This window comes from Falco peregrinus, chromosome 1 (assembly GCF_023634155.1).
Source record: "Falco peregrinus isolate bFalPer1 chromosome 1, bFalPer1.pri, whole genome shotgun sequence".
Lineage (NCBI taxonomy): Eukaryota > Metazoa > Chordata > Aves > Falconiformes > Falconidae > Falco > Falco peregrinus.
In genome coordinates this window covers 126,167,125-126,451,775 of record NC_073721.1, presented here as the reverse complement: position 1 = coordinate 126,451,775, position 284,651 = coordinate 126,167,125, and the positions used below count along the sequence as shown (strand labels likewise).

General features: G+C 48.6%; 6 protein-coding genes and 2 long non-coding RNA genes across 31 annotated transcripts; 1 reads left to right on the top strand and 7 right to left on the bottom strand.

Moving 5' to 3' along the window:
* Window positions 1-45,445: 45,445 nt before the first annotated feature.
* Window positions 45,446-62,663, bottom strand: KIF23 (kinesin family member 23). 5 transcript variants are annotated; one of them, XM_055816618.1, is made up of 24 exons: window positions 62,526-62,643; window positions 62,359-62,428; window positions 62,089-62,217; window positions 60,914-61,019; window positions 60,079-60,215; window positions 59,305-59,414; window positions 58,540-58,710; window positions 57,542-57,583; window positions 57,005-57,117; window positions 56,740-56,861; window positions 56,088-56,190; window positions 55,706-55,785; window positions 55,501-55,620; window positions 54,811-54,970; window positions 54,113-54,280; window positions 53,730-53,887; window positions 53,152-53,325; window positions 52,278-52,451; window positions 51,588-51,893; window positions 49,435-49,665; window positions 48,355-48,437; window positions 47,983-48,061; window positions 47,794-47,864; window positions 45,446-46,234 (listed from the first exon to the last, which is right to left on the bottom strand). In XM_055816618.1, the coding sequence occupies exons 1-24, from the start codon at window positions 62,534-62,536 to the stop codon at window positions 46,219-46,221; spliced, it is 2,934 nt and encodes a 977-aa protein (XP_055672593.1). In that variant the 5' UTR covers window positions 62,537-62,643; the 3' UTR covers window positions 45,446-46,218. The 5 variants fall into 5 exon arrangements, with proteins under 5 accessions (XP_055672593.1, XP_055672573.1, XP_055672566.1 ...); XM_055816598.1 differs by lacking the exon at window positions 51,588-51,893 and having other exon boundaries at window positions 52,272-52,451; window positions 62,359-62,425; window positions 62,526-62,663; XM_055816591.1 differs by lacking the exon at window positions 51,588-51,893 and having other exon boundaries at window positions 52,272-52,451; window positions 62,526-62,640.
* A 2,228-nt stretch (window positions 62,664-64,891) lies between these two features.
* PAQR5 (progestin and adipoQ receptor family member 5) lies at window positions 64,892-79,002 on the bottom strand. 7 transcript variants are annotated; one of them, XM_027789549.2, is made up of 9 exons: window positions 78,659-79,002; window positions 78,199-78,276; window positions 75,012-75,244; window positions 74,612-74,739; window positions 74,261-74,466; window positions 73,474-73,600; window positions 68,412-68,508; window positions 67,784-67,925; window positions 64,892-67,155 (listed from the first exon to the last, which is right to left on the bottom strand). In XM_027789549.2, exons 3-9 carry the CDS (start codon window positions 75,060-75,062, stop codon window positions 66,908-66,910), a joined length of 999 nt encoding a protein of 332 aa, XP_027645350.2. In that variant the 5' UTR covers window positions 75,063-75,244; window positions 78,199-78,276; window positions 78,659-79,002; the 3' UTR covers window positions 64,892-66,907. The 7 variants fall into 7 exon arrangements, with proteins under 7 accessions (XP_027645350.2, XP_055647382.1, XP_055647360.1 ...); XM_055791407.1 differs by having other exon boundaries at window positions 78,796-79,002; XM_055791385.1 differs by having other exon boundaries at window positions 78,199-79,002.
* A 10,415-nt stretch (window positions 79,003-89,417) lies between these two features.
* GLCE (glucuronic acid epimerase) lies at window positions 89,418-145,027 on the bottom strand. Of its 7 annotated transcripts, none has more exons than XM_055816547.1 (6): window positions 144,891-145,022; window positions 128,884-129,024; window positions 127,503-127,602; window positions 99,979-100,541; window positions 96,001-96,246; window positions 89,418-93,334 (listed from the first exon to the last, which is right to left on the bottom strand). In XM_055816547.1, the coding sequence occupies exons 4-6, from the start codon at window positions 100,526-100,528 to the stop codon at window positions 92,310-92,312; spliced, it is 1,821 nt and encodes a 606-aa protein (XP_055672522.1). In that variant the 5' UTR covers window positions 100,529-100,541; window positions 127,503-127,602; window positions 128,884-129,024; window positions 144,891-145,022; the 3' UTR covers window positions 89,418-92,309. The 7 variants fall into 7 exon arrangements, with proteins under 7 accessions (XP_055672522.1, XP_055672531.1, XP_055672515.1 ...); XM_055816556.1 differs by lacking the exon at window positions 144,891-145,022 and adding an exon at window positions 144,538-144,594; XM_055816540.1 differs by lacking the exons at window positions 127,503-127,602; window positions 128,884-129,024 and having other exon boundaries at window positions 89,418-91,709; window positions 92,270-93,334; window positions 144,891-145,027.
* On the bottom strand, window positions 120,846-127,127 carry LOC129785347 (uncharacterized). Its single transcript, XR_008749274.1, has 2 exons — window positions 123,119-127,127; window positions 120,846-122,012 (listed from the first exon to the last, which is right to left on the bottom strand). It is a non-coding gene; the product is annotated as an uncharacterized LOC129785347 (long non-coding RNA).
* An 8,538-nt stretch (window positions 145,028-153,565) lies between the features above and the next one.
* On the bottom strand, window positions 153,566-162,910 carry NOX5 (NADPH oxidase 5). Its single transcript, XM_005239426.3, has 15 exons — window positions 162,791-162,910; window positions 162,107-162,257; window positions 161,038-161,248; window positions 160,444-160,678; window positions 159,916-160,069; window positions 158,763-158,938; window positions 158,249-158,431; window positions 157,618-157,750; window positions 157,008-157,150; window positions 155,648-155,692; window positions 155,198-155,322; window positions 154,749-154,833; window positions 154,461-154,560; window positions 154,137-154,303; window positions 153,566-153,849 (listed from the first exon to the last, which is right to left on the bottom strand). Exons 1-15 carry the CDS (start codon window positions 162,908-162,910, stop codon window positions 153,718-153,720), a joined length of 2,160 nt encoding a protein of 719 aa, XP_005239483.2. The 3' UTR covers window positions 153,566-153,717.
* Window positions 162,911-170,532: 7,622 nt separating this feature from the next.
* Window positions 170,533-202,771, bottom strand: LOC106112636 (uncharacterized). Of its 3 annotated transcripts, XR_008749263.1 has the most exons (5): window positions 202,631-202,771; window positions 201,577-201,707; window positions 198,948-201,316; window positions 196,808-196,916; window positions 170,533-172,222 (listed from the first exon to the last, which is right to left on the bottom strand). It is a non-coding gene; the product is annotated as an uncharacterized LOC106112636 (long non-coding RNA). The 3 variants fall into 3 exon arrangements; XR_008749261.1 differs by having other exon boundaries at window positions 196,808-201,316; XR_008749262.1 differs by lacking the exon at window positions 170,533-172,222 and having other exon boundaries at window positions 189,965-196,916.
* Window positions 202,772-203,077: 306 nt separating this feature from the next.
* Window positions 203,078-225,880, top strand: ANP32A (acidic nuclear phosphoprotein 32 family member A). 3 transcript variants are annotated; one of them, XM_013300810.3, is made up of 8 exons: window positions 203,078-203,209; window positions 218,935-219,084; window positions 219,235-219,357; window positions 220,860-221,058; window positions 221,265-221,363; window positions 222,940-223,037; window positions 224,181-224,241; window positions 224,444-225,880. In XM_013300810.3, exons 1-8 carry the CDS (start codon window positions 203,156-203,158, stop codon window positions 224,503-224,505), a joined length of 846 nt encoding a protein of 281 aa, XP_013156264.1. In that variant the 5' UTR covers window positions 203,078-203,155; the 3' UTR covers window positions 224,506-225,880. The 3 variants fall into 3 exon arrangements, with proteins under 3 accessions (XP_013156264.1, XP_055672474.1, XP_027645281.1); XM_055816499.1 differs by lacking the exon at window positions 203,078-203,209 and adding an exon at window positions 204,838-205,076; XM_027789480.2 differs by lacking the exon at window positions 203,078-203,209 and adding an exon at window positions 214,219-214,709.
* Window positions 225,881-233,219: 7,339 nt separating this feature from the next.
* On the bottom strand, window positions 233,220-277,998 carry CORO2B (coronin 2B). Of its 4 annotated transcripts, none has more exons than XM_027789543.2 (14): window positions 277,780-277,998; window positions 270,564-270,653; window positions 264,396-264,462; window positions 255,126-255,329; window positions 242,564-242,680; window positions 238,317-238,466; window positions 237,782-237,946; window positions 237,084-237,200; window positions 236,881-236,985; window positions 236,476-236,572; window positions 235,825-235,937; window positions 235,059-235,149; window positions 234,810-234,949; window positions 233,220-234,206 (listed from the first exon to the last, which is right to left on the bottom strand). In XM_027789543.2, exons 3-14 carry the CDS (start codon window positions 264,444-264,446, stop codon window positions 234,075-234,077), a joined length of 1,482 nt encoding a protein of 493 aa, XP_027645344.1. In that variant the 5' UTR covers window positions 264,447-264,462; window positions 270,564-270,653; window positions 277,780-277,998; the 3' UTR covers window positions 233,220-234,074. The 4 variants fall into 4 exon arrangements, with proteins under 4 accessions (XP_027645344.1, XP_027645345.1, XP_027645346.1 ...); XM_027789544.2 differs by having other exon boundaries at window positions 255,126-255,326; window positions 277,780-277,997; XM_027789545.2 differs by lacking the exon at window positions 264,396-264,462 and having other exon boundaries at window positions 255,126-255,326; window positions 277,780-277,997.
* Window positions 277,999-284,651: the final 6,653 nt, after the last annotated feature.

Below are 284,651 nucleotides of genomic sequence, written 5' to 3'. Positions count from 1 at the left end.
ATTTCAAGTCCCCAAAGTCCCAAATCTTGCAACTCTCTGAGCACTTAATATGTTAATCAGCTGCCAGGGGCTGCCTGGGCAGGCAGTGACACAGTGCCACTGCCATCTACTGCTGCACTGGCTGGGGCTCCTCTGGAGCTTTGGCTCCTTGAAAGTTCACGAGCTTTGAATCATTCTGTGTGCACCTCTGCCACGTGTGTCTGCACGCAGCAGCTCTCCATGAATGGGCTGGCACATCTCTCGTCCAGACTAACACCCACCAGCAGAAGGGCTGTTCTGAAGGCAAGGATGCTCAGGGCTTGCAGCCACGCTGAGTGCACGGTCCCACGGAGGAAGGCGGGCGGCTGCGGGTCCAGCACACACAGGGCCAAGAGCTCACCTTGAAGCCACGAGATTTCTGCGGGGAGAAGGGATCAGTCAGAAATGTGAATGCACCAAGGCTGCTTCATAGGGCTCAGCACCAGTGCTGCAAGAGCAACAAGCCAGGATGTGGTGCTTGCACCCTTGCGCCTCTGCTGAAGGGCAGCACACAGGGGCTCATCCCACTGCAGGACTGTCATGACCTATTTGGACCTCTCAGATTTACAGGGCAACATATTCTGTGATTTAAACTTGATTTTGTGGGCTCGTTAAGAAATACAGCAAGGAAACACAACAAACGGGCTCAATCTCCTTTTGCCCACACTTATTACATGAATTCACTTATTTGCCATTCAAGTCATAAGGTTTCATAACTTATAACCCATAACTCTTAATATTGGGCACCTATAAGCAACAAAAAAGAAGAATTCCTTCCCTAGCCGAGGGGGAGAGTGCTCATCCTTCCTCCTCCATCACAGTGCAGCACCACCTGTATCATGCCAGGAAGCACGAAAGCCTCAGCAGTCTTGCTGGATCCGCTTCAAAAGCTTTTTGGATAAACGGATGTTTATCTTTGCTTGGAGGTTTGGTCCGTACCATTACCATAAGTTACCAGATTCTGACAAAACTGCCAGACAAAGGATGCTGGCTGCAGGCGATGGCACGCTGCAGGTGATTATGGCGCATCACACCCTTCACCTCCTCCTGGTCACCCATCCTGCCTACCTGGGTGTTCTCGGTTTGACCTCAGGTGCTGCTCCCAGCATCAGTCAGACCTTCGCAAGAGCTAGGTTCGCCAGAATCTGAGCGGGAGTTGAGCAAACAGTCACAGGGACGTGGGGCAGGGGCGCTGGGAGCTGCTCATAACCCCAAACTGGGGCGGGGGAGCTCCGCTCCTTGCTCAACCCCAGTGGGCACGACCCAGCTGACACCCATATACCCGTGTCAGGGAGCGCCGTCTCCATCACCTGCGGGGTGACTTCCTCGCTGAGCCGGGCAGCCAGCCTCCTTTCTGCTTCAGTTGTTTTCCCCTTGCAAAAAGTGTTCTCTAACCACCGTTATCTAATATTTAGCAGCTCGCTGCAATAAACAAAGCGTTAGAGATGCAACTACACGTCGCGCATATTGTTACTCTGTGCATTCCAAATGAAAAGGCTGTTAGCTGGATAAGATACTGTTTTCTACATCTTTTAGGTATTTTCCGCTCTCAATCAGAGCCCAATTAGATGCCTTTTCTGGAGAAAAAGGCTCTTTGAGGTAGCAGAGCTGGAGTGCCTTACCTGCAAAGAGAAGCTTTTAGAATAATTGTCACTTGTCACGAAGATATATTTGGTTACCCAAAAGGAAAACTGTGCAGATCGTTACCTGTCCCACTTACTCTCCTTCCACAACATGATGAATTAAAGATGAACCGCGATGTTCCAATCCATTTCCCAGCCAGCACCCGTGAGAGGAACCACCTGGGCAGGAGGGCTGGTGTGACTTTTTGGGGACCCCTTACCAAGAACCAGGGACTGGCACAAAGGTGTTTCCATCCCTGGGCACGGCACAGTCCCTGCTTGGGTCTCAGCTCCCCACCGCAGACTGGATCTGGCCTCTGGCCCACAGCCCCACTCACATCTGGGACGTCAGTGCTGGCCCAGCTCTGATTTCTTTCTGCTGCAGATGAAAAGCATCTCCCGGTTTTATGGAAAAGGCTTGGGCCAATTTTTGGCTGGCCATCCCAGCCTGGCAGTCACTCCAGAAAAATATTTGGCCTCTATTGTTCCTTTTTGTTTTAAGCAGGAATTCAGATTTGCCTGGAGTCGTCCCAGTACTTTTTTTTTTCTTTTTTTCTTCTCTTTTTTTTTTTTTCTTTTTGTTTTTTTCAAGTCAGGTGTTTTCCACCCTGATAACATCACCCTGTTTGCTCCAAGATCACCTGCACAAACATGCTCTCAGCCCAAGGGGCAAGGTTCAAGAGTTGAAATCTGCACTGCTGTGTGCCTGTGTGTGAGTCTCAGCCAAACCCTGATTTGGTGCCTTCAATTATCCCTCGCCATATTAACAGATAATAGCTGTACATTTAAGCAAATTATCTCAAATAAAAAGGGGGGCAATAATTACACTGTTTGTTTTTACTCCTTTCATTGCTGGAATTATTTTCTGTTTGCCCAGAGTTAAATATTAGCGAGAACCTTTCTGCACTAATGTCTGCTCCGTTGCCTTTTACTGTTTAAAACTAGCAAAAGTCAGTAAAAGTTTGGGCAAATATTAGATTTGGCAGAGTTTGCTGTTTGTATCAGGAAACCGATTGGTGCTATTGATTGACAGATGTGACCAAATGTTTAGAAAGTCTGTCCTCTATTGGATTCTGCTAGGTGTTTCAGCAAACAGCCCTAATACAAGGCAAACAGAGTTATTGGAAGAAGTACCAGCCTGTGTTAGCACAGTAAACTGAGGGCTATGCAAACAGCTTAAAAGAATCTGGCCACCTTCATATAACCTTTGATGTAGGTATTGATCCTTCTGAAGGTGGCAAAAAGTTTGAACAGGGAGCAGATTGAGTGGGATCAGATATATATAAACACCGTCAGAATGTAAATGTTATCTTTAAGCTACACTGTCGGTTTGGTAATGGATGTCTGTTTGGAATTTATCTTCTTCCAAATCTCTAAATCCATGCAGCAATAAAAATTAATAATAACTTTTAGATAGACTGCCTCCTAAGTCTCTCTCTCCTCCCCTGATAAGTACAGCATCAGGCATCTTTAATTCTTCTAAGCCAAGGATGGGGGCTTGCAGTGAGCTGGAGCTGCGGCCACAAGAGCTGCTGGTCCGTGCATGCGGTGACTGGGTGGCCCGTGCATGCAGTGACCGGGTGGCCCGTGCATGCGGTGACGGTGACAGGGGCAGCACGACCCGGGGCAGCCCTCACCTCTCAGGTTTTTGGCACGACCCCCAGCCCAGCAGCACTCTGCAGGGTAAGACAGGGCTGTGCCTTCTCGCAGGGCGCAGGGAGCCGCGGCTCCCTGCAGCCGTCCCGCATGCTCTGCTGCCCTGAAAAAGGTGTCGCGTGAAAAAGGCCAGGCAGGATGACCCCCCCATCAACACCCGGGTAAAGCGAGGGCACACAGGGCAGCACCACCCCAGCACCCACTCGCTGCCTGCACCCGTGGCAGTTCCCCGCCGGGACACGCAGCTGGGTTGCGGTGCCTTACAAACACCCCTGCAGCCTCCTTCCCTCCCCCCGGGGTATTTGCCAAAGCACCTGAAAGAGCCACCCTGGCCACCGACCGAGCCAGCTCGGCTCCCCCAGGCGTGGCATGGGTTTGGCGCGGCCGCCCGCGGTGGCAGCCCCGGCTCCAGCGCTGCATGCCACACTCTGCAGCACAGGGTGCATGAGATACACATTCAATTTGCATGTGCAATTACCCTGGTGTGGTATGCGGAGCGGTTTTGCATGCACAAGTGACCGTTCATGCATCCAAATACCATCTGTGGTGACAATTACCACAAGCACACATGTAATCAAGGTAATTACGCACACAAATTGGGCGTGTGATTGCATGGGCATTTCTATGATTTTTTGGTTTTTTTTGAAGTTAGGCCTCTAAAAACTAAAATAGATTCTAAGTTATGTTTTAAATTATCTGCCCATCTGGCTCTACTTGCAAATAACGACTGTTTATAGTGAGAGATATTAAACAGACGCTGTTGATAGATGGGTTAATCATTGCAAGAGAAGAAAAGGGATTGTTTTATGCCTTGTGTATTGACCCACGATACATAGTAACTAATGACGGGTTTGAATACAAACAGGTAATGACCAGGGTTTTGCTTTAGAAGTACCTTCTAATAAAAATTACAGTGTATACATTATAAGAATGCATCTGATGAATCATTACTGCAGCACCATGTAGCGATGGACTTAAATAAAGCCCCGGTTAATTATTAAACCCGAGTAGCGTATGTTTCCAATTGCACAAAACCCTGGAAGAGCTGGCAGAGTTCATGGCGTGCCAAGCCCTTGCATTTTGAGAGGGTTTCCATGGTCAGAGCTTCGCCCACCCTCTGCTCCCAGGAGCTCTGCTCCTCACCATGCACCGTCGTGGGTTGCATCCAGCTCCCGGAAATCACCAGGAAACTTTCTTATGACCCCAGGGAAAAATCAAGATAGTCCCAGTCTGATGAACATGCCACGCAAATGAGATTTATGGTGCTGTTTGAGTGGGGGTGACCCTTGTTTGAAAATGCCATGCCATCATAGCTGCCGCAGAGCGATGTTGAAGTGCTGCACATTCACTTAGGAAGTGTCTGTTCTTTGCTGGCCAAGCAGAAGAACAAAGCATGCAGTGTAATCAAAAAAGCCATTAGCACAGCCAACTCTTAAGAAAAATTAGCATTATTCTTTAATGCTGGGCCCTACTTAGGTAGCACTCAGCAACGCAGTTGGCTGCTCCAGTCACACCAGCTTATGAAGCCAACCATAAAGCAAAACGTCTCTGGAAGGAAACCTGATAATTCATCTCTCCCACTATCTCCTCCAGCAGCAGGAGCTAAGAACGAGAAGATTTGCTATTAAGGCATCGGTAAAGTATTTTGTTGTGTGCTGAAGTGCTTGCTGCGCTATCCAGGCCAGCCCCTGTGTCGATGGGATCTAAACCATTCAGTCCATGTTCCTCTCAAGAAATAAAAGCTTTGAGCCAACCTGCTCTAAACAGGCGAGTGTTTTGCAAAACCAGTAGCTGGGAGGGGAAGCGTGGAGCTATGGCCAGGGGCACGCGTTCCTCAAAGCCACATCACAGGGGCATCTCCTTCCCAGTGCCCCCGGCAAAACCCTTCAGCGAGCCAAAGGGTTTTGTCAGCATGAAATGGCCAAGAGAGGTTCAGAATGTGTCACTTCCCATGGAAACAAGCTCAGCAGGGCACGGCCACCACAAATGGGCAAAGGAAAAATGAGGAGCCACCAAATTCCATTTCCAGCCATGGAAAAAGTCTAGTAGGACTCACAACACATGTGTGGTCTTCCTTGCTCCCAGCATGTCTCGTTGTACGGGGTGAGTTCCCAGGCTGCCCGTGCTTTGGCTGCTGTCTGAGGATGCGGGCGCTGGAAGCCATCCTTTGGGCGCTGAGAGAGGACCTTGCAGGCTGGGAAGCAGAGCCACCGCTCCTGGAGGGGAAAAGGAGGGAAATGTCCATGATTTCGAGTGAGAGCGAGCTGGGGGACACCCTGGGAGGTAAGTCACAGAGCCTGAAGTATCTGCTGGGGCAGGGTGTGCTTTAATAGAGAGGTGCTGGGTTTTTAGGCACACTCACATTAGGGGAGATGCTGGGTAAAGCGCAGCACCCATTGCTGCTTGGAGAGACGAGAGCAAGGAGGGAAGGAAGGAGGGAAGAAGAGATGCACTAGAAATATGCTGCAGCAGCAGCTAGTAGCAAAACAGGAGCAAAGGTTGTCCCAGCATTTCTATTATAAATCCAATTTCCATGGTCTAGTGTATAACTAAGAAAACGAATGTGTGCTGCACCGGATGATGCTCTTATGTTTCCTAAGCTGGAGCAATTTTAAATCTCTCTGGCCATTTCTGAATCAGCCATATAGTGACAAAAATAAATAGAAGTACAATTATTTAAATGCTTAATTGGAGCATTAAACCCTCCAGAAAGTTCAGGCCACTTCCAACACTGCTGTCACATGCAAACATCTCCCTCGGCTCTGCTCTGCCTGTCCGTACCCCCCCGGGCAGTGGGACGGTTGTTGCTGGGCTGCCTCCACCCTGCCCTGCCATCCCATATGCAGCCAGAGAAAGCCAAGGGCAGCATTGCCAGCAGGGCCTGGGTAGGTTACTGGCCTCACTGGTTATTCCTGAGACACACGAATGGCCATGCTCACCTTTCTGGTGCCCCACTGGCCGGCCAGAGCTGTGGGAGCAGAACCCACACTGCTGCAAAACCCAGGCATACCCAGCTCTGCAGCTGATGCACGTGCTGAAATCAGGTTATTGCCTGCAAATGGCAAATTGTGAAAAGCTTTTCCACACAGTCACCCAATTTACATATGCAATTTCAGTAATTGTGCGTGCAGATTAGCCAGCCAATTGCGCATGTATTTTGCTAGCACAGTTTGCATGGCTAATTGCTGGTGAATTTGAGGCAAGAGCCCGTGCCTGGTGCCATGCGCGGTGCTGCCATCCCACACTCTCCTCTGCTCCTGCCCTGGCCCAGCATGACCTCCAGGCTCTCAGCAGAAGCCCTCACTTTTGGAGACACCAAAATGCAGAAGGAAGAGAAAAAACTTATCTAGGTGCCAAAGCTAGCGTCAGATGCAGCCTGACAAGCATCGTCTTTGTGCCTGGGGATGGCAAGTTACCATCCGCACACACAGCATCCACAAGTTACAAAACAGACGAGATGCTCAATTCTGAAGCTTCGTTTTCTTAACAAAGCCCAGAATGAATAGAAAATGGCAGGAACTGCAGGAACCTATTTACCCTGAGAAAGACTGGAAAAGAAAGCAAAATGGCAGAAAATTAATTCAATCCATTATATAGTCTGCAATTGTTGCTTATACCTGCCTTCCGAAAGGTAGCTGGTAATTATCCTGTTTTATCATATAACAACAACTTATTACTGGAATAATGAGGGAAAATAAGCAGCAGGAACACGCTGTTGGTTCCACGTCATGCTGCACTTTGTCAGTATTGTGCCGCATTGTCGGGTGGAACCTATAGCACTTCACTTATAATAGAACGATAATTATTAATGTGTGAGCTTTACGTTCTCAAAATATCATACATACATTAACTCCTGTCTCATCTGGCAACTAAATAAGTCTTTTAAATCTTGATTTTGCAGGTAGGTAGAGAGAGCAGGAGGGAAGCAACCTTCTGGTGCAGCAGTCACTGGAGAGGCTGGTCCCGAGGAACACGAGGACAAAGCACGGCAAATTGTGCCCGCAGCGTGATGGGGGTTTAAAGACATTCACGGCATTATCCAGCCATGCATATTTTTGATGTGAAAGCCAGCTCCCAGTGCCACACCAGGAGCAGGTGAAGGCAGACATCACCCCGAAATCATGGGGGGGGGGGGGGGGGGGTGTTGGGGGGAAAAACCTTCTCCCATCACTTACGGCGCAGAGGTCAGCAGCCGGACTGAAATACTGGAGCGGTTCCAGCATTTCCCAGCTAGGGCAGTAACCGTGGATCGCTTTCTTCCAGCGACACTCTTTGTTTGACAGGCTAATTCTCCCAGAGTCATAAATAAAGCCACAGGGGACAACTAAGTTAGGTTTTTACAGCGTAAGCTCCAAACTGCACATGCTAGCAACTTCTATTAGTTTAGTCTTAAAGTGCGACGTTCCAGCAAAGCTTGGAGCACGGGCAGCACTTATCACCTCGAGGGGGGAAAAGAGAAGCTAAATTTACCTTTCTGCCTTTATTCACCTTCTCAACGCTTTCATTTTTAGCATTGCTGATTGATGCAGTATTGGCCCCTCCGGCTGCAAGGTGATGTGAAATCCTTCCCGAAAAATATTTCCCTTCAAAAGCAGCCGCTCCGTTTCACCGGAGGGACTCACCATCATCCTCACGCATAGAACCTGCACTCTCTTGCCAGGAATATAACCCCTTTTATATTTTGTCTTGAAAAAAAACAAAACACCACAACCCAAAACAGCAACATCTGATTAGTTCCTGCACATCCTAATTATCACAAAGAGATGTTTTAGAGGGGTTTGGGGACCACCTTCATTTTGCTGTCGTGTCAGACGTGGCAAACATGGGCACAACTGCAAAATTAAGACAGTTTCAAAGTTTCCCACTTTAGGTAATTTATCGCGCACGCTCTCCGTTGGGTTATAAAATCAGGAAATTGTCTGAGCGAGCAGGAAGCCGCGGAGCCGCGCTGGCCTGGAGCGACGTGGGCGGTTTTTCCTCCCCTGCCCCTCTGAAGCCAATTCATCAGCTTGTGGGGACCCCACAGCCACTGGCTGCAGCTCCACTAGCCTAAATGGACCCACGTTCCCCTCTTCCCCGCCCCCCCCCCCCCCCCCCCCAGACGGCTTCTTAACAACAGCATTGCCAATATTTATGATGCATTTCTCCAGGATACCAGGGTTCAGCTAAGATGCTTGCAACGGGCAGCAAGTGTTGGGAAAAATCAGGGTTTTTTTCCCTGAAATGGCCTCTGTGTAAGTGTTAGGGTCAACAGCACCTCGTGAGGTGCAAGGTTGGGTCTCCGGTTCGGTACAGAAAGGATGGGCACGGGGTTGCAGAGCAGGCACTCTGCAGCTGGCCCCACGGGGGTCAGGCTAGATAAAAAAACGTATAACTTGGCCCAAATTTACCATAAACTTCTGCTCCTGGCCTTCTCACTGTAGCTGTGGACATCCCAGATAGGGCGCAGGGACACATGTGACACCAGTGGTGGGAGCTTTGGTCTTGTGAGGCATCCCCGCCACGCAGGATGGGGTCTGGGCACAGCACCCCCCTGCCCTCCCACACATCCCTCGGGAAAGACAGGCTCTGCTACTGCAAATTGCGTTTTTAACGTAAAGAATATCCTCAAGCACGCTCCTGATCAAACGCTTCAGACTGGAGGACCCCTGACCAGCTCTGCAAGGTTAAAACCTTTTAAGAGGGGAAAATACTCCATCCACTCCCAGCCTCCTGACCCCCCTTCCCTGGGGAGAACAGCGAAGACCATGGGAATGCAAAGCCACCATCAGGCATCACCCCCAGCCCGCCCCCCCCCCCCCCCCCCCCCAACACGCAGGCTCTAATGGCACGCCGAGTATTTAGGCTCAGGGCTAAACATTTACTCTGGGTCAAAGCTGGGCTGAAGAACCTCAGCCCAGGAGGTTTCGAGCAAGGATGCTAACAGAGGTTACTGGCCTCAACGCTGGGGTAGGATGCGGTCAGGGACAGCACAGGGGACCCCAATTGCAGTTGGGGTACCAAAACCACGCAGCGATGTGCCAAGAGCCGATGTGCCCGGTGCTGCTGGCAGAAGTCGAAGCCCAGCGGTCCCTTACCTGCAAAACACAAGGGCGATTCCCACTGCTGATCCAGGTCCCGAGTGCCACTGGGTCCTCAGCACAGCTTGGTGATGGCTCCGGGTGCAGCGCAGGATCCGTCCCTTCCGCTCCTGGCCCCTCAGGACCTTGTCTCCCCAGGCTCGTTGCATCCAGCGCTGGGCACACTGCGATGCCTGGCCAAGCCGGGGACAGCCAAGTGCCAGGCTTCACTTTTTAAGTCAAACCTCTTGGCTTTTGTTATTTTTGTTGTTGTTGAGTCGAAACCTCAAACAGCGTACTTTTTGTGCTCCTTATTAACAGGAGCATGTTTTTTAAAAGGATTATATAATAATGCATATTTATAAGACAACCATGGATCGAGAATACTGATATTTAAAAGATGCAATTATCTTTAAAAAGTTTGGCTTTATGTTCATTCTAATGAATACAATGTTTTAAAGCAAGCTAATTGGCTTGCCAGTCATTTAGTTCAGTTGCCTGCTCATTACAACTCCTATATATCCTTATAAGCAAATTTAAAAGCAGTCTGTTACTCCAGCTTTAAGTATTGGGCCTCGAAGGAATTCTTTCTTTCTTTTTTTTTTTTTTTTTTGTACGATACAATAAAAGTAATGCTTCCTAAACACTAGTGGCATCCTCATTAGATGAAACATCCTTTTGTTTTGACTGGAAAATCCTGAACGTGAAATTAAAAGTAAAAGGGGTAGAAAAGCAGAGAATGTCTTTTATGGAAGCTGCTGCCACAGAAGATAACACATAACAAGTTCTAGTCTGAAACGCAGGCTTGCTAATTAATATTGTGAATTCAGCCAGAAACCAGACTATTCCTAAGATAAATTTCAGTGTAACAGGGCGAGTAGAGGATGTGCAGAGCTGTGCTTTGAGCAGCAGCTCCGTGCCCTGGCCGCACACACCGAGCCCCATCCCACAGGCAAGGAGAGCTCTCCACGTACAAGCCAACCCACTGTTTTGGCTGCTGTGTTTGGAAGCAGGATTGGATTTAGCTTTATCAGTGTAGATTTGATTATTTAAGAGACTTTTTTTTTTTCCCATGGAGTAATTACGTTCTGCTGAATTAGAGTTCATTAAACAATGCAGTCTTGATGACAGAAACAAATACATTATTAATTTTAAAATCTGCTAGCTATTTCGTTCAATTTGCAATATCAATAAAGAGGTTTGTGGTGGAAAATCAAACATGGGTGGATGGAGATTTGACCCAGAGACCTCCGCAGCAGGAGCAATGGGTGCTGGAGCCCCTGCAGATGGGTGACACAGAGACCCTCGAGTGCCGCAGTCACAGGATGCACCTGGGGGACCCCAGTCTGCTGCCCGGAGGAGCTGCTGCTGTTAAAGCTGGCTTGGCTAACTGATTCTCTCTATCCCAAAGCAACCAATGGTTTGCATGACCGTCCTGTTGTTCTTTCTGGAATTAGAGGCACACAAATCATCACCGCTGTCTGCCTGGGGAGATGACTTTGCCATTGCTTGAAGCCTTTAAATCACAGCGGGGTGTCTCCATCAATGCTCCCTGCCTCAGCACCAGCTCGAAGGAAGGACAGTGCAAGGTGAGGGTTTCCTTAGGTTGGATGGAAGGTGCAAGAGGGTCCCCAAGGATTGCAAGAGGGTCCCCGAGAGAGCAGCGCTCATTGGCTGGAAATGGTCCTCTGTGATTCCCAGCAGCTGAAGCAGAGATCTCAAAACTGCTCATACTCGCAACCAGTCCTGGTCCCTCGCTGCGGGGTGACTTCAAAGCCCTGGACCCCCCAGTCCCACCAGAGCCAACGGGATGCTCGGCGAGGAGCCGGCACGGGCAGACAGCCGCAGGCAGGCTGCAGGCAGGAGCAGCCCCAGGCACAGCCCGCTGCCTTCGGGTGGAGGTGAGAGGGATTTACTGAGCTAAATGAAAAGCTGTCAGCTTTTAGCAGAAGTCCGGCTCTTGAATTTAGCCCATCCAAAAGGCTAGCTGTTGGGGATACGAGATTCATCCCAAAGAGCCTTGAATGCTGCTAGATGCCAAGTGACCCCCAGCACTCCCCCGGCTGGTGCACACACCTCGGCAGCCCACTACCGGCTTTCAGCCCCTTGCAGCTCACCCATCATCTCTTGCATAGAAATATTTACACCTTTTGGACCAACAGCAGCAGCAGAGGATGAGTGGAGCTTGCTTGAGAGCCCATGCACCTGACAGAGGGCTGAAGGCATTTTTAGAAGGGGAACATCCCCTGGTGTAAGCCACGGCCACATCCCCATGCCAGGCAGCTGGGAAGAAATGCTCAGGCTGGCTGCATGTAGGTGAACATCCCAAACCTATTAATGACCACAGCCCACGTGCGAGATGCACGCGATCGCTTGCTTGCACCTGGCTCAGGCCAACGTCACGCTGTATCAATCAAGGTGCCTTCATGCAATTAGAGGCAGAAAAAGCAGCAGGAGTTGCTGCTGCTGCTGCCGGCGACGGGCTGAGCTGCCCCCAGCCCCTGGGAGGATGAGGGTTTCCCAAAGATGCAGCTTTTTCCTGAGCAGGGCTTTAAATCCAGGCAAGGTCTGCTCATCCACAAGCATCCCGCACTGATACTGCACTTCAGGATCCAACCTCTCCGCCCTACCTATGGACAGTGTTCCTGGTAAAAGCGCTATTAAAAAAAAAAAAAAAAAAAAAAAAAGAATCAAGACACTTAAATTACATATTAATTTGATTTTCCAGAAGGTTACTAGGAAATGTTTTCAATCAGAAGTAAATTCAGATTGTAATAAAATATTACATAAATATTTACATCAGCCCTGGCTATACTTTAAAAGGAGAGATTTTTTTCCTTTTGCACACACTGCCAAAGTAGTTAGCTGGCAAGCCAGTGAAAAAACAAGGTCTGAGAGTCACTTTTTCCCCTAGCAGATCCATCACCGAGTGATCAGAAGGTTTATTTTTCCCATGTCTCCCTCAAATTCCATCATTTCCCTTCCTAAAAGATTCCATGTGTATCCCGAGCGCATGGTCGCCCAGGTAAGGCAGCGACATCAGCTATTTATACAAATTAGTTTTGGGGAGGAGGGGAGGGAAAACATCTTCAAAGCTGCAGCACATTAAAAGGAATTTATTAGATGTGTTGTGTGGGCAGGATGCCAGCTAAATTTAATATGGATCTATATACAAAGAAACTGTCTAGTTACACAGAATGAATATTTAATCATGCACGGATCAAGCAATTTCACAGAAGTAATTAAAAGCAGGCTTTGTTTATTGCTAAAAATTATAGCTACCCTATTGACCTGGTGCTGGAGTTCTTTTGCCATATTGAACATGTTACCTGCTGATATTATGTTATTAAATGGGGATTAAGACTATTTTTTTTTTCCCTTTGCAGATAAGAGCTCTTAAGCTATCTTGTCTGTTTGTGCACAGAGGAGGGGGAAAAAAAGCCCCACAGTGGAAAAAACAAGCCTGCATGAATTAGAAGGGTTAGGAAAACACTCGTACCTATAACGGGAAGGCAGAAAATGATGAATCAATTAAATACTCAATGGATTAGCTTGCTCCCAGGGGTGCAGCCTGCGGGGAGAAGAACATCCCAAGGGATGAGATTGATGCTGCTTGGCTGCTGGGGGGATGCCCGGGACTAAACCCGGGGCAGAGCCAGGCAGATGGATGCTCAACTGGGACATCCATCGGAGAGAAATGGTAGAAAAATATCGATGCCGGAATTGGGGGTTTGTCTCCCAGCCTCTCCCCGGTGCCGCGGGGAAGCTGGGGCTGTCGCTGCTGTTTCTTATGGCTTGTTGGATGTTAAATCCCACTTCCACATGCCGATGGCTCTGCATATCAAGCACACATCGTGGATTCACTGTGAAGCGAACTGACAACTGGGGATTTGCCGTGTGGCCTTAAAAGCTCCTGGACTGTCAGGAACGCAGGCTCCCAGACCTAACTGTCCCCAAAACCCAGGTCACTCTGACCTTGAGCCAAAATCCTCTGGTTTTACTGAGCAGCCATGGGCACATGGCAGTAGCAGGGGGAGTTTCTTGCACAAGCAAAGGCCACTTTTGCCAGTACCATTCAAAGACGTGCATTAGCATCTCCCGTAGCAGATCCCTTGGGCAATAGGGAGCCAGAGGAAATAGCTGTCAGCTAATCCCGGAGACAAGCAAATACTACTTACCTGGAAGGAACCCTCTGGGGGGATCAGAGCCAGAATGGGCTGGAAACAGCCAGATCCAGCCTGCGTGGTGCCTGTGATCCCTGGGCAAGTAGGTCAGAAGAATAAATAAGAAATTCAGTGTAAATTGCCCATTTCCAGGCACCTCATCCGCCCTGAGAGCAGGGCAGCATCACCAGCCCACACTAGCACCGCCAACGGAGCAAAACCCTCATTACTTAATGAGTAACTTACTGAAGAGCTGTGTTCGGTGAGGGAGACCGCCAGGTTGCGTGGCTGCCCGGTAATTAGTTGATGCACAGGATCTGTTCCGTCTCAAAATCCTCAGTGGTGTAGAAAACCTCCCCTTACCTCCTCCAGCATCTCTGCCTGGCAGGGCGCGAGGGGCAGTGGAAGGGCTCAGGGGCGTCAGTCCTGTGGCTTTGGGGTACATGTGTTTGAGGGCAGACTGGTGACCCCGAAAGCACCTGCAGGAAGCAAAATCTTCAACATTTGCATGCTGAGCACCCCAAAATGTTTTTGCAAAACTGATCGCTACAGACAAAATGCCTCTTAAAGCAAAGCAGCTTTAACAAGCTTTAATATAAAACTATCCCTTGGAATAATAACTTCACTTAAAAGCGTAGGAAAAAATTAGAAGCCCAGGGTGCAAAGGGCTGGAAAAACAACTGAAAGAGGCTGGGGAAACACAAGCAGCAAAGAAACACGCCTGAGTGGAGAAGTCTTAAAAGCTGACCAGCTGTCAGAGCCCACGGTGCCAGACACGAGGAGTTTCCAGGCTTCTTGCAGCCCGATGCACCTCTCCCCAGCTCTGCGCTGCCATTTCCCCTCTGACGAGCCGCTTGTAAGCTATTAGCAGATGAGGATATTACAATTTTACCCTTACTTTGCATAACTATAAATGACAGAGCAAATTGCCACTCTGTGAGAAAACAAGCCTGATGTATTTAAGCTGACAGCGTCTCTTTACATTATGATTATTTATAGTGCATTAGCACCGGGGTGGCTTCGCCAGGCGCTACCCAGGGCCGGCAGCTCCCGACCCACAGAGCAGCTCCTTATAACAATAAACCGCCGCCGCTTCCCAGAGTCTGCAAGAGTTCATGGAACAAAATAAAAGCCAGGGGTGATGACATTTATAAGCACTAAGATCTTAAAGACAGAAAAAATACTACCGTGGATGAAGGCTTTGAATCAAATTTTAATAAAAAGCTGGAATTCCAGCCAAGAGCTGCTTGGCTGGAATATTAAGAAAATTCACGCACTTTACTAGCTCCATTTTTGCTATAGGACACTTGAAGACCCTTCTAATTATGCATATGCATATATACATGTGCATATACATGGGCATACATAGACATGGAGAGCATGCGTATAAATACACATACACACGCATGAAGGGAGAACATGCAGATATATGTACACACACACGCGTGAAGGGGGGTTTTTACTCTGTATTCAAGCAGTATCTCTCTCAGCATTAACCCAGGACATACAGCAGTCCAGCTGACCCAGTGCTTTCCCAATAAACCCTTCTGGCCTGTCAGACTGACTGCTTAGCAGCCTTGTCAAATAAAACTGTGATGCTGTGCCTAACTGGTGGCCGCTCACCAGCCGCCTGCATGCCACCAGCCTCATCTCTCCACAGTGTCCCCTCATGTGCTAACAAAGGCAGGCTCGTTACAGCGTGCCCAGCTCTCCCCGGCTGCATTCATTGCCAGATGGGTGCCGGGGGAGGCTGCTCCCAAGGGATGCAGGTAAGGCACGGCCATGGGCTGAGCTGCACCCCAGGCACGCACTGAAGCTCAAAACCTAAATAAAACACCATTAAAAGTCCCTTGTGCCTGCTACGCTCCTTCACTCCTCTCTGGGAAGACAATTATCCTAACTACTATAAATAATATTAACAGCATCCCTGCCCCAGCTCCCATCCCTGCAGGAGCCAGGGTGGGGAGCAGTACCACGGGGTACCACACCAAGTTCATCAGCGAGGCCTCGCGAGGCAGCTCCACGCTGATGGAAGGAGAAGCTGGCGATGGTTCCTTCTCCCTGGGGCAGAGGGACTACCCTGCTGGAGGATCCTTCCAGGGCTGACCCTCAGGTAGTTATCTTGTCTATCCCATGTGTTAACATTCGCTAATCTGCGCATATGAAAGGGAACTCAAATCACAGAGCGTAATTAAGATGTGAATTCTGATGTGTAGGAAGAAAGGGGGGGGTGGGAAACATGGCCTCTCAAGGTCAAAAAACAAACCTAGACAAAAGTGTTATCTCCAGTGTTGCACAGCTGATTGCATCATCTGCATATGAAATGAAATATAATTAATATTTGTCATGCACAGACTGTTGCTGAACTCCCCTCACCCCCGCCCTCCCTTCTTCATTAATCTCCTAGTAACATCCAGAAAGTTGCATGTGGTAATAATATACCAAGAACCCTCTCTAGTGATCTGAATTGGAGATAAATCTATTCTCTTGTCAGCAAGCCTAGAAGGCAGAAACTGTAACTTCCCCAGGAGTCAGCGACCTAGCTTGCAACAATTTGCTTAATTAGGAGAAAACAATATTTTTCACTAAATTGGGTGGCTAATGTATATCATTATAATCTGCCAAGGAAGTGAATTTGCCCTTATCCACCGTGCCAAGAAGACAGCTGAACATTATATTTACCTAGAAAGTATCCCTCAGCCCAGTGTTAAAGAGGATGAGAGACAAATTATACCTTCACATTAATGGTTGATGATTCTCTTACTGTGTGTCTGGAGGCCTCTTAGGTCTTACTTTTCTGAGACATAAAACAATGATTTGTCCCAGGTATATTTTTCACCAGCCCCATAAAAACTTCCAGTTGATGTTAATGGAGGAAGAGTTTATCTCCAATGGGTCCCAGTCAGGCTTATACCAAGGATATGCCAAGTACCCATTAAACAATAAGACATAACAGGGCATGTGTTAGAGTGCAATAAAGACACACCTAGTTGAGTTACAGCGATTACGCCCCTGATTAGAAAAGCTCCTTTCAAGCAGCTTTACCCTGAAGATGGGTTTGGGGAGGGGGTCGGTCCTGCACGGGTACACACAGGAGTTCCCCAAACCCCAGCTCTGCATGCGCCAACGCTCTTATTTACAGCAACGTCTCCCACAAAGAAAACTCCAGCCCAGCTGGGTGCTCCGGCCTCAGCTCCTCTGGGAGAGGGGAAGCTGCCCCCCAAGTGCTCCAACGTCCATCAATCCATGGGCGCACGCTTAAGATGCACAAAACCCCAACAGCCGGTGCAAGTGCTGAGCACACGAGAAGTGCAAGGCTAGGATGGAGTAATTTTAAAGCTTAGACTTAAGCATTCCAACATAACCAAACAGCCACGCAGCTTTTTGCACAGACCATCGGGCTGCTGGAGGGTTCCCGTGCACCATGCCAGGGCACCAGCAATGCTCCCCCGAGGGCCCATCCTGCCCCGCCAAGACCCGCTCCCCCATCCACGGACCTGTGCAGCAGCAGGGCAGAAGGCACCGGGGCTGGAGAGGGACCATGGCTCAGTGAGTTTTTCCAGCACTAAATCCTGAAATTTCTACACGGGTTTGTCTTAAGGTGAAGTTCAGCAGATCTCATTGATATTCCCTCACCATCTCCAACCCCAGCACTGACAATTTCTACCTTTCACGCAGCAGTCCCTGGTGTGGTGACTCTGCACTAATTAGCAACCTTCCCCAGATGTATGCAAAAGCCAATTTTTTCCCAGACTATGATTTTTCCACCCCCTCTGCCTTTGCTTCCCCACCACAGCCCGCCCTCCGCTTACACCTCCCTGAGCACATGCTAGTGCACCTTCCCTCAAAGCAAAAGGAAAAAAACAAATGAAAACCAGACCCATACCTGAAAAAATGTTAAAGACCTTGCGGGGAATTGGCAGAGGATGGAGCTACCCAGGCTCTGCCAGCTTTGCACACCCCCAGACCTCACGGCTTACGCTGGTGTTTGCCACGCTGCATCTTGCCCATGTCTGGAGCCATAAGCTGGGTTTCAGTCTGGTTTATTTAAAACTGGGTCCAGATCTGAAGTTTCAGCTCAGGTCCTGGCTCTCACATAGCCCAATTCCACTACGTCTTCGCTTCTTATAAATTTTATTAGCCCAGCAATAACAGTGGAGGCTTGGAAAGCACCACCGCATTCACCATGACGCAGACCTCAGAGGAGACCACACTTTCCAAAAGTTTACTTTTGACTGTAGCTTACGGCTCAGAAAACAGAGCCCAGTCTTTTCCAGCTCATTTGCTAACTTCTCACTGAACCAGTGAAAACCCCATTTGCCGTCCTGTTTATACCAACGCCTTTTTAATGCTGCTTTCCTGCATTTACAGCCTGTACTGGTCTGATTTCACAGTGTGCAAATTGGGTGCATTGCTCTGGGGAAACTGGTGTTTAACCAGCATTTGGCTGGCCTCCGGCTATCACCAAACCGTGCCCCAGTGCATCACTTCTGGTGCTCGTTTTTGGGCAGCATGCAAAAGCAGGGCTGGTTGCATGTAAAAAAAAGTTCCCATGCTAGATATTCAAGACCGAATTTACACCCAGCCCTGATCCAGCCTCAGTTTTTAAACTCCTACCTCGCAGGCACCAGCAAGAGAAGCGGCGTGGCTCTGGCAGACGCAGTCCATCACCGGTGGTGCTCATCACCTGTGGTCACCCCTGGGATGGAGCAAGCAGGGCCGAGCACAGGTCCTCTCCCTGCATACACAGCACATAGGCTGGCATCGAATCTCTACTGTGAAAGGAAAAAGGAGGGAAGGGAGGTCTCTGAGCTGCTCTCTCTGCAGAACTGAGACTGCCCAGGGCAAAGCAACCCAGAGTAAGAACATTCTGCAGGCAAATGTAAATGCATCCTGTGTGGGGTCGCTGGGGAAGGTGCTTTGGGGTCCGATAGGAAGCTGCCGAGCGCTTGCAGGAAAGAATCTGGGGTTATGATGGACATCAGCCGAACCTGAGTCGCCAGGGGCCTGTGGATGCAAGAGCAAGCAAACATTACCCAGGGCATCCACCCTGCACCCGAGCCAGGGCTGGGGGGGGGGGGGCTCAGTCCCAGTGCACAAGGGCTGCAGCACGGGGGGATGCTCTGTTCTTTACATGTACAGCATTTCAGAGGAGAAACAGCAGATGTGCAGCTGCCAGCAGAAAGATGGAGGTGGCACAGCCGTGGCAAGCTGTCAGGCAGGGTGCAAGGGGGGTGGTGCTGCCAGAGGCGATGGGATGGGAACAGGATGCGGGCTGGTCCTGCTGCCATGCGGGAGAAGCCAAGTAAGCTCACACACATCCCCGTGCAGGCACGCAGGGGAGCTTGCCCAAAGCTCCCTGCAAGGGTAGCCCTCCCCAAGCCTTCCCCCACAGTTGGAAAATCACCCCACGCAGCCTCGCTGCCTCAAAGCATAGTTACTGTCCCACTGAACCACTTAAAAATAGCACGATGATCTTCAGAGGCTTGGCAGAGACAGAAATTAAGGACTTGCCATCACAAACTGGAGAGTGCATCACTCTCACCCCATCTGAAGTGGCTCAGAGAAGCTGCAACTGAAGGTCTCGCATGAAAAGTGAACACCATGCGGGTGCCATATTTTTGTAGGACTGTACATTAAAGACAAATCAGCCCCAAAAGGCTCCCCTCAACCATATAACCCACGGCCCATCTTCCAGCACAGCCCAGAAGAGGCACCCGACCGCCCCACACAGACCTGCTCCCCACCAGCACGGATCTTCCAGGCTGCCCAGCTCCACCAGAATTGCCAAAACAGGATGAAGTGAAAAGAAAATACGCAAGTTCAGGAGAGTTAGGGCGGGGATAAACCAAAGGGAGACCAAGGGAGGGTTCATGCTTGGGGATAAGTGGTATAATCAGGAAGGAAATTGAAAAGGAATTCCTTGGAATAGGCGTGCTGCTAATGGGTTCCCTCTGCACCGCCAGAGCAGAGCCTCTCCCCATCTGGATCCAATGCCAGCGTTATCCCAGCACGGGTATGTGTCAGAGACAGCAAACTGCACCGAACCGCTTTGTTTTAGTCAGAGAAGTGAGCTGCACCAGCAAAAATTCAATTGGAAATTAATGAAACTGCTGGATCCCTCCAGGTTTAGCTGCAGCTCGCGGGCAGACGTGCCGAGCAGCGCGGGTCAGCGGCAGGACACCGGCAGCAGGGGCTTCCAGCCGCTCTCCCGCTGCTGGACCCCAGCCTCGCCATGCACCCGCTGCCCCTGGGGAGCTGCTGGGGTGCTGGGTGCAGCGGCACCCGAAGGGGGTGCCTGCGGTGGGACAGGTGCCGCGGGGATGCTGCAGCAGGCGGGGTGCTGGAGTCACCCCCAGAGCCGCGGCAGGGTGCGATGCGGGCTCCCCGCGGTGCCCAGGCTGGCAGGCACCCGTGCGCCGCTGCTTTGACACTCACGATCCGGGCAAAGCCGTGCCTCTGCCAGAGGTAGAGCCTTGGCATTTGCACAAGAGCAGCATTTCTAGGAGCAAAATGGCTGTTTTCCAGCATGCCATTATTTCTATTTTATAATGTTGCACAGCGGCCAAAGAATGGATCCGCAGAGTCTCTTTGGCACCAGGGAGGTTAACATTTTCCTCTTGGCACTTGTGCATTGATAGCTGTTAAGTGCAGGCTGCTCCTAGGCCAGAGATATGCCTTTCAATAATCTCTTCCTTTACCATTTCAAAGCCTCGACAATAAGTATTACTTCCTGGCAATTCCCGTTAGCAGCCCAGTACGTGCTCTGCCTGTGAGACAATACTCTCTGAGCAGGAGAAGGCTCTTCGCTGGAGTCTTGTTGTCGTTGCTGCTTTTGTGGTAAAGGCGGAATTCATCTGCTATTATATTTTCATCTCTTTGTCATCTGTTGGTATTGGAAAGCGTGCTCCCTAGGCTTGCTGGACACCACATGAGCTAGTTAATGTTAATAAAAGATTAAATTAACTACGGGATCAGCAAGGCTTTCAAGAAACATATAACATTATATTAATCCCAGACATACAGATTATTACACATATTACTGGATTTAAATATCGAATTGAAACTAGAGAAGGAAAAGGACTATGCAATATCTGAACTATCCAAGCGTGCCCATTAGCCGGCGAGGAAATAAATCCCCTCAGCCCCTGACGTCCTTGCCACTGGAGGAGCGGGGGCCAGAGCGCTGCGCTCACAGCCAGCACTGCACAGGGAGAGCCCTTTGTCTGCCATTAGGCATCGATCCAGCCCTTAATGAGGTCAACAGGAGGCTTTCCATGGGCTCCAGCAGCCTTTGGAGCTGCTCCTTCCTAACAAATCCAAAACCAAGAACCCTTAGACAAGCACAGCTTCATCAGTGGGGCAATTAAGCCCACGCCGGGAGTGGAGGAGCTGCTGCTGCCACCACCACCAGCCCACCTCCCCACAGGTGGCCAAGCTGGGGAGGACAAGCATCCAGGACCAGCATCCTTCCTCCCTTCACCCAGGGCTGGCGGCGAGCATCCCAGAGAGCATCCCAACTGCTCTGTGGGAGGAACAGGGCCAGGATGAGGAGGAGGAGGAGGAGCTGGTGCAGAGCTCTAGTTACAAGCTTGGTCCCACGTTAGGAGCCAAATCTTGATATCGAAAAACATCTAGTGCAAAACCAGCACGACACAGCTCCGAGTTAAATAGAACTCCCTGCTGCCTTAGAGCCACAGTCTTGCGGGGTCGTTCCTTGCGTTTCATGGCTTGGAGCCCTGGCTTTATTCTCGTTTGCTGTTAAGATGGTATTTCTTCTAATAAGTCTTATTTCTTCCTCTGGGCTCCCCAATGGCTCAGCCGGAGAAGCACCTGGCTCCGCACACACGGCTGGCCCAGCCTGAGCCCGTCTCCAGCTTTGCCTGCACGTTGGCTGCTGGGGGTAGGATATCCCATGAAAGGGTGAGGGAAAACGTTACCCAAATATCCACATTTACCTACAGTTATGGAGTCCTGCCTTCCCTTCTTCATGGACCACTGAAGTCAGACAGTAGCCAAAAGCATCACAAAGTGGGGTGGGGTTTCCCACCCCCCCCCCTCACTATTTTGGCTACAACTAGTGCATAAAAGATATCCAGAACATTATTAATACACCAACATTTTTTTCCTGCTTATTGTTTCAAACACACAGAATGGAGGAAACAGCATTCGAGGCTGGATTTTTGGGGGTGTAAAAGAAGCCTGATGGAGTCAGTAGGGTGAAAATGCCGAACACGCAGAGGCAGGAGGAGAGACCTGGGCTGGCCAGCACATCTTGGCCGATTTGAACGCTGGAGGTGAGCGATCGCCTTTTCATGGCACTGGATCAGCGTGGCAATTTCTCCGCCAATGAAAAAATTAATGTTGTGAGCTGTAAATGAGCTGAAACTTGGTGGTGGTCCAGAAGATGGCTTTCCATCCTTTGCCTGTGATGGATTACCCGCACAACTAACAAACAAGCATCTAAACTCCTGTGCCACACTGACATCTTATGGAAAAAGCATTTGTTACAATTGCAGAGCTGCAGGAGCTGGAGAGGCGCTTAAAGGACAGATTTTCAACATAAAGGCCTGAAATTTGTTGCACAGCTTCTCCTGACAAAACTGTTTGTTTGCCATGGTATAAGCTGTACAAAAACCTATGAAATCTGTCTGCAATTAAAGCAATATAAGGGAGACTACGGGTCCCCTCGCTGCCTAGTGCAACGTGGAGGAGGTCTTATAGCTGCAAACCTAACGCTTAACCTCCGGCTTCACTTGTTTCTCATCATTTTATATTTTAAAAATTAAAAAAAAGCATTTGCAAAAGGGTCTTTCAGTGCACTGACCTCTGCAGGAAAATACAAAATGAATTCGCTAGAAATTCATGAAGGAAACAGGAGGGAATCTTGAGTTACCAGGCACAAGATAACAACGTGCCATGGACCTTCAGCACACTAAAGCCTGCTGGCAAACAGCCACCGTGTCCTTCGCTCTGTAAAAAGACTGCGTGCGAGCAGCATCGCCAGCATGGGGGAGAGCTGAACATCACCAGGCTGCCAGTTTGCCCATCACTTTTTATAACCAGGAGATTTTTTTTTTGCAGGGGAACAGGAATAATCTCACTGCAAGTTACGGGGAAGCTTATCTGAACCGCTTGGATTGCTTTCAAGATCACAGCTGGTGAGTAAACAGAAACAATTCCCAGTATTTAGCAAAACTGCTTCAAACAAACATCGCAGAAAGCAGCCCTCCAGTTCACAGAAAAAATGAGGATGCAACACCCTCAGGGGAACGCTGCCCAGCCACTTAGCCAGCCCTCCTTGCCCTCAGACCCAAGAGCTCACAAGCTTTAATGCCTTTTACCTCCCCGCCCTGTAGCAGCCAGGCACAGAGGTGGGCGGGAGGGGGCTGAGCCCCCTCCTGCAGGCAGCAAATCCCGGGGGGGCAGCTGCAGAGGCAAAGGTGCGTGGGTTGGGGTTGTGGAGATGAGAATCAGAGGGATCCTGACATGAATTTCCCTTCCTTCAAAGCACTGAGGTTTCAGCCATCGTTTCTTCTTGCACAGAACCAGCAGCCAGCTCCAGCCTTTGCTCCGAACCCCCCAGCTACACAGCTGCTGGTGGGACATGAGCAGCCCCTCACCGCCACCGCTCCCAAACGGGGGTCTGCAATCCTCCTTCTGGAGCAAGCCTGGCTTCTGCAGCCAACCCCAGATTCACAGGAGATGAATCCTGGGGTGTTCCCCAGGCCCCAAGAACATGCACCCCCAGATCACCCCCTACCAGCCACCTGGAAGTTCTCCCTCGACAAACCCTCCTCCCAACAAAAACTGACAATAAAAGCTTTGCTAAAATCCTGGCCCAGCTCCAACACCACCTTTCCCCCCCCCCCCCCCCTCCTTTTTTTGCAAATGACTGCTGGGAATTAATCCTCCCAGTTACCTGCTGCGGCCACGAACAACAAGTGTCCTTTAGATAAGGTTGCTGCCACTTAATTAGCTAATATTTGCACAGCGGCAGGAAGATGTAGACAGCTTTCTCGGTGCTAAGCATCACTGTTAGGTGGGGGATGATCCATCGCCACTCGGGCAGCAGCAGCATAGGAGTTGCAGGTGGCTGTGCTGTCTGCTGGCACCAGTATCACCCAGGAAGGGTGCTGACCCAGCAGGCTCTCCCAGCAGAAAGTTACCTACAGAAATTACATATGCCCTTTCCAGAGGCTGTGCCCAGCCATGCCCAGCACCAGGGCTCATCCTTCAAAAAATAAAGGGAGCAAGGGCAGATTAAACACAGGCTTACCAAGCCACTTCCATCCACTCAGCACCGTTGCTCACGTACCTATGGCATTTCCAGGGACATCTTTGGGCTCTGCCTTAGAGAAAGAGATGATGAAGTTCAGAAGGATGCAGCTCAAAGGCAGGAGGATGCGGAGGGAGCTTCATCTCTCCCCAGACCACAGCACCAGCCCTGGCAGTGGGATGCCACATCCACAGAGCACTGCGTGTCCCAGCCCCACTGCCCACAGCAGCTCATTCCCAGAGCAATGATGTCGGGTGCAAGGCAGCAACACTCCTGGGACCTACAGCACAAATCCCATCAGCAGTGCCAGCCAGCACTGGTACCAGCACACCAGTTAATACTTCGTTAGGGACTGATCCTGCAAATATGAAGAGGAAAGGAGCAGAAGGTGAGCAGCACCAGCACTCTCGGCACAGGGATGCGGTCACTTCCCACGGCACTGGCTGTTCCTCCCTGCCAGACCATCACTGCTGCAGCCCTCAGGTGCTTCCAGCATCCGTAGACTTAGCCCCCAAGCCATTACTTGCCTTTCCTTTTGTTATTGCCACGATAACATTGCAGGCCAAAACTTGAGGGGACCGTAAACACCGCAGAGAAAAGCTGCTCATGGTAAGGCAGTCATTAAAGGTAGCCACGGCATCACCCACGTCACAGGGAGAGCAACAGAAAGAGACGCACATGTGCAGAAACCCTGAGAGACAGCAGTCACACGACTGGAGCGTGAAAGACGATGGTGAGAAATCTGGGCTTTTCCCCTGCTTTGGCCCCCAAAGGGAATATCTAGGACACACTTACTGACTCAGTTTCCCACGTGCATAAAGCTTTCTCGAGGGAGCCCCATTCTCCAGGAGCAAAGGCTGCTCCCACCTCCCACAGGGATCACAGGAGCTTCAGAGCTTGGGTAATGTTCCGTGCAGAGCACAGAAACACCGGTGTAAAAGCATTAACGAGGCCATCATGTTTTTAATAAGAAAGTTAAAGAGTTGGCTTGTGGCTACCTGGGGTAGAAAAAGCTGTGCCAAGCTCCATGCCATGAGCTTCTGCTGCGTTTCGCCCTCAGCTCAGCAGAATCTTGTTCTTGCTGGCAATGCCAGAGTGCTGAGCAAATGGGTCTGGGTTGGGTTTTACATAGCAGAGAGCACTGGCACGGGGCTGCCTCCAGCAGCTGCGAGTGCTGGGTTAGCAAAGCCTCATTGTAATTGATGTGCTGGTTTGGGAACCCACAGCCCTCCAGGGAGCATGTCAAATCCACATCATCTGCCAGGTCTTACTGCTGGATCACTGCCGGGATCGCTGCTCACTTGTTTATCCCCCTGCCCAGCAGCTAACCCACCTTGTGGGCTGAGATGGAGTGGTTTGAGGCCATTGCTGGGGAATTTCCACATCCTGTAGGAAACACACATGGACTTTTCTTTGCTTCTTTTGGGATGTCCTTTAAAGGCTGTCAGCCCTTCAAAGTGCCACTTTGCACCGGTTGGTGCAAAGGAGAAGGGCTCTGTACGTCCAGCTCACCAGCTGGGAAGCCATGGACCTCCCAGAAAAAGCCCCAAGGGATCAGGGCAGCTCTCCTGCTGCCATCCAGCTGCCATGTAGCTAGCAGGACATTTGCTTGATGCAGGATGCTGAGTTTTGGGGAGAAGCGCCTTGTTCCTAAGGCTGTCATGTGGATGATGAGCACTACTATAACACCTGAAGCCCTGCAGCCCCTCCAGCACCAACACAATTTCCTTTCCCAGGTCAATGAGATGGTAAACCCATGTTCATCCACATCTGGCAAGCCTCCTCAGGTCTCCGCTCCAGCCCTGGCGACCTGGGATGCAGACATTCACCCATCCCAAAAAGGAGGAAAAAGAAAACACATGCAGGTTTCCACCCCACTGTGTGAAGACGCTTCCTGGCCCCTGCCAGTGCGGGTCCCTTTATAGTGATGCTTCGCTTTGTCTGGAGCTCTTGACAGGTCCAGATGGGCTCCATGTTGACACATCTGGAACGATCTGCACCACCTGGATGGGACTCAAAGGATGGTAACAGTAATTCAGCGTGACGTGGAGATGGGGTCTGGCAAACCCACCCTTACAGCTGCTCATGAGCAGGAAAACAGGTCTGCAAGGAGGGTCCCATTCCCACACCCCCACGGGAGAAGCATCAACACCCCGATTAAACAGCAGCAGCTCACACCTTGGCTGCATTAAGGGAGTGATGGAAAACACGCCTTTACTTCCGAGCACCTGTCCAGCATCCCTGTCTCACCAGGGAGCCTGGGTGTCTCCTGGGATGGTGGACACGAAGCGCAAGGGTTGGTGTTAATGTCCTGGCTGGGCCAGTGCCCTCCCTGCTGTGGGTTGGGAGGCAGCAGGACGAGCAGCCCTTTCTCCTTTTGCTTTTTGCCAGTTTTGTTTCTGCAAGGTGCTGGATTAGCAACCCGAAGCCAGCGAGGACCGGTGACAGGGTGGCAGCTGCCCAGCTCCTGCCTTTCGAGCCGGTGGCTCCCAGCTGCTGACACCTGGCTGTAGGTGATTAGCAGAAACCATCAGCCTTATTTCACACATTTTAGTCAGACGCTGACGACTTGGGGTCACAACCCCTCGCTAATGAGAGGGTTTGTGTGCCTGACCGATGCCCTGAAGCACTTGGTTCCTCACGACGCTTATTATTTCTACATGAAACTGATGCTGTGTGAGTTTTCTTACTTTTGGCAGAATTTCCTCCCTGTAAATACCAGCATTTACCAAAAGCGTTCCCGAGTGCAATGTACCCAGCACGGCTGCAGCAGCACCTTGAAGGAGAACCAGCATCGCTCAGTCGCAGCTGAGCCGAGATGCCCTGTCTCTTTTCCCTGAAAACACTGGGAGAGATTTTTAGCTCAAACCCCACGACCATGAGCAGCCTCGGTACAGTCAGCCACGGAGCCTGAAACCCCTGTGCCAGGGATGGGGCAAGAGCAGCATGGGGGAGAACCCAAACAGCAATGCAGACCCCAACCAGCAATTAGTTATCTCCTTAGGTAGGCTGTGCTTTGCCAGCACTTTTGAGCATCTCTAACTTTCAGCTAAAACATTGCAACACCTATTTATAAGACTGGGGACTGTAAAAACCTAAATTCAAGCCCTGGAGCAGCTCAGCCAAGGCAACCACTGAATGCATTAGCACCTCCCTCTCAGCCAGACCACACAGACCCGGGCTGGCAGCATCTCCCCAGCCCATAACGCACTGACCACACGCACCACCTGAAAAGGCCACACTGGCTGCAGGATGCGAATCACTCCCCTGTGCTGGGGATGCAGCACCATGAACCCAGGAGCACCCCATGGAGCCTCACACCATCCGTAAGGGACCTGCCACCAAAGGCAGGCTGCAGCAAAGCATCTCTCTGCAGAGGAGAACCATCCTGAGCCACCAAGACCCGGCTGCTGCTCCCGCGCAGAGGGGTCCCTCCAAAGCACAACTCTGCAGGATTTTTTTAGCATGGGGCCACACACTTATTGGCTTGCAGTTTAGATGAGGCTGCGCTCCTTCAATGTCCTTTAAAGCACTTGCCTTCTGATTCGGAAGGGAGACTTGAAATAAAAATTAAAAGGCAAACAAAACCAGTGTCTCCACTTAAAAGCCCTTTAAAGACTTGGAAATGATTAATGTGTTTAAACTATAAACTGTAGTTGTTTTAAGAGGAGATAAATACAAGATCAAGATTTTTGACTGCACAAACAGTGCGAAAGCGTAAGTAAACAGCTGTGACAAGTTTAGCGCTCTCGTGGAGACGGAGTTCTGCAGAGGACGTGTGTGCTCCATGCCACTGCTGCAGGATTTAAAGAGGAAGCATCAGGCTGACATCAAAAAGACTGATGTGCAATTAAGCTTTTCCTTAGCCGGCTGCACTGGGACAGGTCGGAGCACCCCGCTCATCCCGGGGTCTGGGGCAGCAGAGCAGCTGAAGGTAGTTTTCAGAAAGAAGAAAGCAGAGCAGCCACACTCCCACTCTTTGGAAAGGTTGATGACTGGCAGAGCAGAGCTGGCACAGAGCTTCACTATTTGCCTGGGGGAAAGGGTCGATGGAGATGGACAACGTGCAGGGCAGCACCGGCGTGCCTAGCTCAAGGCAGAACAGGCTCCTCTCCCAGCTCCCCAGGGAAAATGTCGCAACACCAAGATTAGTGGAACTTCTGCCCAAAGAGTCATTGCCAGCTTCTCCTTGCAAATCCACCCAAGCAAACACCCTGCTCCAGGTCTTGCCAGCACTAGTTCCACTCAGTCGGGGATAAAACCTGGACCAGGGTGACAGAGGAAAGCCACCTCTGCCTGGCACCTCCTGCCATCACACCAGGGGCATTTGCCTGGCAGGGGCTGGAGGGCAGGAGGTGATGCAGGTAGGCAGCAGCATGTCCCCTCTTTGATGGGAGCATGATGGCAGAGCTGCAACGCGCAGACGCATCGGCACATTCTGCTAAGCAGCTGCCAAGGCTGCTCGTCACCTTCACAATCAAACAAAAGGCACCACAAGCCAGGGAGGTCCAACGGAGGGCTGATGGACTGGAGATGTGGTGGGATGGGACAGGCAGAAGCCCCTGACCAGTGCCACAAGCACAACCCCACATCCCCAAGAACAAAACACATTCTCAGTGGCACTGGTTGGTCTCTTTTGTATTAAATAGGCACCTGAGACAGAAAAACGTGTGTGTCTCCCACGTAGCCTTGGTGGGACCCCACTGCTCTCCTCCCCAGCCTGGCAAGCAGGAAATATTCCCCCCAGCTCTGGCAGATGGCGAGATATTCCAGGGAAGGAAGAAGGAAGAAGGAAAACAAGCAATAACAAAGCCATTTCTGCCACAGTTGAATAAAGACCCCTGAACTCCCTCCAGAAAGGGGCATCGTGTCCTCCAGGCTGGCAGCTGAACTCCGAGCCTGCTCCTGAATCATCTGAATCGCCTCAGCACCAGCTCCCTTGCTGCCTATCTTGTTCCGTAATTGAGAACTGTGCCCTGGAAACTCCGGGATTTACATTCCCGTCTTGCTCAGTATCCTGGCACAGAGATGCTGTTTTGTTCCCGGAGCCGCCGTGCTGAGCTGCTCGCCCTGCTGGGAGCACAGAGGCAGTTTTCCCCTTCAACATCTGAAGAACCCCTCACCCTCTTTTTCCCCCCTCAGGAGAAGCACTAGAGCTGCTCCATTTAGCACAGCCTGCTCCCCACGCCTGCCGTCCAAGCCTCGCCTTCTGGAGGTCCTGGTGTGCTGCGTTCATCCTGAGCTGTACCCAGGCTCTCCGGTTTGTCGTATTCTTGTGATCCAAGACAGAGCTGCTGGGACAAAGAAAAGGCACAAAACATAAAGACCATCAGATCTGAGCACAGAGCAACTCCTTTATCAGCTTTATCCTAAAAAGCAGGATGCCGTAGATGAAGACGGAGCCCGTACTGGAAACCCCAGTTTCATATGGGCTTCATCCACGCAGCCCATAGCGACATCCCAAAACGAGACCAGTGGGAACGCTTTTAGGCACCAGAGAATGTGTGCACACACACGGTTGCAGGGAAGGGGCTGAGGCTTGCTGTGCAGCAGGAATAATTGCATGAGCATGGTGCGAAGGAGGTGGCAGTGCCTCAGTGCGTGGAGGAAAAGGAAAGCAAACAAACATCAGAGAGCAGGGGAAGCAAAGCGATGCATCGGACTTTTCTGCTGAAAGATTCATGTTGAGTTCAATGGGCCATTTAGCAGGTAACCGTCACTTCAAACAACACGGATTATTCAGACAACAGGAGACAAGCCAGGGTAATGCTGCTCATAATCCTGTGTATGTTCAAACACTTTGACGGCTAGATAAATAGACTATTTAATTAAACCAACAAGTCATCGTTTATTTTCACATCACAATAGGTTAAATGACTTTTTATTCCCATTTTCCATATCAACAGAGCAGACTTTTTGGTAATAAAAGCTAAACTCTAATTAACAGCTGGTGTGGTTGTACTTGGCAGCATTGTGAGTAATTCAGTACAAAGCAAACACATTTACTACAAATGGCTTTTGATTGCAGAGACCAAGGTAATGGATGTTTTGCAAGCGGGTGCCAGCTACCGCCTGGTTATTGTTTCAGAGGCCTTGCGACAGGACGGAGGGTGAGGTCAGAGCGGGCATTGTCCTGGCCAGGAAGATGGAAGTGGGAAAACATCTAAAGAATTTATAAACAGGCCCTGGGACAGGGGCAGCACCCATGGGTGCTGCTGAAACGCCTCTTGGGGAGGGCGGCTAGAGCCGGCTCTGAGCACAGTGGGGTTTCAGGAGCCCCGTGGAAGGGGGCTCCCATTAAGAAGTGAAGACACTAGGACGAGCGATCATCCCAACCTACCCGTGGACACCCAGTGCAGTCTTAATGCCAGCCCCATCCCCTGGGGCTTGGACGGTGCTCACCCAGCAGGCAGGACCACGTCCTCCCTGTCCCTGGGATGCTCCACATCAGCTTTCCGCAGCCAGAGGAACAGCCATGCCTGCCGCTGCTGCTACAAATCAACAAATGCCACTTAGGGATGGGATATAAAATCTGCCCAGCTCATCATTTCCTATCATAACCTTTTTTTTTTTTCTTTTTTTTTTTTTAAATTTGTTTCTTCCTCCTTTTAAATCAGCGATGCTTTAATAAGCGGCTTGCTGCTGGTAGTGCCAGCAAGGAAGGGGCTGATGCTGTCAGCACAGGAAAATAAATGGTGTGTCAGCAGCTTTACCTGCCAGCAGTGTGATTTGCAGCACCCCCCACACCTCTCAACCCCGCCAGCCCTGAGGTTTATTCTAGGCATGCTGTCGGTCACGTCTACCCCTTTTTAATGTTTTTCATTATTTATGCAGAAATATTGACAACAGCTTGAAGTCCCTGGCCATAAAAATTATTTAAAATCAATCTCTCATGCTTCACTTACTGATTTCCCATTTAAACGGTCTCTCTGGTGATTTAAATACCACGTCCTCATCCAGGCCTCTGTATTGATCCGCTGCTCGGATGGAGCGGTCCCTGCACCAGGCAGAGCGTGATTTGTCCCCCCTAAGGTGGCAGCTTTCCTATAAGGTACAAGCAGATTTTCTCAAATTAAAATGGAAGGAAGGTTTATTCAGAGATGTTCTAGCAGGACTTTGACCCCCGAACTGCGGTGCAGGTGTGGAGGAGAGATGGATGCTCCCCAGGGAGCCACGTGTGCTCTCTGAAATGCAGTTTGGGTCACCTCCAGGGTAGCTGCTACATCTTTTTGGCTGGGAAGCTGGTTGAGGGGTGGATTTATTACAGTGCTGGGGAGTCAGCGACGGGGTTTTACCATCCCCTCTTACCCAAAAGCCCGTTCTTCAGCATTGCCGGTGCACTTAGCCAGCTGCGTTTGCTGGAAAGAAACTGGGACCTGACAAAACCAACAGCACTGAGTTAACAGCTATTTGGCTGGATGCAAAATTACGATGCAACAAAAAGAACCAGCATCTGCTTCCAACAGCAGCATGAAAGCAGGGTGGCTGGTGGCCCCGCTCGGTCGGGAGAGGGGGCACGGGGATGCAAAGCCCCTCCAGAACAGCAGCCCCGTGGGAAGGTGCTCCCCGAGGAGCTAAGGTGCGTGGGGAATCCAGGTTCAGCCTGGAAGCGCTTGCTCTTTGCCTTGAGCAATATTCTGAGCATTGCATGAAGAGCAGGAGGGCTTGGTCTGGAGCAGGGTCTCCCACAGGGTCCACGTGCAGGGCTGATCCCCCTTGCACAGAGCACACTGCACTCACGCCATCAGCAGCAGCCCGTCACTGTCGGGCACAGCGATGCCCGGACCCCCACCACCTGCACCCAGGGGGTCGCGCAGCCTCATACCGGGACCTCCTGTGCTCCAAGAGCGCTGCTGGCGTCCACCAGGCCGTCATACCTGGAAAGCATCCAGTGTGCAGGGAACCTGCATATTAAACAAGGGCTTCAGCACGAGCAAATCCTTTCTTTGAAAGCAAGAAAATATGCAATGTTTTCCCTTGTTTTTAAAGGAAACGTGAGCTGATTATTTTGAGCAAGGCTAGCCACAGCAACTGCATAGAGCAAAAACCACAGTCTCTAAACCCAAAAACCACTCACAACTGCCGTTCTGAGCAAAGCCAGAGGCAAGCAGCCCAGACCCCAGATGAACCCCCCTTTCCCGTGCTGAGAGCCGCCAGCATGCTTGGACCAGCTCTGGTTTTCCTAGAGGAAACCAGAAAGCTGAGAAAACCTGCAGCAGCTGAAGGGCGGCATTCAGCTGGGACGGCACAGCGTAACCCGATGGAAACCCAGACGCTGTTCCCGGCGGTGGGAATGCTTTCCGGCCCCTGCTGCTCGCTCCCGCTTTGCTGAGAGCTGGAGGAGCAGCCAGGCAGGAGCAGAGCGATAGACCTGCCCACTCCCAGGAGCGCTGCCCTGGCACAGACTTGGGGCCACCACTCCTGTCACCCAGGCTGGCCAGGGAGATGGCACCGGGCGGGGGGACAAGCCACCGTCTGGCCAAGACTCAGGGCTTGGGCTTTAGGGCACCCAGCCTCGCAGGACCCCCTCCCCATGCAGAGGGCACCGAGGGCGGCTCCGGCTCCCAAGCGCTGCCTTCCCCAGGCACTCGCCCGGCTCTCCCAGTGCCAGCGAGACCCTCCCAAGGCAGCTGCCACGGCCAGACAGCCCTCGCTGGGACCAGGGATCATCCAGGAGACACGTCCCCCTTACTAACAACAGAAAAGTCACCTTGATGTTAAGTGGAAGCCCCGGGGGACTGCGGTAGGGAGAAGCAGCTGCCTGCGTGCATGGAGCGAGCTCTCGGCGCGGGAGCAGGTAACCTTCACGTGGGAAAAGACAAAGGCAGCAAAACAAGCAAATCCACGAAGCTGGCATTACTGACCCACCTTCCATGGAAAGCACAGAAGTGGTGGCAGCCTCAGCTCAGTGTTCCTGGTCCGTTAGGATAAGCCTATACAGCTTCATTAGGGTTATCTTAATTTCTAGTGTATATCTGAGGGGAGAGCGGGGCTCAGCTCCCCGCCCACACAATAATTCCGGCTGTTGGAAGCCCTGGCACAGGCTCATTTTGCTTGTGCCACGTGGGAGGTGGTTGCAGGGGGTGCCCCTCGCCCAGCCACCTGCTCCCCATCCTGGCAGGACACGGGGCTGAGCAGCATCATGGGGACTGCCGGGCAGTGCTCCCCCACCGCTGCAGCCAGGGAGAGAGGGATTCATCTCAGACACCCACCATGGATCATTCCAGATGCTGTATGTCAACCCTTCATGAACTCCAGCACGTCTCCGATAAGCAAAGTGCTTTTGAGCAGAGCATCTTCCACCCCAGCAATAGGTCAGCTCGGTAAAATAACCATTTATTTTCATTTTGGGCCATGCACGCTGGCTGGCAAGCCTGGCTCTGCAAGGGAGAATAACCACTGGGCTCCAGCAGGTTTGCAAGAGGCACGGCCCTGCACATGCACCCGTGCTGATCGCATTTCTGGGTTGCACAGGCTGCTTGCTTTTGCCATCCCCTGCAAAACACGAGCTATAGGAGCGCAGCACAATTCAGGACAACAAGGCATGGATTTTTGCAAAGCCCCATGAGCTTCCAAGTCAGACAAAATGTTATTTGATCGTAAAGCTCCAGTTTCCAACGCTAATGTGGAAGCAGCTGGGTGCAGCGCACACGACACGGCTCGCTGGGTCATACGGGATGGAGCTGCTCCAGGGTGAGTGGATTTGAGGAGCCTCGTTAGGGTATAATAGCAGCTTTGTGGGAAAATGGTTAGAAAGGCATTTGGAGAGCCAGCCCCTGCAGCCGAGCCGCTTGGGCTGTGCACTTGCCAGAGGTAAGCGAGCCAAGAATGCAACGGGCTGTATTAGACTTGTCATCGTGGCTGGTGCTGGGGAGCAACACGCCGTAAAGAGCCATCGCTTTTGGAAACTCTTGTTCCCAGCAGCCTTTTGGGAAAGCGCTACCAGTTCCCCTCTCCAGCCCCGCTCCCAGTCCTTCCCCACACATCGGCATCTGCCTCCACCACCCTCTCGGACCGCACAGTACCCAGCATGTGGGGCAGGGGGTATATGGTGCTGGGTGGGATGTACAGCACCACATCCTGGGATGCTTTTTCCAGGGATGCAGCCACGTAATGGAGATGTGTTCTCCACATCCAGGCCAGTCACCCAGAGAAGGGGTCATGCTCCCATCAGGGCATCTCACCAGTGCTATCCCATAGCCGTGCCCGTAAACACCTGCTGCCCGTTACAGCGGTGTCTTGAAGGATGCAAGATCAGAGGGCAGCTTTAAGCAAAGCAAGAAACCAACAGGCAGCAGCATCAACTCTCAGCGTCCCCAGGAAGAGACAGGGACCCACCGGGAAGCTGCTGCCCTGGGACGGGGCAGGGAGAAACGACCACTTGGGGTTTTTCTGGTTCACTCTCCAGCAACTGGTCCAGTTTCTGCTGACCTTGGAGGCTGCGCAAAGGGGGAATATAATTTTGTGTAGACAGTGTGGATTCCCCCTCTTCCTGCTAAACAAGCTCTTATTTCTCTTGTCACCTTTCATTAGCTCTGTTTGGTTTTGAAAACCTGCCAGGAGAGAATAAGGAGCCGCATTCAGGGCGGATTACCCAACCTCAGAAAAACAAGGCGATGCTTTCAGAGCCACATCCACTCTGCTGATGAAGAAAGGCAAACTGAACGATGAGAGACAACTCAGGGAAAGAAAAAAAAAAACAACCACCAACCCACCTGCATTTACTTTGTGTGACCTCGAGCTCCGACTATCGCTGGCGTAGAATAAATACAGAGGGGAGAGAAAAACACCGTGTCCTAAAGCAAACAGCAAGGACAAGCTTGATGAGAGTATTTAAGCGGTTATTAGAGAGCGCTTGATTGCAAACCTTGTAGGAGCCCCACTGAGCATGTGATGTTTGTTTTACCAGCACTTAGCAGCTGTCCTGTTAAGGAAGAGAACAAAGTGTAGGTGTTATAAAGTCAATATTGTTACAAGAAGGCGTGTGACAAAGGGCCACCGAGCTGCAGTTCAATGAAATCACTCTCGTTGGGTTTATACAGCTTAGCTGAAGTTTATATTATTTCCCCTGAATTACTTTTCCAGATGTGTATGACATAAAAGATTAAGATCATAGACCCAACGTGATTATTTCCACGGATGAGATTAATGTGTGGGTTTGGGCTGGTTTCTTTGTTTTGTTTTTGTTTTTAATCTTGACTATAAGATGGGCTTTTTGATTGAATCAAAAATGTATTCCCAAATGGCTTCACAGCCCCCCAAAGCAGCAGCCTCACTTCAGGGGGGGGGAGCTGCTCGCCCCCTCCCATCCCATTTTTTCCCCAATTATCTTTTAACTTGAAATTTATCCTGTTGGTTGTTGCCAAGAGGTGTATTGAGAAAAAAGGCCTCAATTCCCATTGGCATCCTCCTGAATGGCTGACTCTAAATAGCAACCTTCAGAAAAATTAAAAAAAAAAAAAAATATATACTTTTTTTGCACCTGGGTCATTAGAGCATTAAAGTTTCTAATTGCCCATATATCCATCCCTGGGGCAGACACCTCTGAGCTGCTAGTCCATGGAGAGGTTTTATTTTAACACTTACTTTTTGATTGCCAAATTTTTGGTGGCCTTTGCCAGAAATGATGAATTGCAGTTAAAAAAAAACCAAACAAACAAACCCCAAAAATATTCACAGTAACACCCATGCCAATAAAATGAATATTTTCCATTATGAAAATAATTCCTTGTAAAATTATGACCCAAATCCCATAGAAAAAGTCCGTCCCCCCAGCACAGCTGTGCTCCCCCCAGGCGAGGCTCCCGCCCCGAAGCCCCCCAGCTCTGCCCCATTCCTGCAGAGGCTCCAGGGTTCCCACGTTTAACCTGGAACCATTGCACAACACCCCTGAAATAAAAAAAACAAAACCACACAGCACACCTGTATTGCCTGCTTCCTTTGCAGGAACTGCTGGGGCAGAGCCCTTCCAGTTTTACATGTTTAAATTCTGCTCCGATGCTGCAGCCCCAGATTGTGCTTTCAGGAGGGAGGATTAACTTTATCCTTATTGCAGCTATTAACCTCTGCCTGCGAGGACACTGGAGGTAAATGAGTAACTTCATTTCTTGGGTAACAAGAAAATATACAATACTGTCACCAACGCACACAGAGAAGTGATTTTCTTCCCATATGTGAGAGTAAACACTTTTTTTTTGTTAAGTACATGCTGGATTTTTTTTTTTTTTAGAATAGGCTAGATCTTTTTTTTTTTAAAGGAACTTCCCAGTTTTCAAATTTTCACATTTTTACCAGGCATGTGCATCCTTCTGGGGCTCGGTCTCCACTCCAGATCCACAGCCACATTTTCTAACCCATAACATTTTTTCTCCTTATAAAACCAGAGGTGTCAAACCCCGACCTTGAGAAGAAGGTGGAAATCCAGGCTCGAATCCTAACACTGCAGCCTGACCTCTTCACCTGTGTTTTATACCTCTGGAAATACCATCAGCTAAACCCTGCTTTTCCACTTAAGGACCATTTAAAGATGAAATTATCTCTAAGCTTCACCGAGAATAACACAAAGGCTTTGACATCCCAGCCCAACGTCCTTTGTGCGTGCATCCGAGGCCTCTGGACCACAGGGCTGCAGGGACCGCCCCCCCCGCCCCGAACAGCAGCAGACAAGAAAACACGGCCCAAGAAACGGATCATTTGTTCTCATCTGAGCTTTGCTGCGTTTTCCTACCGAGCCAGTCCATCCCCCCACCCTGGTCTGCAAATAGCAGCTCTGCCTTGTTTATAAAGGCAATGTTGACATTTTGTTATAAACGGTAATGTCAATTTGATAAAGTTAATTACTTATTATTTGGAATCTAATTTGCATTGAAGGTTGAATTCATTAAAAAGCAGAACTTGTGTTTAAACATGAGGTGTCAGAAGCGGCAGGGGGGTGTGGGAGCGGGCTGGCCCAGCACCAGCACTGGGCACCCCCCACGCGTGCCGGCTCCGGCCGGGGGTGCTCCAGCCCCACTGTCAGAGGGTTTAGTAACACAACAGATGAATGTATTAACGTACCGCAGCTAAAAATTCCCAATGCAATAATGCATTCAAATAGTTCAAGCTCAAGTAAATATTTACTTTGTCTTATTTTTCAACTGAATTTCTCGAAGCAGCTGAGGAATTGTGCTTTCCAACCCTGCTCTGGTTTCAAGTCCACAGCAGAACAGCCTTCCTGCTCATGCTAATTTTAATATTGGTGTTATGTTTAATATACTTTTATTATTGCAACTTTTTCCCCCCATTGGTTCATTCTGAGGGCACATCTTCTAAACCTCAGAAACGCAAACCCTTGCAGAAGGCCCACTCTGCCAACTGTGCACCTTGATTTTCAAGCACTTATCAACCCTCCATCCCATAGCCCTGAAAATACTCAAACCAGTTGATTTTAGCGTATCGCACGCAGAGAGCCAGCATCAGACCTGCTGGCCCCTAATCCAGATCCAAAGCCACACACACGTCACCTGCCTCTCTATCTAGAGGCAAAACCACGTTTCCTAGTGAACAAATTTTCTTCCTAAACCCTCTGTACTGCTCGGACACCGTTCCTGAAGTCCACAGTGCATCCACCAAAACACTGCTCAACACTCATCTCTCCTTACGTGGCTGCCTGGGAGTAAGTTGGGGGATTCCAGCTGGAGGATACAACAAAACCAGAGCAGCCAAGCCCCCCCCCCAAACCCCCACCTCTCCAAAACTCACCAGGCATCTCTGCAGGACCTGATCAAGCTGCCCATCCCCTGGGCTCCAGCCTGCTGCCTGCCCAGCCCTCCCTCCCTTGCCAGACCCCAGGGAGGGCTGGTCCCCCCAGGCTCGGAGCAGGGGAGGATGGAGGTAAGGAACTCCTGGTGCCCCATCACACGACAACCCTCCCCAGCACCCTAGGGCCACGCTGAGCAGCTGCAGCCAGGGTCCTGAGCAGCGGGCTGAGGTCAGGGCTGGGGGAGGCTCATTTCACCCCGAAAGCACCAAAATGCAAACAGTATATGGAAGTTGCACAGCGTGGTAAGCTTTGCAATGCTGACAGTCCACCACCTGCTGCTCCGCGTCCTGCTTTTTCCACCCACAGCCTTTCACCTGCGCACCCAAGGCCGGGGGTGCAGACACCATGGTGTCCCAAGTGCTCTTATCCTCATCACCTTGCACTGGCAGGATCCTAGTCACTGCTGTGCTGGATTTGTTATCAAACTGATTGTCACTAACATTTAAACCATCCGATTTTCCCTTTATCTCCTCCTTTAGCATTGTATCCGTTAGTCTGTAACTCCGCACCAAGATCCTTCCACCTCGTATCTTTTAGTCTGTAGCTTGCTAGAGCAAACACAGCCTCACAGGTAATAGTCATTTTAATGCGATAAATACTGCCCAACACTACACATGCATAAGGCTTAACAACCAATTAGTGCCAAACAACCACACTTAATCAGATATATTCCAATCAGTGCTGGTAGCATCATAAAAAAGCCACCAGAAGGGAGCCTGAGCTGGTCTTGAGAAAAGATGCAACCATAGCAGGGAGAAGGCATGAGATGTTCCACAGCATCACCGCCACCACTGGAGCCTGGCCAGGGACCCAGAGGAGGAGGATGCTCATCCAGGGAAGGGACCCCCTGCTTCTCCTCCAGCTGCCCAGTAGAGAGGCTTTCCCTCTCCTTTCTCTCTCCTTGTTCCACCCCACACCCCAGCATGATAGGATGCTCTTTCATCCTGCTGTTACCAGAACAGCCTCCTGCACGCACTTCGTCACTCAGTGTAAAAAAAAAGTCCTTTTTTATTTTTATAAACCAAAGCCAAAGAAGGACTTTTGCAATCATCTTTTCATTCTCGGCAGCATATAAGGATTTTACTAACAGCAGGAATGAAGGCGTGTGTACAGCTTCACGGAAAAGACAGAATAGGGTCATCCCCAAGAGGACAAAAAATACCCCAGGGGTTCAGGGCGGGGGAGCACAGCGAGGGGCTGCCATGGGACCCCAAGCCCCCTGCACTCCCCTCGCCAGGCAGACGCAGCCCGAACAGCTGCCAGGACTTGGAGCAGCGCAAGGAAAAGCCTAAATGGTTTCAAAACATTTCCAAGTACAGCAGAAGGGCCAGTTCGCTTTGAAACACAGTAGGATACAAGATTTACTAGGCAAAGCCGATGTTGCTTACTGTACGTGTTCTCTGTAAAGGTTAAAGCTCTGTGAGCCAATACGGGTTTAGGGACTTCACCGTGACCTGCTGCTCCACATGCTCATTTAATTTAATTTCTCTGGCTTTTGTCTGCAGAACACCTTCTAACCCTTTCAACAGTAAAGAGCCAAAAGCCCAAAGCTAATATTTATGCCTTAGATCTCCTTGATGATGCAATCTAGTAACAAATCACTACTTAAATAATCCAGCCATTTAATCATCCAGAAATGTGTAGAAATAAGAGGATTAGCCTTCTATCCTAGGGAATTGTATTTTACAGGCTCTAGGTTTTTTCCTAATAAAACAACAAGAGCAGCTCGCAGTATTTTAAAAATAAACCCAAGTACTCAAAGCTCCAGAACAACCGAGCTGGTGGGGCAGGAGGAGGCTTCACTACCAGCTAAAACTCCTTGCTCGCTAATTAAAGAGTTTTCATCTGAACCACAGGTTAAGTAATGCGTTTAACTCTTGCACATCCAGTTTCAGGGAGCCAACACGAACTCTTGGTGGGGGCAAACCAGGAATCAGCCTGCCACCTTTCCCTGGGAGCTAGCTCGGGGCGATCCATCCGTGCCAACGCCATCCCTGCCCCTGCAGAGCAGCTCTGACCAAAGCAAAGGACAAACTTACTTCCTACGGAAAACAACTGTGCATCCCCGAGCACCCTTTTACTCATCTTTTTATAGGCACTTCGTCCACAAAGCTGACTATAATCAGAGACAATATAATTTTAGCATGTGGGAGGATTATTTTTAACGGCATCTGAACTCAACATAAATCAAGGCAGACACTGGAGACAAATGCTATTTCTGGGAAGCAAGGAGCAGTTCGTTGGAAAAGATCGTTACTTATATGTCATTCAGGCTGCCGGAGCAGGTCCTGCCTGAAGAAGGAATGGCCACCAGCACTGCTGGGGGATGTCTGCACATAAGCATCTGCCCTGTTTATGAGGAAGGATAAAGCCCCATCCTTTGGATGCAGATGCTGCCAAGCTGTCACAGACACCAGCTGTTTTTCACATCAGCTGCCCTCCCCAGTAAGATCAATGGTTTTGCCTGAAGTAGTAAGGTTCGAGGTGATTTTCATCATCCACAAGCCTTCAGACACTGCTCCCAGCATTGTCCCCACGCAATGCCATCCCGTTCTGCCAGCACAGGCTTTGCAGTCTGCCAGCGGTTCATCTGCTGCCACAATTTCGTTAGGGTTGCTTGTGCCTGCCAGGATTACTGCTTATAATTATTCACGCTGTGCCATGAACAGCAAGCCTCTCAGAAGAAAAGCAACTCTAATTTTAATTCCTTTGGGCAAGCAAAAGCTGATTCCTGCAAAAAGTCAGCTTCCAGCCTTCACTTCATACCCAGCCCTTAAGTGCCACTCACAGACCATCACGGTGGATGGAGCTGTGGGAAGATGGAAGCCACCCCGCCACGGACCACCCCAGGCCAGCAAGCACTGCCCGCACCACAGAGCCACAACACAGGCCACACACGCTCTGCAATAACCAGGGTCGGACATGAGAGAGAAGACCACAGAAGGGAGTGGAAAATAGAAAACAGTTCACTGGAGAAAGTAGATTAAAAGCAAAAATAATCACTAAAAAGCAAGCATATCCCAAGCAGCCAGCAGTGGCTGTTCTTTGATCCCAGCCTGTATTTTGGGGGATGCAGTGTTCGGAGCCAGATGAATTCCTGCATCCCTGTTATGTGCTGAGCAAGGTCTGACAGAGACGGGGCAGCTGCAGAACCCCAGAGTTGCCCATCACAGGTCAGCGCCTGCCCCTGCAGCCCATCCTGCCTCCCCATCACACAGCCAGGACCAGGCAGCAGCACGGAGAGCCCTGGCTCTCGTCCCTTCGGGCAGCGCCGCTTGGCGAGCACAGCCAACGCATAGATGTTCTGCGATGACTCCGAGGCAGAAGCTGACTCCCAGCCCAGCCAGCCTCCGTTACCCCCTAGACAGTCAGGGGTTTTGGCCATGCCTTTGATCCCTCTCTGCAAATAGCTTCCACCAGGCAACGCAGGAGGATCAGGAGACTGACAGTCCCCGGGTGAGTGGCCAGGCTGAGAACAGCTGTAGCCACGCAGGTCAGGGTCAGAGCATGTCAGCATGCAAGTGTGAAGCACGCACAGGAGCTGCCAGGTCCAAAAGCAAACGGGCTCCTCCATATCAGCTTTTTCCTCCCCTTCCCTCTGGCAGCCTGCCCAGCGCACAGCCCGGGTTCAGCCAGAACACTTTTCACAGCAGCAGAGCGCAGGCACTTTTTTTTTTTTTTTTTGTGAGGCACTTGGCAAAAAGAGCAGGCAGGCTAGCGAGGCAGGCGGTAAAACCCCGTTAACTTCACTGGGAAGAGTTCAGCTAATTCTGCAGGCTTCTGGGACTGACATCCTTAGCAGTGATTCACTGCTGCAGACACAGAGAGGCAGAACACGACCTGGAAGATCAGTGTCCTGAACTTTCGTACCCGATCTCAACCCGTTCTCCACCGTGGACTTTGGAACAGCCCCGGATCAAGACCAGCTCCGCTCCAGCTCGCTGTATCTACATTTTCAGGGTTGAGCCTGCATATTATTCTTCTGCTTTTCATTACTCAGCAGATGCTGCAGCCAATTAATGCCAAGAACATCCAAGCAACACAGGCAACAGAGTCCAGAGCCTTCACCTTTTGCCAGTAGGAAACTGACAATCTGGAGCTGGCAGGGGGGTCAGGCAGCGTTAACAGCAGACTTCAGCCTTGTGGCTGGAATTGTTACCTCAAAAGGTAAACATGAATTCAGTTCTCTATTCCCGACAAATGCTAAGGAACTAAAACACAAGCAAACTGACTAAGATTCCTGTCACCAGGCTTGCTCACAGAGCAAGCTCATCACCTTCCAGAGAGAAAAGCAGCTGACTGGAAGTGCAGAAATTTTGCAGGCTTCCCTACGTGAAGCAGAAATCACAGAAACGAGCCTCAGAACAGAAGCGCTAAAGCGCTGTTTTCACCAGCGGGCTATGAGCCTTCACAGCACGGCATGATGCATCACACACGAGTATGGTATGATCCTGTTGGCCGACAGGACTGCCGGAAACAAGAAGGACCTGCAATGAACCCTGTTTAAATGAAGAAAATCACTAATCACACGAATTGTCGTGCCTTTAACATCACACTGGTTACTTTGTTTGCATGTAGAACTGAACTCTCCTTGGCAACAGGTTCAAACATTCCAGCAGGCAGGCGAGTGGGTGCTACCACTTCCAAGCCCAGAGCAAACAGATCCTGAGCAAACATCCCTGCTGCCGACAGCGAGACCCCAGGACGCCCTTGGGTGTAGAGCCCCTGTTCTATAAACTGCTACAAGCCCAATAAAGTGCTCTATTATTAGGCAATAAATTCAGAGCTAACTACCCCCCAAAAGCTTGCCCACTAGAAATTTGAACTTTGAGTTACTCCATCGGGCTACTTCCTTACTGGCTCGCAGGAAGCATTAGCTGCAACCAGTGCAAGGCTCAAGGGAATCATAAAGGAAAGTATACATGCTCTGCAAAGAAAAAAAAAAAGCTGAATTTCCGAAGATGAAAATTTTTCCCAAAAGCCCACGTGCTTCAGAAAGGCTTTTCCATCCTCACTGACAGCAGACTAGTGGGAGCCGGCCCTGGCCAACATCAAGCAGGCAGCCTCGTTCAGCTATTTCACAGAGGAACGTTGGTACAGGCAACCCTCCTACTGCGTGCTGCTGTTTGTTTTAATGCTTCCCACTGAATGTCGATGGAGACTAAAGAACAAGTACACAAAGATACCCACAATAAATGCCAGTCCTTGTTAGCCGAGTAAATTGTGTGCTTAGCCAAGTCTTGGAGGAATCTTTGCAGAGTAAACACTGCCAGTACTATGTGCGAGAGTAAATATGTGAAGAAGACGCAAAGACATGAGGGATGACTTCAGAGGAATGTGGCTGAGTGGCACCAAACGCAACTCTGCTGATGGAAAAGCATTGCTAGACCTGGGCTAGGAGTGATGGAAAAGCATTGCTAGACCTGGGCTAGGAGTGATGGAAAAGCATTGCTAGACCTGGGCTAGGAGTGATGGAAAAGCGTTGCTAGACCTGGGCTAGGAAGCCGAGCTCGATGGGCACCTCCAGCCCCTCCTGCATTGCTGCCGCAGAGCCCCCCTGCCTCCCCTTCCCCAAGCTAACGGGCCTCACGAGCGGAGCCCCAGCCCCCATCCCAGTCCTGCTTCTCTCCAAACACAAACCCAGGGCAGCTCACAAAGCTCGTTCTCACTCATTAGGTTTCAATCTTTAAAGCTATCTATGGCACTCATCGCAGGAGGGAATAATGGCATTTGAGTAAATAAAGATGTAACCAAGGAAGATGGGAGGGCGTCGCAGCATGGCACACAGGTGGTGACCAGCCAAGACATCAAGCCAGGAGGAGCAGCCCAGCCTTCACCCAGCCCTGAAATTGTGCTCAGAGGCACAAAGCAGCACAGATAGCCCAGCCACAGGCCTCCAGGGCAGCTGAGGCACACCAGAACGAAACATAAGCTCCAGAGTAGTCGTTACCATGCTGCCACCTTCCTCACAGCACCGGCAAGGACAGACACCCTCCTTAGCAAGGTCTCCTATTTGCACTTTTGATTAACCTTTATAATAGGACAAAGGGGCTGCAGCAACTATTTCTCTGTGCTTAACGGCTTTCTCCTTCAAAACAAGAAGTTTCTGAGCAAAGCTGTTGCAAAAACATTATGCATCAAAATACAGAACTTGGCAAGGACCGAGAAATAACACTTTGGCCACGCATCCCTTGCCACCAGCGATACAAAACCCAGCATTTTGAAAGCAAATTCAGAATGCCTTTCACATTGCATTCGAAGCAACCCAGTCGAAGCCACATCCTGTAGCTAAATACTTTCCTTTACAAAGTTCTCAGCATCAGTTTCTCATGTCTCCCTCCCAGGTTTCCCCAGTAACACTTTCAGTAAGACTTCACGCTGATGACAGGCTGATTGAATCCAAATCAAAGAGACAATGCATTTGACAGCTGGCTCATCATTAATGGTGAATTATTTTAGTGTATGTGAAGGAGTTAATTTAAATGCCAGAAGTAGGAATACGGCCTTATTTCAGCTTCTTTCGTTATTTCTGTTGGCTGCCCTTTCTATCCCTATCCTCCCATAAAGGCAAAAGGCAGGAAGATGGGTGGCCACAGGGAAGCCACTGCACGGGTTAGGGGTTTCCCAAGGCTCAGCAGCACGGAAAGGAGGAATTCCCTCCCCAGGCGGAGGGCAAAGCCTGCCTCAGCACAGGGCAGGGCAGAGGGCTCAGCCCCAGCCCCGATGGTTATTTCACACCATCTAGTGGCACCAGCTCACCACGCAGCCACAGCCCTGCCGCTTCCCAGCGCCCCGTCACCAGGCAGCAAGGGATTTGCCCCTTGAGCTCACAGAACCATCGAATCGTACAATCATTACGGCTGGAAAAGACTTTTACCATCACTAAGCCCAACCGTTAACGCAGCACAGCCAAGCCCACCACTAAACCACGTCCCTAAGCGCCACATCCACACGTCTTTTAAACACCTCCAGGGACAGCGACCCCCTCGCTTCCCTGGGCAGCCTGGCCCAACACCAAGTTCACAGAAGGCTCCGTTTCTTCAGGCTTCCCCCCCTCCCCCCAATTTCTTCTTCTGTTTGCCACTTACGACATTAGCCATATTCTAAGACATTGCATTTAACTAGTCGGGCAGTAAATAAAAGCAAAACTGTACTTCACCAGCACCCTGACCACACGTTTAACAGGTGCCTGCCTGCCACGCAGAGCTCTCTGCTCAGAGCTTTCTGAAGCAGCTTTTCTTGTCTCCCAGACTAAAGCAAAAAGCCTCCGAAACCATTAAGCAGCACTGCCTGCTCAAGACAGTAGAATAATGCTCTACCTCACGCTTTCTCAGAGTGATTATGATCAAGCCTGCTCTTAGCGAGGTGAACGCTAAGCCTACCAGGGGCCAGCCATTACTGCCTCTGTACAGCTTTTGCTCCAGCTGTGGGCCTCTGACCTGCAGAAAAGATGGTGTTTCTTTAAGACTATAAGCCTCTTCATAGACCGCCTGAAAATACATTTATTTATTTATACCTATAGGTATCAACTACAAGCCACAAACAGGCACTCATGTGCCTCGTGTGCTTAAAAAAACGTCCAAAGCTTCAACACCTTTTAATGAGGCAGTCACTCAAAATGGAACCAGCTACCCTTCAAAAGAAATTTGCAGACATGAAAAAAAGATATGTTTTGGACAACCTTAAACGTCCAAGCAGATTCCTTGGTTTAAAGTTCTGAAGTATCCCAAAAGGTGCATTCATTCACAGGCCTTTGCACAAGACACAGTCAAGATGCTGTGGTGCTTACCTTAGGGGCGTGCTAAGCTACAGAAACTAACTAACAAGAATACACTTAGCAAAAGACATTGAATAAATGTATTTATTTAAACGTGTTTGCAGAGTAACACATAGAAAGCTCTCACCATAACTCTGAGCAAATTACCTTTTACCCCTATCTACAGATGTAAAATGTAATTATTTACTTGCAATACAAAATAAAGTAGGTCTGATGTCATCACCATTACTCATCATATCAGTATTCTTGCTTCATTACTATGAAGGTTTGAAGACTGAAGTGTTTTCACAAGCTGACTTACATATTAAATAATCAAAAGAAACTTCTACAAAGAAATCCGTATTACCAAACTGTTGCTATTTATAATAAAATATGAAATGGCATAGAAACACTCTTAAAGTGCGTTACTCCATCTAAATAAATAGCAGCATTTATGCCTCTTCAGAACAGAGGACCTGTCAAGGAAAGGATAAGTGACCAGAACAGAAGTATTTTGAACTATAAAAAGCTGAAAAAACACGCAAGGCAAAAGCCTTGTCTCATTAGCCTATAAAGATACAGCTTAATAACAAGGGCTTCATACACACAAGACGGGTGTTCTTCAGAAGTCCGGAGGACACAATGGCAGAACCCCCGTACATCTATTTAAGATATACACACCCACACATATGCTTCTTTGGGACTGCACGGAGTATCTCCCATTTAACCATTGCCTAGCACAGGCCAGTATATAAAATATAAGCCTGTAGTAATAACAAAGCAATTTTTATCAAGTTTATCACTGGCAGCAGATATTACATCAGTTTGATAAAATCAAGAGGTTTCCAACGCAGTACATTAAGTTCATGGTTTTCTTCGCCTAAAAAAAGGAAAGAAAAAAGCCACAAGCAAGTTTCAGTTTTTACACAGCAGCAGTTTTCCCTAACAGTAGTCGGTAGCCTATTTACCTATTCTGCTGTATACGCAAGTCTCACATACCTCCCAAGAAATGCAACGACACAAGAAAACAAAGAGCTTATTTATCAGAAACACTTGTATTTTGCTTTCTTTTTTAGGCAGCCGTGAGCATAAAATAAAGTTTTGTTTAAATTATTAAATAAGTGAAAACAAATACAAGCTCCAACTTGCACAAGCGAACTAAAGGATTCGCTACAACGTTACAAGGCTGTAGGAAGGCTGCAAGTAGCAGTAGCCACCCTGAGCACATTCCAGTTTCTAATGAGATGTAATAAAGTACACGCTAACATGACAAAAGGCAGGTATTTGTCACCTAATCTGAAAGGGGGATTACAGAGTTCAGACACTCCAAAACACCCTTTCACCATATTTCTAAACTTTTTGGATTCCAAATGCAGTAAGTTTAGTAAGTTAGTTGATTTTGGCTTCACAGAAACCTGTTTACCTCTCCAGCCCTCTCTCCCGCCTGTCAACATGTCTTGCAAACCTGCAAATTTTCTGTCCCTGAGCTGAACAGGTGCTAACAGTGCCATGGAAGTCACCTATCCACAAGAGGCCAAATCTGGATATTGATTTCTGTTCTGCAACACCTAGTTTAACAAAACTATCTTATCTGAAGCATTTCATTTGTCACTGAAGCGTTTTGTTACATGTGAGGCTCAAATATCGGCACTAGCCTTACAAACTGCAGGATCATTTGGGCTTTTTGCTAGAAATTGGGACTTCCAATCTGGTAAAGCTTGCATTTATGTGTGCAGCCGCCACTGATCCTGCCACGTTAGGGAATGATAAGACAGCCCGAAGATTCCACTGTTATCTATGCATTTGAAAAAGAGGCAAATTTCTTCCAGCATGACTAAAGCCCATGCTTCCTTAGTAGATGCCTCGACAATTACACAGCAGGTAGCAGCTTTAATATTAGCAATTCAAGTTATATATGTACATATACGCTCAAGTATACCATTAGGGAGTCCCTATGGTTGCCTTAGTTCCCTACTCCATATTGTAACTTTAATTTAAATTTACCTAAACATACAAAAATGAGTATTCTTTACTACACCAGCATCTAATAACAGCTAGGGGACAGAAGAGGGAATACAGCTTAGTACTTTGTCACTGCCACCCCTCACCCTATTCCACTCTGGACCTGTCAGGCATCTTACGGTTCCCAGCTTTCTAGCCAAGATAGCACAAGATCAAACTTGACATTCTTCTCACTGCACTAAATGCCAGATTTCTATCCAGAAGACAAGTTAATAATTCTGCTTATCCATCCTGTCACCAGTTTCCAACACTGAATAAGCCTGCTTATCTTACAGTATTAAAGAGGTATGCACACCAAATCTAAAGCGGGAAGGGCAGCAAGGTCAAGGGAGGGAAGAAAAAAAAAAGTTCTCTCACTGTAGATGTTATCAGGAAAGAGAATGCAATACCCCGGCTACAAAGGAGAGATGCACTTACTTGGGCTGAGCATGATGCTGATATCCAGGTCCAAGAGCTGACCCTGCCCTCATCTCCAGTGCCACAGAACACTGAGAAGACACAGAAAAATCAGTCTCTGTTGCTAACCCCCAGCCCAGCTATCAGCATTACCCCAAACGCTCATCCCGACCAAGCACAAGATGCCCCCCTTCTTCTGTTTTGGCTTACTCTGGTTTCTACATCAGTGCATTCAGAGTCCGCAGCATCCTCGGGTGGTTCTGGATTGGGAGATGATCTTCGCTTTCGACTGCAAGAGGAGTACCCGGAAAGAGTTACAAGCATCACATACTTTAGCAGATTCTTGTACACAAGAGAATGCATTTTATACTTCCTAAATAAATACTTTGCTCTCAGCAGCAGTCCGGCCTTAAGAGCAGCTACAGTATGTATAAACCTCTCCAAGTTACTTTTGCATGATTTCAAAGTTAGATGCGACAACTTCCTGCTCAATCACATTTGGACCTAAAGCGGTTACACAGGCACTGCTGGAGTTATGCATCTCCAGCAGTGTCAGAACCTGAAATTAAGGCCACAACTCACCCAGTTGGAGATTCTTGCTTCAGAGTCTCTATTTCTGTGAACTGCACAGCCTGTCCACCACCTCTGGTTTTGAACACATCACCCTGAAAAGCAAAAGCAATTAACAAGGTACAGTCACTGGGTTAGTACAATAGCTACAGCACTGGTTTTCACAACTGCCATTTCCTTGCAGGTTAGTAGCCAGCAAGCACGTGTGCAAATACAGCGTCCCCCCCATTATATATCTTATTATACACAGGACAATAAAGAGCAAACATCATCTACCCTGATGATCATGCAAGACACCCACAGAGCAGTCTAAGACAAAAATTTCTATATGATATTGACAACTAAGTAATACCACTGAACTGACGTCATAGGCTTAGTTTCAACAGTTCCATTCCACAGCATGAACAGGTACGTTGTCAGCTATGCAAGACTTTGCTTTTGGAAACGTCGCTACCTACAAGGTTACCTTACAGAAGTGAAGGCTTTTTTAAAACTTAAAAAGAAAAAAAGGCAATATTGGAAAAATGAACCAAATCACAAAGAGCTCTCAATTTGCCTTAGATAAATACAGTCAGTGTTTTGGGACACAAACATTGCAAGCATTCAAAGCCTAGGCTGTCTCACCAACTTGCTTGTCAGCTGACTACTAGAAATTATGTCCTGGAGCATTCGAGCATCCATCACTGCAGCACGCTCACCCATACCACTAGTGGAAATCAAATAACATGACTCCAACAAGACTGACTCCACAGGAGCAGCTGCAGCCACAAGTCTACGAAGCTTTCGCTACATGTAGATTATTGCATTTTACTAGAGGAAAGAAACCAACTTAATTACTTTCAAGGAATATGGTGACCAAGATAAACGATTACACGCTTGTTTATATGAAGTAATGATAAAGTTCAAGAACAATATTTTCAGACTCTAAAAGCTCCCTTGAATCCAGCTACACAAAACTTTCAAATGAAATCTCTTAGCAGGCCGAGTCAAAGGTACCCTTTTGCAAGCCAGTAAGCCTGTAGCACAAATACATTGCCAGAAATAGGTTTTGACAGGATTATCACAAGTTTACGATGAAGGCGTTTGCTTTACCTTAATTAGTTTTGTTTCAATCTCCCCATCAGAGGCTAGCTCCTGGTGCGTCAGCATATACTTGTCACACTTAGCTAGTGCCTTTTCACTTGCAGCCGCTACTGTGATGGCATGAGGGACATGTGGCTGCATGACTGTTTCAGTGGGCAGGTTAGAAGGTGGCTTATGATCTACCCATCTCTCCCCAGCTGAGCGTGACCGTCTGTGTCTGGGACGAACTGGAGGTGCACTCTGATCAGGGTGGAAGAGAATCAGAAGAAATCAACATGCTGTAAATCTTTCAGAGGGAATCATTAGCAGAAGTAAACTGTGCAGGTCTGGTTAAGATGTATCTGTATGAAGATCAAAGCTTCGCTCCTAAAGTGCTTTCAGAGTGAATCCTGAAAGGCACCCTTACCAAGAGCCTTGCATAAAATTATTAATGGATAATTTCCGTGCCAATTCCTACTTCCTGTAATTTTTAGCTAAGTGTTATCCAATCTGTTGCATTCCATACCCAATAAAGATATCCTCCTTGAGGAAACTTTACATTTGGTAATGCCTCTCCAGAGTTTCCAAATCAAAACAGATTGCTATGAACATATTAACCAACCAGAAAAAAAGATAAATTTATGTTTCCATGGATTCATTCATGAAGCAAAATGTATTTGAGGTAGCAAAGCAAGCAGACCAAGCATGAATTTCCAACATCTCTAAAAGGATGCAAGACCCTGTAACACTCCTGAGTAAACAGAGCAGAGAAAGGATCCCCCGTGCTAGTGCTTCTGAACTCAGCTGCTGGAAATCCATGAGAAACGATTGATGTTCATGTGTTTTTATTTTTCGAACGTGAATGCTATTGTCAGTTGCTCAGGAAAATGAGAACATTCTGAGAACTTGTTCAAAAGCCGGTGTCCCTTCAAGATCTTTGAATGGGCTTTTGAAAGAGTATTTGTAGACCCTCTCTGCTACATTTACACACTAGTTTTTGAGATCTCTGAATCCTGGTGAGGTTACACAACCCAAACTTGGGAACACAAATCCCATCTACTGCATTTTCAGGTGATTAGCACCAATTAGGATTTCTTTCACCAGTAGACATGAGATTGGCTGTACCCTTTACAGGCAAGCCTCTTACAAGTCTAAAGCAGCTCTTAAAAATTAAACATATATAGGGGAAGGTGGCTTTTGCCAAAAATCTTCCACAAAAAAATGAATTTCAATACTTCTCCCCACCTTTTAGCGAGCAAGTACTTATTTTTTTGATGTTTTTTTGAAACAGTTCTGCCAAGGTACCTTAGAAGTTATGTTCTAAGGAGAGGGCACACTACCACCGGTCACATTTTACTGTGGCAGAAACCACACCCCTCGCTCTGCTGACATCGATTCATGTATTAGTTAACTAGAACAGCATTTTCTTAAAAGCATCTCCCTTACTTCTAAGGGCCAGCAGGAAATTTCGAGGACACTCTCCAAAATGAATCATGCCATGACAAGCTTTCCTCCTCCCAAGAAGCTCTCTCAAGAAGCGGGGGTTGTACAATTCTCTTTGATTTACCTGAGCCACTGCAACAGTGCTATAACATGACAGACGCCACCGATAAACATTTGCACGCATCAGTTCAATGAAAAAAACCCCAGTCCCCAACCTGTAAGGAAAGCCCCCAGTTTTAACACAGATGTGAAAATTAGGGAAGAGACTATTCAAAGAGAGTTCAAGTTAACAGTCACATGAGTGAGATGTTTGTCCAAGCGCTATTTCCAGTAGACATTTGCAGATATGGCTGATAAGACCACCTTTTAACCTGCCCAAACAGACTACGGTAAATTGCAGGCTGCAAGACAGATTCAAGGAGACAGACACAAGTTAAATCAAAAGGACATTCATAGCTAGAGAAAAAGTCTAGCTAGGTTCAGAGTTCCTTACAAGCACTATCTACATGCCAGCAACAAATACACACGCTGCTTTTAATGAGTTTCTAAACATCGAGTTAAGAAGTCAAGAAAGTAAGCAGCGAGACTCAGTTTGGAAACAGTATTGTCCTATGCAAAACACATTTAGGGGAAAACTCCAGTCTGCATTAGGTATGCTCAATATAAGAGAGCAGCTCTAATGAGGTTTTGAGCCAGACTACACAACACTACATTTAGCTTTTGACAGGAGCAGCACTAACCCTGCAGCATCGATCCTCTTCTACTTCTAGCTCATCTCTATGCCTCGGAACCTCAATGACTCCAGTCCAGCACACCCCTCGCCTTCTGCTTGAGTTCTTATAGTCTCTACTTTGTTCTGGTTCTTGGTGTCTACTCCTTGCATTAGAAGTGCCACCGGTAATCTTGTACGAAGGGGTTTTCTGCTCCCATTCAATAACACAGGATACCACAGAAATGCTGCTACAAGAATTATAATGCCTATGCACCTGCTGGCTGCTCACGAGCTGCTGGCTGTTAGGGACCTGAGTAGTAAGGTTACTAGAAGGCTAGAGAGAACGGGAAAGAAGTTAGTGAACATACAGAACTGTCAATTTGTAAGGCAATAAAACAATGAACACTGACAATGTGCAAAGTGCCAATTCAGCTATTCAAGCTTAAAGTTTTAGAGAGGTATTGTGTTGCAGTGACAGCATTAAGAATCGGGTATTCTTCCAGCACCAGTAGCCTTAGAAGGTAGAAGCACGAATAAAGATCACCGACTGATAAATACAACAAGAGACAAAGAATTCAAAGCAAGTTTAAGTTACCTAGATTCTGTGCTTGGGAACTAATTTCTAGCCACTAAAAATAAGTAGCCTGCACTTTAGTTTGCTCTTCTAAATATGCTTTTCCCTAAATCAGGAGGTGTTTCAAAGGCCACTTACTGGTACTGGTGAAGGAGACACTGATCTCTGAACAGGCTTCTCTCTGTCTCTCTCCCGCGAAGGCCTCTCTGGCTTTTCATTTTTTGGTTCAGTAACAATGGCCTTCAGTTGCTTCAGTTTTTCATCTTTCACCCAAAGTTTGTTCTGCATTTCCAGCTGCTTTGCTGCTACACGACGCTCCTACAAAGACAAGCAAGGAAAAGCATGAAGTACCTTACACAAAAGCACAAATAAGTGTGCTGAAAGTTTGAAGAGAATTGTATATTCCACATGGAACGAAATTCCTCCCCACTGAGATAGAAGCTGTTGGAAATAACCACACATCAAGCTAAAGAAAGACTTCCCAGACTATAAAATAATACCATGTTTAATGCCACAATCATTTTGCTTCCTAATTTATGACAAATGGGAACATGTCTAACCAGTTTTATCAATGATCCTGTAGTAGTAAACGGTCCTGCAGTAGTAAAAGGTAATCCTGCAGATTTCCTTCCCTTATCACTTGTCAAGTGCATAGCTGAATAGGAGTTTACATGAGGATAAACGGGAAATTCTGACAGTAGGCTTCCAGAGACAACTGACAGAAGAGAATCACTCCTTAGAGTCTCACAAACCCAAAAGAACAAATTCTATGTATTGAAGTGACACAGTGCTTAAGAGAGCTGCTCTAGCTGCATCAGAAGTCCTTGATGAATTTATCATACCTTACTACATTTATAAAAAGTTAAGTTCAAAATGTCCGTTAAGCCCATAATTAAAAGCTGAACATCTCCATTCTTAACGTTACTACTGTATAAAAACACTCAGGACAAACAAGCTGTCCAGCTTCCCCCAGCACTGCTCCATTACTCATTTCTAATGGATATGGCAGTACACTTACACACTCCTTCTCCCATTTCATGGCTGTTTCTGCCACCACGCCTTGCAATCGTGCCTCCAGCCGACGCTTGTCGGAAGCCTGACGTTGCAATTTCTGGCTCTTGCTTTCTAGTTCTTGCTGAAGATTACGCTTGTCATCTTCATAAATTGTGGTAGTTTTCTCCAAAATCTCAATCTGGAGGAAGAGAGGAAGGAATTGGCTATGCTGCTTAGAAGCGCAACCGTCTAAGCCCAGAATTGCTAGTTATATCTGACTTAACATATACTAGAATATATTAGCTGATGTACAAATATATCCAGGTAAATAGTCCACACTGCAAACAGTTTAAGAGATTTTACAACTTTTTTATAAGTTGTCCTTCTTAATGTTCTAAGAAAATCCTCACCTCGTAAGAAAGCCAAAAAGCTAAGCGTTCAGTAAAGCTCCCCTAAAAATACTACTTTTTTTTAGAATGATTTTAGAAACAAAATCTTGTTTCTAATATTCATCTTGTAAGCAACTTCTGATGTCAAGAAGCTTGCCAAACAGTACATAGAAAATACATTTTGTGCTTAGCTTTAGACAAGGAAAAAACTGACCTTGTATTCCAGAGTTTTAATTTTCTTCTCCAGGCGTTCTAGCTCCATTTTCTGTCCTGCTATTGTTTTTTCTTTTTCAGACAGTTTTCCTTGAATATAGTTTTCCTTGGATACAACACTGGAGTCAAATTCTTGTAGCGCTGTTTTAAATGCAAGCACTGCAAGAGAATTGATATATTTCATCTTCTCACTGCATCTCTGTAATATCAAAAGCAGTTCTGTTTTTATCCTATCAGTTTTACACTACCAGCTATTTCATTACCTCAGAAAAGGTTTTTTAAATGATCAGTCTAGACAACATACTTTTGTGTTGGTAAAGAGATGCTTTGAGTAGTAATAATGACACAAAATATCTAGCTCTGCACTAATGTTCAAATTCTTACCATTTTTGCCAAACTCCTTTAACAACATTTGTCGCATTTTATGGCGTTTTTCCAGGACTTCAATAAGCCTTGGAAGTGTTTGATCATCATTAACATCCAATAATTCACATGAAGGCAACGGTGGAAAGTTCTGCAAAAACATTTCTGTAACAGATTGCTCTTCTGTTTCTGTAAGATTTAGAGCCAAGAAAGTCTGTCAGCAAGCTACAGAACAGAAAAATCCCATTTGACAATGCTCAGTCACAGATCATTCATTCCACAGTATCACGAAGCAGACAGAACTTAAAATAATTAATGAGAACTAGACGTTTTCAGCAGAGATGACAGTCTTGAGAAAAAAATTAAAGGTGACGTTCTCAATTCATTGCTTTATAATAGCTCCAGGCAACTCCCGATTTCTAAAGTAGGCGTTAAGCATTCAAAAACATCAAAGCACCATCCTCAGCACACCTTCCTTTCAGGAGCTGCATTAATAGGACCATGAATTCAACTGATCTCCAATAAGAAAGAATCACTTTGAGACTTACCCAGGCAGGCAACACTGCAGTATGAGCAGAGCAGTACCAGCTGCAGAGAAGGCTCACAACCAACAGTTAAGTGAAGTTCCTTTTGCACATTCAAGCCTCAAATAATTTGTTTCAAAATACCTTACAGGAAAAAACCCCTGTGCTGTAATCACCTAGCATTCCAGTATTTACCTCCATTTTTCGGGCCACCCCGCAGCTCCAATTTCTGCGAGAGCTCCTCCCTGAAGGCCTGATTCCTAAAGCGCCGGCCCGGCGTTAAACCACAGAGTGGTCTGTCCACAGGTCTGGCAACTTCCACTTCCTGGGTCATTTCTGCAAAGCGCATGACTTGCTACAAAAGAACAAAACCAAGTTTAACAAAACTAACCAGACGCAGTCCAATGTAAGTTTAAAAGTGATATTTTAGGTCAATAAAAGTGTTAGAGAAGACATTATCAAGCTATAATCTCTGGTAGTTTCCAACTAGATAGCTTGGGATTCTGAAGTGGAGCATCCAGAAACTTTCCCAGTAAAACCTCCCCAACTTCAGCCCCGAAGGAACTGTGAAACGGACTGTGCAGACAGCTGAAGTTTCTGCAAGTACTGTCACAGGAGGGATTAAGCACCTAAATAGGACTATTTGGACCTCTGTAAATAAGAGAAACCTTTCTTATTTTACAAGCAGCAGTTGTACTTTTTAAGAATAAAACCCAAGACTTGTAGGGCACATTTGCCCTACAATATTATACTTGATTATCTGAAGTGCACAAGCAACAAAGATTATCATTCCTCTCATCTACTAAAGTACAAGAATTCAGTGACAAACAAACGAAAAAAAAAAAAAAAAAGGAGGGAATGAGGCAAGATCTGCAAGAAAGTTACCAAGCTTTCCTCGTAGTCCTCAGCTTTAGGATTAACGCACACAATCATACGCACTTTTCCTTCACCATCAAAGTAGTTCTTGAAGAGATGAGTCAGTTTGGAATCTCTGTATGGAACCATCTTAAAATAAAGCACACGAAAGATCTAGTAAGCTTTCATTACACCAGATCATCATCAGAAGACAATTAGATAATGGGCTGCATACCTTATTTGTTCCATACATCTGGTTTTCCCGCAGAACTTCAATACATGTTCTTAAAGTCATTAATGACTGATTAATATTACCTTAAAAAAACCCACAAGACAAAAAATTCTGTAAGCAGCCATTTGGATCATGTTCCCAAATTACTTAGCAGTTTACTCAAGAACAAATTGCTTGGACTTAAGTTGTATTTGTTACAGATAACTGCTTTAATGAACTGAAGCATCAGAATAAGTGCTACTAAAAACTTCCAGTTTCCAAACTGGAGGATTTGAGATCATCAAATCAGACAACTGAACACTGTAACAGAACACGTCAGTCCTTCCTATGATAGTCTTTAATACGAGCACGTAGAATTACCAGGCTGTCCAAAGGTGGTACATACCTGCTTCTCGCAGCCTGTTCCCTTCAGCTTTTGTTCTATTTGTTCTTTCACTTCCAGCCAGATCAACTAAAGACAGCTGGCTTAAAGTGATTTGTTCTTTCTCCTGTTAAAGAAAACAAATTATGTTAGGCTAATGATTAGCTCTATGTTCCTTCCAATAGAGTAAAGGGAACACCCCCTGCCCCCCAAACCTAAACCAGCATGCACACTTAAAAATAATGCGCGTTGTGCCTTTCATTTAAAGTCTGACTGCATTTTTACAGCCCTTAATGTAAGAAGCTGTGCACCAACGGCTTTTCTTGTAAGTTTCGCAGATCCCTTGTCTTGGGCCACAAGTTATGTCTGCACTCATTCAGATTCTCCAAGTTTTAGATCTTAAATAGTTTTTGCTCAAAAGCAGCAGAGGCTAAAACCTAAAGGAATAAGCAGCTTCACCTGCCATTTAATGCCCCATTTTCATTATGAAAAGATCAACTCTGAGAAAGACTCAAAAATTTAAATAATTTTAACTTCTGCCAAAGTGAAATTTCTAACCCTCAAGACACAGTAACTGTTTCAGTAGGCCATGCTGTCAGGTTCACCACCTTTTCTAACCTAAATATACATGCTTAACACACACAGCTCTCCTTTAACAGCCGGCCCCACAATTCACCTGTAGCACGTTATCTCCATCTGCATCCAGGGGTGCCTGAGCCAACTTGATTATAAAAACACCATGAGAGCGACTAGATTCTCGATTCAGCTGAGTGTGTGCAATACGCCTCTTCTTTTGACCTGTTCAGAAGAAAAATAATCCCTCCAAAAACCTGTTTTATTTAACAAACTTGCCACCTGGCAAAGACCAATCTGCTTTCAGCATGATAGTGTGAAGAATTACATATCTGTACCAAATTTAAGTAGTTAATTTGAAGATTTACCTCTCCAAAACACTTCAAAAGCTTCTTCTGTAGATTTCACCTCTACTTCTGTGCATCCTGTGACATACATGTTGTGATTCTGGTCTTCGCGAAGCATTTTGGACTGTGGAGGTCTTAAAGACAAAGGGCAAATGAAAGAAAAAAAAGCCAACAATAAAACTGAGTGGAGTTTTTTGTACAACAATGCATGCCATGCAAATTTTTTTTTGTTTAAGTACAAAATTCAGAATGAATATGTCAATTATCCATACAGCAGATGGAAGAGGAAGTGCAGGTACACGGACACATACTCAGCCAAGATTAGTTACACTTCAGCTACTGCTTTAATTTAGAAGCTACATTTAATTGCAATTCTTATTGGAAATTATGGGTTTGGATGGCAGCTACTGTTTTTCTACATGCATACAGAAGCAAGATGGCTTCAACAGTGTTCTATATTTGCTAGTAAAGCAAGAAGAGAGAGGGAGTTAGTGTCTTTTCTGCTTCTACTAAAAACTTCACTTTTCAATATTGGGAATACTATGCTCATGCACATACATAAAGTCACCATTTCGCACAGGAGTGTTGCAATTGTTCCACCTACCAAAAAACCAGGGTTAAAAAAAAATTAAGTCATTTAGCTCGCGTCTACAATCTTTTCACATATACACTGTAGCTTCCATAAACAGAAATAATCCAAGGTTCCTCATCAGCTGATTTTTGGGTATAAGCACAAACACTAAACCAAATAATTTTATTTTTCTTTAAAAAGCATTCACAGGTATTCAAACCCCTTTTCAAATCAGTACCCTGGAGACAGCTCTTGACATTTCAGAGACAGAGCATGGTTTGCTCTAGTCTTTGCAAATCATCCAGTTCTTTAACACATGTGCTGATGGACAGGCATAGGGCTTTCTTTAATGGATTTAGAGTTTTTTTAAAAAATCTATTCAAAGTCTCATCTGCAGACTTTTTTCTGTCTCAAGATTTACCAATTTTAGACATCAGCCAAATACACACCTTTCTAAAAAATACCCAGAATTTCATTTACGAGACAATTCACTTCTGTTTTCATGGAAACTACTGACATAAGTGAAATAATAGGCAAATTTGCATTAGCTATAAAGCAACAAGAAAACAGCAGCTTTCACCCAATACACTGTTTCCAGGACAAATAATGTCAGCTGTGGAACAGCTTACTCTTCAAGCTATAGTCACTCTAAGAACAGTACTCACAGAAAAGCATGAACAGACTTAGAATCTCAGTGGGATACAGTAACACAACACACTCCCTAACAAATAAAATATTTGCTTATTAATCTCCCATTATAACGAGGAAGGGAGCATCAAGTCTTAGCAGCAACAAAACCACCACCAGTACTGGGCACACTTAAATACTATAGTCTGGACCCCTTTGCCACCACCTTTTTCACGTGGCTTGTTTAAGTGATTCCCATGAATTGAACTAGACTTGCCAAGATTACAGCTGCAAAGACATATTGCAGTTCCTACAAAAGTGTAACTGAAGTAGCAGTAACGGTATTCATAACACTAACTTTGGTTTTATAGGCTCAAAGGGAGCTTCCTCCAGCAGGTCATATATGTAGTTGTTGTAGATCTCAATATAGGAGACAAAGACACTGTAGACATTATCTTCATCAACCTCTTCCACTTTGCAGTGATCTTGAACATTGATCATATCAGCAAATTCTGGATCTATTTGTCGCCTGTTAAACACACACAGTAAGCGATTGCAGCATCCACAGACAGCTAACACATCAGACAGAGACCACACAGTTAAAAAGCAAATCTACGTACAGATAGTATGATGTGAGTATAGAAATGCTCACACTAGCATTCTACAATTCACACCACAATCAGTCACATTACATTAAAAAAAAGCATTCTGAAAAGTTTAAGCAGATGAAGTTTCATCTGACACCACCGTACTCTGCTGCAGTAAGAAATGCCTCGCAAAATTCCTGCACAGTCAACACTTCTATCCTCCACTCAGCAATCTCACTATTTCACAAAATATCCAAGTTTAACTTCACAGTACTCCTACTCAAAGTCACAGCACTTTACTCATGGGTTAACTGGTACAAAAAATAGACTCCCGTTGCCTGATTTTAAGTCTTCTAATCTAAATACTTAACCATCCGACTGCTCAAACCACATGAAATATACTAACTTTCCATTAATATTTTTCTTTATTTTTTTCAAGGGAAGGATAAAGAGACCATGATTAAGCTAAAACCAAAACAACAGAGTAACATTTATATTAATTAAATTCATTCTGCCTGTTAACAATAGTTACTTACTTGCCAGATGGAATTTTTGGAACAGGCATGGCATCTCTTTTCTGGCGCTCTAATAGAGCATCTACTTCACACTGAACATCCACACCATTCTTGTCATCAAGCTTAAAAACCTGGAGTAGTGAATATATTTGGACAATATAATGACAAAAACTGGAGAACAGAAGGTGTTGGCCAGCAAAACAAATTAGTTGATTAAGCTGTCTGGCGACTAACAAATACCATGCCCCTCACTAACACTTGATCTGCTGGCTAATGCAAAGTAGATCTGACAGAAAACAGATATTTCCAAGAAAACAACATTTTGCAGAAGCTACCAAGCTAGTATGCTACCAAGGAAAAGACTTCCGGTATTATTTCAAATATATTTAGATACCAAAAATCCAGAGATGTTTGACCATGAGGAAAGCCTTGCATCTCCTGTATTATTTTAGATATGGTTTCCTTTGGCTTTTGTATCTTTGGCTAGATCTCATTCCCTAACTCAAAAAAAACCCCAAAAAACCAAGAGAGGAAGCTTCCACAGTAGTTAATTAAAGAATGAGCAACAATTATAAGGATAGCCAAACCATACATCTTCACAAAATGTCCATCCTAGCTACTATGCCTGTGTCCTTGGCCCTGCTCTTCAAATCTTAAGGGGGTGGGTTCTGTTTGGTTGAAGTGCTCCAGCCATATGAGTAGACAGGAGATAAACACTTTGAACAGAACATTTTATCTAGTGGTTTTAGGCTGTTACAAGCAACAGCATGGAGAATTCACTGCAAGACTACTCACAAATCGCTTGGCCTGGAATGGTCCTATGCTGTTGAAGATCATATCCAAACACCGTGGGAGGAGCCCTCCATCACCAGGAGAACCCGTCATGGTGTGTGTTTTCCCGCTGCCTGTCACACCATATGTAAAAAGGAGACCTAGGAGGGACAGGAGATTTATGTAATCATGCTCGCTGTCTCAAAGAAAAGCTCAGTTATAATCACATGCCCTGTCTTTCCTGGGTCAAACATATTTGGAAAAAAACAATGACTCCTTTTGAACAATTAACAGTAAACCATTCCAGCCCATCAAAAGCCACTGCCGTTGCTAGTGTTTGCATCTATCACCAATAGTCGCTTCAACTACAGCTGACAGTAGCTATCATCCTCTCTGGGGAGACTGCATTTGGAAGCCAAAAAATGGAAGGAATTCGCCAAGTCCCAGGTGTAGAGGGCTGATTTGTTACGACTGTTACTCAGGAGTCTGACATAAGCCAGATATTTCAAGGACCATGATATCAAACCCTACATAGTGATTACTGTAGTCAGTCTTTAGGTGGTAATCATCACTTTCTGCAGAAAAAAAGCTTCTCCAGTTAATGGCGTACAAAAAGATTAAACCGTGACACAAGTAACATTCGAGTCATAATGAAGGTAAATAGGTTTAAAAGTAATGAAAGGCAAGAAGAGCTTCCAAGGATGTTGTACAGGGGAGCTGAACCACAACCTTCCATTGCAAACAAGATACACGTTTTTAGTTAGACAAGCTAAGAAACCTTGAAAGACATGAAATCATAGCAATATAAGAAACTGTACGGTAGAGGTGCAGAGAAGTCGTAGAGAACAAAATTGCTTACCATTTTTCCCATGAATGAGATCTTCCACTAGAGGTTTAGCCACCACGTCAAAAAGCTCCTTCTGAGCAACAAGGGTGCCAAACACTTCTTTAAATGAATATTGCGTCTGAAGAAGAGAAGATACATCATCCTAAACCTTAAGTTTGCCTGTCCAGAAGTCCATTGCTTCATCCATTAGAACTGCTTTCTATTGGTTTACCAGAATGATAAAAGATTCTGCTTTAGGATTATACCAGTGTTTGAACCTGGGCAGTTGCTCCAATTTAACTATTCTGAGAATAAGATGTGTATAAAGAAGAGCAACAACAGTCTCATTTTCACAGCGGTTAAGTCCAGAAATAACCAAAACAATCACAAAGCCCAGTTACTAGAGAATATCACAATTTACAGTTTCAAGCTCAAATTTATTTGAGCTCCTACCATAAGATACGCAAGCATTGAGCAAACGGACAGCTACAAAGGCCAAAGTCAAGTTGTTACGGCATTTAATCATTTTGTTTTAAGCTTGTGTCTTTTTCCAGTCTAGCCTCAATTTCCAGTCATAGGTTTTCAATATGCTTTTTTTGGGGATAAATTTAATCACTTTTCAATCAAAACACCTACTTATGTAAATATTTGAATTTCAAGGTTCTGAGCAAAGGTTTGTTTACCAAATTTTTAATCAATCTTTGCTTATTTTATTTAAGCCTCACTTTGTATACACAGCCTACAGCTCGGCCCCCGTCCTATACTATAAACAGGGAAACACTGCTTTTTGCCCGACTTCAACCGTTATTTCATCCGTGTCTGGCTTAGCTTAGAGCTGGTGCCTTTCAATCAGTCCTACATGAAGAAGTCCTTCACTCTAAATATTCGCCAGGTTTGCTTTTGCTCCTTTTACCCTCTTCCTCCACCTTGTAGAAGAAGCCTCTTCATATATGAACAATATACTTGATGGCTAAGGAAATGGTGCCTTTTTGCTCTAGATGGGTTTCTGGTTTTGAAAACCCACTTTTCTGAAAGCACAAACCAATTTGCACCCTGCAAGAGACACTGCAAGCCAGGGGAAAACATCGACCGCAGGGAAAAGGCGCCCAGTCCCCGCTTCCAGGCTGGAAGGCAGCCCCTTAGCTGAGCACTGCCCCACGGTGGGCACACGCGTGGATACGGGGCCCCACCGACCCCCAGGCCGTTACCTCCCGGTACTCCCCGTTGCGGAATATCCTGTATCTGTCGGGCGGGTGGATCTGCACGGTGGTCTCGTTGATCACCTCGATGCAGCCCTCCTGGTCCGGGCCGCTGAGCGGCCGCACCCTGCAGTACACCTGCGGGGAGAGGGCGGGCAGCGGGGGGACCGGGCCCGTCACCCCTCAGCGCAGCCCCGGGGGGCGGCGGCGGCGAGCCCAGCCCCCAGGGCCCCCTCCCCGGTGCTCCGGCGCCGCCGGGCCCCGCGCCCCCGCACTCACCCCCACCGGGTCCTTCAGGCTGGGGTGGGACGGCTTCTTCGGCGCCGGGCGCCGCGGCGTCCTGGCTCTACTGGGAGAAGGGGGAGGCGTGAGAGGCGGCCCCGGGCCAGGCCAGGCCAGGCCGGGCCGGGCCGGGCCGAGCCGGGCGTGTAGGGGAAGCGACTTACACCGCCTTCATGCCGCGTGTGGCCGGGTATCACGATCGAGACGGTCACGCCCGAGGCAGACGCCACCGCCCGAGCTCCGCGCTGCCTCCAACGAGCGGCCCGCGCGCGCGCGGAGATTCAAATGCAACGTATCAGCGCTCGCAGCCCCGCCGACGTCATCACGCCGCGCGCTGTCGCTGTACGGCGCCGCCGGCCGCCAGCGTTGCCACGGCGACGCCAACGGGCGCGGCCCGGAGCGCCAGCGCCCCCCGGTGGGCCCGGCGGACCCGCACTCGCGGCACGGCGGGACCCGCGCCCGGCGGGAGTGGCCGGAGCCCCGGGGCCTCGCTGAGGCCTGCTGCCATCCCCGGGGGCCGCGCTGGGGGCACTGCCGCCCGGGCGGGCCCAGGGCCGGGCCCGCAGGCTGGGGGCGCGGCGCTGCCGCAGGGAGAAGGCTGAAGCAGCCGCGGGGGCTCTGGGTGCCCCGCGGGGCAGCGGGAAGGCGACCTCCACCCCCGGGGCTGCTTTTCCACCCGCTGCTCGCCTGAGGCAGCTGGGGGCAGCGGGTGGCTGCGGTGCCGGGCCCGGGCTCCAGGCCCGGCCAGGCCACGGCAGCCCCCGCCCGGGAGGCCCGGGATGTGTCTGGTCTCGTATTTGTTTTATCAGCTCGGTTCAAGTAAAGGCTGAGGCTCGGGGAATGCGCTGTAACCCGGCAATTCTGCTGTGCCAGGCCCTCCCTGTTGCAAAGCCGCTACCTGCCTGGAGGTAAATTAGTTAATTCCTGTAGGAGATGCTTAGCGGTGGAAAACAAAGCCTGGAATGTGAAGTTTAGACACCCATGAAAAACCCGGCCAAACAAGTCTATTGAAAGACCTAACTTCCAGACAAGGAAATGCATTTCTAATTCCAGTGGGGAAACTGGGGTGAAGGGTGAAGTAACTGGGGTGTTAACCCTGGGTAGCAGTTCTAGAGGTGTCCAGCGGGTTGAACTCCTCTCTTAAATCACAGACTCCAGTCAAGTCTCAGTTTTAGTGCAAGTTAACCAAATCAAGTAAGCTTACCCTCTTAAGGGAAAAAAAAAAAAAAAAAAAGAAGAAAGAAGATCCAGAGAAATCCCAACCCTTTTATTCTTTACTGTGACTGCTATCAGGAGAAGCCAGTGTCCTGGGCCAACCTTAAATTTTGAACAGTGTTTTAAAATACACTGAAACGGAAGAATTTCTTAAGTTCTCATAACGTATCAAGGATACAAATGGTCAAGATCAAACGGACCTCCCCAGGAGCAGAAACAGAGACCCACGTGCAGTCCCACTGCCACGGAGCGCCTCGCAAGGCACGACCATCCTCACCCTGCACCCTGAAACTGCTAAGGTGGGGCTGCCACCCTAAAAACCAGACTGAATTCCCAAACAGTGTCTGAAGCTGCACTTCCCACAGCAAAAAACTCCACTCACACTTCCACTGACTGCCACAGCAGCGGCTTGCTTCTCGTGGATCCCAGACCACTCAGGACTTAAATGAAACCCAGCATACTGATACCCACCTGGAAAATGATACACGCAGGATGGATGATAGGACGGTTCAGTGTCATCGCAGGAGGAGAGGCGTTTTAACAAGCAAGCTAACGATTCGCACACGGGTGCCTTTCCCAAGACTGAAGGTACAGCCAGTCAGACAACAACGCCTGCCTCGACTGGGGAGCTGTTCCAGAAGACAGTCCTAACTCCTGCTACAGTCATGTTCATACCCTCATTCCAGTTTATTTAAAGCCACATTGTGTGTTATAGTTTTCTGGAAACAGACGTGTATTTTGGATTAAGCGTTATTCAGGAATATTCAGATTCACCTTTTACCTTAACCAAAGGAACCTGATAGACCTAAAAATCTGCTGTATCTGCACAGTTCATCAGCGCAGTAAAATCTGCCTGGCTGAAGAGGAGATAAGTGATGATCTCTGGGATTTGGTCATAAAGTTAATGGGTTTGTTTGGGATTTGCTCCAGACTGGGCACAGACACACACTGAAACAACGTGTTTCAACAAATAAATATCCTGTATTATTTATTTGTAACAATTTGACACAGAATTTTTATTTCTTTATGTGAATAAAATTTAGTACATTGAGTAGATTTTTGAAGGCCTGTCTCCAACTGAAGAAGAAATCTGGCTGACCCGTGCTGCTTCGAGGTCATTCACTTGTTCAGTGTGTAAAGTATGTGCCAGACAAAGGGTCCATGCAAGGCACTGCAGGATCCAAAGGGATTATGGTAGTGTATAATATGGTGCTGCATTTTTTTATGTAGTTTTCCTACAAATAATGTCACCTGAGGAAGATGAGAGGAATTCCCAAATTCAAAAGTTAAATGGCCAAGAAGAAAACAATTCATGTAAATTTTACAGACTCTTCAATCATGCTTTGCACGCAGAGCCAGATTCCTTTCTGGTCACACGAGTACACAAGGTAAATAAGCTTTGCAATTATTAGCAATTATCTCCGAAGTGATTAATTTTCACAGACAGTATTTTTATGAAACTATACAAATCAGGTTAGCATATATCAGTGCGATAGTTATATTAGTTTTCTCTTTCAATGAATTAAAACTGTTGAATAAACAATTACGTTCCAGTGCTCATAAATATTAACATAAATCTTGGTCAGCTTTCAAAAGAAAGCTATTTTTCAAAAGACTTATTTGTCCCATAATATATTTAACGAGCCGTTGTATTGTCACTCAAAAGTGCATCAATTATACCTTGACAGAGGCAATTATACACAAAACAAATTATACACCCGTATGATTATCAAGAAGCTTGATAATATTCCCTAGCAGTAATCTTTGCATCACGTGTTCCTGTACCTCCTGCGTGGCGTTGGGTAAATCCAACATGACAGCCTCGTGGCTGGAGCCACCTGCCGAGCTCCCCCACGGGCTGCCTCCCCCTCGCCCGCACCAGGCTGAGGCCTCCAGGCTCTCACCAGGCCTCTCTGCTTCTGCTTCTAAAATCCAGATGCAGCAGCAAGGGAAAGCAAGGTGAGCAGAGGTCTAACTCTGGAAAGGCTTTAAAATTAGAGGTTTTGATCCCCCGTGCATTACCAGCTCAGCTGTTCTGCAATCCTGCCTTTCACCTAACAATGCCCCTGTCCCTACACTGTACAGACTCCCACTTCTTGCTCAGCTGATGTTTTATTCTCCCCAGACACCCCCATCTTATTCACTCATGACAAGAAAAACATTATTCTACTCGAGTGGGACCAGAAAATAGAGAGCTTCAGAGGTGACACATCTACCACCAGTCACACACTCAGACCAAGTGTCCATCTAGCCCAGTATCGTGCCTCCAGGAACACCCGGGAGAGGATGCCTCGGCGTGGCAGTCATGAATTTCTCAGCCACTGCCCTCAACAAGGTGTCAAACACCTTTTCTGAATAGCACGGCTTCACAGCCATGTTAAACACTTGACACAAAACAGTGCTTTTAAGGAAATCCACGTCATCACCTCGTGGGTGCAGGGAAGATATTTCTTCCTCTGTTTACGTTTGATGCTACAAACAAGTTTAGAGAAGGAGCTCAACTGCGACTGCAGGACGGAGTTGTCTGGTGCAAGGGGGGAAGGACGGTGCCCCCACACCCTGTGCTTGGGGCTGTGTCAGCCACCGAGCACTTGCATCACCCACACAGTCGGGAGCTCAGCTCTTCCATGGGAATTAAAATCCCAGGACTTACCTACGTGAATTGGACCCCAAAAAAAGCTTTTCTGGAGGAATGTCACATGGAGAGTTCTTCTAGAATAACTCCTTCCAGGTAATGATTAAAAATAGCTGAATTTAAAATGTAGGCAAACTCTAGTCTCTCTCAATCCCCATCTGTCAGGCACTTGGGTTTAGCATAAGGCTGTGTAACATGGATATTTGAGGTTTTAAAATAATGCCACTTTCAAGGTGAAAACCTTAGTTAGGGGGCCCCTGGGAGAGCCCTTGCTCGTGCCTTCGCCGAGGAATCTTGGCTATCGGTCTAAACTGGTGACAAGGACATCTGTGTCACCAGATGACCGGCATTACCCACGTCCACTTGCCTCCCCGATTCCTCTGTAAGGCAGACCTGATGAATGCCTATTGCTTTGGAAAGTATTAGCACTTATCTCCCTTTTACAGAAAAAGTTAAGATTATTTTAAATATTTCTTCTGCTGAAATGGCAACTTGATTAAAAGCATTTCATAATCTGTTCCTAGCTTTAAAGCTAAATGTACAAAAACCAGTGCAATATGTTTTGCTCTTGAGAAAATTTTGAATAAATATTTCCTCAGAGAGCATAGGCAAATAAACTCCTCCTCATCCATACCATACGTGTATTGTTTAGGGTCTTTCTTGTGGAGCAGCATAAATACTATCTAGACCTGAAGCCTAATGCCCGTGTGGTTTTTCTCTCTGCAGAGGCTCTGGCATGAAGCTCAGGGACATCGAGCAGAGCCCGATGACAGCAAGGCTCACGGCCATGCAGATGCCCATCGACCCGAGAGTCTGCAGGGAGGAGGGAAGCAGCGAGGTGGGCAGGAGCCGGTCACGGCGCTCAGACATGTCCATCATGATGGCCTCCATCTGGAAGTGCGTGCCAATGATCCCACAGACGTGGAAAACTTGGTGGCTGTGCCCTGCAACAAAGCCAAAAGCCAAGAAACTCCCTGGGCTTCATTAAACCACCACTGTGAGGGCTCAGCGGACCTTCTGCCTAGCATCCATTGCCTTTAAATATTTATTCTGCTAATTACTGTGGCTTTTATCATTGTACCACCAGAGCCCAGCGATCTTCCTCTCCAAAATGCAGCTGGCTCTAATGGAAATGAGGGATGTGAGCTCGCTGCTGCGGTCCTGGCACAGGCAGCATGCTAAACAGCACCGTGCTTGTGCACAGCGTGGCAAGGGGAACGGGGGAAAACCCTGGTGCGGCCAGGACTGCCATCCATCCTCCTTGGTGGCTGCTCCTACAGTGCCCTGACATGGCACTGTGAAGCACCGTTGTGCCACAGGTGAGGGTTTTTTGCATGAGAAATGAGTGCTTTGTGGTCATGAAACCCTCTGTGAAACAATTTGGAAACAGCATGCTTCCGGAGTTGCTCCCACTTTACCTAGGCAGGAGACTGCTGTATCTCATATGTAAAACTACATTTCAGATTTCCAGCAGGGAATATATTATAACCTCTGGGAGTCACGCATGCATTAATGCGCTTTCTTCCTGAAAATAATGAGAAAACAATGCCAGCTCACCCTTTGGGCACTTACCAATATAATCAAAGTGTCCTGGCGCAAGCCTCTCTGGCAGATGGCTAGCAAAGATGAAGCAAGTGAGGAAGGCAAAGACAGTGTGCTTGTAGTGGACCAGGATCGCAGCCTCTGTGCAGCTCTCCGCCGCGCACAGGTAGAACTGCAGCAGCAGAGAGGGGTCCACACAGGGTTCCATGCAAGGGAGAGAGGAGAACAACACATTTCTAAAGGAGGCAGCACTGTTCCCTGAGCCCCCATCGCCTCTGGCATCACCCAACAGAAGAGCTGTCGCTTCCATTTCATGCAAATCCAAGCCCCACACCTCCTGCCCTTAGACCTCACTGCAACAAAATTCCCACCCTGTTCCAGTTTAGGAACTAGAAAACTTGCAGCTTTCACAGGCAGTAATATTGCAGCGTGGGCAAAGTTTGAGTGCAGGGCTTTGAAGTGGAAGGAATCTGCCTGTCAATAGGTGCAGGAAAAAATAACCAAATCTCTTTTCCTGCCGGAGTTTGTTTTGCTTTAAAAAAATAAAAGCTGGCATATTTTCCCAAATATTTTCAGACTAAGACAAAGCAGCAGATATTTCCAACCCTGCAGCACACCAATGTCTTGGTGCTGTGAATATGGGCTGTGGGAGGCGTACCCTGTAGAAGAGAGGGATGCTGTCGAAGAGGTACGGGTACACGAAGGCCAGGGTGCGGGAAGCCTTGCTGAACCTGGGCCTCTCCGCCTCCAGAAACCTAGAGGAAAACAGAGAAGGTATCTCACATGGCACGGCACGGCACATTAGGTTAACGTAAGCGCTGAATTCTGTTTGCCAGTTGTCTGCTGGGGACTGTGGATTGCAGAATATAGACTGCACATACATCCTCCCATGGATAACTGTGAATTCAGCCAGAGTAGCGCAGGTTTTGTCTGCTGAGAGTATTAAGGCTGTGACCAACCTCAGCTCACGTGGCTGAACCTTCCCTGACCAAACCTTGAGCCGGGGCAGGAAAGATTTAAGGACCACCCTCCCCTGTCCTATTCTCTGGCTCTCGCAGGTGCATCTCTGCAGCTCTGAGAACAATCTTTTTTATACTGTCCTGGCACGGGTGATTTTGCTTCTTTTACCATTGCTCATTAACTGTTACCCATCAGCAGCTAGGAACAGAGCTGGTCTTTAAACAGCTGCTTCCCCTGCAGTTGTTTTTAACTGAGTTTTCGCTCTTGATTTTGAATCCCAGCTTTCTGAGCATGGCAATCAAGGAGAATACATCTGCCTTGGTTTGGAAGGCTTTGTAGGCAATGCAGCACCCAGGCTGTGATTGTCACTGTTTGTTAATTAAGCTGTATTGCAGCTTATGTCTGAAATGCATGAAATGTCGCAGCATCCTTCTTTTTTACATCCTGCCAAGACTTTGTGATTGTCATTTCAGAGAATGCATGGAGAGAGTTACTGAGATCACAAACTAAATTAATTAAACAAGTTACTTTTTAATGACATCACCATTATAATGGAAGAAGCAGCCTGTTGGTTATAATCACACCGTATATGAGGAGAAAAGTGTATGTCTGGACAGGGAACACTATTCTGCATTTTGTTCCCCAGGAAATCATGCTGCTGAAATGTAGGACATACTTTGCAGCTGAAATCACAAAATAATTGACCATCCAGGTCCCCCAAAAAAACATTCTAAACCCTGGAGCTGCGTCGCAAGCCCTGCGCCAAGCCCCAAGCCTGCTCTGGCTGCATGGGGACATGCACAACCCAAACAAAACCTGGAGACGGAAAGCCCAGGAGAGCCTCGAAGAAGCCTAGCAGCACACGCTGGCCTAGCCGCCAGCCATCCTGCCCCATGCAGCATCTCCAGCTGCCCGCAGCAAGACCGGCACAGGCACCATGCCCCACACCAACCCTTGCCCCTCCGGCGTGGGGGCAGCTGCGGGACAGCAAGGTGGGCATCAGGATGGGCCCTACCACGAGGAGGGCTCCAGCAGCAAGCCCATCACCCTGCCCTCCCATTGCAGCCACAGGAGCTCCAAAGTAGGAACAGAAAACTTCTCCCTCCGATGCTTCCCTGCTGGGAAAGACCAACTTTTACAGGGTATTAGCCCACTGTGGAAACAGGGAGATGAACTTGAGCAGAATTACAACAGACCTACCCACAGAGCAGAAGGGCTTTATCAATATGGCCCAAAATACAGGTTGAAACCCCCACAATTCAAGTTATACTCAAGAGCCACTGACTGATAAGGGCTTTCATCTTGCTCGTCCTCAGTTTAGCCATCCACCGTGGCTTGTGGCTTGCTCAGAAGACATCACGATGATGCTGGAGAAGCCTCCTGCTCTATTTTCCCCTGTATTTCTGCATGATTCCTGCTGTATTTTCTGACCATGGTTTCACCTGCCCAGTGCTGTTCTCCCATCCCGCTCACCTGCTGCTGCGCGGTGCTGCGCTCACCCTTGTCACGCATCTTCCTGCTCCTTCGGCCACGCACCGCTCCAACCTGCCCCGCTCTGTTGCCAAAACAGAGCCACCATATCACAGCCTGGGCACGTGGCCAGATGCACGGTGACCCTGGGGACAGTGCCCTATTCACGCAGGATGGCGTGAAGTGTAGCAGAGTTCAAGCATACTCTGTTCTCATCGTGAAAAGCACGTACAGGTTTTTGTGCTTTTGCGGGGATGTCCGCAGGGAGATGCCAAATCCTCAAGAACGAAAGAAACCTTTCGTGCAGCTGCTTATCATCGGGGTGGGGGGATGCAGGCGGATGCTCGCTATTTCAGTGCTACAGGGGTACCTAGCGCTACGTAAAGGATAAACATACTTATTTCAGTCCGTCTGCATGTGTTTCCCTGTATGGCATTTCAGTGTTCTCAGCGCACAGGATGCAAAAACCAACCAACAAAAATCTTACTGTTGACTCATCAACCAGCCATCTAGGATTGGAATTTTTTCCAGTGAATTTGGTAAAACTTGCTGCAGTAGCTTAGCAAATGCCTTTCTTCAGATGCCCCACTGCAAGTCCCTGCCTTCATCATGTTGATGCATCCTCCTCTGCATTAACCCCTGCTCCTGTCGACCTCCATGGGGTGCATCAAGAGGCTGGGCACACTCTGCTGCTGCGTCCGGCTGTGCTGCAGAAGCTCAGCCAGGTTCTGGTAGTGCTGACAGCCTGAGCACGAACCAGCTCCGAACCAGAGAGGTGTGTTGCCAGCCTCTCCCCTCGAGTGGCCGCAGTGCCAGACAGCCAGTGACCCTCCCGGCTCCTCAAGCCAGCCCTGCCCAGGGTGCGGTTGGCGGAGCAGCCCTGACAGCATTGCCGGGTGGCTGCTGAGCCTGTGCCGGGCTGGGCAGGTCCCCTCCGAGTGCACCTGGCGCGGGAGCATCACCACCCATTGCACAATTCGGTTTCGGGTCCACTCCTGTCCACCCCCCCCACTTGGATGGACATTTTGGCTGGTGTGACTCAGCCGAGGATGACACCAAAGTGAACACAACCAGTGAGCAGCACCCTGCGGTGGGAAACAGGGTGGCCCAGGTGCTGGTGGTTTCACAGGGGTCTCAGGGCTGGCCAGCCCTGCTGCCTCCCCATCCCCAACCCACCAGCTGTGGCTCAGGCACCGCGTGGTGCAAGCCAGGTGCAAGCCACTTGTGCAAACCAGGGAAGCGCTGTGGCAGAGGCAGGTGCAAAACCATGCACCCTCATCCTCTGCAGCCCCACCAGTCTTGCTCTGCAAGAGAACAGACAGGAGAGGTGGGCGGCTGGGGGCTGCCCACGCAGCTGAGATACTCACAGGTGCGGGCATGTGGAGGGGACACTGGCATCCCAGCCTGCGGGGCACCGTTCCCATGGCTACCGTGGTCCCCAGAGGTGACCCAGCCTGTGCAGGGTGCGGGATGAATTACAGGGGCTCATTCTGTGCTCACCAGCCTGGGGGTAAACCGGCAGCATTGCTGGCCCACACTGGGACTGGTATATTCAGCATTCCTCCTCACCCAGGAATGTTTTCTGGATTTTTTTTTTTTATTTTTAAGCCTAATTTGATGGATTTACTACTTCTTTAATGAAAATTACTGAGACAACAGGAATTGCTATTCTATCACATAGCGATAGTTGCATGTTTTTCACATACCTTTACTTACAGTTTTGTAGCAGAGAGATGCTGACAATTAAATTTGCAGACCAAGAATTTTTTTTTAAACAATCCAAATTAATCTGGAACGATCTCAAGTTGCTGATATTTCCTAAATGTTATCTTCAAGTGGTAAGTACTAGGATTAGCACATGGTCAGTGAGCTTCGTTTGCTAAGCCCATCTAATAAGACAATAAAGAGACGCACAGGACAAAAATAAGAGGGGGAAAAGAGACAAAAAGAAAGAGAAAGGAATGAGGAATATAAGGAAAAAATAGCAAGTCCCAGCTGGCATCATCCACTGAGTGAGCCAAGAAAGATCCTTGAGTTTGCATTACTGCTTAGTAATAGCAAGGACAGGTCCAAATCTTCCACCTCAGGGAGTTACTCCAGCGAGTAACCCTCAGATCAAAAGGTGAGTAAATCCCCCCGTACTCAACAGACACTTAAATGAGCCAAATTTGCAGGATCCGTAAGGAATACCGAGAGCTCAGCACTCCCTCTCTCAGGAAGACACGGCGATGCTCAGCTGCATCCCACCCTGTGGCAGCCCCTCTCCTGCAGCAGAGCCAGCCGGGCAGTGTGATTTCTTCCTGCTGTGTTTGTCAGGACATAGGAGAATCTTCCTCCCTGCTGAGGCAGCATCATCAAAACACAGCCCTGTGCCGGGGGGGTCCTGGGGGCTGCCCGGGCCATGCCCAAAGGCCTCCCAGGGTTACGTGATGTCACGACAGGCGACCACATGCCAAAGAGCAACCACATGCTGAAGACACACCAAAATACAAAGACACCCCAAAACAGAAGGAAGGGATAATGCCAAACGATTCACGCTGCTTGTGAAAACAGGAATTGTACATTTTGCAAAGCGAACTGCATGTCGTCGTAATGGCAGACATGAGTGCTTTACAAACACAGCCTTCAGGGAGGTATCTACCATGAGTTAAATAAAAACCAAACCAGCTAGAGATCATGGCATGCATCACTGGAAATCAGCCAAGTGGTTTAAACATTTGAGATATTCCAAACAAATTGTCTAATGCCATTCAGGAACAAAATACAGCACACGCAATGCTGCTCATGCTTTAAAAATTAAGCAATTGACTGCAAGAATGCTGAGGTTCCTCCTCTGCAAATTTGTTGCCCGCACCTATAAACACACACACGCTCGCACACATATAAACACGCACACACAGCACTTAGGCTGATACGTGCCTTTGGCACGACCATGCTCATGTATAAACCCAAACACGTGCTTAAATGTTGGGTGCAGAGGAACCCACCCCTTTTTGCAAGTTATGTTAGAAAAAACAATGGCCAAAAAAAGGTGGATATTTTCCTGCCAGGCACGCACCATACAAAATCACCTTTTGAACTTTCAAAAATTAAAGCTACTTCACTTGTTTTGCATTTTTGGTTGTCAAACTCTCCTAGTGCTAACATGCAACATGTTTCCCAAACCAAAAATCCCCTTCTTCCCCTTCCTGAACTTAAGGCTTGTATTGTTACAATACAGAAAGCCTTTATTAATAATACTAATTAATGATTATGCTGTAGCAATCATGGCAGATAAAGCAGAAGCTTACCTGGAATAGCAGGACAGACTGGTGCTAATGACAGTGTTAAAGACTGCAATGGGGACGTAGCAGTGGTGGAAAGTGCTGTTGAGCCATTCTGCTGGGAAAATGTACGCTGAGTACGCCAGCGCAGACCCTGGAAATACAGGAGGTGCCCAGTTAGTTCCCGGTCCCACCAGGACCCTCAGCATCCTCCTGGGCCCAGCTGTGAACCTGCGAATTGGCGCTGGGCACTCTTAGGGAAGGGAGATATGAACAAAGGTAGAAGAGCAGCTCAGTTAAGGGGAGCATCGGGCAGACACCCCAACAGCCAGCTCCAGCAGACACCTTTCCATGAGGAACTGGAGGCGTGTTGTGCCATGCTAAGATCCCAGCTGCTGCTACGGCTGCTTACCCTGGGCTTGCTCCCCAGCGAGGTGCCACCAACGTCACTGACAGCACTTGTCTTTAGTGTGGGTTGTTTTCATTATTCTATTTACTACAAAGACTGAAGAGCATCACACAGCCAAGCCTCCATCCCGGGGCTGCCCGGTACCAAACCCAGCCCCAAATTATTATTTATGGTGGTGTTGGAGATGCTTCACAGTCCCTCCCAAGCACCAGGCTGTAGGGAGGAGGAAGAGGAGGCGCGGAAACTACATACAAACAGCCACTGTCCCCACTTGTCCCATGGGTACAAGCCATCTGAGCACCCAGGGTTCAGCCCTGTCCCTGGTGTCACCCTGTGCTTCAGCTCCTGCTGCCCCAGGGAAGTGCCAGCGACTGACACCCCACCAAAACCTCTGCCCGTCCTTACCCAGGCTGTACATGCTGAGAGCTGCGTAATCAAAGAAGTAGCAGATGTGCCGGGCACGGGTGGACATGGTGCTGAAGGTGTGGGCGCAGCTGGAGGCGAGGGGGTAGATGCAGCAAGTCAGCAGGTAAGCGAGGAGGGGCCAGGCGTGGGGGTCCTCCTGGCCCCCCGGCCCTCGCAGCCGCCCCACCAGGGTCCATACGAAGTACCTGTGGGATGGAGGAAGGTGAGCATCGTGCCCTCGCGTGTCCCTCATCCCTGCTTCCCTAGCCTTGCTCCCCCCTCCTTGCTCCCCTGGCCTTGCTTCTACCACCTTCTCCCGTGGGTGCTAAAGACCCACAGCACGGTACCTACCAGGCAGGCACAAAATGTGTCCAGATATTCAGGGTCTCGTTGGTCATTTGGAAGACGCTGAGGAGGCAGTCTGCTGCTGAGCTTCTTGGAGGGCGATACCCAAAGAGGATCCCCTGCTCCTGGTAGCCCTGCAAGGCAAGGACTGGCACTGGGGGCAGTCAGAAGAGAAGGAAGGACAGATCGGAGGAGAAGGAAGAACAGATCGGAGGAGAAGGAAGGTTGCCAAAAGGAGGGTGCCCATAATTCAGGACCCAGGACCCTGCTGTGAGGACAGAGTCATGTCCCTTCCATGGGAGGTGATCTCAGGGAAGGGGCGGCCACCCCGACACGCTGCTCCCACTTGTCACCTCCCAAAACCCCACCAAGCCTCGGACTTAGGGAAGAAAAACTCCTCTCTGACCTTAGGCACTTGGTTGATGCTGAGCAGCCGGGGTAACTTCAGGCTCAGCATCGTGTGGGTTGGGGCTCCGGCTCCGAGGGACGTTTTCGGCTCAGCTTCCCTGGGGATCAGCCCCGGCAGTGCCTCACACCCCGCCTGGCCACATCTCACACCCCGCCGGGGAAACGATGGGATGGGGAAGGGGCTGCCCAGTGGCAGCTGAAGCGATGCTCCCTGGGCTCAGGACAGGTGGCCTGGGGAAGACAAGCATTGGTGGGGATGTGGCAGAGTGTCACCATGCAAGGTCCCAGACCCATATGTGCAAACACCTCCTGGGGTGTTCCTGTGGCATGGGGAGGGGAGACAGCATCCACCCCTGCAGGGGATGTTGGGCTCCCTCTCTACCACCCATACCCTAAAGGGCAGGGGGAGAAGGACAGCATGTCCCTGTGTCTACTGCCCAGAGGGACTGAAACTCCCTGTTATCACCCCAGTCGAGCTAGGGGTGATGTGGGAACAGCGCTTGTGTCCCCAGAGCACCCCAAGGTTGCACAGAAAGCCCTGAGCATGCGCTGGGGGTCTGTGGGGTACAGGCAGGTCCCCTCAGGGCAGCAGCGAGGACTTGGGGTCCCAGGCAGCACCTGGGCTGGTTCACCTCCGCCTGCTCCCCATCGAACATCCCAGTGCTACAGCGCAGCCCCTCCAGCCCCAGTGTCTCCATCTCTTACCCGCTAACACCTTTGGCAGTGCTGCTTCTCCCCCTCCCCCTCCACCTCTGGTCTGTGAAATTAAGGTGGGAAAAAAAAATATTTCCTGCACCCTCCTGCAAGGGACCGCCTGGCCTGGGGGAAGCAGGGCGGGAGGGGACCCCGAGGCTCGGTGTGCTGGGTCAGCTTGGTCACACAGGCACGTCACTTGGAAACCAGCAGACTGGTCCCCCCACGTTTCTGAGAGATGTCTGCAACCCTCCAGCCCACGGAGCCAGAAGAAAGAGCCTCCGCATCCTCCCGAGAGCCGCTCCCGGGATGGCATTTCGGTTGCCTCAGCCATCCCATAAACTTCACACTGAGACACACCAAAATTCAGCCTTCGGCACACATTGCCAGTGCTGACAGACTTGCCAGTCCCATGTGAACCACCTCGCTGCCCTTTCCCAGCCCCCAGCCCCTGGCATTACTCTTTGCCTTCTCCTTCTCTTCCTCCCCGCCCAGACTCCCCCTCCCCGCACGGCCAAGCAGCTCCGGTGCAAACCAACATGGGCAACGCGCCACGGGCCACCGTGCACGGGGAGCGCCCGGAGAGAGGGAGGTGGCTGGGAGGTGGTTAGCAAAAGGGAAAAAATTAACGAGGCAAGAGAGCAATAAACCCAACGTAAAAAAAAAATTGGAAATGGCTTTAGTTAAAGATTAAATCAGAAGCTTTTTCTTGTCTGTTGAACTATAAGCATGCCGCCTCAAAGCTACCCAGAGCCTGCAGCAGCCTTCCTTGATGCCCGTTGGTATTCCTGAACTTCTCTGTGGTGGAAAGGGGACCTGAACCCTGCGGTGGTTTCCAGAGCCTCGGGACCCAGCTGGAGGGCAGGGGGCGAGGGCTGCCCTTGGTTATTTGCATGCTCCAAAAATCAAGGGCAGCCTGGCACCGAGCTCTGACCCCCACACGCCTGATACAAACACAAGTGAGGGCGATGATGGGATGGAACAAAAATAATGTCTCTTATCTCAGTAAAGGCGAGGAAGCCACACAAGCCCTTCACAGAGGCACGCTATGGGGTGTGGGAGCCCTGATTTGCAAAGAGCCTTTGGAGGGGAGCCTGAGCTGGGCGCGCTGGGGTGCAGCCCAGAGGGACCGTGTCCAGAGCCAGGAGCTGGCCCCCTCGTGCCCCGCACCGGGCTGCCTCCGCCGGGGGACGTGGGAAGCACCGGGCCCAGGCTTAACCAAGAACTTGTATTTTTAAGAGCAAAATGAGTCAGCGGAGCTGCGGGGAGCAGCAGCAGCCCGGGCACACCCTGCAGTCCCATGTTTTCCTCCTCCTCCTTCGGTGGAGTTTTTCCACCCGGGGAGCAGTGCTCCCGTGGCAGTGGCGTGGGACCAGAGGTGGGGGCATGTCACAGCCGTGACCTCTGCAAACGGCTCCTTTGCAAACAGCATGTCACCGACTCCGCAGGCTCACCCGACTGGCTGCAAACACACCTCTTCCTCCTCCTCCCCCCCCCCCTCCTCCTCCTCACCCCCCCACGGCCACGCACAGAGCCCCGTGGGGATGCCAGGCACCACAGGCTTCAGGTCCAGCCCGGCAGCCTTTGTTTGTGCCAGGTTCACCCAGGGAAGGTTCCTCCCTGGCACCAGTTTTCACCCTTAAAAGCTGTGGTTTGTCGCTGGTGACAGGAGCCCAGACATGTCCCCTGTCACCCCATCACTGTCCCACCACCACATGCACGGACTGGGCTCCAGCGAGCGCGGCCGCAGCGGCTCTCCCCTCGGCACAGCTCTCCCTGCCAGCACCAGCCAGCAGCCGGTGTCTTTCAATGGAGGGAGAAATATTTTAGCTGTTAATCATTGACTTTTATGACTTTCTTACGGCAGTGCAAGGAGACAGACGAGTTGAACTGCAAAACTAGCAGCTGGGCTCCTTGAGTGCTCAGCACCGGCGTCAGCAGCATGGGACATGCCAAGACCTTTTCCAGCAGAACAACAGAGGCTTTGTAGGAGGTTGTTATTGCTGCGGGTGGCTGCTGGTATCTGCTCGGGATCTGAGACGAGCAGGCAGCTCCAAGCAATACGCAGAAGCTTAAGGCTTTCTGAAATCAGTGTGTCTCAGGCACGTGTTGGAGCTGTTTGCCAGACCCAGCGCTTTTATCCGTCCTCCTTGGGGGACGCCCGCGCCGCTGTGCCTTGTCCCGCTCCTAAACCGCTGCCCAGTAAAACTTCCATAAACTCCACAAACACCCAGCACCGCCACCAGCTGCTGGTGCTGTAGGAGGGCAGTGAAAAAGCAACGGACTGCCGGCCCTGCCGCCCCATCCATCCCTGCCACACGCAGCTCTTCCCCACCTTCATCTTTTCACGGCGCGTGCGAAAGACTCCCAGCCTCCCAGCACGGACCCACGGGCGAGCTCATGCTGTGTAAACCCTCAGCATCCCCGGGGCAGCGATGAAAAGCAGCGAGCCCGACTGATCCAGGGGATAAAGCTGAGCGGCCGGTACTTACGGCGCTGCTCCTGGGAGTGGGGCTGGGTCGGATGCTGCGTTATCGCCGGCGCTGGCTCCGGGTGAACGTATTACTCATCTGTGTACAAACACAGCCCACATGGCTGAGCCTGGCCGGGCGTAGGCAGCCAAGCAAGCGGGCTGGGGCAGGTTTGCCAAAGCTGGCAGGAGGGCAGAGAAGCTCTGCCCAAAGCCCTGCTCACCCCCCGCACCCGGCAGGATGGGTCCCGCACCCCGGCTGGGCTCGGCGGGAAGGACGCGGCGGAGGTCAGCCCCGCCGGCTGCTTTCCCAGATTAGGAGCAAATTAATTCTGGCTCGTCTTTGAGTGGAACAGGAAAAAGGCAACAAAATAAAACCGGAAATAACTGTGGCCAAACGCTCTCCGATCGTGCTCTGGATTAGCTTCGGCCGGGCTGCAAGGAAGTGGAATAAGGGCAGGAAAAAATATTAACTCACAGACCTCCCTGCGCATCTTCAGCTCCCAGGCCCCACCGGAAAACACCCGAAACTTGCTTAACTGTCTCCACGGAGACTGTAAAGCTCAAACTCTCATGTAGATGAAGAGGGAGGTGCTCCCAAACTGGAGAGAGTTCTTACATCATTCCCAGCTGGACGGAGGACCACAGCTGGCCCGTCATGGGGGTCCCCTCGGTCACCACGGAGCAGGAGCCACTGGCTCTCCCCGCACCTGCACTGGCTGCAAAACCCAGCATTTCCCCTTCTACCCCACTAAAGCCACCGGTTTTACTGCGACGGTTGGTAAAGTGTTGCACAATATTGGAACAGTGGTAGATCGCGAACCACGAGGGATGCACGAGCATTGCTCCTGTATAATTAAGTAGTTGGAGGAACTGGAGCCAGGCGTAATGCGCTGCCCACGGGTCACGGGGAGAAGCACTAAAGGGCATTTGAAATCAGGGCTGGTGAATGTGCAGCACTATCCTGCATTCTAATTGTAAGGGAAAGTCTCTTGACAGCAATTTCTGGGTGTAAGGCTGTTAACCCTTCCCTGCCAGCACTGCAGCACGGCTTCCCCTCGGACAACGGCTTCCCAGGGCTCTGCCGTCTCCTCTGGGGTGCCGTTCCCACCAGGAGGGATGCCCCAGGGCTGAGGTCATGCCCTGTTTCCCAGTGTCGGAGCCTTGCGGGCTGACCCCGGGATGGGGGGGGGGGCGGATGTGGGGATTTGCAGCAATGGGCCCAGTAACAGGTTCCTTAACAACGCAACCCCCGTGCAGAGGGTCAGATCCTGCCAGCAAAACCCAGACCCCGTGGTCACGACTTCTGCTACCACGAAATCCAACCCTGGCAGCAAAGAGGAGCTTGCGGTGTTCTTGCCCTGGCAGGGATGAGCTGGGGATGCAGGGATGGATGCAGGGATGGATGTGTGCCACTGGAAGCCAATGCTTACGCTCCAGCGCTAGCCCACGCAGGGCGGGGTTTATAAACATCCCTGCTATTTGGATGAAGAAAATAAAGCCATCCCCAGGCAGTGCAAGGAAGACAATTTCATCACAGCTCTGCTCGGAGGAGGGGCTGCATCATGGATAACCGGGTGCCTCTGGGTCACCCACAGCTCCTGCAACGTTTTTCCTCCCTGCTGGCAAATTGGCACAAAACAAGGATTTTGTGGGCATGGGACAGGTGAGGCCGTGGCCGGGCTGGGCACACGCATGTCTGCATCCAGCTGCATGGCAGGGGTCAGCATTGGGAGATTGTCACCAACTTCATTCCCTCGCAGCCCCCGTCCCCGCAGGACTACGGGCCAGGAGAGCAGCGAGCAGGAGGAAAGTGCTGCCTCTCTGCCCACCCCATGCATCTGGCACTGAGCGTGTGTTTTAAACCATCTCGTGGGCTCTTCTTTCCTCCGAACCATTGCCCGCAGAGGCCAAGATGTAGATTTACTCTACTTACCCCCTCGCCTGCACAAGTTTATGAGCTAGAGCCAGTCAAATGAGGTGGAAAGGATGAAGTCTGCTACTGTGCTGTAATAAAACCATGAAAAACTTTAAAATTAGTCCTGATTGTTTTCACACAATCGCTGACACAAACCCATCAAATAATCCATCCACATTTATTTGCACTGGCGGCTTGTGCACCAGCACCAGCTCTGCCTGGCAGCAGCGGAGGAGAGATTTTATACCCAAGTACTTCGACCCTGCTTTGGGCATGACCTCCAGCCCGAGGCAGGACTTTCTTCCCAGTGCCGTGCCCGTGTACAAGCAGCCTGGAAAACCTCGTGTTTCCAAACCCAGTGTTATCAGCGCCTGCGAAGGTTGTACCAGCCTCATGGTGCCTCCAGTGCAAGCGGTGCAATGAGTTTCAAACCAGTGGAAACTTCCCAGCACTGAATGGCTAAAGCCCAGCTACGGTTTTTGCAGCAAAATAGGAACTGAGCTGAAGTACAACCAAGCCAGCAGGATGTCCCGGGGGCCTGGAAACCAGCAGCGAGCACAAATCAGCCAAGAGCTTCTGCTGGCTCTTGCTCCTGGGGTCAAAGCACTGGGAAAAGGCACTTTGGGGAAGCTCCCAGCTGCACGGCTCAGCTGCCCCCCAGGGAGCTGTGCTCTGGGTAAAGGTCTTGCCGGCACGGCACCAAGGCAGTGCGAGGTGGAGGGTGCTGCTGGAGCACCTGCACCTTCAGTGAAGGTCCGTGCAGCCCAGAATCCTGTGGGGTGATGTGCAAGCGGGACATCCAGCCCTGCATCGGTGCGAATGCCCGGGTGGTTCTAACAGGGGAGGCAGAGATGCTGGGCTCAGTATCCCAACCACTCTTCCCGAGCTTCGCCGCTAGCACATGTTTGCCAAGGGCTGACCACAATCCACCCCAGCAGCATCAAGCTCCATCCCAGCATACAGCCTGAAGCCCAGCTCCCCAGCAGCTCTGCTTTTACTGAGGGTGTTAAAAGCCAGAGAGGATGAAAAATGAAAAATCGGTATGTGAGTGTTGGCCGGATCCTGCTGCCCTGCTCTGTCATTGATGGAGAAGGGCGTGAGCTGCGTGCAGGGAGCACTGCTGATGTGAGGGGGGTCACGGCAGCTCTCGGTGCATGCTGTGGGCAAGGGGTGCCCATGGGAAAGCCCCAGACAGGGTGCCCAGTACGGATTTTGGGGGGCCCTGCAAGCAACTGCTGGGAACTGGTGGCTGAGCGGTGCCAGCAGAGACGTCCCGTGGCTCACGACAGGGACAGTGCTGGCTCCGCTGCTCTGACACCAGCCCTGGAACACCACACGGCCTGGGGAGCACTGCGCACACACACAGCCCTCCGCATCATCCATCCCCCAAGCTGTGTGCCGACACAGCCCCATGCAGATGTGCACACCCACCCCCAGATGTGCCCTGCACCTCCCCGTGCAGCTGTGAGCATGCAGCCCCTGCACAGCCCAGGGACAGCCTGGGGACAGCCACCACCCAAGGGGCAGGGGATGCTGCTGACCCTCATGCATGGGAGCAGAGCAGAAGCCGTGCCGTAGGTGCCAGCACTCATCCCACCCTCAGTCACAGTGGCGCATGGGTCCGGGCTGCACCCCCTGCACCTGCCAGCACAGCGCACTCTGGTTTTAATCACCCTCCGTTTTTTATTTGACTTACAACTGAGCAGCAAGAGCATAAAGGTGACTTTTCCCAGCTGGCTGTACCCCAGAAACACAACCTCTGTTTGCTGAACTGCAGACAAACATCCGCCCTCAAAAAAAGAATGACTCAGTGGGAGCTGCGGGGCCCAGCGGCGCACCCAGTGCCACCAGTAAAGCCCCTCCAGGCTGGGGAGAGCCAGGGGCACACTGCAGCCATGGGGCACGCTGCAGCCATGGGGCACGCTGCAGCCACGGGCACGCTGCAGCCATGGGGCACGCTGCAGCCATGGGCATGCTGCAGCCATGGGGCACGCTGCAGCCATGGGGCATGCTGCAGCCACGGGCATGCTGCAGCCATGGGGCACGCTGCAGCCATGGGGCACGCTGCAGCCATGGGCATGCTGCAGCCACGGGCATGCTGCAGCCATGGGGCACGCTGCAGCCATGGGGCACGCTGCAGCCACGGGCACGCTGCAGCCATGGGGCACGCTGCAGCAATGGGGCACGCTGCAGCCATGGGGCACGCTGCAGCAACGGGCACGCTGCAGCCATGGGGCACGCTGCAGCCACGGGCACGCTGCAGCCATGGGGCACGCTGCAGCCATGGGCATGCTGCAGCCACGGGCATGCTGCAGCCATGGGGCACGCTGCAGCCATGGGGCACGCTGCAGCCACGGGCACGCTGCAGCAATGGGGCACGCTGCAGCAACAGGCACGCTGCAGCCACGGGCATGCTGCAGCCATGGGGCACGCTGCAGCAATGGGGCACGCTGCAGCCATGGGGCACGCTGCAGCCACGGGCATGCTGCAGCCACGGGCATGCTGCAGCCATGGGGCACGCTGCAGCAATGGGGCACGCTGCAGCCATGGGGCACGCTGCAGCCATGGGCATGCTGCAGCCACGGGCATGCTGCAGCCATGGGGCACGCTGCAGCCACGGGCACGCTGCAGCAATGGGGCACGCTGCAGCAACAGGCACGCTGCAGCCACGGGCACGCTGCAGCAATGGGGCACGCTGCAGCCACGGGCATGCTGCAGCCATGGGGCACGCTGCAGCCATGGGGCACGCTGCAGCAATGGGGCACGCTGCAGCCATGGGGCACGCTGCAGCAACGGGCACGCTGCAGCCATCGGGCACACTGCAGCCACGGGCACGCTGCAGCAACGGGCACGCTGCAGCCATCGGGCACGCTGCAGCCACGGGCACGCTGCAGCCATGGGGCACGCTGCAGCAACGGGCACGCTGCAGCCACGGGCACGCTGCAGCCATGGGGCACGCTGCAGGCACGGGCACGCTGCAGCAACGGGCACGCTGCAGCCACGGGCACGCTGCAGCCACGGGCATGCTGCAGCCATGGGGCACGCTGCAGCAACGGGCACGCTGCAGCCATGGGGCACGCTGCAGCAATGGGCACGCTGCAGCCACGGGCACGCTGCAGCCATGGGGCACGCTGCAGCCATGGGGCACGCTGCAGCCATGGGGCACGCTGCAGCAACGGGCACGCTGCAGCCATGGGGCACGCTGCAGCCATGGGCACGCTGCAGCCACGGGCACGCTGCAGCAACGGGGCACGCTGCAGCAACGGGCACGCTGCAGCCACGGGCACGCTGCAGCCACGGGCATGCTGCAGCCATGGGGCACGCTGCAGCAACGGGCACGCTGCAGCCATGGGGCACGCTGCAGCAATGGGCACGCTGCAGCCACGGGCACGCTGCAGCCATGGGGCACGCTGCAGCCATGGGGCACGCTGCAGCCATGGGGCACGCTGCAGCAACGGGCACGCTGCAGCCATGGGGCACGCTGCAGCCATGGGCACGCTGCAGCCACGGGCACGCTGCAGCAACGGGGCACGCTGCAGCAACGGGCACGCTGCAGCCACGGGCACGCTGCAGCCATGGGGCACGCTGCAGCCACGGGCACGCTGCAGCCACGGGCACGCTGCAGCCATGGGGCACGCTGCAGCCACGGGCACGCTGCAGCCATGGGGCACGCTGCAGGCACGGGCACGCTGCAGCCACGGGCACGCTGCAGCCATGGGGCACGCTGCAGCCATGGGGCACGCTGCAGCCACGGGCACGCTGCAGCAACGGGCACGCTGCAGCCATGGGGCACGCTGCAGCCACGGGCACGCTGCAGCCGCCGGGCACCCCAGCCTCAGGCCTGGAAGCTGCAGCACCCGCAGCAGCCGGGACAGGCAGTCCTGACCTTGCAAAGCTGGGCACGGACGTGTGCGGGGTTGACGGCAATGTGCTCCGAGCAAGTATTCTTTCTGCTTTTTTTTTTAATTATTATTATTCAAATTAACTCGAGAGTCTGGGTGCAGCCTTTCCCAAAATTTCTGTCGAGGGATGAAGACCAAGCGCGGGAAGGGTTGCCCCCACCCAGAAACATCCGAGTAGGTGAAAGTCATTGCTGGGCGGACCGAGGAGCATCCCTGGCCCTGCAGGTGCTGTGGGTGGGGCTCAGGACACAGCTCCCCACAGAGCCAGGAGCCAGCATGGACAGAGCCAATCCTCGGAGCCGTCACCCTTCCCCTGCCCAAAGCCTGGTGGCGTGGCCCCATCAGTCCCCCACCATTCCTGGGCAATGGGGTCCACAGTGCCCAGCACGGCAGCGAGCGGGTCCACCAGCTGGTCCTGAGCCCCTGTGCCAGATCCTGGGGGGTCACCGTGGCCAGAGGGAGCCTGGTCTCCTGTTCTCCTACAAAGGGACGGGCCTGGCTCATCCGTCCTCTCTTGGGCAAGTTACCTGGCGAGGAGCCGCTCCCGGAGCCAGGGGACTTCCCAGGCAGCCTCCGAACCCCACAGCACCACCACGGAGCCACTAACAGGAGGTGCAAAGGGAGAACTGGTTAATATTTAATTTAGCCCTAAACCCGCATGTTTAATTGCACACATTTAATTCTTTGCCATGTTATTCATGGTCTACCGCAAGCACCGCCTCTTCAATGCAAACCTCACCAGGAGCCAACCCGGCACATCCAGCTCCCGCAGCCCTGCAGGGCCTGATCCTGCTGTGCCCCAGCACCTGGCGCAGAGCAGCTCAGCACTGTGGACACCCAAGGAGGACGAGGGCTCCCACCACAACTCTGCCTGCGCTCCGGCAGCAGGATCTTTGCAGCAGGCATGGCTGCTGGCGCTGCTGGGCACGACCGTGGTGCAAGCACCAAGGGACAAGTCACAGGGTGATGACTGCGGAATAGGAACGCAACTGTTTATTCTGCTCATCCAAATTGTTTTTTTTTTCCCCGCCATAAAAGGGAGTTAGTTGGCCATAAAGTTAGTCGTCGTGAGCTGGAGTTACTCTAAATGAAGGCGATCGGTTGTTCCAGACCCTGTGCTAGTTTACGGCGAAGCAGAGCTGAGCTCAGGATGTGCCCAACTTGCAGAACCGTGTCCCACAGCCCCTGCTTCGGCGGGCGTTAATGCCACGTGCTGCCAGCGGGACTCGCACCTGTGAGTGGCTCCCGAGCACGCCACGACCCCGCGGGCAGCACACCTCCGCCTGGCAGAGATGGTTGCAAATGAGAGGGCAGGGTGGGTAAAGGCAGGCGGCACATGCGGGCTGAGCAGCATCCCTGCTCCCTGCTCTGCGACGGGCAGGGAAAGCTGGGCAAGAGCCACGGGGGCTTCGCTGCAGGATGGGGATGCTCCAGGAAAGGTGCTGCACCAGCACTCAAAACCCCAAAACCTTTAGAAAATTTTAAATTCATCCAAATCCCCCTGAACATCAGCTCTGTCTCTGGCAGGGACACAAAGGCTGTACATGGCTGGGGGAGGGGGGGGGGGGGGGGCAGGTTTGCTCCCCTGCCCGGGGGTCTGCTGTGCTGGGGCAGGCTGGGGGGGGCAGGGGGCCGGGAGTGCTGCTGTGGTGCCATAGGGGGATGGAGGGGACCGTGGGTGCCCTGGAGCCCAGCCACAGCCAAGCGTCACCAGCCCTGCTTGGCTGCTACTTCAATGATAAGATAAATCCTATAAATAAGAGCTGGCGTATCTGCAGGGGCTGGAGGGTCTCACGCCTCCTGGGGCTGCTCCTCCTGGTGCCCCCGGCCCTGCTTTGCACCTCGCTTTCCCCCAGCAGACCGACCCTCCCTTAGCACCCGCTGTGCGAGCGGGAGCGGCCCCGCAGCGCCCTTGGAGACCATCCTGCTCTGCCCTCATCTCCAGGCCCATCGTCTCCCTCTCCGCCCCGAGGAGCTGGGGGGCTCGCAGCAGCCGTGGGGTGGGCTTTGCCCCCCTGCAGAGCAGCTCCGGTGCTTCCTCCCCTCCTGCTCTGCCAGCATCCATTCCCCACCTCCTGCATCCTGGTGGAGACCCCTGCATCTGGAAAGCAAAGTGGGGAGCACTGAGGCGGCCGAGCCTGGGTGGGAAAAGGGGGTCTGGCCAAACCCACCACCTGGCAGCGAGCGGGACCCCCTGCCCCCTCAGCCCCCACACACAGCCAGCCCTGGCTGCTGGCACAGCCCAGCTCACACAACACGTTTCTGGCTCCAGCCTGCCTTCGTTAATATTTTTAATTACAAAATGAATATGCTGACACATTCTGCTTACGAGGCATGTGAGATGGAGGAATGTGCCAGTGCTGACGGTACGGTTACATTTTCGGAGGACGTGGGGGTATGGCAGCCCCAGCCGGCAGCAGGGATGCTGGGGGGAGCGGGGAGGGAAGCGGGTGCTGAGGAGGGAGAGGAGCCAGACCCCTGCGGGAGCACTGGGACTCCACAGGGAAAATCACCCCCAGCCCTACCTCACCATCCCCAGCACCAGGTACAAACCTACATTTGGGAAGTGCTTCCTCACACCCTCCTCCTCCTCACTATCCCTTCCCCGGAGCTTGACGCACTGGTCTGCCTGCCTGTGGCACCCGCGGGCACAGCTGGATACACAGCTGGATACGGCCCTGCTCCGCGCAAGCCGGGCCCAGTGCATTACAGAGAGCAATACTCGGTATTAATATTTAATTCTCTCTAAGCAGCTCATCTCCCAGCTGAGCACCCAGCAGCCAGTCCCGCGGTCCCTGGGCACAGGGAAACGGCATTTACCACCAGCTGCTTCTGCTGACATTTGATTGTGCAAACAAGGCCCAGGGAAAACAAAAAGCTACAGTGGAATATCAGAACATTTGATAGGATCTAGCCAAGCCCTGTGAGTGCTTGGGATAAAGACGGGATTTCAACAAAAAGGCTTCTTTATGATCAAATTAAGGGGTTAGTATTCCCCACCCAAGTGATACCAGTTGGATTTTCTTTCCCCCACCCGCTTCCCAGCAATGGGCTTTGCAGAAATGTCTTTGTAGATGCTTCCTGCACACAAGGGGCTGAAGGTGCCACTTGGTGCCTGGGGGGCCCTAGCCGATTCGGTTCCTTGGAGGGCACCGTGCAAAGGGCGGTTCGATATCTCACCTGGAAAACAGCAGGGAAGGGAGGAAACCCCTGGCCCGGGGCCAGTGCCCGCAGGGTCCCTCTGGAGGGGCTGGGGAGCAGGGTGGGGTGCTGGGGGGGAGCGGAGCGGGGCGCTGGGGGGGAGCAGAGCTGGCGGGGGGCAGAGCCGGGTCCTGCATGGCCCTGCCATGGGCTGCAGCCAGCCCTGCGCACACGCGTGCCCGTGCTCACGTAGCCCCGAGCCCTCACAGCATCCTCAGCGTGAGCTGATGCCAGCGCCTGCACGAGCCCCTTCCCAAGCGTCCTCAAAAGCCTCTTTGCACACCCAGAAGGGTTCAGCTGAGATTTTGCTGGCAAACAGGCGCCTGGGCCTGGGGAACGTGTCCATGCACCATTTCTGTCTCCCAGTGCGGGCAGAGAGGCTGCAGCCTCCTTCGCTGGAGCCCAGCTGTGCAGGGAACCCCCATCGGCACAGGGCACAGTCTCTTGTATTTCCTCCTCGGGGTGACAGAAAGCCACTAAAGCGTGATGAATCCATTTCGAAGGGAGTGCCTTAAGGCGACGGCATCGTTTAAGCTCAGGAAGGCAATCAAACTGCGCTTACCAACAGGGACGACTCCCTGGAGCAGTGTTTGTGCTGACAGAGGGGGGCCAGGAGGCACACGGGGCGAGGGATGGAGGGAGGAGGGACAGACCCACAGCGGGATGGTGCACAAGGAAGGCTGTACACGGAACATTCTCCTACTAGAAAATAACAGTAATCTAGCCTTGCTTTGGAGGGGAAACCAAACCAAACCAACAGAGAGACACCTCACCTTCATCACCACCGAGAGCATAACCCGGTACCAGCACCTGCACACGCCGAGGGCAAGAGAGCACCTGAGGAGCTGGAGGCCAGGCCAGTACTCTCGTTTCTTCCCCCCATTAGCACCAGAAGCCTGACCTTGCTGTAACGAACCGATCACCTGTTTTACATTTCAGCTTAAGCGATGTTGGAAGGAACTTGAACATCCCCTGGGAAGGTGCTCTGCCTCCTTAGGGACATCACCAGCAAGCAGGAACATCTACCGCTCTTCTCCGAGATGGGAAACGCCGGAGCAGCGGTGAGAGCAGGCGCAGAACCCCTCTGCTCCCCACTCCCACCCTCCCCTCGTTAGTGGTTATTACCGTGGCACAAGGCGCTCCATCCTCTTAATCTTCAGTTCAACTCAACGAGAACTACTCGGCAAGCTGCTAAGAGAGAGAAATTCAACAAGATGAGCTCTTAAAATATTTACTGTCCTAAAGATTCAAGCTGGTGAGTGCCAGGATGTCTTTCAACATTTGCACTTCACCATTGCAGAACTCCACCTTGTTTAATAGGCTGAAACGCCGAGCGCTTGGCATTTAAATAGCTCCTGCCGTTTTTGGAAGAGATTAGTAGAGTATAGAAGCAGCTATTTAACATTCAAGAAGTGCAACGCATACATGGGAGTTATCAGTCACTCCAGGCAGATGGTAAATGTATCTCCTTTCACCACAAACTGAGCAGCAAACATTCAAATTCATCACCAAGACAACATATTTAAATCTACTTCTATTTTCAATTCGTATGTTTTTAACAAACTGCTAAGTAATGAAAATCAATATTTTCACTCAAGCAGTTGGGAGACAGTCCTGAAGCTCTGCCCGGCTGCAGATTTGCTCTGTGCGTTTCAGTCATGCGAAATTATCCACGACCAAGTCAAACGTGGCATCCTGGGTGCAGGTCACGTTTACAGCCAAGGAGGCACCGACTTTCCATCGTCAAGCTCCGATCTAATGGCACTTCTGCATCAAGGTGGGAAGCATCACTTCAGGCATGGAATGGCTTCGAAAGATGATCTCAATCCCAGAGAATTTTTTGGGGGGAATTTTGATAGGACTTGCAAATTTTTTGCTGAAAACAGGAATTAAGAGAGCGGTGCACTTCTTACACATTACAGGCGACCTCAGCCAAACACTTGTCATCTTGCTTAGGCTATTTTTTAGTGACCAAGCCCTTAAAATTGTTATTTAACAAAAATAATGGAATATCAAAAAAATGAGATGCATTTAGCAGAAATAACTCACACCAGCAACATACTGCGTGAACTTTACTTGAGCAGGCAGAGAATATAGATCTGTGGTCCTTACCTCAAATCGGAAAACTCTTCACTGTTGAAAAAAAAAAAAGAATGTTTCATCCACAACCACACGTAGAGCAGAAGGTACCGACTGAAATAACAAAGACACAATGCCCCATGTTTATCTTAAGATAAAAAAATTTATTTTACAGTCTTATAAAGCAGCTTTACATTAAGCACAAACGTTGATCCATTTACTTTGTATATAAACATAGTAGAACCTTTCCTGCTGCAAAAAGTCATGTCTTGCTGTATATAAAACTAACATGTGCACATTGTGCTTAAACTGCAAAGTCTGTACAGCTTTACAAAGGACTACCCTTTATAAGAGCATCCTGTAAACAATTTATTGCATATTTAACACATGGTGTATATCCCACATGTAAAAAAAAAACAAACAACAAACAAACCAAAAAAAACGTAGAAAAAATAAAAGTACAATTACAAGGTGAATGAAACTAGCAGCTTTCAGTGAATGTCTTGCACGATGGCCGAGAAAAAACAGCACTGCCACACTTGTACAGTTGTGCTTGTGTGTCACTGGTTTGCGTATACCCATGCGCACTATGTTTCCGATGAAGTCTATGTACAGTAAGCCCCATGGAAAGATTAAACAGATCTTAATCCCTAAGATCTTTGTCAGCTTGAAGACCGAAAACAAACAAAAAACCCCCAACTTAAGTGAATTTGATGGAGTTATGGGCACCAACATCCAATAATCCTCTTCCATTGCACAACTCAATTAAAAAGAATAACAGGAGAAACCCCACACTAACTCTCTTCGGTTCCACCACCTCGGATGGTGGCTGGTTTAAGTAACGTGTGTGCTAAGGCCAACAAAAATGCAATGGAGATGTCAAGGATAAGGTGGTCTGACAGGACCGACGGTGTTGGCTTGGCCAACCTACGCTTCTGAGCTCACCTATCCAACAGCTGCCGGGCTGGCTCTCACGAAGCATTGGAAGATGAGCGACACTGCAATTTGTTAACTGGCATTAATTAAAAAAAAACCAAAACAAACAAGGAGATTGTGGCCTCTGTAAGGCACCGATACCATCTCTTGAGCAGTACCCAGAGAGTCTCTCTAGATTCTCCAAATCCAAAATGGGCAAAAGATGAAGGAAACATGCAGGAGAAAGATGTTTCTGTGTTTGCAGTAAGGACCAGTTGTTTGTAAAGGAAGCACATTTTTCTGAGTTTTGTGTGTGCGTGCGTGTGTGTGTATACACATGTATGTAAAAAAAAATTCACCTCTGCTACCTTTGGTATTGAACTTTCTCCTGTGACTTCCACTTCTCATATTGACATGTTCATAGCATGCGTTTGCAAAGATCAAGTAATTAAAAAGTTGTTTTCAAATAACTGCGAGAAATAGAAAAAGCATCAAAAAACAGACGAAAAAAAAAATAAATCAAGATGCATATTGTCCTTGTGCCCAGCCTTTTTGTGATTCGAATGAACTTCATCCTCAGTATGAACATCTTAAGCTTAACCCCCACTTACATGTACAACATGTAATAGGATGAGTGGAAAAACCCCAAAGCCAATACGTGTCCTTCCCATGCCGGCGTACGTCAGGAGCTTTCGAGCCTGGGACTCCTGCAGCAAACGCCAGCATGCCTCAGCACAGCTGACAGCCCAGCATTTGCTACGCTACCAAATAAAACACCCCGATCTAATGATGGAATCGGTTGGATTTACATTTCTGGATCACCCCGGATGCCACACGCCAAGCAGGCGGACTGACGGTGGCGGTACAGGACCGATAAACAGGAAAAAGAAGTCGCCTGGTTTCTTCTGCATTACAACAGGACGGTGACAGTGTTGGGGTTTAGACGCGTGTGTTTGGCACCTTTGCTCGCTTGGCAGAGCCACGAAGACAAAGCACACCCAAGAAACCGGTGCTGGAGATGTAACAACCCCTTACACTCTGAGTAAAACAGTAGGCAGAGGTGAAACTTGGTATTAAAGCACAGGCGGAGCTGGAAAGCCCTCTGGGGTAATTTTAATTTTTAAAATACTTGATATGCTCAAGCAGGTTAAAAATGAAAACCACCACAGGAAAACGTTAACTACTTCCAATGGAATTTCCTGCATGCTACTCAAAATGAGCTCCGCATCACCCCGGCATTCAAGACAGGTCTCCCAAAGAATGAAATTGCCAAAGCTTAGAGAAACCTCTGAGGTGTAAATAAAAAATACAGTACAAAACATCGGGCTCCACAACAAGATTCCAGCTACCAGGGAGGAAGCAACACCAGCAAACCTGACAGGAGACGGTAAATTGGGCTTTACAAACAGAGGGTGGCATGGCTGCAGGCTTTGTGCAGTCCGTGAGCCCCACCGAGCTGTGCTTACGTGACGTGACTTTGAAGCCTGCGCGCGGTCCACATTTCTTCTGTCCACACGTCTGTAAAGAAACCGTACAGCTAAAGGATCTCCGTACAGAGAACCGGGCGGGGGCAGGGGGAAGTTAAAGTATTTTTCACCCCAAAGAAAAAGAATTCAAATTAAAAAAAAAACCCAACAAAACACCTTCAAAAAGATACACTGTCCACTACCCAGGCTACAAGTAAATATTTACGGCATTACACCACACGATCTGTTATGCTGTTCCAACATAGACACATATAACTCCATTTTAAAAGAGGCCACAGACTAACTTTTCAGGCAAGTGCTGGACTTTAGAGACCTGTATGGCTTCTGCAAATATTTTCCTACAAAAAGGAAAAAAAACCCACCCAACCAACCCAACCAAAAACCATCCTCAAACTCAGGAGCACAAAGGGGTTTTGCTTCGTGCCAAAAGTTTCGCTGTGGAGCACTAAGGACAGGTGAAGTTCCCGAATCGTACCCATCCGACCCGAATGTTTTCACACTGGAATGCAATGATTTCAGGAGATCAGTTTTAAGGATCACTTCTTTGAAAAGGTCCGTAAAAAACTTAGGATGCAACCTTTGAAACCGTACCTCTGCGAGGCAGCAGGACCGAGGGGTTTGGTTGTCAGCTCTAGTTGTGCTTTGCCCGGCCACCTCGCAGGTAGCTCTTCCACCTCTTGACGAACTCTTTGAAGATGGGGGACTCGTCTATCGTGCTGAGGAGCTGGAGCTGGTTGATGTGGGTGGTGTGATAGTCCCACCGGGCCAGGTTGGGAGCGGTGCCGAGCATGAAGTGCCGAAGGTCGTAGATGGTCCCTGAGCCGGTGTCGTAGAGGGGAAGCATGGCCTTCAGGGACTCCATGCCGCGCTCGTAGAGGACCCGCGCCTCCTTCCCCAGCTTCTCCCCAGCTGTTTCCTTTAAATCATACAGCCCGATTAAGGAGTACATGAAACCGTTGAGCACGAAGGAGCTGGGCGAGGTCGGGTACTCCTCGTACCAGTCGTGCCGGTTCATGAAGACGGCTTTCACCCCGCGCTGCTCCGACAGCAGCTTGTACGGCGCCGTGGCCCGCAGAGCCGAGCTGAGGAACGCGTGGTCCTTCGTCAGCAGGTACGCCCGCACCAGCGTCGAGATGGCCTGTCCTTGCGCCATGGCCGAGTACCAGCCCGGGTCCAAGGACTTAAAGCCTTCCCCCAGCTTCCTCGTCACCATGATGGGCCAGCCGCCCCTCTCGTCCTGGTTCCTCACCAGCCAGTTACTGGCAGCAAAAAAAGCCGCCATGTGAGCAGTGGCGGAGATGGTGACGTTATCGAGGAAGCCTCTTCCCTTCGCTACCAGCCTCACCACTCTCTTGGGCATGATTTTGGTCTGCTTCACGGCTTTTGTGTTGGAGAGGCCAACACCTTTCCGCAGGTCGGTCACCAGGTCTCTGGTGAGGGTGCTCCAGCTAGTCCTGGGACCGATGCCGTAGTAGATGTCTCGGTCCTTAAAAGCGATGAGCTGGGTGTTGGAGATGTAGTGCACGGTGAAGAGCTGGTTCTTCTCTGTCGTCTCAAGAACCACAGAAATGCTACCGTTTGTTACAAATTTGAGATCAAAAGAAATAATAAAATCTCGGGCGTTCCCAAGCTGCAGAGATACCCCCTCAGTATTTTCTGCAAAACAAATCAGAAAAGCCTTGTTCAGTGGTAAAGCGCTTACTTCTCCAAAACATTTAAGCGATGAAATGCAGCTTCCAGAGGTAAACCCTCTTACCAGGCAGGATCCAAAAGCTTTTAGGGCAGCCCATCAATAATTGAATCATTTTTTTCTGCACACTATCATATATTATTTAATTAAGCACAAAAGTAAATCTGCGAGTGAAGGCCGGCTCCCACAGCACCGGGGAGAACTCGTTCGCATCTTACATTAACGCGCCGCAGCACTTCGCTGCGGAGCTGAAGTGCCAGGGGCTCCATCGATCCCTTTATCAGGTGCTTCTGGTACCTGGTCGATGGAGGAGTGCAAGGGTAAGGGAAAGGGCCGCCAGCATGGGGGGCTCACTGCCGCTGGGATACGGGGCAGGCAGAGCCGGACTTTTCCTATGGGATGGGGCACAGCAGCCAAGCTGCAAGGATGTAGGTGCTGCGGGATTTTCCTCTTCTGTAATACAAAATGTAAACCGACAACCCCCTTTTTGTTCCAAACTGAAAATTTCACTTGGCAGAAAAGACACCAAAAACGTGGCATCACTGGAGGAGTCGTACTTCTGAATAAAGCTCTGCTTTCAGGAAAAGGAAAAAAAAGAAAAAAAAAAAAAAAAGAAAAGAAAGGCTGGGAGTGCCGAGAAGCAGATATTTAGGATCCCCCCGGGACTAATATTTAAATCTCCAACTTTTTTCTTTCACAACCTGGCAGTTCCAAAAACCACTGCGCTGTTTATTTTGGGGGGGAGGGAAGAAAAGACTATAGAAAGACTAACATGTTAAAGTATTTATTAACCTCTCCATTGGCAAAACCCACTTTAATTACAAAAAAATTTAAATAAAGCTCCTAGGCAATACCACATAATAAAATCCAGTGTCCTCTCGCAAGCTAGATTTTAAAATGTAAAATCAACTTCTCCCCAAACAACCTATGCTAGAAGATCAAAGGGCTAATTAGTTTGTAAGGCTGTGGGCAAATCCTGTAGCTTTGAAGGCACAGAGGGATGATAAACACTTAAAGACAGTCATCTTAAATTAACGGCTTTCCATAGAATAAAATTCTCCCGTGCGAGGCCATTGTTTCCTTTCTGCTACTTCTCGATGTGTGAAATATCCCATAAACGTTTCTACGTGCAACCATCAGGCTGGGTCAGCTGCTTCTGCACAGCAGGGGCTTCTCCCCATCTCCCAAACGAATCTATGGCATTTTGGAACATCTTGTGTTGAAAGGTGCCATCGTACTGTACCTATTATTTAGACTGAATGTCATGTTTTCCAGTATTTTAAAGTAAAAGCTTCACTCCTTTGAGTTTTGGAGATCAGTATCTGCGCTTTGGGAGAAGAAACCCCGCACTCTGGTACACAAAATTTTGCTCCTGTGAAAAATCTAATTAAAAAACCCCACTTGCAATTCCTGTCAAGGAAGTTCTACAGCTCCTGGTAAACAAATGCTTGTGAGATAACGAAGCAAATTATAATAGAGGGGAAAAAAAAAAAAAAAAGAGTTTTAAGAAGCAAAGGAGAACTAAAGGCTACCCATCGTTTGCGCTGCCTTAAGCGCCTATAAATCCATTACTTAAGGCCATCGAAGACGACTGGATGCATACCATGGCCTTCGAGCCCCGCAGATTACTCTGCCATCAATAAAGGATGAGGAGAGAATACATAACAGATCTTTTAGCCTTTCCTCTCCCCGTATTTATCTACTACAAAGACACAAGACTGTTCAACATTTTTTTCCCTAGAGACCCAAGCCTAAGGTGCCAACTGAAAATTACTTCATTGTCTTTTTAAGTAAGGGACTCATTAATTCTAATGGGTATTGATTGAGGAAAAATACATTACGTCCTTATTAATGACTCTGTCCTAGCACAAAGGAAACTCTTGCATAAAATAATGAATTTCCCTGCTAAGTACAAAACAGAACACGGTAAATTGAAGAGACGGCAACAAAATGCATCTTGCACATCTGCAGGTGAAGGAGAGTGCCCGTATCCCGCCCCAGACCTTCACCGTCCTCCCCCAGCCCCCCGCAAACACTGACGCAGCACGAGGGCAGCTGCTCTCCCTTGCTGCCGCCTTGTTTAAGGCAACTTGGGTTAACCAGAACCAAGAGCTCAAATGTTGCAAAAATAGTTGCATCCCAATGAAGAGAGAGATCCTGGGTCCAACCGGAGAGCAGCACGTGCTACGCTTGCTCCAGGCTGAAAATAGACCTTATCTATCATCTGTCAACATCTGCTTATCACACGTCAGCGCTATTTCCCAGGCTTCACAACTGGTTCCATTTTTGTGGGGTTTTTTTGGTGGTTTTTTTTTTTTTTTTCTTCTATTTTGAGACAAAAGCTGAAAGGCTCAGGAAACGTGACTGTAGCTTCTCGCTGCCCTCCGTGCACACAGCTACCCATTTTTTCATTAAAATAGTGTTGAAAAAGCAGTGATGGAGAGAAAACAGAAGAAAAGAAAAACTCCAGAGACACAGAAACGAGCTGACATTCTCAGGTGAGACCTGAAGGACGGGGAGTCACGCAGGACAAATGAAAACACGCTAATCCCAGCCAGTTAAAAGCTCCCCTGGTACCATCTGTGCAAATTAACAGACGTGGCTTAGCTGCCACGCATTTAGCACAACCCACCTGGAGCGACAAACTGTTTGACGCTTGTGAACTTGGCTTTATCGGATACTGTGGAGAGAGAGCAGCCTTTTGGCACCGTCCAGTCCACGGCCCTGCCGCCTTTGTCCTTCTCTTCAGCCGTTTCGTACACCTCGATGTGAGGTGGTTTCTCTGTCAGGTTTTTGCTGTAGTGACTCAGCCCGTACTGTGCAATCTGGATGGGGTAGAAATAGCCTTGAGGTCCCCACTGCGTGGATAACGGCACACCTATGAGAGGGGAAGAAAAGTAGTATTTTATCAGTCTGTTTAAAAAAGCCCCACACCACCAGTGTTTGCAGCTCTGCGTGCTCCTCCTCCATATCCCATCACTCCTTTACTTCTAGCAAATGGTATTTCTAGGCTTCACCATTAGCCAGACTCAAGGAAAGTCCAGTTCGAGGAGTGAATTGCTCCCTTTAACGCTGAGATCCATACCTAGTCAAAACTAAGCAGATGTGAGTGGCAGAGAAGTCCTTATTGTGGTCTTCCATACATTCTCATTTAATTGTTTACTGAAGCATCACACTTATTTGAAAATACATTTTAAATGCCCTAACAGATTTTTTTCTCCCCTACCCCAGAGACCACTAAACCTCCAAACGACATTACATCTAACACAGCCCCTTTAACGCCACATAAATCTTTGCAAATTAAGTGTATATGTTATGACTAGATTTTGGTAAGAGTTATTTGATGCTAAAAGAGCAATTTACCCAGCATCCACAAATCTGCTCCAATTACCCTGGCTCCCCTAAGGGCATTACAAGCGCAGTCTGAAATGATGCCTGCAGAAAGCAGCCGGGCTCTCCACACAAGCCCAGCAGAACGTGCCCCAGTTCTTCTATCCAAAGTGGTCCCCTGTCTTCAGAGCTACTGCTGCAGCCCAGCCGTCCCTGGGATTAACCCTTCACACACAACTTGCTGTTCCAAAAGCTGGGAGCCTTGCAGGAGAGAACATTTCTCGCTCTTAAACTTTGGGTTAAGGCAACTTTAGATTTCAAAGTCTTCACAGACCAGAAGTACCCCCTGCAGCAGCACTTCTTTAGATGATTCAAAGCAGGGACATGGAAGAGTACATCATCTGTGGCCTGACGCATTGCATAACACATCGAATGAGCTCAGACAATGTCACAGAGCTGTCCTCCAGATGTAACTTCCACCCTCCGCGCGATCACTAGCAGAGATGCACCCGCAGGAAACCCTGCCGAGCTCCAGGCTCTCCTCTGCCTGCCCTCCACCAGCTCCCGGGAGCTGCAGCCTCGGGGTTTGGGGGAAAAACCCCTCGTGCCATAAACTGCCTCTTGCACCACGGGCTGTGTGGGAAATGAAAACAAACTGTGCGGAGGAGACCGATTTATACCCGTCCCTCCACAAACCAGCAAACACAGGATACTTAGAATACGGATAAAACCAGGGTTCTCCTAAAGTCCTGAATTTTACATGGAACAAACTCCCAACCTCTAAATATGAATACAAATGGGAATAGATCAGTAGGACCCTCTCGCAGGAAACCAAGGATATTTAGGAATGCGCATCTTTGCATGCGCATAAGAAAAGAAAAAAGATGAAAATAAACGAATTGGTGTTCGCACCATTTTCCCCCTTGGCAACGTTATGCTCAGAAACCAATTTCTTCTGAAATCTGGTACAATGAAAAAATTACTTATGCTAAATATAAGAAGATACATTTTCAGACATATTTTGGTGCTTTGTGTTACCAATAAATATTACTGATGGAGATGTGATGGTTTACTGCTGCCAAAAGAGAAAACCATCACAGGAAATATTTAAATACCGCATATTATCTCCTGGAAGCATCTCACTCATTAATGCTAAGCATTTTCAGTTAAGGGTGCATTCATTGCGACTGAAAGACAAAATTAAAAAAAAAAAAAAAAAGAAGAAAAAAAGAAAAGAAATCTGCTATAAGAGCTTTACTTGAAATGTATATAAGATGACAAGATAAAATTCTCCAGGTCATAGGACATAACACAACAACCTTGCAGAAAAAGAGAAGGCGAAAATGTAACACAAGGCTTTTTTCGTCAGGCAGCAACATGAGAATCTCTAGGGCTGGAATGGTGCAAGGCAAGAGCCTAAAACTGTCTGAAAACGTGTTTTAATATTAAACCCCCTTCCCTACAAACTACAACTATTTATCTCCTCTGACCTGTTCGCTGGGTACCAGTAACTCTATTGCCTTTACAAAACCCAGGCTCTGGCACCCCATTTCATAATGACAGCTCTTACGCTACAAAAAAGCAAGCTTCATAGCTAAATAACCACATTGTTGAGTATTAAACTCACTGGTCTCTCGAGGCTTAAGTAGAGAGCAGCCACGCACAGCACCATGTGTCCCCAGCATGCACATCTGGGGAGGCAAGAGGTGCAGAGTCCCTCCTGGTTCTCAATTAGTTCTTACTGAATTTCAGCTTTTTGCTAAAAAAACATCACAAGAACTGCAGAGTCCAGTTGCAAAGGGCATCTCACCTGTCTTCCTCATTTCATACAAAAACTGGGGGGGCTCTAAGGCACCAAGCACACCCCCAATGACAAGAACAGCACCCATGGCTATTATTCATATTCACAAGCCATATTTAATCAGCAATGTGTGCATCAGTTGGAAAGGAAAGCCATCTCCTCAGCCTCTCACAGTGCACGTAAACCCTGAGCAGGGCAATACTCACACGTAGCGGATGTGTAGTTACCAGGAAGCATTTGAATCTTTAGGAAAGCCCTGAGTTTCAAAGCCCTGTTTCCCTTCCTTGGCAGATGTAATGAGGATGAGAGTTAAACATAACAATAAAAATGTGAGAGCATACTTAAAAAAAACCCAAAAAACCCACGGACATACCCTATGCATTTGTTTACGTGAAGCCTTTCCAGACAAATTCACCATAAGACACGCCAGCTTTCTGCAGTGACTGTATCATGGGAAGAGCTTACATCAACACAGCAGAGCATCACCGATCACTGAGGTGCAGGAAAATTCATATATTTTATTCCTTCAGTGAAAGTTGGTCTTTAATTTATGAGGGGTCACAGTGTCACATTTCATAATAGCTTTATAAAGTCATTAATTCTTGAATATGAAACCCGCCACAAATTTTCCACGATCAAATCTTCACCGAGACGCGGGAAGACCTTGCGTACTAATTACTGATTGCACGGTTTAGCAAAAGCGCAAATTGGAAAGGGTTTACCGTATATTAATTTTATACAGGGACATTCTAGTGGCTGGAGAGTTTTTTGACCCTTCAGCCGTTCTCTGAAACCTCCTGACCTTGCTGCGCAGGATGAGGCCAGGCGATGCCCTGCCTGCCCTGGCTGCAGCAGCGCGGTGATGCCCGTTTACCTGGACCTGTGCAAAGGATGAGCTCTGGCAAGAGCTCACCCCACGCTGCTGAGCAAAATCCTCTCCGCCTGCTCAGCAGCAGCCCAGCGGGGAAGGCTTGACTGCTGTGTCTCCAGCACTGCCCCGGCAAGGCAAGGAGATGGGATATTGTTAAACCTGAAGACAAAACCCCAAATATTCAGCTGCCCGTGAGCAGGTTGCTAGCAGGGCCGTTTGACTCGGAGCATGGGGCTGTCTCTGTGCCCACAGGGAAGCAGGAGCCTCCTCAGAAAGGAGGGCCAGGCTTTTTTTTTTTTTTTTTTAAATTTTGTATTTTCAAACAGTTATAGCTCCCTGACAGATACAAGCATCCGTGGCAATGCCAGAACCTAACAGCAGCACCGTAGGAGAAGCATCCTGGCACCTCTGGGGTTTGCTACAACCAGTAAAACCCAAGATGCAGGACAGGAGCTGGGAAAACTTGGCATAAAGTGGAGACTGCAGGTGAGTTCTCATATTGAGACTACCATGACAAAACTAACATCACTTTGCATCTCAAATGATGGCAGCAAATTTTAAGAAGCATTTCAACTATTAAAAAGAAATTTAAAATGCTCGATACAAACCTTCAACGCCACTTATGCACTTCACTCTGTCTCGAACCTCTACGTTGTAGCCCTCAAAGGACATGAAGACCCCGTCGGGGTGGTAAGGTGCTCGCTGTGTGTATACTTTGGAGTAGCTATGAGAGAATTCAAACCTGTCATAACCATCGTACTGAGCAATTTTCCCATAAACCTCAAAGTATTTCTCTACCCAGCTGAATGGCAGGAAGACCTCGTTGCCTTCCCTCCTCCCTTTAATGGTGTGCTCGTCATTGATCAGACAGTCAATCTCCTCGTACTTCAGCCCCGGGACTTTGTTGCTGTTGAAGCCTCCCGCGACGGGGGGAGCCTTCTGCTGCTCCTGGGGCGATGCCTCCTCGCTCTGCTGCCGGGCCGGGTCGCTCTCGGAGGCGGCGGCGGCGGCTCGGCGTTCGGGACCAGCGAGGCTGCGGGGGAACGGGCCAGCTCTGTCGGAGGAGCATCGGTTCCAGAGCAGCACCATCACCAGGGTGAAGAGAGCGCAGATGATGATCAGAGTCTTGTAGTTGACCCGAGCTGCCAAGCAACGCATATTCACACCATACCTGCAACACACAGAGGGGAGAGGTTTTCGAGACGTGGTACTTACAGCTGGAGCTGGTGATTCTGCGAATTCGGAGCACCGGTGCAGCATCGCCACGTCCGTACCATGATGGTGTTCAATAGGAAGGGGGCAGGTGGGGGCACCTGGAAGAGAATTTGGGTTTTTCCAGTCCTCCGTAAGCAAAGAGATCAAATGCACCAAGCCATGGCTCACCTCCCGGCTGCTGCAACAGATTGTTTCACCAAAGGCAAAGGACGCAAAGAAATGGCAGCGATCGCAGGGCAAGCGCTTCTAAATAAAAAGCTCGATGTTAACGAGATGCTCAGCAGCCACCAGGAATCAGCAAACAAACTCTCACCGGCCTCAGCACACAAGGGAAGAGAAATCCTCAGCAGAATATAACTGCCGCCTACCCAGCACCATAAAAGAGGGATTTCCAACAAAACAGCCCTATAATCAAAACCTGGAGCCTAGAAATATTCACAGTTCACACAGCTGAAATCACTGGAGATATCAACATAACAAAGGATGCCTATTTTTGCCTTTTTTTTTTTTTTTTTTGTTTAAAGCTATAAACACTTTCTGAGAAGCAGCTCAACGCTGGATCGATTCTTGATGTTACTGCACCTCAAATGCACTTTTAAAACAATAATGTGTATGAGGAGCAGCAAGCGGGCTTGTAATGGAGGACTTTACAGCCAGAGCCCCAGCGGGGATGGTGCCAGCAGCCCCCAGCCAGGAGCCTCCAGAAGAAGCGAAGGAGGAACTGGGAAAGTACAGGACTGCCCCCAGGGACAGGACCTCCATGGACATGCTTGGGGGCTCACGTGTCCTGGTCCCCCAGGAGAAAGCAGGAACTATGTAAACCCTCTCCTGGGATTTCCTTTTATTTATTCTTTTTTTTCCTGCAAGATAAACCTCCTGCTGCATGCAGCATGCTCCACCACCACCGTTACAGCCCCAGCAAGAAGCAAGGCTGAGCAGTGTGGAAATAAAAGCCAGCAGTTGAAGTGCTTCCAGCACATTTGCTCTGAAGACCCTACTTTTGCTGAGGAATGAAGTCGTTCAAACAAATGACACGCGCATTTTCCAAACGTGCAGGAATATTTAAGATACACCTCATAAAATCCTTATTAAACAGAAGTTTAATTTCGACTCCCTAGTAAGTCGCAGTATCAGAGCCGCTGAGTTAAGTTTTAAACCCGTTGCTTAATTGCAGCCCCGTCTGACATCCCCGGGGGCTGCTCGTGGTGCCAGGATGGCACAGCGGTGCTGGGTCTGGCCGGCAGCAATTTCACCAAGGTGCTTCCAGAAACGGCGGCAGATACTGCCAATATTCTGCTGACAGGCAGGAGTTAACCATACAGCAATTAAAAGGAGTTTCACCTCGAGTCTCACCCCACCCCCCTTTTTTAAATGGAAATAATCAATTATCTCTCACCAGTTTTATGCTTCCATACTGTAAGCACCATCTGGTCATTTAAAAATGGACTTTAAAAGCTAAGTGTCTTATTTTCTGAAAGCCCAGTTTACTACAAGCTTTTAGAGAACATAAATTTATATATAATTGTATTTTTATGGAAATGCTAACATAAGAATAAATCCAATTTTCTGCATCAGCAGATAATTTTTAGTGATGATGCTTTCAGGATGACCTCAACAAATATGCTCTGCTCTTTTTACACAAAGGGATAATTCACTTTTAAATTTCTGACACACTTCACCCCTACCTATAAAACTCAAAATTAATTAAGCCATCTGGATTACCAGGGGATAGGGAGAGAGGGAAGGGGAACCATCATCACCACACTTTTTACATCCCTATTACCCCATGCCCGTTACTTCATGGTTTTAAACAGATTCCATAGCTGTGAAAAGGTCCTGGCTATGCCATTATACACTGCTTTTATTTTATTTTATTTTTTGTTCTGCTGCCTTGGACAGTAGAGGATTTGGAGTAGTGCAAAGCATTTCCTATGCTTGCCTCGCAACTCCAGGGAAGAGCTGGAGATGCTGCAGGTTGGGTCCAGCTGCATCCACTGCTTCCTGGCAACGCTGCTGAAATACGCAGGTTTTATGAACTATAAATGAACTGAAGAGGACTTGGAAAGAAAAGCGGAGTCTTTTCAGAGAACCGTCACATTACATCTTGCCAGTCACCGAAAAGATCTAGAAATATCAGTGCAGGAGAGAGGCTTATTACATGTTAAATGGATAGATGGATTTTTATTCAACTGCTGAAAAAAAGAATTCAGAATTCCAACAGTAAAAAGAGGTAATTTAAACCCACAAAGGGACCGTGTTAAATCGGTTTATTCCCTTGCTGCTCTTATGAAAAGGATTTCATCATACCATACTTAAAAGATTTAAGGAGTACAACACAGGAAAGTCGTTCTCAGGTATGAAGTAATATATCCACAAGATCCACTTTTGTTTTCTCCTCGTTTTGCTGGATGACATACCCAGCCTCTCCAAGACTGTGCACCGAAACATCTCTCACCCAAATTTTATCAGAAAAAGTTTATCAGAAAAGCCGATCCTTAGCCCTCAAGTAATACCGGAGCTATGGGTTTTAAAGGACAAATACTTCTCAGAAGTCTGGCTAAAATTCCTTTAATTCCTACGCTGAATTACTGGGCTCCAGAAGCTGCTGCAGCAGCGCGATACACTGCTCTTATTAACTGTGGGGCCATCACGCGCGCTAGCCTACAGCGACAGCGCAAACGATCTATAAATGAATACACCTTTAGTTTTACACTGTTTACACTTACACAGTTGCTGTACAAACCATTATACAAATTCTAATTAAAATGCAGTGAAATGGCGTTTCTTACAGAGCGAACGACTAGTTTCAAATGTACCCCAAAACAGGGATGTGATTAGAGATGCTGACTTTGCTAATTCAAGTGAGGTGTCAAGCTTCTGAGACACTGTTTTTAATATAAGGAGCAACTGAGTTAAATAAAAATAAAATCTTGATACCGCTGCTTTATTAATGATGCCTGGAAAAAGGACAAATCTTGGTATTCCGTGCTGTGAATTAGTAATTCACAGTCCCAGTTGTGTATCTGAGTGACAGATTCAGTTCTGGTACTCAGTTCTTACATAAAACCAAGTTATTTGCCTTCTAAAAATATGTACGTCTCTCTCTTTCTTACAAAGTCCCTTGTAAGATGGGTTTTTTTGATCTGCAAAACTGTGTTGAATATATTAAAAGTAAGAATTTCTCTGAAGATCAGACTATTGCCAGGTTTCTGTGTACCTGGCACAGGAACCATCCCAGTGCTTTGCTCGTCATTGCTCAGCTTCAAAGCCCAGGACGAAAACGGGAGGCTCCTCTCTCGGATAATAACCATCCATTTAGGCCATTTGTAAATCCAGCAGGCAACGCTGCCGTCTTTCTGTGCATGGTTGTGTTTATAAGCAATAGTTATAACATTATACAATATAAGCTCAGGAAGACCTTGGGGTATTTCCTAGGTGGGAAGATGCAGCTCCTCTGGCTGGGAAGCACCGTCTGTGCCTCCAGGGAGGAGGAAAGGAAGGATGCGCTCTGAAAAGCACTTCTGCCTTCCCAGTTTTCATCGATGTGATGTAGCGAAATCATTTCAAAACAAGTGGCATGGAAGCGGGAAACCTGCAGCAATTCTCAGACTTACCATCCCAATCTTGTTTCACAGAGTGAGATTTTGTTTCAGCAGAGGGGTGAGGTTGCAGTGCTGCTGCTGCCCACCTGCCCGGTGAGAGCATCTTCTCTCCAATGCTTGCACAGGTCCTCGCAGGAGCTGGGTTTCCACAACCCGAATGTATCTCAAGTGGAACAGGAAGACTCTGCTGCGAGGAGGACCCCGAAGCAGCGACACGGTCCTGCTGCCCCAAGCCCTTCCAAAAAGCCCACAACTTCAGGTGTTTCTCAAGCCTCCCTGGCATTCAAAGTTAAAAAAGGAAGACTATTAAAAAGTGGCACATGCTGACACTGGCCACAACAGCTTCTGTAAGGGCTGATGCATTTCACCGAGGCTAAAGGGGAGAATTATTTAAAGCTTTCTCACAGCTCCAAGTCCCATCTGTGCAAGCTGCCGGTGACACTGACAGCAGGATGAATGCAGACAGGAACACTGCTGCTGGCCATGTGCTTTTACTTATTTTTAACCGTTCTGCCTGTTTCACCTGGGTGACACAGATACAAACTGCGCTTTCAGATAAGCACGCAATACCAGCCGCCGGTGGCTACTTCAGTGCTGTCATGTTTTTTGCTCACATTGCATGGATCAGCTTTTAATAAACCCGATCAATGATTCTCCAGCCAACAGAGATGACTCGCATTTAACTTGAATTAAAAGCCCCAGAGGATGCATCACGTGCAGCAGGAGCCCGACTTGCACGGTTCTGCAACCACCCTACCAGCATGAGCAAAGAGCACAAAGTGTTTTAAGCTAAGTAAAAATACTAGGCACCTTCCTGAACACATAACTGAGTACGGACTCAAGAAACCACATCACAAAGTATGTTTCCCAAGAACACGGCACTTGGCAGCAAGTTAAAGCACTCGCGTTTAAATTCTCTGTGTTTAAACAATAATCAAAAGTAAGTTGCCCGCTGAGTCTCGGAGGTCTTCAAATAGTCCAACACACCAGCTCTGTGTTTGCTCGGTAGGAAGACAGACAGTATTTTTACTTAAGAGCAGGGATTTCTGCCGACTAGCGATAAGCTACCTATTTACTTTGAAGCCTCTACGCCAGACTAAGCTATTTAGTAGAGAGAAAAAAACCCAACCCTGAACAGTGACTGCCAATCTGAGACACATTAAACTCAGTATTTAAAGAAAAGATACACCGTACAATATAACAAAATAAAGCAACGAGACTAGAACCTCATTACATACCCAGATTGAAAAATTATACTGGGCTACACACAGACCTCAGACAGAGTTTTTTTCCCCATTTCCTGTTTGTTACACACAGCAAAATACTATTTAGGCTAGTCATTACAACATTCTATAATAGGAAAAAAAAACCAACAAAGAACTTGGGAATTGTTTTCAATAACTGGAAAATTCTTTTTGATAACCAAAATGACACCAAAATTTCAGGTCCTTCGCCAAAGTTTACTCACATCTTAAAATGTGATATTCAGGAATCATCTAACTCCCTGACAGCTCTGCATTTCCCAAACATGTTTTACCTGCATCTTCAATCTGCTCGTGTTGGCTCCTTGGACTTACTTCCTATCACCTGCTTCATTATGCATCTGGTTCCCCACCACGCATACAAACTAGCACTGTTTTGCAAAATGCTAGACCTGAGGAAAAAGCGTTTGAAAATATTCTGGCAATACATACAATTTATCAGAATGCTAACTTGGGCAAGCTGGTTCCAACAGACAAGTCTAGCTTCTAATATTTTATTTATACTTGATTTGCACTGAGCCTGTATTCACTCAGTATTTTAACACACGGCACACTGTCAAGATTGCTTGTTTTTTCCTTAAGTGCTAGGAAATTACAAGACTGTACAAACAGAAACGAATGTATCTACCATAACTGAATCTAGATTACCAGCCTCTCCACTGACTCTTTAGCACAGATTTACTATCTAATCCTCACTGCTTCCAGTGCTCCATCTGTGGATCTAAAATACGAAGCGAAGAAGCTGTATCTAGCAGCTTATCCTACAGTTTTCCAGTCCAATTAGAGCCTAATACGGTTTTATTTGCATTAACACATCTATTACTAAGGATCACAGTCTGTGGCTATGTAACAGTTAATTCAAAAAGTCAAACTACTCTTCTATGGATACTGATGTAGTGGACTTGGCAGTGTTAATGGTTGGACACGATGATCCTAAGGGTCTTTTCCAACCTAAATGATTCTATGATTTTATGTTGTCATTTTTTATTAGAAACTCAGATTTGTATCTAATTTTAGCATCGGGCGCATTCAGTGCTGGCATCCATGCAGCTACACAATTCGCAAGGTTTCCGAACCGGCTTAGCTGCTGCCTCGAGACACCTGGGATGTGCCTGTGCCCCCTCGCCCCGCTCCCCCCTCCAGCACAATTCTCCACCTGCAAGACAGTTTGCTCTAACTTGCATTAACCATTTCCCCACACAAGAGCACAATTTCAGCGACTCATGGGCCTTTGACTGTCACGCAATCAGGAATGGTTTATAATCTAAAATTGGAAAAAAACCCGCTGTAAAATTGGAAGAAACTTACACACTTCATTGCAACCAAGTGGACAAGTTGCTTCAAGACCCGGCAAGGCCCTGGATAACCTTGTCCAAGACCTGCTTTCAACAGGAGGTGGGGCTAGATCATCTCAGATGTCCCCTGCAACCTCAGCTCTTCAGGAATCCACAGTAAGATGCACAACTTTAAGAAGGCACGTTGGTGTAATCAACAGAAAATGCAAGATCTGTTGATGTTGGTCCTACACAGCAAGCACTGGTCGTCTTCCTCCGCTCCCGCATATGCTGCACACATTGAAAAACCTCATCAGCCAATATTAAAAAAAATAATCTAGTACAGCTCAAAGAGTAGTTGTAATCTAAACTAGATAGAACATCGTATTTTTTCTAAGATGCTAGGAGGGTGTTCGCTTGTCCTGCACTGCAAATGATGGCTTTATCTGTGTTTCTTTGCACAACTGCCCAGCACATTTGCATTCAGACGAGCTGGCCAGTCCCAGTCACTGCAAAGGCTCTCAGGCACCAAAGAGATTATCGAGGTGCCTTTGTTTTTCTAGTAAATCTAGTATGGAATATCACTTCAGAACTTTGAAGATGAAGTTACTTGTCTATCATACTTTTGTGCCATATCAGGAAAACCAGTTAATAGGGACTGCTGCTGTAATTATGAGCCCATTTATTGTACAGTCTAATAAATCTACTTGCTTTCCAGATGGATTAAGCTATTAAACCCCTCACTAATGGCACAAACAATAACTCCAAAATCTAGTGCTGCTGCTTGTGGAGGCATTACACTGCCTCTTTCCAAGCTATCGAGTATTATATAGTTACTACGCAGATTAATGAAGCAAAAGATGAAACCATTTCATCAGTCTCCCTTATATTTAGGCTTTGAAAGCAATGCCTGAGCAAGCCTCAAGACAGCAGCCTAAGGGCTCTAACAAGGCCCTCGGGAGGAGCCCTGCAATATTATTTCAGGGAGCTGGGGTCTCTCTTTGGGCAGAAAAGGAAAACCCACTGCATCGCTGGTTTTATAGCACCCCAGTCCCTTCTTCCGTAGCAGTACTCTGGATGGCACTAGCTACGGCTGTGATTTGCCTCTCCTGGATGCCGCTGCTACCGTGTTCAGCTCAAATTGCTTTTCAATTAGCTATACTCTTCTGACAGTGTACCCGACCGCCGAGGAAACGCCAGCTGGCAGGGGAAGGAGGGCAGCATGTGCAGGCATCATCTCAAGCTTCTGCAGGGGTCGGTGGGGGGCTGAGGAGCTCCCACCGAACTGTCCCAGCAAGCCCGGCAAGTTTCAGCAGCTTTAAGCAGCGACTCTATTGCTGGTTCTGCTTTAGAGCAACCCTGAGACCTATGGGGAAAAATAACTGCACCTGCAGACTGTATTTAACTTACGGGCGCTACCACAGGTATGTGCTCTGATCACACTGCCAGGCACAGGCATTAGAGCTGCTCATTTTTCTGCTCAGCCACACATTACTACCTTCTTAGAACAACGTAAAATGCATCATTCCAACTATTTGTCTTCATAAAGTAAAAATACACCACCACCAAACTGAATGGGGAAGCCCTGTATGCCTTTTTCTTCGGTGCTGTTTGGTGAGAAGTGACGAGTGGACTGTCAGGGAAGGTCTCACTGTGGGTTAACCACTCAGAGCAAACAAAAAACCCAAACAGCTAAACAAGCCGGCTGCAGGCAGCATTTGCTGCTTTGTGGACATAGATGTATCATCTAGTCCATCCCGCCGTGCAGCCTGACTGGCAAGTACAAGCAATTGGATTGTTTTGTTCCTCTGGATCATTAGTAGCTTCCTCACAACAAGGCATCTGATCACAGCCCCAAAGAAGAAAAAGCAGATTTCACATCAAGAAAGTAAGAGTGAGCGAGCACACGTCCTTCCTCGCTCTGCCAGAACTCCCACCTCCACCCCCGCAGCAGCCGGCGGGTCCTGGGGAGCTGGGCGCCCGGGGGTGATGCTGCAGCCTCCCCATCCAAGAAGGGTGAGGCACACCGCAGCGGAGGACAGCCAGCCAGGTCGCGCACGAAGCATCCAAACTATCTGAATCCTCAGCTGCAATGAGTACCAGTAATCCAAAAGGTTCATAAGAGTGTGGTGCGACCAGTTATTTACATTAATAAGCAATGTGGTTTTACTTAAGTGAAACACCTCAATTAACAACATTTTTGTCCTTAAAAATAGCCTCCGTGATCCCTCTTGTTACCAGCTTCTCCAGTCCTGCAGTCTCCATACAGGTCACGTTTAATCATCAGCACTGGCAAGCATTACATTATCCTGTCAGCTCCTATTTGTTGCTGACTTATTAAAAAAAGAGAATCATTTCATACCGATGATGGGGAGCAGTAAAATTTTAAATTAATATAAATCCCCATCCCCTGTCTGCTCTGGCAGCAGTTCTCTCGCGTGTGTGTTATGAAAGTGCGGGCACCTGCTCTCGCTGAACAGTGCTATGGCATTCACTGCAACTATTTGCCTTTCCCAAAATATAAGCTTTTGAGCTCACGAGTTATTTTTGTCCAAAAGTTACTTCAAATGCTTATTGGAATGAGTGTGATAGAGAACATTTAAAAGCCACAATTACAGCTGTGATCCTCACCAACACACCACATCCTCAAACACCCACGTACCAGCTGTTAGGCAGAATAATTGTGAAAATATACGAAGTACACACGTGGGTTTGGCAGCACGATCTCTAATGGACGGATATGCTGATTTATATCCTAAGACAACTTTGCTGATAGAAAGCTGCAGTACCTGCCAGCGAGTTAAATCATTATAAGCTTTATTTTAAAAGCGAGAAGGTATTTTACATTCAAGCTACAGTCAAGGCATAGTCAAATCATTAGGAAAAGGAAGATAACACATTTAAACAATAACGGCACATGTTCTCTAAGCAGACAGGTATTGTTCAGCCAGGTATTGAACTGAATGCACAGATCACAGAATCACAGAAGGGTTTGGGTTGGAAGGGACCTTCAAGCCCATCCAGTCCCACCCCCCTGCCATGGGCAGGGACACCTTCCACCAGCCCAGGTTGCTCCAAGCCCCGTCCCACCTGGCCTTGGGCACTGCCAGGGATAAGGCATTCCAGAGAAGCTGTACCAGCACCTCACACTCTCGCAGTGAAGAATTTCTTCCTAATCTCTAATCTAAATCTACCCTCTTTCACCTTAAAACCATTACCCCTTGTCCTATCATGACATGCCCTTGCAAAAAGTCCAGAAGGGCTGCAAGTGGCACCACTGCTGGATCGCGTTGAACTCCTTGTCCACCAACACCTCCAAGTCCTTCCCCTCAGGGCTGCTCTCAATCCATTCTCCACCCTGCCTGTATTTGTGCTGGGGATGTCCCAGTGTATGCGCCGTAGGGACAGGAGAGCCCAGCTGAAGTCTCTGCCACCCCAGCCACATGGCTATCTGGAAATTCATCACTCAGATCTGAGCTTTCTGCTGGAGGCCAGCCCGTAAGGCCAAATTCCCTTGATGCGGGGACTGATCCAGTACAGCGGCAGTAATTTATATTTTGATCATGCCACTGGAGAGAGGATAAACCACATAAATCATGGTCTATTTAGCCCTGAAAAGTCAGAACATATCTGCCTTGGAAATCCCTTTCTACAGCTCAGCGTTATGCATGTACATCTTTAAGGTTGATAAGGCACACACACAAAGAAAAAAAAAAAAAAAAAGAAAAAAAAGAAAAAGCAGTTTCCCCTCCTGCTGCTTTGCTTCCTTTACCACAGCATGGTGAACAGCTATCAAACCTACATACCTGGAATAAGTTTTGGAGGATCTTTAAGAGGAAAAAAAACAAAACCACTTGCTTTTCAAACCACAGACACAGGATTTCCAACCTAATTCTAGGCTGGATTTAGGAATCATACAAAACACAAAAATGGTGTTTAAGACGTGCAGACCACAACAACGCAGGACAAAGCACCTAGCTGTGCATCTCGACGTTATGTATCTCAGCATGTCCGCGGCTTACAGCAACAGAACTGAAGTAACAGCATCAACCCTTTGGTTAACAAAGCAGGTTTAACGAAACGAAAAAAGCCACATCTCCTTTTACCCAGCCCAGTACCTTCACCTGCTTCAGGACAAGTTCTGCACATCACACATGGCTACCCTGACCAGACTGTGGGAAATCAGCCGGATCTCTTACTTGGTTCCCTGTCTCTGCAAAAATTGGATGAACAAAAATGCAAAGCCAGAGGCTTGGTTTCCCTCCTATATTTTTTCAAAGACAGGGCAACATCAAAAGCATCCCTCTCCGCCAGACCCGAGGAGCTGCCCAGCTGCGGGCACGGAGCATGGCTTCTGCCACCTGGAAATTAATGGAAAGCAAACACATAAGCTAGGATCAAAATGAGATTTTTCACTATCACTTTACATTTTATTGGCTTATCAGAAATGCTCGAAAGTTGTCTCATGCAGTTATGTACACATTAGTAACTACATTTTGCAACTAAATTAGTTCACCAAATGACATGACACTGTCACCCAGGCATGACACCGAGCCAGCTCACAGTCGAGCTCTCAGTCTCCTTTGCTTTCCTAACGGACTGGGAAATAATGGCTGTAAGTATCGCACAGCCAAAGCAGCACGAGTTTCCTTCATGCTGAAAAAAAACTCGTGTTCATCTATTTTGCTCCCAGCATATGCTCCAAGACCCTTTACATGAAGAGAAAAGGAAAATCTTTTACCCCGGTGCCAACAAAGGCAGCTCAGCTCAGCGACCCTGACCACGTTAGACCTGTTGATTCTTCTTGCTGCTCAGAAAGGTCGAGTTTGCTTTGTGCGTTTCATTTCTTCCCTGCCAGGTTCCCTCCAGGAGTTTCCACTTAAAAATCCCAATTATTTAGAACATCATCATTTTCTTCCTGCCATTAAGCAGCCTGATAAACAATGCACCTTTAGTGGGAAAGACAGAGTGGCGTTTTCTTTCCTGACAGGGTTTCACGGACAGTAACCGAGCGGACAGAGATGCAGGCACTTCTGCTGCCAACTCATTACAACGCCTACAAGAATTCAATACAAAGTGTGCTCCAAATTACAACTCGGACAGCTGGCAAGTATTTGGCGTGCCTGCTCGCATGCAGCCTTCAAATAAAAATAGAAGAACCCTTCTAGTCCGAACACTGCAATCATTTAAAAGGAGCAGACAGGAGACTTTGGAGAGTATGCACACCTCACCCTAAAAATTACATGGTTCCCATCAAGGAGATGATCTTTGAGGACATGAGCCGACATCTTCCCGAGAACATGGTTTTATCTGGCAATTGCTAGCGAGCTTCATGTCATTTCTGCAGTTAATCATGACTTATCTTCCAGTAAGCAATGGATACACAGATCCTGCAAACAGCGCTGCAAGAGCCACTGTCACAGCAGTAAATGCATCAGCAGTTCCCTCACACGCTGCTTCTAAGTGCTCCCCTGAAAGCTCCAGTCTCTGGGAAGCCCCAAACTCCCCAGGTTTGTTCCACAGATGTTTACAGTTTATTAATTGGCATGAACCATTCACAATCATATTCTTGTATATTTACTCTGAACGTACAGTTTCATTAATTTCTTTTACTACGCAAAAAACAGAGGTTAAGGAAGTAACACTGCTTATAGCAAAGAAAGAAATAAAATCTGTTTTAAATTAGAGCAACTGGCTAGAAACGCCTCATCTTACTTGCTTAGCAAACCCTGGCACTCTGTACAGATGGTTCTCCAGGAAGGAGTTACTAATGGTAGTTAGTCAATGGCAGAATTAAAGGTTTCAGCAAAATTTTGTTGCTTCACCAACTAAGTATTTCTAAAGGGAATGACCCGGCCATCAGTACGCAATGCTGCTTAAAAACTTTATTAAAGGGATTTTGCCAGGAAATTTGGAAGCTTTGATTATAACTGCTTTCACAGGTATTTTCTCATAGCGTTCACTAAGAAAAAAAACCCTGAAAATACCTCTCCTCCAAATGGTTTTACATATCACGTAATATACTAGTAGCGGCTGAACCTCAACATTGGTAAACACAAGCTAAGCAGCCGCATATAGCGTGAAGTTTTCTATATATGCTGGTTTGAAGGACAAACAGAGAGGACAGAGACCTCTGTGACAGCCACCTCTGGGTTTCCCAGCCTGGCTTAGACACAGCCTGGAGGGGCACCAGGAGCACCCGACCGATGCTGAAAGACAGCAGCGCCTGCGCACAGCCCCGCTCCTCAGCTACCGCTGTCTGAGGATCAGCCCATGAAAATGCACGCACCAGGTAACGCTGTCCAGGCTGTCGATACTGGGGAACAGGGTCAAGGCAGAAGAGCCAGCACTGGGCAGCGGGGTCTCCGATCCACGAGACGTCTGTTCCTGGGGAGAGGTGCTGCGTTTCCTTCTCCTAATCCTTCAAATCAAGCTCTGTCTGGCACTTCATTCTCCAAATAACAGTCTGTCCCAGCAGAGTTTATGTTTAGACTCTGGCATTAACCCTGGCAAATGTGTTTGGAAACCTTCTGTTTCTAGATTTTTTCATATTCAGCACGCCAGAGATTACTGGAGGCAGCAGCGCTGGGTACTGGGGAGACCAAGATAACGTACAAATCCTGTTTTTATTGAAGTTCACCACAAAGGCTGAACTAGCTTCTACATAAGGCACAACAGTAACTTTAATTCTGTTTTTCAGAATACAGCCCATGAATGCATATAGGCACGTAATAAGGTATAAGATAGAGATATCCTTTTCTTTTACCTTTTTTTAAATCCTACTTTTCAGCTCCTTAGAAGAGCTGATGAAACAGGAGGGCAGAACAAAATTAGAAGCGATATAAAAGAATGCTGAAAGCTATTTGATAGCAAATAGAAAGCATGCTTTGCCCATGAATTATTTTGTATAGCTATGACAGTGAATTATTTAAGTACAGGAGGTGATTACTATTAAACATCCAACAGAAAAAAAAAAAAAAATTACCAGTGAAAGGAAAGGTCAGAACAACTGCTGAGGAAAGATAAAACGTTTTCAGAGGAACCTTCTCTCATCAGGAAGAGATGCAGGTCAGTAAAGTGCAAAGAACTGTTGCATGGGGAGAGATTAAGTATTTTTGTCCATGGCTCCTGTGCTCTGCTGATTTCCGAGATTCTTTACTTCCAACAAAACTGGGATGCACACCTGCAACTACTATAAACTTACACGTGCGACACAGAACCTAACACAGGCTTGGCAGGATTTATAGCGTTAAAATTTTAGCAAACAAAAAATTTCAGGTTGATCAGTCAAAAAGAGCTTTTCTTAGTAAGAAACAGAATTATAAAATCATCAGACTTCTTATGCAGGGGGACCAGAGCCATGGCACAGGATCAGGGATCAAATGCAGGGACCTGGCCGGGGGATACCATGTGCCTATCTATTCTCCAGTTCCATTCGGGAAGGCCACGTCCAAGTTTAAATAATTTTGCAGTTAGAACAAACAACAGACTTCGTTCTTAGAGACAGCAGGAAATACCAGACATTAAAATTCTACTGTAGCGCCAAATCCTTCGTTTTTGTGACTTTTTTTATGCCTACCCCTGCTTGAAAAATAAATTAACATTTTACAAGCGTTCTAAATGAATATTTTAAGCATCAGGATCACAGTTGTTCTAATATTCGTAGACAGGAGTATTTCATCCATGACTTAAACCTACACTTCTTAAACCTAACACAAACAAGCCTAAGAAACCACTCCACCCCACCAGGAACAAGTCCCAGTGGCGTGTGTTTTTTGATTTAGAGCAGCAATACTGGATTGTGTCAAACTAGATTAACACGCAGCATCTTCATGGGCAAGGCAAGGACAGACGCTGTGCACGAGCAGCTGCTCCAGCCGGTGGGTGCAGAAGGGCCCAGGGAAGCGACAGCTCCCAGAGATCACCAGCTAAAGCATCAAGTGGAAGGGCACAGAGCATCGTCTTGGGACTTCCCTGTTTCTGGCTGATGTTTTTCACTAACAGTGATTACCGCCTCCATCGTCCAGTTCATCTGCAAAGCTAGGCAAGCGGTGCAAGCACTGTGGAAAAGAGGATGCTTAATAAACTAAGGCAGTGGTCTGGAAAAGAAAAATTCACCAAATGCAAGTTATTCCAACAGGATAACCAACCGCATGATGAGAAGTGAGGTCCCACTAAACAGGATGGCTTTGGGGTTTTTGTTTTGTTGTTTGGTTTTGTGGGGGTTTTTGTGTTTTGGTTTTTTTAAAAAAAAAAACAACAAAAAAAACTTCAAAAGGTTATACTGCCTTGCAAATTAAACTCCAACAGGCTGTCGTCACAGAAGTCACCACGGGATGGCTATACCCGTGGAAACTGCGTATGTGTTGCAAGACATAAAACCACAAACCACCCTTCTGTTCTGCTCAGCGTTTCTGGAGATGAAGCCAGAACCCAGACCAGCTTTGGGTACCGCTGTGGGACACAGACAATTCAGAGAGCAGCAGCCAGGACAGATCCACACCACCCTCCGTGGAGGCACCTTCAAGGCCAGGTATTATCCATTCTGCATCTCCACAGACACACTCTCTGCTCCGGTGCTTTGATATCAAAACCAGTTGTTACAATCAAAACTGTTTGGTTTTTTTTAATGGAATATTTATGCCATTTCCTGGAGCAGTTGATTTAATTTCATCCCAGTCTAACAGACTTCAGCAAATTTAAGTGGTTTGTCTTTAGGAGAGGCAGCCTTACAGAGCGTGTTCACAGAAACCCTACAGAAACTCCCTTTTGCATGTTATTCAGTAGTAAAGAGGTAATAATTGTATTGAAGTAAGAAAAAAAATTTCACTGTGCTTTACAACATTTAGAAACAGTTAATGGAGGATACATGCTACAATAATGGCTCTATTCAGTGTGTCTAACAGCTTAAAGTGGAAGCTTGTAAAGATGCTTTTTGTACTGTGACAAAAAGAAAGGTCTGCATAGATTCTGGTGGCTACATCTTTCCAGTTTGTGTTTTAGAATTTAGGTTAACTCACACTTAACCTAACAAAAAAGTCCTAACAATCCATTAAACTCTTGAACTCTCTTCCAAAGCAAGTTTCCCTTCTCTAGCTCACCCTCAAGACACAGTAATTCAGTCCTGAACAAGAAAAGAGCCTTAGCCTTTCAAGGAAAAAAAAAAGGGAGAAAAAAAGTTTTACTTCATCTGGATATCACGGAACATAAGTGGAAGTGAGCAAGCAGTTTCCAAAGCATCGAGTACTTCCTACTGGTCTGTCTCTGGACATCACCCTCTCCTGACTTGCCCTGCCAGCACGTGGATGTTACAAACCTGTTTCTCACTTCTGAGGGAACACAACACAGAGTCAGGTTTTGCTGCCTCCGGCCACCTTCTTGGAACTAGGAGAGGGAGCACTCCACTTCTCCTGCTGGGCTGAGGTACGTTTGGATTTTGCTCTCCTGAGTGGCTGCCCTCAGGGGGTCCTGGAGCCCTCAGGGGGTCCTGGAGCCCCTTGCAAAGAGGGGACTGATGGCTTCTTTGGGCCAGCCCTCCTGGGGGGGTCCCAGGGCAGGAAGCCATGCACCCTCCCACGCACCGGACCTCGATCCCTTGCAGGGAGCTGAAGGCACAGCTGCACTGAATTGCTTCTCACAGGCTAGAAAAATAGATGAAATGACTCCAAACTCCTTGGATTCACAATAGATTCAAATGATGAGGCTTGCATAATTTCCATTTGGATTGAAAAGGCTTTTGATAAAGTTCATGTGCAGAGGAGGCAGCTCTTTGCCTACATGCAAACCCCTCGGTTTGCTAACAAAGATGAGCAGCTTCTCAATGAAGTTTGCGCAGCCCCTCCCATCACACCCTTGCTCTCTATGCGGTAACTGTAACGAGTGCTGGACCAGTTAAGACATGACAATAAAGAGTTCTTAAACCGCAGAAATCATACACTTACACAAATACCCTGACTACACACAACCGTAATTCCATATGAAACGCTGCTCTCCATTAGCCTTTGTAACTAAGACCCCCCCCCCCCCAGCTTCCACCCCAGTAATTAGGGGACTGAAGACATCTTGACTGCAGTTTTATACTCAGGAAAGAAAAGAATCTATGAAGAGACAATGCCTAGCTCCAAATGTGGATTTACAGGCAATGTTAATCCAGAGAGAGTCTCTCACAATCTTCTTTGGCTCCACAGATTTTAGCTGTTCTTCCTGTTGCAATACACCGAATTATAATCTTATAACAGGATACTCCCCATTCTTTAAGAAGTGGCACTCAAACTTCTTCAACCTCTAAATGCCAAGCAACGCACAGAATAGAAAGCTGCAACCCAAACTTATTACTCTTGACAACATAATCTTTCTGCTTTTCTTCTTGGGATCAGTCTCATGCAAAAAACCCGAGTCAACCACAGTGTCTAGCAAGAGCATTAAACAAAAGCCACGGACGACAGGCACTTCATGTGTTTCAAGGGAAATAACTGGCCGTGGAATAACCTCGATCCTAACAAGCACAGACTGATTTTGGTCTGCAGCTACATGATGGTTTCTATTTCCTCTACAGGCTCTCAGTTTGATTGGATTAACTTTAGCTGCAGGTCCTCCAGCAATATTCCCAGTTGGATTTTCACATTAAATAATATGTGGGATGGGGCTTTTGGAGCTGCTGTTCAGCTGGGATTGCAAGGTTTAATACCTTCAGTGCTACCCAGGACCGACTAAACATCATGTAACCATTGAGTAAAGATTCTCATGCTCAAGAATGCTGTGATGACCCTGCAGCAACGATTCAGTCTAAACTATTTCAGCATATAAGCAGCTGCTGTCAATAAATTCTCCTAACTAACTCTCCTCCTTAAATGCTTCTGAACATCCCAGATTAGCTGAGCTCACGACCTGCCTGCATGTAATGCTTTTGGATTACGTTTGCACGCATCCAAACCCTTGCACCTATCACACTATTAGCACCTCGCACGTACATGTCATCTCAGGATTGGTAGCCTGGTGCTGAATCTCCTCTGTTTTTTAAAATATCACATATTATGAAAAGGTGAGTAGTGGGGGAGAAAACTAGTGCCTCCTTCAGCCAAAAATACCATTTCACTGGGAGCAGGATTGTGCTCAGCAATGCTCTGCCCTTTTTCCCAGGCAAGCAGGCAGTTTGTTTTAAGAAGAGCCATATTACAGAGCAAACCCTCAAGGAAATCAGCACACATTTTTTAATCTTGACTCTTCAGCTCCATTTATTGTAGACTTTGTATTGGCTTGCAACTTGCCATGCAAGTTAATCAAAATGCTGTGGGATTCTGGTGGAAACACAGTTATGGGAACAGACCAATTTTACCCCCCCGGACTGCAGATGTTCCCGACTTCAGCTAAGTATCTTTGCTTCCCGACTTGTCTCTGCACCACCTCCCAAACCCAGACTTTTTTTTTCTTCTCTTCTTTCCTTGCATCTTATTTTACACAAATTAAGCTACAGGAGTTTCGCTACAGACTTCAGGAAGAACACCATTTCACTTCTGGATTGCAAATTTTTACTGTGTGACAGTTGCTACCTGAAGCCTGCGTGTAACTCGCTCATTCCAGCGGGGAATCGAGGTGTCAGCGGCTGTATCCACATAACCAGTACTCCTGCTGAAACCCAGGCAGGCACCAGCCCAGAGCTGCTGCAGACAAAGTCCCTGTCAGTAGGGCAGAAGAGTTAAATTAGACCTTGATACTCACACCGAATACTTTGAGTAGCGCACCATTTAAATCACTATGATTTAATATGATTAATAAATGATTTAAAAAAATGAGTGCAAAGACACACTCATTATCCTCAGAAGACGGGGCCATTTTCACAGAAGCTGCACAATGTAAATCCTCAGAATCCCAAGGCTTACTTACTACTTCTTATAGAATTCAATTTCTGAAAAAACCTGCTATTAACATGAAACAAGCAGGATAAAGGCAGCTCTCTTATTCAGTTGTTTTCCTGCAAAAAAGAGGCCACAATTCCCTCCATCTCCCCCGGCACTTCAGGTAAAAGGGAATGATTTGCAATAGTTGCGTGGTCTTTGATCGCTACTCTGAGACTGAATCTAATGGACTGTAAACTACCAGCCTCTCCCATGTCAATAATGTATGAGTACGTATCATACAAACACACACGTATAATGTATTGGGACAGCAAGTCAGAACCAGCAGGGAAATAATCCCTTCTTTTCCAAAAGATCGTCACCACTTTATGCATCCTTTCCTGTTGCTAACAGAAACAAGTTTTGTGATTTACCTGTTTTTTCCAATGCAGGTTCTGCTCTGCAGAAGTAGGAGTTGATTTTTCTATTTTAAATAAACTGCTGTGAAACGTCAACAAGCCCAGTGCCTCCTCACTCCTGCAAAGGTGCAGCATCGCTACCACAAGCTTAATAGCAAGGCGTATTTCAAAGTAAGAAGGAACAAACAGGAAGGATGCAATCAAGTTAGCTATTCTGGGGAGAAGCGAAGCAAACTTCAAGAAGCTTTAAGAACAGCCTAAAGTTTAAGTCCAATATAATTCAGAATTCCTTCACTACAAAGTATCCCCAAAATGATCAGCATATGCAAAAATTATATTTGCAAGCAAAAAAACCCCTAAGCCAACCCCAAAGCCTTTCACAGTCATTCTGAAGATGAACACAGTTCCAAGGACGCTGCTATGCTTAACTCCAGATCAGCACCCTCGACCTTCCAAGTGTGACGTGTAGCCAGTGAAGTGTCTATGGCTAAACTGATGCTTCCCCCACCCACCCAAAACCACACATTTTCCAAAGGCAAAAAGTGTTAAGACACTGGGGCAGAAACTTCAAACCCACGCAGAGGATATTCTCCATAGCAAAGGCGTGAGTTACAAATACTTAAACTAAACAGAAAATACTGACACGGGAAGGTTCGCAAGCAATCCAGTTACAGAGCGAGCACTGACCTCCTCTCTCCTCTCCACACCGACTATTCTACACCGTGAAACATGCAACTCATTGACGGAGGAAGCAGGGAAGAAGAGACGAGTCAATTAAATATTACCTCCTGACCTGAAATACTTTTAATTAGGTTTCCTAGAAGATCTTTTCTTGTTAAAGTGAGAAAGTGCACATTTTGCAGCAGCAGTTCCTACGGTGCTCGTCTAAATACAAACCGCAGTACTTTTCCCAATTTTTACATTGTTACAATATCTGGTTCTGCTGTACAGATTTCAGCAAAAGATAGTATTTCCAGTTTTAAACTGGCAGTAGAATATTTCGCTATCTTGGTTCAACCCTCTGATGATAGTGTTTTATGTTAACTCCTGCTGATTCACAGTGAACCACTAGCACTCGCTGCTACATCCCAGAACAGCAAAAATTATACTGCTTAGGTCACTAGAAGATACTAGAATAAACCAGAAGTCTATTCTGCAAATAGTTAGAGAGGTTCAATTTTGAAGAGTTTTTAAGATTTGAATAGCTTTGCCTCTTTGAAGGCAGAACGCGTACCAAAATTAAAGTATCTTTACCAAAAATACAAGGAAACAGTTTAATCTCCGCTAAATACATTCAGAATGAAGCCCCCAGCACTCACCAAACTTAAGGACATCTCCACTTGATGAAAACTCGCTCAACAGGTTCCTTTTTAAAGCTTTTGTGAATGTCCTCATAGTTCAGACACTCAGCTCAGTTCCACAAATAGGGAATTCAGACAAGGTACTGGGAAACACCCCGAGCTGACCTCAAATCCTTACTCGTCACTGAATGAAGAGGAAAACTTCAATACCTGAGAAGACTGACCACAGTGAAAGTCACCACACACAGCACCAGTTTATCCTGGTTCCCTGCTTGCCAGCTCGCAAGATGATGAACACAAGAAACGCAGAGCTGAGAGAAGAACAACGACGACTTGTTGTAAAGAGGAGAGCTTTATCAATCTATCTATACACAAACATAATGATTGCTTTATAGACAGGTTATGCCTATCCTACAATGACTTCGTTAATCTAATGAAAATATATCAAGAAGAATGTGTTGAGACTGACAATGGTACTATACCTCATCATTAATCTTGACCATATAACTTCGCTACAGGCAAAAGAGCTATTAAGATGAAGACACTTAAATCACACTGCAGATGGAACTCATCAACACCACTGTAAAAATGGTTTATTAGCAATACACTTCAAAGCATTATCTGAAATTTTATAACAAGTTATTTAGTATGTATTTAATATTTGTTGTGGCTTTATTGTTGCATCTTAGTTATTTTGAAAAGTTTGTACTATTAATGATAGGTCTGCCACTGTCAGATGCAGCACCGCAAGCATAATTTACTCACACGTGGGCTCTTTCTGGGGTGTTTTTCTTTTGAGCAACTGGCAATGTCATTGCCAAAAAATTCTGCAAACATGCAAAGATTCAGTTAGCAATTAAGCATTAACAATAGTTTCGCTGATTATACTGTTTATGCTGAACACATTCAGCAATATGCACTGCAGAAAGGGACTGCATATACAGACAGGATAAAGCGATTCATGGCATTTCTGTGCTAGCAGCTTTACTGCAAATTTAAATAAAAAGAATTTTCAAAGTAAACGTTTTAAGCAGAAACGTAAGCATTTAGTATTCTGTGCATATATAAGCATTTCTGTTTTATGCATTATAAGCATTTCTATTCTGCGCAGTATAAGCATTGACTAATAATGCAAACAGAGCATTTTTTACTTCTTTCCTAGCTTCGCTGATAATTTTCAGAAAAGATGGTGCCTGGAAGGTGCCAAGTAAAGGCACGAAAAGCTAAATCTACTGGTTCCTTCTGCCCTTTGCACTGCTGACACCACCAGCTGCCGAGCATTACACAAAGCCAGGTGGGTTCCTGATATTTTAGAGGAGAAGACATCAACACTGTCTTCCCACCACGTCGTACAGCCGGAGGCAGAAAGGGCTGTGGGCTGCCATGCCATCACTCCACCACGGAAAACACGGGGATTGATATACAATTTGTTAACCCTAACCATCAAGATGTGTTAAGCTGACTACCTCCATTAAGGTAACTTCCTGCAGAGCAACAAGTTTGATCCGAAAGTCTTTCCATTTTAGCTGGAGCTAGCCCATGCGTTACAGGAAACACGCTTGTAAGGCTTAATGTTGTTAGATGGACGTGAAGACAAAGTATTTGCTTGTGAGCAAGACATACAAAATGCCATTAGCAAAGCTGCCAGAGAGAATGTTAATGCCGTATTCATCTCAAAGAAACTGTCAGTGGCTGTATCTTCCCGTTTGAGAGGTTGCTAGCTCTCGAGAGTCACCTGCAGAAGACAGGGGAAACCCAATTACGGAAAATAGCAATATCTTTGTCAAAAAACAGCAAGCAATTAAATCTGCCCTACACACGGAAGCATGTATTAAAGCTAATTATTGTACATCGGTCAATGTAATTGCAACTCAAATGCAACATGGTCCACGTAATTAGTTGGCACTAATGGAAATCTCGTAATGCAACAAATGTACTAAAACACTCTGCGTCCAGAAGATTTCCTCGCAGTACCAGGAAGTTGTGCTGCTTCTCTTGTTGAATTTAAGGAGCACTTTGCCAAAGAGAAGATGGATGGATACTACCACCTGCCCCTGCTTCCCTGATATCAACATCTGGAGTTACTGAGGTCTTCACACCTAAAGGAAGGTCCCTCATGCTCCAGCTGCAGCCTGTGCATGCCCCAGCCCGGAGAAAGCTGTTTGGGCTCACCATCGAGCTGCCCGGGACCTGCTGAGAGAGGCTGCAGCAACAGCTGCTCTCAACAACTGGGTTTGGGGACATCAGGTTATCAGCACCGACAGCTTATTAATAGAGACAACCAAAAAATACATTGTTTTCCCTTTTTCTATTTGTGTCAGCTCAGCTTCCTTTTGTTCCATTTTGATATAACCCTTGGGGCTGAGAAACTGCTTACACAACTCCAAGATACTGTCAGAGAGGGCATGGCAACATTTCCCGGCCTTCAGCTGGCTACTGGGCCAGGTTCACTTCGATTTATACTGCTTGGCGATGCTCAGAGACACTTTGCCAAAGTGGGAACAGCAGGAAGATAAAGGAAGATTTGCAGCTGCAGCAAGTGCAGGAGCCGCTCCCGTCAGGACACCCAGAGCGTTATTAACTCCTGGGGCAATGAGGATGCAGTGGCGGAATTGAACAAGCATCTCTGCTGCACCTGGTACCTACTAAAGCACAAGAACCACCACATACTTATGGAAGACCACACCTTACAAAGCCCAAAATGCCAGGCAGAAAACAAACGCTATTTTGTTGCAGGTTTCACAGAATTAGTAATCAACATTAGTTAACTATTAAGTGATTTTACCCCTTCTGCCTGGTGTATTTCTCCAAGGAGGAAAAAACCCATAAAAATAGCTTCACCTTGTGTGAAGGACACTGTTGAAAGACCGTTTTTTGACTGCAATGGGAGATCTTTTTTCCGATGACAGAGGACTAATACTAGGCTGAGTGCAGCATGGAACCATGCCCAACCGGGCAAATAAAAGCCAGCATGCACCTGGTATCATCTCAGTGACCATCAGATGTATATTACCCCACAAGCCAAGTCTGCAAGCAAACAGCACAAGAGAGATTTTATAGAAGAAATGCTGAATTTAGTAGAAAAATTCTTTGTGAGGCAAGTTTTTCTCAGAGGAAAGAGCCATTGCTCTCCCTTCTAAAGGCTGATTATTTACAAGGCTCTAATGGCTGCAGGTCAGTTTAACACCTTTTCTGGTTTTGTTTTAGTTGCAGATACCTGCCCAGTTCCTCTGTATTTTGAGCCTGTAATCTAACATCACCACTTATCCACCAGTGATATGCTCCGGACTAATAAATGAGCGGTTTAACACACATCTAGTGACTTATTTCAAGTAGGTACAAATTAACTAAACCACCTTTTTGCCATCTGCTTGGAGAAGCAAATTCCCACATTAGGTTAACAAAATATGGTGATGTGACATTTCCACAGCAGCTACGGAAAGGTGTGCTTGGGCACAGTCCCCAAAACACAGCCCACCTCACCTCTGCAGGCAAACAACACAAAACACACTGAGCTTGTGGAAATTTCCAAACAGAAGCTGGTCCTCTGGAAAACAAAACAAACAAACCACCCCACCAAGGAAGCGGCTCTGGATATGCCAGTCTAGACTCCACTACGATCATAAAATACGGAGGAGGAAGGGAAAGCTTACGCATCTGTTTCCAGCAAGGGAACTAGGTCACTCGAGAAGCAATTAACAGGCTCGTTGCAATGATCTCCTTGCACCCAGCCATGGTGCATCAGATCCCTGAAGCGCCTGATGAGCTGAGAGGTGACCGCACAGAATGGCCAGGATGGTCACAGGGCTGAAACACCCCCTCGTCTGAGCAATGTTCAGAACAACCTTCTGAAATGACCGTTTTCCAGATGCTGCAGTTAAAAGTTAGGTGAAGTCTTCATTAACACAAAGCAGAAATATAAAATGGAAAGCTTAAAGTTCTTCTGCAATCCACCTGCACTCTACCAGGGGACTGACAGAGCTAATCTTAAAATTCAGCAGGTGTGCTATAGATGTGCAGACCCACTTATTTAAATATATGATAGGTCAGGCAGCCTAGAAAGACTTCATCCTAATTATGACAGCTGAACACTTACCACTGAAACACGAGTAGATTAAGAAAGCATCACTGAATTACTACAGAAAAAACTAATATAACAACCAGCTTCGGAAACATGAATTGAGGGCATCAACAAGGATGGGAAGACTTCACAGAAGGGTATCAGCCTCCAAAAATAATCTGCAATGCCCTTGGCTGCTTTGGAAAGGTAATACTGACCTGGAGGTGTTACATGAAAGACTGACGCAGAAGTCAAAGACACGACCTGGTATCCACAGGCACATTCACCACGAGGGTGCAGCCAGTGGGTTGCTCCTGCCTGTAGTAGCCTGGTGCCCCTAGCAGTGAGTGAGATGAGGGAACGTACAGGCAAAGCATTCTGTTTTCACCAGTATTGTAAAAGTTTCTTCAAGAAGTTGTACCTGCACGCCCCCACACTCCCCACTGCCAGGAACAGAGTATTCACCTAGTTTCTGGCCAACGGCTGTTCAACATTTAAGCGTAAAAATAAAATTAATACTAACCTGTTTTCTTCTGGATGCTACAGGGTCCCTTCTTGATCTAGAAGTTCAATGCATTCACTCTTTATTCTCTTTCAACCCCACTGACAACCTATAAATTATTACTTTATATGGCAGGGCACTCACAGGCTCCAGCCAGGCCAAAACAATGTGCTAGAATAGAGACACTAGCTCCAGAAAGCTTCTCAGCCCTGGTCTATCAAAATCCCTTTTTAACAGATGCTAAAATGCTCCTGTTTGTATAAAATAAACTGTTCAGTCTATGTCAATAGCTTCTCTGCTGCTCTTCCCCCCGGTAGATTAATTATCAGTCCACCCAGATCTTCTCCTTCACCAAATTAACTGATGCAATATCGTTTAAAACATATTAAATACAGCAATATACCAAACTTGAACATTTGAATAATTCATGAAGGCAAAAAAAAAAAAAGAGAAGGTCTACACAAAGCCTAGGAAATTTTGCAAACATCATTCTTTCATCTACCAGCCTTCCCTGTATTTTTTTAAACCAATACTGAACTTGGGGGCAATTAACATCTGATACAGTTCTAACAGCAGCAAAATAATTTTTAGCATCTCCTTCAAACCACTGTTTCATACCATCCATCACTTACAGGAAAACATGATCAAGACAGGAGCCTATGAATAACTCTGCTTTTTCTCCAGGATTCAATCTAGACTGCTTCTAAATATGTATAATGCCTAGACTACATTAACACATTAAAGCTTTGTAGATTGCCATCAGTGCTTCTGCAGCTTAATTTCATCTGTCCCTCACAATTCAGATCTTCAACTACTTTCATCCTAAAGAAAAAAAAAAAAAAATCATTCCACTTTAAATGTAAAAACTCATGATGCTCACATAAGCAGATTGCTAAGCATGTTTAAGAGCATATATATTTAAAACCTGGCAGCAAAACTTTATTCCCCTACTAAACAGGAGTATTCTCTCAGATTCTATTGCCTCAATGTTAATAAAAAGCACATTCTACAATCAGTTAAGCTTGAAAAAGTCTGGGAAGGATGATGAGTTTGACAAGTCAAACAATTCAGGAGTAGACTTGGAGAATATAGCAAGTGATAGAAGAGTGAACATTATAAGCAGCTGAAAAAAAAAAAAACCCAAAAAACAAAACACCACAAGGGACTCAGCATGTTTGTTTTTTACTCCAGCTGCACAGAGGATAGAAAGGCACGATGCAGTAACACAAAATGGATGCTTTTTTGCAAACACCACCCTAATTTCCAAACAAGTTTGCCTGTCCAGTTAAAAATTAATTTCCTACTTCTGGCTGAAGATTTTAATTGCTAACACAGATGCTCTTTTCTGCTCATTCAAAAGTAACACGAGAATTTAAAACATTCTGCGCCCGAGACAGTCCTGCTGCACAAAGTAATTGGAAATGACAGATCACATACACCAGTGCAGGCCTGACATTTGTACATCGAGTTCTGAAATAAACCTCGGCAGATTCACAGGAGTACTCACCCCAAGCTGAACAAATTCAGCAGCAAAAGCCTGAAAAATAAAACTTACCGATTTCAGATTAAGCACACAAGAGCAGCATGTATTAATTATTGGGCAGAAGTTTAAAGTTTCCTTTAATCATGTTGAAATGCTCTGAAACCACTTGTCTGGTCTAGCAGCACTGAAAGAGCTTTTATCTTTCAGCTGTAACACAGGAGGCACGCTGGAAACCCCAGACAAGATTTTCTACCTTCTAGTTTTGGCATCTCTCCTTTTGAATTAGGTTTCCTGAAGTTGTGCACAGTGAGATATAGCACAACTAGTAAAGAAACCGTTTAAGCACAAAAAATAACAAGAGGAGAAACTTCACTCGAAAATCAGTCATGGAGAGCCAAGCTTCAGTTTTAATACGTGCATTTTATGTAGTCTTCCAAAGCCTCGATGCAAGTACAACAGGTTAAAAAAGCCTGCCTCTCCTGTGCTACCGAGCTCATGCTTACAGCATGGATAATTATATACAACATACAAAAGGCGGCAATTAACATACTTCTCACATAAAAACAAACAGCCAGGCTAACAGCATGCAGACCTGTTCTCACGCACCACCTTACCCGGAATAATTCACCATTGATACTTATAAGCATTCACACTGGAGTAATTTATGGATGCCATGGTAACGTAAGTACAGCTCACCAAGACTCACCTTTCATGAAATTCACCCAACTACTACCTCTCGGAGGTAAGATTTTTCACCACTCCACCCTATTTCCCTCCCCAGCATCCTTCAGAAGTTACCGAGCTTACTTACCGTCCAAACCGGGAAGATAAAAACCTCCGAAAATGAGCTTTTAGGCAAGAGAGCCCTTCAGCTGTACAACAAACCCCAGCAGCTCATCTCTGGCCGAGCAGCACTGACAGGGTGGTGGAGTCCCCGCGCCAGGCTGCCTGCTTCCCCTCCGCTGGGCAGGCTGGACCTGGGGCTCGCCACCACCTCCTGTAAACACACAGCCATATGCCTTCCGCAGCTGCAAGTTATTAAATCCCACGCACGTTAACCATTTCGGCATCGACAGCAGGCTAAACATTTTGAAACACATTACAGGAACTCCAGCCCCGGAGTTAACTGAACATAGATATTTATTAAGGAGGGAACAGGAAGAATCTGCTCCTTTCTTACCTTAAGCAAAGGGAGGTCGCTGAACTCTAATGCATCTCAGATTTTTCAGCTTCAAAAATGTATCGGTTGGTGATTTAAAGTGATTTCCCTCTCCGATTTCCTACAGGGGAGATGTGAAAAGGAGAAAAAAAAAAAAAAGGAAAAATTTGAAGTACTTAAGGATCTGCAACAGCCGGTGGAGTTGAATTTTTTCCCCTCTATCTGTAAAAATCCTCTTATTCAGTCCTGTCTGCTCTTAAGACAGCACTGCTGACGAATTTCAAGGCACAGCTCTTGACATGCAGAATCACTGAAGGATCAAGAGCATAAATGTCACTTCCTCGAGGCAGCACATCAACTGCAAAGGAGCCTAATCTGCTCTCCCCACCACAATCCTCCCCAACTGAAGAGTAAATCCTGACATCTGCCTCATGCAGAGCTTTCATTAAACGTTTCTGAAGAATTCCAATTTAAAGCCCCTATCTAAAGGATCCCAGTTTTAACTAAACCATTATGTAGTTTGACTTGAGAAACTGCACAAGTGGAAGAATATAAACTGAAAAGCTAATAAAACAGAAGTCAAAGACTAACCTTGAAACAAATTACAGCTGGCTACATCTGAGCGGTAGCAGAGCCTCTGGAATTATTAAATGAGCTTCAGAAGAGATTTAACTAACCAAATTCCACTGCAATGCTTTATTTATGGTATGTGTACCAGTCCCAAAATATTTGCTAAGGTTTTTTCCATCTCCCTTATTGCTTTTGCATATTTCCTAATCAAATCCAACAGGCACAAACCCTATGGAAGCCGGAAGATTTTTATTATTTTTTTTGACAGTATTTCATAACGCGGTGGCCTGAAGTTCCTTAAAATAGAAATTAGATGCCATGAACACAACATCCTAAACAAACGCTATATGTGGATTTAACAGAAATCGGAACACCAGCATCGACTTGAAACACCATATAATTAACTCCTAAAATGGCATTTTAATGGTCTCTGCCCTTCCTCAACTTGGCAATAGCATGTATAATTACTCTCTTATTAGCTCTCTGCATCCTTCCCTTGCATTCCCAATTTAAAATTAAACAAACACTCTTCTGTTGGAGTTTGCCTTCAAGAAGTCTTGTTTTAAAAGGATTACCCGTCGCTAAAAGCAAACTGAGTGCCATAAAAGGAGGCTTATTCGTGCACTTGAAGTCTATTTCTTTATGTATCTAACACACACCTGGATCTTTTAAAAATCTATTTGAATTTTCTTACTGAATTAGCTCAATAATCTTATCACCCATTAAAATTTACGCCAACACAACCTGAGCCTGCACAGTATTTCTTCCTATAATCCTCTTGATGGAGGCTCAATTTAATAAACAAAGGCAGCTCTAATAATTCAAATCTTACTTTCAAAGATGTGATGTGCCTGTCAGAAGCTTTCTGCAACAGCGTCAGTACATTTCTTCAGTCTCTCTCCAAGGCTTTGCATATGTTTAAGCCTGCGTCTTGCTTTTTGAATGCTGATCACTACCGTGTTTCTTTTCTCTCCTTTAAAGGATTAAACGCAACCACACAGACATTTTTATTAGTGCATCATGCACCATTAAATTGTCAGCTTGTCTTCCACAATTCTCTTTAAAAAAAATAAAAATAAATACATGGCCTTGAAAACATCTTTACAACAAAATACTAATTTTCTTGGCACTTCTTTATAAGCTGAAGCAAACAAAGCCAAAATTCGACCAACAAAGCATCACATGTATTTTCCTTACAGCCAGGTTGCAAATGACGAGAACCACTCCACACACAACATGTATTTTTAAAGACCGCTCTCTCCGCTCACATAACATCTACCAGAAAGCCCTTCATTTGGCTCCCCCAAGAGATTTATTTTTATTATTTAAGAGTTCACCCTATTGCCTTCAAGAGTTAAGGCCAGAACTCCCACATTTTGCACTCTGGTCATAAGGGAACAACTCCCAGAGAAGAAATACAAGTTTTTAACAGGAGAAAGCAGTGATATTTTCATCCGTGATCGTCTTCCATACACAAAGGATGGTGCCAACACATGTGCTGTATGTCCCGTGCCAAGAAGATGATGGCTTAGGATTCCCTGCATCTATAAAACTTCCTAAGGGTGCTCTGGATTTTTAATACCTCCCTTATTTTTTGTCAATGATTCTACCTGGGAGTGGATTGGCTCTTTTTCATACACTGCAGCTTCCTTCTCTCAAATTCTAATCTACTGATGAAGGTGCCCAAAATTTCCTTCAACAAGCTGTGCCGTGGCACAACTTTCAACTAGACCTGCAGCCCTAACTTGGAAAAAAAAACCAGCCAGCGCTGCAGAAATTCAGTTCCTGCTCAAATCGAACCCGTTTAGAGGATTCTGCCCATACAAATCTTTTACCTTGTGTCTCACTAACAAGTTTAAAAGCATTTGAGATATTTGACTTCAAAGGCACAAGACTCACTGACGCTTTAGATTTGAACATTCCTTCTGTTTTTCAGCACAGGCAGCAGAATTATCCCTGCACTTCCTCATCAAGGAGAACTCCTCTCTCAAATACTAGTAAAATTCCAGAAACCACTGTAGTCTTGTTCCCTGCTGCTGCAGAGATCAGTGCTGGGCAAAGGTGCCCTTGCTCCCTGCTGTCCCCAGGCAGGCAGGACCAGGCAGGTTTGTTACAACAGGTCAGAAGAGAATAAACAAGGAGCATCCCTGCAACAGCTTGGACACAGTCAGGAGAGTCAATCTGGCCAAGTTATGTTTCTTTCTGCTCCTGGCTTGCGGAAAGAACAGCTGCAGAGCCTGGAAATAAACCCTGGAGATTGCCTGAAGGCTGAGCATGAAGCATCCAAGCAGGTGCATTACCCCCGTTTCTCTTGCAAGGCGAGAGGCAGCTCATGCAAACAGCTTGCACCGGGGGCTGGAGGGCATCGCTCCAACAGCGAAGAAATCCCTGGGGGAACCTTCAGAAGAGGAATCGAGATCTCAGCACAGGCAGACATTGAGCCAGCTTCACAAGGACTGCAGTAGGTGGAGGGCGAGAGGACAGAAACCCAGCAGGAGAAGGCACAAGTGACACTTCACACAGCCCCGAGGCACGGAGAGCGGCTCTCCTCTGTTCCCAGGAGCCCAAAGCCCCACTGGCAGCAGCAGCCCAACGTGCCAGCACCTCCGCAGAAAACCAGCCAACTTGCAGGTTGAAGGTAAACCCCCCACACACACAGTTGCGCATTTAATCAAGAGCTCTTACGAATACACGCATAAAAGGAGAGAGATTTCTAACCATCAGCAGAGACAAGTTTTTGCTCTCTGCTCCAAGCCATCTGCTTTGTTTGAAGCTTTGCTCCACTCAGCTTCACTTCTCCCAACTCGGCTTCAGCGCCGAAATGAAGCTTTGGATTCCTGTTATATTTCTGAAATTACAGTGATTCCAGCACAGTTTGGTAGGTCATTAATACATGTTACTGGGCGATTAGAACCCTTTGCTTGCAACCTGCAATTTCAGTGCAACCACAGCAGTGTTATCAGATAATGTGTTAATAACCTGCTGTGTCTAAATACGGTGTTACAGAGATAGGCATGTGCTGGTTTCGGAACAACAAAACAAATAGCCAAGCACACAGATTTTACACAACCAGTTCCAAACTCCCGACTGAAGATGAAATCCTGTTTCTAGATACAGGCTAACACTTTATAAAACATGGCAGGAACTCAGTACCCTCAAACACAATTAAAACAGCAAGGACTTAGTGTACCCTTTTTTTTTAAAAAAATATTAAAAAGGAGTAAAGAAAAAAGGACTACTCGTAACTGCCCACAGCTTGCCATAGGAGGTACAGCCTTTACAGCAGCATGGGAAGGCTGGACAACAACGTAACTCCAGCTTTGGTATAAAGTTTTAAGATGCTCTCTGGAGGAAGCCTCACATAAAAAGAACAAGACTTTTCCACCTTTGATAACAAAAGTTTTGACTGCAGGCAAAGCTAACAGAGGGGACAGGTTAACTGTTAACAGGTTAGCTCTATAGCTAATAAAAGCTATAGAGGAGGTAAGTACTCAGCCTCACCAGGAAAGACTTCCAATAGCAGAAGCAAGAGAATCTCATCCTAAGGCCAGCAGGATACATCCCGAAGACATGGTCCAAAACCAGTTTAACTAATTTCGTTCATATTACTCTCATGAATCCATAAAAAATAAAGTCCTCCTATCTGGGCGTCAAGAAGAAATGTTATCTTGTTTCTATTAAACAGAACAGTAAGACCTCCTATCTTACTTCAGTGATCTATAAACCAGAATTTGTTGATTCTAAAGCCCAAGATTATTAAGAGGAAAAAAACCCATCATCTCTACTCCACTCCCAGCTGTTGCAGATTTCTGACACTGAGCCACAGGCACAGGCAGGACGCCCAATTTCTTCTCTGAGCTGCGTTTTAACATTTTTCCTATCTGAATCAAGAATCCCACAGGTTCAAATTACACAGTTCAGATCAAGCATCTGACGTGGCCATAAAGCCCAAGATCTGAATTTCTGCTTTCATACAATGCCCGTTGTCAACGTGGCTCCTCTAAATGTGTCGTGCCCATCCATCAAGACAGAGATGGATGTCTTTTCCATAACCCAGCGCTACTGGTGGTACGCACAGCCACGAGAGCAACGTGGAAGCTGCAACCCGACGTCTCTGCTAAGATGCCAAAGGCCAGCGAAGACTGACGGGCTTAACGTTATGTACTGACCTGCTAGAAGAGAGCGGAGGAGAAAAGGTGCAGGCACAGCAGCCTGCTTTCAGTGCACCGAACACACCGTGTTTCACACCGACATTTGTCTTTTATTAAGAGCGCTTTTCAATTTCAATAAGGTGGTTAAAGTGATAGCACCCAATTAACTGCTCAGTAGGAGGACAGCATTAATATTCATGAAACATTCAAAGCAGACGTGGTATTCTTAATTGTCTGAACCCACCACACAACAAAGCAGCACTAATACTGTACCATCTCTCCAAAATATATTTTAAAAAAAATAATCAATATTCATTTCAGTAGCTGATTTGGGTTCCATTCTGATTTTTGCCCATTTAAACACCAGTGTTCAGCTCTACCAAACTCTGTTCCTAGTGAAAGAGGAATTTTTAGTCCCATAGAAAGAAGAACCAGCCTAATTCAAGCCCACGGGGTTAAACCTGTCTAACCCAGGTGCTGGCTGCTGCAGCAAGTCCCTTAATTTGAGCTACTGAGGCAGTAAAACTGTCCCTCCCCAGTGCTACCAGTGTTCAGTCCCAACACAGCCGGGTTTTCTGACTGCAATGTAGTGCAAAGTGGTTAGAGTAACAAAAAGAATAAAAAAAAAAAAAGGAAAAAGTGCCCATTTAAGATTGCTGTTCTTGTCCTACAAAGTGGGGGCTCTGTTGGGTTATAAGAAATACGATTACAAAAAACACACTCAGACTAACTTCTTTTGTAGACAGTTCTGGGTTAAACACGAAGGACCTGCCTGCCTCCAGTCACCGAAGCCGAGCAGGAGCTCCTGCAGCTTCCCGAGCAAAGCAAACCTCTGCTGAACAGCGGCAGCACTGTACACTTTGCTCTTGCAGCTGCATGGGTTTGTTTTATCGACGTCTCGTTTTTCCATCCTCATCAAGACTCCTAAGCCTCCCCCAGGCAGCTCCGGCCAGGAGGAGCAGGGTGCCAGGGGCTCTGTGCAAACCGCTGCTCCCCAGCCTGGCAAAAGTTAAGCTTGCAACGCAGAACGGTGGAATTAATTTTTTTTTTTTAAGCGCGTCCCAAGAGAAATAATCGTAAATAGCAGGACGCTGAATCATACTTGGGTACCAAGGGGACCAAACTGTACTCGGGTACCAAGGGGAGGGGGTTTGCGATGCACAGAAGTGACATCAAACACGGTGCAGGACCTGCTGCAACCCGCCCCGGGAAGCAGTGCCGGCAGGGGGCGCTCGGGTGCCGAGCGAGAACGAACCCGCGCAGGCTGGGGCTGGCTCTGCCCCCGCTCCGCAAACGGGGGCGACCAGTTTCGCCCCCAGTCCTCGCGCTGCTGCAAATGCAACCTGTTCGATCCAAAGGCTCATTTGGGGCTCTCTTCCAGCCCCAGCAAAACGGCTCTGCTGCCCCGTTTCAAAGGGTCTCTGCAATCCCACGCACTGGCCGCAGGTGGGTTTGCTTTGACAGCAGAGACCAGAGAGTAAGAAATCCCGCTCCGGTCCCCAGGGAGTCCTTCCACTTTGGGAAACTGTTTAAGGGGAAACGTGCACTACCGTCAGTCACGCCAGCTGTTAAAATAAGGAGAAAGCAATGTCACAAGTCAAGCCAAGCGTCTTGTTAGATATTTTTTATGCTGCAACATTTTGCAAAGAAAGCTTAAATCTTCTTGGAGAAGTAGACAACTTTATAGCAGCGCAACTTGAAATTCACTGTCAGCACGCAGGGACCTTGTTAACAGTCCTGTGAGTATTAAAACGCAGTGCATCACAAGTTGTATCTTGGCAAGATAACCTCCGAGTGCTCACGTGGAAACTGAATGTAAGGGCTGCAACCGCTAGGAGCCATTTCGATTGTACAACTTGCCCCACCTAAGTAACTACTGGTCATCAACAGTCCTTCTGGAGCAAGAAACATTTTACCACATGTTATAGATGATCATTTGGAAGTAGCTGTCACCACAAGGATTAAGCCTACAGTTACAGCACATGTCTCCAGGCAAACGTAATGAGCTGTGCACCTTGGATTGTACACAGCATAAAATATGCAGGGTGAGAACTGCACGCTGTGTCACCCATGGCAGGGAAAACGCAAGGAAGGGGAAGACTGATAGTTGTATTTTTGCCATTTACATCAAGTTAATAACTTCTATGTCAGACAGGTTTTTAGGATCGCACAGGTAGATTTAAGGCAAAATCAAAATACGTGATTGACAAGAGCCTGCAAAACCAAAATCCTGTGTGCTGCTCCACCATCGCAAGAACATGCACCTTGCAAGCACTGCACCCCTAGCAAACGTTGAGGGCGTAAAGCTGGCTGTCCCAGGGATTGAACACTAGCTTTTCCAGGCACTGAACAGATCGACTTTTGACCTCCCGGTACCGTGCCCTTTTTGTAAACACACATCAGGAACAAGCAATTTAGTAAGCGTCAGAGAAACACAGCATCACCTTAAATCTTCTATAAAATGAAAAACAGCCATTAAAATGTGGCGGATCTGCAAGTGATCTGTAAGCTTTTATTTTCCCAAGCCACCAATGCCATAAAAAAGTTTTGTTGTTTTTTTTTTTAAAAAAAGCATTTAGGTAAGAGACTTAAGAATTATATCTTTAAAAAGGTGAAAAGCTGATAAATCTCACTCCTGCAAGAAAGCCAATTTTTGCATATAGCTAAAAAGTGTCACAATTATGCATTACTATACAGCCTGCAGTGTTGTGGCAGCCCATTTGCATATCTATTACTCTATAAATTTTACAGTCCACAAATACCAAGAATACTTTACTGTTACTGAATGCCGATGCCAAGATTTGCCTTTCTAAGAAAACTCAGAACTGTGTGAAATCCTTTGTCTAAAGCATAATATTCATTGCTGGTGTTTACTGCAATTCTCAGTTCTGCGACCCACATAGCTTACGGTTTAAGAACAAATTCACCTTCTATATATGTAATGCTTCTGTAAGATATAAGACACCAAAAATTTACTTCTAGATGTAGTTCAAAGATCAAATACGAGTTTAAGGACTAGATGTGCGTTGTGACCAACTTTCTCCATGTTATACAAATAGGGATACATAACCTCCTGCCCAGAGCAGTAATAAACCACACACTCAGCAATAAAAAAGCCCTCTACTGAAACATTTAGTGGAATAAGACCAGTGACTATTGAGGAAAGCATCTGACAGACATTAAATCCAAAAGCACATCTTGCATCTGTCCATTCTCACCTCGCAGCAAGGTGCCGATCCCACTCCTACCAATGAGCATTCAAGGTTTTTGATACCGCATGTCAAAAATGTGTTTGTGTGAATGCCTAACTTAGTTAGATATAGGGTAATTCCCCCATCAGAGATAACCAAATATATGTCTTCAGTAACTTCAGCGGGTTAAAAGCTGGGGCATGAATGTACCTCCCCTCTTTTTATTCCAGTGTGATGTTATTTTGTATATTATGCAACGAAGTCCAAGTGTTGCATTAAGTTTTCCATAATTCTTCACTTTCTGTGATAACGTAATAGAAACAGTTCTGTTAAAAGTCTAATTCCCGGCAGGCTTAATATGAACATTCTTTGAGAGTGCTGCTCATGCCTAAAAACAGGCATTAAACAGCTAAAACATTTGATGTTTGGAAACAAAGTTACCCATCTGCCAAGGGTTTTGGAAGCATTACATACCAGGAAAGATTTTCTGTTCTAAAACCATTTCATGTTAAAGAAAAATCTCCAGACGTGCAAAGCTTAAAGCTTAAAAATAATCCCTTCCACTTACTTCTAGCTCTCCCTTGCAAAAACGTTTGTTCACTGCAAAGCACCACTTTCTTGTTGCAAACAGCCACCCATCGCATAAGATTGAGCACTTAGATTTACCTTACTTCTACAAAATAATGGCTTTTATAAATTAATCATAACACTTAAAAATAACTGACCTACTTTGCTTGGCCACCTAGGATTCGCTGCGCACAAGCATCCAAGCTACGAATTACCACCGTGCCAATGGAAGTGTGAAGGTACTGCGCACCAAGCTGAGATTTCATGGCAAGTCGCTGCACAACCTGCGCTGTCTGCAAGCTTAGCTGCCTTCAGATCGCTGCTGCGGGGGCTCGCCAAGCCTCCCAGCATGTCACTCCAGGTACTTCCATCAGGTCTCCTCAAACAGAAACGCTACAGCGCGGCTGACGCTGGCATCAGTGGCGTGCTCCTACCCACTGGAAGTACTTGAAGCGACAGAGCAGGGAATGGCAGAAAACCCCCTCTGCTGAGGGAAGCACTGAAAATAGCTTAAAAGAAGAAAAACAACGCATCTCTTGGTTGTAAAGCACCCACAAGGCTAGGGACAGGCTTCCAAGCAGAGCGGCTGGAAGACAAGCCCAAGAGCAAGTGGCAGGGAGCACCCTTGCTGGGAGACAAAGGCAGGGTGCTCGGGGTGAGAAACAGCCTGGGGCTCGCAAGGCCACTGCCAGCAAGGAGCATCTTTGCAAGCTGAAGGGCTGCGGTACATCTGTAACCGCACACACCGAGTGCTGGGGCTCTGGTCTGTCCGGGCTGTGGAGGTGACCGAATTCTTACCCTTTTTGAATCCTAAATCTCTGCCTCCTGCTTTAAGTTAGCATTAACATATGGTTGAACAGGATGAAGCTGTTCCTCCCACCTACCCAAAGGCAAGTAGCTTTTCTGAGAGTTTATCTGCCTGGGAAATTGAGATTTTTCTGGAAGAATACTCAGGGCATGAAAAATATGGCAAAACCCACTAACATGTGGAGGAAGGTGGCTGTCATTGTACAAAGCACACAGATCTCCAACACCTCAGTTGTGGGAATGGCATATAATGGAGATTTTATTTAAATTCACCTTCTGCATGGCAGCTCCAGTGCAAATTTATCATGTGGGCAAGGAAAAAAAAAACCAACACTCAAAATCAGTTATAGTGTGAAACAGAGGTGCACAACTGAGAATAATAAAAAAAATAATCGTAGCAACTCCAATTATAACATCTTCCAATTATAGCATCTTCCCTGTTCTTCCGCTGACGCCTCATCCTTCATTTTCCTTGTCTGTGGAGCAACCATAATGCTGTTCGTGTTCTTCACTATGTTTTGATTATCAGTAGAAAACCTTGCAAGCTGAGGGAAAGTTCTTTCCAGCAGTTTCCATGGCTGTGTTTCCATGGTTGGGATAGCTGCTCGCAGCCAGCAGCACCACGGCGAACCCCAGCCACACGCCCGCAGAGATGACAGGCTCCCGGGCCGGCACAGGCAGCCCCAACTGCAGATGTGTTTTCCCTTTGACTACAACCAGATGGTCCCAGAGCAGCCAGTAGATCCCACTGGCAACCACGCATCACTGAAACGCTCTCCTTCTTCGGGGTATGAAGTATGTGATCTATTTTGGTTTCTCAGCTACATGGAGAAACAGTATACGTATATAAAAAAGAAACCACACTGAGAAAATTACTTCTCCCTTACTGCAGCAGAAGATGCTCTGATCTCATTTGTTGACATTTATCATTAGGAAGAGAGACATCTGAAAGCCCTGCTAGGAGAGGAAAGCTTCTTAGGGTTTTTAAGAAAGCCTACATTAAACAGCACGGCTAGCAAGAGCCGATTAGTCCTTCAGCTTGAGATACACAGTACAGTTAACACAATTTGATTTTTTTTAGGAGAACGTAAAATCAGCTAAGACAACAAAACCAGCAGTCTTCTGTACTCAACTTCCTATTCAGGTACCTTTTTAACAGGAGATCTTGATGAATAAATATGCCTTGAAGTCATAGCTCAACTCCCCCAAAATCAAAGTCAACATTTTTAACAATATATGCTAAAGAAATTTTTATTTTTCCTGCTTATCAAAAAGCCGAAGCGCAAGTCAGATGGACGCAGACCAAAAAAAAAAAAAAAAAAAAAGAGTATTTTCAAAGGCCCCGCCGCTTCAAACCACAAGCCAGAATCCTATTTTCAGAAAAGCACATTGTTACGACAGAGGCTTCTGCAGGTGTACGACATCCTCTCTCTCCAACATCTTGAGGCACTCAGCAACTAAACACATCCTAAGCCCACTAACTCGGCTTTGCTCGCTTATGACAACCAGTTGCAAACGCAAAGCATGCTCTTAAACAGTCAGCTCCCTAAGCAATTTAACAATTAATCCTTGTATCTGTTCAAATGCTGCTTAAAACAAATCATTAGAAAGAAAATTAAGCCAGCAGACATCCCTTATTTCTTACTCAGTCAAAACACTATCTAGCCCCCTCGTAAAACATCAAACTAAACAAGGCAATCCAAGAGCTTTTCAGGGAAAATATGAATGCAAAAAAAAAAATGATTATCAAATATTGTGCAAATGTTACCTAACTGGATAACCTTCAGGTCCATTTAAACAATTGAACTCTATCTCTAAAACTGTGGCAAATACCACAAGCATTCAGCAAAACGGACGTACCAACCACGCAGGTTAGGAAGCCTGCAGCTCCAAAAGCTTCAGGTACTCCACGGGAACGTATCCCACCGTAAGCAACGAGAACTGCACTTGTAGGGCTTGATTTTTAAAGATGGTTTTGTTGCCACAGCTACCTTTGCAGCCTGGATGGCACTGAACGCCGGTAGCCAAGCCAACGGGCTGTTAACGAAGCAGGGTGGGAAGCGGGTTGACGTTCACCCATTTTGAGTGACCAATAGAAGCAATTTTTTATTTCTTCTTCAAGTGTTTTTTGCAGGAATTAATTGGTATCTTTTGGTATGTCCAAGAATATTTCCATGGGAAATTCAAATATTCATTAAACATAATAACTGGTAAAATAAGCTCATTCTGTTCAGATTTAGATGTCCTTTTTTCTATAAAGGCAGGAAAACAGCAAAAATACTCCCTCAGGAAAACCACACCCAGGAAGAAACAGGGAAATCATTTCACTTTCAAGATGAAAATCACAGTTTAAGAGGAACAAAACTGCCTTTTCAAGCACGAGGCACACTTACTGAGGGTGAGGTCAACCTTTGGTAACTCCGAGACCGAGAAGCACAAATAAAAATCCTGAGCTTTCACCTCCAAGGGAAGCCCCATGGCCTCACTGGTTCTAAGAGCTCCTGATAAACTGCTTTTGTTTGAGAGCTTTCTGGAATTTCCTGCATACCTTAATGCAATGAAAAAGAGGAAAAGAAATGCACCAACACCCCATTTCCTGCGCTAGACCCGCTCAGGGACGCTCCTCTCAAACTTGCCTGTTCAGAAGGCTTCTCACAAACGCACAGCCCAAACAAAGTAAACCCACCAGCACCCTACAAGGGGCACAGAAAAAGTTCTAATACTCAGGAACCGACTTGGATTTTCATGGCAAGAAGCAAGGCAGAAAACGCTGAGCTTGAACGAAGCCGCTTTAGAAGCCAAACCAAGCGTTAACCTTCCTCGGTGCCACCACATACAAGAAGATCAAGTGCTCTGCCACCAAGTCGAGCTCATTTTAGCCTCACTCACTTCAGCTCTGCGCTTACCTTGCTTTGTTGTGGGTCTGCATTAGCCCTAAAAGCCAGCAGAGGTGGGTCACCACCACTCCTGCTTGCAAACCAGCATACCTCCCCAGCGCCTTCTCCAGGGAACATCCAGAACACAAAACACTGGACCCTGCTCGGCACGGAAACCCTTTCCTCAAGTGAGCTTCATCAGGCAGACTTTGCTCCTTAATCCAGCCCATCTGTGCATGTCTCTCAACCTGGCTCCAAACCACACGCACACTTGCTGAAGTTTAAAAGTCTTACCTGCTATTTTACATATTCTTAAACTAATACTGCTGTGGAAAGCCCATTTGTAAATAACCTTAATCAAATAGAAACCTTACTGTTCTCAACCTTACCAAGGTCAGAAGGAGACACGTGTTAAAGTTCAAGCTAGAAGGGTTTTGGGGTTGTGGGGCTTTTTGGGGGGGTGTTGTTTGGTTTTTTGTTTGATATTTTTTTTGAGTGGCTGACCTTCCTGCTTAACATTTACAGTTGTTTCAGGAAATTCTGTGTTAAGGTTTTTATTCCAATGAAACAGAGATAGATTATTCCTGAAACAGCTGAGATTCAGTGCTCCAGAGTCTCTATCTATACAGTAGAGATTGCATAGGCAGCAACACAGGTATTCCCCAAACATCTTAATTTCCAAGTGTGACTTCAGACCACAATAAACTCTAACTCCTGAAAACATGGCCAAACTAATTTATTCTGTGATCAACAAGCTACGTGTAATCAAGAGTCTGTAAATCAGATTTTATAAAGTGACATGAGCCAACTGGTTCCTATGTCAGGAGACACCAGCTGATCTTTAACAATACAAGCAATATAAATGAGGGAAAAAGAAAAGGTGGCATACTTGAGATAAGACACTAATTAAAAGCTCATTTCCTTTGGAATTAGCAGTGAGCCTTCTTTAGAAGGATCTTATTACCTTGCATTTTATCTGTCACCTCCAATATTTCAAATTCAATATTAACATTTAAAACACAGCTGAGAAGCTACATGTGGTTTTCATGTAAACTTTGTTAAATACTAGCTAGATCATTACAAAGTCTTTCTATCCTGCTGCAGGTTTGCACACTGCTTCACACAGATTAAAAGCAAGTGCCAAGGCTCACCTGTGGCTCTGTCGCCAAGTACGGCACAAATTTCAGCGGCAAGGAGGGATTAAAAAGCCAGCAGCCCACTCATCACACAGAGGATGTGCCATGTTCCAGCGCTGACAAGACACTGAGAAGGAGCAGGAAGCAAAAACGATGCCAAGAGGAGATGAGGTGAAAAAACAGAAGCTGCAACTGTGGAGCACAGCAGAGGGAGTCAAGAGAATAGCGAGTGCTGATAGGAAAGCAAATTTACATTTTGTTCTTGAAATGCCAAGTGAAAATCCAGCATAACTACAGAAAAGCTGAAGTTGCACTAGGCTTACTTGCATGAGCAAACAGTCCCCAAATACAAGCGTTCATTCCCAAATTTTATTTAGAAGCATCAGAGTTTTAGCATTAGGGGGGAAAAAAGAGGAAAAATCACAAAATGGCAATATTGTAAAAGGGGAACAACTTCCGACATTTTAGGTCTGCAGCACAAGGCTAAACTGATGAGTCAACTTGCTTTGAAAACCTGCAGAAATTAAAAGTTTTGACTGTGGCTCTGACATGAAAGCTAGTTCATTAAAAACATACCCAAATACTAAAGTAACCAGTTTAAGAAATACCTCATTAAAAACGTACCTTAAAACTAAAGTAACCAGTTTAAGAAACACTGCCAAGTAGAAGCCTTTTAATCTTAGGGCTCAATTAAATGTTCAGAGAAAGAGAGCTACTTTAAATGTAACCTCAGTGAAATCCAACGTATTATTTCCCTTCTCTTACCAAAGGGGTAGAGATCCTGAACAGAAAAGAAAGAAGAAAACCACTGAAGACCATTAGGTAAAAAAACCCACAAAGCAGCAGTTTTGATTCTCACCTACTTACGCTACAATGGTACCATAGGTGACCACTGCCACTCCTGCCAAATATTATTTTTAGGGGATCAGGGTTTTCTTTTGTGGTGGGTTTTCTGTTTTGGTTGGCTGGGTTTTGTTTTTTAACACATTCTACCTGTTTCTCTGAAGCAGTCACCCAAGACCTCTTTGTTTACCGCAGCATGTGCGCTAGCAAGTGACTAGCACACCTCTTGTTTTTCCTGCTGGAGTAGCACTATAGACTCAGCATTACAAATGGAAGCACTATTGTTAAAGAATCAATTGGACAATGAAAGAGCTGAGGACACTTGTCTTACAGAAAATTACTGTCAAATGTTGCCAGACCCAGCCTTCCCTCTTTCTGGGCCACCAGCCAGATACTAATCATTTCAGGTCCCTACTAATTTTTAGCTGTGTGACACACTGCGTGATACAAAAAGGGCAGCTTCGTCCAGGCTGTGCTTTAGGATACTTCTATTGATTATTAAAAAAAAATAAATAGCTACTTATCCTAAATGTAGACAGTGACATTATTAGCTCATGAAAAGTTAAAGGACTTCCTGTGGCACCATCTGAAGGGACACTCTGTATCTCCTTATTAAATTAACTCTTCCTACCTTTATTAGAGCACAATGGCAAAAGCCATTCCACAAGGTGGGCAGACAAAATAGTCGTGGAAGTTACACTGTATCTTGGTAAGAAGGGATTCACTCTTTTTAAAAAGGTACAAAGAGCACCTGGATAATCGAGATGCCTTTGACCTCAATTATATTTATCGATCACCAACTGTATCAGAAGGGTTAGCAGTCCACTGAAGTGAAAACAATGCCTTTAAATAAACAGAGCACAGTATTTCACCCAGATTTCACAACTATGCCAAAGAACATCTTAGTAGGGCAGGATGCCTCTACAGATATATTGAATATTGTTAAGGCTCATTACAACTGGCCAAGTTTAAAGCACATAATGACCTTAAAAACCTTTCTTACTTGGCCAGCTCTAACTAGGAGAACTATTAACTATTGGCAACTCCTGCGTCTAATGGAACAAGCCAAAAGGCTCAAGTTCCTAACAGTCAAAAGAATAAAAACAGCCCCAAGCCCCCACAATTTTTGGGCTGCGCTCCCCTGAAGCCAACAAGCATCAAGTGGAAGAACCAGAAGATCACACTCCTGTACGCACACGGATCCTCTTCCACTACCTGGGAAGCTGTGAAGTATTTGCTTTTGCAACATTGAAATCTTGCTTAAAGGCAGAATATATTAGCTAAAACTTTGCATCATAATACTACGATCGTGCATCTTTCTTATGCTACTCAAAGCAGGCAGAAGCAGAACAGCCCACAGACACTCAAACCTATCTGCAGCTACAGCATGAGCACACCTTATTTGTGTTCTCGTGACTCTGCCTTACAATAAAGTGCCCAAAATCTCTTGCATTACAAGATATCTTCAACAGTTTCATGCACGAGGTCTGTAGCAGCTGATCTGCATGTTGTATTCTGAACGAAGCCACAAATCCTGGAAGGTACTGTCCTCATCATTTGAGCACTCACCTGCACTCCCTCTAGCTCTTACAAAACCCATGGGTATTTCTTTAGCATTCCCTTTCCCAGAGAGTGCGTCAATCAGGTTTTCTCCTCTTCACACTCTTCGAGTGGGTGTGAATTCCAAGAGGCACAATGAAGAACACATATAGGCCACGTCTCTTTGCATTAAGTCTCGCTGAGGAGGGTGACTGTTCCCATACTAACATACCTCCAGCACAAAACCCACTTCGCCGCAGCCTTGCTAACAAAGCTGACTGCATCTCGTTATGCCTGCTCCAGCGCTCGCTCGGAGCACGCCGCAATCCTTCACGTAAATAGGTTTACAGGTGGCTTTTACTTCACCGGTTCCAGAAGCACGGGGAAACCTGCAGTTTGCTGGTACAGAAGCACTTTCTGAGCTTGGTTTGACAAAGCCTGACACACCTTAAGCTCCCAGTGAAAAACCACGTAAGAAAGCTCTCCGAGTTGAGTTTAGCTTTCCAGACACCCAACTCGGCATCTCAGCCTTACTGCAAGCGCCTTGGTGTGGGCTTTGTTACACTTTGACATCTCGGGTACAGACGCAAACACGCGCAAAATGCCTTGACGGAGCCAAAGAGCACCCACAGCTGAGCAGGGGCAACCCTGCACCCCGCCGGGCCACAGCAGTGCTTCCCCTAGGGGTATGTGATGTATTTATTACCATATGTACAGAGAGAAGCTGCCTGAGGAGCGAGACCCCTCAGGCCCCTCTCACCCAGCAGAAGCAAAGTTGCACGACATGTTCACACCGCTCCTGACGACGGCAGGGCCCGCGGGCACAACCCGCCCGGTGATCCCCGCTGAGGCCCAGGAGGCAGCTCTGCCTCCCCCTGAACAAACCCACCGGGTTCTACCGGGACCCGGAGGCCTCAGTTAGCACAATTTCCCCTGCTAGAGTTCGGTGAGCCTTAAGCCGCTGGGTGTTTTCCAGGCAGCTGAAATCCCACCGGGTGGAGAACAGCGGGTGCCCCCGCGGGTCCCCCCCCGGGCTCTGGGAAATGCCGAGCCCCCCAGCCTGGCCCAAGCACGCCCGGGCACCGGCAGCGCGGGGCGAGTCCGGTGGGCCCCGGCTCCCCCTCGTTCCCCGAGCAGCCGCCAGGCCGCTGGATGATACAACCGGCCGCTCCGAGCCCCCGGGCCGCCAGCACCGACCGCCCGCTGAGGGAAGAAGCGGCCGCGGGGGCCCGCCTCGGGGCTGAGGGGCCGCGGCGGCTGCGAAGAGGCTGAGCGAGGCCTGCCGGGGGAAGCGGAGGGAAGCGGAGGGGCGGCGGGCCCCCCGCGGGGCGGGGGCGGCGCGGCCGGGGGCGGCGGGAAGCCGGCCCGGTGCCTACCTGCGGGGGCGCGGGCCTCGCTGCCGGCGGAACCCCAGCGCCGGGCAGGCGGGGCCGCACGGAGGAGCCGCACCCCGCCTTCCCGCCGCGCCGCCAAATGGGGAGCGCGGCGGGCGGGGCGCGCCGAAGGTGTTGGCCAATGGGAGGGCGCGGCGCGGGGCGCGCCGTGACAGCGGCGCCGGCGGGGCGGGGAACGGTGGGCGGGAGGGGCCGCCGCACCGGGGACAGCGCGGGGCCGTTCCCACCGCCCTCAGCCCGGCCCAGCCGCACGGCGGGCGGCCCCTGCGCCGCCCCCACCGCGCTCCCCCCTCAGTCGCGGCCTCGCCCCGCCCCAGCCACCGGCGCACCCCTACCTGCGCGGTGCCTGCGGCATGGGTTACGGGGGCGGGCGGCGGGACCTCCCGGGCAGCGGCGGCGCTCGGCGGCCGCGGCTGAACCCCAGCAGAACCCCAGCGCCGGGGCGGGCGGGGGGAGCGGAGCGGGCGGCCCGGCCCCGCCCCTACTTCCCGCGAGAACGGCGGGTAGGGGCGGGGCCTGCCGCCGGCCAATGGCGTGAGCAGGGACGCGGGCGGGCACTCCGGGAAGGGGCCACTGCCTATTGGCTGCGCTGTGCCACGCCCCTTGGCAGCGCGCACGTGGAGGGGCGCGGGGCGGGACCGCCCTTTAGTGAGGGGGCGAGGCGGGCGCCGGGGCGGCTGCCGGGTGGGGCCACTAAAATAACGTGTGAGGGGGGGTTATTATTTTACTAAAGTAATCTGTGAGGGTTTTTTAATTTAAAATAATGTGTGAAGGTTTTTTTTGTTTAAAATAATGTCTGAAAGTTGGGGTTTTTTACTAAAATAATGTCTGAGGGGTTTCTTTTATTTAAAATAATGTGTGAGGGGTTTTTTACTGAAGTAATCCGTGAGGAATTTTTGTTTGAAGTAATGCACGAGGGTCTTTTCATAATATAATGCCTGAGAGTGTTGTTTTGGGGTTTTTTCTAAGATAATGTGTGAGTGTTTGCTTTTTTTTTTACTAAGGTGATGTGTGAGGGTGCGGTTTTTTTGCACAGATGACGCATGAGGGTTTGGTTTTTTTACAAAGATAAGTTGTGACTTTTCTTTACTAAGCTAGGGTGTGAGGGTCTGGGGTTTTTGGCTGAGGTGACGTGTGAGGGGGTCGGCAATCCTGTACAAAACGCTTCCCTGCAGCAGGGCGTGCGTCTGCCCGCTGGGGATCCGGCCCCCGCCCCCCCCGCTGGGGTGCCAAGGGGTCCCCAAGGGGTCGCCCCCGGCTCTGCCCCTTCCCGGTGCCAGCTCCCACCATAAGGCCCGCTGGGCCGCAGCCGCCCCATGGTTTCCCGAGCAATGGCAAACTGCACCTTTCACAGATTTTACTGTACTTTTTTTGTCTAATTCTCTGTTGACGTCTCTGTTGCCAGGAAAACTGAATTTTACCTGTTCCTGCTCAGCGCACAGAAATCTCCTCCTTAGCCCTCTGCTGTAATGTGGGGTGACACATCGAGGCGCAGGGCACCGTCCTCCATGCTGGTGGCGATACCCAAGCCGGAGACACCCAAACTCTTCCCCCCACAAACAAACCACGTCCCTGCGCAGGGGCAGGCGCCGAGTTCCCCTGTAGCGCTTCCAGCTCTTGCCCCAGCTCCTGCAGAGCCACTTTGCTCAGCCGAGCAGGAGCAGCGTTCAGCTGCCCCAGGGGGTTTGCTGCCTGCTGCTGCTTGCAAAACCCCCTTTAGTGTTTCGCAGCCTTGCCCGCCCCACACCCCGGCCCCCTGGGCTGGCTTCCACCTAAGCTCACCCACCAGCTCCAAAAAAGCCCTTGCCGGGTGCCGGTGCGGATCTGGGAGCAGGGTGCTGTGGGGAGTGTGGGCTGAGTGTGGCGGGGGGCCCTTGGCATGTCCCGGCTGGATGGACCCTCGCAGCCCGGTTTGTGTGTGGGCTGCACGGAGGTGGCGGTGATTCACCCCGCACCACCCGAGCCCACCTGCCTGCCGGTCTTTGATACCAACAGCCTCTCCGTGCTAAAATCCAGGTTTGGGGCGCTCCAGCTGGAAAAGGTGGCTTGACCTTCCACTGATTTTAAATTAACCAAGTAAGGCGGCACTCAGCAAGTGTCTTAATTACAGTGTTATCTTCATTACTCATTAGCAGACCCAGGAAGGTGCTCACTGGAGGTGAGGGCTCGGCATTGCCGTGCCACCTTCACCCTGTGGCAGCAGAGCACGGCCTTTCCATCTTATCTTCAGCACCCGCAGCGCGGCAGCGGTGGGAGCAGGGTGCATGTGTCACTTGGCACCTTACCGGGGCGCGCTGCAGTAAACAAGGACGTGTATAAAAAGCACAGATCTGGGTGTTGACCTTTGGTTGTGTTGCATAAGCTGGTGAAGGTCGTAGGCTGCAGGGACCTCTCAAACACTGGGAGTCTGGTGGCTTTGCAAAGCAGGAATAGTCTTAAAAGTATTGTTCTCTTAGCTTGGCCCAAAGATTGTTCCCATGGCAATAACCACACATCCACACCCCGCTCCGTTGTCTAAGTTATTCGTTAGTCTTATTTGTCACACACCATGAAAACAAAATCACAGGGTAAAATGCAAAGTGATTTACAGATAATGAAAGGTTATTGCCTTCTGCTGTTCCTCTTTGTGCGCAGAGGGAGCGTGCGGCCGGAGCCAGCCACGCTGAGAAATCTCCATTGCAAATCAGTGCAAAATCCCACTGATGCTTTTACATTTGCCAGATGTAATAGGTCGAGCAGAATACATCTTTCTGCTTTCATGTAACAAGTTCTTGAAGTGCTGTACAGGAGGTACCTTTAAATGAAAAAGAAAAAAGGAGGGGGGAAAAAAAACCAACCCAAAACCCAGTTTATTTCATCAAAATGCAAGATTAAAAATAAGGTGTCCAAGTAAAACTTGAGGGCCCCTTTCTGCCTGACGTGACAGCACAGCGGCTGTCCCGGCTTGTTTAAGTGCTCTTAGGAGTCTATCTAAAAGCAAATAGTGTCCTCAAAGTGTATTGTAAAGAAATATTGCAGGTGCTTTTGTTCCAGCACGGGATAAGGGATTTCAGCACAGGCCTCATCTACTGTAATGCATTTAAATAGAGCTTAAAAGATGCGGTTCGCATGCTAGCATAAAAAAAATTTACATTGCAATTATTATCTTGTTCCAGATTAGCTGCTGTGCCCTGTCTGCGAAATCCTTTCTTTCCGCCAGCCCGATACCAAGCTCGGTTATTCTCCTTTCAGCCTCCTCCTACACTGGGCTCTAAGCTGATGATTCATGTATTAATATGTGGTTATTTGATGACTCCTCTACCTCCACTGCTGCTATCTGTCTCTAGCAATGGAAGGAGGAAATGAATTCTTAAAACCTCAGGAACAAATAGTCCATGCACGGAGATCAATCCTGCTCCCGCTGACGTCAATGGAAACATTTCCATCGGCTTCAATAGGGGCAGAATTAGTCCTATATATCAGATATTAGCTTGATTTATAACCTCGCAAAACTCCGTGTGGCTGAAGGGGGAAAGCTGTATCTGTTAAAAATAACTTGTGGGAATTAAGTGACTGTCAAAAATATTTCTCTTTCGAGGGGGAAACCAGCTCTTGGGGCTGTTGGTTCTGAATGGGGGGCTGCCTGTGGGGAGCATCCCAGCCCTGCTCAGCTGCGGCCAGTGCCGAGACCCCCAGCTCTTCAGACAGGGCTGTGATGAGTTACTGCTCTTTAATTAACTTCTCCGTCCCATCCATCTCCGTTCCGAAAGCTGGATGGCTGCAGCAGAGCCGCTCGATGCCCCCTGCCGCGGGGCAGTCCCCGACCCTCGTCCCTGCAGGGAATCACCCGCTTTCAAAACAGTTTTTACTGCCCGAAAATAAGAACTTAATTTAATTCCAGAATTACCACTGTGGCCACACACAGTGCACCGAAGCAGCCGTGCTGGGCGTTAGCAGCGGGCAGAAGGAAAAGCCCCAAATATCCTCTTCTTACTGGGGCACGAGGGATGAACGCTGCCTCGGCTCACCCCTGGCACCCCCCGCTCCTCAGTCCCCAGCTCCACCAGTCTGGGACCAGTGGTGCTGGGGACAGTAGGGACAGGTCACGTCCCCTCCCTGTACAAAATCTCACACCCAAACTCCCAGCTCTGGAGCATCTCCCTCCCCAGCCCTGCCAGGCAGAGGGAACAAGAAGACCCAGAAATCATCACCGGTCCTTCGTTTCCCTAATTAGAAGCCACCAGCTAATGAGATATCATCCAAGCAAAATATTAGGAGTCGCATAATAATTATATCAATGAAATCAACAACAATTTAACAGCAAAGGTTAATTACATTTATTTAAAAACCTGATAGACAAAATGATGCTCAAACAGTTGGGCAGACTAATTGAAAGCTAATGTTGCTCTTAAATTGAATTTCAAATGAATTTTACATCCATAGTTCATTTTGCTAATTTCATTCCTTGTATCCTGTAATTTGTTGGCAGTGATTGATTACTTAAGTGAATAATATCTATGTACCAGGACCACTTAGTAATAGAATATGCCAAGTGTGATCATACTGTTAATAAATACAGTTTCTTCAAGGTTTCTCTGTCTGGATTTCAGAGGAGCAGGGATGCGGTGCCGGGGGGGTTGGCCAGCCGTAAGCTCCTACTTGTAGTTTCTTTTTAACAACAGGTTGCAAAAACCTTCCTATGCTGATGGCAGCTGCCCCCCGCAGCCCTCCGGCAGCACTGATGCACGGCAGCACTTCATCACCTCTCAAATCCTCATTTTCATTTGCCAATGGATGAAAATTTATAAATTGAGGGGTTGTCAGGGAATATTCTGCACACAATATTCTGTGCAAGAAGTGCCGCAGCCAGCCTTCTCCTCTCCGACCTGAAGCTGCGGACCCCTGATGTCCCAACACCGAGACCCCATGTCCCAAGGCTCAACCATCACTCTCAACCCCATCAACTAAAGCAGAACCCCAACAAGCGCTGCTGCCTCTTCTTGGCCTCTTTGAAGCATCCGCTGCTGCAAAATGAATGCAATTATATCTTAATAAAATTTTAATACAGGGAATTATGCACTTTGCATCCAACCAACAATTAGCTGTTGCTATGCTACAGCCAGAGTGTAATCACAATAATGAAGGCAGCCAAGGGAAGGCATTAATCAGGAGGTGTATCATTATCCGGCCTCACCCCCTGCCTCCCCAGCTCCTGATACGGAGCCTCCTGTTGCTTTAACATGAAAAACAACCCCAAAACAAAGTGGACCCTGGGCTTGGAGGGAGCAGCCCCTCTCTGGGCACCATTTCCCATCCCAGCTGTGCCTTGGTTTGGCCAATGAGCCGAGGCTGCCTGCACCCCACTACTCCGGCTCCGTGCCCACTCCAGCGCTGAAACCCCACGAGCAGCAGTGATCCCCCCTCCCCAACTTTCACGTCTTTTAATCATTTATTCCTTGGATCCAAAGGAAACATCCGATGAACCGGAGATGTGGGGGAAAACGGCAGCTGACGGAGCTTCTGCGGATGGAAGGGGAAGAAATTCATTAATTTTTCATCGCCATGGCTGGGACGTGAGCAGCTCAGTATTCATCATGTCAGCAGTGACCTTGATGCTGCCTCCATCCTCCCTTGGAGAGCGGTTCCCCACCATCTGCTGAGCATCAGCCTGCCCTCCTGCCCGCCAGCGATGGAAAACACCCCGGGGTGGGAGCGAGCGCCGGCAGGCGGGTACCACTGCTGGCATGAGCAGGCAGGGAGCAGGCAGCTGAAAGCCTGCAAGATGCTTGCATGCTCTGGAGCAGCAAAACTACCTCCTGCAACATGCCGAGGGGGTGCAAGCCGGCACGTTGCAAGCCCTAAAACAGGAGGAGCAACCAAATTCCTCCCGACGAACCATATGCACGGCTGCAAAAGGCCGGCGGTGTGCGTGCTGGCGGGCAGGCTGCCAGCCGCAGAGCGGACATGCTATGTTGCGGTGTCCCCAAACACCGACGCCTTCCTCTAAAGGAAAAATAAAACCCAAAGCCCACCTGGCTTGCAAGACCCTCCTACCCTTCAGAAGCACAGCTGAGTGCTTCTCATCAGGGTGGTATCCCCATTTCTTGGGTGTTTTGCAGGATTTTCCCCCAAACCCCCTCTGCTTTGGGCACCCTGGTGCCACGATGCTGAAAAAGAGCTAAATTTGCTTTTTTTTTTTGTTTTGTTTTGTTTGGAGATGCTGCAAGCGTCGGAGCGCTTCAGCACCCTGCAATTCAGTGGGGATGTGGAATGAAAATGATTATCAGCAGACGCATAATGATTCATTCTGTTTATAATTGCTTCAAAACGTAGGGAGAGTGGGGAGATGTAATTAACTCTTCTTTATGATTGAGATGAGTGTGTTTTCCTCGGCCATGTGATGCTGCCACATACAGCCACAATTTTTTTCTGGTGCATAGATGTATGCATGTGAATGGAGTCAATCTGGGAGTGTAGCTGAAATATATCCCTAAAACACCATAGCTCCACATGCAGGAGGAGTATGTATTTCCCTGCAAGCCCCAGGAGGCTGCAGCTGTCCTGATTTTCCCTTGGATGTGGTAAGCAGGATCTTACATCATCCCCTGATTGAAACAGTCCCCTTAGTGATGGCGCGTGGGCTGCCATCGCAGCGATGCTGGTAAAGGGGCACCCTGGTCCATGCCCCAGAGGATCAGCCCAGGGGTTTGGGGTCACATCCAGGTTCCGTTTCGCAGCGTGGGTCTCTAGCAAAGACGCTGAGCAGGTTTGGTTTCCTCGGCTGAAGCTTGGAATGGACACAGAGCTGCGATGGGGAGTGCAGAGCTGAGGAGAGCCTGTGCAGAGCAAGCTGGAGCTGGAGGAAATGCCACCAGGGGATGCGGTGGGATGGAGAGGGAAGGGGAGCTCCTTTGCCACGTGGACACCGCTAACAGAGCTCCGTTCAGCGAGCTGCCTTCCATTTCCATCCTGCCACTAATCGAGGAGGCAAGGAGCCCACATTAGGCAAGGTTAAAAGAAAGTAACACTTGACTTTGGGATCTTCACCTTGTGCTGTGTGTTCATGGGGCACCGAGAGCCCACTGTCATCTGTCCATCCATCACGTCAGCCCTGGCCATAACCCAGAGGGGATCGTTACCCAGCCCATCTATCGTGCTGCCTGAAGCAGATTTGGCCACGGGGTTTGTGTCACGGCCCCATGTCAAATGATTTCTCCTCTCTAGCTCCAGATTTCCCAACATGCTGGAGCCGATTGCACAGCCCACATCCTCGCTGCCTCCCCAGTCACCTGCTGATTTAGGCTAAAGTGATGAAACCAGCGTCCCAGCCATTCTGGGATGAGGCTGGTGGAGTGGACTGCCAGCACGGCACGAGGGTCCCAGGTGTCACCCCAGGAAGCCCTGCCACCTCCCTGCAGCATGCCTGCCCTGTCACCTCCAACAGGAGGGACTGGGGCAGGGGCTCGCTGGGGTTGCAAGAAAAACAAAAGCAGGAAGGTGTATGTCCCAGTGTTGGGGGGTTCTGCCTCCCTCGCCATGCCTGCAAAGGGCAGTGGTGGGGCAGCTCCCAGTGCTGGGCTGGCACTGGGGACAAGGGGGCTCAGCACCTGCTGCTGCTTCGGGCCTCTGGCCACATTGGTGCCTTCCTGCAGCTGCCGTGGCTAGGGCGAGGCTTTTTAGGAGGCCAAAGTATTCACAGGCAGACACACAGGCAAAAGAAGGAGCATTGGATGCAATGACCCAGGACGGGGCTGGATGCTGTGTCAGCTTCAGAAAGCAGCGGGGTTTGAGCATCACATCCCAGCTCCAGCAGTAGGAGGGAGGGAGCAGAGGGGAAGCAAAGCTGTGGATGGGGTTGGTACCGAGAGGCAGAGCAAGGCACCGCATAGCTCTACAGCCCAGGGCATGCCAGCAGCCACCCCAGCCACGTTCAGCTCTTGTGCCCTTCCAGCAACATGCCAACAGCACCCATTCTGCACAGCGCGATGGCCCAGGGACCATCGCACGGGGGGGTGCAATCCTGCCCCGCGGCACAGCTGGGTCCCTGGGCACCCGTGTTGTGCCCAGGGTGCGCAGGCAAAGCGGGATGCCCGGGAGCGCACCATGCCATCCCCACGGGTGCCTTTGCCATCAGATGCATGTCTCATCCACATTAATCCTTCCTTTTTCTTTTCTTTTTTTATTTTTCACACAACAGCATCAGTGTGCTGCCCAGGTGGCCTCTAACAAGCCCCGTAAATCTCCGCGGGGGGGGGGGGGGGGGGGGGGGGGCGGGGGGCAGCTCCAGTCCAGGTTGTTTTGAGCATCGATGGGCCACTGCGGCTCCCAGCATGCTGGCCAGGCACGGTGACACCCCGCACCCCGGGGACCCCGGGTTTCAGCAGCCCCCCCGTCCCACCAGCCATACCCAGGCCGGGGGACGTGCTGCCCACCCCCCTCGCCCCAACTGCTGGGATAATCTTGTTTTCCTAGTGCAAAAAAAATGAAAAAAACCTCTTCTGCGCTGCAAGCCAGGGCTGGGACAGGGCGAGGCGGCTGCTAAGGTATATTGTTACAAATATATAATATTTCTTTAAAGAAAAACGTTGGGTGCTTTCTGGAAAGGAGCCGGGAGGGGGGCCGGGGGGCCAGGCCAGCACGCCCCGGCCCCGGGCGGCGGCACGGCCCCGGTTACCGAGGCTGCAGTGCCCTCCTGTGGGCACCGCTCCGCCGGCACCGCCGCCCCGCCCCGCCAGGGGATGGGGACCCCATCCCTCCGTCCCACCGTCCAGCAAAGTGATGCAGGACCCCATCCCTCCATCCCACAGCCGGACAAGGGGATGGGGACCCTGGCCCCTCTGCCCCAAAGCCCTCAAAAGTGCTTCAGGACCCTGTCCCCCCCGTCCCAGAGTGTCCTGGGGCACTGGTTCTTTTCTCCTCAAAACCCCAGCACGGATATTCCAGGACACCCACCTCCTCCACCCCACATAGCCCCAGGACCCCGTCCCCTCCACCCCAAAGCCCCGTGGCTCAGCCCAGCCCCTTCCCCTTGCTGTCCCTTGCTCGCTGTGCATCCCACTCTCCCCAGCTCTGACCGAGCGGCAGCCGGGAGCCAACATGGGCAGTGCAGCAGGATCCAGCTGCCAGAGCCCATCATCCCACATCAGTGCTGGCAGGGGCAGGCAGGGAGGCAAGGGCTGTGGGTTAGAAGTTTTCTTTGAAGAATTGGAAGCCGAAGCGCTCACAGTGCATCCTGATGACTTTGGCAAGTGCTGGTGAGCCACAGAAGAAGACCTGGACTTTCCCTCTCCTCTCGTCTGCCACCTTCCCAAACACCTAGGGCACAGGCGAAAGGAGAAGAGGTGGTGGCACAGCTCGCTCCCACCCCAGCGAGGGCAGGATCCCTGCCTGCTTTGGCAGCTGCTGCCCAGCACAACTCAGCCTCCCCACAGCACTCACTTTCCCACGGGAAGGAGAGCCTTCCCCAGGTCTGGATATCCCAGTGCATCCTCCCACTATGAAGTGGGGCTCTCCCTAGCATCCCCCCTGAACGAGCAGGTTCGGGGGACATGGCTCCCTTCCCCTGAGCAGGATTTTGGCAGTGAGGCAGGGCCAGCCCTCACCCTGCTCCAGTCTGGGCGGCCGGGCTGGGTCCTGGTCCGCAGCCCTGTGATCAAGTCCCTCTGCTCCTTGGCGGCCAGCAGGTCCAGGGCCATCTGCAGCCCGATGGCCTTCATGTCATTCTTGCTGAGGGCTGACGTCATGTACAGATGCATCTCCAAAAACCGCCCTGGATGTTTAAGGGGAGCTCGGCTGCAGATGGGGGGTCCTGCCCCACATCGTGTCCCCGTGGGTGGGGTTGGGTTCCCCTGGGAGTGATGCCAGGGATGGGGCTGGGCACCCCCAGGTCTGGGGGCTGTGCTGGCCAGCCCCTGCCTCCCGCTCACCTCCCAGTTCCTGCTCAGCCTGCTCCATTTCCAGCTTGGTTAGTAGGCTGACGAACCACTCAAAGTGCTTCTGGTCCCTGTTTATCCAGATGAAGTCAACCTGGAAGGACGCAGAAGTCTGCTTCGGAGCTGGCAGGTAGCATGGGGGCCAAATCCAGCGGCCTCCTGCCCCACACCTCCCGGACCGGGCAGGATGCTCATGGGCTCTCCACCACCAGGAGCCTGTAGCCCTCCTGCCCCGTCCCCAGGGCAAACCTTGGTCCTGTGTCTCCCTCCACCTGCCCCTACCTTCCTGAGCGTCATCTCCTCGTCCCGCAGGTCCTCACACCACGAGTAGTGGCAGTTGGGGCAGCTCTGCTTTCGCTGGCGGTACCTGCGTGGGCAGCCACAGCCCTGCCTGCCCCACTGCTCGCACCCCTCAGACCTTTGCAGAGGGACCCCAAGCACCCGTTCCTCACTAGCTCTGGTGCATGCCCATGGCCAACCTCCTGCCAGCAGGTTTCCCACAGGAGAAATCCCCAGGGGGAAGCCTAACACTGAGGGAAGACCCAGCTGTGGGTCTGGTGGCCACAAGTCCCAAGGTTAGAAGTGAGGAGGGTCAACCCAGAGGTGTGGGAGGACAGGTCTACCACAGCAGACATCACGCCTTGTGCCTCCCGAAGCCACGTCGGGGCTCATCAGGGATCGCAGAGCTCCACCGGCACGACCGCAGCCTGAGCCGCTGCCTCAGCACCAACCTGTACATGATGCTCTGCAAAATGGAGGCAAAGGGGGTGATGCCAATGCCCGCGCCGATGAGGACGGCGTGCTCCGAGGTGAAGATCCTCCGTGTTGAGGTCCCATAGGGGCCATCTATGTAGCACTAGGAGAGATGAGAAACCCAGGGAGAGACCCAGCAGCCTTTAGGTGCTAAAACAACTCTTAGGTTGCAGGCAAATGCAGGCTTATAGAGCCCAGATAGAATCTGGGGTCTGTTATAGGAGTTTTATGGGAGCAAGGGAAAAGGAGGACAGAGTGGGCAGGAGCATGAAGCCCTCCAGCAGTGCAGGGTTTCATCGGCCCCAGATGGGACCATCCGTGCACAGAGGCACACGTGTGGAGTGGCTGGGCACATGCACGGCTCCCCCCAGGGATGCTGAGCCCAGCCCTGCTCGCTGGAGCCAGGGAAGGACCAGGGCATCCCTCACCTTGATGCTGCAGAGCCGATGGGTCTCACCCAGCCCAATGGAGACCTGCGAGGTAAAGAGGGCAGTGACCATCTCCTTCCCACCTCTAATCCCTGCATGTCAGGTAACACTAAACCTGCTCGTTCCCCAGGTTTGGGGGTTGGGTGGGTTTTTTCCCAGCTGGGTTTATCCGGGCTGCGCACACGCTTCCAGCCCCATCCCTCGGTCAGGCCCCAGGCACTGCTCAAGCCACTCACATGTTTCTGGTGGGACATCCCACCAATATCCAGAGCCAGGAACTTGTCACCTGATGATATCTGGATTGTACCCGGTTTGAGTACTGATAAAAAGGCGATTACCCAAATCCCCACACAAGTTGGGTGGTAAGAGATTTACAGCCACCATGATGGCCGGAGCAGGCACGGGGAACCTCTGCTCACCAAGGGACAGGTAAGAGCAAAAGGGTGATAGGCAAAGAAACACATTAAAACCGGTGCATGTAAGTGCTTTATCTGCAAGGACTGCTCCTCCAGCCCAGACAGAATCAATATCCTGAGAGCTCTTCACGGCAGGGGATAAAAGCTGCTAACGGTGGCTCTCAGCACCCTGGCATTGCCATGTTTTATAGCAGAGAAGTTTCTTTAAAAAGGGGCTTTTTAATGAGCTTTGGCTCATTTGGGGTGGAAGTGATGCTTCCCCTCGTTTCTCCAGGTTGGTCCTCCAGCCACCGCTGTGCTGACGAGAGCAGGGACCCCCTCCCTGCCCCGCCAGCACCAGGGGCTCCCCCGCTGCTCCCTGGGGAGTGCAGGTGTCTTGGCAGTGTGTGCTTACCCCCCCCGCCGGTGGGTGCTCCTCTCCTGGGGCAGCAGCGCCGGTGGCTTTGTACGATGTCAGCTGAATGGCTCCATCCCCGTCAGCGGCCACACACCCTCGCCCTGAGCCGGCCCTGCTGCAGAGACCTTCCTGGAAGCCAAAGGCCACGGCATCACCGGCTGCGATGCTCACAGGTATCCAGTGCCCCATCCAGCGGGGTCATACAGCCTCAGGGTGGGACATGACACCCTCCAAGGCTGCACAAGCTCCTCGCAGGGGACATGCTCCACGAGAGGTACCCCCAGCGCCCAGCTTGGTGCTGCACGGGTGGCTGAGAGCTGGGGTGACCCCAGCAGGAGCCACTCGGCAGAGCACATTCTCCTTTGCGTTTATGGAGCTGGCTGGGGGACTGACCATCCGGAGAGCCATCCACACGTGCCAAATGAAGACGTCACCTTGAGAAACCCACGGACACACCAGGGGGTCCCCAGCTCGGCAAAGCCACTGCCAGCAGCGGTTTAAGGTCTAACCTCTGTGTTTGCCTAAACCTGAGCCCTGTCTGACCAACCTGCGCCCAGCGCCGGCATCTCTTCTCCCTCAGCCTCCTGCTGAGCGGTTTTGGCTCCGGGCTGGGCAATTGGGGCTGCTGGAAGTATTCATACAGCTTGTTGGTCCACTGGCCCAGCGACCTGATGTGCAGCCAAAGGGTCTCTGCAGGATGAAGCAGAGCAGCGGGTGGGCATCCCATGTAAGGAACTGCCCTGCAGCCCCAGCACCATGGGTACTGCACAGCTCTGGGCTCGGGAACCCAGCAGCAATCCCCACCGATGTCCTGCATGTCAGCCCCGGGCTTGCAGCAGGGGACTGGGTTTGCTCTAACAGCCAGGTGAAGCCCAAATCCCAAACCTTGGGCAGCCGTGGAATCAGGCAGGGCATCTGGGTGCCATTCAGTCCCCACACCTTGCTTGAAATAACCCGAGTATCTGTTTTTATACAGGACTTATGTCCAGGCAGAGATGGAGGCGGGTGAGTTGAGGTGTGCATGAGCGCACGCTGCCCAGCTCCATGGGCATGGGCACCTCCCTGACCCCCAGGGGGGATCCAACCACCCAGACAGGGCTCATGCGATGCAAAACATCATCCCTGTGATGCAAAGCCGGCGAAGGATTGGCAATCACCTTGCTGCTCGGGAGCACTGCTGATGGTGAAGGGATGCCACTCGTAGGTGGCGATGGCCGGGATGTTCAGGTAGATGTAGTCTCCGGGCTTGTAGTGGAAAAACTGTGGTCTCTCGATCACCAGGTGAGTCACCTGGAGGAAAAGGAGACCAGAAAAGCTGGGAGCATCACACTGGTCAGTCTCTGCAGGGATGGTCTTTCTGCAGCCCATGAGCACCCAGGTTTGTGCCTCCCATTTTAAACAGTGGCCAGCACGAGACGAACTTACAGATGTGACCTAAGAAATGAGTATGTTTTCCTATTCGCTACGCGGCTTCACTATCAAGCAAAAATCTCAGGGCTGGCCTCAAACCATTTTTTTGAGGAAACTAAGAGTCAAGGAAGTTGTCACTGATTTTTTTCATCATTTTCCTGATTTCTTCCATGTCCCACTGCTCCTCCTTTCCCCCTGTGTCAAATAACCAGTCTGGTCACTTGCAAAGTGCTTTTCCCCAAATTATAAACCACTTTGCAAATATTAAAGGTATTTCTGCAAGCCACAGCACCTCTATCCCCACTGTCGCAGAAGGAGGGGCCCAGGGGGGCCAGGAGGGAGGTGGGAAGGGGTGCAGAGACCCCCGCAGGTGCAGACCTTGGAGGGAAGCAGGTTGACCTCCACGATGCGCAGCCCCCCAGCACGCCACCAAGCCAAGCCAAGCCCCTTCTCCAGCGCGAAGAGGCAGCCAGGAACCACAAACCACTTCCAGAAGTGGGGGCCGTGGAGGATGAGGAGGGTCCAGACGGAGATGTAGGAGAGGTGGGTCCAGTAGAAGACCTGCAGGCAGGGAGTGGAGGGACCAAGCATGAATCAAAAGCAGTGGAGCTAAATGGCGCTTCACGGTGAGGCTGTGCTGGGACATCCCGCAGGCAAAGGCAGCCCAAATGATGACGAAAAGCACGGAAACCCTAAAACTGCGAATCTGAGGAGCCTGGGGGTGTTCAAGAGTGATATCGGGGGGCACCACACCAGCTCATGAGCTTCTCCCCCACCCATGGGGCAGCACCTGGAGGGGCACCCACCCACCAGACCCTCACCCCGGTTCCCCCGCTCCCCAAGACAGAGCAGCTTGGGCACCGCAGTCGCACGGGGCCGCGGCAGGACCCACCTCGAAGTGGCCGCTCCGCCGGACGCAGGGGCTGGAGAAGGCGAGCATGGCGGCCAGCAGCCCCTGGAGCGCCAGCCCCGTCTGCGAGGCCGTGCCACCCAGGCCCCCCACACCGGGCCGGGCCGAGAAGAGGTACTCGGTGAGGGCATGGCGCCCGTCCCGCCGCGCCAGCCTGCCTGCGCACACCCACGGTCACGACGGGGAGCGGGGCACCCCAGACCTGCCCGCTGTGCACCCAGATTTTTGCTGCACTCGCCAAACTGTTGCCAATTTTTTTTTAATTTTTTTTTTTGTTTGTTTTCCTTTTTAAACCAAACAGCACCCAAGTGCTTTGCTCGAACCTACTGAAAATGCCCCGTTTCTCCTCTCCAGAGCCCGCACGCGGCTCAGCGCCGCTGCCAGGAGGGCGTTTTGCTCCAGGGGGGCAGGTGCGAGCAGACGTGCTCCCCCGATGTGCAGAGCACGCAGCCCTGGCACCCTGCCACGGGGCCGAGGGGCGCACAGCTGGGGGGTGCAGGGCTGTGGGGCGCAGACCCCTCTCGGGAGCTGCGTGGGGGAGGGGGAGCCCTTCCCTGCCCGGCTGGGAAGCCACTAGAGGGGGACAACAGACAGCGCACAGGCAGCGCAGCACCGCGCACACCCTCCGGCCGCCTGCACCCTGCCTGCGGCCTCGCAGCACCCCTGGACATCTGCACCCTCTCTCCAGGCCCTGCACCGCCCTCCCTGGGACACGGGCAAGCCCCAGGGCACGTGCATCCCCTCCACGGAGCATGCGCATCCCGCCCCCCCCCCCCCCCCCCCAGGACACATGCATCCCTGCCCTGGGACATCAGCATCCCTCTAGGACACCTGCATCCCTTCCCTGGAACATCTGCATCCCTCTGGGTCATGAGCATCCCCTCCCCGGGACATCTGCACCCCTCTGGGACATGAGCATCCCACCTCAGGACTCAGTCCAGTTCCCTGCAGCTTTTCGTCAGTGCAGTGTGGGTGATGTCCCCTGCACCGAGGGGCATTTTCCACTTTAGCAGCAGGACTGGAAGGGGGGGACCCACTGCAGGGTTGATGTGGTGCGTTAGAGCAGGTGTTGCCCAAGATAAACCCATGGCCATGGCAGCTGAAGGGCTTCCCCTGCCCCCGAGCTGCTACTTACTGAAGTTGGCAACGTGGGCGCCCGTGTGAACAGCTGCCAGCGCCAGCACCACGTACCCCACGAGCTGGTGGAAAACAACGTGCTGGTCCAGAGGCAAAACCTTGGCGATGGGGGTAGCTCGCAACCAGGTTAGGCACCTCCGCAGCATCAGCACCTCCGGGAGAGGGGCAATCGGAGATGCTGGGGGGCTCAGCCAGGGGCTGGTTCCCTGGGGCTCCAGAGCCAGCTCCCTGCTAATACAGGGTGTCAGCCTGGAGAGCACCCAGAGGCACAAATCAAAGATGCATCTGCACGGTGCCGTGAGTGCCCTTGTCCCAAAAAGCTTGCAACCTCCCTAACCTGTTATTTATATTCAATTATTTAGAGGAGATGGCCCTGTCCCACAACTGCAAAAGTCCAAGGGCACCCTCCAAAGAGCCCCTGGCACAGGGATAAGGTCCCAGCATGAATGTGACTGTAAATAGCCCGGGTAACCATCACCCCGCACCCCCCGCGAGCTCAGCATCCCTCCCGGGACCCAGCACTCACTGCGAGGAAGGTGCAGTTGAAGTTCAGGCACTGCCCACAGCCCCGGGCCACCACCACCCACCCGCCGAGGCCGGTGTGCCGCAGGGCGGCCAGGGTAAAGAGCAGGAGGTTGAGGCCAACGTAGCCCCCCAGGAAGGCAAGCTTGCTGCGGTGGTTGTGCCAGTACGCCCGGGTCAGGCAGCGTGGCCAGCAGCTCTTCTCTGCAGGTGGTGGGGGCTTCAGCCAGCTCGCTGCACTGGGAGCAAAGGCATCGATTCCTCCTTGCCCGGAGGAAGGGGGAAGCTGGGGTGCTCCTGCACCCAAGTCCCGCATCCAGGGTGAGGCCATCCCTGCACCTATCCCAACACCATCCCCACACCCATCCTAGCACCTACACCTTCATCCAAGACCAGCACCCAGCTTGGCACCATCCCTGCATCCGAGCCCTGCACCCAGCTTGGCGCCACAAGGTGCTTGTGTTGCTTCTAGTGCTGGAAGCACCCCATAGCCTGGGCACCCCATGAGAGCCTTAACAAGAGCATAAATCCCACAAGGTGCTCCCAAGGGAACCAGCAGCCCTGCGGGACTGCCGGAGGGACCCACCAACACAGCTACCTGATGGTCAGGTTCTCCATGACCTCTGGGAAACCCTCCAGCTCCTCCCTGAGCTCCTCGAAAGTGATGGAGCCGCTGTGGTCCTTGTCGGCAGCCTCGAACAGGGCCAAGGTGAGGTCTCCCAGCCGCTCCTCGGGCAGGGCTATCGCGCTCTCCCGCAGGCACCACCGCAGCACCACGCGCAGCTCGTCCGGGTCGATGGAGCCGCTGCCTGCGTGGGGTGAGCAGGCACCGTGGTGGGTCATTGCAGGGACCCCCATACACCACAGCACCCTGACAACCCTATGGTTTTACCTTCCTCTCGCACCTTTAATGCAGAAATTGCCACCCTTCATTGCAGGCACAGGAGGAAACCGTGCCCAGCCAGACCAAGACCATGCCTTTGCTTATACATCAGCTGGTTTTAAAAACAGAAGTGACCTAACCAGGCATTTAGCTGCAGCAGCCACGCTGTCGCTTGGCTGGCAGAGCTCGGCGCGAGCAAAGCGATGCAGACACGCTTATCTGGCAGCCAGGCATGAGAGCAAACCAGCCAGGCAAGAGGCTCGGCTCTCGGCTCCTCGGCCAGCACTTTGTGCCCTAACAAGGCAGGGCAGGAAAAGCAACTCAAGAACTTTGTTTTTTTTATTCCCAGCTTTCCCAGCTGGTGGAGGAGGAAGAAGAGAGCGTGCTGGGATGCACAAATATCAGCGGGACAGAGAGCTGGTATTTGAGTGGAGCGGACACTGCTCCTCTCCACGTCTGAGGGTGAAAGCGCGTTGTGGGAAATCCCAACATGTGGCCGGTTTAATTGTTGGCTTTCAAGATGGATTTTTGATGCATCCATCATGGGGTGAAGGCAGCGGCGTTATGCCAGGTAGACACTTACCTTTAATGAAGATCCAGCAGTGAAGACCCATCTGCCCCGTTACCCAGCTGTACATAACCTAAGTGGGGACATGGCCCCAGCCCTGCAGCTGAGCGGCGATGCCCGTGCCTGGATGTTCAGAGGACAGCTGGGCTGCCTTGCAAATTGCAACTTTGCTCAAATAAAAAAACAGCCAGCTTCATCTGTTTTTCATCACCTTACCATCCACATCATAAACCTGGAAGAGGAATCTCAGCTTGTCCATCTCGCTGCCGTGTACGAGCAGGCTCAGGGCTTTCAGCAGCTCCTCCAGACTAATGGTCCCGCTCCCGTCTGCATCAAACAGCGCAAAGAACCTCTCGGCGAAGAAGGACTGCAGGGAGGAGGACAAACGCTCTCACGCAGCAGTGGGATGCTCTCCACTGGTCAAATCCTGATGCTACGAAGCAAGCTGCTGCTGCTAGCAATGGGAATTGCCTGGCAAAAGCTGGCAGCCATGGGACAGCCCGAATACAGGAGGGGGAAGGAAGGCTGCTTTTTGCAGGGGTGTATTGGCACCACAGCCAGAGGTGGCTGCCCGGCAGAGGGAGGGAGCGCCTGGGAATGCAGGGATGGACGGGGCAGCAGGGAGGGAATATTCCTTGGGAACAGCCAAATGTGTTCAAAGGCAGACTGTGGATATCCAGTTGATTTTGCATTCTGGATGATTAATCCATGTTTTCCATTCCCGCTTGCTGCAGCGTACTGCTAGGTTTCTCTCTCTCTCTCTCTCTCTCAACATCATGCAATTCTATTTTTAAACTTAATTTTCTCTAAGCACAATGAGAGGCCACAGCTGGGTGTCAGGCTGCCAGTGCTGCCCGGCAGAAGGGACTCCATGCCCCAGCTCCCTGCAGCGGCACTCACCTCCTTCACTTGGAGAGCGCTTTTGAACTCTTCCAAGTTGATTTCTTTGTCCGCCCCCGCGATGCTCCCAAACTGCTTCGTCACCCACTGCAGCCACTCGGCATCCTCAGCCGCACTCATGGTGCAGGGACCTGCGGGAAGGGTGCAGTGCAGAATGGGCAGCAGCCCCTAGTAACCCCCATAGCCTTCAAAATCTGCTTTTTTTTACTGTTCCTGCCACGCTTTCACCGCCCACAGGCTCCCTGCAGCCTCGTGCTGGAGCGGCTGCTCTGCCTGGCTCGCTGGAGCATCCCTGGCTGATGGCCCTGAGCTGGGTCCCACAGCAGCTACCCTGGCACTCGGGCAGCCACGACAGCTGCAGCGATGACAGATGTCTGCAGAGCACGTGGGTGCTGCATCACATGCAACCTCAAATTTCCATGTACTGAAGAAATGAGCTGCTGAGTCCTCTTTGTACCTGCCACGCTACTGAACACCACCGTGAAGGTGCTGGCAGCGGTGTGAGCACCAATGAGGGGCAACTCCTTCCTTCTTGACCTTTCCTCCCAAGGCAAGCCGAAAGATGCAGCTGTCTGAGCCACCCCATGCCTGCATGCCCTGTGTGAGACTCTTGGTTGCTTTTACAGACCTGACTTAGCAAGCACCAACACACAAGAGGAGAAGATCTAATGCATTTGCACAGCGAGGAGCTGGGCTGCCCCTGCCAAGCATCTGGCACCTCCCAGGTCTTGCTTTGCCCTTGCAGGAGCAGACATCCCCGCAGGGGCCGTGCAGCTGATGGCCAGAAGAGAAAAAGAACCTCCTTAAACCAATCTGCAGCTGCCTGTGCAGCATTGGGACCACAGGCACACATGGCCACCCCAACCTGCCGGCTGCCATGGGAGCAGAGCATCCTTGGGGGGGTCAGCCCATGGCCAGGCATTGTGCTCCCACTCCCCTCCAGTGCTGGTGGCCCAGCCCCAAAGGGGCTGTGGGGGAAAGAAGGTTTCCTGCTTGCTCCCTGGCAGTCCTGCGCAGTCTCCTCTTTCATCTCCTGCTCTCAAGCCTCTGTAGCTTGTCTGTCAGGTTAGCCAGGTACAGCAGGTGCAAGTCCCAGTGCTGCCCCATCCCTTTAATCACCCGAGTGTGAGCAGTGTTGCACAGCCCGACGTGTTTCACAGCATGTGTCACGCCCACATCTTGATCCTACAATCTCCCTATAACTTTTGAGAGCTCATTTTCACAGACTGAACCATTCCCAGACCCTTTCAGCACCCAGTGGTAGGGAGGTGCCGCTCCTCTGTTGAGCTGGCGTGAAAGGAGGGATGCTCTGGGGTTTCCCTTTGCCAAAAAAAGACACAAACAAAAAAACCCAAAACAACAAAAACCAACCCAAAACCCAAACTATAGAGCAGAGAGATGGAAAACTTTGCTCCCCGCAGGCACTTGGCCCGTGCTCCCCTTCCCTCTCCTCTCCTGGATGGTCCTCGCCTCCATCCTCCTGCTCCATCCCATTTGGTCCCTGCCTTCTCGCCTCCCTGTCACCCTCTCCATCTCCTTCGCCAGACCTCCGCGCTTCCTTGAATCCTCCATCCTTCTGTCAGATCTGTCAGCAGCTCGCCAACAGAGTCCAAAATTACCACAGGCTCTCATTATCTTGGGAAAGCAAAAAAGAAATCAAGCACAGAGTTGCTGTATTCAACGAACCTTTTTACAACTCTGACCCAGTCTATGCTGCATTACCCCAGCCCGCTCCTGTGGGATGTAAAACGGGGGTCTCAGCAGGAGGACCCGGTGTTCCTGGGGAAAACAGGCAGTGACAGAGCAAGTTTGGGCAATGCAGCTGGGAGCAAGGCACAGGCTCCTGCTCACACGCAGGGAGGTCACTCCCGAGCCCTCTCCTGTTTCACACCGGTTTTAATTTATCGTTTCTCCTATCTTACAATCACGCCCAGTTTTGTCATCGGGTCTGTAGCTGCAACCTGGTTCTTCTGTCGCTGCATAATATTTAAAATGTAGCTGATCACAGCTGCTGTACGTTACTCTTTTAATTTCCTTTATTTTATATTTCTTGCACCATTAGGCAGTGTAACCTTGGGAAGCGCGCGCCCTGCCAGATCCAATAAAGGGCTTGTATCCACCCGGTGCTTCAACCCGTATTTACCGGCCGTCAGGAACACACGGGGAAGTGTCTTTTTCATACTGCAACCTTTATTCCTTTTTGAACAAATCCTACTTGTACGGCACTAAACTGTGACTAAACTGGGGAGGAGGTTGCCATGGGAATGTCAGAACCAGAAACCAGGTAGTAAACCATTTCGGCTTTACTACTCTGGCTGATGTCACGGGTGCTCCAGGCAGTAAACAAGCGGGGAAGCAGGGAGATGTTTTGTACGCTAAGCGGCAGAGTTTCGCTTCATCACCAGAGCTGAGGCAGTCGATCCCAGCTGGAAAGCTCCCTTAGTCTACCTACTTACTTGTTTACTGGAAAGTTTGCCGAGCTTTGTACAAAAATCCCCCTCGGACTCCAGGGAACTGCAGACGTGGCTCAGGTCTCCAATGGAAACATTGCCCAGGGCTCCCGGCTTGTGCTGCGCGCAGACCTGATGTCCGGAGCACCCACCGCCTCACCGCTCCTCGCTTTCCATCCCAGTGTCACCGTGGTGTCTGTCCCACAGATTGGATGGCAAAAAGCAGGGAGAAACGTGGAAAAGCCAGCAGAGTCCAACCAAACTTACAGGAAAGCCCTGTACCTGCCCTGCAGTCAGCACCTTTTCCCTCCAGACTCAGTATCATGACAGAAACACAAATACATCAGGCAAGAAGCACCTCCTTGAGTCACGACTGAGTTGTTCCTCGTATAAGGGCTTATCTCCCTAACCACAATAAGGCTTTAATTTGCACTGATGCTGAAACATATTACAGTAAGCAGATTTTAAGAAAGTACAAAAAAAGATATATTTCAACCCAACCAAGAGCTGAGAAATAGGTGCTATAGACGCTGCATCCTACCGAGCTTCACTGCAAAGTAACACAGCTTCGAGGGGGTTGTTCTCCCTGTTTCTCAGTGCAGCCGTATTTCTTCTCAACTGTGTGTATTTTACACAGAGTTGCAGCTTTCCCTACTGGGATCCAGCAGAAACCAAGCACACATTCTGAACTAACACTGCCAATTCACACTCCAGGAGAATTTATTTTAAACCTGTGGCAATCCAAGGTCACAAAACCGTTTACTAGGGAAAGGGGAGAGCGAAACAGGAATCACCATCAAGTATGTGCTGGATCACACAGTCACAAGCCCCCATTTATGCTCAGAGCATCTCCACTACACCAGCGTACTGTAGATATCTAGAATAAAAGAGACCTTAAGCTTGCTAATATTATTTAATAAATTGTGGTCTGGCTGCCACAAAAAGAACACACGACAATGCCTTCAGACACCGGCCAACTGCACGGAGTGGGTACCCGAATATTTACTCCCCTTGGAGCTGGCGCATGTACCAGCGCAAGTCTGTTTTATTTCAGTTCTTAAATTCCTCATCTAAGTTTATGAAAATAAGCCTGATGAGTCCATTTCTTAAGAAAAGCACTTCTGTTTTCTGTGCCTGCAGAGATTCCCCTCTCGGGCTTTCAAAGATGACCACAAACCCGGAATTCTGGCACGGCGCCGGGCTGTACGAGGGCAACCCACGCCGCGCAAGGTAGCCTGAAGGCAACGGACCCGGTTCTACCAACACCCAGAGCAGGCTTAGAGAAAGCTTAAGAGCCCCAGTGCAGGTTGCTTCCATTTAAATCACTAATGAAAACTACATTCTGGAGTCAAATTATACATCTGTAAAACTTTACAGGACAGTGCCTCAACTGCCCGGCACTCCCACACCAAAATCAAATGTACCAACACGTTCAAGGTCCTTAGAATCAGCAAAACAGCCGAGGATGAGAAATTGGCAATACCCCAGCAGCAAAGAGCGAGGCTCATGCCTGCCTGAACGAAGAGGCTGTAATTAATACAGAAGAGGTATGTCCCTGTAATATTACTGAGCAATAATTTAGGCAAGAAGCAACTCTGAAATGTGCACCTGCCTTCCTGAGTCACTCCTCCAAAGGCAATATTCAAGCTGCATTAGCAGGGAAGTCTAGATGTCCATAGACGTGGGACAATAAACCTCATCTTTGGGGGGAGGTGGAAAAGAGCATCCCACTGCAGGGAGGAGGGAAGGCAGAGGTGAAGCCAGTTCTGCTCTAGGAAGAAAGTCACCCCAGGCAGAACCCTGAAGACAGTCAAGCCATGAGCCACAATTTAGTTATTTTTCATCGCTTCTTGCATTTATTAGCAGCTTAAGTTTTGGTTTCATAGAGTCATGGAATCACAGAATGATCTGGGTTGGAAGGGACCTTAAAGCCCATCCAGTCCCACCCGTGCCATGGGCAGGGACACCTTCCACCAGCCCAGGCTGCCCCCAGCCCCGTCCAGCCTGGCCTTGGGCACTGCCAGGGATGGGGCAGCCACAGCCTCTCCGGGCAGCCTGTGCCAGCGCCTCGCCACCCTCACAGGGAAGGATTTCTTCCTAATAGCTAATCTAAATCCATCATCCTCTTTCAGTTTGAAACCATCACCCCTTGTCCTATCACCACAGATTAGTAGATGATGATTATTATTATTATTTAGATTATTATTTTTTTTTTTAAACACTATCCAAAAATTTCTGAAGAAATAAAACCTAAATAAAATCTAATGGCCTGTTCACCAGGACAATTTAGTTTTTCTCTCGTGTCAAAAACACGTACAGAAGCATCGTGATTTAAGTGCTGTGCTCCATTTCTTTTCTTAGAACCAAGTTAAACATTCTTTATCACTTTGTAATTCCACGCAATATAATACTTCAAATACTTTAAATTTAAATACTTTAAAAACTTTAAAAACTACAGTACTTTACATACTCAAACTAAGCACAATCAATACAAAATTATACCAATATAACATTATAATAATCTAAAGAATTTAGAATTATGAATATAATTATTTATAAAAATACAGAATTTAGAATTACAACAATCTAAAGAATCCTCAAACTATCCTATTTTGATTTTTTTAAAAAAAGATCAAGTTAATGTTGTATTTACCAACTATCAGAATATTTGCATTAAGGCAAGTGATGACATCTATATTAACTAATTATCAACTTATAACTACAAATACTTAAGTCTGCTCAGATTTTACACACATGTTTCTACAAAGCAGAAAACCTAAAGATGTTTAGATTATATTAGAAGTGGCAAAAAAAAAAAATAATTTTCCTTCGAAGAGTATTTACTGTAACATTCTTAAATCTTAAACTCACCTTAAATCAGACATTTGATACAGCTTTCATTCTTGTTTGTTCAAAGATCCGGTGCTCTTCAGGTAGCTGTGGATGCCAGTTTAAAGGATTTTACCTTAAATGACTTTACCTTAAATGACTGTACCACAGAGATGTGTACCCTTTTAAAGGTTTAAGCTACGTCAGCCCTGGTAAAGCTTTTCATGTCAGATAAAAAAAGGATTTCAACTGAACCATTAAGGAGCATCTGGTTGTGACATTTCTGTAATTACCTAGTTATTTTAGCACTAATTTGAAAGTGGATTATGGGTCCCTGCCTAAATACTCTGAAAAATAGAAGGGAGCATGTGGCTCCTCGAGTGCACGTACAGAAGTTATTCACAGCGACCATCTCAGCCCATCAGCTGAGCGACGGGGAACCGTTTGGCGGAGCCACGAGCCCTGCATCCAGGTGGTGATGGAGAAACCTCCGTACACGAGCTCTCCTGTGAGACACGCCGAATACAGCCAGGCAAAGAGCAGCCCACAGCTCATTTCTGCTCCTAGCAGTACTGGATTTTGTAAGTTAGAAGGTAGTACAAGTCCGTTTGTATTTCATAAGGGCACGTAGTGATGGAACAAGGGGGAATGGCTTTAAACTGGAAGAGGGTAGACTTGGATTAGCTATTAGGAAGAAATTCTTCCCTGTGAGGGTGGCGAGGCGCTGGCACAGGCTGCCCAGAGAGGCTGTGGCTGCCCCATCCCTGGCAGTGCCCAAGGCCAGGCTGGACGGGGCTGGGAGCAGCCTGGGCTGGTGGGGGGTGTCCCTGCCCATGGCAGGGGGGTGGGACTGGATGGGCTTTAAGGTCCCTTCTGACCCAAACCATTCTATGATTCTACGATTTTCAACCCTGTGGTCAGACATGCTTTTGAGGGGCTCTGGCTAGAGGGATGGACCACAGGAGGCACCAAGCTCCCAAATCGCCATCCATCATGCTCTAAAGCCCTGGGAGGTTTTGGTGTTTTGAAGCATCAAGCTACTGAAAAATAGACAAAGTGTTTTGAAACCAGAAAAACTCTCTCAGCTGTCTTCAGACAGGGGTGGAAGGGCACTCAGCACCCACGGGTCAAATCGGGTGATGCAGTTGGATTAGGATTCTGCTGTATCCACAGGGTCATGCGTTTGACGTGACACCACCGTTCGCCAACCTGGCAAGCCAGACACTAGTCTCACGTTTTGTACATATTTCAAACTCCCATAGAGAAGATAACACACCACGAGCTCATCTCACGCATATGTCAATGACATTTGCTAATGTCATGGAGGTCATTTCCATTTTGCATCCAAACTGTGCAAACTCAGACATGAATCTTTCCTCAGGTCTTGCAGAAAGTCTTATAATTCATTACTGTCAACAGGCACAAGTACAAGTTGTTATGTCCGCAAACTTGTGCCGTAAGAAAGTTGTACTCCAACATATTAAGGGTACAGTGCGTTATTTTAAATACCTCTCTTTACCAAAACACACATATATTTAGCCTATATTGATAGAGGCCCATGAAAATAAGGCATCTGTTCCGAAAGCGCTTGACTATCCAAAATCCTGTGCCTAAAATTGTCTAAAGAGACGTAATTTGCTTCGATACTGCCTGCTTACCCTTGATAAGTAAAAAACCCTCATAATTCACGTGAAGCAGAAATATCCCTGTACTGTGACCTTACTGTTACACTGACAGTGATACCTATTGAGACAGCTACCCAGAGCTGGTGAGAGTATTTGCCAAGCCAGAAAATTTTAAAAAAACTAGTCAGAACTGATTACCCGCACAAAACCCTGTAGTTCAGAGTACTGTATTCACTATTCATCAGTCTTCTGCCTCAAAGTTCCAGTGACCCACTGAAAGAACATGAATTATTAACTTGAAACAAGGAACATCAATAATAATAAACAAAAAAATCAAAACTGTCCACAATTTATAAACTGCATACTGAAGATTCGCTTGTTCCTAAGTAAAAATGTACGCAACTACCCCCCACAATCAAAAAATTCATTTGTTTATGTACAGTTCTATGTGGAAAAGCAGAAAAATTCATCACAATTGCTCATAGAAGACAAATGAGATTTCCGATTCTTTATCCAGCCTATTCCAAAACTTTCCTATGACAGTTCAGTTCTGACCCCACTGACTTCAGTTTTAGCCTTCATTTCTAAGGCTGTCCATGTTTATGAAAGCCTGTCATACAACAGTTAGGAGCTAAACTCCGTTGCTTTCTGTGGTGCTTTTTGCTATCTCCATGTCGCATTTTTATTTTTTTGTACCTTACTTTTGCATACGTTAAAGGTTTAAAGCCAACAGCCTATTGCTCTTGTTTTTTTCTTCTGCCTAACAAAAATCATTCTAAGAAAACACTTTAACTGACTACACCAAATTTATGAAATAATGACTATGCTAGAAAAAAAATAAATTGAATACAATTATTTTATTTGCTTGATATTAAAATACCAAGAACATGCACGTTCTAATTCTCTGAATATAAACCTTGTGTCATCATGGTATAAACCCATTTTTATTGATTTTTCCATTAATGTCATGGATACTGAACTTAAAGATATAAAAGCAAACATATTTAAAAACATCTTTATGTCAAAACCCAAAATCCTCCCATTTTCAGCTTTCAACCCCTGCAGAAGGCTACATTTCAAGAAAGAACAATATTTGACAGAAGCTTTCTAAGAATTTAACTAAACTCAAAAGAAAATCCGAATAAACAGTAGCAAAATAGAAATACAGAGTTCCAAAAATCTGGCAACTAGCAGGAGAAAATGTAAATATTGCATAGCACTATTTTTAAGTAAGAACATATTTCCCAATGCTGAAATTTAAATTGGAATATGTCCACACACACATAAAAAAAAAGGGAGAAATTGTTTGAGCCAATTTATTATTGCACCATTAGTGTAGAACACTGAACGTATTCTAGAAACGAGTGACTTGTCATCTCTTACATGCACATATGCAACAGCAAAATTTGGAAGAGGCCACTGAGCATTACTCTCTGTTTAATGCCACATAGCATTACTATGGCCCAATTTATCATTGTCACATAACAGATATGAGAAAAAATATCTAAAAATTTGTAACTTTTAATTACTGGGCTAGATATAGTTATATCTGGTTTGGGTGAATAACAAAACTGAAAATCAGTCTTTTAAACCTCAAGGAAAGACAATGACAATATTCCAGATATTAGTATTTAACTATTTTTTAGAGTGTTTTCAGCATTCTTAAAAGTCAGAATATTTTCTCAACATAACTATCAATATACGTATTTAATTGACTAAAATCATTAAGCAGATTATCAAAGAAGTTATTTTCCTGGTCTCAGCTGAGCTCTCTCCTAGACCCGGTGGACAGAAAGATGGAGACAGAAGAACAGAGGAAGCATTAGAAAAATTACATGGTTGTTCTTACAAATTCTCTATTCCTTCTCTAGTGCTTGAGCTCTTGCTGTCTAGATTGCAGCCAATTCAACGTGCCCATCGGGATGTGGTTTGTTTAAAGCTCTCAAGTGTGCTCTTCACTGCTATCTGTACCGTTCCAATCATTCCCAAGACGACAACCTAGAGCCTGATGTTCCACCTTCTTAGACTCATGCAACCATCATTTTGCCGATAGGTTTTGGCTTTTCAAAGTTCATTGTGATATTTAACGTTCCTTTTTTATGAAACATTCTTCAAAGGTTTCACTAAATCCTTTTGTTAACTGATCAAGAGTCTTATTTTTCTTTTTGGTAGCAGCTGTTTGAAATATTAAGGCTAGCCCTTTCAGTGCTGTTGACAGCTGATCAGACTCACAAACACACAAACCACCACAAATACCTGGGTCAGTTTGGAGTCTCAAAACTGATGGCTTTGTAATGGTCGGTTTTCTTGTCATGGCGATGTTTTCTAGGTTTGTTTGCTTTTTAGCATATTTCCTGTATACTTTTAACCAGAGAGCATCAATGGCATCGTTAAGAGTGGGTGTAACAGCTGAAGGCTGAGCCCATGTGCCTTGCGTGGGCACACTGCACGTTACTTCCTGCAGAACGTCCAGAAGGTTCTTCAGGGTTTCCTCTTTAGCTCCTTCCATCCTAGAGGGACTTGAGATGCTGCAGAAGAGTATTAAATAACTTTTGAGTTATATGTTCATGCAGATGTCAGGTGTACATTTGCTATGCTTTCAGTCCACCACACAAATAACCTAAACTTTAATACAAACAATATAATTATGATCTTCATATTTACAGAAAATCCATTTGTTTTGTCATACTAGATGGTAACCCTGCTTTCTTGAATGGATGAATAATGCAGTGAATTCTCCAGTTCACTCCGTCTCTGCAGAGAAAGAGAGGGTTTTTTTCCATCCACTCTTGAAAACTGCAGTTTTTATGTCCTGATGAGCATGAGAAATGTGCATGGGACACCTTCCTCAAGAGTTTATTGGTTTGGAAAAGGCCGTATCACTCAGCGTGCAGCTGAACTGGGGACTGTTGCTGTGCAAGGGGAAAGTTCTTACCATTGACTATAGCACCAACCGTGCCTACAGCTGAAATCTCAGTAGATGAGGACGGATGATGCACCATCATCTGTCAAACACAAACCCTAACTTTAATCACATCAGGACTTCCAGCTCATTGAAGTGATAATATTCATCACTGTATTATCACACTGAATTTTTTAGGTTCAAATTAAGAATAACTACTGTAAAAAAATAGGGGTGGAAGGAGACAACTTTAATCAAAACATTATGCCTAGAGAGGCCTGGAAACTCAAAGTTAAGGCTACTATTTTTAGTAAAGAAGCAATCAAACCAGGCCAAGAAAAAAAAAGCCAGTACATTCGTGAATATATTCTTTACAATACTCACAACTCATAAATTTGCTTCGCCTCTAGATGCACTATGTGGGGGAGAACACAGGCTTTCTGAAGTTTAAAAATGTCAAAATCCAACTTGCAAATGAACACTTTCAACTGAACATTTTAATTTACACTTTGCTTTGGTACCTTTGTTCTTGGAATAAAGTACAGCAGGTAGATTCTAAATGGCTAGCCAGCCTGCATGCTGAAATGCAAGAAACATACATACGAACTTCCACATGTGCAAGCCTTTGAATATAAATTAATGTACATTCAGGCCTAAAAGCCTCATAGAAGGTTAGTCAGTGGCCTTACATGGTATACAGTATATTCTTTTGTCAGTAGACCTAGTATTTTGAACAGTACAGCACAACTAAGAAGGTACAAGTTTTGAAGAGTACTGTACAACTATGTAAAAAGTACCAGGAATTCTTTAAAATAACTTGCATCTCAGAAGCAAAGTTTCTTCACTCAGAGCTATTCTAAAACACTGAACAAAGTTGGTCATCACTAACAACTACAATAAAATGTCACAAAACTCATAGTAAGTCACAGACTTCTGAAAAAGATGGCACATTATTATGTTTAAAAAATAAGAGATCAGGAAACAACGTATGACACTTATTCCTACATCATTAAAAACCTAGCACTGGAATAGCATGATATATCAAAACTAAGTGACATCTTATAAAAAGTGCCTGTTGGTGAAATTAATCCTCTTCACTATAAATAAATACGGGTCTTTATGAAAGGTTCCACTTTGCAGATTTTAAAATGAAATTCATGCAAGTCTTTCCATGCTGGGAACCTATTAGGATCCCCTTTTGTCTCCCTTCCCATTGCTCCCATAAAAATCAATGGGAAAGATTCCTAACAGTTTCAGAAGCAGGAGAATTTGGCTGATCACACACACAGCAGCACCAAAACAGTGAGTAATTAATGAGAAAAAATACATCCACGTTCCAAAGTCCCCTCGTTAAAATTACCTTTACACATTTTGCACTCCTGAAATTATGCTGCAATGCTAAAAGAAAGAAAAAATTTTTAGAACCATAATCAGTCACTCAGCACAAACACAAACAACGTGATCTCAATTTGATACATAGGCTTGAATTTGCTGTTCTCTGTGCTTTATAATCTTCTGCTTTGAATAGAAGTTGCCATGTCATAAGCAGTTCTGGTAAAGGAAAGCTGCACAGCTCTATTGTGAAAGAACAGAAGAGAGTGGTCTCTTTTTCACAGCTAGGTTTCTTTTTTTGCAATGAGTCCTCTGAAACTTGTCCAGCTTTTTTCTGAAATACGGCTTCCCTTCCAAAGCTGGAATTTGCTTCAGAGGATCAGCACCTCTAAAAACAAAGGGGAAATGAATTATTTTCCCACGTAGTATCTTCATAAAGATATTACATGAAATAGCCTATCTCACAGCTCAGTACAGTCTAACCCCCCGCACCCACCCACCACCGAAACGCTGTAAAGCCTTATTATTGACCTTTTAGAGAATACAATGCATCTCTTTTCCCCGTGCCACGCTGTTCCTGTGATCCCCCAGGTACATATTTGAAAGCGTTCAAGTGTTCACAAAAGTTCAGAGGTTTATCTGGGGGGGACGCTGACTTCCACCTTACATAATCAGCTCATCCTAACAATTTCAGAGTGAGTTAGGAATAAAGCTAGTCACAATTTGCCTGTATGACACTGCATGAGTACTGAAAATCTTCGTGGTCCCTCCTGAGCCATACAAAAGAGCAGCTTTGGAAAAAATACATGAAAAGTAATATAAAAATGAGATCTGATCTTCTACTGCTAGATGAAGGAGCTACGCAAGTTTCCACCTCAGCTATTAAATAACTTGCACAGCAGAACAGGACTAGTGAAATATCAGCATGCGTTTGCACAACCGCTTCCATGACGTGATCATTACTATGGCTATGTTACTACCTAGATCATTTAAAAATTGCACTAAAGGCACACAAAAGGAAAAATGTCAAAGACCATACTGAACCTTGAAGCTTAATAGTAAAGCTGCGTTACAGTAACTGCTCAACCTAAAGTACTGCAAATTGTTTCCTAATTCTATGTTTTTCTGAGAGACAGACAATGTAAAATAAGAATTTCACAGTTAAAGCTTTCATGGCTAATCAGGAAGCCAAAGCTAGGAACATGGAACTGCAATGCAACTAACCATTACAAAATCAAATTAAAATGTAACACAAACATTTATTTGTGAAAAACGCTGTGATTTTTGCTGAAAGAATGCAAATAAACTTCTGGCTTTCTCCTGTCTGTCATGAGGCTTTACAACACCTCAATAATAAGTAAGATTATGTAACTTTTTCAGTTAAAACTTTATTTACAGAACAGCATCCGCACAAGAAATCATGTTTGGAACAAGGCTGAAACCACACAAGAAAATAAATTTGATCTTTGATGACAAAGAATGTTCCTCACATGATCAGTTCTCTAACCAGTGAGGTTTTACAGAGACTTTCAGGCAGTGCCTGAAGTTTTCTGATTTCATAATTTAGATGAACAATCTTAATGACTAAAAATTAACCTGAGAACACGGAAAAAAAATTACAGTTACATTCCTATTCAAGCCATGGGAGAATCTGAAAATCTAAGGAATCTCAAAGGGTTTACAGTGAACAAAGTATACCGATTAATTAGGTTTGCCTATGGAATCACAAAAAAACCCCATCCCCAAACCCACACTGTAATCCAGAAGATAGAAAGGCTCTCTCGTTCCTAACCGCGATTTGTCATCTCAGGAGAACAGATGTAAATTGGAAAGAGGGGAAGACAACCAGGGCTGTCAAGAAAAACATTGATTTGTACTCAGCTGTCTTCTTTAAAATTGCCTCCAAACCTCCCCAGAACAGCAATTCATGCAGGAGCAGAAGGCCCGTCAGTGGTGACTTGACGTCGCATCCTCTCGCCCGTAGGCTCACCAGAGAGGCATCCCATCCACTGACAGGGCACTTACCACCCCACAGAAGATGCTGCCGCACTAAGTGCTGTCAGCTGGGAACTCAAAGGCACAGCTATCACATGGGCTGATCTCTGAAATGCGTAAAGAAAAAAAAGACACTTCCCCTCCTCAGTATCAATAGGAAACATTTATAAATGCTACTATCAAGTAAACTGCCAACAGAATAGAAATATTATAAACTCTGGTGGCACCTGCAGGTGCTTTCTGCTCTTTTCAAATGTTCCTTATGCCTCAGTTAGCAACAGCCCCTACAACTTCTACTACGCTGGGAACAGCACACATCAACAAGGAAAGGTTTCAGGTAATAGATGCCCTTTAATAAGTTTACCTTGCATTGCCTTCTGGTATGAAGAGTGTTTTAACGGTTTATTCGAGTAGAGTCTTGTGCAGACGATTTAAAAGTTCTTTTGCTACACAGAAGGCAAAGCCTAATGTTATTTTTATTTCTGTAAAATTTTCTGTAACGGTTAAATATTTAAAATATGTATTTTGTACAAAGGTACACAGAAGACTGTGTGCAAAGGCCATAGATTTATTCTAGTTCATTCAATCTCTGAGCAAGAACGTAAAGTTTTTTGGTCTTCTCTAATAAGCCATTGCTCAGCAAACAAAGGGAAAAAGGTGGTTTATGCAGCACGACCAACGCCAGCAAGGGCTTCCTGCAGGCACATGGACAGTTACCCACCAGGCAGAGCCCTCTGCACAGAAATATCCCATCCCTCCTGCACCTGCTCCTTTCGAGGGTTAGAAAGTGATACGCTATGGAAGAACATGAGCTCAGAGTGGAATAAATCCACGATCTTTCCTCAGGTCTGTAACAGTGGTCATTGTCGTGTTCCCCCCTCCTCCACTGCCCGGGCTAGCGGGCACCAGCAGCATACGGCCACGCAGCCAGCTCCCTGTCCTGCTCGCTCCCCTTCGAACATGTCCTGAACTCCCACATACCACCCCCGGCAACATCATCCTTGATAAAGCCTTGACTTAAGCAAGAAGAGGAGTCCTGACACAATTACCACTGCCAGCACCAACAGCCTAATGCACTAGTACTAAGCAAACGCCTGTGGTTTGGGGCATAACCAAACACTTCCCTTGAAACGAATGACAAGCTTTGAAACGAGAGAATAAATTGAAGAAATGGATAGCAAATGCAATGAGGAAAATGAAATTTTAAAGCAACATTAGTCACAGGAGACGACGACAGTGGGGAGAAGTCAGTCATCACTTTGCGCTCTGCCTCACTTGGTGGCAGAAAAGCTCAAGCGTTCACACCAGATTGCTACTTTTAAGCGCTGCAGAAGAGCTATTTCGGCTTGCCACTGCCGTAAATAGGTGAACATGATGTTCCTTTAGGCCCCTCATGATGTGATGGAGTAAGAACCCTTAACCTACAACGGAGAGGACATAAATATATTTTTATAAACACACAGAAGCTACATGGCTTCTGGGCACTTACAACCACCTTTTAAAAAGAAGTGTTAGGAAACATTGAAAAGAATATATCTAATGGCACTAGTTTCAGTAGTATAATGCTAGTCCCTTTAAATTTTTTTTCACTATTCCACATTTTAATTTGGTGAGGAATTGTATACATAGCTAAGCAGGCCAGCACCCCCTTTACAAATAATTCTCATGCTTCCTATCTGTTTTCACATGCTCAGCACCACGAATACAGCACAAACCATGGCAGTTCCTGAGAAACAAACAGGCACCAGCGCAGGGCAGAGCCAACTGCCCATCGGTCTGCAGGGCCCAGGCGTGTGTCAGCCACACACTGAAAAAACAATTCCATTTAAATGTTGGTGCTCTGGGGGTGCTCTGCCATCACAAGTGAAACATCGTAAAACTGAGCCATTTCTGGGATGCAGGATCCAGATATGAAATTACTGCAATCACAATTTGCTGCAATTAGGCCAAAGAATTACACAGCGGCAGCCAGGATGTGTGACCAGCAAGAAATGACCTCTTCCACCGCACCATGGGTGTCCACTGCTGCCTCTATGGACTGTCCCCTTCACAAATCCCCCCGGCAAGTCACCTACAGCCCTTCCAAACCCCGAGGTATTTCTTACTGTGCTTTTGCAGGGACTCTGGTCAAGGGGTCAAACCAACCCTGTAACCTGTAGGTAAACGGCACACATTAATGAACACCTTTAGCTCCTTTAAAGGGGTACATTGGAGCAGTCTTTGCAGCAGTCCCAGCGCCTCACAGCACAAGTACGTTGCATTTGGGGTGTGCAGGGGGTTATGGCCCAGCAGTACGCGCTAGGGGTGTGATGGGTGAGAAGGGGGACCCAGCGCCACCTTTGTACTGCAGTCACTGCCACAGACAAGATCATCCAGGTCCCGGCTCTCCGAGGAAACCAGCTGAACTGCGGAGCACGGATTGATGAGGGAGTGCTGAGGCAGAGAGGTCCATGCATGCACCCATGCCTGACACCCTGTCCAAGGGACCAACAGTAAACTTAGTTGGTTACACCGTGATTACTTCACTCTTGACTCTAAGTACGTTAAAAGAATCAAATGATATTGCCCATCATTAGCTACTGCCTTTAAAGTGATTGTTCTGGTTAACATTTCCTTTAGGAAATAAGAGGGTAAATTAGAGGTGGCTGCAACCTTTATCAAATTGAGAATGATTTAGTGCAGCAATAACGCAGTATTAGCTCTTATCCACAGCCGATTGCTAAGGAAGATCCTGAAAGAATTTTGAACTAACAAGTGGTAGTAAGAAGAGCGCAGGATTGCTTCTTCCAACTATAGCTAGCACTATTCCCCTGGTTAAATAAGATAACACATTTGAAATGCTTAAATAAGGTAATGGTACTGAATGGTTACATAAGATAATGCATCTGAAATATGAGGAATAAATTTAAATTTGTCATTTAAACATGTCAGAGAACCAGCCTTCATGCAGAGTGCTCCGGAGCATTTTTCTTTACAGACCACAGACACCACATTACCACCGTTCAGAGAAGGACCATTCGCATCAGTATGCTCCAGTAAATAGGTCTCCACTCTTCCTGTGACCTTTGTAAAGAAGCCGCACCACTCTTGTCCAAATTTAATGGCATTTTTCATCACCTGTGACTTGACACAATGGACAGCAATAGGAAAGGACAGAAATACAAGTAAATTATGTGAAGGGGGGAAAAAAAATGACATCATGAAAATCAGACATTAGAATTTCACTATTGCAATGGGAGAGGAAGCATGCAAAAGGTGTTAAAATTAAGCTTTCTACTTGATAGTCTCAGCAAGTTTGGTCCAGAGGAGTGAGCACATCACAGGAACGGCTGTTCTCCAGGCAGCGATGACTGCAGTGGGGTCCTTTGACAGAGAATGCTGGGCTTGCATTGCCTAAGGAAAAATGGACTGTGAGCATTTATATTTAAAGAACAGTGGGAATAAAATCTGGGAGACATTAGCAGCAACTGACAGAAAAAAGCTGTCTGTGGGTACTGGAAAAGATGAAATCTGCACTGAAACCTGGCTGTGCAGGCGCAGCGACTGAACCCTCAGCTTCTCCCACTGTGGAGCTATTTCTGGGCTTGGAAAGAAATCCTCTAGAGGGAGTCAGAAAATTGTTTAAAGGATTTTTTTTTTTCCCTTCCAGTCTGATAGTATCAAAAGACCAGGGGATGACAAGCCATTCCACAAAGAAAAATAGTAATTAAAGAACTTTGCTTCATTAAATGAGGAATATTTAGAGCACAGCAGAGGCAAAAGGCTTACAGAGCAAACAGAAACATTTACACGCAGAGAGGCACAGGCGCTGGTGCGGCAAACTGCAGACCAAAGGGGAATCTGCCTCTCCAGGGAACTTCAAAGAAAGACATTTTCACCTGTCAAAAGAGATTTTTTGAAATAAAATCCATGCAAGGCAGAGGAGCTTTAGGGATGAAAGGCTTGCAGCGACAGTGCCAGGGTGAGAGTAGCCAGAGCAAAGCGAGGGTGCGGGAGGCGGAGGGTCAGCCTGCCAAGGTCGGGGCCAGCAGCCGGCACCGTGCTCCTTCCAGAGCTGTGTGCATCAGCACTTCCGTGCTCCTGGTTCAGGCACCAGATACCGTAGTAAATTTTTAATTAGATAGCAGTATGGCCAACATAGCATCACTGTTTGTTCAGGGAAGGACTTTAAGTAATTTTACATCAGAAAGGTATTTTAGGTCCTTTAAAAATCACAGCCATTGTAAATCAGCGAGGGGAAATGCAGTCTCGTTTTTTCCCCCCGAAAGTTACGAACAATTTCACTATATCCAGAATTTATTATCCACAGTTTGACAGGATGCTTTTAACCTATTACAAAATTTATGGTTCGGATTTCAATAAGATTCTGCAGCTATTTATGTATGTGAGTAGTCCCACAAAAATCAACGGAAACGCATATGTGAAAGTGGGATTTCTGTTCCAGAAAAATGCTACATTTTTTGTTTGGTCTTGGACAAAAAATATCTGAATTAGGATGACAAGTTGATACTGCAAAACTAACAAAATCGAAAACACATAGGAAAATGAAAGTTTTCTTCTAGAGCTTCAAAACAAGTTTTGACCATTTCTTTCACCTTGACGCCTGCATTTCAAAACAGGGAGAACAGACTGGCCCAGCTACCAGCTCACGGGCACCGCTGTGGCAGGGCTGGCCCTGTGCTGGGAGCAGGGGCAAGGGCTGGCACAGCAGCCACCATATACGCACCACGAGCACCCCGGCAGTAGCTCCCGCAAGCCAGCACCGCACCCACAGGGAAGGGAACACCAGAGTAGCTGTGACCAAACAGCAATTCCCTAGGGTCAGCAGAGCTGTTCCAAAGGCGGCACCTGGCTGGAACGGCTGAAAGAAGAACCACCTCAAAATAGGGAAAATAACGGCATCTGAAGTCTGAAAGTCAAACAAGACCCTTTACACTATCAAATGTAAAGCGAGCTGGAAGAGGCAAACCAAAACATACTTTTGATTTTTGAAGATTTTACATTCTCCACACCCCCACCCTCCAAAACATTACTGGAACACCTAACACATTAATTTCAAAAAAACAGATGCTTTGATATGAAACTTCTATCCAAACATTTCTGCCCATTCCAGTTTAGTCCCTAAACCAAATCAAGTGAGAACTTGATCTTGAGAGGTTCCTCTACCAGCAAAGCAGTTTGAATGAAGATGGCATCCGCTCCAGACAAAAGGCTGGACTTTTTACTGCATTCCTCTCAAAATACAATTTCTTTTTGTTGAGAGTGTTGGCAGCTCAGGCTCTGGCTTACCTTTCAGGTCAGTTAAAACACGGCTAATTTAAAAACATAGGCTCATCCCTCTAAAACAAGTCTCACTCAGCAATGAATCAGGCTTGACACTGCTGTCAGCAGCGGACGGAGTGCAGCAGTACTCCCAAGGGCTAGAGATGGCAGTACAGATGCAAGGTTTATAGAACTGGAAATCAGAAGGAAAAGGCTAATTACAATATTTAATTCTGGGAACGCCACACCAGGGGCTGCAGGTTGTCACACTACTTCTGCACACACAGAGAAGTAAGCTTAGGGCCTGGGCTATTGCAGTGGGATTCCCATCCTCCTGGTCCTCCCTGTAGGCATTGAGAACCCCTGAAGACCATGCAGCTGTTCCCCTGCACGCATCAAATCCCCCAGCTCCAGAAGGGGTTTCTGGCACTGCGTGATCTGTAGGACCACAGAATCACAGACTGGTCAGGGTTGGAAGGGACCTCTGGAGATCTAGTCCAACCCCCTGCTAAAACAGGTTCTCCTAGAGCAGGTTGCAGAGTTGCGTCCAGGTGAGTTTTGAGCGTCTTCAGAGAAGACTGCACAGCCTCTCTGGGCAGCCTGTCCCAGTGCTTGGCCTCCCTCAAAGCAGAGAAGTTCTTCCTCATACTCCAATGGAACTCCCTGTTGCAGTTCATGTCCATTGCCCCTTGTCCTGCCATGGGGCACTGCCGAGAAGAGCCTGGCCTCATCCCCTTGACACCTGCACGTAAGATATAGTTAAGATCCCCTCTCAGTCTTCGCCAGGCTACCCAGCTCTCCCAGCCTTTCCTCATAAGGGACATGCTCCCATCATCTCATCATCCTTGTAGCCCTCTGCTGGACCCTCTCCAGTAGTTCCCTGTCTCCCTTGAACTGGACTCAGCACGACAGATGCAGCCTTACCAGGGCAGAGGAGAGGGGGAGGATCACCCCCCTTGACCTGCTGGCCACACTCCTCCTTTTGTACCCCAGAATCCGTCTTGGCCCCAAGGGCACACTGCTGTCCCATGGGCAACTTACTGGCCACCAGCACTCCCAGCTCCTCCTCCACAGAGCTTCCTTCCAGCAGGTCAGCCACAGCCTGTCCTGGTACGTGGGGTTGTTCCTCCCTACGAGCAGGGCCCTGCACTTGCCTTTGTTGAACTTCACGAGGTTCCTCTCCACCCAGCTCTCCAGGCTGTCCAGGTCTCGCTGAATGGCAGCGCAGCCTCGCAGGTTATCAGCCGCTCCTCCCAGTTTTGTATCATCAGCAAACTTGCTGAGGGTGTGCTCTGCCCCTCCATGCAGGTCACTGATGAATACATTGAACAAGACTGGACCCAGCACTGAGCCCTGGGGAACGCCATGAGCTACAGGCCTCCAGGTAGACTCAGCACCGCTGATTGCAACCCTCTGAGCTCTGCCATTCCAGGAGTGGAATCCAATGGAGAAACGACTTCCCAGGCACAACCCATGTGTCTTTTTCCCTTTTTGATGTCTACCTGGTGAATGCTCAGCCAAAGGAATCGCCAGATTCTTCTCTGTGACAGCCCAGCACACACCTTTGCTGCCAGCATGGCGCTGGCTGCAGGGAGCTCCCCCAGGAACCGTGCTCAGAGCCCCAGCGCTCACCCACCAAAGATGTCCTTCTCCAGCCATCACCAGTCAAGACAACTCTGACAATACTTATTCTGTATGTTATTCTGACTTTTTACTTCTTTTGACTGTGGTACACTTGAAACAATCTCTGGATTGCTGCCAAGCATGCCTCTTCCTTGAAATATATAGCCCTCTACTCCCTCAAACAAACAAACAAAAAAACAACCAACAACCAAACAAAACCCCAACAAAAAAACAATCAAAAAAACCCCTAACCCCTTCCCAAAAAATCCTCAAACCAAACAAAATCGACACCCAGTTTTTACTAAAGCATTTTGCTCCGACTTCTCAGTTTCCTCTTGGCTGAAGGAAAGAATATTATGATGCATCTTACAAAACACATCGCACCTTTGTAACACTGTATTATTAGCAAAAATAAGTGTTTGTCTATGCCTGGATTTTGCACCAATAGAACTAACTAGATCTGTTTGGAAACAAATGCAGTTAATTCATAAAACTTGCTAGTATCAGTGTAATTACATTAGTGTAAACTTACTGATATAGTTCATGAAATCACTTAACTACTGTGCTTAAATGCATGCATAATTGTGCTTAAACCAGCTCTAAATTTGACAAACATATGCCTGACATTTTTAAAGTGCTAGTAAAGAGTATGTTCAAATGAACCCCTTAGAGATCTAAAATCTAAATTAGGAATCAGAGATAACAGGAACACAGAGATGGCATTAAATTCCAGAAAATACACTCAGGCCTCAAGCCTAACGATTTGCCTATACTCGAAATTTCTTGCAGCTCCACTTGCTATTTGGTGTTACAGAGCATTCTGCGCTGATAAACAGAAGAATTTGTTAGGAAACAACTGGTATTTAGCAGCATTTAGGAAACAGGTTTGCTGGGACGCAGAGGGAGTGCACATGCAGTCAGTCAGCCCCAACAGCTGCTGCACCTCTGCCAGACTCTCCACTGGTATGTTCTACCTAATCATTAGAATTAATTTGCTCTTTTCTCCCCCTGCTATTTGACTATGCTGGTGACTGCTACAAAGTTGCTCAGGTCTCTGAATTCCTAGCCAGTCTACACCAGAGGAACAATGGTACAAAATACACTCTTGGAGAGGCTGCTTTGGCCAAAACAGAGATAAAAGGTGGAAGAATGGAGTAAAGGTTCCATAAAGCATCACAGGGGTTGCTCAGTTTGAGATTAAGACCCAAATTTCAATTACCCCTGATACAACTCTTAAAACACACAACACAGCAATTGCTAGAACATGTGGCACACCACCACAGAGAACTATCAGATGGTTTACCAGAACTATGACTACCTGTTTCAAAATGTCACAAGGCAGTTTGGCTTACCATTACTTGAAATAGCTTAATCATAAGGCATCTCTACACTGCCCCATCCCTGGAGGTGTCCAAGGCCAGGCTGGACAGGGCTGGCAGCAACGTGGCCTAGTGGAAGGTGTCCCTGCCCATGGCAAGGGGTGGAACTAGATGATCTTCAAGATCCCTTCCAACCCAAACCCTTCTACGATTCTATGACTACAAGTACTCTGCTCTCTTAACAGTCGCTCAAATGCAAAATGCTTATGGCACTGAGACGAGTTTCAAATGTGGATGGCACTCTAGGAATTCCTGAATAGAGGGCGGGTTGTTGTTTTTTGAGGGGTGGTGGGTTTTGGTTTGTTGGGGTTTTTTGGTTTGGGGGGGGTGGGTTGGTGGCTTGGTTTTGATTTTTTGGTGTTTGTTTTGCTTTTTTTTTTAACACATGGTACCTTCAAGGAATGAAGACCTTAAATACCTGGAATCTTTGGGCAACAGAAACAGCCCACAGGACAGACACACACAGCTAAAAGAAAAGTCAGGCTGCTCAAAGAAAATATTCCAAATTGATTAATTTGAGGGAAAGATCAAAGGTGGTGGGTTTTTTTCTCCCCCTTTTCCTTTATTCCCCAAATTTCCTTTATATACCCTAAAAATAAAGGCAGTGTAACTAGTTACATTTTGTTTAAAAGGGGAAAAAATTTCCTGCCTGCTGAGATGTTACATTGGATTTTTAAGTTTTCTCCCCCACAGGGTATGCATGGTCAGAATCTGAGAGAGACTGTAGCAAAATTTGCTCTGCAAAGGAAATTGCTTTACTACAGGTGGCTTAAAATTATCTGGTTTCTATTTATGTTCATTAACTCAAATACCTTGGGAGAAGTAATGTTGGCCGAGACTTCACATGCTTGCCTTTTCAAGTAAGGGTTTCCAAAGCTGACAGCCCCCTATCTCTGGGTTATTCACACTCTCCCAACAGGAAAAAAAAAAAAAAAAAGATTTTTAAAAAACAGCAAGACATATTTCTGAAATTATAAAGAGGATTTGTTTTCTATCCTCTTTTTTAGGCATCATGGTAAAAAAAAAATTTTTAAACGATATTACAAACCACTTCTCCCTATTCTGATATATGCTATAAACAGGAACAGCAGCTTTTTAAGAAACATCCACAGAAATAACAGATCACAAAGGAATGAGAGAACTGGAAATAACAGGAACCATGAAGAAATTATTTTAGAAGGAACAAAAAAAATATAATTTCTACATATTCGATTTCCCAGCCATGAGTTGTCTTCATTTCCCAACCCCTCAATTCTAAGGTCTGCATCTTAACCAGCTAAAAGCTATTAAATAGTCAGAGAATTAGCTTTGGACCCATGTGTATATTAGAACATCTGAAGGGAAATTAGGCAAATAATCGCTTTTTATTCAGAAGCCTAACTCAATTTTAATATTAGAGGAGGAGTATTTACTTCCAGTCCCACCAGTTTTCCCAGAATCTCCACCCCATTAAACTTGCTTGGCAAGATATTGACTGACAACACATTTCCCCAATGAAAGACAGGTTACAAATCACTTGATCATCGGCATTCTTTGGCAGAGTGTTCCTGAGAGTGTTTCACAGGCTGCTGAGGAATCTAGGGGCTGATTAATGCTTCTGTAGGTATTACATACGCCCAATCTATACTGGTAACCCCTTTTGGGGACATGAGGCCACAAAGTCACATCTGGAGAACTCTTAATGTTCCACAGATTGCTCAATCACTCTGTTCCTTCTTTTTGCTTCTACTTGAGTGCTATGGCTAGTCACTCCTATCATTCTCAAATCTTTTGCTTCTATGATCTACTGAAGATTGGTACCAGTGGAATAATAAATTGTGTAGAAGGCGATGAAATAATACTACTTTTGGATTTTCTAACAGCAACATTACAAAATAGCCAAGCCAGTTATTTCTGCTCAGGAACAACAAATCAGCAAATCATGGGGTACTGGTAAAATGAAATTTCAATACAAAATCCTTAGGAACGTGTTTAAATAAAATAATGTTACATTTAAAGACAGCCAGAAACACCTTTCTTTTATGCAAATTTCATAGAATATGAATCCCTCCTGCTCCAAACTCGTGTACAATAAGGATTTTACCTTATTATTTACTTATACTTCTTAAAAACAAGTATAGCTAGCAAAACTTATGCTGTGCTTTATGCACGTAGCCCCTAAGCAAAATTCAGAATAAAATCTGCTTTGGGCTGTATGTTTACTAAGTGTGTGAAAGATTAAGAAACTCTGTTTCTAGAAATCCAGCAATACAGAATTCCAGAGCCAGAAATACAAGACAAGACCCTGGAAATGGCAGTGGATATGGCCAGAAAAATGTTAATGCTTACAAAGTACTGCAATAACACATCTTTTGTTGGGCAACAAGTTAAAAGCACTTTAACACAGATGACATTCACCAGACAGTCACAGCCATCCACGCAAAGAGAAAACTATTTTGTTGTTGGTTTTAGAATATCTGACTATGTATATCAGGCAATGCTTTCATTTTAGTGGTAGGTTACAGCCACACTGACAGCCAAGTCACATATACTTACCTTGAAGCAAGAAAAAATGGGAAGGTTAAAAACACTGTGGCACTTCATAGCTGTTTGGAAGACAGGCTGCTGTCTAGATACACATTTAATGTTCATTCTTCTGCCTTGAAAGAAAGGCTATTAATGCTTTTAATCACTGGTATTTATGAACAAATAAAAAGCAGGTATGTTCATCACATCAAAAAAAAGCTTTGTAAGGCAAGCTAGTGGTAGGTTACTCCAAACCCAGTCCTTTTTATCAGCTTCACCACATAAGCAAGTGGCATCTATTCTGCTACTCACTATTACAGGATATTCCCTGCAATTTCAGTTATGAAATAAAGACTATGGGACCTCATTAACCAGCAGGTAGTGGAATCCACCTCCCTCATTTGAACGCTTCCCCAGTGTTCATCTCACATCAGCAGCACATTTTCCTCACCTCAGGGTTTGGCTCTTGTGAACTCTGTCTTGGGGAGAGCCGGCAAGGAGAAGGGCAGTGGCACGGCTGCAGCCCACTTGTAGGGCCTTCCGAGCAGTGTGATTCCACAGGTCTGTACAATCGCAATGACACCCATGTTGTTTTACTTGCTCTCTCTGATCAGTCATCTTTTTATTGCTGTTTGAGGTTCTGCACGGAGCAGCCTGGTTAATTCAAAGGCTGTTTCCAAAGGCTCCTCAATACACAACTGTGCACTCTGACCTTCACTTGCTCATGAGCCTCCTGCACCTGGAGATGACATGGTCCAGTTTTGGTCATGGCGATACCAAGGCTATGGACCCTGCTCTTTCTGCTGCCTTTTCCCTTGGCACAGCTCATTCCAGCCCTCATCTTGAAGTGATCTGGAAATCCTCAGATTTACTGGTCTCCTGCTGAAATGATGGTACCTGTCAAAAAGACTGCTTGGGCCCTTCTTCAGTGTAACGTCTTCTACTCTTCATATAGGATACCTAAAAGGTACCAGTACAGGCTAGTAAAAGGAACTCTTTGACTATAGGATTACCCCACTGAAAGGAACTAAGCTGGACAGTAAACTACAACATACCGAGAACTGATTTGTCAAGAGAAGGGACCCCTTGGAAAACTACGGCATCTCTCAGGGATCCAAGATTGGAGGTGATCAAAGAATTGCCAAAGAAACTGTAAAATTATAGACAGAAGGGCAGGACAGACCCACTTAACCCCTGTGGTGATGTGGACTTGCCTGTATCAAAACCTCAAGACGTTAAGGACCTGACTTGCCTAAACAGAGGGCTTTCCAAGGAGATCAAAGAGGACAGCAACACTATGGATCTCAAGAAAGTTTCTTCCACAATTTCAACACTTTAACCAGCAACTAAAACCAATTGCTTTCTGTGTATGTGGTCAACTGTGGTGTAAATCCGAGGGTTCATCCCCTCAGTAGGGCCTCAAGTTAGCTGCAGGGGGATTCTTTCCCAACAGGATTAGGCCACAAGAAGAGGTGGCCAGAATGGAGGTAAAGGAGACTGTTCATGACAGAGGGAACAATGTACGTGGGCATCTAATCTAGACTTAAGGGGAGCTTAATGTACGGGATTCAGTAATAGGACCTTTTGGCAGGAATCTGTAAGATAGCCCTTTAAAAAAAAAAAAAGTAATGCAAAACATGATCTCTACAGGTACTTCTACACTCCTGTTCCTCCTTTATTGTGGAAGTTTTTTGGGTGGAGTTTAGATGTTTCTGGAGTACAACATTGCTCCATGATTATAAAGTGAGTTTGTGACAGAAGCAGCCCTTTATAGGAAAAAAAAAAAATTCAAGTAGCCCTTTGCTAAAATTAACTTCCTATCCCTAGTTTTAAGTCCCACCTATGTTTCCCTTGTGATCAGAGATGCTGAATAAAGACATGTTTGTGAGTACTTACAGAAGGGAGGTGGAAAGCTGGAACAAGCTGAAGATTAAATCAAGGGGAAGATGTTTTGCTGGTGTCTGTGAAAACTAGAAGCTGGTAAGCCACTGTCTTCATTTTAGAGGAACAAAAAGCCACCCTCACTACTCATCCCAGCTAGTAAATAATAAATCAGAATCCCTCCATTTTACCTCACAGAATAAAAAACCAAAGGTGACTTCTTTGTATTATTGTACTGTTCTTGTATTAATACTGTTCCTGGTACTAGAACTAACCTTAAGTAACCTGTAATGCAGAGATGTATCTTCAAATACATATGACCAAACATATCAGAGTGTTTTAAAAGTTCACAAACATACTAATTAATACAAAACACTCATGTCATTTGACTTCTCACTTGCATAATCACTTGACCTGAACCTGTGTGTGAATTAGATATAGGCACGGTACGAACAAGTACAGCTCATCTGCATCCATAAAAGCTCAATTTGCATGAATGGCCATTGCAAATGAGCAGGTACATTTGCCATACAGCTCTACGTACCTCCATGGGCTCCTTCAGCACTTATGTATTTTCAGGATCTGATCCTGTAAATCTACCTGTTTCTTCAGATGAATGCTCACCTTTCTTTATAAGCACACACTCCCATTTATGCTGACTGCCACTCCTCTGTTTTCTGAGGCCTGTATTAAGATACCCCTTGACTGCCAAATTAACTTTCTTAGTAGTTTTCACACAAATTAATTTGAGTTTCAAATGTCTGACTGACTTGCAGAACTGTCTCAGAGAAAAACAAAGGGCGGCCACAAAATTTCCACATAGAGAAACAAGATTTGAAAATGCAATTCTACTTGTTTTGCCCATGCTGCAGTGACTTCTAGAACTCTCAACTACCAGAAGAATTTAAAACGTTAATAAACCACAAACATCCATTTCCTATGGCTTTCCACTCATAAGGCTAAGATAGGAAAGCAAATATTTAAGGAACAATGACAGAAAAGAGTACATTTTTAAGATAACTGTAAAAACAGTAGAAATAGACGTAAGAAAATAAACAAGGTTATATCATTTTGTATTTTCAAGAAAGAAGCTATTCATGAAGTATGGAGGAAAGAAGAAGACTGTATTTTATCCCTCCCCTCATGGGGCTTTTAAATATACACAACATATCGCAAGCTCTGGGAATTTTCAAAAAGAATAATGCAGCACATAAGCAGTAATAACATTCAGAGCCTCTGAATATTTCCCTAGCTCATCTCCAAGCACACATTCCAGCGTAAAGATCTGTGCTTTGAGCTTCATTCAGAAGACACACAGAATGCTGAGGCACTTTGTACAGCTATTATCTGAAAAGTCTGACCCCGCAACAAATGACACTATAGAAGAAAGCTAAATTATCAAAACTTTCTTTCAGCATTGTATGCTCAACAGGGTGTTTTGCATATCTGACTAAGCAGCCAATTTGCTGCTAGGTAAGCAAAGAATTTCTGATTCTGTTTGTACAGCGCTGAACTCTAGCACACAAGAGGGTGAACTGTGAATATTCTGTGAAGCTCATTTGATTAAATCACTATTTTTGTAATAGCATTTCTGTAAAGTAAAAGCACTTCCATTTAACCAAATGTCAATGTTGCTTTAACAGAAATGGGAATACATGATCCATATAAAGAAAAACAAACATACAGGGCCTAGACAGCCTGTTTCTTTTTGAAGTGAAGTCTTTTTATGCTTAGCAGATGACAAATCCTTTTTGGTATTTCAATATTTAATATCCACCGCTTACTCCTGGGTTTGCTTTTGATGTATTTAAAAAAAAAAAACATGTCATTTTCCAAGGCCTAGAATAGTAGTACTGCACTAAGTATGGATAGCAATTAGTAACTAGAAATCTTTCCTCTCTTTTTCTACTCAAATCTTTTCTGTCCCCTCAAGCATTTTTTTCATTCTGAAAACACTTGCAAGATTTTGCTGGGTCCACTATTGGCAGTTTGCCCCTCAACCACTACAGCACTCTGGGACCATGTGGATGGGGAAGATGTATTTCAGGCACTTGGTCCACTGACTCACTCTTCAATGTACCATCTGATACACTTACGCTTCTATCTGTTGTCTCTTAAGGTTCAAGATTCAGCAATGAAACCTTGATCCCTTATGTTGCATCACCCAGGATAAAAAAAGATCAGAGAAGTGAATAAAAATATAATTGGGCTTGTTAGTAAAGAACAAGTCCAGAGAAGAAAAGCTAAGACTTATCTTTGTAACAGATCTCTTCAAGTGTATAGGCACTTCACAAAAAGGAAGGCTGAAAAGGGATAAAATTCCTCCCTCTACATACCTAACGGATAAGTATCAGAGCAGCAATGCTATTTCATCTAAGAGATGCTGTGACTCCAAGGATACAGCCAAACCACCATGAAAAAGTTAAGATGTCTTGTATCCACGAGAGGCTTTTGAACAGCCTCTGCATCTTCCCCAGTCCTGTTTCCAGTTTGAGGCCACTGAACTTTGCCATGCTGATCACACCTCCCTCTAGGAATAGATTTTCAGACACATTTATCATCCAGAGACCCTCGTTGAGGGGAAAAAACTGCAGCTACTTATTACTGTCACTTCAGTCACATAAATACTGGATGGAAAGAACGAGCTAAGTAACTCTACAGAAAATAATCTAATGGTTGCAGAGAAATTACAAGGTGAACATGAGTCAACAGTGTTTATTTTGATGGCAGTGCTGCACTTCATGCGGATCAAAGACAAATATAGCCCAGGTTTCAGCTGGAGCACAGCACCCTGCTTTGGAACGTTGTGCCTTAAGAAAGGGGTGTATCTAATACAAACTATATACAGAAAGCCAGTAAGAATGATCAGATGTTCAGTAAATAACCTACAAGGAAGGGCTGAAGAGACAGAGGAGGCTGGCCTGAAAAAGTGACCACAAAGTCTGTAAGTACTTTAAATAAAGTGTTTGAGGGGGAAGGAGGGGGGGGGGGGGGGGGGCAAAAAAAAAAAAAGAAAGAAAGAAAAGGGAAATACTTTTTTTCCTTTTCCCAGCCCATATGAGAAGAAATGGGTTTACACCGCAGCAAGAAAGATTCAGGTTACATGTTTTGACCAGCAAGAATGGCAAGGAACTAGAGCAAATTACTGGGGGAGCAGAAAGGTCAGTATTATTTACTTCCAACAGCAGCCTACATAAACATCTGTTAGGAAGAAAGTTACGTGCAGCTGACCCTGCCCTGAAAAAGTATGGACTAGATGTCACCTTCTGTACTTATGAGTCAATGTTTGATTAGTTCATATTCTATCATTATTTATTTCTTTTACTCTAACGTCCATAAAGTCTAGCCACTGACTCATGCCTAGTCCTGGGATAGGATAAATATGTGACAGTAATTCCACAAAATGCACAAAAAAGAAATAAAAGAGGCAACAGCAGAGCAAGACAAGGCAGGGAGGCCCAAAGAAACAGCAAGACACCAGTGACAGTCCCAACAGCACATCGAAAAAGAATTCTGAAAACTTTTGCAGTCATCACAGTAAAGGAAAATTAAGGGTTATTTAGGAGAAGGTTTTTTTTACAGGATACTCCTCCTTGTATGAAAATCATGGTTTTAAATGCAACATGCAGTCAACAGAGGCTGGGCACACTATATCAAGCAAAACTAGCAGCTGACTAAGGAGAGGTGATGAGAAATAAGGCAGGGCAGGATCCGAGATAAGGAAAAACACTTCTTACTGAAAGCAAGAGAGCAGAGCACAAGAAAGGGATGAAATAACAAACCACCATTCTGTACAAGACCCTCCGCAGCATCACTCTGTGTGGATGTAACACACGATGAAATTTGTCAAGTTAGAGAAAACAATGTTGGAAGGAGTGATTAATTAAATGATGAGATGCTGCCTAAGTTTTCTCATGTGCAGATGGCCAAGGACCTCATCATTTAAGATTTCATGTAGAAAGAAATATGGAAGTTTTCAGAGAAAAATCTTATTTCAAAGATGATGCCCAATTTTAATTTGCATGATAAGCAAATAAGGCTGTTTGATCTGCTGCTTCACTAAGACAGTGAAGGAAGACTGGCAGAGGAAGCTAATCGCCAGTTTAACTGTGTGATGCGTACGCTGATGCCTCATTTACACAGCCACCTTCAGAAAGGCAAAATGAGATTTTAAATTGTGACAGAAAACAGAACTAGGTAACACCAGAACTTCTGGTATGACCACTAGTTTCACGCTTATGCAAAGTGAGAGACGAAGAAGCAACATGACAACTACAGTCTTTGATTATATACAGAAAAACAACCATGACACGGTAAGGAAGCACCTAAGAGGGTGAGCAGAGGACTGGTGGCAACCAGCCACAGATGCCACGGGAAAAATGAAGTCCAAGAGCATAACTGCTAGTGGCAGCAGCAAGATGACAAAGGAAACCTCTGCTTCTAGCCAGTGGAGCATCTTGGTCTTCTTGTTAGGGAATAAACATGTTTACACTTGCTTTGCACCCCATTATACATTGTAGACTGACCAGTGTTGAGTAGATTTAAGAGAATGGGACATCATAACCTCTTCCGCTCTGAGATAAAGCTCAGTTTTTGACTTGAGCATCACTACAGCTGCTCATGAATCACAACCTCAAATGGTTTATCATCTGCAAACGGATGTTACAGGACCGTTCTGTCGGATGACTGAGCCATCTACTGAATTTAGCCGTAACACTACACGTTAACCCCGAATGTTCACCAGCCTCGCCCACAGAAAACACCAACACCTTCTTGTTTTCCAGGGGACTGTTTTCACGTATAATTTAATGAAAGGTGGAAGTATCACATAAACCTCAAGCAGTGGAATGGGATGTATACCAGTAAACTTTAAAATGCATTAAATCTATCTGGAGGACTGGGAACAAGACAATCACATCACCATTTATATATTCCTACACAATTAAAGCAAAATCTTTTGTTCAGATCACAGGACTCAGCTGTGTCAATTGAATTGCTCTGATTGAACTAATTGAATTTCAGTTGCTCAAATCTGGTTTTGAACAGTTTTGTATGACATTCAAAAGACTGAAGACTTCCTTTATAAATCAAGTGTGTGTGTGGAGGGACAACAAATGATCTGGCTGTTACCCAGAAAATAACAAACACGTAATGTGTTTTACTGGAGCAGCATACAAGTTTTATCTTTCAGTCGAGGCCTCCGTTTACTAGGGTGGTGCACGAAGCGCTTCCCATGCTTTAAAGTCCTCCTTCCTCATGGAAGGAGGTAGGGACCCTCACTCTGCAGGCTACTCAAGTAAAACTGAACACTACTTATCCACGTCCTCCTTCACCCCTGTAGCTACTATTGCATCAGCAGACACAAAATGTACCTGAATTACAGCTTTACAGGACAGAGCGCGGGGATTACTTGTAAAACTCCTGCTTTTGCCACCCAGAAACTCCCTACCCACCTAGGAGGAAAAACAATGCCGCCACAAGGGGATTACGATTCTCAATTATTTCCAGAGAAACATTTATTTAATTAAATTTTAATTAAATGCCAGGCTAGAACTCATGGCTGATGTCTACCAGCAGCCTCTGTACAAACTTGCTGATTGTTCTTTATTCTCCCTGCAGAAGCGGAACTGTAAGCAGCTTATGAGCCAAAACCAAAGCACTCACAAAGCCAATGGCAGCAACTCCATTAACTCCACCAGCCAGGCCATCGCATCCAGTGTGCACCTCCTATTCAGCACCAATGCATCACCCTTATTCCAGTATATCGTGTCCACTTTAAAGGCATCAACAGTGAAGGAACCCCGCTTTGTAACTTTCTAAAAAGGCCCGTCTACTTTAAAATTAATTTGGTTTTGATAACAACTTCCATGCCATGGAATTTGCTTCCTTCCCTCTTCTTCCCCTCCTTCTGTCTCTGAATAAAAAAAAGTATCCATGTATTCTCATACAAGTCAAGTCTTCAATTTGTTAATTTAACTTTTCCTTTCCTGCCTCTGTGTCTTAGAAGTAGCTGCATCTATTTTTATAACTAACTGGGCATAAACCCCCACAAACCTGAAGACTAGCCTGCATGTCTAAGGAGGACCAAGTCCTTTTGGGTGAGCAGGAAAGGTGACTTTACTGCAGCTCAACTTACCCACCTTAAAAATGGACATGAGACCTCCTACTAGTTTGTACATCTCATGGGCATTATTCAGTTATAAATGATGCTATGATTATTTGTAGTTATCAATCCATTGGCTGGCTTTGTCTCTGGCTCAGTGAGTTTTTTAACCATTACAAGAATTGCAAAACCCTCTTTCAGAGCGCTGGCTAAATAAGGAGTTTCGTATCCTATCACCAGCTGTGACTGACCTCCAAGTTTAACTATGAAACTATTTGTCAATGGGCAAAAAAAAAAAATGGCGGGAGGTACAACACACCATACCTTTACATTAGGCAGAAAAATTAAGAAGCACAAAGGAAAGCAATGAAACTAAAGGATTATTAAACTCAGATAACCTACTCTGGAAACTGTGAAGACCTGATTGCTGAGGAAGAAGTCGGAGATCTGCTAATCTGCTTTTACACCAGCTGAAACTGTAGTTTTCATTTTAGCACTAGAACTATTTTGTTTCCTTGGCTTTAAAAGGAGATTATTTAATTTTTTTTAAAAATAATCAGCTTTCACCCTGCCTTCCGTATTGGAAAGGTGTTTGAAGATGGCACAGAAAAAGCATTAAACTACAATTTTTGGGCTTGGGGGTTTCATCATTATAAAAAAAAAAACCAAACAAAACAATCACCACAACCTTCAAGCAAAAATAAATGTTGTAGAGAATGTTAATTTTTAACAGCATTTTCAAAAGTGCAATGTGACTCTCATTCCATAAACTTATAGCCATCTATGACAAAGAAAATATGCATAACATTGCCACAAAAAAGAAAAAAAGGTCACTTTATTAGGGCTGAGCCCCAGTGCAGACATATACATGCCAGATGTAAGCTACAAAACTATACTACTTAGCATTGCTGCATTTACTGTCAGGACATGCTTGGGAGCGGTACAGCGCGTCTCTTCCTGCCCTGTAGTACAGTTCAATCCTATAGTAGGAGTACTATAGGACTCAATTTGTGGCTGTAGGAATTGTACCACAGCAGTCACCAGGAGCAGTCAGGGATGCTTATAGAATGTTTTCAAGAAATAGCTAACAATCTTGTGATAACTTTGTGCACTGGAATTTCTGATTCCCTCTTCACCTCTCTCCCAAATCAAGCCAGAAAGCCTTTGTTCAAGAATGCCAAACAAGCTGCAGGAGGCAAGTTTTTAAGAAACAGGAGGTGGAAATGACAAAAGGGAAGCAACAGGCAGGTGAGAGGTTGAGAAAAGCAAGCCTGGCAGTTCTTCGAAGTGGATAAGGAAGACTCAATGAAACTAGGAAGGCTGCATATGTCTCCATACATGTCACTGACATGCAGAACAGCTAGGAAGGAAGCCAAGTATTCTCTTAAATAGGACAAAATAATTATTTCCACTGCACAGATGAAATTTTATTATCTGCTAATGCAGATGTTGGGGCTAGGCAGTTAAATAGACTGCCCTGACTATAAAAATCAGAGTACCTGAATTCCAGACCTGTCTTTGACACTAGACTGATGCAGGACCTTTTGCAATTCACTTCAACAATTTTGGATTGAAACTACACTTACCAAGTGCTAGGAAAGTGAGTTTCAATGACACATTAGTGAGAAAAAAATAATATTTTGGGGTTAGTACTTCAGAAGTACCCCACTTCCCAGTGAAAGATTTTTCTCATTTGAACTAGAAATTTATATTTAAAAAAAGCCTGGATCTAGCAAAACATTCCTTATCCCTTGTCCCTCAAAATTTTTCAAGAGCTTCTCACTCCCTAATTCCATTTTGAATCAAATCTGAAATGTTCCATTCAACATAACTGGAAACATATTAATAAACGAAAAGTCTGACCTACAGTTTAAGGAATGGCAAATAGAAGGTATTAACACAGCAAGAAGTACTGAAACAAATTAATTTATTACTGATACAAAACCTTGTGTAATGAAAGTGCAAAACCAGAAGGTGGTTTTTTATGTTTGTGTTTTTTTATTTATGTTTAAGTGTTGGGGGGTTTTCTTGCCTGAATTTAAAAGATTTTAGTCATTATGAGACTAACGCAGTCCCTCCAGATCCCTGCCCTTTCACTGCTACGTACAGAAAACACAAAACAAAATCTTACCACCTCCAATTCCAAAATTCTAGCCCAGCCTGAACACTTTAGGAAACCCTGGGAAGCTCTGGTGACAGCGTGAAACCTTGCAGGAACTGCGCCGTCCATGTGCGCTGGCCTGAAGTTGGAAAGCAGAACAAGGTATGACACTTCAGCTGCTGCCACCTTTATCACTTACACTACGACCAGTAGAGTGCTGGACAGATTTTTTTACTACTGGCAGAAGTTACTACAGCAGCTGCACTGGGAATTACACTAGTAACTATGTCCCATGAATCACATTCCTCTTGAAGTCCCCTGCCCAAGAACTGTCCTCACTTTCATCTTCACTACTTAAAACTGTCAGACTTGAAAGCTCCCACATCCACTGCAGCAAGTTTTGTAGAATACACTCTTTCTACAGCAAGTGCTTCTTATTTTGAGTGCAAGAAAGAAACACACTCCATTCTTCCAAAGTACTTCTGCTGAATCAAAACTTAATAACTCTGTAAAGTATAAAAACTACAAGCACATTTCCTTTTTTCCCCCCCAGAAGAGAGCAGAACTGGTCAAATGGTCCCAAAAGTTTTCTTAAGAGTCCTAGCGGGACAGTAAGGTTACTGTACTTTGAACTACATTCATGCTGCTGGTGTGCACACCTTGTAAAAACCTGACATTGTGTTACTGTTGCTTCAAGTTACTCAGACAAACTGCCATAAAAACAAAACCCAAAACACCTTTCTATTTATACCAACACATATTCAGATTTGGCAAGAATCTCCAAATTTTCTATTTTGAGTCCTCCAAACATCTCTTGTCATCTTCAGGAACAGCTAAATCAGTCCTGCAAACTCTTTTCAATAAACCTCATTTAATACAGTTTCATTTTGACACCACCATTCACTGTATTTTCCACCCTAGTTACAAAATCCACAACACACATTTTTAGTCTCTGAATTCTTTATGTAACCTTACACTTTTTATACTAATAATTGTCATTTCTTTCCCACCTCTGATTTTGTGTTTATTTTGCCATACCACAGCTGAGTTTGTCAGCTTTTTAAAAGGAATTTTATCAGGAGTTTTGCAAGAATCTCTGAAGTTCTTTTCCTACTTCTGTGCTGACCCACTCACAGATTTATGACAGGTTAAAAAAAAAAAAAAAAAAGTGCTGATTTCCCATTCTCCCTCTTGTCACACATCTTAACAGGTTATTCTATTTTGATTCTCTACAACGTACTCAGGAAAGCTCCATGGCCTGCTCATTTGACTTCAAAATTATGCTAGTTCTTCAATTTAGGGTTTTTTTCATTTCACCCACAAATTACCCCAAAGATTTATCTAGCAATAAAGTTAATCCATAATATTGTTGGTTTACAGTGTCTAATTAATGAGATTTTACAGAAGTTCTGAAGTTGATCATGGAAAAAACAGCTTGTAAAAGGAAGACCAACAATACTAAGAATGGCTGAATATTCAAAATAAGTGATACATATTATAAGCCTCTGGAACTAACAGAACCATTATTTTTCAGTTGTTAAATCCTGTCCAGTAAAATCAAATATCAAAGCCATAAAAAAGCAAACTTGTTTGTAATGGTGTCATCCTCCTTCATAAATAAAATGATTGTTTCAGAAAAGAAATACATATAAATTTGCCAGTTTACATGAGAAATTGCCTGATTATCTAAAGAACACCAAAGAATAAACTTAATAAATACTCTTCAGCATCCTTTTCACAAAGAGAGACCATATACAGTGCATTTCCTGGTTTAAAAAAAAAAAATCAAAACAAACCACCCTCCAAAACTCATCTAAAACCTGTCCTAGAAGCACACCAACTACAACAACCAGTTTTGGTAGGAAATAAACAACTGTCTCTGACAAACAGAAACTGGGGCGGCGGGGGGGACATGCTTCAAAAGACTTGCAAAAAACTATTTAAACTATTTTAAAAATTAGTGTACAAGTTCTAGAAGGTTTATCAATGTATATATTGATCAGTCTATTCTTGCAGACCCACAAAAAAATGTGTGGAACAATTTCCTCCCCTGTTCTGTTATTTACAAATTTCCAGGCTCTGCTGGTATGCCTGATATTGTGTGAATAAAAAGGTAAATAATATCCTACACTCAACTCTGAGGGGGGGAGGGAAATGTTTTGAGACATACCAGAAGTATTCACCTCTTCTTCTCCTCCTAATTTGCTAACTTAAAACAGCTGCCTCCCATTCTATGCATTGCTTTAAATAACTTTTCTTCATTTCTCGTCTGAGCTTCCCAGTAGAGTATCAATCCCTTACTCGAAACACTGCTGGAAAACAGAATATTGTGACACAAACATGAAGTATTCACAAGCAATTAATGCGGAAACCAATGGAATCACTCACATGCCAGAGCAATTATACACCAGCCCCAGAAGCAAGCACTGAAAAACATATTGTTTTGAACTTGCCAAAACTCCCTCAAAGGACTGATTACATTTTAAAAACCGAGCAATAAGCAAGAACCCTTCTGGGTTTAGACTTGACCATGCAGTTTACACCTTGCTAACCACTACTGGGGAGATTTAAACAACTGAACAACAGACAACAGGCCTGACAACTGACATCCAAGCCTCTGAAAATGGCCATAAGCTCCAGAGCTTATTCATCCAATGTCTTGAGCTCTTTTTTTTTTTTTTGCCTATAGGACTCTTCTATTGATTTTAAGGGTCTCAAAGCATAAGATTGTGTTGTCAGAAAATGTATATGGTTTGCCAATGCTCATTTTTGTTCCTTTTCCACAAAATTCCTGGATACCAGCAATTAATACTGTTCCAAATTGCCCTTAATGACCATCTTCCAGCTATGCTGGCAGGTGGGGAAGTTAAGGGCAGGAAGAGGGACAATTTAAGAACAAATTTTCACTTTCCAGTTACCGTATCTACATACACAGAAATGACTGAAGACTTCGATGTTACACAAAACATGAAGGAATGCATTGTCCGGATGCAGCATGGACAAACAAGATATCAGCAGATCTACAAAGGAGTATTATAAACCACAAAAAACAATCAGCAGCTCATTTCAGCAAACGCTCAGCTATTCAACAATTTTACTCATAGAACACAGTAAGATTTCACACATGAGGCATACACTTTATGTATAGGAGCCCTTCATTCAAAACCTGTGTTAATGCAAGGCTGCAGTACTCATGTTAAAAAAAAAAAAAGCAAATAAACCATGCATAACAAAATATAAAGTGTGGATGAAATCACCCGATTGGCCACATTGCAGTTACACTAAATAGTCTATAAAGCTTGATCAGAAAATACCTGGAAAATAATCATATAGAAGCACATGAAAAGCTAACACAGGCTCAGCCATAACTGAAGTTTCCATAGCGGGTGTTTTTAGTATTTCAGATTTTGGCCCAGGATTCTGACATATGATCAGCTTCAGCTGCAAACCTGCATTTAGAACCTCCTTTGCACAGAGATAACAACAGATCTCTTTTAGGCAATGAAGAAATTGGACAAAAATGTGAACCATGTACAAAAAATCAAACATTAACTGTAGTGATTATAACAATTACTCACAATATTAACTTCTTTGTACTTGAGCTTTAAAAAACAGAACATACAGATCAGGATGGAGAATATTTTCATCTTCCAACAGGAGACTGACCAGGGATCCTATAGAGCAGCTTCCCACTATTGTAAGCAGGGCTCAGACTGCTTTTGCTGCTCCGCTGTTAAGGACTCCGTCAAGGCAGGATTCCATACACTGTGTCAGTATACAGTATTTCTAATCAATGACATCTACAACAGACAGTTGACAGCTTTATTCATAGAAACACATAATAAAAATTCCTCACCTAAGAGCTAGTATGGCTTCATCAAAATGTAAACAGTTTCTCCCTCTATTAAAAACAGCAAAATTGGATCCTCATTTTAAATGGCATCATCATATCCATTTTTAAATCCAACTTACTTTTTTTTGGTATCCTGAGAGTATTAGTACAGTGACAAGGGTTTTTTTTTGTTGTTGTTGCCGTCTGTTTAAGAAGAGCTGTACTCCACAAAGACATTATTTAAAATTTATTTACCGTTGTGATAGGATGCTTAGGTATTTGGCCTATGGAACATTTCCATTCATTTTTAGTCCTCCAAACAGTTCTCAAGACTTCTCAAACCCTTGCAATACAAGCAGCGCGCATGTGAATGGGGCAGAGGGAAAATCAACGAGTTTCAACATTTAATTTTGGTTTCGAACTTCGAGTAAGTTTCCCCCATAGTTTTCAGGGCGGCGTTTTCTACAACTTCATGTGAATAGAACATACAAGACATTCTTTCTTCTGAGAAAACAAAGGAAAAAGTATCTCTGTATTCTCAGATTTTTTTAAAAGTTATAACAGTGTAGTTAATACACTTTAATTTAGTTACTTTTATCATGGAAACAAAGTTCTTTTCCAAAGGTCTTCACCTGTGCCATGAAAACAAATCCCAGACCAAAACTTCCTTTGTGAAGCCTCAGCCCAGGGGCCACCTTTGTCCATACCTGTAAAGGAGAATTTAAAACAGAGCTAAAATAAAATTCACCCTGATCCTGAAGTCCTAAACACTTTGAAAAGTTTGCACTCTAGAACTACTGCAGTAACTTCGATTACACCGAAACCAGTGCCACAGAACAATAAATAGTGACCCGTCTACACCACAGACAAAACCAAAATCCAATGGCTCTAACAGCTAAATCATGAGGCCCTAAACCACCACAAAAATATTTAGCCTGTTAGAGAATACCAGTGGTACACTTTTTACCTGAAGCTGGATCCAGCTTGACCCTTGTCCCAGCTCAGACTCTCTCAACCAAACTTGTGCTTAGCTGCCAGCTGCGTTCATTACAGCTTATCTGCAGGCGACACAGGTATTAGAAGCATCTCCATCCTGCACTGCAAAATATTTTGACAAGTCAGTCTTCCAGCAATTCTCATCTTTTTGTTGATTCTGAGCATCAAATGTTTCAAATGACTCCTGGGGATTTTTAAAAGCCCTGTCTTTTCCAACCACCTGAGGTGAAGGCAAGGTTAACAAGTCCATCAAAACTCCAGTGACTCTGTCACGAAGGGGCAAGAAGGAGTCTCGCCAAGCGAATGAAGCTCATTTTACCTATCGCCTGCTACGCCTAACAAAAACGGTGCCCTGTGTTTGACAGAACCAGTCACAAGTACACGCAGAGGAGCGAGCGTGGGGTTTTGCCGCTGTCAGAGCACTAGCGGATCCGATACCTGCCACAGCCAGCGAGCCCTGCCAGGGCACAGCTGGCACCTCGTTCCAGAAGCCCGCCTGGCAAAAGGTAGAGGAGAACGAATATACCTTCTGCTGGCAACACAGGCCAGCCGGCCCCACCGCTTCATCCAACGACTGGACGTGAGCAAAAGCAGGAGCGGGCTTCCGAGAGACGGCAAGGCGCTGGTGACACCTTCAGAGCCGCGACAAGCATCCCCCAGGAAAGCTTTCCAGAGAGGGAACCGACCGACCCGGGGGTTCTCCGCACAAGCGCCGCCTCCCCGCCCTACCCCTCTCTGCCCGAAGCCCCTTCAGCCCGCTCGCCCGCGGAAGGGGCACCCGGAGCGGCAGCACCCCGCGCTGACCGAGCGCTCGCCGCCCGGCCCCGCTGCACGCCCTCCCGCCCGGGGCCCGCGGAGCTCCCCGGCAGGGCAAGCCGGCCTGGCCTCGCCTCCCCTCACGGCCAGCGCCGCGCTGAGGAGATCGGCGCCCCTCCCCCGCGCGGCGGCCCGCCCGCCCCGCGCTCTCCCCGCCCCGCCGCCGCCGGCCCGCGCCATTCCCCGCGCTCCGCCGCCCCGCTCCGCACCTTTCCCTCCCTCCTGGCTGCGCGCCCCTGCCCGGGAGGCTCCGGCTCTAGCGCCGCTCCCCGCCCCGCGCCTCGGCGCCTCCCCCCCGGCTCCAGCAGGCGGGGGAAGCGGAGCGGGGCGGGAGAAGGCAGAGCGCACCCCAGCCCCACCGCGGAGCCGCCGCTGCTCCTTCCCCATCAGCCACCAGCACGGAATGATCCTCCGCTCCCAGCCGGGCTGTCCCCCTGGCCGGCTGCGCCGCTCCCCCATTGGCTTCCACCGCCCCTTGCCCGCCCCATTGGCTCCGGCCTCGCGTTGCGGCGCCGCGGTTGGCGGGGACGGACGTCAGTCAGGCCGGAGCCCCCGGGAGCGCCCGCCTCCGCAGTTATCAGGTTAGTGTTCGCCGCGGTGCTGGGGCTCGGGATTCCGAGCGGAGCTGGTTGAGCCCTCAAAGTCCCTCACCGCGCTGGCTTTGGGGGGGTCTCCATCGGTGTCACTGCACGAGCGGAGCCGGCGACAGCGAGCGACTCCCACCAGCCACGGACATGGACATGAATAGAAGGATCCACTTAGAGCTGCGGAACAGGACGCCCTCAGATGTAAGCAATGCAAAATAATAATCATAATAATAATAAAAATCCATCCCACATTATTTTTTTGGGGGGGGGGGGGGGGCGGGGGGGTGCATCCCAGCCCCGCGGGGGGAGCGGCGGCGGCGGTGGGGCCGCTGCTGCCCTTGAGGTGCCTACCTGTGTGTGTGTGTGGCCGTGCACCCCAATTTGGGGGTGCCCGAAGGCGCACGCGTTATGGTCTAGGGGGAAACTAGAGGCTGCTCCTGAGTCTGCCGGTGTGCGATGCCTTCGAGGGGGCTCGCCGTGCATTAAATAAAAATAAGTTGGTGCTCCTCTCTCAGCGTGTTTAGTTCGCAAATATTTGTACTGGGTGCTGGGCAGGGAGAGGCAGACAGGGACTGCGAGTGAGTTGCAAATGGTTTAGTTTAAAGTGCGTCTTCATTTCTTTGCAGTGATCAGGCAAGAGAGACTGGGGAGCCATATTTGTAACTTTGTAGTCCTCATGAACGCGCCCTTTCTCTCTCTCTCCCTCTCTCCAGATGCTGAGAAGATAAAAGAAAAGAATTTTAAACCAATGCTTAGCGTTTTTGGCGATCGGGTATCGCCGCCGGTAGCGCGAGCGTTGAATAAAAAAAATATTGCAAGAAATAAACGCACTCTCCACCCCCTCCATCCCCACACACGCACAAAAAGGCTGGATGTGTGCGTGTGCGTGTTTTTCTCTCCCCCCCCCTCCCCTTTCCTTCCCCCGGGGCCGGACTTCAGGTTGTTGTTCCGCGTCTCGCGGAATAAACGAGAGAGAGAAAAAAAACTTTGTCAGGACGAGGGTGGAAAAAAAAAAAAGGGGGGGGGGGGGGGAGAGAGAGGAAAAAAAAAAAAAAAAGACCACCCCAACAGAGTCGGCAGCGGGGGGGGTGCCCGGAGGCAGGCGGGGCCCTGAGCCCGCTCCGGCGGGGCGCGAACCCGGGGCTCGGGGAGGCTGAGGGCAGCGGCGGGGAAGCCCCCTCCCCTCCCCGCCCCGCCGGCCCCCGCCAGGCCCTTGCATAATGGCCGGGAGGGCGAGGTGCGCCCCGGCCCCGCGGAAGACGAACGGGAAGGGGAAGAAGGGGCGAACGTACCTCTCTGGGGGGAGGGCGGAGGCAAGGCGGCGGGACGCGGCCCCGCGGCTTTTCGGTGGCCAAGCGCGGTGTCCGAGGGACAAAGGCGGGCAGGTCGATGGAACCTGCTCTTTAAAGTTTAAAAACTCCTGGGCGAGGAGGAGGAGGAGGACGGGGGGGTGCGGGGGGAGGAGAGCTCCCGCCACCGCCGCGGCACACGCCGCCGGCCCCGGCGGGCGGTGAGGCGCGGCCCGGCCCGGCGCAGAGAGGCCCGCGGGGGGCTCATTGTGCGGGCGCGGGGGGCACAATGAGGCGAGCGGGGCCGGCCGGCTCGGCCCCCCCCCCGCCCCGCCGGGCCGCTCCCGGCCCCGCGCTGGCAACGCCACACCGCAAGTAGGACGCGGCGCCATGTTTTTTTCCTCTCTCCCCCCCCCCCCTCCCCCTTCCTCCTCTTCCTCCTCCTCCTCCTCCTCAGCTGCGGCGGAGGGAACGGCTGGCGGCCCTGCCCGCCCCACCGGGCCGTGAGGGGAGCCCCGCCGGCCCGGCCCGCCCGCCGCCGGCTCCCGCTGTGGCGGGCCGGGGGTAGCGGCGGTGTGGGGAAGTGCGCCATGAGGCGTTGGCGGAGGGGGGGCCTTCCCGCCGGCACTGCGGCTGCGGCGGCGGGGCCGGGCGGCGGCGGCGGAGGGGCGCCCGGGCGCCCTCTCCGACATGACTGCCAGCCGCCGGGGCTGCCATTTTGTCGCCGAGCGCGGGGCGGGAGGAGGCTTGTGGCGACCGCAGCGGGACGAGCCAGGAGGGTAAAAAGGCGCCGTCGTCCTTCTGCCCCCCCCCCCCCCCCCTTTTATTATTACTTTTAGTCATTATTTTTTATTTAACCCTACGGGTGCCGCTGCGGGGCAGGGGAGGCCGCCCCCCCCCGCCCCCGGCCCACCCCAGGGAGCGGGCCCCGCCGCCGCGCCCGCCCGGGGCAGCGGGGCCGGGCCGGGGTCCCCGCGGCGGCGGGAGGAGCTGGCCGCCCCCGGGCAGCACGCCTTCCTGGGCAGGGCCCGGCGGGAAGGTAGGTCTCTGCTTTTGGGGCTCCTTTTATTTTTAAGTAATTTTTTTTTTGTGTGTGTGTGTGTGTCCCCTTAGTTTTGCTCGATTTGCCCCTCGCTCTGCTGCTGGAGGTTCACTCACCATTTTAAACACAGACCTACGGTTTAAAGACCTGATCCAGCATGTTTTAGGTATAAACTGGTGGTGTGGGGTTTTTTTTTCCTTCCATGCTTGGGTTTTGTTCCGGTTTTGCTCTGTTCTAGCTTATGCCGGAGAAAGTTGAGAGAGATGTGATGGGGTGGGGGTTCACTGTTCCTCAGCAACTCGAAATCTGCAGCAGTTCAAAGTAAAACAAAGCTGCTTTAACCTGTCGCTTTTTCTTTTTACCTGCTAGCCTTTGACTCTGTCAGTGAGTTAAGTGCATCAGTCCTCCCAAGGTAGCGAAGGCAATCGCCTCCGTTACAAAGCCAGATCTTCCTGGCTTCCGACGAAGCGGGATAGAGATGCCATTTGGGAATGCTGCTCTGCTTAGAGTCCGCTTTGTAAAGACGTTGATGACAGATGTGCACATGTGCGTTTGTGTCGTGGAGAATTAAGCGTGTGGTTTGAAGTCTGTTTCTCTGAAATGCCTGTTAAAATAAAATTTAGCTGAATCCAGGTAGCGCTTCAGATAAAACACTTGGAACTGACGTTTAGAAGCAGTTCTCATGCCAGTGTCATTTATTTACAGCTTTTAGTAAGTCTTTGGCCACAAAGGGGATGGTTCCGTGAGTTGTTTCCATTAGTCCCTGCTTTGATAGGTAGGCAGTGTTTGTCCTCCTGGGGGGGGGGGGGGGGGGGGATTGTTATTTTCAAACTTCTAAGTGTCATGTAAATAAATCTTGGTGAAAATAACTGTGAATATACTTGTTTGGGAGCTTCTGCCCAGTATGTACTTAAGTTTTGTGGTACATCTTACATTTACTATATCCTGTTGCCAGAGCCTACAGGATCAAAACTTTGTAAATCAGAGTTAGATAGTAGGATGTTGATAAGGTGTTGTGGTTCTTTCTGAGCCTATATTAATATTTTATATTTTGATCTGCTTAATACAGTCCTTCAGTAGAAGGCCATGTGCTACTGTGCAGCTGAGCTAGCTACTTTGAGCTGTTAAGTCATATAATCCTGTAAGGTAACATGTTGACTAATAATGCATAATGCAAATGTCCTGAAGTGGATTGTATAGGAGCCATCTCTTCCTTTCCTTCCTCAGCCTCTCTTATTTTGTTGGTTTTGGTTTTTGGTTTGGTTTGGGTTTTAATTCAGTCCATTTTTATATGAATCCAGTGTTGGTGAGAGGTCTGGGGTTTTGGTGCTTGAAATCTGTTTTATCTGTGGGTTGTACAGCCAGAGTTGAGCTTGCATATCTACTTTCTGCCCAGATATTTCAACTTTTATCCCATTGCATTTATTGGTCACTCATAGTAATGCACTGGCTGTAGCCTGTGTCACTTTGCTTATCTTACCGACATGGTTTTCTACTATAATTAACTGCCTGCTAGAAATGGGCCAGGTGCAATTATTTCACGTGGGTTTCCTCCAGAACCATCAGCTGGTAGTGGTGTAACTGCTGACCTCGCAGAGGGCTGCTCACCTGGGCACATTTATGGGCATTCTTGTTCATTCCCATCGTAAACTCTATTAGTAAAATGCAAAGACTGTGAAACAGGTTCAGTACTAAGGCTGTGAGCCAAGTGACACGGAGGTAGGTTTTTGAAATCATGCACAAGACTCATCTCTGCTTTACAGCTGCCACTCCGGTTCATTTAGTCTGAGGATTTAGTCCTTTATCAGCTCAAAATTATGACAGTGATAAAATACTGACTGTAACATTGAATATTTCTCACCGTTCTTCTGGCTTTCTTTGTGTTGTAAAACTTATTTGACAGTCTGATTTCTCTTTGGTTTTCTGTGGATTTTTAACACTGAAGGGAAATGTGGTATAAGCATGTATACAGTCTTCTTTCGAATGAAGAATATTAAAAAAAAAAAAGGCGCTTTTCATCCAGCTAGTTCCTTGTTGTGATACTTGCAAGAAGAGTAAAGAGTTTAAAGTGACGCAGGTCATTTCAAAGACCTGTGTTTAAAAAAGTATTTTGGTCTTGCATGTGGGTGCAGATACATACTTTTTTACTTTCCCCAGTCTGAACAACCTCAAAATGGGAAGGGGATGTGCTCCTAGGTTTGAAACACAGTGGAATAGGATTGTGTGTGGGGCAGCATGAGGCCAGCACATACGAACTCTGTGCGGCGTGTGCAGGGTATTGTGGAATTTTGCAGACTTGTATCGCTTAACCACTTACGTAGCTGACAGCAGGGTGTAAGTGTACGAAGAAACAGCTGTCTTTTTTGCAAACTTCTCAGGTTTGTGTAACAGCTAGTTTTCATGGCTCTGAATTTCCAGATGCAAAACCTGGTAAATGAGTGTTCTGTGGGATGGATGGCTGCTCATCTTGGAGGAACTGCAGCCCTAAAAAATCAGGCTGGAGAATGGGTGTGATGTGTGAGCTGTCCTCACTCAAATTTAGACTTGTTTCGAAGCTGACTACTGGGCTGACCAGGAAAGTGTTTGGCAAATTCTCTTCTCTTAACCTGGACCAAGTTTTAAGCATATGAAAGGAGCTACACATGTAAAACTGAAAAACACTGGTATACAGATCTAAAACGTTGCCTAACTTTCCTGTTTCTCAGTGATGCTGCTAGAAAGTAACAATGGTAGATTTTTATTTTTTTTTAACCTGCGACTCTTCAGGAATTCCCTTTTGACAAGCAATATGTAAAGTGCAGTCACACTTACAAAACTTTCTGTATGATTCAGGTTGTGTGTCCAAGTACAAGCTTGATAAAACACATTAAGAGAAATAGCTGGGGTTTAGTTGATGTAATTGTGTTGTAGTCCGTCAAGAAACACATCTGAAGAAACAAAGGATCTTGTCCTGCCCACTAAATGAAACAAGTTGTTGAAACAATGAAAAAATAAAATGCTTCTTAGTACAAACCTCCTAGGGTTAAGCCTAGCTGTTATAATCCATCCTTGCCACAGGATTTGTGTGCTATGTATCAATAAATAGAACATACCTTTCTGCTGTAAACGTATGGCAAAAACTCCTGACTGTTTCAAGGTACCACTAATCTCTTGCAGAGATTTAGGACTTTTAAAACATTTTGTCTTTTGCTGTATTTAAAATACCACTTTATCTATGAGAGTGATGCATCTTTAAATGTACCATTGAATGGTGGCACAAATATCAGTGGTTGTTTTCTTCAATATTTACATCCCGTAAGGTTAATGTTTACTTGATTCTTCCATTTCATTCATTCTGTGGATTACTCCCCCCATCCTCCTGCCACAAAGGTATATGTCTTGGTAAGTTGGAGAAGCTTGAAAATTAAGTACCAGACCCACGAAACATGTGGGTGCTATGTTTTGGATGCGTTTAGAGTGAATTAACAGTAAGGGAAGGTTACAGGAGTAGTTCTGGTTTGCCCACCAGGATCCTGGCACCTCTGGGATCCCAGCGCTGTGGCAGGGAAGGAGCAGGACTTGCCCCTGGTGCTGTGAAGGGAGGAAAGGAGGAAGGGAGGTCCTCTCCTTGCCACCCGCTGAGACAGGCTTGCCATTTGTGGAGCGCGTGATGGCTTTCAGCAGTCTTGATTGACAAACAGTTCAGCTCGATGAACCAAACCCTCTGTGTCTGCAGCGAGGTACAAGTCTCGGGTGGGAATAGAGAGCAGTGATGTTTTTGTTGTGCTTTGGAGTGATGGACACTTCTCAGCTATTTATGTGACACTACTGGACTTGTTCTGCATATGATTTTTTCCTGTATCCTCTCCTGCTCTGCTATCCTTCAGACAAAACAGCTAGTAAATACACAGCCTGTAAAATTTACTAGGTTGCTAAAATCAGTCCCAAAGCCCTTGCATATGTAAGCATGACCTTTGAAATACTTCCAAAAAGAAAAAAAAAAAAAAGCCTGAGTGGTTTGCCTTTACGCCACTGTGTAAAAGTTGTGCTCTCTATTGGAGCACTCATTTGTCCATTGACTTGGTCTATTGAACAGTTTCCCTTCAAAGCCATAAAAAAAGCTAGGAAAAGCTTATCTTTTGCAAGTAAGATTTGCCAGTGCATTCTATAGCAGCTGACATCTTCAGAGACTGCTTTCCATATTAAATATGCAGCTCTTAAAATTAGTCTTCATTTAAATGCAGTGTTTCTTTTTTATGTATGTCTCTACATCAGTCCTTTGTTGCTGAGGGCAATTCAGAGTACGTGCAACTGAACAAACTAAGCGGTTCAGCTAAATGCTTAAACTTTCTAACTGCAAAATTTTTAAATTAAAGGTGCAATGCAATCTCCTGTTTTGCTTCTGTTTTATTTAATAATAGCTGGCAGTGAATGAAAAGCACTTTGAATGTGGTATGAGGCACTCTGTTTCTCAAACAGAGAGAAAGCAAGACGTGGAGCTGAAGTGACCCATGCAGTGTCACCCACCCCAGCCAGGACAAGAGCCAAGTGCTCTGCAGTGGACGATACCCTCTGTGGAAAAGAGGGAAGCAAGCAATGTTAATGTGAATATTAGAAAAGCATTTAATGCAAAGATCAAGCAATTTAATTGTGTATTTGAAACAGCCTGTCTAAAGAAATATTTGGAGTTTTTACGGAGTTACCATGCTAACAGGGGAAACAAACCCAAAAACCGGCTCTATGCTTTTGAATGAAACAGCTTTCCATGTCACTAGAGTGTGTTCTTGATTTATTAATTAGTGTGTTGCTTGTGCATATGGCTATACTGACCCTTGTAAATGTGTGGTAGTATATTTATGTGACTCATGGGGTTTCTTTGTTGGGGGGGGTTGTTTTTTTGAGAAAGGCAATGGCAGATTATTATTTCTGGAAGTTTTTTAGTACTGGAGGTGCCTCATAATTAGATAGCAGTGTAAGAAGTAGTCGGAATTGCCAAGTCTCTTCTGCCACTTATGTGTTTCACTTGGACCTTTAGTTACTCAGAGAACAGAGCAAAGGAACATGAAATTAGTTGGAGCCATATGTATTGCTCTCAGGGTTTATAGCTATGCTATGTAAAATATTGAGGGTAAAAAAAAGTAAATGTATTGATACTGAGCCAGATTTTTTTTCTGAACTGTGCAAGCCGCCTTAAGCCGTCTCTGAACACAGAGCAGCTTTGATTTAAAAAAAACCAACACACATAACAACAACCAAACAAATAAAACAACAAAAATTTCCCGTCTCTCCTCCCCTGCTCCCTTTCCCTTTGCCAGGGTTGAAGTGATAAAGGGCCCACTCCATGCATGCAGAGTGGCCAGCAAACAGAGGGCGCGAAGTGTGCTTATCCTTGGGAGAATGAAGTGAAACAGAAGCCCAGCTTGAGGGGAGTTTGAAAGGTGTCTTTAAACTCCTATTTTACTGCATCACATTAAACTTGGGTACAGCAATGTAACAAGCTGCTTGAGTCTGGACTGTGACAGATGTGCACAGAGGTGCCCATGTTGTCACTGGATTGCTTTTGGTCCCTATACAAATGTTTTCATGCAGTTCCTTGGTTGTACCCTCGAGTGGAGTAAGTCTGAGTTTCTTTATCATGTGACTGTTGGATCAACTACATTAAATACAAAGCGCTTGCTAGGGTATAGTTTACAAACACAGAGTAAACCTGTATGAGAACCATGTCATTATAGTTCAAAGACGGTGGTATTAGGATCTGTGCACACACACGTGTATTGGTGCTGGTAGTGAAAAATACAAGAGGCACCAAAACTATATCGACATGGTGCTGGAAGTTCAGTTTTGGGCTTCTGAAACCTTCCGCTGATGCATTTAAAAGCGTTGGTGGGAGTTTCTGAGAAAGAGATGCAGAAGAATGAAAGTTTGGTGGGGTTGCATCATTTTGAAAACCCCTAGTTGAATTTTGAGGTCAGGCAGTAGTTTCATGTGACCGTGTTGCAAGAAGAGTTCCAGCTTGGCTGAGTGAGTATAAAATAGGCAAAACAGCTAGCAATGGAGCGGGTTGCCGTTGAACCAGGTTGCACTGAAAGCTGTTTTTTTTTTTTTCAGCAGTTGTGGGTTGCAGTGGAAGGGGCCAGTTGCAGAGTGCTGGTGGAAGGGCCACCTGTGTTGGGGTGTGGGGAAATCCTGTAACCTTCAGCCTGAACTGCTTTGAAGTCCTGACAGACACCTGCCGTTCAGCTGTGGTGAGGCTCTGTGCTTGTACCTGCTGTCTGTAATGCTGGTAACGGAGCACTGCTCAAAATTACAAGGTATATGCGTTAATCCCAGCCAGTCCCTTCTCAGCCGTCGGTCACTGCCTCTGCTAATACAGCTCTCAAGTATGGGTGCTAGATACCTTGCCCATATCTCAAGGGAAATGATTTGTGTTATGTGGCCATTTTTTGTATAGCGCTTCTCCCTGCCCCGGGATTTGCAGATTCTTTGCCCAATGTGGTAATGGCCAGAGCCTGTGCAAGGTAAATGGCTGTTGGCTGACTAGTTAAGACAAGTACTGCAAATGAGTTAGATCTATTTATTTCATCTCAGATACTTAAAATAAAGCCTCGAAGGGATATATCAAAATCCAGAATCACGTTTGTTTGGTAAGGAAAAAAACTTTCCTGCCGTCACCTGCAGTTGGTGCCTTTATTCTGCTTTGCTTTTTACTGTATCTTGGGGGGAGGAAGAAGATATCAATGCTCTTGAAATTTTCCCTTCCCTGTTAAATTTAATTCTGTTTGTGGCTAGGTCCTCATCCCTGAACATCTCTACTGGGCAGTGCTGAGCTGCCCAGAAGGAGCAGCAGAGGATTGCTCCGCTGAAGGGGAATCCCCCATGGCACCAAGCCAGCGTAGTCAATGCCACAGCACCTGCCTTCCTCCCCTCCCCTGCCTGTGGGCAGCATGCCAGAGGTAGGAGGGGGTACAGCCTGAATGGACAGCGCTCTGGCAAGCCTGGAAAGGCTGAAGAGCTCTTGAGGTCCGTCTTAATTGATCTACAGCAGCCCAGCAGCTGCTCTAATTGGGGCTAGAGATAATTCTGCACTCCTCTTTCCATTGCTGTTTTCCACCAGGAGCTGAACTTCGCATAGCCTGGCTTTGCTCTGTGTTTATAGCACAGGGGGCTGTAACACAGCTGAAGATGTGTCTTGGATGCAAGGTCGCAAATGGCATGTGGTGCTATCCTTTTTTTAAAAAAAAAAAAAATAAAATGGAGTTCTTCAAGTTGTTTACATTTTGGTGATCAACCTAGAGTAGAAAATTGCATCATGTCTTCGAGCCTTTGGAGCAGCTTTGTTAGCCCAAGGTATTAAGTAGGCTGTTCGTTCAAGCATCTTTTGGCCTAGGCACATTCCAGATAGTATCTGAAATGGAAGTTCATGCAACATTTATCTCCTCCAGTAGTAACTTTGGAGGAAGCTTGTAATGTGAGCATGGAGAACATCATATCCTCACCATCACGGTGGAGCTAAGCATGAATGATGGGCTCCCTCAAGACTTGGGCATTATCTTGAGCCTTGTCAAAGCCATGTCTTCCCCAACAAATGAGAACATGGTGACTGTGGAGGAGGGCTGGCTTCTCTTAAACTTTGCACAAGTTGAGTGGAATAGAAATGTATCGTGACCCATTTCTGCTCAAGGATCCCCAAATCTGCATGCCTATGGATCTAGAATCAATACAAGAACTAGGAGGACACAGGTCTTGACAGTCTGGTTACAGTAGACAGCAACAGTTGTTCTTTCCTGTGGAGTGATGCAGGGCTTTGTATGGACTTTCGAGACCAAAAATCTCCCAAAGACAGAAACCCAAGTGTCTTCAAGAATTGTTTGTGCGTCTGGGAGAGAATAAAACTGTCTCTGCTTTAAGAAGTAATTTCGACTTCACTTCCGCATACTACAACAGGCTTCCCTTGCTCTCCCTTCCCTTCTTCCCCTTTCCCACAGCTCTGCTCTCCTCCAAATGAGGTTTCCATTGAGTTAAGATGCATGTCTCTCCATGCTCCCCCAGATCATTTGGTTGGGAGCAGTGCAAGACAGAGTTAACACCCTCATTTTTACCTGCTTTTTTCAATAAAAATGCCACATCCTAGGATATTCCGGTCCTAGGGTACCATACACAATGTACACTTCAAAAGCATCTGGTTCTTTGTGCTGAAAATGAGATGTTGCAGCCTTTGCTGTTCCTGCTTGTAAAGACAGAAGAATGGTATTTATACATGTAAATTTGCCTTTTGTCTTTTTAAATTGTATTCGCAACTGTGTCCTTTTGTCACCTTGTTAAGCTTTCAATTACAGACTGGGATTTGGGCACCTAGTCCCAGTTAATGGATCTCCCTGCCCATGGGTTTTAGGCTTTCTGAAGTAGAGACTTTGGCCTTTCTATCTGTTACAATGGAAATGTAGATGAAGGTTAAGGTGGTAACATGTGTGGCTTAATAGTTGCTTGTGTGTAATACATTCTGTTGGCTGTGTATGTGTTGGTAACTCAAGAGCAGGGTCCGTTCCAGTGAGGCAGCCTGCACTGGGAACGGGAGGCAGGAGGAGGTCTGCTAGGTACTGTGCACAGCAGGCAGGTCCCAGATGTCACTTTTGAGGACTCCCAGGAAATCTGGTGGCTGCTGGCACATGGCTGCCAGTACTTACCCTAGGAATAGGTTAGAGTCTCACAGTAGACCCCATGGCTATATTAAGGGTGTTGTATATGCAGTTGGGAACACAGCTTAATGTAGTAACCATACTAGGAAACAGATAAGAGTCCCTGGTTATCAAGCAGGCAGTAATGTAGTGTGATGTCATGAATCATGTAGAGATGCAGGGGATGCTGTAATCCACGGTTAACTGTGTAGCATGCGTTAACAGAGATGTGATGTCATGTGCTGAAAGCGTCTGGGACTATCAGAAATAGAAACTGAGATGGCCACAGGAGAACAGGTCCGAGGGGCATGGCCTGAAGAGTTTCTTGGAGAAGCAGCAATCTCTACTTGCTTATGTGTGACTGCTGAAACGTGAGGACTGATAGCAGCAAACCATGGAGCAACGCTCAAGCAGAAGTACACAGACAACCAGGAAGCACCTGCTTGAGCAGATGGCACCTGCTGAACGGGGGAGAGGGGCAGCAGAGCCTTGAGCCACCCCAGGAATGCAGAGGACAAGGCAGAACAGCAGGCTGGGCAAGAAACGCTTGGCAGTTGGAGCCGTATGATGTGTAATATCCCTACCCAAGCACCTGGCGGTGTCTTATCGTAAATGCTATCGGAGACGTGGGTATGTACTATAGGAACCAGCCTAGCCACCTGTGTGTTAGGTTTTCTGCTAGACGTTTACCTGCGGGTGCCACCTTAGCTGTTCAGGTGAGTATTGCGGGGTCATTTGTGGTGGTTGGTTATCTGTGCTATGTTGTTCGTCCACTGTTTCTCGCTATGTAGCAGGTTTTTGGGAAGGTAAGTATGGGTCATGCGGTTTGTCTTGTACTTTTATTAGTACTTACTCCAGTTAGTGCTTTGATTTGTTTATGCATTGTGGCATAGACAGCGATAAGGTTAACAATATACAACTTCTGCAAGTTGTGTCTTCTTGTCTTTGATGCAGTGAAACACAAATTAGCTGAGGGCGCTTTCTCCCTTAGCCTCTCTGCAAATGTGTTTGGATTGTCCCCCCTAATTCTCACTGCTCACCTGTGTGTCTGTAGTATTACAGAGACTGCAGCGTGATACAACTAGATTGGTTCAGACCAGCTTGAGGCCTGCTCATCTCGTTCAGGTGTGTAACAAGACTCAGAAAAGGGTGCTTGCCCGGGCTACCTGCATCAGGCAAAGGTTTATTCTGTGTTTTAGTGACAGAAGATGAGGGAAGAAATGTAAAAACCGTAGTCTTGCTGTGTGTTTTCAGGGAAGTTCAGTAGATGTTTGGAGAGTGATTCAGGAGCTCAAATTTTCCTTAAGATTACAAAGACTTCTGAAAAACAAACAGGGAATAGGTTTTTAGCCCTTCTGTCATATGTCTGTGGTAGTGAGCTGTTTTAGATGGAATGTAGCTTTACTAAGGTCACCTTTCCGCTTCTCCCTCTCAGTATACTGACACAGTTATGTGCTTACTAACTGTCAGGGTTGTAGTATGCCTGGATGAGGCCCAACATCTCACAAGGGGACTAAGATTTGAGAAGAGACCTCTGTGCAGCAGCCGGCTAGCTGGAAAAGTGCCCCATTAACAACCCCGAGGGGCCTTGGGGAGCAATGCCCTCGCCCAGGGGGGATGGCGTTGCCTCTCTGGTTAACTGCAAAATAGCAGCTTCTTAAGGAGGAGATGGCAAGTCAGAGTGGAAGGGGAGGAGAGTGGGATGCGGGGTGGACAAGACTGCAGGCTGAGGCTATGGGCAAATAGCTGCAGGTGATTTTAATACTTACCAAAACTGACTAAGCTGGTGGTAGTTTCTGCTGGTTGTACTGTATGCAGGAGAACTGGGTACAACAGCAGCAGTGAGCGTGCACGTGGCAGTGAAATTGGGAGAAGCCCTACAAGCCCAGTTCATCCTTGTTTTGCACGTGTGTATTTTCTATGGGATTCTAAAACCTCTAAGAGCATAAAGCCATCTTAATTTTGAATTGAATTTTATTTTGTGCAGTCACATTCTTTCAGAAGCAATCCAGTGCATTAATATACCTCTGACCACATAAGCACCAAAATTATGTTACTGCGGTTGCGCTTGTGGGGCATTAGGAGTCTGTGCTCTGCTGTTTCTTATATGAGCTCCTCAGTTCGACCAAGCTTTCTACCACTTGCAAACCTGGTTGGTTTTATTCCATGAGAGCTTCCCCATGGACTTGTTTTGACTGTACCTTTGCCCAGTATCTCTGTACTGGGCACAGCAAAGAAGAGTTCTGTATCAAAGTTTTCTGCAAAGCGGAGAGGAATCGGCAGTCTTGCCCTAAAAAGAGCAAACTAAAAGTAGAAGCCAGTTGGCTCTTCTGCTGCCGTATTAAAGTATTTTTCTTCTGCATCCAGTGATATTTCTAGCTCCTGTCAAATCTCTTCTCTACCCCTGAGGAAGCTTTGTCCAGTTCTCTGTTTGCTGCTTCTCCACCCTGCCCATGGGGAGGATGAAGGGATGGATGTCCCAACTCCTGGGGCAAAGGCAGATGCCGTTTCTTTCTCAGTGTGAGGTTTAGGTGCTGCTTCACTCTGTGCCTTTGGTCTGTCTGCTGCATAGCTTGGAGCCAGAGCTGACTCCCAAGTGCTGGCTGCTGCGGCTGTGAGCATTTTCCCTCCCTGAAAACTCCCTCCCGCCTTGCTTCATCTTCCTTCGTGTGCTCTTGCAAACTTCCTTTGCAAAGAGAATAAGGCAAAAAAAAAAAAAAACCCCAAGAACAAACCAACCCATGCTCTGCAAAGCGCTAGCTCCCCAGCATGGGGAGATCAGCCCCTTTCTGCAGAGGTGGCATCGTGGTGCAGCCATGCTCCTCTGCCCTCCTCGCCCTGAGACGTGTCCCTAGGTGGATGCTCAGATGAACCACCTCGCTGGCCAAGGGAGATAACGGGGAGGCAGGGGCCTCGTGCGCTGCTGGGGAAGGACACAGATAATGGGGAGATGTAGCTGCTATACATTCCGGGCTTAGGGTGGAGCTTTTTTTATTTTACTTCTTTCGTCTCCCCCCCTCCCCCTCCTTTTTTTTAGGGGTGGGGCGGGAACTCGTCTCTGTGTGTGTCTGTGTGTGTGTGAAGCAGATGACTGAGAAAAGTGTGTGTTTGTCCCCATATTGATCTCACTGGAGGTTCCTGATACTCAAGATACTGGTACAGTAAGAAGATAAGCATGTTTGCCTTTAAAATGGCTTTCTTGCTGTCTAAATTTCAAAGCAAAGAGGATTTTTCTGTAGTTAGTTTTTGGGGTTTTGCTTCCTTCTGCCCACCCCCCAGTGGAATAGATATATGTGGGATCAGGAGCATTTCACTCTGGTTTCTTCTGACTAGCCTCAAATTCTTCTGGAAGACTTTTGTGTAGTCATTCCCTATCATAATTCTTCTAGGAAAATTGTAGAGTCTTGGAAAATGTATTTCCTGTCTAACGCTGATCCTCCTACTCTCAATGAATCACTTGTACTCTCGTGTTGCTTTGGGCTGACTTCCCTATTGACTTCAGTGCCTGGGATTTAATTAGAAATCTAGGGATGTTATTTGGAGCTATAAAGCTACATAGGATTCTTCTCTGTGCAGCAGGATTACAGTAATAAAAAAAATTAAGAAAATTAAATATTTGCATATTAACTGTCCTTGGTGTGAACTGAAGAGTTGCTTCGTGTTTCTGCATACACCATTCTTGCAGACTTCTTTTGATCCCATCCTCAGCGTAAAGCAGCACACCTTCCTTTTCCAAACCCCTGAAGAAACCTCATGCACAGGACAGGGTCTGCAGATGGATGGGTTTTCCTGGGTGTTTTTTAGGGGATAAATAACCCCCAGAAATTCTCTTGTTGGTGTGAAAATGTATGGATGTTCCCGGAATGGGTGGGCCCTTGCTGTGGGGTCACAGTCCTCAGTGGCAAAGCTTCCCCAGAGCATAGGAAAACTCGCGTTGGCTACTAAGGCACATGAATCCTCTAAGGCTGAGTTGGTTTTAGGGTGAAAAGGAGCAGTTTTATTCAGGGTGGGGCATATTTAAGGGCTCTTTTGTGTTGATGTGGTTGGTTTGTGTCCGTTGAAGATAGCACCAGCAAAAAGAGCCGTGCTCTGTTTAAAACCATCCACAAAACCCTGCAGGCTGTAACTTGCTGTACCCACCCGTGGGACTGCCCTGCTTTGGCTGTCAGGCAAGCCCTGTGCTGCTCAGGCCCATGGGGACATTATCTTTGCCTCTCTCCCTTCCAGCCTCCCTGCTGCAGCAGGACAAGGGAGATAAGGGGCACACTGCTGCAGCAGCAGCTGTGCTTGCTGAACCTCCCCTGCCAGCATCATCTGACACATCCCTTCTAATTCCCCAAGAATCCATGGATATCTTCCCCTAAAGTACTGTCATCAAGCTGCCCTAATGAGGAGGGATGAGGGTGGGCTCCAGCAAGACCCACTTCAGGATCACCAGTACCCTACTTTAGGTTTCAGGAGCATCTGAGCAGTGATCTCTCCATGCTTGAAAAGCTCAAATAATTTTTTGCACGCAGAAAGAACCTATTTTAACAGCTGATGGTACATTGTAATAGCACATGGGTTGTACGGAGTGTCAGAGTTGTAGGTTAGTTTAAAAATAGGTTGGTTTCCTATTTTTTAGAACACTTACTCGTTGCGTTTAAAAAAGATGATGCTATTTCTAAGAACCAAATTGGTTAAGCCAGGATTAATGTTTACACTGCTTATAGAACAACACAAAGGTAGCAGTTCAAGCAAAGCCAAATAATTTGTATTTCTGGGACACTGCTAACCGTAGCAGCAAAAGTAGGGATCAGATACTGAAAATAACCTATTGCATACTTGCCAGTTTACTGGAATACCTTTCATTTTTGCCTGATCTGTGTCATCCTTTGCTTGTGAGTGAAATCTTTATCCTCCATGCAGAACGTCTTACATTTTGCATTGTTCTCTTTCCAGGTTAAAGAACTCGTTCTTGACAACTGTAGGTCATATGACGGCAAAATCGAAGGCCTTACAGATGAGTTTGAAGAGCTGGAATTCTTGAGTACAATCAACGTAGGCTTAGCCTCAGTTGCAAACTTACCAAAGTTAAACAAACTTAAGAAGGTAAATAAAATGTCCTGTGTCATATCCCTCCCTCTTTGCTGTATGCCACATGTGTAAAATAGTTGTTTGTATAAAAACATAATTAGCTGACCAAACTGTCTTATGATATATGTTTGCACTAAAACCTCAAGATGTTTATGTGCCTTTTAGCTCGAGCTAAGCGACAACAGAATCTCAGGAGGACTGGAAGTGTTGGCAGAAAAGTGTCCAAACCTCATGCATCTAAATCTAAGCGGCAACAAAATAAAAGATCTCGGTACAATAGAACCTCTGGTAAGTTGATGCCGTACAGGGTGAAATCAACCCCTGTTTTGTGATGAGTGGAGGCATTATGGGCTTGGAAAGTCCGAAGGAACTTGCAGCGGAGTGGCTTTGCCACTTCTCAGCGGAGGGGTGCGAGGGGCCCAGCCCAGCGCCGGGCGTCGGGCAGCGCTGCCCCGGGCTGTGCCGGCAGCGTGAGCGGCTGCTTCCCTCTAGTGGCTGCTGCTCCGGGGCCGGGCTGCCCCACGGGCACTGCAGCCTTTCCACCCTGGCGTGGAATGCCAGTCTGTCCCCCAGATGCTCTTCCTGAGCTCGGTGTGGTTTCCCTGAAGCACTGGGTCTACAATCACCAGCCACCACTTCTGCCAGGGGCGTGGAGCGCGCTGGTGGTGGTAGGGGCCAGCTGCAGCACCGTGTGCTTCCATGCTGGGCTGGCTTGTGGCAGCTGTGCAGAGGTTGCTGAGCTTCCAACTGACTCCTGCTGGTTTCCGTTATCTCTCCTGCTCACGGCCATTATACTACTTATTTCAAGTGCTGAGGTCAAGTTTGTCCAGTGGTGGTTCCAAGAAGCATCCAAGTGACAGTTCTGGTAGTGCTGTTTTCTAGGTTTTGGTTTATGTGCCCTTTGCTCTTCAGAAATGAAGTTTTAGCTCATGCTTATTTCACAAATACTTCCTCTTAAGATGTCTAGAGGAGCGGTTCTCATCTTGGATCTCCTTTCCCCCAGCAGAAGGGGAAAGCAGAGCTCTTAAACGCATGTAGCAAACAGATGAGAGGGAGGATCGTAACTGCTCCCAGTTTCAGACTTACAGTTCTCTTGATGTCACCGTCACTCCACATGCTAAACTCCAGTAGGGAGGTACTTCATAAGACTTGATACAAATCCTCAACTGCTTGTGCTTTTATTGTTAGTACTTTAAAATGCCATGGGCAATGCAGACCAACTCATCCTCCTCAAAAAAAACAAAAAAGAAACAAAACCCAAAAAAATATTAAAACTGGGAATTTAATTCCTGTTCAGTTTCTATGCCTTTTTTCATTTTTCCAAATGCTATGGTAAAATCTGTTAAATTTTTAAAAATCTCTCTTAGCAAAATACATGTGTCCAAAGAATAGTCTGTTTCTTCTTCTACTGAAAGTAGTAGTTTAAATATACCTGACTGCTGACTCCAGGTATCTTGCATTGTGCTTTTGGGATAACTGACTGGACTACCATTTATTCTTAGCTTGCCCCCTCACAGCATGTATGATTTTGCACCATTGCCTCTTTCTAGACTTCAGTCTTCTACTTGTGAGATGCTGAACTTGATTTTCCACTCTCAGATACCAAAGCAGCAATGGCCAGGCATTGCAGATTTCTGTTCCACACCAATTTAGTAGGAAGAGACCAAAATGACCCTTTTGTCATGGGTAGCTCTTGACCACATTAACCCTGGCTGCTGTTGCATTCTCTGCTTTGTAGAGAATTATTGTAACACTGAACTTCAGAGATTTTTTTTTTTTTTCCTTTGCAGAAGAAGTTAGAAAACCTGAAGAGCCTAGATCTTTTCAATTGTGAGGTAACCAACTTGAATGATTATAGAGAAAACGTATTCAAGCTCCTCCCGCAACTCACATACCTCGATGGCTACGATCGGGATGACAAAGAAGCACCGGACTCTGATGCAGAGGGCTACGTGGAGGGCTTAGATGACGAGGAGGAAGATGAAGATGGTATGTGAATTATGCTACTTAGTGTACGTAAGTTAAAAGATCGATATGCTGCCTAGTACATTTTGCTTCCAGCTCTGACTTGTTGGCAAGAGAAGGGTGTTCTCAGCAGCTCCTTCCTGACTGATGTAAAGGAGAAGTACCTCAGTGTCCTCTGAAGGAACGAGGGGAAAGGAGATGGGCAGGGCCTGAAAGAGCTACTTTCTCAGTCTTATCTCTAGTGAAAGATCGGGATGACAAAGAAGCACCGGACTCTGATGCAGAGGGCTACGTGGAGGGCTTAGACGACGAGGAGGAAGATGAAGACGGTATGTGAATTTGTGGTACTTGGTGTACGTTAAGTTGAAAGATTGATGTGCTGCGTGGTACGTTTTGCTTCCAGCTCTGGCTTGCTGGCAGAAGGGTGTCCTCAGCAGCTCCTTCCTGACCGATGTAAAGCAGAAAGATCCTGGTGCCCTCTGAAGGAACGAGGGGCGAGGAGATGGGCAGGGCCCGAAGGGGCTACTTTTTCAGTCTTCTGTCTAGTGAAAGGTGGGGAGTGAAAGGGTGGCAGAAGAAAGGGGCCAAGAGGAGGAGTAAGACACTGAAAGACTTCAGGGAACAGTACATGCCAGGGGGTGAGGACAGAAGGCAGAAATGGGTAAGAAAGGATGGTGTGCACACGCTGCAGTTTTCCAGGAACGGTACGGTCAGGACAGCATGGGCAGTTGTGTAGGGCCTGATGGAGAAGGGAGAGGTGGAGAGCCAGGTTGGGCATAGAAGAAAATAGCTGGGTCGAGGAATTAAGTGAGGGAGCCATGGCATTAACAGGAGTTTGTAGCTGCTCTGTGAGATCGAGAAGAACTAGTTGAGATCAGGCAGAAGAGAGGAGAGTGTACGTATTGAAGTCTGCCTAGAGCAAGCTCTGTGAAAGGCACTAACAAAGCAGCAAGCAACTTTTTAATGTTAGGAAAACACATGGTGGGTTCCATGTGCAGTAGGTGCGGTTCTGCCTTCCCCAGCAGACCGCCCTCGGAGGCATCAGTGTACCAGTTGGATGAGTATCTGGCTGAGTTTGGGGAATTTGCTAGACTCTTCAAACCCAGCTGCACAGCAAAAGCAGAATAGCTGGACTTGCACTTTTCCCTCGAGTGCTGAATGTGAGTGAGCTCTGGTGAGAGGGGCGAGTGCTGCAGCAGTGCCTGGAAGAGTGGTGCATTCAGCCAGCAGCACACAGGTTCAGCAGGGACAGGTTCTCATCAGAGCACAAGTCTGGGCCTGCATTCAAATGCATGAAAAAGCTCAAAAAAACCCATTCCTGCAGCATGGAAAACACTTTCTGGTTTGTTGCTTGGGCTAAGTTGCGTTTAATCTCTTTCCTCTCGTGAAAAAGAGATTGCAAAGCCATAAGATGGATGATGTGTGATCCTTTTGTATTGCTCTGGCAGTATATAAAGGCAAGGGGTGTCCCTTGGGGAGGGTTCCCCAAGGGGTTGGCTTGTAAAGTTCTGCTCCATCCCTGGTGGGAGCAGATGGACACTTGCAGATGAAGAGCTGCAAGCATCCTACGGGCTCAAAAATGCATATGAGTAGTGGGAACCGGAGCAGCTGAAGCTAAAGCACTCTCGAGGCTGCAGTGACTTACTGTCAAGGCCCCTGCAGCCCTAGAGCAGCTCAGAGCATGGGTGCAGCTGCCACACTACCCTGTCACTGGGTTAAAGAGGCACCGGACTGCATCTAGTAGCCCCGCCTAGCAGCTGGAGAACTGCCTTTAATACAGTACTGCCCTTGAGCAATGCTTTCAGTTTGCTCCTTGTGGCGATAGGAGGTCAGATCTCAGGTGGCCATGCTGAAAAAAAAGTAAACTTTAAATGTCTGAGTGGTTAATCTTGTTTGGCTGTACAGAAGAGGAGTATGATGATGATGCTCAGGTAGTAGAAGATGAAGAAGACGAGGAGGAAGAGGAGGAAGGAGAAGAGGAGGATGTGAGCGGAGAGGAAGAGGTAAGGATTTAGGCAGTTAATAATGGGTGTGGAGTGAACGTGCTGTAACTGGGAATAGTTCGGCAAGAAATGGACCAAATATTAGAGGCTTTTAGTACTTCAAGCATGTGCTTGCCTTTTTACTTGAGAAGCATCACAGTGGGGGGTAGCTTTGAGGCTTGCCTGTCTATGAGCCAGCTGCCATCTAGTGACCATTGACATGAAATCATTCTGTTTATTGGGCTGGTATCAAAACTACTATCAGGAATGTCTACAGACCTAATTTGTGGGTTCTTAGAAGGGCTGGGGTTACAGCCTTCCTCCAGACAAGAGAGTGGTATGTGAATTACTGACCCTGTGCTCTCAGGGCAAGGTTCCTCCTTGGGCATGTACCTTGTGGTTGTTCAGGATGCTGGAATTCTTAGCGTAGCCCAGCTTCTGTGTGTAGTTGTGCTGAGCCAGCTACAGTCTGGTGAGACTTTGCTGTTGGCAGAATCACTGGGATGGGGCTAAAATTTGACTGTAAGAGGTCGTGTTATCTGTCCTCTGGCCAAACAGTCTTAGATCCTTAACTGCCACTCCTGAATGGTCAGCCTCTTCTCAGATGGTCAGCCTCTTCTCAAAACTGGCAGCAGCTCCTCAGGCTCTGGAGATATCTGTTTGTGTTTTAACCCTGTCTGCCCCTAGACCCATAGAATCATTTAGGTTGGAAACAGACCTTTGAAATCATCAAGTCCAACCATTAACCCAGGACTGCCTAGTCCATCACTAAACCGTGCCCCTAAGCACTGCACCTACTCCTTCTACTGACCAGTCACCATGTTTTACTAAACTGGGGTCATCACAACAGAATTTGCAGCAGCGTGTCAGTGTGAAGTACAAAACCATTTTCTTGCTGAAGGCTTGAAGCTAGAAGTGGCTGCTATGATTGCTTGTGATTTTCTGCAATGAAACTTGGGCCAGAGTCCAGTTACACTGTACCAAAAAACCGCACTTATATAAGTGCGTGGGAAGTGTCTGCCTTTTTGTTTGGTTTTTGTTTAAGATGCTTCAAGGGCTTTCTCTCTGTTATAAAATGGTGTTGGATATTGCCAAATTGTGAAAGGTGCTGCACTGAAACTGACTTTTTTTAATCCTTTTTTTTTTTTTTTTTTTTAAATCCAGGAGGATGAAGAAGGCTACAACGATGGTGAGGTAGATGATGATGAAGATGAAGAAGAGCCCGGTATGGCAGCAATCCAGTTTTTGCTAGAGATAATAATACTTGCTTAAAAAAGTTACATTACCATTTTCTAAAAAGCAGGCTGTTTGTATGCCTGCTCTTTGATAGCAAGCCAGTAGCTAAAGTAGAAGCTTGTTGAACTTGTTCAACTTCTCAGCAGCATGAGGGAACACTCATATAATTCAAGTTGTGTTTTATTTTCTAGATGAAGAACGGGGACAGAAGAGAAAACGAGAACCTGAAGATGAAGGGGATGAAGATGACTAAACTGAATAACCTATTTTGAAAATTTCCTATTGTGATTTGACTGTTTTTACCCTGTATTTCCCCTCCCCACACCCCCAACCTTTTTTTTTTCTTTTTCTTTTTTTTTTCTTTTTTTTTTTTTTTTTCCTGATTGTAATGTTGCTGTGGGAACAAGAGGGAGAAGCAGACTGGGTGGGCAAGGGAATAAAATACTATTTTTACTGCCACTCCTCCTCCTATTCATTTTAAATTTTTTCTTTTTGTTCCCTCTCTTAGTCCCTGTAACTGCAATAGTAAGTATAAACCAAGTGGTAATTTGTTTCTTATTATCGGAGTGGATAGTTTGACATCTTTTTTAAAAAAAAAAAAAAAGACAAAAGAGTTTCAGATCAGTGGATGATACCCCAAATACACATACTTTGTTCTGAGACAGCTCAATAGCATTGGTTGTTGGGATTTTTCCACCACTGCCAGTCACTCAATACATCGTAAGCATTTTTTCGGGGGATGCTGCAAATTTGGGCAAGGCATCCTTCCACAGCAACAGGTGTGAGAATGGCATATTGATAAAGTGATTTCTTTGTTGCCTGTCCGTGAATGACTGCCATTTTCAGCCAATGCTTTCCCTGCTTTTGTAGGTACCTTTTATTTTGCTGTTTGTAAATAGTGACCAAATGTTTTTGTTGGTTTTTTTGGGGTGTTCCTTTGGATCTGGTTTGTGGGGTGAATTTGCAATCCCCGCCCCCCTCCCCTCCCTGCCCTGTGTGTTGTGTGTTTTCCTTTCTGTTTGTTTTTGGGGTTGTTTTTTGGTTTGGTTTTTTTTTTTTTTTTTTGGCTAGGGTATAGCCAATACACTGAAAATGGCAGGCATTTAAATATATATATAAATATATATAAAAAGTGTTCCTAATTCCTGAGTTACTAGTGAAATGAATTTGACAATTGTAATAAAAAAATGTTTCAACCCTTTTAAATAAGGTGTGTACTATTTTGGTCTGTAATATATAACACCTAGTCAATTTTAAGTGATGAGAAACTACTTCCACTTGTGCTATATACTTTGAAAATTTTTACAAACCTAAATACAGGAGGCAGTTCAGCATGTAGGGTAGGAGGTTTCTTTTCATACACTCAAGCACGAGATACTAATACAAAATTGTATTTTCTTACCTAGTGGAAGTCAGTAAAATGACTGAAAATGCCTAGTGAATGTACAGTTTTACTTTCATATCCCTCTTTAAAATAGCTTTAGAAGTGACTTGTATTTCCTAGTCAATATTTCATCTGTATAAATACATTTGCAATAGTTTTTTGTTTTTTTTTTCCCAGAAGAGCCAAACTTTTGAGTTTTATGTCTGTTTGTCATTGATGAATTTCAATAAATCTTTTTATACAATTTTTTCTGTGGCTTATTTGAGTAAAATGGGCCACTGGGAAGGAACTGCATACCTTTTTAAAAAGGCATTTACTAAGCTATTCTGGTAAATTCCCTGATATTTTTAGTAGCTTGATGATATGTTTTGCTCCATAAAAACTACTTGTAGACATGGTTGGGTGACACCAAGGGAGAGGTTGTGGCTTTAATGCAAATAATGGTATGCCATTTTTCTTTCAGAATGCCGGTTTCTTCTGTATTACCAGTATGATTGTTGCGGTAAAGCGTGTCCATGTGTGCTGTGTAACCCTGTCCCTATTTATCCAGACCTGGAGGAAAGTGTTCTTGATTTCCTTCGTCTGAGCGCAGTGCTGCGGGGCGGTGTGCGAGTGCTGGGTCAGTGTATCTAGGAGCTTTGGTCATCTGAGGCAAGGGCTGTCTGCTGTGACTTACTGCCAGTCCAGAGCTAAAGTCTCCACCTTTTCCTCTCTTGTGAATGTCTTGTGTGTTGAAGGTGAAGGCCATAGCAAGTAGCATATTCTGTGTACTTAAAATTCAGTTTCTGTGCCGTGCAAGAGCGTGAGAAGCCGTGGAGGATCGCCTATTTCTTCTCAACTGGATCTCTGGGGAAAAAAAAGGGTTTTTGTAGGTGGGAAGCTGCACTGTTTTGAAGGGTTTGTGTAGGGTGGAGTTTTTTTGTTTGTTTTGGTTTGTTTTTTTTTTTTTAAGAGGAAATCCAACTGGGCAAACTGCTCCCTCCCCAGACGGGATCTGCTGCTGTGAAACTGAAACTATGAACTGGCAGGGCAGGGTCAGGCTCCTGCAAAGCAAATCGGGGCAGGGCCTGCGGCTGTGGAGCAGCAACCCAACCAACCTTTGCGTCGCTCTAAACCAACTTAGTTTAAGACTGCAGTTCGGCTTTATTCTGGGCAACGCAGTTTTCCAAAGACACAAATTTTACCCGAGCCGCTAGAAGGAATCTGCAGCGACTGGACCTGACTTTTCCTGCACGATGAGCCTGTGTCCCCTGAAGATGCCCAGGTGAGCATCCCCTTTCCACGCAGAGGATGCGGCAATACCCAGCTCACACGGTGATGCTGAAGTGACGTTTGCTTTAACCGTTGTCACCCATGGGCGCTAGCAAGCCCCTGCTGGCTAGCAAAGCAGTTTTACCCTGGAAGCATTCAGAAACCATTCAGCTGTTGACCTTGTGTGAGCAGTGAGTGGCCCAGGTGTCATCGAAGTGGCTCAACTCTTTATACCATTATTTGTTTCGGACCTTGCTTTGGAATTAATTAGTTTTCCCAAAGAAAACTGCAGCAGTAAGACCTTTGATACCCATGCCTTTTATTTACTGCTTTCCCTTTGAAGGAAGAGTCCTGTTTGCCGCCCAGTTCTGCTGAAGCACTAATCCCGGGAGATGAGAGGGAAGCACCGAGGCAGGTGTCTGATCGGCAGCAAGGTTTTGCCTGCGTGTGCTGGGAAGGGGGGAAACTAAGTGACTTCTGCCTGCCTGCTGCCACTGAAAACAAAACCCGAGGTTTGCCCAGCGTGGTTAATTCCACTGTTATTTCATGTTTCGTAGTGTGTAAGTACAGTCTTGTCAGGCTGAGAACCAAGGGCTTGTTTTCCTGAGTGCTCTGTGTGTATGGAAGTGCTGGCTAAAGATACTTAGCAACTTACCCTTGGCAAAACCCCAAACCCCAGTATTTTATAACAGTTCAGCAGGAAAACCCAGGTAGAAATACTGTCAGAAATGACTAGTGGGAGAGTTCAGCTTGTTCAAATGCCAAGTTTTTGAGTCACTTTGCTCTTTCTGCTCTCGGTTTGCCTTCTAACTACCTGGCAATTTGAAGAGCCCTGGCCATGCAGCAGGCTAGGGCTGATGGATCTGCCTGGGCAGGGACCATGGGGACGGAGCTTGGTGTTTTCCGGATACCAAAACTATTCTCTTTTGTGCATTCATCCTTGAGTGTAGCATGAAACTCAGCGTTATCTGGAACTTGACAGGTGCTGGGGAAAGGTTCTCCATGGAAAAGCAAAGTCCTCCCATGTTAGGCAAGTCCCCAAGAGTTTGTTCCTGGGGTGCTTTACGTTGCTTTGCTGTCCTGAACCTGTTCTAAAACTCAGACCGCCTGAAATGTGCTGCTGGGGCTTTCCAGCCTCGTTTGTGCCCCCTCTTCACAAACCCAACCTCTCCTGCGCTGCTCGGGGTTGTGCAGTGCCTGTCGACGGGCACGTGCAAGCCGGGGACAAGATGCTTTTGGTCAAAATCGTTATGTGCCAAGCTGAACAGAGAGGACTGCAAATCCACATGGTCCTAACAACATAACGGCTTAGGTGTTTGCATTTCTGGCACCCTCGAGGACGGCTGCTCCTCGGTTGATTTGATAATGCACTCTTGTACCTGAACTATTTGTGGTGGTTGAAGCAAGGGGCAGAACTCTGCTGAAGGTCAGGAAGGATTTCTAAGCCCAAATGATTGTCAACATTGTCCATTGAAACAGGAGGTGCTAACTGCTGGCTCTGGTAAGCCAAGGCTCTGTCTGGACTCTGCAGCAGATCCTTCACCACTAGTTTTGATGGTATTTCCTTAAAACTTAGGAATTTGTGATAGTCGGGGAAAGCTATTCCTTCATCCCCTTGCCCAAGGTGGGGCCAGTGAATTGCTTGACCACAAATACATTCCAGATCACTTTGATTTGGATACAGAGAGGCAAATCTGCTGGTCTGCAACCAGCTGTAACGACCGACCATCCTTGCCAAAAGTGGACTGAAACTGATAGTCTTGGGTCTTACCCTGCCCTGCGATGCTTTTGGTTGTACTAAATCGCTGCCCTAGTCCTCTGCAGGACAATCCCAGCTTCGACCAAGAATCTGTTACGGTTGTCTTTAAACACATCCTATGCTTCAGTAAGAATGAATCATCCCATGCTGAAATTGAGAAATCTCTGATGATTACATCAGGAACGAGATGGCTGAGGATTTTTAGTCCACATTAAGGGAAGAAATGTACCGCAGAGTACTTAAAAAATGAGAGTCAATTAGCGATCCAGCGCCATGGAGCTCTTCCTGATGGGAAAATAACTTTCTCAGTTGTCTGGAGGCCACGTCAGCTTTAGTTGCTGAAGCCAATGTGTTGATGCACCTACCCCAGCAGCAGCAGCACAGGCTGGGCAGAGGTTTGGGCTGGCAGCAGCTGCTGCTGCAGCCAGGGAGGATGCCCCAGCGTGTGATGCTGCTGCCTGCATCCTGCCAGCTCCTCCGGACCATGGCTGGCAGCTCGGCTGTAGCAGCAGGTAAGTGGGCAGCCTGGGAATATTGGAATGAAGGCTGGTGGCAGGTGGGTCTGAGAGAAGGACCGCGATGCTTGCCCCATGCCCAGCGGCCAGGGCAGCAAGTGTAGCATCTCGGCTCACTGCTCTCCTCTTGCAAATAATTCCTGCTGCCTCCCGAAACAGAGCTGGGGAAGCTCTCCTCCTCCTCCCTCCTGCTCTGCTTCACGCTGACGAATGCTTGCTTTGCTGTGGCGGATGAAGCAATCGCCCCGCGCAACCCACGGCTTCGCTTGCAGCAGCCCTCGCCCTTCTTCCAGGCAAGGCTCTGGCAGCAGCAGCACCCTGATTCATGGCTGCACGGATCGCCGAGGGAGGATTGAAATATTCAGCTGTTATTGTGCTTCATGCATTGGGCAAGGGGACGGAGGAATGGGGAGGGGGATTAATCTGTCGGGGGGTAAGCACAGGCTGGGGGCACAGGCTAGAGGCAGACAAGGGGTGTGTGGTTCGGGAGTGCAGTTATCACTCCCCTTTTAACTGGAAAACTGACCGCTTCCTCTATCCCAGCATCTCCCACTAACTCATACTGGTGCTTCTCTGAGCGTAATTTGACTGCTGCTCTGTTCAGCACTCGTCTGGTCTGGGTAACGTCACCGAGTGACTTTTCTGCTGTCAGCTGGTTGCTGTCGCTGCTGGTTTTGCTCCTTCTGCCTAGAGCCAATATAAACCCGGTGAACTTTTTGGCAAGGCTATTGACGCTTTCTGTTTGGAGTTTTTATTTTTCCGTGACACTTGGCACTTGCCAAGAGGGAGTCAGCCACAGAGGTAGCACCAGATGAGCATTTCACCCTGGACACCCTCCCGTGAAAGCCCACCAGCCGTCCTTTCTTCAAACATCCCAGCTTTGCTGTAATTCCTGGTCTCATTGTGATTTGCCAGCCCTGTCCAGAAGCTGGCTGCTGCTGGGCAGTAGGGCAGGCAACAGGGTGTTTCCCTGCTGAGCCTTTACAGATGCTGCAGAACAGCTGGAGCAGCCACACCTGGCTGGAGCAGGTACGCCCAAGCATGGCCATCAGTCCTAGCAAGCAGGTCGATGTGGCACGGGGCTGGCGCTTGCCAGGATGCCCAGAGAAGCAGCCGCCTGCTGCACAAATCCTGATGGGGCTTCAGCTCTCTTTCAGCATCAAATTCCCCTTTTGGTGTTTGAAAACCTCTGGGAGGGGAAGGGAAAGTTGCATTCTGGTGATCTTGCTGTAAGTCAAAGACAGCAGTGTGTAATTTCTAAAAATGCACTCAACTTGCAAAAATTTCTACTTTTTTTTTGCTGTGAGAGAGCTGCCCTCCCAACAGAGGGTCCCTGAGTGCACAGCTGGAGATGCTGAACCAAGCGGGGCCAAGTTCTGTAAGTCCAAAGCACCCCTTATTTTTAAGGATGTGAGGTTAAGGAAGAATGAGCATTGTCCTCGGCAAATTGATGGGAAACTCCCATTTAATTAAACTAAAACACATAGTGGCTTCTCCTCTGCATTTACTTCATTTTAGATTTCAAAACCCAGATCTTGTATCTTCAGCTATAAATTCAGGGGTATTTTAATCACCAGAAATCTTTTCAAGTAGGCACTCACAAAATGTTGGAACAGAGAATTAACAATAATCCTGCAGCTAGGAAGCGTACGAGGAGGCCAAGCCTCAAACAAAGCGAAATCTCCAGGAAGCAGAAAGTAGGTCAGGTTGATAAGGATGAGCACAGAGGGACGGCATTAATATGGAGGGGAAAAACAAAGTAGGAAAGAAATCACCCCATGGCCCTGTTTGAAGAAGGAAGGGGCTGTCTGCTAGGGACAGCTGAGATCTTTAATCCTTTTTGCTTAAAACCTGTTATCCCTGAAGATGTCAGCTGTGCTGGAGAGGTAATTGCAATTAGCAGCAGTACAGGAAGGGTGAGACCCCAGCCTGGGTTTGGATGGGGACAGCTTGGGAAAGGCTGCAGCTAAATCAGGTGTTTGTGACTTACTGAGGCTGGATAAAGTTCCTGGAGGGGTCCTGGAGGAGCTGGTCCCAGGATCAGCTCTGCTACCAGTGCAGGACCAGGGAGGAATTGGGAGGCTTTAAAGATGCTGTGATGTCTGCAAGAAGGATGGGAAAGAAAAAAAGCTGGGAGGTTACAGACTCATTGATCTCATTTAGACCCTGGAAAATACTGCAAGATACCCAGGAGCGTCTGAAAAACCCACAACACAACCACAGGCTCATCAAGAGCAAAAGGCAAGGATGTGGGACAGTGTGGGAGCGGGGCTCACAGTTCCCCAGTGGCCCAAAGCCCCGGGGATGAGGGGTGCTGCAGTGGGTCCTTGCAGCGATGCAGGATAGCACCCGGCTGCACGGGCCCCCTGCTCCATGGGAGAGGCGTAAGGTTGCAGCAGTGCAGGGAAATCTGTGCTGAAGTCAGATGTATCAAGTGCCCCAAAAATGGGCTTTTCTGCTTTAAATAGAGCCCAGATGGTGCAGGGGGAAATGCTGGGAAAAGCTCGAGCTGTTACCGAGAGAGGGGAGCTTGGGAGGAAAGGTGCAAGAGGAGCAGCGAGAACCTGGAAACTGCACGGCCATGACTTGGGCTGGAGATTTTTGGCAAATCCCAAATGTTTCGGGAGCTCCATGAGCGCGCTTTGCAAAGGTAATGCCACGTGCTGGAGCCCACCCAGAGCCACCCCGTGGGGCAGCATCCTGCATCACTTGCCTGCGCACCCCGAGACATCCCCCTCACCTGCAACAGAGGCGGCAGCTGCCACCGGATTTGTGCTGATGTTTGCAGATATGCTAACTGGCTCATTAATCATCACCACCCGCAGCCGTAATTGGGCTCATTTTGCATCGATTCAAGGGGCTTTGGAGAAACGTTGGCTATTCCCTTACAAGAGATAATTTCATGCAATAAGTCCCAACACACCCCCTTTGACTAAGGCCATAAGACATAAATAACCTCAACCAGGACCAAGCCACTGCTGCTCTGCACGAGGCAGCCGAGATGTGCTTAAATAGCAGTTTCTCCTTCCAATTATGAGACACGATAAAACCCGAAAACTCCGGTCCTGACACCAAACGATAACACATTCCTCAACATAAGAAAACAAAAAGGAAATAAAGCTTACAGCTCTATTTCCATCTCAGCATCCCTCGTGCTACCCTCTTGCTCACGCATGCCTGACTGCAGCGCCGCAGGCAGCAGGGGCAGCAGCAGAACCGCTGCATTTTACCTGCAAATTTAGGTCCAATCTTGGCACAGGAGGTTTATAAGGAGGATGGGGACAGACTTTTAGCAGGGCCTGTTGCGATAGGAATGAGGTGATAGTTTTAAACTAAAGGAGGAGAGATTCAAAGTAGATATAAGGAAGAAATTTGTTATGATGGGTGTGGTGAGGCACCAGCACAGGTTGCTCAGGGAGGTGGCCAATGCCCCATCCCTGAAAACATTCACGTTCAGGCTGGACGGGGCTCTGAGCACCTTGATTTAGTTGGAGATGGCCCTGCTCATGGCAGGGGGGTCCTTTAAAGGTCCCTTCTTAAGCAAACCATTGCATGATTCCATGATTCAACTTCGGCTGCTTCCCCCATCTAGTAAACTGCCTCCAGCAAGCATCTCCCCAGGTGCCACTTGCCCAGCCCAGTCCCCAGCACTTTGTCCCTGCACAGTCAGGGCTTCTGCTTCTTGTGTCGCACACCCAAGCCCCTTGCAGCCACCCCACATCATCGCTCAGCCCTGCAGGGACCTCCCACCCTGGGGGAAGAGCAGCAGCACAAGCAGAGAACGACTTTGTGCACAGCCAAAAACGCCCCTTTGCATCCCACCACCCCCCCTCGGGTGGGGGCCAGCCCTCCGGCAAAGAAAGGAACAGGCAAAGTTTTGGTATCTTGAAAACATTTTATTTCATCACTAATCCGTGGTAGCATAAATAAGAGGCAATGACAGCACATGTAACGTAAAGAGGGGGAAGCGGTGGGCCCGGGGCACAATGTAAATTAATGGAGAGGAGAAACCGCTGCACTGGTAGTGCTGGGCAGTTCAGCAACTTGATTTAGTGAAAATATGTATATATATATATATATAGGTAAACTAGCAGTATTTGGTGTCATTCCCTGTGCTACAGGCCTAATCGACAACAATCTGTGATTGTACACACATGCTAGACCCATCGAGCGCCCATGCAGCTCTGGAACCCGCCGGGTCCATCCCTCGGGGCGAGCTGGGTGACATCCTTTCCTCTTCCCTACGTCACTGGCACACATCCCAGCGGACAGGAGGACGGTAAGTCCCTCTTTGCCCAGGCAAAGTGAGCAAAAATCCCTCTCCAGTTAGGAAACACAGCTTTTTTTTTTTTTTTTTTTAAGGATAGAGGTGCGTGTGCGTGGATGCACGCACACATGTGGAGCAACTCCCTTCCCCAGGCTGGACCCCCGGGGCACGCACAGGCTGCCCCTGCCAAAGCCTTCCCGCTGCCATGGGAAGGGTCTGAGGCTGCTGCCGCCGCAGCGAGCTTTTGTCAACTAAGCCCTCCCCACCCCCCGTTCCAGTTCTGCACCCGCTGTCACATTTTTGCATAGGAAAAAAATTAATAGCAACAAAGCATCACGCTCTCCTTGCGAGTCACCGCCGCCTTGGCTCCCCCGTGCCGGTTAATCCCGACGGAGGGGACACGGCTCGTCTACTTACTCCAAGAGCATCGCCAGGGCACACGGCCGCCCCAGCCACCTCTCGTGCAGCAGCTGTTCCGTTATAGCGGGTTTAGTGCTAGGCAAGACTAGGAGGACGTATTTCCAGTCAGCGAGTGGGCTCTTGGCAGGTCACTTGACTTCTGGCTCATATTCTGTGTAAGTGGATACAATAAAATTAAAGAGCGAGTATAAACAAAGAAAGTTTATTTATAAAACGTCCCTGGAAGTTAATTATTCTTCGGGCTGTTACGTAAGTTTTTCAACTCCAGCTGTAGCTGTCGGATCCGTATGTCCTTCTGTGAGAGCTCGTCTTTCAGCCGCCGGATCTCATCCTGCTGTCGGAAGAACATCCGAAGGAGCTGGAAGGGAAGGAGGGAGCTGGAGGGACCGTGCCGGCTGCTCACCCCTGGGCCCTCACCCTCCTGCCAGCCCCCGGAGCCACGCTGGGGCCGTTTCATAACTCGACTGCTTTTGCAACACGCCTTCATCTGCCGTGCTGCCTGTGCTCTCGGATTTAATATATCACCCTCCAGCCCAGGGATGCCCTAAGCACCCAATCTGCAAACTCAGCTCCAGCAAAACAAATTCCTTCCGGGTCCAAGCGCTGATGGTTCCCCAGCGCCTCCGTATGTTGTTCCCAGAGCATCATAGAATCCCTTAGGTTGGAAAAGACCTTTAAGATCATCAAGTCCAACCATTAGGCCAGGATGAGGGTTTTAATCTGGGAGAAGGATTTTAATAATAAAAAATAAATAAAATGGAGGAGCTTCACGCTGCCCCTTTTGGGTACTCTGTGGTTAATGTAGAGTGGGATGCTTCAAGCCACAGGGGAACACAGTGCCCAGGTACCTCAGTTTGGGAATACAAGCAGAGACCTGCAGTGGTAGCTTTTCCAGAAAACATCCCCCCCTCAGCCAGTGACCATCCCCTCACGTCCCCATGTCAGGACCACGCTGCCCTACCTCATTCTCCGTCCGGGGCGGCACATTCTCCAGCAGGTCTATGCCATTAACGACAACGCTCTTCTTCTCCCTCACTGGTGCCTTAAAGACAATTTTGGATGTCTTCTTGTAGCCCTCCTTCAGCGACATCAGGATGGGATCTGAGCAGGGCAGAGCACAGGAGGGGGTCAGGGGGGGCTGCGGCCCCATCCCACAGCCCAGCCATTTCGGGGCTCCGTGCTGCCTGCCCAGCGTGACCAGTGGCCTTACCTCTGTTCACCCCACTCAGCCATTCATCTGGTGTGAGGGCTGGCTCCGTACCCGGAGTCATCGGGTAAATGTCCTCTTGGTACGTTTCCGACTGAAAACACGGGGAAAGAGAAGCAACCGCCTCCGTGAATATGCTCACAAGTTTAACTACACGTTGCAACGTGCTGCAAACAGTTGTGCTCACTCCTTTGGCATGCAGCAACGCAGCCGCCCAGGGCAGCAATAAACTGGTGTCTGCGCCATTAAGTTGGGTGAGAAACGCCAGCGCTGCCTGCTCGGGGCATGCAGCAAATCTGGGCAATGCTGGCCAGCAGCAGAGCGGAGCCGCCGGAGGAGGACGAGCGGCTGCCGAGCTGCAGCAGAGCCTGGAACCGGCCCCTCCACGCAGCCCTGGTTTGCTTCCATCCGCCAAATCCTGCTCCAGTTCCCAGATGTATTTTACCAGAAACAGTCCCTAAATCTCAGGTGAGACAAGCCCCTGGTTACCTGTTGCAGTGGACTGAGCTGATTCTGCACAGAACGATTGCATCAAGGTAAGGAGCAATGCAGAGGTGCACTTCCTAAAACATTCCCATTAAGCCTGGGGTAAAAGCCCCCTGGGAATTCCATGCCTGGGAGGCGTAAAGACTGGGAGGTCTAAGCCTAGTGCAGAGACCCAGCCTTTGGACTGGTCAGGCAAACAGCGCAAGCGAGGGCATCTCCATCACACCACTCCTGCTCTGCACACCCCGGACACTGCCTCGCCCCCACACCCCGAGGGACTCACCCTCCTCGGCACGATCATGGAGATGGGTTCAATCAGCCCCTTGAGGGTGATGAGCTTGTAGAAACGAAAGACCTCGCAGGCCGACACGTCCAGCCCATGCTTTGGCATCACTCCTGCGGAGGAGGCGCAGACAATAACCCGCGGGTGCTGCAAACCCCGGGCAGCCAGCTGGGACTCATCACCTCCCCAGCAGGTAACACCCCAACAGCTCCTCGCTCTCCATCAGGAGACCCGGGTCTTTACTGAATTAATCCCTGCCATCACTTGGGACCGGGGGCACAGACGTGGGCCACACCACGGGTGTTTGCAGGGACATCGGGAAAGGGATGAGCAGCTTTTATTCAGGACAAATCACGGGGATCACCGACTGATGTCCCCTGGTAAAGCTGTGGTACGGGTGACAGCAGGAAGGGTGTCACTAGGTGTGTGCCTGGCTGGGACCCAGACTGGCTGAATCACTGCTGGAAGGACGGCATAGCGATGTGAATGCTGCCCTGCAAGCACTGCAGCCCCGTGTTGATGCTCCAGAGCCATCATGGCACCCGCCAAACCCATGCCAAACCCATTTGCCTGTGGCATTCAATTAAGCACCTTCCATCATCTACCTTTTGCATGTTCAGAGCGAAGGATCAGCAGCACAGCCATCCTTACCCAGTCCTTTCTGCGGGGCTGGGGAGCGAAACTCCATGAGATAACTCAGGTAGGGCTTTTCCGAACCAATCTCGTAATACCGAATGTTGCCGTCACCCTGGAGCGAGCACAGGGAAGAGGGAGACTGTTTACTGCTTTGGCAAACATGAGGTTGAAAAAAAGACCATAGAACAACCCCCAGCACCCCGTCCTTGGGGAATGCTGGGGGGACACAGGCTGGGGATGCTGCAGCCCTCTGCATCACCCGGTGGGATGCTGCCCACTCCTGCAACAGCAGCAGGCACCTCTCCAAACCAGGGTTTCGTGGGCAAAGAGCTGCGCAACGCAGTGCTTGGGGCTCAGCACAGCCGTTTGCTGGAGAGAGGCCCCTTCATCTCCCCAGGAGATGCTGCGGGATGCCCGTACCTTGCCCGCCAAGTACAGCATGTGAGTGTCAGCATCGTAGAAAGGGAAGAGGAGACCCGAGAGCCCGTCGATCTCCTCCTCTATCAGGGGCATGGCCAGGTCTTCCTGTGCAAGAGGAAAAAGTGTCTGATTAGGCCAGATGTCCCGATGCTCGTGCTGAGCGGGGGTCCCCATGGGGACAGAGCGGTGGTCCCGGCACCCACCTGGTCCCAGAGGGCAATCTGCCGCGTGTTCCAGCGCGACACCCCCGTCGTCAGCAGCCGCTTCGTGCTGCCCAGGAAGACCACCCGGTTGACGCGGTGGTTCTTGCAGCTGGCCTCCTGCAAGACAGGGCTGTGCTAGCTGGCAGCCTCCCCTCCCTGGCCCTTGCCCCAGCAAAGCCTCTCCCCTTGCTAGGCACCCCAACCTGCCACCCCCACAAAACCCCTCCCGCCTCGTCCCAGTGGAACACTGGCTCTGTGCTGGCCAGGCGGCAGACAGCGCTGAGGTACCGTGATCCCGTGCCTGTCCCCTGTGCAGAACAAAAACGCCCATCTCCCTAATATTAGATATCACCTTTACTGAGAAAGCACCGTCTTCCTCCAAACCGTGGCTCTTTACAGAACGTTCTGTGCACACACCCCCAAATTTCTGCTACTTTCCACAAATAATTAATAAAAGAATAAACCCTCCAACTCCTGTGCTTAGGATGAGGCTGAGCCCTCCTCATCTCCACTGAATTAAAACAACCAGCCGCTCCCCACAGTGGCACAGTGGATCCTGACATGTGGGAAAACATCACATCACAAGTACGTACAGTACCTTGCAAACATTTTGACACGTTTCAGTAGGATTCCTCCCCAAGATCTTATTTCTAATCCTCCCCCCATCCCATGCAGCTGCCCCAGCACAAGCACCACACCTGCAGGACCCTGCCGGAGCGCGGCTCCACAACCCGCAGCTTCTTGTCCTTGCAGGTGGTGGCCAGGAGGCTGCCGTCAGTGTTGAAGGACATGCAGAGGATGACATCTGTGTGACAGTCGATCATCTTCACCGGCTCCCCAATGTCCAGGTTCCAGATGAGGACCTGTGGGAAGTGGGGAGGCTGCGCTGGGGTCTCCGCTCCTGAAGACCCTCCCACCCCTCCTGCAACCTCCACATCCACTTCAGGTGTCTTAATATCACCTGTTTGGGCTGAAATCCCCCCTGCTTGTCACTTACAGAGCCCCCTTCCCTCCTCCCAGGGCTGCCCTGCAGCTGCTGTTTGTGCAAAATGAAGAAATTCCTTACAACCGGGTGCAAGACCCTCGCACCAGGCAGGCACCTCCTGCTGCAGACACAGTGGGTCATTTTACGCCGACGGCTGCATGCGGGTGGCTCCCACCCGTGCCACGAGCCCGGGAAGCCTTTGCAAGGGCAGCAGCCAAGTGTGAGGAGCGGGGCTGGGCAGAGCTCACCTTGTAGTCGTAGCCAGCACTGAAGAGGATGTTGTTGGTGGTGGGGTGCCACTCGACGAGGCCGACGCGCCGGCTGTGCCCGTACAGCTCCAGGACAGCCTCCGTCATGTTCCTCTTCAGACCACCCTCGGGGATCTCCCAGATCCGCACCTGCAGGATGGGGCAGGCGTCGGGAGGGGGTTGGGAGCCCCAGGGGGCTTGAGCTGCTGAATCCCTGCCATGTCCCGACGCCAGCGGCCTCAACCTGCACTAATGGTTGTCCCAAGGTGATCTGGTCCCCGTGAGGGCAGGGGGAAGGCACAGAGAATCCATCCCATCAGACCAGCAAGCTCTGGGGGGAAAGGGTAGCCCAAAACAAGGCAATGGTTTTGCCCCGAACTGTGGGTGCTGAGGAGAAGGACCCGACGAAGCAGCGCTCACGGAGGAGCAGGGCCAGGGGAGACTCCCCTGCTGCCACCAGCCTCACCAGGAGCTGCTACCCACCAGGGGAGAGAACCTGGGTTAAAAACAAGCCTGAAAAGCTGCTTGCTGAACAAAAGGAGGGGATGCACTGAGACAGAATAAGGCTTCTATAGTGTCTCTTCTTCAATTAAACAGCTCCAGCTAATGCTATCAGAGAGCCAGTATAGATGCTTTCATCTCCCCGGCAGGTCACCAGTACGAAGCCAAAGTGACAGGTCGCATTTATCTACCCACCCTCAGTCTGCTCCGTGCCGGAGCACCCTGCACTTGTCTGAGCAGCAAGACCCAGGGTCCTGCCAGCCCTGCGGCTTCCCAGAGCCACCCGAAACCTGGCAGCATTTGGTGGTGTGTACATGTCCCCGTGGCTCAGGTGAAGAGATGAAACCGCTGAGCTTTGCACTCTCAGCTCTTCCCCACGGCAGGCTGCCTTGGCCAGCACACCCGTCCATCCCGGAGCCCTTGCCTCGCCCCCGCTCTGATACCAGTTGCAGACACATCACACCACCGTTCAGTAATGCTCATTTTAAAAAACCCAACCGTATTGAATGCAGCATGCAGCCTGTGCACGTTCCCTTTCACCTCCTCCACCAGCATCTCGAAAGATGAGCTTGCCTTTGAGCAGATGCGGTGGCCGGGGCTGTGCTGCCCCAGCGAGCATCACTGAGCTGAAATAAAGCTTTGCCAAAACATAGGGAATATCTGGGAGGCTGCTGCCTGGAGAGGACTGATCCTGCTGCCCCTTCGGTTGCTCCTCCCTCTCCAGCTCCCACAAGGGTTGCCCCATCCAGCTCAGCAGCTACAGCAGGGGAGGGGTGTGTGACACAAAATTTAATTTGCAGTATTCAAGTGAAAAATCTGCATAGGGATGTACAGGTGGAGCTGTCAGTTTTCTCCCTGAACCTGCACGTTTAGTGGTGAAAGACGCTGCTTCTTGGGTTGCGTGGCATGCAGAGGAAACGGCATTATGAGAGAGACGTGGTTAAGAGGCTGGTTTGGCTCCAAGGGACAATTCTGAGAGCATCAGCGGTTTTCAAACAAGGCACAACATGAGGAACAAGCAACACAACCCTGATGTCGAAGGAACCGGTTATGAAAGCGGTGGGTTACGAAACGGCTGTTACCAAACCTCCGGCTGCGCCTCGCTCCAGCGATCTGCATCCACAAATGCATCCAGCGAGCTCTGCCCACCGGCGCGGTGCCTGCTGCATGCTCGCTGCTCAGGGCACGTGTCATCAAACCCAGGGGATACACACTGGGAAACCTTCCTGCGCTCAGCTGCGATGCCTGGGCTCCCTGCATTGTCAGGGTCTGCTCAGATAGGAGCTACCTCTTGCCTTGCACTGGGCAAGTAGCCTAAAGGTTGGTTATTAAATGTGTCCTGCATCTGTGCTCAGCCAAGAACCATCGCTGGGGCTTTGCAGCACAGCATCACCTCTGCAGTCTGCTCCTAACAAAGTTGCATCATTCTTTGTGTCTTGTGAAAAAAAAAAAAAAAGAAAAAAGGGGTGAGTGCCAGGGACAGGCTATTTTAGGCAGGTTTCCCCATTACCACGGTCACTATGACCTGAAAATAGACGTGTTGGAACTGGTTGTAGTACTAATGCTGTTCTGTTGCCAGTGTAGGCATAGCTGGAGCTAACCCAAAAATCCAATGCTGCGTTTCACAACCTGGTCCCACCCTGGGACGGAAATGATGCTTTCAGAAAATTGTCATTAAAAAAAGACCCAGAGGAACAGCCCTAGAAGCATCTCTACCTCCTCCTGTGACACCAGGGAGAGCAGCCAGCGCAGGATGCAGCCTATGGAACTGGAGGCTTCCTCTCCCAACCCATCTCAAGAAACCCTCTTGATAAAATTTTCCCTGAAACGCCTCTTTCCAAGGAGAGCTGTATCCTGCAAGCAAGACATTGTGCTGCGAACCCCTCCCCGCAGCTGCATGTGCCACATCAGCTCACTGTGCCCGAGTGCACGGAGAGCTCCGGCACGAGAAAATGCGGAGCCTGAAACACCTACGGAGATTGGGTAATTCCCCTTTTAATCTTCCCGCTTGGTTTGTCCTGCCCTTTAAAAGCTCCTTCCCAAAAAGCCTTCACAGCATTCCAGCAGCTCACAGCACCGTGGCAGGGACCCGGAATTATAGAGGATCAGCCCTGCTGCTAATTGTCCCACAAGAACAAATAATGAATTAATGGCCCTGGCACCCCACAGGAGAGCATCAGGTGAGGACAGACGCCGTTATCCAAGCGGGGATGGACAGGTATGAACGGATACAGGTTTGATAGCAAGGGAGTAATTACAGGAGGGGTTTCAAGCAGCACGATAACCCGGGTGGCCTGCGAGAACGATCCCTCTCCAGCGAGGCAGCATTAATAACAGGTGCTGCCCAGACGTAAAATCCTCATCAACCCCTTGGAGAGGATTAACCCACAGTGATGCCCCGGGGACAAGGCTGCATACGTCATCCTCTCTGCATAGGGCATTATGGAGGAAAGACATGAGTCTGGAGCAGGACCAGCCAGCAGCATCACTGGGCCAGCGGTGCATGTGGCAGGTCCTCCGTGTCTCCCACAGTGGCGGTGCCCCCAGCCTGGGACGGATGGTGTACCCAGGTGACAAATGTCATGCAAATACTCTGTTTTCTGCAGCTCGGACTTGGCAAGGACCTGATCATCCTCTCTCTTTGACAAAACGGTTGACCTGAAGCTTGTTAAACCCCTGGGAGCAAGAGAGAGCCCAAAGGTGCAAGACCTGCCCATGAGCACCCTGGGCATGGGGTGGCACTGGGAGCCAGAAGCCCACCCAGCCACAGGGATGCTCCCCTCCAACTCTTCCTCATCAGGGGGGACACCCCACACACACACCGGACAGCCTCAGGGGCAATTAATTTCCCAAGTTTAATGATGTCTTACGAAGTCTTCCCAGTATGCTCCCTCCCTCCCAGCACCTCCTATTCCCTAGCGACTGCATATAAAAGGTTACAATTTAAAGGAGACAGCTCACCATGATTCATGGCCAGGATCTGACTCTTTTTCCCCACTCAATATCTTCCTTGACAAGCTCTCAGCTAATAAAAAAATGCCAATATACTGAACTTAAGGAGAGGATGAGACATTAGGTGATAATACAGTGAAATGCTATAGATCAGGCAAGGCAGATTTGTAACTGGTTTAAAAACTGGATCATCCCAAATCTTCTCCCTCATACAAAGGGTTTTTTCCCTTTATGATACAGCCTTTGGGATGGACTTGTTTGTGTTCAGAAAATAAAGAGGAGGAGGATGCAAAGAACAGCTACTTAAAGATGACCTGATTCATTATCCCAGCCTGCAAAACTGCCATTGGCTCATATCACTTGATGGATCAGGCCACAAGAGCAGTTGCAGTCCCTGAGAGCAAGGATTAATAATAGCATTGCTGTTGGGTTTGAAGGAAGGGGAGAAAAAAAAAAAAAAAGACCTCATTGTGCACAGCTGTACAGCTTATCTGCAGTGAGGGACACAGAAAGAGCAGCACTGTGACAATAAGTGACACTGGGGACAGTGGAGGAGCTGGGCACCAGCCACAGTCCCTGCACCACTGGCACAGCAGCTGGGGATTGGCAAAATTTGCCTTTTGCTCTACATCAATCTCTTACCCCTCTCCGTTCCTGAGACAGCTGAGCCATCACCCACCCGCAGTGCCTCCAGCAGCCCCTTCCTGCATCACCCGGGTCTATAAATTAAAGGCAGGGGGTGCACGGAGCTGTATGGCTCCATGGAGGTGCCAGCCCAAAGCATTGCAGCTCACCGAGGTGTCTTCAGAGCATGACGCGATGATGTTCTCAATGAAGGGATTCCACTTGATGTCCAGCACATTGCCCTGGTGACCACAGACTTTGGGGTAGTTGGGTTCGATCCGGCCTGTCTGTAATTTAAAATAAACCCAGAAACAAACAAACAAACAAAAAAATTTAGTGATAAGTTTGGTCTTTTTAAGGCTGGAGCCTTGTTGTGGAAGTGAGCTCCACAACTGACCCTGGGATGGGATATTTGGCAGGAGGAGACACCCAGCCAAGTCTGGGATTGGTTTTGTCACAGGGGGGGCTGTAGCTGCTCCGTGTATGCAAAGGGGTTTCTGCAAACACAACCCCACGGGGCTGCCCTGCCCAGCCTCAGGAGGGGACACCACCAGCTGGGAAGCTCCCTAGGAAATTGTTGCATGAAAGTCTGAAACCATGGGTGGAAGGGCTGGAGGGGACTCGAGAGACTCCAAGCCAATCCTTGGGTCTCTAGGCAGATCAGATGTTGGGCTGTGCATGAAGCGTTTGGGAAGCATTGTTTCCCAGACTTGGAAAGTGATGCTGAGCAAGGCATGCACAGTACTCTGCAGGACAAGCCCCCAGTGACTTCAGGATCGTCAATACTCTGCTTAACGACACTACTAACCTAATGGGATCCTCCACATGGATGGAAAACCTTGCAAGACTTTTAGGGACGGTCTACTCCTGACACCCCCGCAGAGCGAGGACGTGCTGAGCTGCACAGCAGAGGACGATGCCCAGCACGCAGCAGAGCCTCCTGTTCAGGTTCCCATGGCAGGTGGGTTGCAGGGACCCCCTGCTCCTTGCAGGGACCTCGCAGGATGCCTCCGGGGCCAGCCACCCCGCTGCCCTTCCTTCCCCTGCTCTGGCTCCTCGCCGCAGCCCGGAGGTGGTGGCACACTTGGAGCGTGCAAACTAACTAGGTCAGCACAACGCAGCCACTAAATATTTCATAGCCCTTCCAGCACTGACCTTTCAACGTATCAAGCTCCTGGCTCCATTTAACATGAACAAAGAAACACACCAAAGAGAACACGCTGCATTTTTACCATCTGCAGCTAAGGGCAATGGCCAGGCGTGTTCTGGGGTGGCTGGATCAGGCCCAGGGGCTCACCCCTGTGCTGCTGCTGGTGGGAAGGGTTATTTCAATGAATTTGCTCCCAGGGAGACGTGGCTGCTAATTGCCAGGCAGCCTTGGTGCCTGCTGCAGCACTGCACGGTCAGTCGCAGCTCCGGTGAATGCCAGCCGGGAGCAGCACGGGATGCACGGGCACAGTGGCTCTGCCAGCCTGGATTTGATCCGGCAGGGATGGAGATGCAGAAAACCATCGCATGAGGCACTGAGAAACACAGGCAAACACAACTCTCCCCCAGCTGCTTTATCAATTTTAAAAGACTTTTCATAAGCGTTATGATGAGAGTGAAAAGCCAGCTCCTGCTCCCATTGCCACAACAGCTCTAAGCCACCCCTTGGACACGGCCCATCTATAAGATGAGAACTAGGCTGGCCTTAAAACACTGGGGACCTCGTCACATGGGTCATTTCAGGTATCAAGGTAAAGGAGAAAAAAAAAGGTGCCTGCTCTCACTGCCTTCAGTACGTGAGGAAACGGATGCCCTCGGCTCCATCGCCGGCTGGCTAACAGGGTGGCTGGCAGCCCTGCCCCTCTGCCCCCCGTGCTGTCTCTTACAAACACTCGTTAATTCCCCGGCGTGTGACGGGCGCGGGATCACATCCCCGTTAGCTGGTCTGTGATGAGCATTTAACGCAAGACTGATTTCTAACTCATGAGCCTCTTTCTAATTAGGGCATGTTATGCAGATTTCCTACCCGTACAGGGCAGGGTTCACTTTCCCTGTGGTGACTGATAGCTGCTGGTGCAATTTTAACCTCCATTAGGGCCAATTTCAGGAGTGTCAGGGCAGGGATGGATGGAAGAGCTGGGATGGGGCAGCTGCACTCGCCTCCTCCTTCAGCTGCCAACAGCATCACTTTGGCTCACTCAGAGAGTCTAAATTTTTATAATTCTGCCCATCAGCAACAACCTGGCTCGGATCTGAGCTGCCACGTCAGCCCTGGACCCTTAACTGCCTCCTCCCATTCACTAATGCATTTTCTTCCCCGCATTTACCTGGCAGCTTCGCCCCAGATAAGCAGCAGCCATTGACCTACAGAATGTTCCTGACGTTACTGAAGAGCTGAAAGGGCATTTTCCTGATTAATGCCCCAGACCTGGGTTTCATTAGCACGATCATAAATCAGTTCAGGTTTTTAGGGATAAAAACAATCAAAGTGACTTTCGGACAGTTTTGCCAGGGTGACCCAAACCTCTGGCAGCTGGCAGCTCTGGATGATGCGACGGCCAGAGGGACAGTCCCCTGAATCCCCCCCAGCCCCTCATCCCCCCAGCAGACTTTTCTTTCTCTACATTACATCCAGCACCACTGCAAACACTGGAGCATCCCGCAGGAAGGACAATACACTGAAGTACGCATCAGCCATGGATTTTAATTTTTTCTTTTACTCAGTGGCAAAGACAGCCCCTTGGGAAGTCGCTGTCACACCAGACCTGCGTGGGGGGGGGCAATGCCCCCCCAGCATCTCAGGGATCCTCCCAGGACACCAAGATCTCCATGCTGGGAGCCAATGGTCCCCAGGAAAAGCAAGGCAAAGGGGGAGCATCGCCTGACCAAGTGCTGAGAGTACGCGGGCCATGACACAAGGGAAATCATTAGAGGAGATAAACCCTTCATTTAAATAAAGTCTTTCCAATGCGGAGCCCAGAAAACAGATTTGATCAAAAAATCAGTTTTCCACTAAACTGAATTCTCCAAAAAGGGTGGAGGGGAAGATTCAGGAAAATATTGCTTTTCACTAAAAACATCTCAATATCTAAAACTGGTGTTCACATTCAGCAGCTGTTTCCTCGGGGCCCCGGTGCGTCAGGCACCCTTTGCTGGGCTGTTCATCCTGATGGATGCTGGGGACATCGGGCAAGAGCTGCCCATCACCTGGGGAGACCCACAGAGCCCCTGCCTTCACCCAAACTCCACTGCAAAAACCCTGCCACGAAAAGCTATGAAGAAAAATGGAAAAAAAAACCCCACAGTTCTGCAGGGATGCAGCCCTGGGACAAACAGCCAAGGTTTGGACAGGGAAAACCTCAAGGTGAGACACAAAAGGTGGAGGGAAACACAGCGGCTTCGGTGCCTCATTAGCACACGAAGCTCTGCCTCCCAGTACCACCCAGGACCCTCCTGTGAATTAATGGCATGCAAAGCACAGCTTTAGCGGTTATTATATTAAGTGTGCTAGCAGACATTGCTCACCCAAATGGCTCAGATTATCTAGCTTTCCCCCTATTTTCGTATTTGCATTAGCATGACGTTATTAACACAGTCTAGAGCAGAAATTCATGCAACAGCTGTTAAATTCCAGGCGGACAGACCTTTTAACGGCACAAGTTAATATGCAATCACTTTAATTTTGAGCAACCAGCCGAGTGATTTCCTTTGCAAAGTAGATTTGAAGGGTTTTGTCAAAATTCATTAGGCTTTCAAGAGGACAAAGCAGAGTTTGGTTACTAGGGATAGCTCCTGCCCAAGAAATCAAGAGTTTTGATTAAAATTAGTTGAATGCAGCCAGCACGCAGGAGCTGCCACAGTGCCCGCGGCAAGGGACAGTCCCTGCGCCGGAGCAGTGGCGGGTTGTGCCTATGCTCAGGGCACCTGGAAGAGGAGAAAGAGCTGAATAAAGGAAATAAAAAGAAAAAAAAAATCAGGAATACATGCCATAGCTTCTTATTTAGTCATTCATAGAGGGACTGTGCCAGCAGCTCTGCATTAAGCCATGGTGAATCCTAATCGCTGGATCCCTGACCCCTGGCTACGGGAAGCTCGGTGACCCAGATACCATCCCTTCAGTGAGAGCATGCCGTGCCGTGGCTCTCCGGGCTCCAGCAGCTCTGATGTTTTGCACGGCATGGGCTGGAAGGAGCAAATCCTCCAGCAACTCCAGCCACTCAAAGCCCTCCCTTCGCTGAAGCAATTAGGAGCACTTAAAAAGGAGAAAGTTATTTGTATGATATCTGGGGGAAAAGGACAATGAAATTTTTAAGTCTGTTTAGTTCAGTCATTTTGCAGCTTGGTGACCAAGAAGGAAGCCTTCTCCTCGAAACAGCTGGAAGAGCAGCAAGGGTGGAGGGACCAGCAGCACGTGGAGCCCAGGAGGGATGGATGCACGGTCCACAGAGGTTGGACTGCCCCAGGAAGGGGAACACCATTGCCGGGAGGAGCAAAGCCTCTTTACTCTTAGAAGCGCCACTTTTAAGCAACCAAAGCATTGCTGTGAGTGCTGTGAGCTCACGAGCCATTTTGATGGAGCCCATCTCAGTGAACCCCTTGGCATCACCAGACTCAAGTGATGGGCAGCATTATCACTTCCAACCCTCTAAGCACCACAGGCTTCAGGCTGGTGATGGCAGGACTCCACATTTGATTTACAACCAACCAGCAGGACACTCAGATAAATCTGTTGAATATATTTCATAAAACTTGCTTTTCACCAGGTTCCCTGGAATTACAAGCCCAGAATGTTTCCAAATCCTCATGTTTCCTACGAGGCTCTGCAAGTGTGGCGAAAACCTTCAACTCTACCCTCAAACACACAGAAAACTTTACATAAACAATTGCAGCATCCATCTGGCATCGACACCAGCAGTTCCAGCACCTGTCCATGGGTGAGAAACCTCCTGGAGGCGGGGGAAACCCACCAGCAGCCCCTGGGGACCAGCCAGGCCACCCTTCCCGCCCAGCAGCTTCCCCCAGATGCTCCCTAACCCCTTATTAGCTCTTAGAGGGGGATCAGGGAAGCGCTGCCTGAGCCGTAGGGGATTTACAGGGTTTCCCAGGAAATCCTTGAGTACACACGAGTCTCTAGTGGCTGAGATTAAGAGTAAATACAGTTACTGCTGTCTTTTTAAAGAAGGTCTCTCCTACTTGAGAGCCAAAGAGGAGGAAATTAGACAGATCTTGCTGACCTGGAGTAGATCCCCGGCTGATTTGGGTACGAGGGAAGATCGCTGCAGGTTAACCCATCTTCACCAGGAACCCGGTAACAGAACCAGCACAAGTGAGAGAGAAATTGGACAAACCCTTGGGGGACCCAGAAAACCCACTGCCACAATGCGCTGCCGGCTGCACATCTCCCCACACGGTAACAGGGACCAGCCTGAGCTGAGAGCCCGTGGGAAGGGGGAGGGCAAGAGGAGGGCTTCGGCACATCTGGGCATCACATCTGCAACACGAGCTATTCCAGCAAAGAGTGGTGAGAGCCTGAACGCGAGGGGACGGGTTACTGGCCAGCAGAGGTGTTGCACCAGGAGACAGCACTTGCTGCCCTAGTAGTTTGTGCAGCTGCACAAAAAAATTCCCCAAGGAAATTCCCACGTGCAGGTGGAACGATGTTGCTACTGGGGATGTTTCTCTCCAACAACTGAATAAATATAAAAACAGATACCTCAAGCCTTTCTCCAGCTTTTCCGCTCTCCCCCAGCAGCCTCCCTTCTGCCAGGCTGCTCATCCAGCCTCCAGCAGATGCAAACCACCAGATGGGCGCGATTGCACGGCCCCAGTTTGGCCAGAGCCAGCCAAGGCTGAGGAGATTGGACAACCACACATGTTCCCAGCAGGATCACACCCTGGGAGGGATGGGGCCCACAAGTCACCTGGCTGGAAGCTGGTCCAGGGATTCTCAGTAATATAAAACCATTTAAAAAAAAAAAAAAAAAAAAGACAAGAAAAAAAGAAAAAAACAAACCACTGAAGAACTCCATGCATGCCATCAACAAAACTGTTCATCAAAACACTAACTCCAGGCACTGGAAATGTCTGAATGTGCTTCTGGGTCCTGCAGAGAGTAACCAGGTTGTGGTGAACACACTGCCAAGCTTCCCGACTGCTCTTGTGAATGGCAGCTGTAAGTAAAACACTAAACCAAGAGCCAACTTTCCAGTAAACAAATTCTGAAAGCTCAGCTCCTGTTCTGGCACTCTTGAGTGAAGAAGCTGTTTAGCTACATGTGCACCTCCAAGAAAATAATGCCCCAAGTGAGAGCTGCCGCCCCTTTTCCCAGCCTGTAACACCTGGGATATTCAGCAAGGGGAGGGAGATGGAGATGTGCTCCCCCAGCCCCTGCTAAAACAGTGTTTGTGTTCTTAAACAAGCAGTGCAAATAGGCAGGGGTGCACCGAACCGGGCAGGATTTCTGCTTAGACCTTAAATTTTATTGCCTGTGCATCTCCCGCACCCTCGGGTCTACAGGCACCTTCCCCAGCCAGCCTCGCCGTGAGTGGGGAGAGGAGGAAAGCGGGGAAGGCTGCAATCCAAGCAGGTTTTAGTGACCGTCTCTGCCCAGCAAGCACTCCCAGCCATCCCAGCCCCAGCAGAAGCTGCTCCACCAGCGGTGCAGTTGGAAGGCACCTCTGCCTCAGCCCCCGTGACACGCTCCCTGAGCGAGCATCACCAGTCCCCTTGCCTCAGTTTCCCCCCGGAGTGATGATGCTATCACTGTCCCTGGCAAACCCCATGGTCAGGGGTGCTTTGGAATGAACTGTCACAGATTTATCAGGTCACTTGCCATAAGAAAGTACAATTTATAGACTTACTCTTTTTGTCGTACAACTAAACCACGCAAGTCATAAAGCGGGAAAAGAAATCAGCATTGCTTCACGCCATTGTTGCCAGGATGAAGGTTTAAATATCAGTTACTCCTACTGTGCAGACAGAAATGGTGTTAAATTAAATAGAAATACTGTTGTGGGCTGTTGGGGTAACTGTCAGATGAGCTTCTCCAACCACACTGGACCCACGGAGCCCTATAGCCCTAAACCCCACAAAGCAAGGCGCACAGCAGCTTTTGACAAACAATTTGCACAGATTATAACCCTGAAGCCTTGGTGCAGAAGTACTTTTCTGCACCATAAAAGCAGTAGCCAGGCTCAGGCTTGTTAATTAAAAAGACAAAAGCCTGTATAATGTCCCTGTTAAATTGGATTATGGAATAATAAATCCATGGAAAAATAAATCCATGTTTATTGGTAACAAAAAGCCACTTTTCCCCAGCGAGGACAGGGTTTCTCTCTATTTTAACCGGCAGAGGGGGCAGGCAATTGCAGGCAGGGCTGCACTGTGCTGGCCCAGGCAAAGCTGAGCTCCTGCTTCCCCAGGTTTTGCTGCAAATGCAGCAGCATTAAGTGGGGCAAAATCCACATTTTCCCCTCCCAAGCCCAAGGACCCACATTTTCAAACCTTGTTTCCTCCTCTGACCCATCACCAACTCTCAGGGCAGCACAAAAATCTTACACCAACACTTTTTGACTGATCCAGGTGCTTAAAACCAGCCAGGGCCCAGGTCTGGGCTTCCCGCAGCTGCTCTCACATTATCTCCTTGATAAGTGCAAGGACATCAGATGGTGTTCCAATGTGGAGCTGTAACACTGAAGTGTCAGCTTTTTTGTAAGTCTCAGGTCATCTGTTTTGTTGGGTTTTTTTTTTTTCTCCTGGCCAACTCTAGGTCAAAGCAAATGTCTCCTGCAGACTAAGAATCAGAGAAAAATTCACAGAAAACAAAAAAAGTAGCACAGGCCAAGGGAGTCTCCTGTGTCCTGAGTTTAAAGGTAGCAAAGCTCTAAGGACATGAAAATTGGTTCATGTACAGAGAACTAGAGCAAATTCTGTATTTTTGCCTGCAGAAAACCTCCAGGTACTTTGAAGCACAGCAGCTCTGAGAAGCGAGGAAAGCAGCTATGTGATGAGCTGGCCCATTCTCTGCCTGCCTTTGGCAAGTAGGTGTCCCCACGGCAGGGGGGGGCATGCATGGGGGTCTCTTGGGTGGTACCATGAGCACACAGGCAGAGCAGATGCCACCAGGACCCTGAGCCATGCCAGAGCCAGGGCAGGCTGCCCAGGGCACGCAGCCCACTCCTCCCGCTCGCCAGCTGCCACCCCGGCACACAGCTGGCAGCAGGTTACAGCCACCAACCCAGCAGCCAAGGGGCAGTGGCACTGCTCCTTGTGAAGCAGGGGCTGCTCCCCTGTTGTACCCCTTTGTGCTGGGTAACGAAGGGACAAGCAATACAGGCAAGCACAGGCTTTGCCCAACTGCTGTCCCTGTCCTTGTCTCCCCAGGGCTGCTGCAGAGCTTTGGGGCCTCCAAAGGGATTAGCAATGGGTCTGTCACCTCCCTGGGTTGTCCCTGCTCCAGAGAGGCTTATACAGACCCCCACAGCAGCAGTGATGGGCACCAGTGTCCCACAGGGACAGAGAGGGACTGGCTCCCCCTCCAGCCCCCCAGGACCCCCCTGTTCACACCTCTGCATGCCAGGGCACACACCACTGGCACAACCACCCACTGCCAGCAGCATAGCAGCCCTACCTGCAGCAGGGGGAGGGGGCTGCCCCACACTCAGCCCCATGCCACGGGCACAGCAGCTCACACACAGGCAGCCACTGCTACAACAGGCAGCACTGGCACACGCGATTTTGGACTTCAGCCTCCTGCATGTAAACAGAGACTCCCCCTTCCTGCTCGCTGCTTCCTCCAGGCACGCAGGCAGATAACCCTGTCTGGTGGGGAAAAGGAGCTGTCTTCATCCCCTCTACAAACAAAGCTCCTCCTGTTGCAGCAAAAGCAATGCCAGCCACCCATCCCCTGCAAACACTGCCCTAAGAGACCCCAGCAAGCTGCATTACAACCTCCTCCCCTCCTAGAGCTGCTCCCAACAGCCCTCCTTAGCCCCAGCCCGGTTTAAATGAAGCTAATTAAATCAGGCACAGCTGAGATAGATCCACATGCTGCTGGAGCTTTTTTTTCCCCAGCTATTTTAGCCAGCCCAGGGTCAGGAAAGTTCTGGGGGTGCCTAAAGCCCTGGGGCTCTCTGGGCTTCCTTGGTGCTGGTTGCAGTAGGTGAGCTGCTGTGTGAATACACCAGGTTGGCTGGTTTTTTGTTGGTTTTTTTGTTGGTTTTTTTGTTTGCTTGGTTTTTTTTAATTTAATAACTGTTGCTAAAAGTTGTTCCAGCCATAGGACTGGGAGGAGAACAGCTCTCTGGCTTTAGGGCTGCAGGTACAGCATCTTCAAAAAGTACTATATGTATTTTGTTCCTTCCCTGGCCCTTAGTGCACTCTAAGGCATCCCATGCCTTTGCATAAGGCTAAAGCATTTTGGAAATTAAACAGATTGAAGCTGAACACAACAGCTTAGGGATGAAAAGCCCCTAGGAGGGGTAGGGTGGGTGCTCCTGGGGCTGCTTGGCCTCATCCTAGCTCTGGGGTTGCATGTAGATGTGAGAGCCGTGGCTTTCCTTTCAGAGGAGCAGAAATGCTTCATTGCTACCAATAAAAGCCAGGAGCATTTGAAAGCCTAGAAGATGTGAAGGCTTCTCTGTAGGTGACTTGATGACGTTGGTGGCAATGCTGGGTTTCAGTGTTGGCACTGAGGGATGTGCAGCGCTGGGGAAAGCACTGCTGTCTGGGCTCTAAAATGTCCCATCTCAGTCTCCCCAGTTAAGCGCATTTTCTGCTGAAAAAAAATGTAGCCACACCATTCCTGATGTTTCGGGGATTTTTGCACAGATTTTTTAAAAATGGAGCCCAAATCCTGGCTTTCCTATAACTGCACAGGTTCTTCTTGTTCAGCCCCTCTCCACCCACGCATCCCTTCACGAGGTGAGGAGTATGAGGGATGGCTCGTGAGGGACAGGTGGTGCCAGGAGCATGTCCAGAGTGGATGGAGCAGAAGTGTGGTCCATGCTGGACTACAAACAGGGATATCGCTTCCCTGAGCTGCTTTCCTGCAGAATTATGCCATCTGAGCAGGACTAGGTTTTGTTTGTGATGACGGAGTCCAACTGATTATTGCTGACTCAAAATACACAGAGGTTTTTGTTGTGGTCTCCTCTCCCCTTCAGCTGAAGCCTGGACCGAATCCTTCTATTGCTAAGGTTTGGGGAGCAAATCATCAACTCCTTGAGCCTCAGCCCAGGCATCAGCGTGCAAGCTCTCCTTCGCCCACTCTTTGGGAATATTTATAGCACAAAACCTTTGCGGTGCTGGGGAGAGGCTGGTTCCCAGTGGCCAAGGCTCCAGAATTTGGGATCCTGCTGCAGCACAGGGTGGGGGGACAGGCTCAGGGAGGATGGGGGAACAAAATGCAGCCGTGCTCCATCCCTCTAACCCACACAGCCTTGCAGAAGTGGTTACACATCCCCTAGTTCGTTACATAAATAAGTGAGGAACCAGCATTTCTGATGTGCAGGCAGAGGAACATATGGCCCAATGTATGCAAATGCATTGTCACTTGAAGCATAAAGCAGAGGGGTTTCTGGTGAACATTTCTGAGCAGAACAGAGGGCAGAAATGGGGAAGGAAAAAAAAAAGGATGGCAGCAAATCAAATCCTGAGTAGATCTGCAGTATCTAGGTTACCTTAATTATGTTCTGCTAAATATGGATGCCAATTAATTAGAGGGCTGCTGATTTCCAAAGAAAATTAGTTTACTCTTAATGAGCTAATCAGTCCCTATTAAAAAAAAAATGAAATTATTATATTGTACAAAGGCGTGTGCAACCACTTGACATGGAGTGCCGAGGTCTACTCCGGCTGGGATTTATTGGGTGCAATATTGACAGGATTTCTGCACGGAGCTGACGATCCCTCCAAAACAGGTTGCAAATGGCATTGCGCTCCTTCTGCTTTTATCCCACTGGGACTAGGCTACGTTTGCCAGGAAAAAAAGGGTAATTTTCTGGCAATACCAGGTTGTTAGCTCAGGATTTAGGATCACAAGCAAGTGGTGCGTGGATAGGCATCCTCCCAGCTCCGGCTTGGTGGCACGGGGAGGGAGGCAGAGATGGAGTCTGGAGCGCTCCAAGTGCTCAGACAAAGCTCCTGTTTTTTCGAATATTAATAAGAGTCAAGCTGTGCGCTGCAATTAAAACGCTGATTATAATTTCTTCCATCTGTAGCCGATTCTACTCCAGAAATTAAAGAGAAATTCAGAAGAGATGGGAATGTTTCATGGGGAAAGTGTCTAAGAGGAATGCCAGGGCATGGGGAGATGGGGTGCAGAGGGGCTCGGAAGGGAGCTCATCTCCATCCCACTGTGGCCGGCTCTGTCACCTTCCCCTCCCAGTGGGTTTGGTGCTGCAGTTTTGCTGTCCAGGAGCCTGAGAGACAACACCTTCTCCCCGTGCAGGTGGCGTGTCTTCAAGTTACATGGAGTAGGTGCATCCTTAAGGGGAGCAATGGCAGCTTATCCGATGTCAAAAATCCTTCTGAGAATGAGTGACTGGGAGCATTTGTGTCCCCTCCTGCAGCCCAAGAGCCATGGCACGAGGGCAGGGTGCCCGGTGATGGGATGAGGGTACCAACTCAGAGCTGCCAGTCCACAGGCTGGAGCACCAACTGGAGAGCAACAGCATCAGTGCAACCGTGGTACCCCGCAGTGGTGCCCTGCGCTGAAATTTCAGGAGCAAAGCAAAGGTAATATTTATTTCATGTTCAAGGTCACTGCCGTCTGGCTTTTCCTGCAAGAGAGGCAGCTCTGCATCTGCTGTGGGGATGAGTGCCCAGCCAGGAGCCACCGCTGCACACCAAGCACGGTCCCATGGGGCGACTTCTGAAGCATCAGCTGAATTTACGGGAGTTTAAAATTGCATGAGCAAGAGATGTGCTGATTCACATGGGTACTCATGCAAAGCGCTGGGGCAAGTCTTAGCTGGGGCAGCAAAAGCACAGCACGGTGGGGACAAGGGGTATGTGCTGCAAACAGGATTAATAGTGCAGAGGTGTGTGCGCTCCTCCCCTGCAAAGTGCTTTAGATGGGTAGAGCCGCAAAGCGAAGCCCAGAGCCCTCTGCACAGCACATGGCTCCTGAGCATCGGCTGCTTGTAAGGGGCTACGGCTCGGTGATGGAGTCTTAAAAATAAATCTGGTGTGAGGTGGCATCTGCTGCAGTGCACAAAGCAAAAGCCCTGGGGTTTTGCAACAGGAAAACTGGGTGCGCAGCTGTGCTCTCCCTCTCAGGCTGTCCAGGGCATCACATCTGAGGGCTGAGATGATATGGACAAGCTCAAATAAATGGCGAGGACCTGCTACCTGCTTGGCAGGACAATGGGCCCCACGGGGACTCCTTTGCTTTCTGAAAGCTGTGTCGGTCAAATACCAGGGTCACAAACCCAAGTGGCATCTGCCACTGCGAAGGGCCAGGGTGGAGATGTGCCCAGTGCCCACCCTGCCAGCATGTGCTCACTGAGAGATGCCAAAAACGCTTTTAACAAATGTTTCATTTTCTTCCTAAAGAAAACACCCAATTCACTAAGGCAGCTGTAAATCTTCCCTTTCCTGCACAAGGAAACCCCAGTAAAGGACAGCAGTCTTCAACACATCCTGTTGCAGGAGGGGATTCCCGGATGGAGCGAGCATCCACACACCCATACTTAGGGACCAGCTCTGGATCAGAGTCACCTCTGCCGGGGCCAAACCTCTTACCTGCTCGAGGGGGATGACGAGGAAGGACCCCCCACCGGCACTCTCTGTCACGATGGCGAGGAAGCGGGCATTGACGGCGCAGAAGTGGTTGTCGTGGACGTTCTTGGTGATGGGGATGCCGTCGAAGCAGTGCTCCCGGCTCGCCACCTTCCCATAGACGTTCCGAAACTTGGAGCTGCGGTACTGCGGGCGCCATGACATCTGCTGGGCAAACACAGAGGTCTTAGCCTCCCGAAAATACCCCGCCTGGGCTGTTTCCCAGTTGCTTTCCAGTTTCCAACCTGTGCTGCAATAGGGCTTTTGCCTGACGAGGCATGGCAGTATCAAGGCGGCCCAGACCTGCAAATAAAACACCCTTGAAAAAATGTAAGATGTCTCCCTGGTGCAAGGTACTACTCACAAAAGGCATTAAAAGGCTCTCTACTGTTGCAAAATTTAAGCTGATCTCCTTTTCAGCATGAACTGCTTATCTAGAACACACAGCACTACTACTTCATGTGCATATGACAAATGAATTAAGGCTTTTAATGCGATGGCTTGGAAATGGATTAGTTTGGACCACATGAAAGCATGCATCAGGGCAGAATAAGAGCACTTAGGCAGGGAGTGAGCATCAGAGAGCTGGTACACGTTGCGTTCAGCTGTCTCAGCTTATTTTGCAGAGGTCTCCCTGCGTGGGCTAACCCGTAACACCGCAGAAGCACTTGCTGCAGGCCAGCTGCAGTCACTTCTGCTGATGATGCTCCCAGGGACCCACCAGCTGATCTGGATGGACCAGGAATCCTAAGGACTCACTAGCTCACCCTGCTTTCCCAGAGCAAGTCCAAGCGCTGCAGCTGCATGCACAGAAATGAGCGTGCTTTCGCTTGTCCTCACTACTTTGCTTTTTTTAAGTGAGAAAGAGAGACTGCCTTCTTCATTTCAGTCATCTTTTGAACAATCTTTATGGTAGCGCAGGTGTTCATGATAAAATCTATAAAGATTTAAGGCACTCTGAGTGTGTGGAAGAGCATAAGCGTTTAAGCCACCTTAAAGCAACACAAGCCCTCAGCTCTATCCACACACCCGGTAATCACACGCCTGAGGACTCACAGCCGCTCACGTCTTCATAACCAGCATCTATTGACAAGAGCGTGTAAGCATGTCCTTAAACGCTGGGTCACCTGCTGAGAGCATCTCTCGGCGAGGGGTAACACCAGAGAAATGCGCCAGTGGCTGCTCTAATCCTAAATAAATCCGAGTCCCTGCTTGCCCCCGAACTCAACGCCACGGGCATGCGGTTGGGAGCACGGCATGTTTGAGCAGTGGCTCCTGAATAGGAAAAGGGAACGCTTTAAGGCTGGAAACAGTAGTGTTCCCACTTCTAGCTCGTATGAACAAGCTCGTCGGCTTAACTCACGGATGTGGGGCAGAAGACAGTGAGGAGCAGTAGCAGGTAAAGCCCACACTGTGCATTATAGGGCTGACATCATGGGACATGTTGCATGGACCTCGCACCAGCAGAGCTCTGCTGTGCTGATATTCTTCACAGCATTCGACAGCCTGCCTGCAGGAAACCTGTGCGAGGGTACGGACCCCACTGCCTCCCCTTGGCCCCATATCCACCCACCACACCCACAATCCCAGCGGTATTCCCATCTCACCAGCAGCACACGCTGGCAGCATCCTTCTGGGGATGCACGGCAGCACCACGGCTGCACGTTTGCCATGCAATGCTATTGGCAATCCCCAGGCTGCAAGGAAAAAGGACACAGATCCTTAAGGATTTAACCCAAAACAAAGGCAGAGAGATTTTTTTTGGCTGGAAAGGTTTCTGCTCTGAAGAAATGCAGACTCACGTCCAACAAAGCGCTGTGAATCTTTGCCAAACCTACCCAAGCGGTCGGAGCCAGGCAGGGCAAGGAAAAACACCCTGACCACAGCTTAAGGAGTGGCTTTCAAGTTTTTCACTAAGTCTTACATTTTCCTTTGTCTGAACAGATGAGTTTTCATATTGAAATTAATTTTTTTATAATATTCAAAAAGCACAAAAAATTATTTTGATATTTTTAAGCTCTAGATTTGCTCTGTGATCCCAGGACTTTGCTCTACTTTCTACTGGCTGTGCCCCTCTGCTCTGGACCTATTGCAAAAAAAGCCCCAAACTCTACCAAAAGGGACATTTGCTCAATCCTTCCCCCACTCAAACTTTTCAGATGCCTTGTAGCATATCCCCACACAGGAACCCCACCCCCCACCCCCCCTGCAGAAACCCCTCCTGCCACGTGGGGTTAGCCGAAAAGGGGCTGCCAATATTTTGTGCATCCAGAAATTCAACTTAGCAAGTCACTGCCAAATGAAGCGCCAGCACAGATGACCTCCAAGCAGCCTGGAAATGTGTTTTTACCCTTCACGCGGGTCCTCACGTGTGTCCTATGGATGCTCCCTACTCACTGTGGTCCCCAGCTCCCAGGGCGATGCTGCTTCCAGGACCTCAGCACTTTTGCATCCCTCTTTTTTTTTTTTCCAGCTCTCCCTATTTTATTCTTTCTCCAAAAAACGGGCAAGTCTCCACGCAGCCCCCGCCACACTGGGCGGAAGCAATAAGCCCAAGTGCCTGTTTCACTGGAGAAATCCAGAGTTTCTTTCCTTCAGCCTCAGTCAGTATTTCCTGCAAACAGCGTCATGTCGCCCTGCGGCCCCGGGGATGCAGACGGCCGGAAACGCCGGCAAAATCCCTGGCAAGAGGCTCAGGCTGCCCAGAGCCGGCGTTGTGCAGCCGCCGGCTCCCGGCTGAGCCCTTCCCTGCAGATTTCTGGGTCTTGCAGCTGGCGGAGGCTTTCCCATGCCAGAAATAGCTCCTGCGCCATGTGGGAGAGCCTTGGGGGGCTCACAGGGGTCCCAGCCCCACCAGCTGCAGGGAGCATCAGCCTTTGGGTGGAGAGGGTGCTGCAGTGCGGGAAGAGCGTGGAAAAGGAGCTGATGGGGGATTTGGGGTTGAAAAATAAAAAGCTCAGCATCTTTTGCCCCTTTGTCAGGCTCTGAAGCAGGTTGCTCCTGCCGGCGTTTTGTCCTGTTGCTGGAGCAAGGTGCTCAAGAGGTGGGCGTGCAGGAAAAGTCCGCTTTCACCACATCATCTGTGTCTGGTCCTTCAGTGGATGGCTTTGGCAGAGGTTGTGTTCTCCGGCTGGAAAGCATCCCAGGGAAAGCAGCTCCTCGCTCTGCGGCACTGTTTACACCTCCAGGTTTGGCACATGGAGGTGCTGCCGACCCTGGGCTGCCACGCTCAGCCCAAACCCCTTTCCCCACAGAGCCCACTGGGTTGCAGGAGGCATTGCCTACAAGTAAAAACCTAGAAAGATACTCTGCCCCCCCCAAAATCACCAGTTTCCCATTGCATTATCCCATCTAGGTGTTCTTATGAGTGATGTTTCAGTTCTGGCTTGCTGAAAACTTCAAGTTTCCAAGCAGATGCTAGCTTTATTTTCCCATTTTAATTTATTCTTTATTCCTCCACTTATTTTTCCCTACTATATATGCTTAAACCTCTCTCATGGCACTTTGAAGCACCCAGGGGATGGGGGAAGGAGCAGGAGCCCTTTGGTTTCTGCTGGTAGCCCATGGTGGCCGCAAGCACTGAGCCTGTGGCTGCACTGCCGGGGACACCACAGCCCTGATCTGGAAAGATATCCCCAGCACCCGGCTGCTCCCAAAGGACGCGGACAAGAGCACGAGGCCACCAAGTGACCTAAGGGATGCCGAGAAGAAGAAAGTCAATGAAAAACCAATGTGCAAAGGGTGATACACCGCCCTCATGCTGCAAAGACGGCGGCCGATGGGTTGCATGTGGGAAGTCTTCCCAGCAAAATACATGATTTCACAAGGAACATCACTTTATGATGGAAAATTGTTGAAAACAAGTCGAATTTCTAGCCAGGAGGATGAAAATCTTGTATCCCGCAGCCTCTGCAATCCACGGTAGAGGTATAGTTTCAAATGGGAAATAGTTTTGTTATTTACTTATTTATTTTCCCTCCGTGTGCTCCTTCGCTCCCCTGGGTTTCCGGGCTCAGAGGGGACACGCTGGAGCTCAGCGCTGGACAAACATCCTATTTCCTGGCCGAGCCCACGAAGGCTTTTGAAGACAAGGAGGGGATGGAGAGGAGGGGGAATGTGGGGGATGCTTTGGACACCGGCGGGATGCAGCTCAGCATTCCCCTCCGGCACCGAGTATTTTGCAGGTGGTGTGACATTTCCCAGTCAGGGAGGAAAACAGCCCCTTCCCCAGAGGAGCTCGACTCGGGCAAGACAAAGCAGGAGAGGAAAGGCTGGAAAAAGCGACCCGGCCACGGTCCCATGCTGGCCTCTGTGCCCCACGCTTCCTGCCAGGGGGACGGGGACAGCGGCCGGGGGCTTCGCATGGGGGTTCACATGCGGAGACCGGAGCATCTCATGTCCCACAGGATGTGGGGAGAGGTGGCTGCGACCGGACCCGGCTGTGCTGGCATCGACGTGACCCAGGGGATGGGGCCTTCCCAAAACTTAAAGAGAAATGTTGCATTTGCTGTCTTCACCTTGAGTTTAAACCCTTCTCCATCTGCATTTCAGCAACTGTGGAAATGAACAGCATTTCAAACTCCTCAGATTTTTTTCCCAAACCTCTTTGCCTTTTTTTTTTTTTGCCTCACTTACAAATTACTCGACTTACATTTTGCAAAATTGTGTTTGTTCAGAACCTATCATTTTCATCACAAATTATTCCCCACCTATGAACACCCTCCTCTCTGCTCTAGAAGAGAAAAATGCAAAGAAGAAACTCGGGGCGAATTCAGGGATGCTTGTGAGACCCCAACCACCACCCCGCAGCCGACAGGCACGCTGCTGCTGGCTGCTCTCTGGGAAGGCAGAAGATGCTGGAAGATGAAAATATCCTGCTAATTTTAGCTCCTACAAACCGCCTGCCCTGGTGCACTTGCATGAAGCCACAGATATCCCTGGTCGGCCCCAGCTCAGATCCAACTCCCAGCAGCGACAGACCAGCTCCTATCACTGCGCCATGTGCCACATCCAGCAATTCTGGAAGTTATTATCCAGAGCATTTACAATCCTACAACATATAATTTTTATAAAACTCACTTTTTGAGTAATTCTCTATGTTCTGCTGATGGTAACGGGCATTTTTATTTTTCCATCACCTCACTCCCAATGGCTGAGAGGCATTAAAAAATATTATTGATTTATTGGAGTCATTTCCATCCATCTCCAGAATCAGACTAATGTGCCACCATTTCCAAGGTTCATTCCAGTTCTGCATTATTCTTGGACTCTGGTTTTTCCTTTCATTACAAAACTCCTCCCTTGTTTTGGGTCGAGCAGAACTTACATGAAAAACGAGACTCCTATAAAGCACTTTGAAGTGCGGCAATAAAATAAATCACATCCCCAATCACGACATTCAGCATCAGCATTAACCTCATGAAAAAAGCAGAAAAATTCTCTGCTCTGCTCCAGTGTTTTTAGGCTCATTGCAATTTTTTTACTTTTTTAAGTGCTTGAGGGGAAGAGTGTGTCCCAAAATCCTGAGCTGGAAGGTGGAAATCTCTTTGGCAACAACAGTGAGCACAGAAAACAGGCGTGCTGGGAAGCCCTGAGCAGGGATGCAGGCCAGTGCAGAGCATCTCATCCCCTTCCTCCCCTTCCCCTGCTCCCCCAGCAGCCCTGGGGAGGGGGGGCCGGCAGCGCTGCCATCCCGCTCCTCATCTCCAAACAAAAGAACAAAGCGTCTCATTGAGGTTTCATAATCAGAGCAATGATATCTGCCACCGCCGGGCACCCGCGTCGAGCCAGGCACCCAGCCTTGGGGGGGGCATCCCTCGGTTAGCAAAAATATTTTTAAGGAGTATTGAAGGAGAAATGCAGAGGACTGCTGGATTGCTTGTGCCTGTCATTGCGTTGAGTTTTGTGCTGTTCCTCAAAATCAGAGGAAAACACACAGACATGGAGATGGGGAAAGCCCCCAGGCACAATACTACAGCCAAGGAGACCGGTTTGCAGCTCCAGGTGAAGCCTGCTGCCCTCCTTGGCACCTTTGCAGAGCTGCATTAATGTCTTACTCTGATCCTGCTCCACTGCAAAAGCAGATATGGGAAGAAGATGGGCAGGAGCATGAAATGCAGGTTGGTTAGCAGGAGACTTCCCGTACGCAGTGGGGTTGGATTAAGGTGACGATGCTGAGGAGCAGCTGCAGCCCGTACCAGGGAAGGGATGAGCAAGTTTTCCTTGCTGAGAGCGCAGGCTGGCCCATGCATGGCAGTTGCAGAGAGCTGACACCCCTCTTTTTCCCCCCCAAGAGCTGCAATATTGCATCACATATCACTGGGCTGAAGATGCAATATTGCATCATGTATCACATGAGCAAGATATGGAGGCATCCACCCGAGCGGCGCAGGGAGCTCCCCGGGACAAGGAGCAAAGCAATCCTCTGGCTGCTGAGGGATCAGAGCTGCCCCATCCTGGGCAGCCTGCAAGCTCCTGCTTCTCGCAGGGTGGGGAAATAAGCTTTTAAGTGGGTGTTTCAGGCTTCCGTTCAGTTTTACAGCAGAGAACAGCTTCATGAGTAATGGCTTTAATAAAAAAAAAAAAGCAACTTTTTTTTTTGCAGGTTTCTCTCAAGGATGGAGGACTGGTACCCACCCCACATACCCCATCAGCCAGGCAGAGCAGATGCCGTGGGGCAGGCGGATCTGACCCACATGTCCCGTCAGCACACACAAAATCCACGGGGCCCAGCTCTGCCCACACCCCCTGGGAACAGCGCTGCTATTTGCCTGGAAAAAAGGAAAGGAACCAAGAAGCAAAAACCCAGCCCCTCTTTGGAGGCTTTTCTGATCTGCTGGCAGCTCCAGCATTTGCCTACCAGCAGCAGCAGGACACAGCTCTTGTCTCAATGTGTTTATTTTTAAATGCATCTTTTCAAGCATCGGGAGTCTTGGCAACAGCAGCCGGGAGGGAGAGCTTGCGCAAAGAGCCCCGAACGCTGCAATAGGCAGTCACACAGCACAGTGGACTGTAATCCCTAAAAAAATCTATATGTCTTATATATCCTACATATAGCGCTGTTAAATCTGCCTCAGTCGTGAAAGCTTTCAGAGAATCTGATTGCTTTTTTCAGCTGTATGAAGCAGTCATTCGGGGGGTTAGCAATACCCCCCCCAGCCCCAGTGCGGTGGGAGGCCTTTCTCCTTCGTCCTGTGCCCCCCAGCAGCGTGCTGGCAGGGTGACAAGGGGGCTGTGGCACTTAGAGCAGCTCTTGGGGTTACCGCGATGACACGTAGCATCTCCCATGGCCTTAGAGAACTTTTTAATGGGAAACCAGTGCTCTTTCATCACCACTCTCTGACTTATTGTTCTGCCCGTGGTTAAGTCGCAGGGTTATGGTTGGCTAGCAAGAAAAAAAAAGATATTTGCATGAAAAAGTGTGTTGGGAAAAGGAAATCCAACACTCATTTTTTTGCTTAGAAAATCTGGGGCTTTCAGGAGGGGTTTTGTGGCAGTCCAGGAGACAGTGCCTTTCCAAAATCACATTATTCCTTTTTGTCTTGCCTCCTCCCGGCGCAGGCAGAGGTTCTGGTGAGCATTCCCTACCCGGGGCTTTCCAGTTAAATTCAACGTACACTTTTGTATCAAGAAAACCAAATACAACTGAAACCCACCCCCTCATTGCCCCTGTGCCCGCCCTGTGTGGGGTGATTTTCCTTCGCTCCCGAGCTGACCTGCAGCCTGCACATCCCTGCGAGCCGCTGGGCAGGAGTTATTTTCTGTCAGAAAGGTCAGCAGTGCTCAAGTTTGACATTTCAAGTATCAATCAGCCATTAAAGCAACAAAGTGTTACTGGGCAAAAAACGGAGCTGCTTTTCGGCACGTCTTAACCAAGGAGGTGGCTTCATCTGTAGGAAGTGCAGGGCTGCCTGATACCCCCCTCCCCATCCTCACCGAGGCACACTCCTCACAGCTCCCTCCTGCAGACAGCAGGGAAGAAAATATCAAAATAGCTCACCAGGGGCTTATTTTAGAGGAAAAAGCCACCACCATCTTCGCTGCCGTGCCAGACTCCTGAGCATGCTGCCATGTGCATTCCGGGACAGAGCCGTCGCCCCTAAAGTCCCTGCAAGGTGGGTACAACCTTGCTCTGGTCCTGATGCCCCTCCACACCCTGTGAGCATCAGCACTGGGGGATTTAGCAGCCTCGTGGCCAAGGGGGGATTAAACCTCTTCCCAAAGGACGTGGTACATATCAGCCATGGACTTGAGGGGGACCCCAGGTCCTGCAACAGCCAGAGGCAGGACACCCGTGCCTGGGAAGCCCTGGGATGAGCAGGGCTGCACTCACAGCCTAAATCAACGCTGGCAAACACAAAACACTGCCCCTGCGATCACTATGCGGTGGGGGAGCCCCTGCAAAGCCACCTCCTCGCCCCAACCCCATCCCCGCTCGCTTTGCTTGAGCAAACCAGTATTTTTTCCACTCGGAAGGGAAAATGCACAAGCTGGAGCTGGCAGAGCCGCTCAGGCTGCAGCAGGACCATCACCCCGAGATGTGTCCTGCCCAGGCTCCTCTGGATGCGGAGGATGGGATCTGCTCAGTGCATGCCCGGTGCGTTAGCAAAGCATGTATGTACGATTTATGCTGCTGGAATCCACTCCCTAAAGAAAAGCTTGAAATTAAACAGCTATATTTTTATAAGATACCCAGCATTGCCAAAATTAGTCATCAAATGCTTATTGTTCCATGCACATTAGATTAGAGCCAAACAAATGCTGATTTTAATCTCCCCAGCACTCTAATGCTCTGATGCTTCTCAATTCAACCTTGAAAACAGCTTTTGTTCACATTAATGGCTTTCATGCTAACGAGGCTCGGTAAGATTTAACATTTAGGCACATCCCGTTCTTCATTTTAATAACAATTCCACCACAGAGAGCAACACATGTTCGCAGTGTGCAGGCGTAATTCAGCCACCAAACGTGCCTGAAAGTCCAGGTTCAGCATTGCTGCAGGATTGGTGCTTCGGCCGGGGCACCTGAGCCAGTTTGCAGCCCGAGCTTGACTCAAAAGCAAACGGGCTAAGAAACGCCAAGTCTCCGGTGTAAATTAAGTGGTTTCTCTTTTGTGCCAAGGGACCTTCAGAGCACAGCCAGCCAGTTGGGCTCTTGGCTCGCTTGGGCTCAGCTGCTGTTTCTATGCATCTCTCTGTCCCAGCCTTATTAAAATGCCCTGCGCGGGACACTCACCAGGCTGCTGTGCTTGCTTCCCAGCACGCTAGACTTGTGGAGGTCTCTCATTGACTCGACAAGAGCTCTGTGCAGAGAGGGAAAGCAAAAACATTCAATTCACCACCCAGGAGGCTGAGATAAAACACACAAACCCTTCCTGCTTCTCCGCGCCGCAGCACTGGGCAATGCATGGCAGGATCCGACCCCCACGGGGCTGCTCCTGGGGGGTTTTTGCACAAACCAGAGCACTGCCAGCAGCAGGGCACGGGGCTGAGCCCCCCGAGCCACAGGCAGCAGCCATCACACCGACCCCCGTCTCCTCCTCCCTGGCGACTGCCAGCCCCATTATAATGATGCATTGCCACCTACTTTCTTCTAGAGAACAAAATAATTCCACCAGAACTAGTTTTTGCTCCTGAGACCATTAGCAAATGGAAGCATTTATGTACACGGCACATTACCTGACTCATACCCAGTTCACGTGCTGTTCAGCCTGTCCAGAAACCCTGGGATCAGCAGTGGCATGTAAAGAAACATCTATTCATACACCCAGGTAAAGTTTGCCGGCAAGTCAGATGCTCGCTCAGAGCCTGCAGAGCACCGGCATGGGCACCTCACCTGCCACAGCCAGGGCAGGATCTGGCCCCAAACCCCGCATGGGGACAGCCTGAGAAGGCAGCAGGGCTGCGGTGGCTGCAACAGGCGAGGGGCAGCCCCTTCCTTGGGGAAACAGAAAGGGGGACGCTTTTTTGCTGTATATTTTCAGCGCAACTGGCTTTTGCAAGCACCAGAAATGGGGGGTTGCACTGAGCCACAGGGAAAAGCTGTTTTACACGCTGCTGGGGAGCAAACTTTTAAAATAGAGCACTTTCAAAGGCTTCAATTTTAGAATTCGTGCTTCTCTGCAAGAAGCCTTTGCTTGCCCTTTGAAAAAAAGGCAGTTGGCATGAAATCCAGTACAGGCTGATGGACACAGCTTGTTGACGTGTCCCCCTGAGGAGCAGCCCCAGGTCTCGGGGACACTGGCCGGAACCCTGCACACTCATACTGGGCTGACAACATGCAGCAGCACAGCAGCGATGACAATCAGAGCCCCCAAACCCAGTCCTGCCAGCCCGGGAAAGTTACAGGGGCTGGAAGGGAAGAAGGGACTTAATAGTTGTACGAGGCCGGTTCAGGATTGCATACTGACCACTAAAAAGCAGATTATGGGTATTTATGAGACAGGCAAAACCGTACATCCCATTACAGACAACTATGACAATAACGAAGAATAAATCTCCCCATTAAGCCTCCATGCAGCTATTATGGTTTGGATGGCTCAGTAGTCATGACTCCAAGATAACATCAGTGGTGCCACGGGACCTCATCCATCTCCCGCTGAAGTGAGCGCGCGGTGGCTGCTGGGCTGGGCTGGGGCTGGTCACAGCTCTGCTTCCCCCCAGCACCAGCCCAGCCGTGTCCCTGCCCTGGGGTCTCACACAGACCCATGCAAGCCCCTCCATGGCTGCCCACAGGCAGAAATACCACCTGGCAATGCTCCACTGCCAGAAGCACAGTCCCAAATGCCATCCGCAACCTGGAGATGCTTTTTCTTTCAAATAAAGTTTTTCCAATCATGTTTCAACCCCCCAGTAAAAAAGTTACGATACATAACACAAACTAGTTATAAATGTTCAAGAACAGAGAAAAGAGTCTCCTCTGTGGGAAGAAACTTTTTTTCCTGGTTCTGATACAGGTTTAACCCCCACAAAAAGCTGAGGGCTGATAAACAATTACATAATTTTTGCTTTATTGACCTAATGTGGGCAGAGCTCAGCAGCCTACAGAGCCACGGGCACGCTGGTCCTCGTCCCTGCCAGCTGATGCTGCACAAGGCAGCATCCCTCGCTATGTGCCCGCAGCAGGATGAGGTGCCATTGGCCCCCTCCTCTCTCGGGAAGAGAGGAGAATCAGCCATGCAGGGAGAGGGTCATCCTGCTCCCATCTCACCCCACCAGCTCCATTTTCAGCATCTCCTGACAGGACAGGGTGCTGAAGCATCTGTCCCATGTTGCGTGCACATTTGTACTGCTGACAAGAGACCTCATGCCCCTCCCCCCATCAACCCCACAGTCCACAGAGCAGGGGAGAGCCCTTCATCCTGCTCTTGACAACACTTTGGAGACCCAAACCCTACAGTAAGCAGCAAATCTTGTTTTCTCCTTATTTGTGCATCTGCCTGATGGCACAAACAGCTGGAGCAGCAGAGGGAAGCTGAGCGAATGGCTCTAGATCTGCACCCACCACAGGAAACACCTTTGGGCTCTAATAAACACCGGAATAAATGCACTGAGTGGGGCCTCAGGAAAGGGTATGTTCCCACAAAACAGGCTGTCATGTTTCCACCCTCTCTGTCCTGCTGGGCTTCACTCGGCACAGCTGGATGGCAGCGGTGAGGACGAGCTTGCAGACTGCATGGCAGAGGGGAAAGCAGAGGTGGCTGGGGGTGTAGCTCAGGTCTCACAGCCCCCTGCTAGTAGCAGCAGCCCGTTTCACAGGCTATTCCATGGCAGGGGATGCTGCCAGCCCATCGGAGAGCTGTACGCTGGCACGAGGGTCATCCGCAGCATGGGCCCAGCAGAGCCCCCAGAGCGCACATTGGGTTAAGGTTGCACTACAAAACCACAGATCTGGGGTTTGATGCTGAATTCACTGTGTCCTTACCCACGGGGGTTGGCATTTGCCTGTTTGCTGTAGCAAATGGTGAGATGATGGATTCAATTGCCTTGCAGTGCAGGAGCACCAGCGCTGACGTGGCCTGGCTGCCTCCTTCCCAGGTGGGCCGGCCCCATCCACTTGTGCTGTGCCCCAGAAAGGTGCCCCCCACCAATGCATCCACACATCAAACCTCTCCCCATGTCTGGGACGGCAGAGGAGCAGGTCGGACCCTGCTGACACAACAGCAAGATACAAGTGCTGCAGGAGCAGTGGCTGCGCTCAAGGGATGCATTGGAGTTGCCCCATGCCCAGATGTCACCAAGGGAGCAGCATCAGGGCTGCTGTGAAGCTCCATGGGGTGATGTCCCCCCGTGAGGAGGTCACACCAAGGTGAGCAGGCAGGAGCCTGGGCATCCCCTGGGCTCACTCTGCCCCACATGCCCCCAGCCCAGAGCCCTGCCAGAGCAGCCCAGAGAAAGGGGCCAGGGACAGCAGCACATTGGGATGCTCCAAAAGGCAATTTTCAAGGTTGCGCTGCAAATCCAGCATCAGCTTTGCCCTGTGCTGGCCCTCCAGCACCTCGGTGGGTGCTCTGCAGCAGCCAGCACCAATAGGATGAGCAGCACTCTGCGCCCAGGAACGATGCTGTGATTACACGTGTGATGCTGTGATGGTATTAGCACTGGGGCAATGTCCAGGCAGACAGACTGGGGACGCCAGGCAGGCAGTCACACAGCCAAGGGCAGCGACCCCCCCAGCACTGCTCTGACTCAGTCTCCCCAACTGGAGCTGAGCTGCCAAGAGCCAGGGCAGATCTCTCCTTCTGCACCCGTTGGGGCAGGGGGTGCATCCCAGCTCCCTAACAGTGACCAGGGGGGCCCTGAGACAGGATTTTTGGCAGGCACAGTTCACTGTGGGAAAGCCACTGGTCCTTAGTGCACAGACAAGGAGAAAAAGCAAAGAGAGCTCCATGATTATCCAACTTGTAAAGAGCGGTAGATTGATTTTACCAATATTAAGGATTAATCCCAATAACGCGTTCTAAACAAAAGACAGTCAAACATTTCTGAAGCGATATCTGCCAGCTGAGTTTTTTCCAGCCTGGAAGGAAGTGACTGGGATTTCCCTGGAGTTCAACTTTTCAATGATGTCTTCTTTCTACAGACCCCTGACTGCCTGGGAAGAGCCTCTCCTCTTCCCAAGTCGCTGGGAAAAAAGCACCAAGCGAGGCCAGATGTCTCCTGGCCATGGGACTAGGCTGTCACCATGAGTCCCCATCCCTCCTTGACCACAGTGCTGCTTCCTGCCCTCCCAGGGCACTTCACATCGTCCCACAGACATCCCGGACCGCCCAGGAACAATGCAAAAAGCATCCCTGGCACCAGCATTTGCGGGACTAGTGGGGGCCCCATTTTGGACCATTTTCTCCCCAGGAAACCTTCTGGGGGAGGCAAACCAAACCTCTCCTGGACCCATGTGCTGAGAAGAAACACAAATCTCACGCTCATCAATAAATTCTGTAAACAAGCACAATTTTCCTCCCACTCTGTTTCCCAACTACTTCCCACCCTGTGAAGCTGGCGGAAACATCCTGATGAAGCACAAAGTATTTCTGGCCCCCGGAGCTGCCCTGGGTCACTGACCACAGGATTTTACCCTCCTCCAGCTTGGAATAATGTTTCCTTGAGGGCAGAAATATTGCATACTTTTTCTCAACTTGAGAAGTTTTTAGGAAACTCAGAGAGGGGAAAAAAGTCTCTTTTCATGTGTTGAGATGAGTGGGTAACCAAGCCAGACGCTCATCCATGAGTGTTATTTCACGTCACATCACAGGTCATCAAGAAGACTGAGTCTTGTTACTGGAGACTTGGTTACAACAGGTTTTTTCCAGCCAGGATCCAGCAGTTTTAAGCAGAATAAGTGGGGCTGCCTGGATAACAAGAGAAAGCCTCCAGTGGGAGGAGGCCATAAATCCAACCCCTCCTAAACTCACCTGCTTTTCAATTGTAAAGAGGTGGAAAGCCATACACACAGGCAGTAAAGGGCTGGGGGACAGCAGGGAGAGGGGTGGTTGCTGGACCCCACGGGTAAGAAATGGCTTGGGAAGATGCTATGGGGTGGGTGAGGGTAAAAATATTGGGGCAAAAAGGGCTGCTGGGAGCACTAACACTTCTACTTTTGTAATAGCCTGAAAGAAAACCTTACAAAGCCCCATTTTTGTACAGGATGTCAACCACAGAAACTTCTTTATCCTGGCAAATGGGACTTTTCCAAGGCAGGGAGATAGCGCATGGGTGAGCAGCTCAGACACCTCACTCTCACTGTTGTTTTCTACCCAAAATCCCCAAAATGTTCTCCTGAAACAAGCACCCCAGGATGCTCCTCAGGGTGTAGGGCAGCATCCCGCAGCCCAGGCTCCAGCAGCTCCTTTCCCATCCCAGCTGCTCCTGCATGGAGCCATTCGCTCCTGGACAGCTTACAAAACTGCGAGGGTTTTTTGTAAGTTTATCCCAGTTGGGGGCAAAAGTTTTCCAAAAGAAAAGAAGAAAAGGAAAAAAAAAAAAAAAAAGAAGAAGAAAAACAAACACTATCTTCTAAATATTTCAGGCTTCAGAAAACCGTTTCCTGGCCAGCACGAGGAAGTGCCAGAGCCTGGGTGGATGAAGGTCACAGGACGCCGGGGCCGGGGTGCAGGAGGCACCGACCCCCCCGCTGCCAGCCTGCGAGGTGCCCGCCAGGGAGCTGGAGCCCGGACAAGCCCTGCCTTGTGTGCCGGCTCCCAGGAAGAGGAAAACCATCCACAGAGGCAAAATGGAGACTTGTTATTCAGGCACAAACAAAAGCGCAGGGAAGCTCAAGGAGGAACGCGTTGCAATATTCCTCCCCTGCCCCGTGATGTGCACGCGTTCACCTCAGCCTCACATCTTGCCTTTTCCCTGGTTTTCCCTGCATTTTAGCACACAGTGCTCCAGAATCGGGTTTCTTTGCACTTAATATAATTACAAGAGTGGCCAATGTGACTCTCTTTGCCAGAGGTTTGTAGTGAACCAACCCGGAGCTGTGAACCCCTCGGGAAGGCATGGGAGCTGGCATCCCGCAGGCTGAGCCCTCACGGGATGCTCGCTGCACACCGCTGCCCAGCAATATTGCTGTACACTCAGCTTTTTCACCACTGGCTTAAAGAACTCAGCACTTCCACAAGGACTGAGTCTTCCATGGATCTGTTCTCACCCGATGTACCAGGGGTACAGGGTGAAATTTTGGGAGGAGGAGAACTCCAGTGGCTGATAAAAAAATGCTCTCCTGCCCGTGCAGCCACCTGCCCAGCTACCTGCAGAGGAACTAGGGCTGGGCAAGAGGGGCTGCTGTGGCAGACCCCCACCCTGGGCATGGCACCATGTCCCTAGGCTGTTTCCATCCCTCTCTGGCCCTCCCCAGCACTGCCCTGGGGTCTGTCAGGGCGCAGGCACAGCACGGGGTCCTCACCTGCCCTGCTCTGCTCCACAGGCTGGTTGGGTGCCTCCTGACACCCAGGAACGGACGCGGGGCTCAGGGAAACGTGGGTGCTCCTCGACCCTGGAAGAAAGGGAAACCCTTTGGTTACCGCAGCACCACCAGGCACGAAGCCTGAACTTTGACTTCGCCAAATGCACTCAAGAAATGCCGGGTGCCAAACCGGGGTGCAGCCGCTGCAGCCTGTGCCGCCGCGGGCAGCTGATTCCCAGTGATAACAGGATTAGCTCCAGACCCCCCCCCTCATCGCCGGCCCCGCACAGCGAAACTGCTGCTCATCCCAGCTGTGAGCAGGGATTTCATAGCACGGGCTGCGCAAGCCCTCATTCACCCGTGGGGATCTCGAGCCCCAAAGCACGCGGTGCAGAGGCTCTGGGTGCCAGCAGCTGGCACAGGGATGGCCCCAGCACACCTGCAGCCGTGGGTCCTGCAGCCACGGGACAGCCAAGCACCACGGCCATGCCCAAAGTGTTGCCAGCACGGATGGGCCAGGATGGGGCACCCATCGTTCCAGAGCCACCCAGGCCCTGCAAGGGCCAGCGTGCCTTGGGGCAGGCACGCAGCAATGGCCCTGTGCACGGACAGAGAGGCCATTATTCCCTGGGGAATTTATAGCAGCTATTGTACAGGCGGAGAGCAGGGATGCTCAGAGCAGAAGGCAGCCGGGGCTGGGCTGGGCTGCAACAGGACCCTCATCCATGAGGTGCTAATGCCTCCAGCTTTGACAACAGCCCCAGCACCCCTACAACCCCGGGAACCAGCCTTTTCGGTCCCTCCCATTACCAAAACCAAACAGCATTAACTCTATGACAGCAATGCCCAGCACCGACACCCCCCTGTCCCCAAGGCAGGCACATGCACAGCCCCCCCGCTGGCCCCAGCAGCTTCCCCTGCTGTGCCACGGCTTTTTTGGCTGGAGCACAGCTATTCCCGACCCTTCAGCACGGGGGGTGGGTGAGGATTTTTCCATAAGGCCCAGCAGCTTGTTTGAGGGATTTGCACAGCAGGCTGTCGGTGGAAGAAACCACCGCACTGTGAGGGGAAAACCCAGGTCTGCATCCCATCAGGAGGATGGGGGCTGTGGTCAGCAATCGGATGGAGAGGGCAGCTTTCAAGCACACATCCCATCCTGGTGCTGAGCAGGAGCTTCCTCAGCAGTGCTTTTCTGTAAATATGGAGCAACAGGTTGGAAAGCCTCATTTTTGGTGCAGCGAGGTGACTGTCACCCTGCCCTGCTCGAGGATGCCCAGATTTCCCATCAAGCAGGGTCTCTGCCGTGCTCACCAGCTGCATGCCACAGCAGGTTTGGGCTCGGGTCTGAAGGCTTTAGCCTTAGTTCTCTGCTCTCTGTAACTCAAGCAACATCCTGGCAGCTCCAGCACTGCCCCACACAGCCTCTCCCCAGGCAGTTTTGTTCCCGAGGCTTTTCAGAGCGATGCTCGAGGCTCTGCAGACCAACTCCGGCCAGGGAGCCGCAGCGAGGGGGCTCTGCCAACAGCTTTGTGATGAACAAAGGAGCGCAGGATTTCTGGGAGCTGAGCTTGGCACTGGTTCCCTCCCGGCCCGGGAACGATGGGATTCACAGATTTGTGGGGGACTCTAGCAGCTGGCTCCGTCACGTAGATTTTGCCTGCTGCCAGATTTGGGTAATTACACACTGACTCGGGAGATAGGAATCCAGGATTCGACTCCTTCGAGCTCTCTGCTAGCTGGGTAATGAATTGAACTATTCATCATTTGATAAAATTTCCATGAAAAGGAGAAGAAGGGGGGGGTTGACCCTGCGTTGCATTTGCAGGGTATGAATTACAGAGCCCAGCGAGCCTGCTGGCCACAGACAGGCAATATTAAAGCGCCAGATTAATGCTGCATTGAATCTCAATTAAAACTCATTAAAAAGCCGCAGGCCAGACAAGTTGCCTTTGATGAGAGTAATACTTCTTGAAACAGGGAGCTTCCATTTTTAGACTAAAAGCGGCCCGTTATTCCTAACCCCCAGCAATCCCACCAAAGCTAAAGGTTAGTGACCATCCACACTGCTGGAGACAAGGGGACTTGTTCTGTACTTGATTAACAATTCAGTACTGACTGCCTTGCTCCGTCCCGGTCCAGCTGGTAAGGAACGCGACCCCCTTACCTCCCGTCAGCTGTGCCACCATGCACCATTACATGATCTCCATCCATCAGGTGCTGCAAAGCAGCTCCTCTACAAGAGCCACCATCCCTCCATCCCTGCCTCGAACCCACCTCAGGAATCCATTTTGCATAATTACTTCCAAGCAACATCTGTCTGGGCAGCCCAAATGAGCAAGGCTTTTCTGGCTGCCACATTGCTGAACCCCAACTAAAAATATAGGGATTTTACGGCAGCAAGAGGCAGAAAATGCCCCACTCCTCCCACAGCCTCTGTGGGTTGTGCCTGCCCTCACCGCTGCCTCCGTGCCCTTCTCCTGCTGGGAAGAGCATCTGCCCTTCGTCACAGCACCGTGCCAGCAGCTTGCTGTGACACTGGGTCCTGCGTGGGGACCCAGCCCCCGTCCCCAGTGCACAGCCCTGGCTGGGCTCAGCAGCAAAGGAGCCCGATTGTTCTGAACAGCGTGAGCAAAGCCCCATGCAATGGTAAATCCCGTTCATCTATTTTCTAGAGATGTTGGTTATCTTGCACCTAATCCATTAACATGAGTTTTACTAATGCTATTTGGAGTTGGTTCGCAGAGCCCACACAGTGCTTCATCAACTTTATTTTTAGCCAACTGCCTAGAGAAGACTTCACCTGTTATTTCCCCAGAAATAAAGTCATGCTGTGCTGTCCAAAGCCTAATTGCTGCAAAGCCATTTTCCCTGACATCATGGCCCAGTGCCTTCAATCAAGCTTCCTATTGATCGAACCAGTATCAGCATTTCCATGGGATCAGCATTTGCCCCAGACACTCCGAAGCTGCCCTTACCCATGAGGCGAGGACACTGCGCCGTGCCATCAGGGATGTCACGATGTTGTAACCTCCCACCCAAGGGCCTCTGCAGTAATTGCTATTTGCCCGTCTTAGGGCATCATTTATTTACTGTGTTCGATCACAACAGGCTACAGTGGCAATTTCCTCTCTAGGTTTTGGTTCTGGCTTCGTCTGCTTGCTGAACTATGCGGATGAACCATTATTTAGGCAGCGTGGCTCAATGGCTAATGTCAATTAATACATAATAAAGCCAGAGGAGAGCATAGGATAATTCAGACTAACGCATGCCATGGGACCTCCCAGATGGCATCCTCTTTCAAACTGCATGCTTTAGAAAAACCTCCAGTCATTTTAAAACTATATTCCCCAAATTAACACGCCCCCAGGCCCCCACTAACTTGTGCTCGTGGTTAATTATATTTAGAGCTTTGGAAACAGCCTCTGGCAATGGGTGGGAGCTGGAAGCACCAAGGGACTTCTGCCATGCCTCTGCCTGCCAAAATACACCCAGCACAACCCCTGCTCAGAGGTTATATTTGCCTAGCCCTTCCCTGACCACAAGATTCCCACTTGGGTATCCCCAAAGACCCCATTATCCTTTCAACGGCAAATGAATTCGGAGAGCCCAGCCGTGGGCTCTTTCCTCCCGCTTCTGTTCTCCATCCTGTGACTCACATCCCTTCTCCCCCGAGCCCCACACTGCCCGCCCGCCATCAACCTGGCTTTGTGCTCTTCCTGCTTGCTGGTATAAAGCTGAAAGTCATCCGGGGTGAGGAATTACTCACCCGGCCCCAGTAAACGACAGCCATCAAGAAATTCCACGTTTGCCACGAGACCTGGGCCTGTCAGGACTGTTTGCCTATTGCTTTTGCAAGTAGATTTGTTTAGCTTCGTAGCACAGACCCTTTTCTTTATATATAATGCATTTGGGCTGGTTTTCTGTTTGCAAGCAACAGAGAGCAAACACGAGCCCCAGACCCTCACAGGACCAGCTGATCTACAGAAGGGAGGACATTGCTCCTGATTCCTACAGCACCTTCTCAGCTAAAGGCCACCACCTTGCCAGCTCTTACTGCACAGCCTGGAGAAAGTCCTGGACAAGCAGAGCTGGTGTGGCACACCATGCCACACCATGCCATGCTATGCCACACCATGCCACACCATGCCATGCTATGCCACACCATGCCACACCATGCAACACCATGCTATGCCATGCCACGCAATGCAATGATGCCAGGAAGGTGTCACAGAATCTGGGCAGCTCCCCAGGCATGAGACATGGGCTCTTGCATTTCAATTGGTCTTTCTCCATCCTATTTTTAACCTGCCTAAAGTCTCCCGGGTAGCAAACTCCCCCAAAAGAGTGAGGTCTGGGGACATGCTGCAGCTGCTTGCATTTCTTCCTGTGGGAGGGAGGGGGGTGGCTTGGGACACAGATGAAACCAGCTTGTTACACGTACTGACAGCAGATATTTCTGTCCCTTCCTTGCCTTCCCCCAGCCCCCCACACACCCCAAGAAAAGCTCTCTGTGCCTCCCCATGTCTCCAGCTTGCAATAGGACAGCTCTGCCTGGCCTTATGCACCCACACCTGATTTTCACATCAATTTTCCTCTAAGGATGAATTGCTCGGGAATATTTGCAAAGTTTGTAAAATCCTACCCATGGCTCCTGTTTCCAGCACGGCCTGGGAAGCGGCCCCAGTGTGGGAGGAGTTGTTGCAGGAAGGCTATAAATGCCTGTTCCTGACAGCACTGGGAGCTGTGGGCTTTACTGGTTTTAGTTAGACACCTGCTGCTGGGCAGGATGTGAAGACCCCAGAAGTCCCCGGGGGAGCTTCCCCCTCGCCTGCCCCACTGTGGGAACACACACTTGATTCCCGGTTCCCAAACCCCCCCGTTCCCCCCAACCTTGTGTTACCAAACCCTTCCTGGAGTCTCCACCTTGCACAGACTCCTGGCAGGCAAAACCACACAAAACCCCCATATCCTCTCCCACAGGTCCTCATGCCACTTTCTGTTTCCTTCACTCCATCAGCCTAGGCCGTATGTCCCAGCCTCACACCCAGGGGAAGGACCGGTGAGAGAAGGGCATGTTCACCAATTCGGTGCTGGGGTCCATGCCCTGACTTTCTTGGAAAGACCCCGGCACCGATGCTGTGGCAGGTCAGGAGCCTGCTCTTGGGTTTCCTTTAGCTTGCATCAGGATAGTCCATATTGCAGGTAATAAAATGTATAGAGTGTATTAGAGCTTTCCAGTGCTTTAGCAACAGCATACTTGGTGCACATGGCATAGATCTTCCCAGTTTGTACGTCCATTCCCTGAAAACTAACAGCAGAGCCCTCCCCCATCCTGCTGAAGGTGCTTTCCTTACAGCCCTGCAGCCTCTTCTCAGCATAGCTCTGAATAAATCCATTTGCACTCAGAAAAAAAAAAAAAAATTGTTAATGAGCACTACAAATTAGTCAGCCTGGCTTAAAACCATGACACTTGAAATCAGTGAGCTTGTAGTTCTTTCAACGCAATTGACCTTTTGGGTCTGTCCATCAGTCCCTCTCTCAGCATCCAGAAGAGCTGGAAACACTTTTTCTTGCACACAGGTGCTGGTGGGTTTGTGGAGCTGGCAGGAGCTGTGGGACAGCACGATGTGGCACGAGGCGCGCAGAAATACCCAACAACAAATTGGTGGTGACTGCCCAGCCAAAGCCAAGCAGGCAAAATCCAAGTTATTTGCTAAGGACAAAGATGGGAGAAAGTGATTCTTCCCCAGCAGCATCTTCACTGGGGAGCCTGGGCACACACTAATGTGGGCTCTGGAGCTTCTTCAGGCTTTTTGGGTGCCCCCCTCCGCCCCCCCCCCCCCCCCACTCATGCCAATATGTGTGTCTGCTCCTGCCAGGGAGGCCAGCAATGTTTGGGGTGAAAGGCAGCAAACAGCACAGCTACTGCTGCCCTCCCTGGGCACATCCCGCCTCAGGACTTGGAGAAGGACCACAACAGCTTCAGTCCCATTTGCTTCTGCTCTGCCTGCACCAAGCTAGTTAATTCGGCACCATGCCCGCTGCCCCAGCAAATCTGTGCTACAGCCCCGTGAGCCGTGTCACAGCCCAGATCAGTGCTGTGGCACCAACACCTGCAGGGACCCCATCAGTCCCATTCCCAGGATGGCAACCACAGCCCACTGAGACGCTTCCAGCTACAGCCAGACCCTGCCCGCCGCAGGGCCAGGCAGCCCTTCGCTTGGGAGGGCTTCCTGAGGCAAGGGGGCTACTGTATTCCCTCCAGTGTATGAAACCATTAGACTCATCGTCACGACCACATCTTCATGTCAGGACCACAGAGCGAGAAGGAGGGCTTGGGCCAAGCAGGTCCAGCTTGGACTGCTCTACTCCCAAAGTCTCGTGGCTCCCACAGTTTGGAGGTGACCCCTTATCCTCCGGACACTGCCATATCATGCCATAACACACCCTGATTCAGCAGGATGCTGTGTGCTCTGGGCCACCCCGGTGGCAGCATCCCCCTGGTACAACCTCAGCGACGGGAGCCCGACCTGCTGCGGGATGGGGTGAGTGGGAAGTGATGAACTCACAGGTCCCAGGCATGAGGGATCGTGAGGATGAGGAAGAATGGGAAACAGTCCTCAGGCAGCAAAACTTTCCCCTCCGCACCAGTGGCAGCCATCTGGGAAAGCCGAGCTTTAAGGTTAGAGGGCACATTCGGGGGACCTGAGCAGCTCCGCATCACCCCCACACCCAGCAGCTCTGCTCGGGGTGGGTTTGCTCAGCCACTGCTGAGCCCCTTCCACCCCGCAGCCCCCCCCGCCTCGCTCCTTAATCCCCCCCAGCCCCATTCCCGAGGTCTCCCCCCACCCACCCCCCCCCGACAAGCCGGCAGCCACCTGTAGAGGTCTGGGCAGCATCTGCCGAGCGGCCGCGGAAAGCGGCTTATGGCGGGGTGCGCCCGCGGGGGATGCTCAGCCCCCCCGGCCTTCCCGGCCGGCTGCTCCAAGGGTTAAAAATGCAGCACAGCTGCGAGCTGGAGGGGCCGAGCGAGCGGGAAACGCGAGGAAAACAATAAAATACAATACGATAAAATAAAATAAATATAAAGCAGGAACCTGGGCGAGGAGGGAGTGGGGGGAGGCGGCCCGGCCGCGCTCCGCAGTCCCCAGCGAGGCACCTTGCGGGCAGCGGGGGGGGTGGCCCAGCACCCGAGCCAGGGGAGGCAGGTCCTTACCTCGGTGACAGTCATGCGGGATGTCGCGGAGGGGTGAGAGAGCTCCGCGGGAGCGGGAGATGCGCGGAGGAGGGGGTGGAGAAAAAGAAAGGGGAGGGGGGGGGATAAAAAATAAAGAAGGAAAAGGCCGCGGGGGGGTTGGAGGGGGTGAGGGACGCTGCTGCCGCTGTCCCCGCGGCGGAGCGGGTGAGCCCGCAGCCCGCAGCCCGCCCGGGCGCGCAGCCGATGGGTCCCCGGCCGGTGATGTCAGCCCGCGGCGCGGTGACGGAGCCGCCTCCCGCGGGGGGGGCCAGGGCAGGCGGGGAGGCAGCCAAGGAGCGGGGCGGGGGGAGGGGGGGCGCGGGTGCCGCGCAGCTCCGCGGAGAGAAAAACCCGTGTTTTAACTCTTTGCCGACCCGAACTCCCCCCTCCCGGGGGAGGGAGGCGGGCAGGCACCTGCTGCCCCCCCCCCCCCCCCCCCCCACCGGGGGATGCACAGGGGGATGGTGGCGGCCCAGGAAGGGCTCCCCTGCCGGCAGGCCATCACCGAGCTCCGGGGGGGACCAGTAAAACCAGCGCACGCACACTGGGAGCGCAGTAGCTCTCCTCTCTCCGGAGCGATTGCAGAGAAAGGCGGGTCGGGGGGCTCTGCCCGCCGGGGGGCTGCGCGGCCGTGGCACCCACCGCGCTGGTTTTGTCAGCAACTTTCTGCAGCGGGAGCTGGGGATGGGCTGCAGGCTTTGCACCTTGCTGCCTGCTCCTGCCCGGCTGGGCATCGCCATGGGGTCCTACAGCACCCACAAGCACCCATCCGTGTGCTTATGTCCCTTCACACCCATCCATGTGCTTATTTCCCCTCAAATACAAGCCAGTCTTTTTTCCATTATAGACAGTGACAAGTGACAACACCAGAGACCGCTGCTTTGTCCCTGAGCCATCAGTTCCATTTTCTAGGAAAACGAAGGGTGGTCGAGGCTGGAGGTGGCGCTCAGACCCACAGGGTTATTCAGACTCCAGTGTCTTGGTGCCCAGGTACCTCCACAGACTGGGGCCCAAACAACTGCCACCAAGTCACTGATGAGGGAATAAATTCTGTGTAATTTTATCCTGCTTCCTCTTCTCACCGCTGAGCAAACCACCATCCTGACGGCACCAACTCAAAACAAATTCTTCAGGAGCGCAGGGTACCAGGAGGCACTGAAGCATCCCTGTTAGCCATGGCCTGTGGCACCAGGCCTTGCACCCTGGCACATCCCTGCACCAGCCACAAAACACAGGTGTTTTCTCACATTTTTAAAGATCCCCATCCCTGGAGATGCAAGAAGCAATACTTAGGAAAAGTAGCATTTTAGCTCATTTTCTCCTGGTTACACGGGAATGAAAACAGCAGGATACAGCCCAGGCACAGAATTATCCAGCCATTAGATTAGATGTTGCACCAACTTATTTTATCGTTACTGAATTAACAATACTTGAGGCCGATACCGAATACATTTCCAATTCCCCTTAAAGCAAAACACTGCCAATAAACAAAGGATTTCCTTTTTATAAGGAGATTATTCAGCCAAGAGTCTGATGAAGGATTACTGCGTTTTATTCTAGTGCTGAGCCTTCCCATAAAATATCAGTGGGTCTGATAAGAAGTGAATACCAAGGGTTGTGAAAAAACGTCTGTCCTCTGATACTCTCCTAAAAATCAACTCTGTTTTTAAAGATAAACCATGTGCTGTGATCTGGACTGCGAACTGTGAGAAAGGTTAATGCAGTTAATGTAGAGCTAATGACATTAGCCAGCAGAAGCAGCCACCTCTAATTCCCAAACCACCCAGTGATGACCCCTTCCCAACGCTTCCATACACTTTCCTGGGAAGCACGAGGCTCGACGCACACTGAGATGATGCTGAAAACTGAACAGAGCTTGGGAGGTGACCAGGACAGGGGATACCTGGCCCAGGAGAGCCGAACAGGGAGAAACCAGGCTCTTGCACAGCCTTAGAGGAGCTGCCGTGCCCCAGACACCATCACTTGTGCCATAGAAGCAGCAGCGCCCGGGGCCCGCTGCACCTCCTGCGCTCATTTGGAGCTGCTGGGATTAATTAGCACCAATTATCTGATTGAAACAACTCTCTTGGAGCAGTGAACTGGGACAGCTGGTGAAGGTAGGGTGAGAAGGGAAAGGCTGCTAGGAAGGCATGCATTGCTGCGCGGCTCCTGGGGGGCTGATCCTGCTGATGGAGGGGGGCTGCAGCCACCCAGCCTCTCCACGTCATGGTAAACCCCAGCATCCCCCAAACGCTGCTGCTTGGGGAGGAAGCCCAGAAATGCTGGGGAAAGGGCTGGGACCCCCTTCAGAGCAGTGCACGGAGCAAGGAGGGATGGGTGAGGAGGTGCAGCCCCAGCAGCCAAGCCCTTGCTGGGGAGCAGGAGGGGTGCTGGGGCAGCTCAGCCCTTGCTGGGGTGGGAAGGTGGGATTTTGCAGTGATGGGGAAGCCGCAACAGTGCTGGCCCTGCTGAGCACGGGGCAATTCCCTGCCCTGAGTGCCTGCGCTGTGGTTGCCCTCCAGCAATGCTGCGGGGTGCAGGCACCCATTGCAGCATCTCTGCATGAGTCCCAGCAGAAAATAGCATTAATAGATGCGTGGGGCACTGCTGAGAGCTGGCGAGGGCAAAAAGGTCCTTAGCTTTGCCCCAGGGCCAGGAAAATAGCATGGGCTCCTTGTTTCACCAGCACAGCAACTCCAACCCAAAATCATCTAGCTTTTGGCAGACTGGAAAGGATTTTATTATAGTTTGGATCAAAATTAAGCCAGTGATAGATCGCAGGGGCTTTGTTACTGAGGTTTCACTTTGAAGGTTTGCTGGGACCCCATTCAAGCCTCAGACTGGACTTGCCCTCCTGGGAGGGCCAAGAAGGAGGGTTTGTCAAGGCTGTGCAGACCTGCATGGACAGCACCTGCTCTCCTGCTGCAGCCCCTGGAGAAAATGAGATACTCAGTGCCTGCAAAGAGTTAAAATCTCCTGCTGGCACAGTGCAGGATCCGTCCTGGCCTCCTCTGCCTGCAGAGGAAATCGGCATCAGACAGTGGCTTCGTGTGGGGAGGATCGTTTGGTCCCCATGCTCTCGTTTGGTACCCATGCTCTGGCTCAGGAGGATACCTATGGGATGGTTAGCAGGAACACTCCTGTGGGGCTGGATCAGGCCATGCAGCCCCAAGCCTGTGCAAACGCATCTGCTGCAAAAAGCTGCAGAGCAAAGCTTTTGTGGAGGGTGCTGGAATTTCCCACCCACAGCGTGTCCCTGGTGATGCTGAGAGCGATGCGGTGCCTCGCTGAGCTGAGCTGAGCTGAGCTGAGCAGCCATGGTGGGTGTGGAGGGCTGGGGGTGCCAGGGGCTGGGGCGAGGAGCGGCGGCGGGGGTGGTTTGGGCTCCCTCTCCCGGCTCTGCTGAGATAAAATTGATGCATATATCATGAGGATGGAGAGCTCGCAAGCCTGTGAGCACACGCCAGCTGCAATGGATGGCGTGGGGACAGGACAGAGGATGCCAGGGGACCTCAGGGACACTGTGGAGGGGGGTGATGTGGCAGTGACATCCCCTGGGGCAAGCAAAAGCCCATAGCCATCACTGCAGCAGAGCAAAGCCAGGCAGACGGATGCTCAAGGGTCTGAGCTGGGCTAATTAACAAAAGCTTTCCCAAAAACCAGCTGGGGGGGGCCCTGTGCCCTCTGACCTCCCGCCTCGCAGCATCTGGAGCCCACGCGTGGAGCACGGCTGCGTTTCCGTCCTTCCTGCTATGCGGCTCATCCCACTCCTCTATTTATCTGTGTCCTTAATTTACAGGCTCTGCTGAGCAGGAGGAAGGAGATGCTGCCTCGATGGATGTGAGCAATTAAAACAAGTCATCGGGAAAATTGGAGCCTGGCTGGCTGGCTGGCTGCGCAGTGGATGGGGGCTGCGGGAAGAGCATGGCTCGTAGTGCCTGTGTCCAGGAGATTCAGGACATGTAACGCTGCAGACAAATATCTGTCTTCAGTGCAATACACCACCTTGCTCAAGGAAAGCTCCTGAGAGAGATCTTGCCGAACCCACCCTGAATTATGAATCTAGAGAGACTTCATCAACCCATTACTCACTGCTTGGCTTGGCTCTGGGTAAGCTCCGAGGCTGAGCTGGTTAAACCACGGATGACTTTAGCCCTTCATTTGATGAAACTCTCAGAAAGACGCATCTCTGTTGCACCAGGCTGTGCTTGTGGACATATGAGAATAATAACGAAGCTACAGTGTAACACATAATTACTGTGTCACCAGAGAGCCCCGGTTACGAGATGATTCATGAATGGAGCTCGCCAAGTCGCTTGCTGCAAGCCCATGATGGCTTTGCTCTGGGGATGCAGGTCAGGCCCCAAACCTCCTGCACGAGGTGGCTGCCCATCTGGCTGGGAGACGGAACCGCTCAGTGCTTGGGGCTGGCTGGGCTCCACTGGCACTGGTGCGCCGGGGGTACTGGCCATGAGCGATGCTGCCATCAGACGCGGTGGCCCCAGTGCTGCCGTCAGAGGTGATTGTCCCTGTGCTGCCACGACCATGAGCTGCCCCAGCGGCAGTGGAACAAGTCTTCATGTCTTCCAGGTCCATACTCTTTCTCAGCAATGCCATTCCCTCTGAAATGAGGGACGTGTCATTCTCTCTTAGCAAATACTTGACTCTTAAGGAAAGATCCACTGAGCTGGCTCCTTGCCCCATCAAAAATGAGTTACAGTTCTGAGAGACGCGCCCATTGCTGGACTGGGGCAGTAGGGTGGACAAAGCTGAGCACATTGTTTGTGCTGGCTAAAATTACATTGAAATAAATACAGCATAGATACTACATACAGTCTGTGCATGGCAAATTGTCCTGGATTATCCCCAGAGTTACTGCAGCTGTGAATTATATGGAGATTAATGTTTGGATTTCATACCAGATAATTTATAGAGAAGTCTAGGGACAAGCTTTCATCTGCTTTGATGAAAGTTCATCTGGAATAACAATACTTGGTAGAACCTGGTGCTTGGACCGCACTGAAAACTCAAGCCCTTCTACTTGAAAGCAAGATGTTTCCATTTAAAAACACTGTTAGCAAGAACAAACATCTCTCTATTACTGACTCTCCTTGCTCTTCCCCTCTGCTGCAGTCATCTGGTTCAGATTAGTCCTGGATAAGGTCCCGTCTTGCTCAGGGAGCTAGGAGGGGAACTTGGAGCTATTTCTACTCATTTCAAGTATGAATTGAATGTGGTGCACAAATGAAAACGCAGTGAGCTCCAACATGTGAAGGGAATCAAAGAGACATGGCAGCTCCTCCCGGTGGAAAATCACTTCTAACGGCACAGGAGATGGAGGGTGGGAGCCGAGTTTCTCGCCCCAAAGCGGTGCCCTTGGTCCTCGATCCCCAGGCAACCACCAGGACCGGTAGCAATGACCCCTGGCAAAGGTGAAGCCGTGGTTGAAGTGTGGGTTTGGGGAAGCAGCCCAGCTCGGTTAGGCTGAGCCAGTGCCGGGGTCTGGGGCTCCTCCACACCAAGTGGGATAGGAGGGTCCCAAACCACTCTCCTGGCACCTACCATCTCTTACCCTGGTGGGAAACTGCTGTTTTCTCCAGCAAGGAGGAGGGACAGCCTTCCTCGCTCACCTCCCCAGCGAGGGTGCCAGCAGCCTCTACTAGCTGGCTGGGAGGAGAGCCCTCCTCTCACGAGTGGGAAAAGCTATTCCCAAGAAAAACCAAACAAGAGGGAGCTTCTCAACACCAGCAAGTTAAATCCAGCCCCTTCTTGTGGCTTATTGTTTACATAGCGCCTGTTTATAGCCAGCTCTTGCCATAGCTGCTAATTTGATAGCATGCAAACAGATCGGAAATGCTTTGCAGAAGATGACAGAAAGAAACACAGCAATTGTGTCAGAGGCTGGAGCAAAGCAGGGGAACTGCGGTGAAGAGCCATTTAGATTTTGGGTTGGTCTGTTTTGGGGAGATAAAGAGATAGATACAATGTATTTTATACATAAATATACCCCCTGGGGTGCTCAGAGCTTGACCCTGCCTGGTGTGCTCCTTCCATATGTGGAGGTCGGCGGCTGCTGCGGCACTGAAGCACTGGGTGTGCGACGCGAGGCACCCACGCAGCAGGGCTGCCTCCTGCAGCAGCGCTTGCTGCAGTGAGGGGTGAGCTGCCTGCTGGCGGGCAGCACAGCAAGGAAAGGACGGTCACGTACTGCAAGCAAAGACCTCAAGTCCCCCGGCCACGGGAGAGTGATTCAATGCGTGCCTGAGCTTCTGATGGCAGCAGAAGTAGGGATGTGCTTGGAGTTAACCACCCGCCTGTGTGTCCTCCCTCGGGGCTGCTGTCTGGAGGTAGGTCTGAAGCAGCCCCAGTTCACTGCAGAGTAGCCAAGACGTAGGGCTGTCGCTGCTCTTTTATGTTTCCACTCTACCCAAAGGGAAGTGTGATTATTCAGGTGTTAGGATGGTGTGTGCAGCCAGTGAAGCCTTCTGAACTCGGCTTCACCCAGTGCCAGCTAGCACAGAAAACCTGTCCCTTGGCAGGGACATTGCACCAACGTCCAGGGGAGCCAGATTTCACTGGAAACACAGAGCTGGTCTCCGCCTTTGAACTTGTTTCACCCCATCCCTGACCTTGCAAAGAGGCTACTCGTGCCCACCGGCATTTCCCCAGCTCAGCAGAGCCACCAGCTTGCAGCAGCACCTGTCACCAAGCTGGTGGCTCCTGCGGTGCTTGTCACCATGCCCCATGCTGAGCATATGTGTGGTTTCAGGCTTTCCTTCCCCTGCATCTCAGCACACCAGTAACGGCTGTGATCTGTGGACTCTGGGCTAACTGCGGTGGAGAACACCCTG

Excerpts from the sequence above, each read along its gene's own strand:
- KIF23 (XM_055816618.1), bottom strand. Across the intron at positions 54,971-55,500 it reads AGGACTACGAGGAAAGCTTG|CAAGTCATGCGCTTTGCAGA; the intron begins GTAACTTTCTTG and ends GTTCTTTTGTAG. Across the intron at positions 47,865-47,982 it reads GCACTGATGTAGAAACCAGA|TGTTCTGTGGCACTGGAGAT; the intron begins GTAAGCCAAAAC and ends GTGTCTTCTCAG.
- PAQR5 (XM_055791385.1), bottom strand. The coding sequence starts at position 75,062 with ATGCTGAGCCTGAAGTTACCCCGGCTGCTCAGCATCAACCAAGTGCCT. Across the intron at positions 67,926-68,411 it reads GCATCCCTCTCTTCTACAGG|TTCTACCTGTGCGCGGCGGA; the intron begins GTACGCCTCCCA and ends CTGCTGCTGCAG. Across the intron at positions 67,156-67,783 it reads AGGACACTTTGATTATATTG|GGCACAGCCACCAAGTTTTC; the intron begins GTAAGTGCCCAA and ends GCTTTGTTGCAG.
- GLCE (XM_055816531.1), bottom strand. The coding sequence starts at position 144,910 with ATGCCGCAGGCACCGCGCAG. Across the intron at positions 100,542-144,890 it reads ATGCCGCAGGCACCGCGCAG|GTATGGTGTGAATATGCGTT; the intron begins GTAGGGGTGCGC and ends TGTGTGTTGCAG. Across the intron at positions 96,247-99,978 it reads GTGCATAAGTGGCGTTGAAG|GTGTGCCGTTATCCACGCAG; the intron begins GTTTGTATCGAG and ends CCCCTCTCATAG.
- CORO2B (XM_027789543.2), bottom strand. The coding sequence starts at position 264,446 with ATGAGAGACCTCCACAAGTCTAGCGTGCTGGGAAGCAAGCACAGCAGC. Across the intron at positions 255,330-264,395 it reads GAAGCAAGCACAGCAGCCTG|CAGATGTCATGGCGCCCGCA; the intron begins GTGAGTGTCCCG and ends GTGTTTGCCCAG. Across the intron at positions 235,150-235,824 it reads CCATGATCGTGCCGAGGAGG|TCGGAAACGTACCAAGAGGA; the intron begins GTGAGTCCCTCG and ends CCGTGTTTTCAG.
- NOX5 (XM_005239426.3), bottom strand. The coding sequence starts at position 162,910 with ATGAGTGCGGCTGAGGATGCCGAGTGGCTGCAGTGGGTGACGAAGCAG. Across the intron at positions 161,249-162,106 it reads CCAGGTTTATGATGTGGATG|GCAGCGGCTCCATCGACCCG; the intron begins GTAAGGTGATGA and ends CACCCCACGCAG. Across the intron at positions 154,834-155,197 it reads TTGCAGAGCATCATGTACAG|GTACCGCCAGCGAAAGCAGA; the intron begins GTTGGTGCTGAG and ends CTGCCCACGCAG.
- ANP32A (XM_055816499.1), top strand. The coding sequence starts at position 204,888 with ATGAGGCGTTGGCGGAGGGGGGGCCTTCCCGCCGGCACTGCGGCTGCG. Across the intron at positions 219,085-219,234 it reads AGTTAAACAAACTTAAGAAG|CTCGAGCTAAGCGACAACAG; the intron begins GTAAATAAAATG and ends TGTGCCTTTTAG. Across the intron at positions 221,364-222,939 it reads CGAGGAGGAAGATGAAGACG|AAGAGGAGTATGATGATGAT; the intron begins GTATGTGAATTT and ends TTGGCTGTACAG.